Source organism: Cavia porcellus, unplaced genomic scaffold, assembly GCF_034190915.1.
Source record: "Cavia porcellus strain 051 isolate PalLab524CR breed Dunkin Hartley unplaced genomic scaffold, mCavPor4.1 scaffold_14, whole genome shotgun sequence".
Taxonomy (NCBI): domain Eukaryota; kingdom Metazoa; phylum Chordata; class Mammalia; order Rodentia; family Caviidae; genus Cavia; species Cavia porcellus.
Genome location: NW_026947497.1, coordinates 7,703,812 through 7,989,533, shown reverse-complemented (window position 1 = coordinate 7,989,533; position 285,722 = coordinate 7,703,812). Strand labels below are relative to the sequence as shown.

The following is a 285,722-nucleotide window of genomic DNA, read 5'->3' as shown; positions in this document are numbered from 1 at the left end:
CTTGTCCCGTCGTTCTGCCACTTTCTGCAGGTGCTCTGGAGTTTTCTTTCCTCCGAGTCTAATTGCTCTGTGGTGGCTGCCTCGGTGTCCTGGATCAATTCAAAAGGTCTCCCTTCCTTGGTCATTTTGACTTTGGGAAAGAACCCGAAGTCACATTGTGCTGGTTCTGGAAGACATAGTCGTGTTTAATGAGCCTGCCTTTCTCGCGGTGGCTGGTGACCCTGGAGGCCTCTGCAGAGAGACTCAGCAGTGGAGGGGAGCACAGAGGTGGAGGACTGCACTGGCTGGCAGTGAGTGCTGGGAACTCAGTCTTCCCGCGGGAGGGAGAGATAGCCTGGGAGCTATTTTGGAGCCCGGCCGGATAAGCCGGGAACCAGAATTGCAGCTAGCTTCCTCCAGCAGCTCCTAGCTGAGTGCAGACCCAGGGGCTGCAGGAGCCCAGTGAGTCTGGTCTCGGGGCAGACCTGCTAAGGCTGTCTGCTCCTCCATCAGAAAGCAATGGCTGTTTACGGGGACACAGTGGCATGATTCGGGCCGCTGTCTCCACAGCTGTCTGCTAGTGAACCCAGAGAGAATCCTGGAAGTGGACTAGTTTTTTTGTTTTGTTGTGGTTTTTTTTCTTTTCTTCTTTCCTTGTTTGTTTTTTATCTCCTTCTCTGTTTTTTCTGAGTGTGAGTCTGGTTCCCGACCTCCTCGCAGGTGTGCTTTTGCTCTGCTCGATCTCTCCCAGCTCTCTTTTCCTTCAGGTTTCTGCATCAATTTCTCCAAGTTGGTGGGTCCCATCTCTGTCCTCTAACCTACTTATAATCTCTTTCTCTTCCCACTTTTCTGTTTTCTCTTTAAATCCCTTTTGAATCTGAACCCTTCAGGAAGAATCAATATATTATGGTCTTATATATTATATATAACTGTTTTGCATTCGGTTAAAAAGATATGAAAAGACACTTAAGCAAGATGCAGCCTTAGACACCCAGGTCACCAAAGGCAAACCCAAGGGCCGAAGAGGCTGGAAAAGTCTGAAAGTCCTCTATCAGCGCTCTCTGAAGTGGTTACAAAGCCATTCAGTGGGGCTCTGGAAAAAATGAAATCAGAAATAATCTCTCAAATAACTACAAAGATTACCAAAATATATACCATGCTCAGGGATGTTAGAGCAGACACAGACAAAAAAAAAGATGAGCTTAAACAAATTATGGAAACACAACATAGGAAAAAATGGAATCCATAAAGCAGATTCAAGCTGATATCCAAGAGAATAAAAACTCCACTGAAAGTATTCGAAGCCTGTAAGAACAGAATATTAAAAGCCGTCAGAGACAAGAAACAGATCACTTACAAGGGAACACCCATCAGAATTACAGCAGACTTCTCGGCACAAACCATCAAATCACGAAGAGCATGGGGGGAAATAATTCAAGCTTTGAAAGATAATAACCTCCAGCCAAGATTAATATATCCTGCACAAGTGTCCCTAGAAATTGATGGAAAAACAAGGTGCTTCCAGGATAAAGAGGAACTAGGGGAATTTGCAACCACCAATTCAACTCTATAGAGAATACTGCAGGATAGTTTAAAAAAGGAAAATACCAAGATTCCAGAAACAGTGGCAGGGAGGCCACAATGAATGGAGCAGAAAACAAAATGAAGAAGACAAACTGACAACTAATGACAGAAAAAGAGCTCAACAGAAATGAGGCAGAGAAGGTTGGATGGTAGGAACAGCTATTTTGAAGAAAACAAGACATTATTATAACTAGTGCTGATTTAATATCATCTTGTTTTGAAGTCCCATCAAGCTTTTGTTCTTCTGTCTCTATCGGTCTTAACATGTTGTATCTTATTGGATTTTATTATATGTGATAATGTAAACAAAAGCTTTTATAGACAAGGAGATTATACAGAAACCATTGTTCATTTTCTGATAGTTGGTTCTAAATACCCTGTAATACTGTCATTCTCTTGAATGGTTTTACATTGTCTTGATATGTTTTGTGCTACAGTATACGAAGTTATACTCAAAGATTTCAAGGAAAGAAACATTATGGTAACTACTTTTATGTCGGGATGTCTTGTGGTGAAACACTATTTTGCTTAAATGGTTATGCTTTGACCTGCGCTGTTTTGTTGTTATGCCCTCTTTTATCTCAGTCTCCTTTTTTAAATTATTCACTTTTTTATTTTTATCTTTTTAATTAAGGGAAAATAAATAAAAAAAATAGCAGGATACATTATAGTAATCCACTTTGATTTCCTATTAACTTTATTTGAAACCCTGTATTGCTCTCACCATCTTGTTTTGACTGACTTTCCTCTATTCTGCTTTGCTTGAGTATCAAGTTCGAAAGTATAGGCAACAACTGTGAAGACAATAAGATTCATTATGATGCCCATCCAGGTTGACTATTAACTTCTTTTAAAGTCCTGTAATGTTTCCAATGTTTTGGTTTTATTCTTTACTGTTTTGTTCAATGTTATTATAACTGATGATATAGGCAATTCTTTTTAAGATAGCAAGAGGCAGTATGGTAACCACTGTTGATCACCTATTTTGTTTTTGCATTATCTATTATGTCCATCCTTTTGATTTGACTGACTCTGTTCTGTTACGGCACATTTGGTTTTACTCTCTTCAAAACAAAGTAATAAGAACTGGGGGAATAATAAAACCCAAAATGTGTAATTGTCATTGTACAAAAGAAAGGAAAAGAAAGTGGTCTAAAGGATATAACAGCACGTATATTTAAGTGTATGAGATAGATAACCATATTACTGAGTTTTGTTGGGTCATTGAACAGAACTGTTTGCAGTCTGACTGTTTGAATGTCCACTTTATATGCTTTAATTTTGTAACCTGAACACCTATTTCTAAGCTAACAATATGTAATCGATTAACTAGTGATTTCCTACTGTTTATTTTTCTGAAATTCTGTATAACTTGTAACTTTTTTCTATTTTTTTCTTTTTCTCCTTAAATAAAAAAAAAGAATCATTGGATCATCAAGACCACAAAAAAAAGAAAGAAAGAAAGAAAGAAAGTATTCGAAGCAGATTAGGCCAGTGTGAGGACAGGATCTCAGATATTAAAGAAGGATACTAGCAAACAGACTGCAGCAAATTGTCAAGAAGATTGTACACCATGATGAAGGGGGATTCATCCCAGGGATGCAGGGGTGGTTTAGCATACATCAATCCATAAATACAACACATCATATTGACAGATCCGAGGACAAAAACCATATAATCATCTTAGTAGATGCAGAAAAGCTTTTGACAAAGCCCAGCATTCTGACCGGAGCCGCGGGAGACGGGAGACCAAACTCGAGCAGGATCAGCTCTCAAACTTTATTACGTACAGCGAACCGGACCTGACAAGGTCCGCCACCCTCAACGTTGGTTCCTCTTCCGCTGTTGGGGGCAGGAACAACCTCTTATAAGGGGAAGCAGTATCCAATCACAGAGAAGCGCGTCTAACAAGCTGATAGGCTAGCGTCACGGGTAACTGGGCAGATATGACAATTTGGCGGGCTTGTTCAGGCCGGGAAGAACCCGGAAGCAGGAAATGGGCGCCATTCATAGGCGGCTTCCCACATCTCCCCCTTTTTTATTTATTAAAATAGGATGGTCTGTGGGTCCCTCCAAGGTGTCTATGACCTTGTTGCTGTTAGACACCTAGGAGTGGGCCTACCTTGTAGGCCGAGGCATGAGAGAATGTAGAGGTCTATACCCTGCTGTGCATCACCCTGTTTTGTGCATATCCTTGCGCCAGGACCATGCTCAAGGTGAGTGGTTCATTTTTTCGCAGGGCCAGGCTTTTGTGAACCGAACCTGGATGCATATAGACATTCATTCCTGCCTTCCCCCCAACCTTTGAGGCGGATGGCACTGCAGTACCCTTGGTCTCGCATCTCAATGCCAATAATTTGACTCCGGGAGGGACCCCTGGCCTTATAGGCCATGTATATCTGAGTGGAGCCTGTCTTAGGTTGACCGGGAGGGCTTTTCCCGTCTTACCCGTCATTGGCTTGCCCACTCAGCTCTTATAGCTGATGTTCTGCAATGTGAAGGAGATATGCGGCGGCCTGCTGGCCTGATGGGCCACCTGCTGCCATTTGCATGGCTGCCATAGCTGTGATCTTAACCTGCTGCTGAGTTTGTATGAGGCGATCTAACAAGCATTTAATAACCACAAGCCCTACTAGGATAGCCATGGCAATTAGCATAATCAAGGACTGTTTGATTGATGGTGTAAACCCTGGGTGAGGCGGGCGAGGCCGCCGAAAAAGGTGCCAATGTGGGCGGGTGGTGCCAAGGACCCCAAAGATATTGTGGTGGTTCTGTGGAATCTGAGCATATCACAGGGGTGATTAATAGGAACCCACAGAATAGAAAAAGCTCCAAACCAGACATTTTAGTTTGTAGATGGTCTCGGGCGCTGAGCGTTGGTCCCAGAAGGGTCGAGTTGACTTGTGTCCGCGTGCTTATCTTCCTGTGCTTTATCAGGAACTGGTGGGGAGTTTACTGCTCGCGTCAATCTTTCCGGGACCCACAGCGGTTCGCAGCCTGGTTCCTGTGGGAAGACACAAACCGCACCTCGGGTCCAACTAACCACTGGATCTGGGCCCATCCATTGTCCTGTAAGGACATCTTTCCATCTCACCAGCCCTTTGTCGGCCGGGGACGGGTTATTGTGCTCCATGGCAGGGGAATGATTATTGTGATTAAGATTTAAAAAATTTATGGTAAAGAGTGCCAATGATATTCTTCCTTTGGGCGTTAGGCCGTGGCCACCCAATTCACGGCACAGGCGTGTCCACTCTTCTAAGGACCTATTTTTGTTAGTTCTTAGGACATCACGGCACTCCTTAGTGCACTGTTCAAAAATCAATTGTTTTATGAGAGGGTGAGCCGCCTCAGCATCTGGAAAAATCCTGTTAGCGGCCTCAAGCATGCGGGCCACAAAGTCTGAAAATGGCTCTCCCTGCCCTTGTATAATTTTTGTAAGGTGACCCGTATGTTCTCCCTTTCCAGCCAGCCGTCTCCAGGCCTGGAGGCCACAGCGGCTAATTTGTTCATAAACCTGGCGAGGGTATTGAGTTTGATCTTCCTCAAAGGCTCCTCGCCCTAATAGCATATCCCTGTTCCACTCTCTCTGGTTATTTTCCCTGTTGGCTGCCGCCTGCTCTACACAGAATTCCTCATTCCAGGACTTCCAATCTAAATATTGTCCAGGGGAGAGGCAGGCACGTGCCAGCTGGGTCCAATCTCCAGGAGTTAAAAGCAGACCTGCCAATGCCTCTAAAAGCACCATGGTAAATGGCGCATTGGGCCCATAAGCTGAAACTGCGTCCTTGATAGCTTTAAGTTGTTTAATTTCTAAGGGCTCATAATATCCTCCTCCTCCCCTGCCTCCTACTTGTACCGGGAATGCATGGAGACCGGAACACTCAAAGGGAAGCCGCGACCATACCCTCTGGTGGAAGGAACGTCCTCCTCCCTCCCCAGATGGGGGCGCAGAAGGCAACCCAGGAAGTAGCTCTCCCTCTAACCAGGGCGGTGCCATAGGTTGTGGTGGCAGCCCAGGGAGCAACTCCTCTTCCGGCCACGGCGGTGCTATCTTCCCGAGCCCTGAATTCGCGAACTTGCCAAAGGGCGGAAGGGCTTAGTGGGGCCTGGCGCCCTGAAGGGGGTGATCGTGGGTCACGAACTTGCCAAAGGGCGGAAGGGCTTAAGCTCCTCCCGTAAGGCAGAGTAGCTCGGGCAGGGTGGTGTTTGGTTCCCCTTTTTATCTTCCCGAGCCCTAAGTTCCTCTTTTAACGGTGTAGGAGGGTCATGCTTAGCAAAGACGACCTCCTCTTCTGAGCCTTCCGAATCCGAATCAGAATTAGAGCCCTGAGGGTCCTCCGGAGACCCACAATCGGCAGTGGCTCCGGGCTCCTCTGAGCATTCCAATCGAGCTCTATCAAAAGCCTGTCGGGCTGTATTAGCGAAGCGAAAGCAAAACAGATGCAAAGGGAAAAGAAAAGAAAAAAAAAAACCCAGCGTCCACTCGTGTGGCGCTCAAAATCTGTTAGGTGCGTCCACCCAACCCAGGTGACCCAGTACTCACCTGTCCCGGGAACCGCTGTATCTCACGTAGCTGATCAGGGTGAAGAGAAGAGGCGCTCAAGGCCTTCCGTTGTTATTGGGCCAGGTCCTCCCTCGTACCGCAGGCGACAGCAATCGCACCTCCCGGCCGAAGAGGCACGTCGCTGAGTCTTTTATTCCCCGTACAGGGGCCACCAGATGACCGGAGCCGCGGGAGACAGGAGACCAAACTCGAGCAGGATCAGCTCTCAAACTTTATTATGTACAGCGAACCAGACCTGACAAGGTCCGCCACCCTCAACGTTGGTTCCTCTTCCGCTGTTGGGGGCAGGAACAACCTCTTATAAGGGGAAGCAGTATCCAATCACAGAGAAGCGCGTCTAACAAGCTGATAGGCTAGCGTCACGGGTAACTGGGCAGATATGACAATTTGGCGGGCTTGTTCAGGCCGGGAAGAACCCGGAAGCAGGAAATGGGCGCCATTCATAGGCGGCTTCCCACAGCATTCATTCATGATAAAAGTCCTACAGAAAATTGGAGTAGATGAAATATATCTCAATCTGATAAAAGACATCTATGACGACTTCCAGGAGAACATGGCGGACAGATAACAGCAACTACCGGAGGCTCTCTGAAAGACTCGGCTCAGAAGCCAGGAATGGTGCGGACTAAGGAGACATAAGCAGGTGGAGATATGCTCTGCTGACTCAGGAACGAACTGGGCTGAGAGAAGCCAACTTGGAATGCAGTCCTGGTGCTAAAACAGGAACTGAAAAGACTCGGTGTGGAGGCTAGAACCGCGCCATTGTAAGCCGCGATTTGGGTTTCCCGCCGCGCGGCGGCTGGCTGCCTCTACAGCGGCTCGGCAAGGAAAGAGACGCGCAGAAGCTCTGAGAACGGCAATCTGCGAACGGCAGGGAGGCGTGCACTGACTTGTGGTGAGGTGAGTGAGTGAGAGAAACTGACACTCTACCACAGTTTGACTCCAGCAGAGGACTTTCTGGGCCCGAGCAGTCCTGCGGGAGCAGGGCATGGTGGCGACTCCTGCCACACATCCCCCTCTCGGATGGGATTGGTGAAAAGTGCCTGGCCTGCGTGACGCTGCCAGCAGACCTGGTAGGCTGTCCCAACCCAGATCCCAGAGCCTGACGGTGGCCGGGAGGGGAGACGCGTAGGCTGCCTGTTCCGTAACTCCCTGGTGCGCAGCGGTGAGCGGGAACACCTAGCTGGCGCAATTCGATCAGGCTGTGGCTGACTGGGAGAGAAGCTGGGCCTCTTATATAAGCTTTCATATATAAGGAACAGAGAAGAAGAGGCAGAATGGGAAGAGGCAGCAACAAGAAAGGCTCCTCGGCCCCCAATTCTGAGAAACAGGCAATAGCAGACACCGCACCAATACACATGAGGCACCATATAGAGAGCCTCATAGACCAATTCAGGAATGAAGTTATCAATGACCTGAAGCTAGAAGTATGCAGAATAGTTAGAGAAATGCTAAGTACCACCCAAGAAAAAACAGGTGGTGGAATGGAAGAACAGAAAAAAAGGGGAGAATTGTTGGGTGGAGAAAACAGAGAAAGCATAGAATACATGAAGCAGGTTCAAAGGGACTACCAAGATACTAAGAAGTCTATAGAAGACTGGCATAACAGCTTGAAAGAAACTAAGGACAGACTATCTGAACTAGAGGGCAGACTTGTAATATGGGAGAATGAAATGAAAAACTTCTTAAAAATAACAAAGAAACAAACAGCAATAATACAAAGACAAGAAGATGATAAGAGGATCCATAACTTAAGGATTAAGAACATAAAAGAAGAAGTAGGGACACAAACAAGTGAACTACAAAAGCTACTCACAGAAATAATCCAGGAGAATTTTCCTAATTTAGCAAAGGGTAAAGATACTCAGATGTATGAGGCATACAGGACCCCAGCTACCTACAACCCAAACAGAGAAACACCCAGGCATATAATAATAAAAATTCCAGAAATTCAATACAAGAACAGAATATTAAAAGCTGTAAGAGACAAGAAACAGACCACTTACAAGGGAACACCCATCAGAATTACAGCAGATTTCTCTGCACAAACCATCAAATCACGAAGAGCGTGGGGGGAAATAATTCAAGCATTGAAAGATAATAATCTCCAGCCAAGATTGAGATATCCTGCACAACTGTCCCTGGAAATTGATGGAAAAACAAGGTGCTTCCAGGATAAAGAGGAACTGGGGGAATTTGCAACCACCAATTCAACTCTACAGAGAGTATTGCAGGATATTCTAAATAAAGAAAAATACAAAGAATCCAGAAATAATGGCAGAGAGGCCACAGCGAATGGAGCAGAGAACAAAATGAAGAAGACAAACTGACAGCTACTGACAGAAAAAGAGCTTAACAGAAATGAGGCAGAGAAGATTGGATGATAGGAACAGCTATTTTGGAGAAAATGACATCTTAATAGGTAATACTGATTTAGTATCATCTTGTTTTGAAGTCTCATCTAGCTTACGTCCTTCTGTCTCCAATGGTCTAAATAGGCTGTATCTTATTGGATTTTATTATGTATGATAGTATAAGCAAAAACCTTTTAAAGACAAGGAGATTATACAGAAACCATTGTTCATTTTCTGTTAGTCGATTCTAAATACTCTGTAATGCTGTCATTCTCTTGAATGGTTTTACATTGTTTTGATATACTTAATGCTACAGTATATGAAGTTGTACTCAAGGATTTCAAAGAAAGAAACAATATGGTAACTACTTTTAGGTTAGGATTATCTGGTGGTGAAACACTATTCTGCTTAAATGGTTATGTTTTGATCTGCGCTGTTTCGTTGTTATACCCTCTTTTATCTCAATCTCCACTCCATTATTTACTTTTTTATCTTTATCCTTTTAATTAAAGAAAAAAAATAGCAGGATATATTATAGTAACCCACTTTGACTTTTCATTACCTTGATTTAAAGCCCTGTATTACTCTCACCATCTGGTTTTTAACTGATGTTCCCCTATTCTGTTTTGCTGGATAGTATCAGGTTTGAAAGTTTAGGCATCAGCTGTGAAGATAATGAGATGCATTATGACGCCCATTCTTGTTGACTTTTATCTACTTTTGAAGACCTACAATGTCTCCAATGTTTTGGTTTTGTCAGTTTTATTCTTTACTGTTTTGTTCAATTGTATTATAACTAATGATATAGGCAATTCTATTAGAGATAGCAGGAGGCATTATGGTAACCATTGTTGATCACCTTGTATTATGTTTTTACATTATCTATAATGTCCACCCTTTTGACTTGACAGATTCTGTTCTGTTATGTCACATTTGGTTTTACTCTCTTCCAAAAAAGTAATAAGAACCGAGGGAGCAATGAAACCCAAAATGTGTAATAGTCATGGTACAAAAGAGAGGAAAAGAAAGTGCTCCAAACTATATAACTGCATCTATATTTAAGTGTATAAGATAGAAAATGATATCACAGAGTTTTATTGGATCAATGAACAGAACTGTTTGCAGTATCATTGATGGAATGTCCACTTTACAAGCTTTAATTTTGTGACTTGAACAATTATTTCTAAGATGACAATATGTAATCCATTAACTAGTGATTTCCTACTCTTCATTTTTTTTCTGTAAATCTGTATAACTTGTACCCTTTCCCTGCTTTTTTTTTCTTTTCTCCTTAAATAAAATTAAAAAAAAAAAGACATCTATGACAAACCAATAGCCAACATAATACCAACTGAACAAAAATTAAAAACTTTCACTCTAAAATCAGGAACAAGACAAAGATGTCCACTCTCTCCACTCCTATGCAACATAGTCCTGGAAACTTTAGCCAGAGCAATTAAACAAGAGAAAAAAATAAAAAGAATAAAGATAGGAAAGGAAGAATTAAATTATCGTTATTTTCAGATGACATGATACTCTACTTAGAAGACCACAAAGACTCCACCAAAAGACTTCTAGATTTAACAATCAAATTTAGTAATGTAGGTGGTTATGAAGTCAGCACTCAAAAATCAATAGCCTTCTTGTACACAAATAACAAACTCACTGAGAGAGAAATCAGGGAATCAATACCTTTTACAGTCCCCCGATATGAAATACCTAGGAATCAATCTAACAAAAGATGCAAAAGATCTCTACATTAAAAACCACAGTACTCTGAGAAAGGAGATTGATGAGGACGTTAGTAAAGGAAGGCATCCCCCGTGCTCTTGGGTAGGAAGAACCAGTATAGTGCAAATGGCCACACTTCCAAAACTGTGACATAGATTCAATGCGATTCCAATTAAAATTCCAATAGCGTATCTCACAGAATTAGAAAAGCAATCCTAAAGTTCATCTGGAATCAGAAGAGATTTAGAATAGCAAAGGCAATCCTGGGCAACAAGGACAAGACAGGGGAATCACAGTCCCTGACTAAATTATACTATAAAGCTACTATGGTAAAAAACAGTATGGTACTGGCAAAAAAGAAAGCAGGTCTGAAGATCAATAGGATAGATTAGAAGATGCAAAAATAACTGCAAACACACTAAGATACCTTATTTTTGACAAAGGTATCAAACATTCACTGGAAGAGAGATAGTCTCTTTAATAAATGGTGTTGGAAAAACTGGCTTTCCACATACCATACATTAAAATTGGACCCATATCTCTCACTATGTACTAAGCTAAAATCAGAATGGATTAAAATCTTAATATTAAAGCAGAAGCATTGAATCTGGTACAGATAGAGTAGGTAAGATTCTTGGAGACACTGGTGTAGGGAAAGACTTTATGAATAAAATCCAGAGTGCACAGGACTTATCACAAAAGAATCAATAAATGGGATCTCATCCTACTGAAAAACTTTTGCACAGCAAGAGAAACCACCAACAGAGTGAAGAGACAACCCACACTGTGGGAGAAAATGTTTGCCAGCTGTTCTCAGATAAAGGATTATTATGAAGAACATATAAAGAACTCAAAAAAATCGGTCCTCCCAGATTTAAAGACCCAGTCCAAAAATGGGCATCTGAGATGAACACACACTTCTCAGATGAAGTACAAACAGTAAATAAATATGTGAAAAAAATGTTCAACAGGACAGGTCATTCAAGAGACGCAAATTAAAACAACACTGAGATTTCACTTCACACCAGAAAGAATGGCTAGTATTAAGAAATCAACCACTAACAAATGCTGGAGGGGCTGTGGGGAAAAAGGAGCGCTTCTTCATTGTTGGTGGAAATACAGACTAATGTAAATACTGTGGAAATCATATGAAAATTCCTCAAAAAAAAAAAACTAAGATTGGAGGTCCCATTTGACCCAGTTATTCTCCTTCTGGATATTTTCCCAAAAGAATTAAAAACATTATACCTCAGTGATATATGTGCACCCATGTATATAGCAGCACAGTTTATAGTAGCCAGATCTTGGAAACAATCTAAATGCCCATCAACTGAGGAACGGATTTAAAAGATGTGGTATTTCTATATAATGGAATACTGTTCAGTCATAAAGAATGATTAACTGGACATTTTTATAGGTAAATAGATGCACCTTGAGAACATACTTATTAGTGACAGAACTATGTCATGCATGTATAAACCTCATATTGTTTCATCAGTATGATAAGGAAAAAACATGTATTTTGTTCCAAAGAGAATGACTTCAACCAAGCAATGACTGAGGCCACGCCTGCCTTTATTTTAACTAACCCACCATGAGCCATTTTGAGTTGACTTTTGAACGTCTTCAGAAATTTCTGATACGCGATGAGGTTTGAGGTTTTGCATATGGGTATGCAGTTGTTCCAGGGTATCTATTGAGGGTACAGTTATTTCTCCACTTAATTGCTTTGACATCTTTGCCAGAAATCAAATGTCTGTTACGCGGTTTTCTATTTTGGGACTTTATATTGGTACTTCGGTGGTTCGTCTGTCTCGGTATCAATGCTGTTTTGTCATGCTTGGTGTAATTTTGTGATAAGTCGTGGTGGGATTGGGGAGGGTTGGAATCTAATTTTGTTTCTTTATTGAAGTTATTCATACTATTCTGAGTCTTCTCTGTTTTTACAGAAATGTAAGAAGCAAAATGTTAATCTTTATGAAAAATGATGTTGGCAGTTTGATAAGGGATTGTGTTTTCTGATCATTATTTTCTTCTCTTTTTTTATTTTATTCTTTTATTTTTAATTTCTCAAGGAAAGATATGAGGATATTTCACTACTTTCTTCTTTTCTAACAAATGTACTTGGTGTTAAAAAAGACTTTTAAAAACTTTTTAAATGAATTTCCCTTACCTTTTTTTCTAAGTAAAACATTTTAAGCTGGAATTCTCCATTTGAAGCTCACGGTTCTGGTGGGGTGGAGCCAGAGGTGGCTGCTGAGGTCCCCCACCCCACAGATACTCCATCGTGGGTGCCTTCTCCTCAAAGATCTTCCTTGGACATCAACAGCACTCACACACAAAGCAGTTTTCAGAAGACAGCTCTCTAAACCAGGCGTGGTAGTGCGTGGCTGTAATCCCAACACTCAGGAGGCTGAGGCGGGGGGAGGCTTGCCTCAAGTTTGATGCTAATATGGACTACACCGCAAGACCCTGTCTCCAAAAGCAGTTTTTAAAACCTTTCAATAAAATCTTTATAAATGTACAATAAATCTCCAATAATCAAAACACCCTGCAAATTATGGTTTAGTGAATTATTACTGAATGAATATTCTCTAAGAGCTGCTCAAGTCAGGATCTACCACTGTGCCAGCCCCCGGCAGGACCTCCAGGGCCCCATGCCAGCCTTATGCCACCGTGTCCCTGGAAGTCGCTGCCATCCTGAGGTGAAGGTCACTGTAGTATTCATGGCTGTCACCCAAGTGTCTGTCCTGAAACGCCGACATTAAATCTTGCACACTACTTAAAATCTGATACACCTTTTCCATCTGGTCTCCCATCCCTCTGTTATTACTGTTTGTACCCATCTAAGGTTTGCAGCATGGCTTCGTGGAGTACCTGCCCTGATCTGTGTACACAGGGCTGCGGTTAGAGCGGTCAGTTTTACAAGCCTGTCTTCTCCCATAGCTGCCACTGTCTTTTCTTCCCCTCTCCCTCTCCCCACTCCTCCCCTTCTTTTTCTTCTTCTTCTCCTCTTCCTCATAAGACCTAAAATTCCACTCTCTCAGAACACACAGTAACATCGGTCACCCCCTCACACCCTGGGTAGAGCAGTCTGCTGTTCCTATGGAGTCAGTTCTCTCTCTCTCTCTGAGATTTTTGCATCTAGGTGAATTCGGTAGTTTCCTGTCTGTGTCTGGAGTGTCTCTCTAAGCACAGTGCCAAGTTCAGATGCATCATCCCAAACCCAGGCAGAGGAGCACTGTGTTGTATTCTCATGCGTCCCTGTGATTTTCTCATGCGCTCGGACATCAAGGCGCACAGGTTTGCATCCTCATCGCGGTGACAGTAGACAGCGCCTTCATGCCACGTGGGTGTGTGGGCCTCTATTGATTGGTCACTTCACGCCCTTTGTTTCTCTGCCTGGAGCACAGGTTACAGGGTCATAGGGTGGCCCTGTTTTAATTTTTTCATGAGCCTGTGTGCTGCGCCAAGCTTGTGAACCTGGCCTTTCCTGCACTGCTTGGAATGGGTCCCTATGCAACTGAGAGCCAGGCAGATCACACTAAGAGCTCACAGGGCAACTCTGCAACGGTCACTTTCCACCTCGCCAGGGGTCCTGGCATTACCGGCAGCTGGGTGAGCAGACACCAAACAGTTATACAACTACCTGCCAGGCAGTGCAGCCTCATCTGTCTAGGGGACAACTCCATTCTCTCTCTTTTTAAAATTTTATTTAAGGAGAAAAAGAAAAAAAATAGAAAAATGGTACAAGTTATACAGAATTTCAGAAAAAATAAACAGTAGGAAATCACTAGTTAATAGATGACATATGTCATCTTAGACATAGTTGTTCAAGTTACAAAATTAAAGCATATAAAGTGGACATTCAAACAGTGAGACTGCAAGCAGTTCTATTCAATGATCCAACAAAACTCAGTAATACGGTTATCTATCTTATACACTTAAATATACATGCATATCCATTAGAGCATTTTATTTAGAGCACTTTCTTTTCCTCTCTTTTGTACAATGACAATTACACATTTTGGGTTTTATTACTCCCACAGTTCTTACTACTTTTTTTGAAAAGAATAAAACCAAATGTGGCATAACAGTACAGAGTCAGTCAAATCAAAAGGATGGACATAATACATAATGTAAAAACAAAATACAAGGTGATCAACATTGATTACCATAATGCTTCTTGCTATCTTAAAAAAAATTGCCTTTATCCTCAGTTATAATAAAATTGAACAAAACAGTAAAGAACAAAACCAGTAAAGCCAAAACATTGGAGACATTGTAGGACTTCAAAAGAATATAATAGTCAAACCAGAATGGGGGTCATAATGAATCTTATTGTCTTCACAGTTGTTTCCTATATTCTCAAACTTGGTAGTATCAAGCAAAACAGAATAGCGGAAAAATCAGTCAAAACAAGATGGTGAGAGCAATACAGAGTTTCAAATCAAGTTAATAGGAAATCAAAGTGGGTTACTATAATATATCCTGCTATTTTTTATTTTTCCCTTAATTAAAAAGTTAAAAGTAAATAATAAAAAAAGGAGATTGAGATAAAAGAGGACATAACAACAAAACAGCGCAAGTCAAAGCATAACCATTTAGGAAAAATAGTGTTTCACTACCAGTTATTCCAACATAAAAGTAGTTATCATAGTGTCTCTTTCCTTGAAATCTTTGAGTATAACTTCGTATACTGTAGCATCAAATATATCAAGACAACGTAAAACCATTCAAGAGAATGACAATATTACAGGGTATTTAGAATCAACTATCAGAAAATGAACAATGGTTTCTGTATAATCTCCTTGTCTATAAAAGCTTTTGTTTATATTATCACATATAATAAAATCCAGTAAGATACAACATGTTAAGACCGATGGAGACAGAAGGACAAAAGCTTGATCGGACTTCAAACAAGATGATATTAAATCAGCACTAGCTATTATGATGTCTTGTTTTCTCCATAATAGCTGTTCCTACCATCCAACCTTCTCTGCCTCATTTCTGTTGAGCTCTTTTTCTGTCATTAGTTGTCAGTTTGTCTTCTTCATTTTGTTTTCTGCTCCATTCATTGTGGCCTCTCTGCCACTGTTTCTGGAATCTTGAAATTTTTCTTTTTTAGAATTTCCTGCAGTATTCTCTGTAGACTTGAATTGGTGGTTGCATGTTCCCCTAGTTCCTTTTTATCCTAGAAGCACCTTGTTTTTCCATCAATTTCCAGGGATAGTTGTGCAGGATATATCAATCTTGGCTAGAGGTTATTATCTTTCAAAGCTTGAATTATTTCCCCCACGCTCTTCGTGATTTGATGGTTTGTGCCGAGAAGTCTGCTGTAATTCTGATGGGTGTTCCCTTGTAAGTGATCTGTTTCTTGTTTCTGACGCCTTTTAATATTCTGTTCTTATATTGGATTTCTGGAATTATGATTATTATATACTTGGGTGTTGCTCTGTTTGGGTTGTAGGTGGCTGGGGTCCTGTATGCCTCATACGTCTGAGTATCTTTACCTTTTGCTAAATTAGGGAAATTCTCCTGGATTATTTCTGTGAATAGCCTTTGTAGTTCATTTGTTTGTGTCCCTACTTCTTCTTTTACATTCTTAATTCTTAAGTTATAGATCCTCTTATCATCTTCTAGCCTTTGCATTATTGCTGTTTGTTTCCTTGTTATTTTTAAGAAGTTTTTCATTTCATGCTTCCACATTACAAATCTGTCCTCCAGTTCAGATCATCTATCCTTAGTTTCTTTCAAGCTGTTATGCCAGCTTTCGATAGAGTTTTTAGTTTCCTGGTAATCTCTTTGAAACTGCTTCACGTATTCTGTTTTCTATATTTTCTCCATCAAACAATTCTCCCTTTTTTTCTGTTCTTCCATTCCACCGTTTTTTCTTGGGCAGTGCTTAGCATTTCTCTAACTATTCTACTTATATCTTGCTTTATTTCATTAACTACTTCACTTTTGAACTCGTCTATGAGGGTCCAGAGATATCACTTTATGTCTATTGGTGCCGTGTCTGCTATTGCATGTTTTCTGTCCTCATTCTCCTTTGCATTAACCTTTCCTGGATCAGTGCTCTCAGGATTGGGGACTGAGGACCATTCTTGTTGCTCCCTCTTCCCATACTTTTTGTTCCTTCCATACAAGTGTATATAGTTGGCCCAGTTTCTTTCTTTGTCGGTTACAGTTTGTTTGAATCTACCAGCTAGGTGTTCCCGCCCACTGCAGTGTACTAAGGAGACACAGACCTTGGCAGCCTCTGCTGGGTCTGCTCCTCCAGGTCAACCTACTAAAGGTTTCACTGCTAGGGTGCACTGCCAGACTCTAGGACCTGGTTTGGGCTAGCCTATTGGGTCTTAGTCCACGGCGTCACCCAGGCGAAGCGCTCCCCACCAATCCTGCTTGAGAGGGGAATATACAATTAAAGTTACTGCAGCATCCTGTTCTGGCTAGTCTGCCCAGTCCCAGAATGTCCTCTGCTGGAGCCTCCTAGTCTATGGAAGGATCCCTGTTCCTCTCACTCACCGCAGGTCCATGCAGGGCTCCTCGCCAGTCCTGCTCTCAACTATGTTTGCAGATTCCCGCTCTCAGAGCTTTTGCTTTCTGTCCCTGCCATGCCAATTCAGATGGAGCAGCGCAGCAGGAAATTCAAATCGCAGTTTCCAGAGGCACAGGTTCCAGCTTCTGTGCTGAGATTTTATCTGTTCCTGTTATAGCACCAGGATTGCATTTCCAGTTGGTTTCTCTCAGCTTAGTTCGTTCCTGGGTCAGCAGGGTATATCTCCCCTTGCTTAGGACTCCTCGCACCGCACCATTCCTAGATTCTAAGCTGGCTATCTCAGAGAGCCTCCATTGCTGCTGTTATCTATCCGCCATGTTCTCCTAGAAGTCCCAATTTAATTCTCAAATCCAGCTCCAACACTTCCCTCTAGTTTCTCATCTGAGAAGCCGAAAAAGTTTTGGGCCTTCGGACTCATGTTTCAGGGCTCTGTGTTGACCTTGGCCCCTGGTTTCAGCATGCATGCTGCACATGGGTTTTTGGATCTAGTTACTCTGTGTTGTTTGTTTTCTTTGTAGTTTGGGTCCAGCAGTGTCTAATACACACATATTTTGACAGTTTTATTGAGATATAATTGATAGAGTATTTCTCTCAATTCATGAATGCTTCTGTTCTCAAACAAATAGGTTTCCAAATAGAAGCATTTGGTAAAATGTTGTTTTTGTTTGCAAATTCTGCATAAGGTGATAACCATGCCCATGACCATCTCCAGAATTGTGGAGCAAACCCAGTTCGTGAGCCAAGGTGCCACTGTACCCCACAACTCCCCCCTGCTTGGGAGCAGGGACTGAGGAAGATGCAGAAATCAGACTAGCCTCAAACCTGGACTACGAGAGAGGGAGGCTGTTTGGGAAGCAGAGTGATGGCTCGTTAGCACGGGACAGACTGCAGTTGCAGGGCATAGCGGAGACATGGGCCTCCATTTTCCCATGGGCGTCAAAGCAGAAATTCAAGGGCTTTCTGTGACATATAACCCAAAAGCAGTTCACATTACTGACAGGGCCATGACAGCAGCATTGATGAGGTATTTGAAATCCATCGAACACCCCCAAAACCTTACTAATTTTTTCTTTTTTATTTATTGCCCAAGTGTCTTGTAGTTGATCAGTTATGAGGACTGAAAAGAAGTGTGGAATTGCTCTTCAAGGGGTACAAAATTCCAGTTATGCAGAGGAAGTGAGCGTTAGAGGGCTGTTGTATATCATGCCTATGGTTTAATACTGTGTTGATCGCTTAGACGTTCACTAAAGGGTAGTTCTCATGTCAAATGTTTTTGCAACAAGGGAGAAAGAAAGAAAACCCAAAATGGACACAATCTAAATATCTATTAATTGATGAGAAGGAAAACGTGGTACATACACTTGGTGGAATACTATATAGCCATAAAAATGAACGAAACCCTGCCATCGGTGATAGCATGGGTGGGACGGAGGTCACTGTGATCAGCGAAATATGCCAGGCCTGGAGAGACAAGGGCCATGCAGCCTCACTCACAGGTAGAATTTTAAAAGTTGACTTCACCCGAGTTAAGAGTGGAATAGTGGTTACCAGAGGCTGGGAGAGTGGGATGGGGGAAGGCCTTGGGAAAGTTGGTCCTTGGGCTCTGAGGTACAGTGAGACTGAGTGAGAACTTCCGTGAGCTGCTGCACAGTGCAGCAACCACAGACACCAACCACATATGAAACGTCTGCAAGAGTCAGAAGAAAGGGTTCTGAACATTCTCACCATACAGAAATCATCAACGTCTGAGGAGGCAGATAGGGTCAGCCTGATTTAGACATTTCACATTGTGCCCATGTGCTGAAACACAGAATTCATGTGTATAATTTCTATGTTTTAAAAAATCTATTAAAATATATTTAATTTTTTTTTCATAGGCAAAAAAGAATTGGCATCTCATTAAATAACTGCATAGCATGCACAGCATCACCATGCTGGGTCCCGGATCTGTGTGGGTTTTTCCCCTTACCCATTGATCCGCTCTGCATGTGAAGTTGCAGTAACACAAACCCAGGTGACATCAGGCTGGGTAGAGGCTGGAGAGGCCCGAGGGGAAAGGTGGGGGGAGCAGCAGCCAAGGAAAGAAAGTAAAAGAGACCCACACGGCACCCCAGCCTGGATGATCACTTGAGGGGCCCTGAGCTCCTGGATGTATTTTAAAGCTGCCTCAGATGCTGTGGGTCCAGCCAGCGCCCTTTCCTGAGGACACCCTAGGAGAGGCCGCCCGCAGTGCCACCCGACGCAGACCAGCTCCTGTACACGCCACAGGTCATGGTTTATTTTCTTGAACAGCAAAAGTTTATTTTACTTCACTGCTCCATGAAAATGATTTATCTCATTTATCATGCAGTTCCTGTCTGGTGTGTTTTGCCAGAACTAACATGCATGAAAATTATGTTAATGGGCCTTGGACGGGATTTAATGCACTCCATATAATCAAGAATCTAAACAAACAAGCCAGACTCTGAAAGGTGCTCATTCTCCCGAGGAGGACCGAGCTCTCCTAAGACACGTTTCTGAGGATGGAGACTGCCAGAAACCAAACCACCGGCACCACCCTCAGCAAAGAGCTGCTTATTCCGAAAGGAAAGCCCTGGAGAGGCTGTCATTGTCCCCAAGCGGCCAGCCTCGGCTGCAGGTTCCTGGTAAGCAGCGGTGGTTTGGTGGGGAGAGGCTGGGAAGTGATCTGGAAATGGCTCTTCACACCACATGCTCAGGAGAGAGAAGGGCGCTTCAGAGTCTGCAGAGCGAGCTCGTCCTGGTTTTAGGAGGGTGGTATGTCTGTCCCTGCGGCCACCGGGGAATGTGCCATATAAAGAGGTCTTTCTGCCTCTTCTGAGAAGCGAACACCCTGGGCTTTGCTACCAGATGGACCCACATTATCATAAATCTCTCTCTGGAAAAGGTCTTACAGAAAAACTCCATTCAACTTGTGCAAGGGCTGGGATTTTGAGTACTAGCAAATAGCTTTGAGGTATTACTTTGACTATGAATACTTATATACTGATAGTTTTAAATAAACAACTGCAAACATATTCTTAAGAGTCATGAATTGAGCAAGTATCTAGGATAGAGCCGCTGCCATGGAGGTGGGGACACTCCCATCAGCAGTGTCAGCAGGACACTAGCCCCAGATGTCTGAAATGAAAATAAGATGCTGCGGGCTATGTCTTAGCTATTTTAACAGCAACATGCAATGGAACGTTTCGACAATCAAACCTGGAAGCTGAACTGCATGATGAAGGGGGCAGAGTTACGATCTACAAAATGCGTGACTCTCATTCTTTTTTAAAATTTTTATTTTAAAAAGAATAAAACCAAGCAAAACAAAACAGGATAAAGCCAATCAAAGCAAGACAGTGTAAGTAAATGGGATTTCAAAACAAGATAACGTGAAATCAACAGTGGCTATCATAATGCCTCATGTTGTCTTCAAAATACCTGCCAGACATAGTAAAATCAAACAAAACAGAAAAGAATAGAGCCAGTAGAAACAAAACAATGAATGCAATACAGGACTTCCAAACAAGATAATAGTAAGTCCAAAATGGCTATTGTAATATATCCTGCTGTCTTTGAAATAGCTGCCCATGCCATCAGATACAATAAAATCAAATAAGACAAAACAGAATAAAACCAAACCAAACAAAATAATGAGAATGATATAGGATTTTGAAACAAGATAATAGGGAATTAAGGATGGCCACCACCTTCAGAAGGAGATTCCCTCATACCTGCTACATTGCATATCATTATCTTCTGAATAGGTGATTGGACTACCAGCTTTACACCTGCAAAGCCAGTGAAACACTACACACTACTAGAAGCATTAAGCTGTATTTTAGCTCATTAGATATCATCACAGCCTGCGTTTCTCCGGATCAGCCGGTCCCTTTCAGGGGTTGGGGTTAGGGAGGAATACCAACACATCTTGTTTCCCTGAGTTTGTGCCAGAAGGAGCTGGCATCTGGCTCTCCTCCAGTCAGCCTACACATGGTGCCGACTCACAGGAGAGGGCTGGCGCCTGGCTCTCCCCCGATTAGCTCACACATGGCTGTGTGACCCTCATTCTTCTCTCAGCTCTGTGTGCAGGGCAGGGAGCCAGTGTGCCCTTCCCAGGAGAGTCCGAGCCAGTTCTTCTGCAAACCTGGCTTCCACTGAGAGCAAGAAGTATGTTTGCTTCTTTAACAATAGGAAGGCAAAGAGACAATGGGAAAGCCAAGAGCATAAAAACAAAGCCCAAGCACAGATGGAGACCCAGGCTCCCTGCCCCTGCACCCCTGCACCCTCTCCATGCAGCTCAACATCGGCTGAACTCCACAGCCGAAGTTGTGTTCTTCGCTTGGTCTATAGAGATGCACCTTGAAGAAAGGTGGCATACTAAGTTTGCACTGTCTTTTCGGAACTGGGGATGGAACCCAGGGCATTTCACACTGAATTGTATGCCCACACACTTGCTTGTTTGTTTATCCAAGACGAGGTCTCAATACCTCACTAAGTTTCCAGGCTGGCTCGAATTTGGGACCTTCTTTCCTCAGCCTTCCCGAGGGCTTCAGGTATAAGCGTGTACCTTCCAACCCACTTGCTTGCCATGTATTTTGCATTTTAGCTCAACATATGAGTCCAGTGTTCTCCTGACTGTGATGAGGACTTGTCTGGCAGGCAAGGCAGAGGAGGGTAGTGGTGGAGAAGTAGAGGGAATGAATGGAGGCCCTCTGGGGAAGGAGAGGAAGAAAAACCCTGACTGGGGTGAAGAAGTAGAAATAGACACAACAGCCAAGTCTTTGCCATGCTTTTCTCCACTGGCTTTTAGTCCTGCAGGAGAAGTAACATAACCATCCCTCTCTACTCCAAACTGCTCAACCTTATGGCAAGTGCCAGGTCTACGCGGACTCATCTTACCCGGGACACTGACCAGCGGCTGCATCGTTGCAGAGGGAAAGCCTGTTTAGTGAGAAGATTTGGCAGAGCTAGGACAATCTGTGCCACTACAGGGAGCTGGAAGGCAGACGAAGAGGGACACTTGCAGCATGAGGGTCGCGTGCATGACAGATGGAGGACACAGGTCAGTTAGGATTGGTGTAAAACATGCCAGTGTTCAGAGTCAACAACAGGACATGAGCTGCTTCACAATGTAGTGAGGACTCCACACCAGAGGAACTCAAGCATGGGCCGCTGCCTGCTCCTGGAATTGTTACAGCAGGGAATCACACTCATGAGCTCTCTCTCACTTCGAGTGGCAAAGTACTAACGCACGATGCTGTACCAGGGCCTCTTTCCTGGTGGCACCAGCTCCTGTGGCATATGTGCCATCGAGGGTCAAGGGCCCCATGGGTCAGCAGCCACGCAGCTCTCTCTGTGACCGACATCAGAGGTGGGATGGGATCGACCATTCCTCCTTTCCAAAGCAAGAGAACTGAGAGTTGGTAAATAAAGATTGGGATGGTATTATCTGAAGAAGAAGGAAGAGATCAAGGGCAAAGATAACTGCAATCCTGTAAAGAGTTTTCACAGCCAGGGAAGCAGGCTTGCTAAACACCTAAAGCCTCAGCAACTAATAGTTTATATTAACTTTTTAAGTCATGCTTGCTAAATCAAAAGCTAGGTACTAACGCTGTAACTGAAACCCAGCTCAACCTGCTGGAGACTTTAGCCCTTCGGTATTCAGTAGATCGACATGGAAAGTGGGTTGGTGGGATTTCTGCAGACAGAAGCCAGTGGTGTGCTGGTAAATGGCTCTCAGAAACATGAAGCCCTGATTTATAGCTTGGCTGCTTTCCGTGCTGTAAATATGCTCATCCTAGCTGATGCCCACTGTGGACCTGTGGTCACTAGAGGCAGCCTGGAAGAGATTGTCTCCTGTGAGATGATCCTGTCTGGCTGCAGCATACCATGCAACAGGACATACTGAAAGTTCCAACCTGGGGAAAATGCTCTCAGATGATGAGTGAAGTTGTTTCCATTTTATCTGAGGACATAGGAAAAAAATATAGATCCAAACCAGCATGAAATATTTAAATTAACAATATCAATTTCCCTACAGTGGATGCTATTAAGCAAGTTAGTGTATTTTTGTTTACCAAACCATGGAAATCTCAAGTCAAGTCCTCATGGGATAGCTCTTATTAAGGTTAAGAAAAGAGAGATAATGCTAATTGGTAGCTAGTTATGACATGCCAGGCTTGTCTGAAAAACCTCATACAGTACCTCTCCCCAACTAACAAAAACTACTACATTTTTGGCAGAAAGAAACAAATCTTAATAAGGACCACAAGATACAAGTCTATTATAGTTTATCAGTGACTTATCTTGCTGTATAATAAATGCAAAAAAAAAGTCCCAGATGAAAACAAATGCAATTGTGTGTCTGTGCCACAAGGCAGGCGTTCAGCAAGAAAGGGCAAAAGAGAGGAAATGGATCAGAAGCCCAACACTAGAGCCATTCTTCACAGTGTTAGAACACACTGAGGGCACCGTTAGAGAGGGTCTTTATGCTCTCTCCCAATGCCTCAGTCAAACTTCAAGCATCTCTTTACATCCCAGATGTACAATGGCATCAATTTAAGAGGAATTGCTAAGTGTAAATATAGACCAAAATGTACAGCAGACATTGGGAAATAGAAAGAAAATGTTCAAATGGGAAGGGAAACTCGGGAAGGGGCAGGGGAGAGGAAGAAAGGGAAAAAAGATAGAGGAGGAAAGAAAGAGGGATTGAAGAGAGAGGAGGGGAAAGGGGAAAAAAGAAAAATAAAGATGTATCATGCACACCCACAAATCCCATATATGGCGAATGTGATCATCGTATTCTAAATGTACCAATAAAATTAATTTTAAAAAAGACACAAGTATGAACCTCAAAAAAAAATGAAAGGAATCACTTATAATTCAGCCTTTTCTAATGGTGTAAAATAGAATACAGCTAAATATGTGTTCCTTTGTTTGTAGTATCCCATTTGAATTTTCAGAAATTAATTTCGGTCTTTGCACCAGCAACCCCAACTATGTCACAATTTCTGAACAGCCACAAAGACGATTGCAGCTCAGTGCTCGGAAGCAGTCACAGCTCAGCCTCTGTAGGCACCACTTTGTCCTAGAACTGCTCTATTTACGATAGGCCCATTGGTGCATGCCCTCAGCAAACAGGATTGCACCAGACTGTGGTCTATTGCCCCAATAAAGGAGCCCCCAGAAGCCATCCAAACAAACAAGGCCTGAGCCTGGGGTCAGCGAGCGAAGCCAAAGCCCAGAATCACACCGAATCAACAAGAGAGGGAAGCCTGAGCCGGCCGGGAAGGCCAGAAATGGGGCATTTGCCTGCTCTCTGAAGCTGCTTGTTTTGCGTCCCCCACTAATTCCACAGATAGAACAAATACAGAGCATCTTTTTAAAATTCAGAAATCTGAATTTTAAAGTCAGTGGATTTTAAAACATGCTGTGGGGAAGATATTTTTAAGGAAACCATAAACCCCAGAAACCATAAAAGAAAAGTTTGATGTACTGAATTTGTCTCCAAATTTGAAACTGCAGGAGAAAAATGAAGTCCAAAGACCAAGAGCAAACCCGATTCCAATTGTTGGTATACACACTGCTTCATCAGAAAAAAAGAAAAAACCTCTGTTACGTTAGATAAAGGTAGATGTGAGAAATAAATGTAAAAAGAAAAATAAGCCAAAAGAGACACAAGAAGCTGCTCATTGATTTATATGTATCACTTACTTAAAATGTCGAAAGCACTCATAGTTGTTAAGATGCAAATTAACACAACAATGAACTGTGCCTTTTTAACCTGCGGATCTAAAATTTAAGCCAGGATGTCAGCAAGTGTGTGGTGAGGCATAAATCATACAACTTCCCTCAAATGCAATTTCAGAAAACTTCAAAATTTTAAATGCAATTTGATCTCTGATTTTGCAATTCGGTCTGTATCTGGAATCCAAAAGAAAATTAATGAAATCAAGATTTTGACTAATGAACAAGCAAGCCACCTAAAAACAAACACTCTTGCCCCTTGGTGATTGGGGTTGCGATTTTGTAACAAGGGAAATGTGAGTTTTCTGGGACTGACATAACAGGTCAACTTGGCAGAATATTTACAAGCACAGCTAATAGCGAATTCTGAGCCTTCTCTGATCTGTGACTGGCATGAGTCAATTTTGCCTTTTGCCCTTCATCACACTGGTCATCCTGGAGAAACCGAGGCTTCTCAGCACCCAGAAAACTGCAGCCCAAATCAGCAAACTGTGAGCTGCCCTGGGCCGGGGATCAGGGAGCCGGGATCGAGAAAGTGTGAGGCAGAGCACAGAGAAGTCCAAAGCACGGGTGGGAGCGGCCTCCCAGCAACCAAGTGCCTGAAATGGGCCTTGAACAACAGCATGGAGGTGGAAGGCCACCGAGGATTCAGACTCGCAGACCAGGGAGCAGCGGATGGGTTGTCATCTGGGCGCTCTGGAGGCTGAGCTGGGAGGACCACGAGCAGCCCAGCCTGGGCAGTTTAGTGACTTTGTCTCAAACTGAAAAATAAGAAAATGCTGGAGATGTATTTCACGGCAAAGGCCCTGGTTCAATCCTAGTACTAGAAAGGGAAGTTAAATTAGATTTTTTTTTTTTATCTGTACCAGGGATTGAACTCACGACTGCCTGCTTGTAAGGCAGGCGCTTATGCCACTGAGCTAAATCCCCAGCCCCCTTAAATGACATTTTTAAAAAGCAAGGGTATGGAAGACTGGGAACTCTAGCAAAATATCAGGAAAATTTGAGATTTAAAAATAAACCTAGGCGATATCAGAAGAGGAGTAAGAAGACTCTTGGCACCAAGTGTAGCCACCAAGAGCGAGCGGCAGAGCCCCCGGCCCAGCCCAGAGGGTCCGTGCGCCCGCCCGGAAGGCAGCGCGCTGCGTGTCTCCCTGGAAGGCCGTGGTGAGCTGGGCTGGCGACATACTCACCTCTGCTTTCCTTTCGGCTTAGCTCTCTTCCTTCCGGTTCAGCTGACAGATCACTTCCCCCGGAATCACAGGCTCACCGCGCTAGGGATCATTTTCATTCCTGTTTGTTTGGCTTTTCATCTTGTTTTTTTGCTTTTTTAGGCTGTGTTTGCAGTCCATGATGATTGCATTCCTCATGGGGAGCTGGTCCATGTACAGGACACATTGTGAAGGCAAAGTAAAAAGTAAGTAGACATCGCTTTCTAATGCATGTTAAATAAATACTCAGTAGAGTCAATAGAGCATCTGCACAAGTGTCTGGAACATTATCTACTACCTTCCTATAAACTGACCCAGGGCCAGGGGCCGGGGCCTGGCATGCTTCTCAGGGGGAGTCCCTGACAGAGGAGCACATGTTTACACCACACGTGACAACTTAGACCAAACACAGGGTATGAAACAGGGGGCATCGCATGGCATCTTAAAGCCATGGTGATGCCTAAATTAATTTACTACAGTACAACAAGAAATTCACCTCTTTTTGAAGCAGGTATATGCACGACCTGTGTGCCGCTTCCACTCTCTTTTGAACAGAACATGAAATGTACACAAAATCACATAGGATAGCAAGCAAGTCAGCTCCAGACACAAACACCTTCCTATTCCCAAATCCTTGCACCCCAACATTAAGGATCATTTCAAAGTAGTTTTGGCACCGTTTGGACTTCCAACCTTTGAGGAAGATTGTTGGATCCCACTTAAAAGGATGACTCTCCTCCAAGGAGGAGACCACAATACCACAAGAAACAAGGAGAAAACACAACCATCAATTATCTCCCAGCACTTACTAAAGGCGGGAGAGGTTGCATCAGAACGGGGCAGCTGGCGGCTCCTTTATCAGTGAGTGTGTCCGGGTTACCCACCAGCGGGGTTTCCTGGGCATGCGAGGACTGTGATGGGGTTGGTGGAGACCTCTTTCCATGGGAACCGAATGTCTTATCTTCCACTGGTCACAGGAAGGGCAGGAACCCTGTTGTCCTGGCAGAGCAGCCCAAGGCTCTGGGGACTTGGGCACAGGATATGTTTCATTAACCCTATTTAGTTCCTCCTCCTCCACCTCCTCCTCTTCCCCCTTCTTTTTCTTCTTCCTCTTCCTCTTCCTCCTCCTTCTTCCTCAGGCCTGAGGCACAAGGGGAATGAGCAGAAAGTACAGGGTGAAGCAGGTTCCCAGGCCTTGGTGAGGACAACTACAGTGACTGTTTAGGAAAGGGCTCGCTGTCAAAACCAGAGCAGAGGAACTGGGAGACTGTACCCTGAGCAAAGACAGCTGAGGGCGGAGATGTGGCTGTGCAAGCTGCAATCAGAATATACAGGGAATGTTGACATTTTAAAAATTACTACAATAAAAGACACATTGCCAAGACCCTCAGAGTCTTCCCCCTTGGCAGGGCAGACTGGCACACACCTGTAATTCCAGCACTCAGGAGGCTGATGCAGGAGGATTACTGGGAGTTTGAGGCCAAAGTGAGTTTGAGGCCAGCCTGAACTGTATAGTGAAACCTTGTCTCAAAAGACAAAAAAATCCTGCTCCTCATTCTGAGTATACGCATCCCAGAACTGGAGGTATAGCTCAGCAGCTTGTGCCTGCCTGGCGAGTGCGAGGCCGAGTTTGATTTCCAGTACCACACACACACACACACACACACACACACACACACACACAAGAACATTGAACACATGCCTCCATTGCTTTCGTCACTCTCTGGAGGAATTCTGAAAGTCCTCTCCAGTGAGTTTCTTTTCAAGGTATGATCAGCAGTTGCTGTTGTCTGTCCGCCATGTTCTTGTCTCATCTTTCAAGGTATGATCAAAAATGTGAATGCTGCTGCTGCCTGCTACCCAGTGCGAGGACAGGCTTATGAAATCACAGCATTCTCCTTAGGATCTGGCACCATGTGACTTCAGACTCGTCCCCAAAGTCAAGATGGCCATGAAAGGTAAAAGTTTTGCATCAATTCAAGACAGGGCGCAGCCAGGACAAGGCAGCTAAAGATGCTTAAGAACAAGAACTTGCAGAACTGCTGCGGAAAGTGACACAGATTGTCAGTGTGATATGCAGTTCAGAACGGGGTGGTGGTGCCAAAGTGTCCTTTACTGTGACAGGTTTTTAAGCAGAATCACTCGCTGTGTATTCTGATCATGCCTCACATCCCTAGGACTCGGCGTGGTTACAGACAGGGACACCTGACAACGGCCTGACATCACACACTTATGTGGGGAGCATTTGTCACCTAAGTGGCAGAGGCTCCTGGGTGCTGCAGGCCCCCAGGTCCTTTCTAGAACAGAGCAGCAGAGGCAGGGCCACTCACTGTGAAGGGTACAGTCTCTGGAGTCAGCTGCAGCACTACTGACAATAAGCCAGTGGCTCTCTGAGCCTCAGTTTCTTGCATATAAAATAGTACAACTAATGTCCACCTCCTGAGGTTTAGTGAGCAGTGAACGCGTTACTCTATGTAAGATGCTGAGCCTCGTGCCTGAGGCACGATAAGTGTTGCACGTTCATTGCTATGGTTCTTTCGTTGGTGTTATGTTAATTGTAAACACTTACTTTTCCATTTCCATTAAGAATAAGAAGTTTGGGGGATAAAGAGCATGTAGTTGAGGTGGAAGGTGGTGTAGGTTTCTCTGGAGGGACTGAGAATTTTACCCCTCAGGGTTGTGTGACTGACACAGCTTCATTTGTGTGCAAGGCAGTGTTTCCCAGGCGGTGTGCATATTGTCCTTTCCAAGGTAGGTGGGTGTCCCATGGTATCCTCCTCGGCCAGCTCATCTGAGGGCAACCATGGGACCGCACCAGCTCTGGGGAGAGCAATCTTTCCTAAATGCACCCAGCTAGAAGCATCTCCTGCCAGGGTCAATGCTGTTTCTCCACCTCCATCTGGCCCCCAGATCCTGCATCTACCAGCCAGGACCACGTGAAAGGAGCAGGGGTGGCGTGTGTGTCTCCGAATCCAGACTTCACAAAGGATGCGGGCAGGCTCTGTGTGTCCCTGCAGCTCATGTCAGTCAGTGAAATTAGATCCTTACATCTCCCTGCTCTTCAAGGCAGTTAATGAGTCACATATTCATTGTTTAAAGAAGTCCACTTGAGCAACAAGACAGCTTGTGGGCAGAAAAAAGAGCGGCTCAGGCTGGGCCCTGGTGTCATTAAAAACGTGGTGATAGGAAGGGACTTCAGCACCAGGGAGGCCTTCTGAGCATGGTGGGAGTCAGGCTGCCGAGAGACTGCAAGATTCCAGCCGAGGGAGCGCTCACCGGGCGCATGTGGCACAGTGGTGATTAAACCTTGGAAAGCCTTGACATCCACAGGCGCAGCTATTACTGCAGCCACGGAGTGCAACCCTGGCACTGTGGGCCTCGCCTCTCCCTCTGCTGCCAGGTGAGGCTCAGGAAAGACCATGTGGCTGGCAACAGGAGCAGTGGCCCACCCTAAGGTGCTCCAACATAGTGCCAAAATTGGGACCATCTTGGGGAGACTAGCAGGGCTGCTAATAATAATTACAAGGGCGCTCTACCTTCTCCTTCTGCTTTGTGGCTGCCATGAGGTGAGTGGGTCTCCTCTGCCTGTGTGCCCATCTGCCACGGTGCCTCTGCCTGGCCATAGGCCCAGGGACAGTGGTGCCAGGTGGCCATGGACTGATACCTCTGAAACCGCGAGCTAAAATAAACCTTTTCACCTTTTTCTTCCCCAGGAAAAAAGTTGTAAGAGTACAACAAGCATAAACTGAGTTTACCCAGCAAATAGAAATACGTGGTCATTCTACCCAGTAGCCAGCTTTAGGATCATCTTTTAACATAAGCCATATCTTTGGTTCATTACTTCTTAAAAATTATTTGTTGATTTAAAGTAACAATAAAGCGAGACATTAATTTTTCACTCTTTGGTTAACTCATGTGAAGGCTTACAGACAAAAAGCCAGGACTATCGAAACATTTTCATCTTGAAGATTCATCAGAATTTTGCCTAGAACCTCTGTGACCCTCCCAAGAGGTCCCTGAACTGTCACAGAGAACATAAACCTGGAAACCAAATTTCCAGCAGTTTGAGTGAGGATGTTTCAGCAAGATGACCATGTAAGCTCAACTCCAAATGACAGCCTCAGGACTCGTTATGGTTTTGAAAACTTAAGTAAGTGCTCAAAAAGGGTCACTGGGAATGGATTTCTTACAAGGCACTAATTGGTAGCTGAAATTAATTATCGAACTTGGAAACTTCTGGAATCAGGGGCACTGTGTAAAAATAGCCCCACAAAAGGCTTCTGGGTAAGAGGAAATAGGAAAACAATGAACAGATGCCACACACCCAGAATGCGCCAGGCTGTGCCATGAACTATACATACGTTTTGATTTACTCTCACAGCTCTGTGTAGGGAATATTATCCTCATTCAGCACCCAGAGAAGTCAGTTTGCATAACTTCCTCAAGGACCATCATTTATATTTTTAATAAACATTTTCACACAATCAAGACAGGAAGCAGGCTTAAAGTTGGCCACAGAGAAGCCGTTCCATCCCTGTCCACCTGGGTAGGTGGGAGGGATTCGTCCTCTGCTGGTGCTGTAAACCACTACTACATACTTAATCTATCGTGCCCTGGCTGGCTTCGAAAGAATACATCAGAATCCGTGTTTTCTTGTGTTGGCTGTGATGTTGTTGCTCTGTGATTCCTACAAGAGCTGGAGGATTCTGGAACTTCAGTGACACAAACAGGCCCGTGGTTTGCAAATACTCTGTGATCCATAGCAGGAAAGCCCCATTTGGAATAATCTCCTTCCTTATTCTTCAATTAAATGTCTGTATTGAAAAGTCTCAAAATGAACAGGACATAATGGGAAGAGACAGTATCCAGATAGCAGCCAAGAATCGATGGAGAAGCATCTTCCAGCAAATGCAAAGAGCTCCGATCTGTTCAAACGTAGCCCCCATCTGCGGGTCGTGCCTGCCAACTGAACCTACTATAGGTTAGACGGTGAACAGACCGGGATTTACACAGTGGTAATTACCTGTAATTATCATTTTGGAATTTTTTTTTACATTAAAGGAAGGAGGCTATAGTTATGCTGCAATAATCCACTTATGTGTCGTTTTGTTAATTCCACCTATGACAGAAGATGGGAGGGTGTGGGGAAGCGCACTCCCAGGTCAAAGCTGCAGGTGATAATGTGTTTCATGTCATCACAAGTTGAGTAAATAAAATGCTCTGGGATTTTTAATGCATATATGAAACCTTGAAAGTTTAGCGCTAGTAGATTTCAATAGGAAAACAACTCCTGTAGCCTCGCCAAGATCACCTGGGCCGTTGTGTCCAGCTGGAAGTGTATTCAAGGGTGATGAGTATTTCTGGCTTTCTCCAGGATATACCTGAGAGTCTGCCTCTCCCTCTTTTCAGGTCCCCTGCAAACTCCCTGCTCAGAGCTCTAGACATACCTCAAATGTCACCTGTGCTGTGAAGACCCCCCAGAGCCCAAAATAAGAATTGTGTTCTTTACAAACTAAACAAGACTCTCTCCCCAAGTCACAGAACCCACAGTGTAGAGCATTCTCGAACGTTCTGCCTCCAGCATATCACCCCTTGACCTGCAGGGTTGACTCCAGTAACCTAAGCATTAGACATGACAACTTCCTCATTCAGTGGTCAATGATGTATGTGTGCTCCCTGTAGAAGGCTTTTGTCCAGCACAGTGGAAAACAGTTGTTCACAGATGTCCATCCAGGTGTGTGCGTCCCCTGGATTTGACTTCCTAGAGATCCTGGAGGTTAGGTCCTATTGAGATTTTGTAAACTTTGCTTTGAGAGCACAAATTATATGTACCTCATGTAAAAATGTGTGTCTGTCCAATGATAAACTGCTGTGAGAATAACGTAACTACTCATCCTTTCTAGAAATGTCACTTACCAAGTGTTTGTTTTCTGGGAACCATCATGATTTTAATGTGTTTTCTGACTGCAGTTGAGGAGGCTTCCTTTCACAAAGAAGGTCACATTTCTATCCCAGCCCTGAGCCTGAGGCGCACAGACAAACTCAGTCTCTTACCTGACCCTGCACAGCAAGCCCACAGCCATCTCCAGGCCAGCATCACCGGCATCACCCTCACCCGATCCCTGGCAGCCACCTGCCCCAGTGCTTCCCGCTGGATCTCCAGTCTCACAAACAACCAATGCCATCATCTTGTCCAGCCACCCTCATCTCACCGGCACGACTGCCATCGAGTCTTCTGGAACCCATTTTTGTCCATCTAAATCCAACGATAGTGCCCCCTTAAAATATTAATATCATGTTATCCAGATGCTAGAAGTCTCCAGTGGCTTTTCTAGATACTTAGCACAAAATCCAAACTCTTTTCTGGTCAAAGTGCCTGTCTCCGGCTTCCTCGCCACCCTGGTCCCTCTGTGCACCACGGCATGCTGCCTCTGATCTTTTTAATCAGAGCACTTTCCCGGCTTCCCCTGGCTGGGGCATCTGGTCAACCCTGTTTCAGCCTTGAGTTGGCTCTTGGGAAAGTTTTCCCCAACTGTCCCTCCTACTTTGTTTGCTCTGGAAATTATTTTTGTTTATGCCCTGTCATCCTCCTTAGAATATAGACCCTTCAAGAGCACAGACCTCAGCTGCCACACTGAGTCCAGGACCTAGCACAGGAGAGCAGCTTGCTCGTGAAAGCAGAAAGGCAATCTTGGAAGCAGCACGGTCAGAGCTTCAGTACAGTCGGCAGGAAGCAGCTGTTCTGTAACACATGACGCTTTCTTTGTCGTCAGCTGCGGGGATGAGCAAGGACTGCACACAAAGAACAACCTAGTGACAAATGTGCGGCAGTTTGCTTTGTGACTGCCATAGCAGGGAGTTTGTCAGGGTGCTGGTAGAACAGATGTTATCCAAATTGCCCATAGGCCACACAGCTCTGTTGAACATGTGGCTCACTCGGGTTGGGGGGAATGTGCAGGACTCCGGACCTCACAGAAGGGACCTCGGGACCGAGAACCCTGGAGCAGACCCAGCTCATCTGCAGCGAACAAATAGCCCCACACTTCCGTCCCAGGGAAGCAGGCTGAAGAATTGTAATTTTACAAATCTTTATCCCACTTGGACCCAAATCCGGGTCACTGTGGCTGGTTATCTCCCAAGCCAGATGCATAGATCTGCCTCTGGTCTCATTAGTTACCATCTCCTGATATTGATTTTAAACCTCTTTCCCCACCCTCTGCCACCTTCCAAGATCAGGTACACCTGAAATAAAATACCTCAGACCGTTTCACAGTGAAGGTCACCACTTCAGGCCATTCCACAGGCAGATGTGACATCAAACATAAGCAGTGTGAAGACTGTGTGACAGATGTTCGTCAACATAGAATATTGCAGCCCCCACACCATGGCACCGACCATCCGGAGGCTGGGACTCCTTCCCAGAGCCTGCAGCTCTCTGAGCACTGCGAAGCAGGAGGAGTCTCTGCTCCCCCGCACCAGCCAGCACAGCTGGGGACACAGTACCAGCCTTTTACTTTCTGGTCACTTACTGGTGAATGAGGGAGGAGAAGCATAACTCCTTATTGGGCTCTGGTCTGTACATACTTTTATGAATATGGAAAAGAAACAAGCCATGGGCACTGGAATCGCAGGTATTTTCTTTCTAACCCTGATACACTTCTTGCGTGACCTGGGTGAGATCATGATGTCCTTGGAGCCCCATCATTACCTCTGAGGCTTAAGGCCCCTGATTTATGCTCATTCGTGGTCATCAAGTACAGTTTGGCCCTCAGCTATCACAAGCAGAACTCTCACCCTGTGGTGTTTCTTTTTTTCTTTTAAGGAACATTCAACCTGTATTTCCCTATCAGCACTGCACTGTGAACTTCCTAAGTGATTAGAAATATACTGAAAGTCTGCATGAAGATTAGAACTTATTTCCTCCCATCCACTCTGATTAAGGCTCTTTCTATCCTGTTATCTGCTACCAGAAACAAAATCACTAATAAAGCAAGTTGGATGGTGTTTAGGGGATAAGGTGGGTACTTTGCATGGGACAGAGGGGATATGAGTGTTTTTAAGTAACCAGTGACACACCCACATAGGGCAGGTAAGAGGATGAGTTAGGGAAAGTGACAGTCACTTCTTTTCTTCGCACTTTTTTAGATCTTTCTTTCAGACCACGTTCCTCTGGCTGTCTATGGAAAAGCTACATCTCTCTGAAGGGGAGAGGCAGAGTGTGCCAGGGTGGAAAGCGACCCAGCGGTGTGGGCGGCCCACAGGCATGCTGCTTTCTGCCCCATAGCAGGTAAGAATTGGGAAAGAACAAGGCCATCGCCAAATGGCCAGCAAGCCAATGTTTCTGTGCTGTGAACGGTTGCCAGTTCGCATAGGTGAAGCAAATAGACACTGAATCAGCAAAAGAAATTCAAACCCAGAACCCCATGGCTTGTGTGAGTACTCAGCCTACTGAAAACTCCCCGCAGTGCGGTGTGCTAATAAGCAGGCTGCAGAGCTAGGCACACCTTCCACGTGGTCTCCGATGGGAGCCGGACAGGCGCCATCATGAGCTGTCTTTGCAACATCTCCATTCTGGGTTTTAGAAATATTCTTTCCAGTCTTCTTCAGTCACCTTAGAAATACGAATGAGCAAACCATTTGGGGAATGTGAGGCCCTGATACTTCTTCCTTGCTAACCTGGGTCCAGGTGTGAAGCTGTGATTCGCATTTGGGGGATTCAGGCTGTGTCCACGGCAGACCATCAGGCTGGCCGGTCATGGCAGAGGGCAGCTGCTCACCTACGGCAGCCTGAAAGTGGAGAGTTGTGATGTTGCTTAGGTTTTGCGGCACACCTGCTGACGACAGGTGCTGTGTTAGGAGGAAAGTCACCTCCAGGTGCAGAGGTGAGGTCATGGGAGCAGGGGGAGGAGCGAACACCTCTGCTTCCTCAGATGCCCTGCATGAAATGACGGGCATCCCATAGAGCTGGCTTTGAAGTGAGGGAGTTAGAAACTAAAGCTCTGGAATAAAACAATACCAGATTTTGCCCTCTACTGCTTATAGAATATTGATCACAATATCTTTATAGCCTTACATTCTGAAAAACAAATTGTTTTTAGAGGGAGCACCTACCTTGCAGCTACTGAAAGGGTTATACTAGGTAATACATGGGGAGGGTCATGCAGAGCTCCTGGCATATGGGAAGCGTGGCAAGGAATCTTAGCCTGCATCTTGGAGGGAGAAGAAGTTGAGTTCCCAAATGCCACGTAATTCTAAATGGTGATGAAACGCCTCTTTAGTTGTGCTTATGACTGAGTATTGGAAGGGTTTGGGCAAGAAAGTGGGCAAGTTGTTCCCATCTTGTATTTCCAAAAATCCTGGCCAGGCCGAGGCGGGAGGCAGGAGCCAGGAGCCAGAAGAGGCGTCTTCCATGGACCAAACTGCCTGCCGCCCTAAGCCAGGTGCCAAAGGCAAAATTTCCTAGGGAAACTGTGAGAATGCAGTGTGATAAATTAGGAGACACTATCAAGAGCCTAAGAAGCCATTTTCCCCTCCTTCTTTGCTTTACAAGCTTTGGAAAATGTTTAAAGTCTTTATTTGGTACTTTAGAATAAATGTGTTACTTGAAAATTAAAACAAGACCATTTCTTTCCTGATAAATTCTTGGAATGCTGCATGTTCATGAAACATTTTCCGGTAATCTCCCTTTCCTTTCTCACCCTTTGATCCTTTCTTTCCCTTCTCTCCATTCCTGGCACTCCTTTCCTTTACATTTTGTCGCAGAATCCTGGTACAAGAGCTTTATTGTGGCACCAATGGCGGAATGACTTTTGAAAACGGTCAGTTTGAATAGAAATAGGAGAATCCGAGCAGGATGCGTCCTGCCGCACTCTGATAGGTGCTCTTTCCCTGCGTTTTTAAAGGCTCTTTTGGTATTCTATGCAAATGATCTCTGACTGATGCTGAAAACCCAGTCAGCTGCCTCTGGAAGCAAAGCAGCTCTTCAGTGTCATGATTCTTAAAAGTCCTTGAATAAAAATCCACTTCCCTCTAGAGCTGCATTTGATGTATTTTTAATATTGTTCTTTTCCTTTTGTTGTTGCATCGAGATGCATTCTAATTTTGTTTATAGTTTGTTATAAAAAGCAACCAAGGGAAAAATTAGTGAGGGTCCATTGAAGAGTTAAATCATTTCCCTGCAGCTTCCCTAAGCGGAACTGATGGTCTTAGTCTGACTTAGAAGCGGGGGAGAAAGCCTGCCAACGCCTGTTTTGGTCAGAGTCAGATAAAAGAGACTAATTCATAGAGGAAGAACCCGTGTACGGTATTCTGTATTCCATTATGCTTTCCTCACAAAACTGCAAAAATAAAAAAACCATGCAGACTATAGATAGGCAGGATATAAATGTGGCCTAAACTTTGCCACAGTGGAGGTAACAGACAGGCCAAAGGATCTAGAGAGTTGCTCTGACTGATTTACCCAACACAAGCCCAAAAGGGACAGTCCCCCAACGCCCCCGCCGCCGCCACAGTGCTAGGGCTGAGTGTAAACCACTTAACAGAAGTGGCCTTCAAACTGGAAAAAAATAAGAGTAACTACTCAAGCCCTTGTAGAACGCAAGGCTCAGGACTGACATAAACAGGAAAACACGAGGGTAACGTGAACTCCTCATCTGTTAGTTCCCACCTGGTCTCCTCAAAACTAAGTCAGGAATTGTTTGTGTGTCGCCAGGTGAACAGTCTGAGACCCTCTTCTCTCCCCGCAGGTGACGATGCCCAGAGGTAGGTGAGAGGAGCAGCCAGCTCTCTGGGTAGTGGAGGGAGAAAACAGCCACGCGGCGCTCAAGAACTCGAAGTCAGGTGAAAGACTTTGCATTTGGTGGGATAACGCGGTGCCGGGAGAGAGAGCTTCGTGCCTTGATTTGTTATAGAAACACGGAGAATTCTGCTTTGTTTCATAAGCAATATGTACTAAAATCCAACCCCCACGGCCATCAAGATACTTGCTTAACTCTGAATTACAAAAGACAAGTAGTTCAGACTTAAAATCAACTTTAGGTTGTGGCATTAATCCTTAAAGATGGAAATAGAATTGTGACATCCAATATACTGCAGGAAAATCCAATGAGCAGGATAATCCTGAGCCACAGTAGCCCCGTGGCTGGGCCACATGCCACAACCAAGACACTCAGAAGCTACTCTGAGGCGGGAGGATGGCTATGAGCTACATAGTGAGTTCAGTGCCGGCCTGAGATGCTAGGTCAAAAAACACGCACAGAGCCTGTGATTCTCTGTTGGGAAAGTTCCATCTCAGACCCCCTGGAAATGGACTCTGTCATTTCCTGCAACTTGAATTGTTTGTTCCCTTACTTGAAACTTAATCGCGCAAGCTCCTTGAAACAAATTTTACTCTTTTGCTTTTGTGCTCCTTCTTACTCTCATTTTCTCCCACTATTTCTACTTCATTCCTGGAATGTGAGCTCACCGGGGACTGAGGCTACACAGGAGCACAAAGTTGGGGCACTTGGAAGAAAATAGAGCAAAGCCGTGACCGCTGCAGGATCCAACACACACCAAGGAGTAGCTGATCAGAGGCGACACAGCTCCCACCCGGAGGAGGGTCCAGCTACAAACATTTGTTTATGAGCAACTGTCTTGTTAAATAACAACTGTAGTCTTTGATACTCAGAACACAGTGCAAATGTTTTCTGTTTCTGAATTCTTTAAACATCTTAGAGCCTTGATTAACCAGAACTCAACCAAATGAAATACCACTCCTGAAAAATAACTGAAACTTTCTGTGGCATTCTACTCATATGAGAAAGATTTAAATTTTCAGTGATCCATGGAGATCACAGATATGACAGATAAGCCACACACCGTGCCTAAAACAGTCTACATTCAGCCAGTCTCTTACATCTTCTAAACTGACACTGAGTGTTTAAGGATCATTCGTATCCGAATCCGAATCCTGAAGCAGAACAGAGCATGAGAACGGGAAAAATGTTTTCATGTTCCCTGCTCCTGCTACTGCAGGAGGACTGCTACTGCCCTTCAGAGCGATTTTCAGCGAGAGAGATTTCTTTTTTTTCTTTGCATTCCTGATAATTGAATTTCTTTTTTCATCTGCCAAAGAATGTCAGTGCTCTGATTCTTCTAAGCAATCTGGGAGTAGTAGCCTGGAATTATTTATGATTTATGCCTCCTGTCATAAAGGATTTGGGGCCTGAGAGTCAAAGAATTGATGTGACCAATATGGTCGACTCTGCCCTTGATGCCGTGATCCCAGACGTGTGCTTTATGCAGTCTAACTGGAAAAGCAGCAGAGGGTCACGGAATGGCAGGTTAGAAGGAAACTTTACTACTGGAAACTGGTCACCATTTTAAAGAAAAGCAAGTTGTCCAAGGCCAAAGGGTTGATCAGTAACAGACCTTAGCAGCCTGGTCTGCCTTCTGTGTAAGGATTAAGAGGACAATATCGCTCACTGCAAGGCTGGACATGCCCCACCCAAAAGCCTCTGTGTACTTCCGCACACCCCAGAAACACAGGGCTCTTCCTCCCTGCATCAGACTGAGACGCCCTGCGTGGCCCAGGCTGATACTTCGGCAGTCTCGGGCCACTTCCTGTTCATCCTTCCTTTGCCCTTGTCCCTAGGGCTACTGCCCTGGCGAATCCACTGATCAGATGAAGTCCAGGGAGCCCCTGCCTCCCACGAGCCATGCCGCCTTTCTGGAGGTGTAAGAGGCCAGCTGGAGGAGGCTGCTCATGTGCTGTGAGTCAGGTTCAGGGCAAAGAAATACATTTTTTTTATCTTTTTAAAAAATAGGCAATGGTTTCCTCTTTTATAAGTGTAGGTTTGCAATACAAAGCAGTCACATTCATTATGGAAACTGGTAGCTATGTGCTACCTCTGGATCAGTTCCTATCACCTTGCCCCCTGCCCCAGTTCTCCTGTGTGCATCTTTTTGGGAGATCAGGCCCACACTTAGAACTGGCAGAAGGATGAACGAGAAGCCACCATGTCCTCTTCCCTTTTGGCAGAACTGTGGGCCATCTTGGAGGGTCCCTATGGCCACTCACCCAGGCCAGCCACCTTCCCCTCCCCGTGCTGAAGGCCCCCCTGGTCTGGTATGGGAGCAACTTTGGCCCCGAGCAGACACAGGAAGCAAACTTGTTGGCCTAGGTAAGCTAGTAAACATTTAACAATCAGTTCTCCAGGAGAAAAGCACGTATCCTTAAATATGAGTATAAATTTAATTAAATTTTGCTAAAAGATGTGCAGATATAATTGACAAATAATGTGTGGTCTCTGTATTGTAAATCCTGTAAAGTGTCTTCTCAGAAGTACTTTCCTGGTTTTTTTCCAATTCATGCCTTAGCCAAGTTCTAATGGCAGTTAGATGAATAAAATCCCGCCCAAAGTTTGGCCCAGGCTTTCATTTATGCTGTGGTGTAATAACACAAACGTGTGTCAGTGGAACACTCATTCATTAAGGACTTGAACAACTTCCGATAACAGCCTTTGAATACTTGAAAATTGTCTGTTTCAGCCCTATATCAGTGTAATGGCTATGTCAAGCCATGTTTAAATTTAATATGTGCTACTAATATTTCTCTGTCACTTTCTTGAGTTCAGATGATTAACAAAGCAGGAAATCAAGGCTGTGATTGGTAGCTAATTTCCATAATGTCAACAACTCTCCTTGTGCTAATTTTAAGGTCCCCGTGTGATGTCACTGGACACAGGGTTGTGAAGAGGGGACACTGCTACACAGAACCTCCACTGGCGGGTCCAGCACCAGGAGCTCACAGTGGAGTCGGATGATAGCATCACGGTGAGTTTGGGGCATGTCTTGCCTTTGTTTTTAATACAGCTTAAAGAACTGTAATGGAAGAACTGTATTTTTCATAGTGGCTCACCAAATCCCCCAAAAGTTAAAGATCAGTTCTCATAAACCAGGTATAAGTTGGCTCCAGATCTCTACTGGATGAAAAATTCTTTCAAAAATCAAGCATCAAGAAAAAGATCCTGACTTCGTGAGGTATACACTCACATTAAGTTATGAAGCCACTTATTCTTTCAGAGAAGAATTTTCAAACCCCTTGTCCGTGGCGGGTTTGGGGTGCTGGCCAAATGTGTGTGGGGCAGGGCTCTTTCTCCACTTCCCCCACAGCCTGCAGCCACCCCACCAGCTCTGCCCCCGACAGCCCCTGCACAGAAGGATCCATTTAACACACCTCTGAGAGCTTCGCCTTGTCGGGTCCAAAATAACTCTTTCTGGAGCCAACATTTTAGTATAATTTATTCCAAATCTTTGATGGGCTCACTTGTACTCTTGACGCTGTTCAGATGTGGAGCCAGTGGGGAGCTTGTGGCCACACTGGCCGCTGCAGCTACGGAGGCTGCGGCCAAGCCCGATGCCCAGGGACACTGTGCGGCTTCCTGACATTCCTGGAGGAACAGTGGGCTCCCAGCTGTAAATGAATGCATTATGCTCAGCCACGAACATGTGTCTCGGCTGTGACAGGTATTAAGGGGTGGGTGACTTCATTTAAATGTTACATAATCCGCCTTTAATAAATCAGGGGAATATTCAATCAGAAACAACAAAGACTACCTTTGTTTTGGCATAACTGAGTCACAAACAAAGGAGCACAACTAGAAATTGGCATCAGAATGACCAGCAACATAGGAAAGCATCCTCGCATGTCAGTTGTGGTTTCATTGCAATGCAAAAAACATAAAAATCTCAGGAGTTTTTTTTCCCATTATATATAGGCTTCTTAAACTCATCAGACATAAGAAGTGAGACATTAGGTCAATTACTAATTTAGATAAACTAACAGTGAAGTCAGGACGAATCACTTAAAGCGCTATTATAAAATACTTTTTAAAGAAGTTGCTTTACTTTGCTATTCATATTTTAAGTAGATTCCTTGCTTAGACAGCTTTACTCCCTGTAACCTCATTTCAAAGAGTTTGTACCCGCTGAGCATGGTGGTACACACCTGTAATCCCAGCACCCAAGAGGCAGAGGCAGGAGGATTGCCATGAGTTTGAGGCCAGCTTGGGCTCCATAGTAAGTTTAAGGCACAACCCTGTCTCAAACCACCCCTCAAGATAAAGAGTTTGCACCTGTAACATTTAATACAATGTCTGACATATACAAACGACTTAATAGGAACTATGAGAATGAATTAATGTCTGAATAATTTAAGGCAGTTTATTGACATGATATTTAAAGTTTCTTCTGTTACATAAACTAAAAGCATGCTTGTGATTGCATTTATGATACTAATTTTTAAATGAACACGTTCTCTAATAATACTATTACAATTTAGACCTGTACTGAAATTATTACCATTTGAATGAGAGTGAATAATAAAGAAGTTATATTATTCCTGTCATCTTCCCACCCAGAACCTATTTCCTTTTCTAGCATCACAGCATTCCGATTTTTCCCTGAGAATTCATCTCTCCCCTTCCCATAGTCCACAAGAAACCTGGGCACTGCTTAACACCCTGGTCCAGAGGGGTGTGGCTGATTTGAAGCAGACACATGACCTGTCGCAGATCAATCGAGTACAGCATCCAGATGCTTGCTACAGCCAGTGTGAAACAGATCAGATCATGTCCACCCTACCCAGAGACTGCTAGACAGGCCAGGAGGGCACAGCGCTGGAGACAGGGAATGAACATCAGGCTCCTGACCAATGACATTATCTACATTTCCATGCAGTGACAAAAGCTGCTCGACCCTCACACTGCTCAATTTCACAAGCATGCAATGTAGAGGGTGGGGGGCTCAGTCATTGCACCCAAACTCATGCATTCTATACATTTTTTCTGTGCTTCTTTTCATAGCATGTTCTCCTTGGTTCTCTTTTAAATCCCAATGAAACAACAGCAACAAAATGAATTACTTTTGCTAAGTAGCCCGAACATTTTAATTGTGGACCTCAGCAGTTTGAACTTAAAATTTGAACCAGAGATGAACTTAACTGAACTTATTAAAAAGAGTTTCTCTGCGTATCATGACAGCTGAAAGAAGCTGTGATAGGTAACCTGGTATATGCAGAAAGTGACTCAGACCTTGCACACTCAGGTTCAGAAAGCCCTTTGTCTACGCAGGAGCTCATGTACTGTTTTGAGATGCCCACAGAGATATGGGCTAACGTGCAGGGATCTAGAAGTGAGGGGCTGGGGTGGCAAAGCATTATGGGAAGCAGAGCAGAACAGCACTCTTCTCCACCTCTGCAGAACACCTCGCAGATGCTCCCCAGGGGAACTAGAAACTTCAAGAAAAGTGATTCTGAAATAATTCCTTGTCATCGAAAATACAGCACCATGACACCAAGAGTTCAGAAGGACTGGGTAGAGGGGGCCTGGCCTCTGTGTGAGCCCCACGCTGGCTTTTACCATCCACCTCACTTCCTGTCATTTCTGTCTCCCCATCTAGGGAACGAGGCTCCTCTGTGTCTGACACAGACCACACAAGTCCAGGCAGCTTGCAGCCGGGGAACAGTGGGGTGCACTTCTGCTATTGCTGCACCAGGATCTGTGTAGCACACTGATCTGGCTTTTCCACACCAGATGCGGCCCGGCACTCTACTTACAAAGGTGCATGAGATGCTACTTTCCAGGCATGGCCAGGCCAGCTGTGGTGCCAGATGTCTCCCGTCCAGGGGCTATGGAAGAAACCTCCCAAGGAAATAGAAAAAAGCAGCAAAAGTCCATGAAGCCTTCATGGAAGGAGAGAGTTGGAGGCTAGTGGCTATTTTATCTTGCTAGGGAAGGATTTGAACACCTTGCTATGGAGCAGGACTTTATATATATGTAACAGTGAGCTGGTACAGATTTTTAAGTAAATGAACCACACATGTCAAGCTAAAATTTATGAGGAAAGCTCAGGCATGCATGTAAAGAATTTCTTAAGAGAAACTACTTGGCAGGGAAGAAAAAGAATACAAAGCTACCACAATTTATCCAGGTGAAGAAAGGCTAAAACTACTTGAATTATAGGAAAGCCAGAGGGTTATGAAAATGAAGGAAAATATTTTAGAGATGTCTTCATATAGACTAAAAATAGTACTCAGTAATGTGCTGCTAACATATACTCACAAAAATTGGTTAACAATAATTTTTGTATCTTTGCCAAAAAGAGTTGAAAAATAACAAAAGTATGTTATATAATTGAATAAAAAATAACAATGAGAGAGAACTGCCATTATAGGCAATTATATGGATGAATATTATAGGTTTATCACAGGCTTGAGTAAAGAACCAGGCACACATGATTCTATATCATACAATCCCTTTTGTATGAAGTTGGAAAGCTGCAAAATAAGTTTCTCATGACCAAGAGATTTTGGGAGGAGTCACAGATACTTAGATGCTGAGTGCAGAGTTTTGATATGAGTTAAGTCTTGTGTATAACAGAAGATGCTCCCTGTCCCAGCCAGTATATTTTGTGAGTTGCACAGGTAATAGTTCCAGCTACAGCTCCTCTTACTTTTATTTCTTAGTAACAGCTGTTCACTGTGATGCGTATTGTAACAACCCATCCTCAACTGACAAACCATTCTGCCTCTGTACTGTCCTGCTTGCTTATCTCATATAAGCCTAGACCACCAGAGATCAGGGCCTTATAGTTTAGGAGTGATCTTGATCGATGCCCATCAATGTAAATAAATCTGCCTCTAAATCCTGTGTTTCATTTTAGTGTTTCTGTCAGTCCTGCTCAGTTAAAGCAAAAGGGGAGTCTGATAAACTCTTGTTAATCAGGGACATCCTCAAGGGAGGGGTTGGAATGTTAAACCTCTGAGTGCCTGTTGTATGAATGTGTGAATGGAATGGACAGCATAAACAATAGGCTGCTCTATCTGTGCACCAAGACTGGAAAGCACTGGTCACGGTAGCTGACCTGCGATTCTGCACCAATCAACTTATGGCAAAACAGAGGCATCGCACCCTTCTTAGTTAAATAGCACCTAAGTCCCCACGAGGGATGTAGCTGGGGGAACTAGATGGTCGCTGTCTCTGAGGGGCACCCTTTCTTTGTCTGTTGCACCATTATTCAAATGTACTCAACACACGCTTAGGAAGTCAGAGAAGAGAACAAGTTAGCCAAAATTTACAGTTTCTGACTGCAGGAAAAGGGCATTTATGGAGTTAAAAATGAAAGCAAACAGCTCCTTCTGTCTCAAAGGAAAAAAGAAAAACAGAGGCCCATTCTTTCTGAGAGTTCCTCCTTGGCACCCTCATTAGCCATCACAGTTGCTCCCAACACCTATAGATTCATTTCCTGCTCCCCCTTGTCCACTTCCAGACAACTGATCTGGTTCCAGCTATCTGTTGCCACATTCAGTAACAGAGACCCTCCCTCCTGAGCTTTCTGCTTCCTATCCTGGTCAGATGATGTCATCTAATGCCCACCCAATGTGACTGCTGTTAATAACTCCTTCTGGGCTCCACATTTTGACTGAGGAAAAATTGGACTGCTCACCCCAACAAGTGAGTTGCCATGACCTTTCCAAAGGTCACTCCACTTAGAAACAACCCAGTCAAGCACTTCTCAAAGACATCCATCCAAAAGCAAGGTCAAAAGGCCCATCAATCACTGTTACCCAGAAACTTGATTTTAAAAAATGCATTGGATATTCATAAGAAAATCCAGTCTGATATACAGCCATACCTTCTGGCTATCTTGCTATCAGAAAGTATCAGCCATACCTATCTGTCTATAAATATAAAAATAAATGCCCCCTCCGTCTATGAGACACAAATGATTGATATCCAGGCCCACCTCAACTTGAACTTTTCCTCATCTTGTTGGACTTGGATAGATAGGACCAATTGAGCTCTATCAAACTGGGCCCAATGCAAAAGTCAGGGGGGCAAACCTGTGACTTTCCTGGTAAACAATGGAACAGAGCTCTCTGCCTTCAAAAGTTTCCTTTGTTAAAAAGTTACCATCACCAGGGCAACTGGAACTCTTGCCTCCCGCCCCTGCTGCCAGGGGAGGACACCTCTCCTAACATGTATAAGCCATTCCCCTTTCCACTTCTGGGAAGAGACCACCTCTTCAAGTTAAAAGCAACTGTCTCCTTTGCACCAAGCCAGTCAATCTCCCTCTCCTTTAATCCTTTCAATCTTGACTATTCCCCAAGAGGAAGATGACACCTATCTCACCCTGGGACAGATAAGCACAATCCTGAAGTTCTGAAAACTCTCCTCTCAGAGATATAGATTAAAGACTTTACTGGGCCTGGCCATTAACCATGCCCCCTCACCTCAACTACTGTTGCTGTCAATGTCATGGGAAACACAAACAGACATCCAGCCACACACAGATACTGCTAATCACCTTGGGTAAGATCTCCATGCCATCAATAACTCAGCCATCACCTTGTATCACCTTGCAAACACCCACTTTGGATTGTTGTTCAATTGCCATAAGGGTTTGGAAACTCCTATTATTTTCAGGGAGACCCCAGAAGCACACTTGGCTGTGAGACAGCCTGTTTTTTTGTCCCTTCCAGGCCCATCACAGATCTCCAAGAGAGAAAAAATGAGTCTTCAAAACTGCAAAATGTTGATAGACTGTCAGGCTGCTAAAATAAAGTCTCCTGGCTGTGAAGCCAGTGCCACCATGATTGCCCTCCATATGATTGCCTCAGTCTTCTGCCACCCACAGCCTGCTGGTGCACCTGCCATGACCTAAAGACTGGCTTCTTTTGCCTTTAACTGGCTCCTGTCAAGCCCCCTTCTTCACCTTAAATGAAAAGACCCCATTCTAGACTCAAAAGTTAACTGACCGGGACTTGGCCTCCCAGAGGTTCAAAAATTTGTTTCCCCTCTTTGGAAAATCCCTCACAGCTGGCATCACTAGTTTCCTAGAATGAAGTATCACTTCACTTCTGATTAATGACATCCAAGTGGCTGGCTGGAAAGACATAAAAGCTCTGCTACAATGTCTGCCAGAAGCTGGTTACCAAAATACATACATACATACATACCTGCAAGTTTCTTGGAGCTGCTGGCTTCTGCAGAATCTGTATTCTTGAGTTCACAGAAACAATTATGCTTACTCAGACTATCAGCCCCTGGGAGTGCCCAATGGCCCACCTGCACAAATATTAGATCTGGTTAGTAAGGGATGCCTCCCCTCTTCGTCTTCATGCTCTAATAGCCACTGTTCTTCTGATTAAGAAAGCTGACAAGCCTACCTTAGGCCAAGACATAATTGTCCAGGTGACACATGCTGGACCTCCTGAGTAACAGTGGACCTCTCAGTTCTGCCACCTATCTGCCCACCAATCTGGGCCCACCAGACCTTGAGTGAGAGGCAACCACCTGACAGATACTGAGTACACCATGTTTATGGAAGGAAACAGCTCTGTTAGGGATGGAGTCTGGCAGGTCATATATGCTGCAGTCACCTTGGACGAATTTATTTTGGCCAAAGCTCTCCTGCTCCTGCTTCCTGCTACTGTTTGAAAACCTGCCACCAATGACTCCAAACCAGTATGGCTAAGTCCCTGCCTGGGATTTGACTGACTAAAACATCAACCTCAGTCAAAAGAACTTTACCCAATACTCCTGGAAAATCCATTTTACTCAGAGTCAGACCTGCTCCCACCATATGTTCTGGAAGTTCAGCCCACAGTCTTGGCACCTGTATCCTGCAGCTAGCTGAGGCTCTAGCACCTGTGTCACTGTCCCTGACCTCCCCCACCACCACCATTTAAAGATGTGCAGATAGACTTAGTGCTTGTCTACACCTTCTTGGGCTTGCCCAAGGCATTCTCCACCAGAGCTGAGAGGACAATAAAAATTTGTGGGACCCTGCTGTGAAAAATCAACCCTAGGTATGGCTTACCCTTGATCATTGACAATGATAATGGGCCTGCATTTGTAGCAGAGATAACTGAATATAAACCACATACAGCATACAGGTCACAAGCTCCAAAAAGTTAAAATAAAATAAATATAACCCTACAAAAGTAGCTTGTAACTAACTCCACAAAGTTAACTAAAAGATCAGCTATCCATGCAGGCCCTCATGCACACACATATTAATGACCTCTATAAGTTTCAAAAGTTCAGCTTTAGAGCTACCAGTCCAGAGTTCTGGAGAATTTGTCAGAACTAGACAGCTCCTCTGGAGCTCACTCTGAAGAGAATGCACTCAAAGCCCTGCTCTGGTCACTCCTGATGCTGACCAGTCCATGCATGACTGAAGCCTGAGGAAACCATTCACAGGATTGCTCTATACTTCAACTTATTACTCCCTTTGATTTTTGTGCCTTTTCAGGCTACTTACCCCAGTCCTTGCTTTGCCTTAGCTCTATGGATGATTGCCCCAAAAGAAAAAAAATAACCAGTCACCCTTACAAATTAGATGAGCATCCAGGCATCCTGGACACTCCCCTGATCAGATGAACTCTTCCACTCCCTTGTCAGCATCCACTTACGGGAAACTCCTGTAATAAGGGAAGCAAACCACAAACTCCTAATGAGAATTTCCGGTCTTGAGGGCCTTGGCCAGGGCCTGTCCTGGGACCACTGACAGCCCCAGTGGTATTACTTCTAGTTGGGTCAAGTCTCAGAAGATCACATGTAACATGCCTAGCAAATATTTGCCGGGGACACTAAAAGAGGGGGGAAATGCAGCAGAAGATGCCCCACCTCAGCCCGTATACTCCGGTTTGTCAGTTGCCCAAGGTGATATTTTCTGTTCCAATACCAGTTGCTTGTGTCTCTTAGAAATGGCGGATCATTGCAATGTATATCTGGTCACTGGGATGGATATTGTAAGGACCAGTCCCCAACTGACAAGCCATTCTGTGTCCATGCTTCCTGCTTGCTTATCCTATAAAAACCCTAGACCACCAGAGATCAGGGCCTGATATTTTAGGAGTGGTCTTGATGAGTGCCTGTCAACATAAATAAATCTGCCTGTGAATCCTGTGTGTTGTTTTGGTGTTTCTGTTTGCTGGAGCAGTAGGAAATACACATATGCAAAATTCATGGAGCCAAGACCTAAAATGTGTCCAAATTTTAGTGAGAAGAGTATACAAAACATTGCTCAATGAATACTATTGTTGTATCTAAAGTTAAAGAGAAGGACTCATACTCGCTGATGGGATGACAAGGACATGGTTCATAGCATTAGTAAGGCAGGAATTCGAAGAGTAGAACAGAGCTTTTAAAGGAAGCTATACTTAGTTTTTACTATTTGATTCTGAGGTACTGGTGGCACGGTGTGAGTGATGCTGGAGATCCAAAGTTAGCACCAATGTTAGAGCCAGGCAGAGAGATTTGGAAATCGTGATTCCTCAAGGGTAGCTGGCAGAAAGGAAGAGAAAGTTAGGAAGGGAAAAGAGTCAGAAGTAATTCAAAAAGTAGGGTGCAAAATCAGAAAGACTCAGAGTCGCTGAAGTGGAGGGCTGAGGAGTTTTAAGAAGGGAAGAGTGAGCCGGGTGATGTGCACACCTGCAATCCAGCACCCGGGAAGCTGGGGCACAGAGATTACCACAAATTCAAGGCCAGACTGGACTACAGAATGAGCTGGAGACCAACCTGAAATGCATAGTGAGACAGTGACTCAAAATAAAACCCAAAAAAACAAAGAAGGAGGTGGAGAAATGAAAAGAAGAAACAAGAGGAGGAGGAAGAGGAGAAGGACGTGGCCCTGCTCACCAGGAGGGAGAGAAGCAGCACAGTGGGAAGCAGAAAGCATTTTTGCCAGCCAAAGGCTCAAGTTTCTCATTAGGCTTTAACCAAATTCTTGAATTTTAAAAATCCCGTAGTATACATACAGATACCTGAGAGAGGTTTACACACCCTAGGACAGAGCAGTCAACACACTAGTAGTAAACTTGGATATGAAAACCCGATTTAAGTAAGAATTATCATTTACACTTCTTAAATCATAAACACTCTCACTTTTCCTTTGCTTTCCTAATGTTTTCTTTTGCAAATGACTTTTTCCAAAAGAAAGAAGAGAGACAGACAGACAGACAGACAGACAGACAGAAAGAAAGACAGAAAGAAAGAAAGACAGAAAGAAAGAAAGAAAGAAAGACAGACAGACAGACAGAAAGAAAGAAAGAAAGAAAGAAAGAAAGAAAGAAAGAAAGAAGGACAGACAGGGTGGTGGCATTCAGGATTAACATACATTTTTCTTTTCTTTTGGTCTTGTCCTTTTAAATGGTTTTCCATTTTAAAATGATGAGTTGTACTTATAGAATTACAGTGCCACAGCACTCCCCTTTGAGGAGCACATGACTGCTTAGGTAATGATGGAGACCATTTGAAATGACCATGGGCACCGAGCAGCCGTCCAGCTCCCGCTGTCCCTCTAGCTGACCCCACAGAGGAGAAGGAGCAGAGCTCTCCAGGCAGAGATTCCCTATGGTGGAGCCTGTTGAGACCAGCAGCTTTCTTGACTGGAGAGAGCTTTGTGCTGGTTCCTCCAAGCTTCCTAGGGAAAGGAAGGCCCGAGTGATTTCCAAAGGTCCTGGTGTCACTGTGATCTCTGTGGCTCTGCCAGCACCGCAAGGACCTGGAACTGGACGTGGAGGTGAAGGGACAGAGCTGGCGAGAGGAAGGGAAAGGTCCTGTCTCTACTGGAACGACGGTGGGCCGATTCTTCTCAAATGGAAGACACCATCGTGACACTGTGGGCTTGACTTTTGTGCTCCTGGCTTTCCATTTCCAGAGACATCAGCCTCCCCTGCTTTGAAAGAGGTCGCTCCAATATTTAGATCTCTCTGATGAGTTTTTGCACGGCATGCTTAGCAGAGAAGGAAACGGAGCTAACTTTTTCTCAGTCTCTGGCTCAGTGGATCACTGCAGGCCGGGGACCGTCTGTTGCTAAATGTCCATGGAAGGCTGAACATCTCAGGAATCTTATGTTCTTTCAGGTACTTCAGAAAGTTGCAGGGCAAGGGGCTCCTTCTCAGTACAGCTGACCATTAGCCGAGCGGAAACTCGCTCCAACAGCAGAGGATCTGAGACCCAAGGCTGGGCGCTGGGTGCCCACAGGCGCTGCAGCTCTGTCTGTGGGTCTCGGCTCCCCACAGACCCTTCAGGAGCAGCCAGGCCCAGGGCCATGGCGGCACACAGCCCTGCAGAGCCCCCAGGCCACTGTGGCCACTTCTCATGGCCAGCGTCCTTGGAACAAACAGAGCACTGCAGAGTCAGCCCGACCATGGCTACCCTGAGAGCAGGAAGGCCTGCTGGATGGACAGACAGGCAGACAGCTGAGCCACAGGAGGCCCGGAGGGATGGGGCTGCCATCTCCTCCTCCTTCTCGTCTCTCATTCCTTCCCTTTCTTCTTCCCCTTCCCTCTTCCTCCCCTTCCTCCTCTCCTTCTCCTTTTTTCTGTTCCTCTCCCTCCCTCCTTCCTTCCCTCTCTGTCATTTTCTCTCTCACTGCCCAGCTTTATCACAGAATAGGCACAAAACAAAGCACGCCGGCCATATTCAGAACATGCCCTGAGATGAGCCTCGAGGGATGCTCACGTCTCCAAGACGACAGGTACTCCCGCGCCACAGTGTCCTCACTGCCCTGTGCACCCACACCCCCATCTCCACCCGCCCCCACCTCCGACCTGCTTTCTGTCACTACAGCTGCCTTTGTCTCCTGTAGCGCTCACATGGATGGGACCCACAGAACCTCCTCCTTCCCGCCTAGCATTCCAGTGGCCTTCTCTCATCCAGGGTGCTCACCTCTTCATCTACGGGACAGCCTGGTCCTACAAGCGAAGCTGCTCTGCACATCTGCATGCAGAGATCTGTGTCCCTTACTCCTCGCGGTATGCTGGAGTGGAATGACAGGGTCAGTGACAGGTGTGTGTCTGCCATTGTGGTACCTCGGCTCACCAACTTAATTTTTTTCAGTTTTGGAAAAGATGGCCATGTCTGTGTTGTTTATGAACCAAATTGTTAGCAAACAAAAACTTTTATAAACACTGTGTGTGTGTGTGTGTGTGTGTATGTGTGTTACTGGGGACTGAACCGAAGACCTTTGTACTAAATTACACCCTTGTCCATTTTTAATCTATATTTTTTATACTGAGACAGAGTTTCACTAAATTGCTAAGTTGCCCAGGCTGAGCTCAAACTTACAACTCTCCTGCCTCAGCCTTTCATAGTTCTGAGATCACAGGCATGCACCACTATGATCATTTTGTGCTTTCTAAATAGGTGAGCTGGGCATGCTGAAAGACACTCCTGGCACTCAGGACACTGAGGCAAGAGGATCACTGCCAGTTCGAGGCCAGCATGGGATAGACAAGGAGTTCGAAGTGAGTCTGAACTACATAGTGAGATCCTGTCTCAAAGAACATACAAAATATTGAGCCGAGCGTGGTGGCTCACGCCTGTAATCCCAGCACTCGGGAGGCTGAGGTGGGAGGATCGTTGCGAGTTCGAGACCATCCTGGGCTACAAAGTGAGCTCAAGGCCAGCCTGAACTGCATAGTGAGACCTTGTCTCAAAAAAGACAAAAAAACAACATACAAAATATAAAAAGTTGTGTAAGGCAGAAGGTGGACTCACTCTTACTGCTTCATTATAGCTCAGTGTGAGGCAACTCTGGTTTGGAAGGCTTAGTGCCATGCTCAGGGGTCTGAATTATAAACTTAAATTCTTGCAAATACGGCATCCAACCCTGAGCTATACCACAATTACATGGGCCAAATGAATTTGCTGTTCCTGACACACACTATGTTCTTCTCTGTAACTGACGAGGAAAAGCGTGTGGATGGCATCCTACTTTCTCTCCAGCTCTGTGCGTGTGTGCAAGTATGGGGGGTTCTATAAACACACACACACACACACACACACACACACACACACACACACACACACACGAGTATATATTTTGTATCCAGCTGTGTGACTGGATTTAGGCTTAAAATAGAATTTATGAGTAAACTTTGTTTAATCCCCACACACAGGAAATAGCTGCTTGTGAATGCATTCGCTGGGATTCGGTTTACAGGCATGTGGTAAAGGGTGAGCCTTTGTTTGGTCAGGTGACATCCTGCTGTCCATGGATGACACACTGGGCGAGGTCCCACTGAGCAGTGGCTTGGAGCTCCGTGGCCCCCGCCACCGCTCCTTCTGAAGGCAGAGCCGCCTCCGCAGAGGATGCGCGATGATTTCCATCGTGCCCCAGACCCCTTTGTCCGATTCCGACCCTGCAGCCACCTTGGATGCCTGTCCATCCCCCAGACCCACTGGTTTCTCAAGCCTGACCAGACCCAAGATCCGCCTTTCCTTGACCTTGGAATCACCTGGAGGCTGCTGCTTGCCTCACCACCTGGCCACTGTGTCCTGATGCCCAGTGTGTGTTAAAGCAGGGACAGGACGTAGGCATCGACTTGTTTCCCTGAGCCATGGAAAAGTGGCCAGGTGTGGAGAGATGGATACGGCACATGCATGTTAAGCCAGCAGAGGACTACACTGTGATAGCAACGCAGCTCCGCAGATGACCCTTCCAGCCGGTCCCGAGGAATACAACTCGGGTATGACACTGGCCCTGGTGGTGGGCACAAGAAAAGAGACGGATTACAGCAAGAGAGCCCCAGTTTCTCGTCACCTGTCTCCATTTCACTTGCTTTTTCTTGCTTTTGTTTGTGTTTGCTCTGTCACTCAGGCTGCTCTTGATCGGGAATGCTCAAGCAATTCTCCTGCCTCGGCACTAAGGTAACGGACACGACAGGCACATGCCACCAGGCCCGGCCAGCTGTCCGGTTCCCTGATGCTGCTTCTTTTCACAGGCATGTTTGGACCGTAGACTGTCACTACTCGATGACACCTGCACTGCTGTTCGGAAACTGAATGTCACCAGAGGTCTACGAGCTCCAGCCTTGGACCTCAGAGCTGTGTGGTGGGAAACTACGAGCCAAAGAAGGGCTTTACTTTTCTGAGTTATTCCAGGTGTTTTGTCACAGTGAGAGAAAATGATACAGACGTGCCGTCCACACTGATAGCCGTTAGCTGCAGCGCGGATGTCTTTCCAACTAAATCATAAATCCACTAGGGAGTGGGACCACCTCTTCTTCCTCCCTTGTCAGTCCCAGTAACCAGGATAATTTTCCAGGAATTTAAATGCAGGGATGCATATATTTTGTGGTCTACTATAAAGTAATAATTATACTAGCAACGCCTGCTAAATTAGTGCATACCTCTTGATAAATATTGATAAATATTGATAATTCTAACGATCTAAGAAAATATAGCTGGTCATAGTTTATGATGGAGAACGTTAAGAAGGTTAACACAGTGAATGTATTAAGGTTTTTCACTGCCCATTCAGTTATGAACATACAGACACGCCTGTGTATAACGTATGCGACCCCAGTTCAGCTGGCACCGGGCGTTTGGGTATTGGATAAGACGGCAGCTGGAGTTCGTATTCCCAAACAGGAAGAGACTTGTCCAGTTGCTGTCCCATTCTCCAGTTTTTGGCCACTGCACCCTTTACCACAGCTCTGCTCTCCAGGGAGTTCCTGGAGTCAATGCCCAGGCAGCAGGGTACGGCAGCAATCATCGAGAGGCAGGGCTGGAGTGGTGGCCTGGATGACTCAGTGTTTCCAAGTCATGAAAACCCAGATGCAAGCAGCCAGTGAAAGGAGAAGGAAGGCAGCACCTTCCCACTGCAGCACGGCAGAGCCCGAGCGCTCGAGCCTGTCTGGAAGCCAGGGGTCCTTCCCTGCCCACTTCCCCCACACATCTCCACCTCCAAGCAATCCTGCCTTTGGTGGAAGATGAACGCAGACGCATGCTTTCTCAAAATGTCTTAATAGTATGTTTGATAGTGAACAAGGCTTGAGTGAAGTTCCTAACTCTGTTTTACAGTGCTGCCGTGTCAAGTTCATTGAAAACTAAAAGCATAAAGTCTAAACAAGAGAGAAATGGCTTCCTCCCCTTTGGGCTCTGCTCCTAGCTGGAGCCTCGAAAACATCTGCTACATTGTACAGAATGGCGGTTCCACAGATCATTGATGGAGCTGAGCCTTAATAAGGGTACTCACTCACTTTCCCTCACAGAGACCATGATGGGATTAATAAACCAGATCCCATTGTATTTCACGTTCTCTGTTTCCATGGTGAAACAGGATCACTCGCTTCTTTCCTTTGTCCTCGTGTTGGCCTGCATGGTCCATTAGCAGATGTTATTTACAAGATCGAGTTGTGTTTTATTCAACTACTTATCCCCAGAGTTCTTGGTCCAAAGTGGGGAGGCAATAACTGTTTTAAGGGAATGGCCTCCATTGTCAACAGTCTTTCAGTCTTTGGTGTTGTGATTCTCCAGTCTCTACTTGCTAATTCCTCCATGCACCTGGATTATATGCAGTGTGCGTGTGTGTGTGTGTGTGTGTGTGTGTGTGTGTGTGTGTGACTTACATAAAGTACACCATTGCAAATACACAGCTTGATGACTTGTGTGACCACCAACTAGCTCAATCCACAGAACATTTCCAGAAGTTTTCTCTATGCCCCTTGCAGTGAAAGGTAACAATTCCTCTGGCCTCTATCACTGTAGATTAACCTGTTTCTGAACTTTATATAAGTAAAATAATGCAGTTTCACAGTTACCTTTGCTGAGTAACAAATCGTCCCAAAACTTCACTGTTTCCCACAGCCATGATGTCATTTGCTCTCCATCTGGGTGACGAGCTTGTTGGGGCTCAGCTGGGCAGCTCTTCTGCTATCTACACCCGGGGTCACCCATGTGGCAAAAGAACTTGGTGCTTCATGGTCCAACAGGGCTGCGACGTGTCTGGCGGGTTTTTCAGGCCATCAGTGGCCTCTGTCTCCCACACAGGCTCTGACAGGTGCTTGGTCACAGCAACTCCACGACAACCACATTCAAGGGCTGAGTAAACAGACCCTTCGCTCTGTGGGAGACAGCACCACACGATTCCCGCACCCCTCCTGTGCTGGGTCACAGCCGCCTCTCTGTCTGTCTGTCTGTCTGTCTCTCTCTCTCTCTCTCTCTCTCTCTCTCTCAGCATTTGATCTGCGCTGTTCCTACTTGACGCGGTGTGTTTTACAGTCCACTCCTTTTTATTTCTGTGTAGTGCAAACACCAGATGCTGTTTACGCCTTCTCCTGTTGATGGGCCCTTGAGCTGTATTTTGGAGAAAGCCGCTGTGAACATTCCCGGGCTTGTCTTCCGGTGGACACGGGCCTTCATTTTTATTGGGTACATACCAAGAAGTGAAATTACCGGGTCCGGAGATACTTGTGTGCTTAGCTTCAGTTGTGCAGACAAATATTTTTCCAAGTGGTTATCGCAAAGTGTTTTGGTCTAAAAGTTTCAGGGTGGCTTTGGAGATACTCCCAGCACCACCAGCCGCGTGCCTTCTTGGGTTCTCCAACAAACTACGCACTTTCCTCCCAATCAGCTACTCTTTTAATGGTAAAAGTGATTTCAATACAGCCTTTTGTCTTTAACCTTTACTTGTAGTAGTACACGTGTGTAGTGCACAGTGATTGCAATCATGGCGGGGAGCCGGCACACGGCGTATTTTCACTCTTTTCTGACCTCTCTTCATTCTTTTTACCTGAACCAAATTTCCTTGATCAGGAAAATAATAACCTTTTCTACATTGTAGAGAGATGTGGGGAACGGAATGCATGGAACCAACAGGGTGTGCAGCCCCAAGGCAATCGGACGTCACCCCAATCACACAGACACTCTAGTGGGAGAGGCGGGGAAGGAAGGAACCAGTCAGTGTTCCAGAGCTGCTGCACGGCAAGGACTGAGCTCTGCTCTGCCTGTGGCACCTCATCTAAGCACAGCGTGACAAGACACAGGCCCACTTTTCTCCACTCTCTGGTACTCGAGACTCAAGGGGCTAGTGACAGCCGTTCTCACTGCAAAGCGGCAGAGTCTGCATCTAGATTTTCATACACAAAAGCAGCATTACATCAAATGATGGCAGCATAAAAATGTTCCCAAAGTGCAAGGTTCATGAACTGCAGCAGATTCCACTGAAATGCGCCCCTCGGTGAGCTCACAAATATCCTGAGGTGTGGAGAGAACCCTCCTTCCCAGAGAAAGCCAAGGCGAGAGTGCTAACGACCTCAGGGTGCCCTCAAAGCACAAACTTGAAAACGTCCAAAACAGCCAGAAACATCTAGCCTTCACCTGCCCAGTTCCCAGCACACAGAGGTGCACGCACACGGTGCAAGTGCTTTGTGGAGGTTGATCAGTGCCCTTGTCCTCTTCAGTCTGCTACTAAATGCGACATTCCTTCCCTTTGTCTAAGCTAAATAGCTCCCCCCATCCCTAGGCACTGGCTCTGTCCCCAATCTGGGCTTCGGTTGTCTCAGTCTCTGAAATGCCTTCCCAGACTGATGCTCTGCAGGTCACCTTCCCTGTGCCACACCACAAGCAAACGTCCTCCTCCTGGTAAATACCCGGAAGAACTCTCTGAAACTTCCCAGCTCTCTGACATCACCCAGGAAGCAGATGTGAGAAACATGCGCTGCTCACGGGAACACAGGGGACACGGGGTGGCTCCAAGCACGGGCTCCAGAGGGTGCAATCTTATGCTTGCTTTGGGCCAACAGCTGGAGGTTTACTTTCTCCTATAGGGAACAGAGATGGTGTCACCTAGCTCACCTCGATGCTGTGGGGCCTGACCGGAAGTCAGTGAGGGCAGCACCGTCACCCCCACCCCTGTGGGCAACACTGCCGTGACACCCTTCCCCTGTCTCCCCACCACGTCAGGAGTGCCTGAGTGACCTCCTCAGCCTCCCTCACACCCGTGCTAACCCCACCCAGCCCTCCCTGGGACAGGATCCCTGCCCTGCCCACGGAGCCTCTCTGTCCTCGCCCCCCAGTGCTGGCTGGGCCCTGAAGACACCTGTCCCACCCCGTGACTCTCTGTACATCCTTTTCCATTATGTTTTATTTTGCTTGTTTTTGCTCCCGTGTATATTAGCTTTTTCATACAACATAGCTGGTTCGAGTTTGGTCCTCTCATGTGTTTAGCAGGTCCACTGCATGAATAGGTACGTCAAACCCTGCACCAGGCACTGGGAAAATAAACCCGAGTAAGATCACACTCAGGCTCTGCAGGGCTGAGCAGCCCTGTGAGAAGTGGGCATGTGACAGGAAAGCTGTAAAATTAGTATCAGCCCCGGGAGGAGTCCTGGGACAGTGGGAGCTCTAATCCTGTGGGGACCTCAGCGTCTCTAGTCAGCCTGCTAACTGTCATACCTCATGTGTCCTTCACCGCTGAGCTGCCACACTCAGACTCCAGTGTGGATCGGGTTACCGCAGCTTGGAATAGCTGCCTTGCAGGACCACTCCTCTGATGACTAAATTCCTTCTCAATGTACTCTCTGCCATCATTTCCCCTCGAGTCCCAAAGCGTTTCCCGACTGCCAGCCCACTGCAGCCCTCTGCCGTGCCTGCCCAGGGCCAAGGGCTCTACTCATGCGCGGTCCTGACCGTCCTCACCTTAAGGACCCTCAGTGTAGGTCTTCGTGTCTTCCTGAAGCTTCCTCCTCCCTTGTAAACACGCTTTTATCTTTGAAGTAAAATTTGTGTATCTCAGACACACCAATGGTGCTTTTTCCTGCCCCACAGCTGTTTTAGTGGGTGATCCTCTGTCATTCCCCACAAGGTCACTTCTGCCCCTGCCTCAGCTGAGACCACAGCACGACCCTTTGGCTTCCCGTTTCCTCCTCGGATGTCTTTAGTTTCTCTCCATTTCCCTTCTTTGCTGGCCCATGCAGAGAATGGCCCCTGCCACCCCACGATGACCACTACACTTGCCACCTCAGTCTTACCCATCCTGCCCTCCTGGGCGTCCATACCAGTGGTGGCTCCACATGCCTCTGCCCTTCTCCCCGTTTTAGTCCCTTTCCTCATTGCTGGGACAAAACACCCAACAACTACGTGTGAAGGAAGGAGAGGCTGCCCTTGCTCACACTTTGCAGAGGTTTCCGTCCATGGACAGATGGCCCCAAGGAAGAACAGTGTGGCAGAGGGCCTGGCGGAGGGAGCTGCTCACAGCATGGTGGACAGGAGCTGAGACACTGAGGGCGGAACCAGGAAGTGAGATGTATCTTTCCGGGTCCTGCCACAGTGACTCACCTCTTCCCCCACGCCCTGCCCCTAACAGCAAGTCAGTGATAAGTCCCATAACCCAACCACCTTCCAAAGCTCCTTCTGCGATCATATGCAGCTCTGGGGCACCCTGGCATAGCTTTAGGCTGAGGGTTCTCTCTTGGCTGACAGAGGCCAGCTCCATCTCTCTTTCTTAAAGGGTCATTCCCATAAACACAGTAAGCCCCAAGCTGCTGTCCAGTCTGTCTTCCTCGCTTCTCTGCCAACTCCTGGAAGGCAGCTCCTGACATCCTCTTCCTTGTCATTCAGTGCTCTTATGCCAGAGTAATTTGGCTTGTGCTTAAGTGCAGACCACCACTAAAGTGCGGGCTATCGGAGGAATCCTTTGATTGTTAAGGAACTGAGACAAAATCTCTGTGTTATTCAGGCTGGTCTCGGATGCCTGGGCTCACACCACCCTCCTGTCTCAGCCTCCTAAGTAGCTTGAACTACAGACACACCACCATACCCAGCTCAGCAGGGTCCCTGTCACCAAGCCCGCGGAGGACAAACTAGACCATTTCCCATGAGTGAAGCCATGGCCCAGGGTGGAGCTCCTCAGTGCCGCCACTGAGCCTGGACCAGAGCTGCCAGCTCAGCGGTGCCGCTCACACCCACCACGGGGATCGCACACAATGAGAAAGAAGCCTCAGGGAAGGACAGGATGTTCCCACCATCGTTTGTTCCAAAGTAAATATGTTGTCTTTGATTTTGACAAAACCATGAAACACAGGAGCGAACTGCAAAGCAATGTCTCCTGGGTGTTTACCGAGGCCGGCCCACCCCTGACACACACCCTGCTTACCTCGGGGGCTGCTGGGTGCACACCCCACTCCGCACAGTACACATCAGTGGAGAGCAACGAGAAGCCGACACGTGAGTCAGGATGCTTCGTTCTAGCCCACTTGGGAAGGACAATCGTGGTCAGCTGGAACAAGACTCCACACCTTGATGAAAGTGTTCTCAGCACGAAAGCCTGAGCTTCAGTCTCTGACTCAGCACTCACAATGCAGAATGCTTCATCCACACGGAGCATAGAGCAAACCACAGAATGCATCTCCAGATCTTAGCACTGCTTTGGGCAGCCATAGGAATAACCTGATTTCCACTAGATTTTGTTTTCTCTTCCAATCAAAACGGCTTTCAGATGTTTGAGTCTTTCTAACTCTGTCCTCCAGAATCACAGAGTCACTTCAAGGCAGCCTAGCAGCCTCTTCCGCTGTCTCCACATCCATCGTATTAGACAGATGGTGGGTTGGAGTCATATGAAACAGCAGTAAATACCCACAATTACACAACTAAGGATGTCCCTGCTGGGTGTGAGTTCCCAGCCAGTAATCAGCTTCGGGGTGGGGAGTAGAGGGCTGAGGCAGGAGGATCTCTTAAAACCGAAAAGGGTGGGGGGGGGACTTCTTTTTGTGCCTCATACTGTATGCAGACAGTCTACCCCAGGGCGGGTATAATACATCCTTAATCCTCACACTGGGTCATCAGTCAATCACAAATTCTAGATTCAACCGCCTCTGAAAAGTTTTTGGCTTTGGGGGACACCCAGATACAAACCATAACAGGTGGGCAGACTAAGCAGTAATAGTGTTGTTTTTTCTATTTCTGATTCTGGCCTTCTCTGCCCTGCCAGAGTGGACTAAACATTCCTGTTGCTGGGCTCCCTTAGAAACCGACAAACTCCAGCACCCACTGTGGTAGTGCACATCTGTAATCCCAGAACTCAGGAGGCTGAGGCAGGAGGATCCATTTGAATTTGAAGCCAGCCTGGGCTACATAGTGAGTTCAAGGACAGCCTAAACTACAGAGCAAGACCCCGTCTCAAGAAAAACCAAAAGAAAAAAAAATCGATGAGCTCCAAACTCTCCAGCGTTTCTGTCCACTCCACTCCCCATCTCCCCACCGGCTGTTCCCGCCCTTCCTTGCTCTCTTCGGGGGTCCCCATAGCTCTCCTGCTCCCCAGGTCCCCACGTCAGCAGGTGCCTGAGAGCCCCCACCTTCCACCTCCTCTTCCCCTTCCCCCTCCCCCACTCACTTGCTCACAGCCCGTGTGACTTGGGGAGCACTGGAGTCTGGGGGCCCTCAGAGAGCCAGGCGGGAGCTGAGGTGTCATCACAGAGGTCAGCTGCGGCCCCAGGGTGGAACCGGACCCAGACTCTCTGCCTGGCTCCCTCCCACAAGGAGAGTTTGGAGGACGATCAGGAAAATCCCCGGGCAAGGCTTGATGTCCCCAAGCCAGGAACCAGCTGGCTCGCCCTCCATGTGACACAGGTAACAACTGTCATCCTTAGGAGAGACGTACCTCTATTCCTGCACCCTCTTCTGTCTGCGGCGAAGGAAACTGTCGTTAAAAGATCTTTCTTTAGAAATCCTGTGTGCTTTCTTTTGTGCGGCTCGTACCTCCATAAATAGGCTCAAGAGGAACTTTGTCCCTTTGTATCCTAAATAAGGCAAAAGGAAGTTATAAATAACCTTCCAAACGTGGGCCCACAGTTGCTTTTCTGGAAAGTATCTAACAAAGATTGGAAATTGTCACACACTAACAAGAGGACATCCTGGACCCACCATGGGGACCCTACCAAGGCCGGTAGTGACCCTGAGCCACCAAGTACTACAACGCCGGGGCCTGCCCCTGGACTGGCACCTTCCAGGCAGCTGCAGTGTCTGATCTGCGAGCGAGGACCCGATGCCAGCCGTGACCCCTCCGAGAGTTGCTTAGCTGGTATGTTTGAAAGGAATGAACGGTGTGCACAAGCCTTTGACTGCTCTCCGCCTTGTGGTGCATGGAGCTTTGACTCCATACACTCGAAAGCATGGAGGCCGTTCACCGCCCTGGTAGCTGTGTCTGTGTTCCGGGGCCTCCCAGGTCATGCCTAGAATCGGAGCTGGCCCCCAGTGCTATTGCATGGTTATTTAAGGGAGCTTGCTGGCTGGGCTTTCTGCTCTCAAGCCCTCACCTGGGGACCGGGGAGATTCCTCTGGGGTGAATGCACCATCAAGGCTGCCCCCCAGTCCAGCTCTGCCCTTCGTGTAGACACTGCAACCTCACCTGGCCCCCAGGGCTCTAGGTGTTCTCCCTTTCTCGGGGCCCTGCATCACACCTCCCCTTGGGGACCACTCTCCCTCTAGATGACCCTGCACAAGCAGTGGGCTTCCGCTGCTGAGAGAAGGGTGAGAACGGGTTCGAGAGAAGCAAGCTGCTGCTTTGTGGGCTGCCATGGAGCTGCCCGCCTGGCTAAGAACTGAGACCAGGGAGGTCCCAACCTGGGGACAGCCACAGGGGAGACCTGGGAGCAGTGTTCCTGTGCTGAACATGGGAAACAGCGGTGCCGGACGTCTAAGTCCAGGAGGCTGTGATGTGAGACGTGCTTGTTGATTTCCTTGCTAAATCTTCGCAGAAGGAGACTGCATTTGTATCTCGGAAATTGCGTGCTAGCTAGAGATGGTGGTGCACATCCGTCAACTCAGCACTCGGGAGGCTGAGGCAGGAGGATTGGCGCAAGTTCAAGGCCAGCCTGAGCTACATACTAAGTTCAATTTATTAGAAGGCATGTGAAATAGCCAGCCAGGCTCCTCCTACAGAAAACAAGTACATATTTCAAGTAGTTACAAAAGAAAGTAAAAATTACAAAACAGCTACAATGTCTACGAACAAAAATATTCTCTGAATTTTCTCATTTGTATAAGGAACATAAAATTAAGAAGAAAAAGTAACCTTTTATGCCAGGGTGGTGGTGAACATCTATAATCTCAGCACTCAGGAGGCTGAGGCAGGAGGACTGCTATGAGTTCAAATCCTGGCTAAAAAATAATTTATGCCTCCACGGGCAAAGTGGCTAAATATTTAAGCAATTTGCAGTGCCACTGTGGAAACTAACCCAAATCCTTCTTTCCCTTCTGCCAAGGCTGCCCCCCTTCCTCCCGCCTCACAGCACTGACACTCGGTTCCTTAAATTCTGACTGTTCCCTTGGCTCGGAAAGCCCTTTCCCATAGACGACCTCCTCTGCCATGGTCTGCCATGCCTGTGTGTCCTCGATCTTCCCCACAATATTCACCCTCACTTCCCTAGAGAAAGATCTTCCGGCCCACACACGCTGCCCTTGGTCACCAGCCTTCAGTTGCAACCCCCATTGTCCTCTGGCTCCAAGGCTGTCTGTCCTGCTCATCTTCCAAACCAGTGCATTTAGAACAACTTGGGCCTCTGCAGAAACCTTTCTGGAAACAGCTTGAATCCTAGACATGCAATTATGCTTCCTCCTCCAGCATTCGAATTTGTTTATTCTATGCTGTCAACAGCCTGCACGTTTGGATTTCTCTGTGGTGTAGCATTGTTTGCCAATTTCAATTACTTGAAATGACCTACGATCTTCTATGAGAGGCTAAGGGCCTCGGAGTCTTAGGCCGTGACTGAGCGAAATCACACACAGTGTTTACCTTTGTGTCCTCATCATGAATATAGCGCTGAGCACTTAGCAGGCACGAACAGACTGTTAGTGAGTGGTGGACAGATGGATGGGTGGATGGATGGAAGATGGATGGATGGATCGATGGGTAGATGGAAGGATGGGTGGATGGATGGAAGGATGGATGGATAGATGGATGGATGGATGGATGGATGGATGGATGGATGGATGGGTAGATGGAAGGATGGGTGGATGGATGGATGGATGGATGGATGGATGGATGGAAGGATGGGTGGACAAATGGGTACAGACTCAGTTTCCTACCTGTAAATGCCCGTAACTCATCTTTCTCTTCCTGGCCCTTTCTCTCTTACTCTGGCTTCCCTTGAGCCATCTCACTCAATCCCAAACTTTAAACTCATCTCTAAAGATAGGCGTGGCTACCAGTCTCTCCATATTTTCTGAAATTTTTATAATGCACAAGCAAACAGAAAAATGTGTCTTACATATACTGCACTGCAGAGAAACTTGCTTTTTTCCATTAACCTGTCATAGAAATTATTTCATGTCATTGTGCACCACCTTTCTCTTAGACATGAATTCCATTGTATAGATGGTGCTACCCCATTTTAGAGATGTGTTAAAACTCAACTAATTTCTGCTGATAAACATACTGGTTATTCCCAAATTTTCTTTGCTATGAATAATGCTAATCAAATGTCTTTGTAAATGTGTCTCTGCGTGTGCTTGGACAGAATGTTTACATATGGGCTCACTTAAAATTTTCATAAACATTGAAAATTTGCTTTCTAAAAATAAAAGCTTTATTTGCACTATACCAACAGTAGTAGAGAGAAGAGACTTCCTCACAGCCTTGCAAATACTCAATATGATAATGTTTTTAAGTAATTCCTATGGGCATATGAAATGATATTACCATGACTTTAATCTGTGTTTCTTTGAACATGAAGAAGTCAAGCGCCTGCCAGTGTGTTGAGTGGACACTTGTGTTTATGCTTTTATGAATTCCTCTGTGTGCTTTTCTTTAGAAGTGTTGACATCTTCTGAATTAATTTGGAGGTATTGTCATTTTGTAAAGGGTATTAACATTTTGTTTGCCACGGTAGTTATAGTACTAATTCAATCAAGCATCTTTTACTGTATAATGGTTATGTGTTCTTGGCGAAATGTACCTCTTATTAAATTTTAAAAAAAGAAAAATAAAAGGAAAAGAGCTGGGGTGGGCATGGTGGTGCACGCTTGTAATCTCAGTACTCAGGAGGCTGAAGCAGGACTATCATTGTGAATTCGAGGCCAGCCTGGACTACTAAGTAAGTTCAAGGCCAGACTGAACTATGCAGTGAGGCCCTGTCTCCAAAACACCCAGAAAGAAAAAAGAATATGAAATAAAATTAAAGTATGCCTCTCTGTTTTGTTCAGTGTAACTTGTGATCTTCCTAGCTCTTGTCTCAAGTAGCAAGGGTAGCAGTCAGGCACCACTACACTGAGCTGCTTTTTGCTTTCAAGTCTGTCTTTTATAAAAAGGCTTCACTATAATAATCTCCTTAGATAACTGCAAATAGAACTACCACCTAGCCCAGCAGTCCCACTGCTGGGTATGAAGCCAGAGGAGCTGAAACCAACGTCTTCAAGAGACATTCGCTCTGTTCACAACAGCCAAGGGAACCCTGGTGCATACATGTACAAATGGAATACGATTCAGCCACAAAAAAGATGGAAATCCTGCCATTTGTGGCAAAGTGGATGAGACCAGGACTTCACATTCAGTGAAGTGAGCCAGGTACAGAGAGTCATGCTGCCTCGTGAGCTCCCTCATCTGTGGAACCAAAAACAGGTGATCTCATCCAAGTCAGGAGTAGAATGGCCAAGGGCGGAAGGGACTGGGAAAGGCGGGGAAGGTTGTCAATCAATGTGCATAAAGTCACAGACAGACAGAGTGAGACCTGCAAGGGTCCCTTTGGGAGGAAAGGTGCCTACAACGTTCCACAGAGTTAGGCCAGCACTCGGGAGGCTGAGACGGGAAGACCATTGCGAGTCCGAGACCAGCCTGGGCTACAAAGTAAGTTCAAGGCCAGCCTGAACCGCACAGTGAGACTCTGTCTAAGAAAGACTCTGGACAGTTTTCACCGGGAAGAAACGATGCATGCCTGAGACATAAATACCACACAGCGCATGCGTGGGTAAAAACACTAGTATGTGGATAATGTTTATGATCAGTCAAAAATGAATTTTTGAAAGAAGAAAAAAAAATAATAGCTGTGTGTTTTCAATGACAAGGCATTGTTTTTTAGTTTCACCTAGTAGTACAGGAGATTTACCCTAAGCACTGACAAGTTCTCACCATTGATCTGGTCTCATGCACGCCTCTGCCTTGGGCTTTCAACCTGTTTCTTCCTGATGAGATTTCTGCCCGCTAATTCTCCAATAAATACAACTGAATTTTCCATACAAGCCAGGAACGATCCAGAGCTGACATCGTACCTCCACCCATCTGAAAGACTGGACCTTCAACAGGATTTCAATTCCTCGCTTTAGTCTCTTACACTTCACTAAAGTAAAATAAGATTTTAGTTGCAGGTTGCTCCATTGTTATGTCATTTGCATATAATAATTACATGAAACTTTACAACTATTTCATCAGTTACTACAGTTTTTGAGGTGGAGTCCGGCCAAGTTGCTGGCACTGTCCCCAAATGCCACAACCCTGCTGCCTCAGGACCCCAGGCAGCTGGGACTACAGGCGAACTTGACTACAGACTTTACGGGTCACTGTTCCACGCTGCAAATCTTGGCTTCCATTCTTCATTCTAATTTATTTTCATTTGGCCGGAGGGCTTCCTTGGGTAGCTTTTTTTTTTTTTAACAAAAGGCAACATAGCATGTTTTGTGTCTTTTCACTTCTTTACACAGAAATGATAGCTTGTAATGCTCAGAATTCTAAATCTTAGTTCAGAATTCAGTCCTTTTTGCTTAAAATGGATCATTTCTGTAATTGTAAAAGTCTGCTACAAAAAAGTCCAAATCCAATCAGATTATTTCTTAGTAATTAATTTGGTTTTTCTACCTAGGATGCCAAATAAAAGACTACTCAAAAAGATACATTGGTATATAAAAGAAGGACTTAAAGGTTACTTAAATGTGACTGAAGAATGATTTAAACTAGAAGAAAATGATCAATTTCTACTGAAAATGTAACAAGTTTCTGTTTGTTACTTCTAGCTGAGTAACAGCTAAGTAAATACAATTCATCTCTGCAACTGAAAACTGGATTAGGAAGAATTTATTTTCTAATGGGAGTGGGTTTTTTTTTTCAAAGTTTATAAAATTAAGTTCTGCAAATCTGGTTTTGCAGGAGTCTGGGAGTCTCCCTAGAACTGAGAGACCCCTGGGACCCTGAGCCCAACCATCTGCAGTGGAAAGGTCCCGTCAGAGGCTCTGCCTATGGCTCCATCCCCCAGAGCTCTCAGACCTCAGGAGCACCTGTGTGACCATGCCTGACTCGCTCCAGACCCCAGAGCCAGGACACAGACAGAGGAAGTAGAATTGAAGCCAGGACTCCAACGCTGCTACACACCCTCTCTCCAGCCACAGGACTGTCTGGGAGGGTCTGCATGTTCAAGGTGCTGGGCGGGGGGCTCACAGAGGGAAAAGGTGAAAGCCACCAAGCCCCCATCTTTGGGGATCTAAGTAGCACCTATTCCACACACTCGGCTTTGAAAAAAGCAAGCTAGTATTTCGGTTCTTGTTGATGAAAATTAAGTAGACCATGAATCTGCTATGCAGAAGAAAAGTGTCTTTATCCAGGTGCGTTTTCCTACATTAGCATTTAGGGCAGATTGCCCAGAAATCCAATACTAATTTACCTCCAAGATCTCGGCCCCGGTTACTGCTGGAATTTTGGCAAGTAGCTTTCCCTGCAGGTAACAGTCAAATTAAGGAGGCTCCTTAAAGTAGAGGTGTTGGGGGGCTCAGGCAAGAGTTCAAAGCTCCGTGTTCAAAGGTGGGAGGCGAGGAGGGCACCCACCCGGGTGGCTCCGGAGGTAAGCAAGGTGCGAGGCAGCCACCACCCTCCAGCAGCTCCGGTGGCCCCGTCTCAGCGGTGACAATCTTTACTCCGCCCTCAAAACTACCCAAAGTCCAGGTGCGTGAATTCCGACCCCACGGAACAGAAAGGCCCTTAGGTCAGCCAGGACTTTAATCCCAGCAAGGACTTTACTGATCACAGAGCAGAACGGGACATACTATTTGGAGGGTCTTCCAGCTCCAGTCACCCTCTTGGAGCCACTTTTCTAGATGAGCACCATGAGATCCTCAGAGATGTGCAGCTAGGATGGGGCAGATCCGAGATGGGAGCCCCCGGAGACGCCCTGGTGATCCTATTAGTCACTGCCATTCACAGGTGTGAGCGCGGTCGTTTCTCAGCCTTCTGGGGAATTTGCCCTATCATTTGGGTCAGTTTCGCTTGGACCGCACGTCAGCTTAGCTGAAGAAGTTCACATGCCACAGGGCCGAGGCCTACAACATTCAGCAGCAAGATCCCGAGGAAGAAGCGTGAGCACAGAGCACGGGACAGAAGGGGAAGGTCAGTACTCATCCCTGAAACACAGCCCATGGCAGCGACACCAGACCAAGCCCCTCTGCCGGGTAAGCCCAGGGCAGAACCTGCCAGCCACCCTGATCACACAGCTCACTGCAGAACTGGGTGAGAGCGTGCCTGGAAGGCCTCAAGAGCGAGGTGCTGGAAAGACGGCACCTGGAAACTAGAATAAATATAAATGGAAACATTTTTCAAGCCCATGTCCAATTCCAGGTTGGGAAAATGTCTACTCTTACAAATTCCCAATCTGATGGATGTACCTTGAGACCATAAGGTTAAATGAAAGAAATTGGAAATGCAAGATTAAATACAGCATGATTTTTCCTATCTGAGAAGCCCACAGTATAATTTCTTTAAAATGTCAAGCATGGTGGTGTACACTTGTATGTGAATCCAGCACTTGGGAGGCTGAGGCAGGAGGAACACCATGAGTTCAAGGCCATCCCAGGCCACATAATGAGTCCAAAGCCCAACTGAACTATATAGTCTCAAATCAAAAAACTAAAAAGATAAATAAAAGATAGGCCCTAGGAAACAGGGAGAGAGATAGTTTGCAAATGAGAAAGAGATCCAGAGACGGAGAGGAAGAACACCAATGTACACACCAATCCTTTAAGATGAATGTAAATGCTGTGTATTGCAAGCATGCACTAAGAAAAATTAAAATAATAATTTCCCAATTTGAATTACACTTCCACTGTCAAGACGTCTGACTAACCTGGCATCCCCTTGTTCTGTAAGCCTGGAGATTCATGGCCAGCATCAGACAGCAGGAAGGACTGCCCTGCCCGGTGTCTCTGCCTCGTGGGGACCCTCTTTGAACAATTGCTTCTGCCACTTTGTCCCCAGAACTCTCCAGGCTCACTCCAGACCTGCAGGTGTGGCCCCAGCTGGCCCATTTGGGCTTAGCCAGTAGGATAAATAATGGTGGAGCAATCCCAGGAAGCAGCAGCCAGTGGGACATTTTTACTTCTCAGGAGCCACAAAAAGAAGGTCTCACACTGACTAAAACTTCTCTTTGGCAAAGAGGAGCCCAGAGATAAGAAGCTCTGGGTGGGCTTTCCTGACCGGCCTCTGAGAGACCTGGGGTCACCTCCCAGTGCTGGCGGCTGGGGTGGAGTTCCATGGGAGCCTGATGCCTGACATCCCCAGCCTTGAAAAAATAAGTTACCGCAGCCCAGTGAAGGATCACTCTGGCTGTCATGGGAAAACACTGGCAGCAGGAGGAGAAGACTGACCACCCTTTTATCCCCATCAACCTCAAAGGTGCTGCCCGCTGCCAACCCGCCCACCCCATATGAAAGGATTCTCTTTGCTCTGGTTTTGAGCCTGTTCCCTGGCAGAATGGATGTGATTTTCCTCGGCCCTTGTCTTGCTCCTGCCAAGGCACAGTCTGTTTGTTTGGACACCCGGGCTCATTTCTATAATCCTGCAACCTACAGGGCAGCTGTGGCCTAGGCATCAGGGCGGGGCTGGCGGAGCTCCTCCTGGAAGGGCTGGAGGATGAGGAGGTCCCTGAGGGGAGACAGACAGGAGCCCCACGACCCTGGGGTCTGTGCGGCCTGTGTTCCCAGCACTGGCACACAATGGGCGTGCAGGGCACATGAGGTGTCCCACATCTTTGAAGGAAGTACATTCCTTAGTGAACGGATTTTTGTATAAAATTGAATGGTGCAAAATGGCAATACGTGCAATAATCCAGAAAAACTTGCGTGCCATCTGCAGCTTGCTTGGTACCACCACAAGTTATAAACTTTTTTCCCCAAGTATTTTGTGCTCAGCAAAATCGAATTTCATCACGAAGCAAGCTTGATGAATATCGCACATCAGAACCTCCTTCTGTGAGCCCCCAGCATGCTAGCCTATGAAAGGGGCCTTTTGGTTTTTCAGAACTATGTTTTATGCAAATCCAGAATTTCCTAAGCTTTTTGTGACCGTAGAGTCTTCACCAGCACACAGCACTTACTGTTCCACGGAAACAGTGCTGTTTGGAACTGGCGTGGAATTCTCCGTGCCAGGGTGGGTGTGATCCAGCTCAACACATCTCTCAAACAGAGTAAGGTGCCACAGGGAGATGACAGCAGCCTCCCGGGCAGGGTGTCCCTGGGGGAGCACTTGTTCCCGACGTTCTTGAGGTGTCCTCCACTGTCCTTGCCCTACCCAGTGCTGGCAGGGAGGCAGGGGTCTTGCTCGACAATGATCTATCTCCACACTTAGGACAACCCCGTGGATTAATCTGGAAAAGAATGCTTGCCTTCAAATGTAATTAATTTTCACCCTTTAATAGTAGCTCAGAGCATTTAGTTTAATTCAAGATCTGGAGCATAGATTTGGACACATTATGGAAATAGAGTCGAGTTCTTATTCCAATGAGATGTGAGCACCCCACATACTCACCGGTGTTGATAACAGCGAGTGATGAGACACCCTGGTACCTCCACCTGGATGCACAAGGAGGACTTTGGTGTTCATAACTCAGGCTTAGAACCCTAAAACGTGTGCTCTCAGCCGTTCCACATCTAAAGGCTTATCCGAGGATGCAGTAGAGTTGCAAGAGATTCCATCTCAACTGTGAAAATTTAGAAGTCACTCCAATGCCCGGCAGTAAGACGGTGCTCAGCTGAGGGACCTCTGTAACATGGAGTAGAAGGAAATGGGCCACCACACACTGAGTCCTGTGTTAAGCACCTCTCTGTGTGGGTTCCCGGTGTGGTGCGCAATTCTCGCAGCCCCACAGGTAGATCTCTCATTGTCGGTGGAGGAAAGCAGGGTGAACTGCCCCGGCCACACACTTGGTGAGAGATGGAAGGCTGGGGGCAGCGCAGTGTACAGCGCCTCTCTGGCAAGCACAAGGTCGTGAGTTTGATCCCTGATACAACAGAAAAAAAGAAAAAAAATGGGACGGATCTGGGATTCCAAACCCAGCCTTCTGACTCCAGGCCTGTGCCACTGTCTCCAGTCTGATTGTCATCCATCCAGCCATCGTCATTTGTTTAGCTACCCTCAAACCATGGTAAACACTGAAGAGGAAAATCCCAAGCTGAAACATCAAAGATCTTCCATTTTTCTTTTATGCACATTGGTGTTTATTAAATTTCCTACAACAAGCATCTAATATTTTGTGCTTGAAAATAAAAACAATAAAAAGGATGCTGATATTTTGCACAAGAGTCAAGCTCCTGTTCCCTGGCCGGGGCCCCATGTCTGCCCAACATGAAGCATGTTCAGGGCGGCAACTCAGGCCAACACCCGGCCAAGTTTTAGGATGACCCAAGCCGACTGTGAATTTCAAGTCCATACTCTTTTGAAAAGCCAGGAAACCGCATAAATAATAAATGGGGTAGGTTTGGACGTCACAGAATGCTCTTCTGTCTAGTGGACAGTGAGCGTATTGAATGCTATGATAATCAGAAGTATGAAGGTTGAACCTGTGCTTAGAAATACAATCCATATATCTCCATCTGAGAGAGGAGACCCGAGGCTCAGAGCAGCTGAATGACTTCTCTCAAGGACTCAGTCTGCCAGAGACCAAACCACACTGAAAAGGGCAGGCTTCCTTCCCAGTCCAACACCCAGTCGCCGGGCCACCCCAGAGGCCTGTGCGCTGGTGCAGGCAAGGAAAACGTTTTGGCACTCGAACAACAGCCGCCTTATAAAATCCAAGTTCCGCCTACTTGCATTGCACCCGCAACGTACCTGAAGCATCGAGTGAATGGTCCGGTCACTGTCCTCGCAGCCAACGCCCCACCCCGGAGCTAATGGCCCGTCATTTCCCGAGTATGGCGTGCAAAGATTTAATGGTGTGCGTGTACCAGTTTCTGAGAGACAACTTAAATTTTCAGAAATGCTATGCACCAGCTTCTCAAAACAATCATTATGAAAAGCTAAATTATAAACTTTACAATTAAGTTATAGTAAAAGCAAAAGTAATGAATGTTAAAAAATCCCTTTTTCTCTTTTTTACCTACGTTTTACTACTGTCTATGTTCAAGGTTAAGTACATCTACTGCTAGTCCAGGAGAAAGTCTAGGGATGTGTTTCTGCAAATCCCACGACGTCCCATGCAATCCGTGGCAGTCAACAAATGCTACAGACCAGAGAGCAGCTCTCGGGCATTTGCTAGCCAACTGATCTGCATGGGACTGCCCACGGAGAGTGTGTTCTGGGTGTGTCGGGAGGTCACAGAGGCGTGGCCTTGGAGTCTGTGCCTGGTCCCTGGCTCCCTCCTCCTGGTGCTGTCCCTGCTCTGCTTCCTGGCTGCCATGAGCTAAGCAGTGGTGCTCCCTGCAGCCTCCCCACCATGATTTTGCTGCCTTGGGGCTGACCATGGACTGAGCCTTCTGAAGCCATGAGCCAAATTGAATCTCTCCCCTTTAAACTGTAGGATGTTACATATAGTGTCCCAGCAATGGGAAGATGGCTAATACAAACATTTTAATGCTTTTTCTTCAAAGACTAATGAAAACTTTTTCAAGTCTGTTGCATGAATGTCTTTCTCTTGGCTGCAGAGGAAGAAGTACCCAGTGACATATGTAAAAATTTTTTGTCATCAAGCTGTTTTTCTATTATAATTCATTTTCTACCCTGAGCACCCTGTTCCCTGGATAATCTAGCCTTCCGCTGTAACTGAATCCTGGTTCCTTTTAACTTTTGTCCTTGAGTAAGTTCTGTGTCGCTTCTTTAATCCCCCCACCTTTTAAGCCTTCTTTGGGGGAGAAAGGGCATTTTTAATGGCAGAGGTGAGGCTTTCTGAAGGTAAGTACTTAGTAGGCAACAACACAAGACTGGCTAGAAGGCTCTGCCATGTGATCACTGGATCCTGACAGTTGCCACTGGGCCCCTCCCGAGTGTCAGAGAAAGCAAGATACTTGGTCTTTTTTGTTTACACACCAAGAGATTAGGCTTCCTTAAATTCCTAAGGAATTTCAGAAGATTAACTTTTAGATAGCAAACTTCATAGGCTGAACAGGCCAAGGAAAGAAAAAAGAAGAAAACCCATGTCACCCTCCAGCGTTTCCATCAAGGGATGAAATTTTAAATCACACCCATTTCTTAGTGCAAAATAAATCACTCGAAGAGAGTGCAAGCCAATTTTTACTTTCAAAATGTTGTGTCCTAAGGCTGTCTTCTTGAACTTCAAAAGCACACTTTGTAATTATTCTACCTATCAAAGGAAACCCCACGTTTCTCCTCCAATCTTCTCCAACTCAGGTTATCACTTTTAATTGTTAATAAGCCTCGTTCATTTTAAACCGATTGTTCTGTTTGGGAATTCAGTGTTTTCAAACAGAACACACCGAACTACCCATAAGTAAATTTATTTATGTACAAACGGAAGCTAAGGTAGGTGTTTTCTCCCCGTGGACTTTGGTTTTTGTCTCCACGATTTCTGACATGTTGGGGGGCCGTGAGTACAGTGCTGCACATTGTGGAGGGAACAGTTTCCGTGGATGTCAAGGACAGCAAAGGCCAGGGACCGCTCTCTTCTGCCCCCCGCTCCGATGTCATTTGTGAGCTGTGGGTCTTCCCAGGATTTAGCAGATTTTTTTTTCTTTCTGTTTGGTCTCATAGGAAGTGGAAGGCTAAAACAAAAACCCAAGCCACATCGTCAAGCTGTGTAACTCACTGAGATTTGTTTACTCATTTTCTTTACAAGTGTCTTCCTCGATGCAGAGTTACCCGGGGAAGCTCTGGGGACCCCTCTCCCTGCCTTACTGTAAGTACTGATGGTGCCTATTTTGGTTAAAGCACCTCTCACAAACTGTATTTTTCCAGCCCGTCCGATTTTTCTCTCACGGCAACAAACAAATTGCTTGAGACAGAAACACATCACGCTTTGCTTCCGCATTGGTACAGAGCTCAGAATGCAGGGCCAGGGAACAGCAGCTGCATCATCAAGGCCATCTTGGATGTCCTTCTCTCTGCTTTACCCATCCCTGAATGTCAGGACCCACAACGGGGTGGGAGGGCACTCTCACCTCAGCCCAGGACACCAGCTATGCAGCCGCTCCAACCTGAACCCAGCTGAGACGCTGTCGCTGTCTCCAACCTGGAACACCCACCCTTGCCACCACCGTCCTCCCTCAGGACTTCTTATGGGCCAGGTTCACTTTGTGGGGTGCAGGGCCTTCATCCTGTCCATCAGTGCCCAGGAGATGGTTCCTACAAAGCTGTCTCTGCTGGATCACGCACTCCCAGGGGACAGGAGCCATCTCACTCATGCTTACCTCCCAGCGTGTCTGCTTATGAATGAATGTGTAAATGAATGAATGAATGATCCCCAGTAGCACTAGAATCAGGCAGTGCTGCCACATGAGGATGGCCTGTGATTCAGCAGGAAAAGCGCCCACCAAGCTGTGGCCCTGTACAGGGCCTTGAGCCTCGCTCTGTCCAGCCCTGAGCTGTGTATGGGGACGCCAGAACCCACCCTAGAAACCAGGCAGGAACTGATCAAACCTCACCCCCCTCTAGAGGGACAGGAAGGGATGGTCATCACGATGCCTCACTGTTACAATCCAGGGTTGAAGGTAGTTGGGCAGAGCTGGCCCAGCTTTGGTGGTAAGCGAGGAGGGTTGGCGTCTTAGTCAGAAGATCTATAACCTGCAAGTCGGAAGAAAGGAGCCAACACATATAGGAGTGAAGCTAGAGTTCAGTTTTTTAAAAACCTGCAAGCCAGGCGTGGTGACACACATCTGTAGTCCCCACACGTGGGAGGCTGAGGCAGGAAGATGGAGGTGAGTTTGAGAACAGCCTGGGCTACAGCCAGTACGAAGAGATGGGGAAACTCGGCTGAGTTCACGTAGGTCAGGGTGGCTGGAGCCAGGCCTGAGCTCCTCCGGGGTAAGGAGCCACGTCTAAGGCCCATCGCCTCCTGATTCAGCCACACCGAAGACTTCTTTTCCAAATCAGAAAAAGCACCAATCTTAAATATTCATTCCTCTCTCCCTGTGACTTACAGTTGGGTATAAGAAGAGGAACGAACGGGAGCTGTGTGAAAGCAGAGTTGAATTCAGCTAGCTTTCGGGGTTAAGATTGGTTCCTGGGGTTTGGCCGACACCCCAGGGGCACAGTCCATGGACACAAGGAGGATTGCTCTGCCCTGGGGGGGGGGGGCAAACACTCGGCCACAGCCACCTGCCCATCACTGACACTGCTTCCACCTCCATGAGGTTGGGACCAAAACTCAAATCAATCCGGAGAGTGCTGGCATGGGAGCTGACAAATGTAGAATCCTGAGGGCAGAGAGATTCCTTCCAGGAGCAACCTGGGCACCCGGCCTGGGTGGGCCCTGTCCCTGTCCCCTCCCCCCTGCTCTGGGTCTCCACCACCACGGAAGATGCTTCGGGGCCTCTGCTGCACACCCCCACCCCCAGAAGGCCCACAGCGGGGTTCTCCAGCGGCACCGGCAAGGAGCACAAAGGAGCACAATGCCATCCACTTAGACGAGGGATTAGCGCTGGCCAGACACCAAGAACAAAACCCCTCGGCCTCCCGCTGACTCCGTGCAAGCAGAGGCGGCCAGCACCGAGCAATCTTCCCCGACAATGAAGTCATACCTCGCTGTCTGCGTGCAGAGAGTCGCCACTAATGAGATTTTTACCAGTGACACAAATGCGGAAGGTTCCCCACTGCCCCAGACCCTCCACGCGTGGCCTGTTTCCAGCCGTGACAGTGCCCCTGCGTGGACACTTCTCTTTGGCAAATGAGCCACAGTCCAGGACTGGAAAGAAATTCAGCATCATTTCAAGGCTCCATCATCTGGAACTGACAAGTGGGTTTGTGTCTTCTTAAGGCTTGTGGAGCATCAGGAAAGGAAATCAAAAGATAGCTCAAAATGGCAAAGGCATTCGGGGGACTAATTTACTTATTGTTTTAATCAAGTCCTCTGCCAGAGTTACCCTGGCACAGAGGGCGACTCAGTTGCTAGGCGAGCCTCAGAGGACGTCCCAGCCTTCCCTCTCTAGCAGAAGACATCAAGACCCAAAGAAGCAAAACAAATGTCCAAGCACACTTAGTGTCAGGACCAGACACTAAACGGGCAGGGTGAAGCAGCTTTGAATGCAATTATGGGTTGCAAAGTTATACTAGTAACAATGAAATTAGAAAAAAAAGAAAGAAGCCAGCATGGTGGCACACACCTGTAATCCCAGCTGAAGCAAGAGGCTTGCTATGAGTCTGAGACCAGCCTGGGATACAAAGTGCGTTCAGGGCCAGCCTGGACAGCACACCGAAAAAAACTTGGGCTTTAGGTCAAATAGATGTGGATTTTAAACTCGGTCCTTTGAGCTGCATATACTCACTTCTGAAGATAAGACATCCCTTGGGATGTATAAGAATACAATAAAATAATATCTATACAATGCTTCGTGCAGTGCTTAGAACATGGTAGACCTTCGTGGAAATAATTTTTAGCATTAAGAAATTGTTTTCCTTAGTCACAGAGAAATCCATAACATCCCTGATCAGGGTACAATTTTATTCTTTATAATTCTAAAAATTGTATTCAGTGTTTCCTAATGTGAGCCAGTGTTTATGTAATGATGAAACAGAACATACAACATATAATGTGAAACTAAAGCATAAAAGTCTCAAGCCAAGTGGGCTGGCATGCAGCTGTGGGTCTGTCTACCCAGGAGGCTGAGGCAGGAAGGTCACTTGAGCCCATGAATTCGAGACTAGCCTGGACAACACTGTAAGACCCTGCCTCAAAACAAAACAAAGACGATCACCTAGACTTTAAAATAACAGTGTCTAGACAATCTCAAAAGGAGGCACCATAATGTGAATGTTTCTTGTTTTGTGCTCAAATATCATGCAGGGGACCACATGTTTGAGCAGTGGGAGGTGATTAAAAATCACAAGTACTATAGATCAAAATTTTTTTCTTTTTGTGGCACTAGTAATTAACCTCAGGAGTAGACTAGAACTGAGTTTTTATTTCCTTTTTGGAAACAAGGTCTCTCTAGGTTGCCCAGGTAGGACTCAAATTCATAATGCTGCGCAGTTCCTTCAGTGCTAAGATTACAGGAACGCAGCAGCCCCTGAATATCCCTTAGGCAATGAATGACACCTAATTCTTTTATCTGAAAAAGTTGTATTCTATAAGAGTAGTAACCCGAAAACAAAAAGGTACCAGCTTAATTGCCAAAACAGCACTGCCTGCAAATCTGAGCACCAAAACAGAAAAGATGGACTCCCCTTGTCCGCCCTCAGCCAGAAACCCGGCCTGAGCCACCTGGACTTGTTCCTGTGCCCAGTTCGGGAATGAGTGACTGGGGGGGGTTATGCAGAGACCGCTGCAGTGCACATAGGTTCTCGTGAGCAGGTGCAGTTACGGGATGGGATTGCAGCACAGGAGACCGCGCTGGGGTCCTAAGGGTGATCCGAGGCTGGTGCAGGAGGCTGGTACTGAGGCCCCCACTGTGTGATCAGCACAAGCACAGGGCTGAGGGTGGCACAGAGCTCTGAGAGGCTCCGTGAGAAGCAGGCACAGCCCGGGGCCACTGAAGAGTGCTGGGCTTGGATCTCTTCTCAGCAAAGAGATTAACAGTGATGATCAGTGATCACTATTTGTCATACACATGGACAATCCACTTCATTTACTCATCCATTCGATGTTTCTGCAGCACTGGCAAAGGTACCCAGGCCTACACACTAAGCCCTTTATTTTGAGATGGGGTCCTCCTAAGTCTGAAATTGTCCAGACTGGCCTTGAACTTGCAATCCTCCTGCCTCAGCCTTGTGGAGTGATGGGATTCCAGGCATGTGCCATCACATCCAGCTCCTTAATGTATTCATTAAATATATAATCAACAAAATAAATTACTGATCTCTTTACTAGTATCATTTAATGGATCAGTTGTTGTTTTCTATAATTTTTTTCTTTGTTCTTTTCTTTATTTTTTTGTACCAGGGATCGAACTTGTGACCTCACACTTGTCAGGCAGGGGCTTACACTGCTGAGCTAAATCCCTGGCTGTAATTCTTTCTTAAGAAAAGTTGGTTTTTAAGTTCCAGAACAGAAGTTTTCTTGAGATGGAGAGGAAGCAAGGTGAATCCAGAGGCGCTGGATTTCCACTGAACTCTGCAACCTGGAAGAGAAGCCGCAGGGCAACAGTGAGAGGACCCGAGTGTGACCTCCAGGGAGCTGGGCAGCCCTTGGGGGGACACGGGACAACAAAGTGTCATCCTGGATGTGAGCCCAAACGCTTCTTAGGTCAACACCTTTTCCTGCAGAACACTAAGCTCATGATGCCACACGCTGTGAATGGAGCGCATGGCAGAGCCTTTGTCTAGCACTCAGGAGGCCCCAGTTCGATCCCCAGTACTGGAAAAAGCAAAAACAACAACAAAAAGGTGTATTTTAGCTAATGAAAACCTTATATAGGAAGCAGTCGATTAAAAATTGTGTGATTATATTGGGAGATGTCAAAAGTAATTTGATAGAATTGCCTACCACATTAAAAGGGAAATGGTCTGGCATAGTAGAACACATCTGTAATCCCAGCAAGTGGGAGGCTGAGGCAGGAGGATCCCCATGAGTTGAAGGCCAGATCCTGTCTCAAAACAAAACAGAAAATAAATGAGGGTGGGCCCTATTACAGTTAAAATATGTGATCAAATTTCATTCTATTGCTTAAAATGTGACCAGCATCCCCAATGGCCCAGACTGGTCTCCACCGCACCCTGGGGTGCCTCCACCCACCCCTTTCCCCTCCACAGCCAACACCAGGCATCATCCCTGCCCACTAAGCAGCTCAGGTCTGGGCCAGGCAGCAGGAGCCCTTCAGGCCTGCAGGTCGGAGGAGGGAGGTCAGGGCATCGCTACTGAGCACGCTGCAGGGCCCGCATGCCCCTGACGCGGGGTCTTTGCTGGGGGTGCATTCCTCGCAAGGCGCGGACTCAAGAGAAGGTGGGCGGCGGCTGCTCCCCGCGGCCTCCAGGGCTCAGTGCAGCCCCAGCGGCCTGGAGCTCAGGGTCAGGGGAACCACAGAGAGCGGAGCTCACAATTCCTTCGGGGCGTTTGCAAGATGTCCACGAGCCCAGAAGAAAACTCCGCGGGAAATCCTGACGTTCAAAGCCTGCGTGGAGAAGCGCGCCGGTAAGGGAACATCTAGCGGCGTCCGCAGGGTAAATCGAGGCTGGCGCGTGGGAGTCCATACGAAGGGCTTTTTAATCACGGCTGCTTAGCTCGCTATTTAAGAGTCGAGAAACAAGGGATCAGATTGGGAGACGGTCTGGAGGCTCCGATTCTTGGGGACTAGAGGAGTAAATCACGCGTGGAATCCACGCGACCTTCACGTGGCCCGCGCCTACACAGTCTCGCATCCACGCGGGCCAGCCTGCTCTGATGGTTACCGTCGCTTCCCTCTAACCCTCGCCTCACCTGGCTCTGCTGTGTCCACAGGCTTCCTTCACAGCCCAGCCCGTTCGCCTGGAAGAGGCCGCGGGGTCCCTGCAGCACACGTGTGCATAGAATCCTTTCTCTCCCGGCACCGTGGTGACACCTCGTGTCCACGTGCAAGCGTGGAAAGGACCGCGGGCCAGCTCCACAGTCAGCAGCACACACACACCCAGCATCATCTGCTGTTAAATACGCTGCGCCAAGAGACCACTGCACATCTGTGCTACAGGACACGACAACATAATAATCAATCTTTGAGGCCAATAAGAACATGAAAAAACATATACCATCTCTGGCCATTAGAGGAAGGCAGATTAAAACAGCACTGAGATTCCATCTTCCTCCAGAAAGAATGGCGTCACCAAGAAGCCAGATGACAGATGCTGGCGAGGCTGTAGGAGGACGGGATTTTTCCCCATTGTGGGTGGGAGCATAAGGAAGCACAACCACTGCAGAAGTCAGCATGGGGATTCCTCCAAAACCACGACGAGAGGTCCCTTTTGCCCCAGCTGTTCCCTATCTGCGTATCTTCCCAAAAGAGCTAAAGTCACCTTACTACAGTGATCCAGGCATGCCCACGGGTGCCACATGTAGAGCAGAACAATCCCTAATAGCTAAACTTTGGAAACGGCCTATATATCCATCAACAGACAAATGGATTTTAAAATGTGGTATTTCTACACTGTGGAGTATTGCTCCACATAAAGAACCATAAACTTGACACACACATAGGTAAGTAGAGGCACTTTGAGAGCTTAAATATAGCGTGGTTTCTAAGAGGCAGAGAAAGAGAAAGGACAAAATAGAAGATGGAACCAGGAGGTCTTTTTCAGAGGGAGGGTGGGCTAAGAAATGAAGAAGGGATGAGAGAGGAAGCGGGAGAAAAAGAAAGAAAAAAAGAATGGGAGGAAGAAAAGATAAAGTAGAGCTTTTGCAAGTAGGAAGGGGACTGAGAGTCTGGAGAGCCGAGGAGCCCGGTGGGGACGGATTTTGAGGGGTGAATGCACATGTCCAGCTCCCCACGGTGACTGTGGTTATTACGTACTGCAAACATGGGCTGATAAGGACAGTAAAATTAAAGAAAGAGAAAATAAAACTCAGCCTTTCCAGCCCTCCGGGCTGACTCTGAGACACGCCACAGGGTGTGTGCGGTGGCACACAGGTGGGTGGCTGTTCACTGCCGGGCTTGGGGGTGGCCTGGCTGCTGGTAAGGCCTGAGAGGGACTCTGTGTGGTGCAGGAGGGATTTCCAAGTATTAGGAAGGGCAACACTGTGAGACAGGAGAGTAACTTCAAAAGTTTTCTCATTCAAAATTTTCCACTGGATCCTGAAATATTATTAGAGCTTTAAAAGTATCGATGTATCTGTATAGAGAGATATAAGAAGTGTGGAATTTTCTAACCATGAGAGAAAAAAAGGAGATTAAGCCGAAGTCATTAGCATCACCCCCAGGTAAAGAAATATGTGCGCTGAGATGGAAAAGCTTTCTACGCAAAGCCAGGAACACTCATTTCCATATTGCAAAAGGTGTCGAGTTTAACAGAGATAATGGTATTGACTGCAAAAATGTTAATTATGATAAATCTCCCTGAAACAGCCTGAGCTTGAGGCTCTGCCTCTGGTATAGAATGGTCCACAGGTGGTCACCCCAGCCCTCCCCTCCAATGGCCACGTCCGAATGCTGCCAGGGAGCGAGAACATTGCCCTGAAGTGGCCTCCGGAGGGATTCAGTTACCCTCAGCAGTTCTCCGGAGGAGGCCGCCAGCCACCGCCCAGGGCAGCTTGTGAGGCGCGCTCCACCTGGCCCGGACACCCAGCCTCTGGGCCAAGGCCACCTGGGCAGAGGCTCAAATGTGGCTGCCCCCGGGGCCACCTTGGGAGAAGGGCAGCCACGCCTCCTGCTTTGTGCTCCCCCAGCCCACACGAGGAAACCACACACAGCCCAGGACTGCAGCCAAGTGTGGAAAGAGAACCGGGGCGGGATGTCGTCCTGGGCTTGACCAGAAGCCCCAGCACCCAAACTTCCTTCTGGACTTGTCCTCCGCAGCACAGAGCTTTGGTGCACGCTGAGGGCCTGCTGCACACAAAGCTTACCATGGAAGAAGGCGATGAGGACGGGGTGCACAAAACCACCTGTGCTCAGGCACTGCCACCGTGCCAGGGCTGTGCCTGACTCACCTCTGGTAGTGTCCATCCTCACCTCGTTCTGAGTAGGGGACAGAAGCACAGATGGTCACCAGCCCAGTGTGCAGAGCTGCATATGAGCCCCAAGGCAAACCCAGATTTTTAAGACCCCTGTACTGCTGATCTCTGTAGAGTTGATAGACGTGGCCAGAACAAGTGAACCCGTGTGTTAACTTCACAGTGATTGAAATCAGTGCAGCAGCTGGCCTCGCCAGGGTTTGATTAGAGTATTCATGACATCTTTGTCAGCAGCGTTGGAGGTAGACATCCTAAGGTCTCTGTGTGTCCGCCCGTGTGTCCGCCCGGATGCATGTATTTGGCTGAGAGCAGAGGGACAGGACAACACCAGAAGGTCTGTGTCACGTTGCCACACGGTCTCATTTTGCTGTCAGCAGGGGTTTTTTCCAGCCCCAAGGGACAAAGACACGATGGTCAACCCCAGAGGCGGGGAAGAGAGAGGCTGCTGCCGCCTCCTTCTATGAACTCGTCAGGAAGCAAAACCAGGAAAAGCAGGTGCAACTGGGTTGACCCGGGAGCTGAGGAATGACATGGATAGAAAAGCAAGTGAGGCCCGAGTAAAGTCTGGAATCAGTTTCTCAGCTTGATGGGCAAGGGTATTGTGACATAACAGCAATGCAGGACAGAGGAAGGGGACACAGGGATCTTGTACAGCTGACCCCGGGACAATACGAGTTTGAACTTCAGGGATCTAAAATACACAGCCTTTTTATTTTGCAGGGAGATGTATGACGGTATGAGAAGTTTGCACACAAGGTGTGTACCTACAAAAATCAACAAAAGTTGATAAAGATGTGTGTCGAGGATGCATGAAAAGGATGCAGTTAAGTCAATTTTATCATCTGTTATCATAGAATAACACAAATCTATTTTAAAAAGTAAACATTTGTAAAATGTATGCACACAAACATAGACCATACACGGCGCCACTCACACACGACAGATAGAAATGCACACCGAGGTAAAGATACACTGCTAAATCACATAAGCTGGGATGCACACTGTCCTGCTGTAATGACTGTGTCACCCTGCCTAGTGCCGTTGTGGGGAGCCCAGCAGCCACAAGTACCCACTTAAAAAACAGCATGGTGCTAAGCATATCCACACGGGCAGCTCCTCCTCAGGACGTCATCTGTCACGATGAGAAGGCATCTTGCCACGTGTGCTGTGCATCGCATGCAAATCCCACATTAATCAAGTCTTCCTACTATCCATAGGCTTCCTGTCAACACAGGGCTGCCACTAGTAAGCACTGGGGAAATCAAAAGAGATGGAGGGAAAGGTGAAGAGGGAAGGGGAGAGGTTGGAAAGGAGAGCTAAAAGATGTGACGTGCACACACCAGCTTCCACGCGGAAGCAAGCACTGTGGCTGCACGTGCGTGCCAATAAAGCAAACTTCAAAAAGGAGAAATGACATTACACGTGACTTTGCAACTGCTCAGGGGTTTTGGTTCACACTGTTACTGAAGGGTCAAGTGTGCTGTTTTTAGAACCTTTTTCTACATACAAAGCTATTTTAAAATAACCAAAATATTTGGTTTTAAAATTTTTTTTTAAAAAAAATATATATATATATTATATGTGTGTGTGTATGATATATGTAGTGTTTGTATACAGGTGAAGTATGATCACAAAATATGATGTACATTTAAATAAAAAATATGTTACATTAAGAGACACACTGCCATTAACCCCTGCAAATCCTCCCCCCTGCTTCTACACACATTTATCCCACTGGCCTTGCCATTTCTGAAGCAGTTCTGCAAGTCCTCTTTTGTGAGTGTCTTTAGTTGTGGGGTCAGGGTTACCTCACTATCCTGAATTGACTCAAAATCTTTGTGGTGCATGCTTACTTTGACTTTGGGGAAGAGCCAGAAGTCACATGATGCTATATCCAATGCATAAGACGGATGAAGACTGTGATGGGTTAACTAATGGTCAACTTGTAACACCCAGCTGAACTGAGTCAGCGTGGTGCTGGGCGTGGAAGGCCAACCTGGAGACTGTTGCCAACAGCATAAAAGCCGAACTGGCGGAGGAGAGATGGTGTCCTGTTTATTCTCCTATAGAAGCTTATCATACTGGTTTTCCCAATATGAACCAAGCTGTTCTCAGTGTTGGAGGAGCTCAGGTCCTTGCTGTCCCTGAGGTTGTCATGGTTCTCTTGCGGGGAGCTCTGGTCCTTACTAAGTGTGGCTTCCTGGCTCCAGTGAAGATCCCTCAGGCTGCTTGCATAGCCTGGCTTTCACCACTGAACTTTGGGTCTTTATCTTCCTTGATAAAGACTTGCATGAGACACTGTGGGATCTAGGCTTCTAGATGGTCTTGTGACGGACACTACCACAGGTTCTAGGTATTCAGCTGGACTCATGCAGGACATTGCCATGGGATCCAGGCAGTCAGTTATACTCTGGTCTCTAGAATGTGGACAGATCTCTTGCACTCTTCTGCATTTGACTCTTTGGATGAATGCTATAAAATAATCCTATAAATTATATATCCTATATTAAATCCTTTCCCTGTAAACCCTGACTACAACAAAACTAGTACTGGGCATGGGGTCATTGCTGTGATGTTGCCTGACCATGTGGATTAAGAGCCTTGGGAATTAATTTGGAAATATTTGGAGAAACCAGTCTAAGAGGTATGCTGTGAACTCTATGGGAGACTCTGGGCAGAGCCTGGAGAATCAGATGGAAATGCTGCCTGTTAGGATGAGGCTCAGGAGGCTTCTACTGAGGACTGCACTGGCTGCTGGATCCCAGGGGGTATATTGTGCTTTGGCAGGAAGTTGATATGCATTTTGCTTGTGTTTAGAGATATTGCCTGGGTGGCAGAAAAATTTCAATGCAGCCTACTGTTGGGATGGTGGCGTGATTACTGCCAAGAACTTTTGACCAGTTCTACATTTGAAATTAGCATTGAAGATCCAACCAAGTGATTGAAGCATTTGACCAGAGGGAAGGCTCCAGCTGAGCTGTGGATTGTGAGGATGACACACAGGAGAATATGGTAGATGAGAAGGAACAGGACAATGGGGAAAATGCACCAAAGCCTTTCACCTGAAGGGGAGAGTATACTTGGAATGTAGGAGATTCCTTTTTCTTAGTGTTGCTTGCCCTGTTGTTTACTAGGAAGCAATGACTATCACTGTAGTAGCTTTTAAATTTGATTTTAATGTAGGTTTTAGATATGTTCATAATCAGCTTAATTGGTCAAAGTATTGAATGTTTGACACCTGTTGAATATTTTGCTTTCGGCGTGAGAAAGAGTGCAAAAAGCAGTGTACATATGTAATTGTTACATTAATGTAAATATAAATAGACCAACATGTGAACTTTTCACAAACCTGCCACTGGAGACTATGGTTTAAGATATGGGTCTGGTTATCAAGTTGACCAGAGTCGGATAATTCTGTCTGTTGTATTTCTCTTATTGCAGAGCCAAAATATGCAACACTCAAAGTTAAAGGAGGAAAGATTTATTTAGCTCACAGTTTGTGGAGGTTTCAGTCTATAATTGGCAGGCTCCCAGGCAGGGTGACTCACGGCAGAAGGCAACAGTCCAAAGCAGCAGAAGACAGCAAAAGTGGGGAGCAAGCCTCTTTTCCTCCCTTATATTGTGTGCAGGGTATCTGCCCTAGGGGGGGTGTAGCTCTCACAACCTCAATCCCAGCACTAGACAATAAGCCAACCACAAACTCTAGATGTTTCCAAAAAGCCCCTCCCCAATGACTACATGAGGCTTTGGGGGACATCCAGATACAAATCACAACAAGGACACAGTGTCATGTTTTTACAAGCCTGCCTTTCTGTTGAATGGCATTTGGCATCTGCATTCACCATAGTTTTGATCATACCACATAAAGACACTCAGGAAAGGAGCTGCTTCAGAAAGTGGCAAGACTGACCTGACGGTGTAAGTACGTTCAAAGCCAGGGGAAGGATTTTAAAGGGGCTCATGGTCATGGGTCTTTTACTGTAATACAGTTTTTAAATGTAAACATTCACCACATTTTTGATCACTCTGTGTGTTATGTGCACACTGAGAGAGGGAGACAGGTCCTAAAGTTTAGAAATCTAATCTTGTTGGCCTTATATCCACGCAGGAAAATCAATCAAGATAATTTTGCAAATATTTTTACCCAATAATACTGTTACTCAGCTATAACATCATTGCATATGTTTAAATATATAGAAAAATGATTCTCGAAGATTACAAGTTGGCATCAATTAAGAGCTGTTACTCAGCTATAACATCATTGCATATGTTTAAATATATAGAAAAATGATTCTCGAAGATTACAAGTTGGCATCAATTAAGAGCAAATCTGGCTGTGTCTGAATGACTCCCCAGGGAATCTGTCCTCGTGTGACTTATTTCATTAGAAGGGATTCTTTTGCTAGGATGAGAATTAAAAGAAGCTGTCACTAGACAAAAGAGAATAATTTTTTAAAATAGCAAAAAAAAAAAAAGTTCTTGCATAAAGATTTGGGATCTTAAAACATCAATTTCCCGGGCTGGGGATTTAGCTCAGCGGTGTAAGCACCTGCCTGGCAAGCTCAAGGTCGTGAGTTCAATCTCCAGTACCAAAATAAAATAAAATGAAAAAACATCAATTTCCCATTTTTCTCTATGTCAGTGTGTAAATTTAACAAGTTTCCATCAAGAAAGGTAAAGATATTTGGTAGAAAAAATAGACAAAGCAATTTCAACATCCATACGCAAAAAAAGGTGTGAAAATTCAGGAAAAGAAGAATAAGAGGGGGCTGGGAATTTAGTTCAGTGGCACAAGCACCTGCCTGGCAAGCATGAGACGTGAGTTCCATCCCCGCTACCAAAAAAAAAAAAAAGAGAGAGAGAGAGAGAGAGAGAATACATGAAAGAAGATTAAAGCAGTATTTCAGAAGTCCGGTACATATGTTAAAAGAGACAAGCACTCTCATTATTGGGGCAGAGGAGTCTATATTAGGTAATCTTTACAGAAAACAAAGTGGCGATACAATTTCCATCAAAACCCCAAATGCTTACCCCTTCGGACCTAGCAATTCTGAGTGTTATCTACCCTTCAGCCACACACTTGTGGTTACAAAATCAGACAAACACAAGAATATCAATCGCCACATTCTTGGTGATAGCAAAAGATCAAAAACTACCCAAGTATCTCTGAGTGGAAGACGGGTTAAATAAACTAGGAAACGTTGATCGATGTCACGGGATACGCCACATGACAGGAAGAAGCAGCTCCATAGCGAGTGGGAGAGAAAGGCTCCTAGAACTCGAAGTTAAGGCAAACTACAAAGCAATGGACTCAGTAAGCCATCCTGTGGGGTGTGTGTATTTATAAATAGATATAAAATCTAGGGTTGGTCTGGTTTGGTCTGGTCTGGTTTAGTTTGGTTTGATTTGGTTTGATTTTTTGAGTTCAGGTTGGCCTTGAACTCACCTTGTATCCCAAGTTGGCCTCAAACTCACAGCAATCCTCCTGCCTCAGCCTCCAGAGTGCTGGCAATTGCGACCAGAGGGTTGGCAGACAAACACAGAGGATTGTTAGCAATGGATGTTTTTAAGTTTTCTCTTTAAACCTTTATATGTAATGAGCATTGATTCCATTTTAAGTAAGGAAGACTAAGGAAGCTAGTTATTTAAGAAATCCGAAGCCGTGCCCTATAACCACCTAGATTCCTTTCAGAAGCGGGGGGGAAAAAAGTGAAAACAAATAAAATCACCTGGTTCCCGGGCCCTCTGCCTGATCCAGGCTCCCCACCCTCTCCTAGGAAAACAATGTGGTGTTAAACCCTCAAAGCCTCCCAGCTCAGTTGTTACGGGTAATTGTGTTTACTCTTTTCCAAACAAAGTAATTTGAATCAGAAAAGTAAATGTGCTCAGTCTCTAGGTTCTTTGATGTCATCTTCCTCTTCCACCCGCCCACCGGCCCAGGACAGGACAAATTCTGTCAGCATCGCCATGGCTACGCCATTCTGCCTGCTGATGATGGGCCACAAATAAAACAGGGAAAATCGAATTGGAAATAAAACAGTGGAGCCTGGAGCTCTGAGCAGCGGGCTTTCTTCTCCCCTCTGAGCACCGGGTGGTGATGAAACTTCAGAGTATTCAACGCTGCAGTGTGGTTTGCAGTGTGGGTGAAGTCCCCGAGATACGCATATTTCTCTCCTGAAAATAACTTCTGATCAAGGCAAATGGTATGTTTGTGACACCAGAGGCAGGCGTCTGCGCCTCTAAGCCTATCAGATGACTTCCCTCTGGATGACCCTGGCCAGCATCACAGCAGCTCCAAAGTGATTTTAGGATTTGGGGTTCCTAAGACTCTGGAGCTGGTCGCTGCTTAGTCATCCATCCAGGCCGGATCCATGAGGCTGGCTGAACTCTGAATCATCCTAATAAACCCTCCAGGCTGCGCGACACCCTGGCTCCACTGCCCCTGCCCAGCCACCCATGGTCTCAGTCGGCTGCAGGCAGCCCGCTGCCTCCCGTCCTGGACTAGCCCACCTGGACCTTTGGCTCCTTCTTACTCCCCCCTCTTGACACTTCTTTCCTCTCCTTTTCTTGTAACAACAAATTTGGATTTGGAAATTAAGAAGAAAAGAAAATTAGAAAAAGATTTCAAAGAAATCGGCTAGAATATTTTTTGCTTATGTAATACTGAAAGTTTAAGCTTCTATAATGGCATCTAAGTGCTTGGGCTTTTTTTTTTTTCATTACTTTATGTACTTGCAATAAAAACATTCCTTTAGACTTTAGAAATTCTAAATAAAACAAGAACAAAAGCATGCTCCTTCTTTTCAACTCTCCACCCAAACGTTACCATTGTAAATCAAGGTACATGAACTACTGGCATTTAAATGTTTGCCGTCGCAAATATTTATTCCTTCCCAGTCGACCAAATTTGTTTTATATACAACAATGTTCATAAAAACAATAAATAGTTATCCTTTGTCTACTAAACATTTTAGATCAAAGTGGCCCAAATCCTGCATCGTCAAAAGTCCTACTGTTTGTTCAACAGGAAGCCCTGCGTTTCCCAGCAGCAACCTGCCCAGCTCGCCCAGCTCTGCAGCCACTGCAGAGGACCTGAGGGCCCCTCGGCTCTGCAAGAGGCATGTGCACTGTGCTCAGGCCTGCCCTCAGGTCTGTCCCAGTGGGGATGGGATGAGCCAAGTGTCCTCAGAGCTGGCTCCAGCCACAGCGGCCAGCTACAGCCCAAACTGGACTTCTAGGTTGGCATCTGCACCCGGCGACTGGAGCCTGCCCCCACTCTGTGTGGCTGCAGGGCAGGTTCTATGCACAGGTTTAAAAACTGACCTAAGCACCCTAAAGTTTTATTCTTTCTCCCTGCTCCTAAGGAAGAGGACTGGCACCCCCTCGATGTCTTCCACAGTCTCCCCAATTGCAGAGTAATCTTGCAGGTCCTCTGAGCCTGAGGACCCAATGCAGGCTGGCAGGGACACTGTGACACCCCACCCTGGACTCCTCCGCAAGAACCAATCTCCATAGACACACACACACATGCTGCCCGGCTTCCAGGATGGAACCCCCACCCAGGGCTCCCCTCCCCTGGGCCCTGCTCAGGCATAAAGCTGTCACAAGGACAGCTCTTCAGTGCAGATGTCCAAGCTCGTGGGCTTTGGAGTCGCTATGTGCCAGCGGCTGGGAGGGAGGCATCTGAGAGGCCTGATCCTGGGGGTACTGGTGACCTTCATGAGAGACCACAGGCTCTGAATCTCAACTCGCCCATGGACATCAGAGTGACTTGGTCTACTTCCCAGCCTCAGTTTCCATTTCCGGGAGGTGGAGACCCTTGACTGATTGCCAGAGGCCACACACATGACACACAAGTTGCACAGAAAGTGGGGAGAGGCTGAGCAAAGGACACAGTTTTGGGTTTGTGTTGCTGTTTCTTGAATACTGACCGAGAGTCGAGAGACCTTGGGACACAGGATGTGCAGCGAACAGGGTCACAAACCAGGTGCATGCCGGAATGACTTCTCCAGTGAGAAGCTGCAGGACTGGGATGAGAGAAGCACCCCTTCCTCCCTGGGTGTAGGGAAGACAAGTCCTTCACAGCAAAGGCGACCCTGGCTGAACTGCGAAGGATGCTCAAACACAAGATGAACGAAAGCAGCCGGATCAGCACTACAGGCAGGGAAGGTGGGAACCAAGGCCCGGAAGCAGGATGCAGCTGCTGTCAGGAGGCCCAGAGATGCAGGTGAAGCCAGGGCTGGAGGGGCAGGGCTGTCCAGTGGGAGAATCGGCACAGCGATTTCTTGCAAATAGTTGTGGGGAGAAGAGCTTGGCGTTCAATGTGCTTTCTCTTTGGTCAGGCAAAGGTTTCCTTCTTTTCGGATAAGTCTCACTAGATAGTGCAAGCTGACCTCAAGCCTGAAACCCCCTGCCTCCCTGTGTGCCGCCACACCCAGCATGTCTTACATTTTTAATTTGTGTACAATAATTGTGCATAGTTATGGGATACCCCGTGCCGTTCAACACTGCATGCCTGGGTAACAACCCCATTGATAATCTTTGTGCATTTTACATACATTGTTAAGGGAAAACCAACTAGAAGCGCAGAGATAAAAGTACGTGATCTTGCTCCATTCCCTAGAAATAAGCTGCATAATCATCCTTCTGAACTTCGCATGAAAGAGTGTTGTAAATAAGAAAGTGCCACAGATTTTGTATACATATAAAAAATCCCTTTGAGCATAGATATGTGGTAAAAAACATGATAAACGGTTTAAAATGTTTTAATATATTGCAACAGAAGAGACATCGATATTAATCCCCCTCGAAATCCTTCTCCTGGCCCCATACACACTCATCCTCTGGTTCTCGCCGCTTTCTGTGGCAGCTCTGGAGTCCTCTTTCCTGAGCTTCTTTAGCTGAGCTGTCCTGGCTGCCTTGATGTCCTGAATGGATTCAAAACACTTCCCTTTCACGGTCATTTCGATCTGGGGGCAGAGCCAGAAGTCAGTCACACACAGTGCTCGCAAGTGAGTGAAATGAATGAAGACCCTGAGATATTTGTACGAGTCTGCCTTTCTTGGATGGCACTCAGTCGCAGAAGTCACCACAGCTTTGATCACACCTTGCACAGACACTCAGGCAAGAGGGCCCCAGAGCTGCTTCAGAAAGCGGCAGGACGATGGGAGGAGTGTGTTGGGAACCAGGAGGAGAATTTTGAGGTGGATGCACAGCATTATGTCTTTAGTATAATAATTTTTTTAAAAAACAATCTGTTTTGATCACATGTTGGATGGGATTGAAAGCAGGGAGCCTCCCCAAGTGACTGTCAAAGCTCCTCCCAAAGGACAAGAGACAAGAAGGCCATTGAGAGAGAGACACGGCACTTGTGTCAGCGATGGGGGTGAGGGCAGAGGTATTAGGAGTGAGGGCCCAACTCGGGCTATGTTAAGGAGACGAGAAACCTGGGTTCGTGGGGGGAGGGGATTAGAAGTGTCCTGCATGTGATGAGTTTGGCCATGAGACCTGCAGGAAGGGATTTCAGGTCTGGAGCTCAGGTGGGAGACACAGCAAACTTCCAGGAGCTGAAGGACAGTGCTCAGGGAGTCTTAGAATGTGGCTGTGCTGAAGAAAGGCTGGGTGCAGAGCCAAGGCCCTGGGTGTGAGCCCCAGACACACATGCATGCATGCACACACACACGTATGGCAGAGCTCTCTGGATGGAGGAGGAGCAGGAACACGGACAGCAGCGTGAGATCAGAGGCGGAAGAGGACTCAGGGAACTGCAGCAGCTGAAGATGCTGAGCAGCAAGAGGGAAACTGAGTCCGAAGACATCGAATACCCTCCAGCAAGGACTTACATGGGAACAGTTCAGGGCCACACATGCGTATTATTAGAAGGAGCAGAAAAGCAGATGCCACCCCACAGTGCAACAGTAATTACTCCTGCGCGTTCAGATGGTGGACAACGGCTGCTTTCCTAGAAAACAGTGTGGAGTAGAAAGAGGAAGGTGCAGTGTTTCAGGAGGAAACATTAGGAACCTACTAAATACATGTGTTTACTGTGCTCGAGCGTTTAAACTTGAGAGAAAAGATAGCAACTTCACAGGGGACCCAGCTGCTGCCGCATGTCACCATTTGCCAAATGGTCAAAGCACCATAAACCACGGCCTGAAATTCTATGGCTGCCTCCAAAGGTCCCCAGAGCAGAAGGGGGAGCCCTAACCTTCAGCCCGTGAAGTCTCTGATTTTTGCCAGATCCTTCTACCCACCAGGCCTATTATTTAGTAAAAGTTCTGTTTCTGCCAACTCACTTTTTAAACTCAAACTGATCTATTTGTATCATTATAGCAAACAAAATCATTCTCACAATAAATAGATGGCAACTAAAAAATAAATATAATGAAAGAAAAAAAAAAGCTTCTTAGAAACTCTAACCAGACGCCCTCGACAGTCAGATTTATAGCTCGAGACCTGATCTAGATTCTAGATTGAAACCTGGTCCAGCTGTGAGGTCAAAGGGAGACTAAGAAGCAGCAGATCTGCTCAGGATGTGTGGGTCCTGTCTTCAAGTAGATCTGCCCAGAAGTAATCCCTGGGCAAGGGCTCAGCAGCAGCTGTTTCCTGGACAGGTACGAGGAGCATGGAAGCAGGAATACAGGGGCTGAGAAGCGAGGTGAGGAAGGGAGAAAGTCAGTAGATAAATTATTATCTTAGTCTGTTTCCTGTCATGAGGACAAAATACCCAATGCTGGCAACTTGAAGGAGACTGCTTTTACTTCATGGCTCCAGGGTGTTCAGTCCATGGCTTATTGGCTCCAAGTAGAGCAGCCTGGTGGGAGACATCTGTTTGCTTCGGGGTAGGAAGGAAGCAGAGATTGGGGCCACATCCTCAGTGACCTGCCCTTCCAAGCAGGCTCCCCCTCCAACAGCACTGCCAACTCTGAACTCATGCATGGCCAAATTTACCAATGAGCGTAGCACCACTATGATCCAATCATGCAACTTTGGGAGGACATGTTAGCTATAAACCATAACAGTTATCAAGGCAGGATCCAGGTGGTTGGAACACAATCCCACTGTGGAAAGCCAGGCAGCAGTGCCCACCACAGCTCAGCATCAGCCCATGTGGAAGGTGGGAGAGCTGTGCTCTGTCTATGCTGCCGGCTGTGAGCCATGAGACTTCACTCCCAGAATTCCTGGCTGCCCCGGGAGGGTGAAGAGATGTGGCTTAGCTCCAGCAATTACACTGAGATGGAAAGAGAAAAGGAAATGGCTTTTGGTCATTCCAGGGAAAGGAATTAGTTGCTGGGCCCTACATTGTTTTGTTTTGTTTTATTTTGTTTAGCAGTTCAAGCTGGCCTTGAACTCACTGTGTAATCTAGGCTAGCCTCAAACTCACAATGATCCTCCTGTCTCAGCCTACTAAATGCTGGGATTACAGCCTTGTACTGCCATGCCCAACTTTGATTATATACTTTTAAAAAGGAGTTTTTACCCTTGGAAAAGCTGTCAAGTCCTTCCAAGAACAGCACCCTTGATTCACTTAGAATATAATTTATTACTTACAAAAATCAAACTATATCACATTTGGGGGATCACAACATTATCAGTGGTAAAATGTTGGGTACCATTGCTGCTGATTTGTGAGCGTGCGTTTTTTGAAGGTATTCGTTCATTCAATATTTATTGGACTCTCGCTAAATCAGGAAGCTGGGTTTACAGCAATGAAGGAAACAGCCAAAAATCTCTTACCTGGAGGGAATTAATTACATTCTGTCGGGAGAGGTAGTCCATTCATCAATGAATAAAGCATAGAGGATGCCAGCTGATGATAAGTAATACAAACCAAGTGGGAAAAGAGGATAGAGAAACACCATGACTGGTGAGGGACTATGATTTCAAATAATTAGAACCATGCCAACCAGGGATGTTAGGAGAGCTAGCTGTAAAGGAGATGAAGAGATAAGCCCCGGGAAGATCTGGGAAAGGTTAAGACACAGAGAGCAGACACTCCGTGCACACATCCCGGGGAAAGAGCTTGCCAAAGATTGAGGAACCGGAAAGAAATTTATTTGGCTGCGTATGGTAGACAAAGGGAACCAGAAGATGGCAAAATACAGATTGCAGAGTTGTGGACCCCTGAGAAGGGGGACTGGCTGGGATATTCCCCGCAGAGCAGAGTTCTGATGAGCAGTTAGGAGCTGCTGTCCCAGCACAAGAACATTCAGCCTCCAGGGAAAGGGGGAGTCACTGATGTGGTTCTCCTTGAGGGTAAAGTATGTGCAGCTGTGCTGGCTGCAGGGCGAGAGAGAAAGGCAGGTGTCGGTGCCGTGTAGGGTTTGGTCTGGGCTACTGAGACCTCGACCAGAGAAGACTCCAGAGCGGCAGGAGCAGGCAGGACCAGAAGTTGGATTTTGGACACATGGAGCCTCGGGTGCCAAAGCAAGCCCCACGTGAAGAGGTCTGCAGGCAGCTGGAGGAGCCAGGCTGCACACCAGGGGCATGGGGAGGACTCTGGGAGCTGCTGGTGCACAGTGGATTGGCAGTGAGCAGTGGAGGGAAGAATTAGCCAGGAGCCTGAGCCTCTGGGCCACTTGCGGGTGGCAGGCTGGAGGGGCAGGGAGTGTCATCAGTGAGTGGGTCAGATAAGGGGAGAGAGACTCACTATCATGGTTGCCAGATTTGGCAAAGAGCCGGGGTCAGACATACATCTGGAGTGTGTTCCAGGAAGCCAAGAGGCCAGGAATTCGAGTTCACGTCATGTCAGCATTGCTCAGAATCTCAAAAAAATGTCCACTTCCCTGGTACAATGAAGCGTAATTGAAAATAGCTCCGCTCAGTTTAGTTAACTAAATGATCCGAGTTTTACAATGGTTCCCTCCTCCCAAGGTAGGGTATTTTGCATTCATTGTTGGTGCGAGGGATGGACCCAGAGCCTTGCACGTGCTAAGAGTGAGCTGCATCACTGACCTGAGGCCCCAGTCCTGACTGATTGCGTGGGAGGGACGGGCCACCACCACGGAAGCACAGGCGGGGGGCGCCCGGCATGTGAGGTGTCATCCACGAGGAAGGGTGAACGGCTTCTGTCTGTTCTATGTATATTGGTGATCTGTAAAGTAGGAAATCAGAGACAACAGGAAGACATGCAGGAGCAAGTAAGCAATAATCCCAAGTTATCTCAAAACCCAGTGGCGGAGCAGGTTGTGCTGTAGCCTGGTACAGTGCAGCGGGTGAACGTGCGGTCTCTTTATCAGTGGCCACGGGGAAGCTGGCAGGGTCATTACTGAGTCACGGCACAAGGGAAATTGAGTTACGAAAATAAAAAGAAAAGAGAAATTGCTCTCTCTTTCCTTTTAAATTAAATCTTGTATCATATTCCCGGTCAGATCTGAGTACAGCCTTGAGTTTTTAACGATATAAATTAGTTGTAATGTTTGCAATACTACGTTTATTTGATTACAGATACTTCTTTCATCTCACTGAGACTAGAAGAAACTAGGAGGAAATAGGATAGCACTCATCCCCTGGTTAACCGGAGTGAGGGCCGGTTATGCACAAGATCAGAGTCCTGGGTTCCAAATAAAATTATAATTGCTTTCTTTTTTTTCTGAATGAAGAAAAGGAGGGAAAAGAGACATTATGGCTGAAATAGAACTATTTCCATGAAATATTTCTTCCACAGTGCTGGGAACCCTAAGATAACAGCCTGTATTCAAATGTGAGAAGCAGAAAATGTAATTTACTTGAAGCATTAAGCGAAACAGAATAGAGGGTTTTTTTTTTAAATCATCCACAGTAAGTGCAATGGGTAACTAATATTCAATGCCCATTTGATTTTCAGCAGTTTCCTCCCTTTAGTAGCTAAGAAATAGATGCAATGATAATGATTTTTATTTAAAGATCACGTTTCCTGCTGCTATTTTTGGAGTAATGGATATTTGATTGATCAGAGCCTTAACTCCTATATAGAAAACAAGCACCCACCTTTGCTCACCCCTAAAGGAGGGAAACGGGAAGAAATACTGAGTTGGAATGTGGGAACTCTCCCCTGCTTTACCACAAAGATTATAAATCAGCATATTATTGCTCTGTCCATTTCCTCATGGAAATTAATATTTAAATCCTGATTTTCAGCCTATTTTTTACTGATTTTTTAAGCCACCATTGAACAGTGGTTCCCACCTAGGCGTCACCACTTTGGGCATCAAATCATCCTCTGTATGGATTCATCTTCAGAAGTCCTGCTATGAAATTCCCAGAGCACCCCGGGGAGTTTATTCAGTGCTGTCACAGCCCACGCAGGACACCCCAGACCTCCCTGGAGCCCCTCTACTATGAGCACAATTTTGTGCCACTGCGGAAGGCAGGCCTGTTTGCTGGATTCGACTGCATGAGTGAGTGGACTACAGTGGAAACTGCGGGACACACAGGTTGGGGGGAGCACACTACACATATGTGCGAGGCTCTGCTTTCACACATTCGGAAGAAGCTGGCACTCCCAAGTCTCCAGGGTGCAGCTGTCCCTGGAAATCACTTGCCCCACAGATCCCTCCCCCAAAGTTTTCACCACTGGACCAACCAAGATCTCATCTCAGTGCTGTCATGGCGGGGACCACAGCCATTATTTCATTTATTGCACTGAAAAAAAATTTTAAAGTGTGGTGTCTCACTGTACTGGTCAGCCTTTGGGTTTCTGACCCAAAAAGCCCAGCATGAGCGTGTTTTCTGGAGAGGTGTATTCTCCTCTGGCAAACGTCTGACTGCTGTTCACATAAAGAAAGTACGCTCCAGAAAGTTTAAGGGCTGCATACCTGAAGGCAGACAGTAAAAAATATGAGAATGACAAGTGACATATTACTAAACGTGGAGCTGAAAAAGTGGCTTCCACGTGAGCTCATTCCAGAAAGGAAATCTGGGGGGTGACCGAAATGTTGGGTATTTTGAGTGGAGTGATGGTTTCACAGATATATTTATCAACACTTGTTAAATCATTCACCGAAGACTTGTGCATTTTGTGTGTTAAATTTTACCTTCCCTAAAGAAGTCATCAAAAAAAAAAAAAAAAAAAAGTCAACAAACCACAGTGACCCATGCACATCCATGTTTACAGCAACACAACTTCGTAAGAGCTAAATCTTGGAAGCGGCCTATACGTCCACCACGAGATGAAAGGTAGAGAAAATGCAGTATTTACACAGCATGAAGCACTGCTCTGCCACGAAGAAGGATCAACTTGAGTCATCTGTAGGAAAAGGGAAGCACCTTGGGACCATGATGTTAAATGAAATAAACCAGACGCAAGGCTTATACCGCGTGGTTTCTCTCATGTAAGAAACCCAAACCATAAATAATGAGCAAAGTAAAAACTAACAGGAGGTCAAGAAGACAGATTTTTTTTTAAAGGGGAAGGGGAGAAAAAGATGGACCAAAACCAGAATGGAGATGGATCCTTTCCACACAAGAAGTGAAAACATTATGTGCCGCAATGCACTAACATAAATAAATAAATTTTACTTTACATTTTAAAAGCCCATCCTGATGATTGCTGTACGCCCTGAGAACCCTTTGGAGTGACTTCTGTGTGACCACAGAAACTGGCCCTGTCTCCTCATCCCCCTCCTTTGTGACTTACTAACCTTTTTCATGGCAGTGGTTGGTATTAAAATTCCCTAAGATCTGCTCTTTTGGTCTTTAAACTTTTTGGTCATATTATATCTTATTACTTTAATAATGTTGGTTTGTTGCATACAGATTGTTTAAAAGGCATGAAGAAGAAAATAAATATCCATGCTTTTGCTCTTTAAGGTAAATTGTTAGTATCTCAGTGTCTTTCTTTCTGGGTACAATCAACAGATATGAACAGAGTCCTGATTTGTGCCAGAAATTCTTCTCAACACCAGGGACACTGAGGTAAGAAAGACCAGGTTCCTGTGAACAAGTTCTAATAGATAATATGTACAAAGCGGCTTTTTAAAAAATGAGAGCAAGAATATATTCACTCTCCTATATCCTGTTTTTCTTATTTATGCATCAGCTCTATATCACAGGAATGAAAAAAAAATCAAACACAACTTTCATAGCTGTGTAGTGATTCCCTGGGTGGCTATATTAGAACTGATTTCATGACTCTGTAGTTTGTACAGCCAGACTTCCCAATGTCATAAGCTACAATCCTACAAACGGCTCATCGAGGGCCTGTTGAATATATCTTTGGCTTTGTGCTGGCAGAATCACTTTAGCAAGTGCCCACACAGTTAACTTTCCCTGTTAAACAGCCTCACCCTCACCCCTCTGTGTCTGATGCCTGAGTCAATGGGTCGTTTTTAAAAGCCACAGTAAGTGGGGACACGCTCATGGACTGAGCTCCAGGAGATGTTCTGGCACCAGCAAAGCGCATCGTGGTCTGGGAGACGTTTCCCCCAGCAGGTTCTGCACCGATTCTTCCAGGAACAGACCCTGCTGGCTACTGTTCACCTTTCTCCTCTTATTCCCGAGGTTTAAATCTCTGAAATGGGGGGAATGGCTTGTGCTCCTAGAGGCCTTTTGCCTGAGACTGAGGCTAAGCTCCATTAAGGTATTTTGCTAAAAAGTCCAGGCCCAAGCCGAGCTCCTATCTGACCCATGTGAACCAAGACCCAGCCGAGGAAGCGGTCTGAAGGTAAAGTTGTCAAGGGAATGCTTATTGATTTGCTGAGAAACCTCCAGATATCTGCAAGGCAGGCAGTTCCATGGAAGAAAAAAAGTTGCCCTAGAATATAGAGTACAGGGAATCCTCAAGTTACACTGTTCCTGAAGTTCGCTGTTACTTAGAAGGTGGACAAAAACACAAAACCATTCAGCACCACCGTGAACCACAAGTATCCACATCTATCACAAATAAAGCACTGTTACCATACACTTTAAAGGGCTGTTAGGATCTCAGACTTATTACACTCTCTAATGAAGCTGGAAGTCATGAGAAAGGGTACATGGCGGTGCATTGTGTTACCATTCTTTATACATCTTTGATCCTCCACCGTTTGGAGGGAATTGTGCAAGGCACTATGGGAGGTTATAAAGATGAATCAGACAAAAACTTGTCATTAAAGAGCTGATGGACCGCAGATGTAGTAACACAGTAGCCTCTAGCAAGTATGCCTTGGGGCCCCCAGAATGGGGCCAGTTTGAGCTCAGATGTGTTATAAGCAACCTGTGCCCTGGATTTCAAAGACTTAATATTTGAAAAAATGGAAACTGTCATTAATAAGTTTTTACAATGATTACATGCTAAAATGGCAATATAGTCAGCCCTCTGTTCCCATATCCCAAAACTCCACCAACTGTGGGCTGAAATTTTTTTTTAAAAATTATGTCTGTACTAAACAAGCACAGAGATTTTACTACTATTCCTTAACCATTGGAACATGACAGCACTTTCCACAGCAATGACATTATATATCAGACCATAAATCAACTAAAGATATGTGAGGATGTGTTCAGATTGTATGCAAATGTCACACAGTTGTATATGGAGGACTTGTGGTCCTCAGAGCATACCAATACTGGAAGTGATTCCCTATGGGTACAGAGAGATGACTATAGTTTGTATTAAATCAACTGTATCATTAAAATTAATTTAATCTGTGGCTTTGCAGCTTTTGAACTGAAAACGACATTATGGAACTTGCATTGCTATGGGCAGTGCTGCTCTGCACAAATCTGTTTACCACCTACTCTGTGCCACGTAACTATGTGCGATTTTGTGTACCCTGCCATAAGGGAAGTGAGCAGACAAGTTCAAGGCTGTGCTAACACACCATCCCACTTTCGATTGCAACTTCTATGCATCAGCAGCCAGCGAAGGTGGTGAGGATCCAAGAAATGAAGACGCCAAGAAAATTCGCTTTCTCCGTACTTGTCAGGGAGAAAGCGAATAAGTAGACAAAGAAATACAAAATAATATGCCAGGCAGTAAGAGGGAAGGACGGACCTCGGGGAGGGAGGGACAGAGGCCGGAATGGAGGAGGAGGCGTCGGGCCAGTGCTGATTCTCAGATAACGTGATGGGAAACAGGTGTGATCTGAACAGAGCCCCAGAGGAAGCCGAGGAGTGAAACTGTGATCATCTACTCTACCCCGGCTCTCTGCTAGAGGGGACACGCATGGAACTAAAGGGTCTTGGGCTGGGAATACAGCTCAGTGGCACAGTGCCTGCCTGGCCAGCGAGAGGTCATGAGTTTGATTCACAGTACCAAAACAAGAGACAGAAAGAAAGAACTAAAGGATCTGGGCATGCGTGTGCATGTGTGTGTACACACAGGCTAGCAGAAAAAAGCATAAGAAAAAGCCAAAACCAGTGCCAGGGGAAACTCACAAGCCACAGCCACCAGAGGCTGCAGGGCTGGAGGGAGCCCTGGAGGAAGTGTACCTCGTCCCTGCTCCTTCTGTGTTCTCTGTGCTTCTGGGATGCTCTCAAGGGTGTGACTCTCCTCTGCCAGGCCCTTCTGCTGCCAAGCTCTGCCTCACCGCATGCCCAGAAACAACAGAGCCAATGACCATGGATGAGATCCCCTGAAACCATAAGCCAAAATAAGCTTTCCCTCCTTTACAAGCAGCACTTCCTGTTCTCTTACAGTGATGAAAAGCTGACTGACACAAGAGGCGAGCTTGGACACCTACAAGGGGAGGTGCGACCAGCGAGGGGCTCCCCAGGGCGCTTTGGTCAGGGAGCAGGAGCTCTAACCAGGTCTGTCTGACTCACCTCGGGGTCTTCTGTTGCTGAAAGTGCAGAGCAAAACAATCAAAAAATTACAGAGAATTCAAAGCCCAAATAATCTGCATAACTGAAGCCTCACGATACATCCAAGGACTTTGGAGAGTTATCTGAACTGGCAGTCGAAAATGGCTGTGTCCTGTCCTAGAATGGCAAGCCATCTCCCTCCTTTGCCAGTTTAACCTAAGGGAAGTGGGTCTGAGAGCTGGATACTCCGGCGTGGACTGCAAGGCCCACAAGTCTAAGTCAGATAAGACAAATTGGCCTTATTTGTGCCAAAAAACCTTTGTGAGCCCGGTGACAATTCTGTAGCCCAGACTATCCTCCTTGCGGTCCTCAGCCCTCCAAATTCACCCCTTCATTTTCATTCTGAGTTGAAGCCCAGCTCTGCAGGCAGGGAAAGAACTAGAAACTGGCTGTGTTCTGGATAAATGCATTATTGGTGAAGATAACTTCGCCTGATGCAGCTTTCTATACATAGAAGTGCTTTAAAAAAGAAAGCACCCTCCAGTCAAATGTTGGGTTTTATAGGGCAAGTTCCTCCCCTGAAAGGCGAATAAAGATTTAAGCAGTCCTCAGCTTCCACTGAAAACAAACGCTCATCCATCACGGGGTCACTGGGAAAGGAGGCTCCATCCTAGCCCCCCAGGTTGGCTCATTTACTTTGATGGAATTCACTAGAAAACTGTTCCACTGCAGGCTTGGCTGTGCCTGTGTCACTGTTTTTCTGGAGATTGGATGTGGATCCTGTCAGTCAGGCCCTTTCCCGGGGCACTAACATGTACAGATTACACACATCAAAGGCAGCCTGCGACCGCTGGCACTGAAATTTACACAAATCTGGGCTTCAAGTAATCTGGATAAACAATGAGACTAATGACCTTGCTGTCCGTTCATCTCCACGGCTCGCTCAGCACTGCGGTCGCCTGTGGGTGCGCAGGTTGTGGCTTTGGCTTGCAGCCTCCATCCAGGGATTAGGTGCTCACCCGATGCCCACAGCACTCAGGAAGGCTGAGAACACAACCGGGGCATCTCCAGTGTAAAAATAGGTGCAGTCACCAGGGTTCAAGAAACACGTCCCTTACCATAGCCACCAAGGAAACAGATTTATAAACACAGGTAACCCTCTTACCATGCCTCCCCATCATGAGCCCATTTTCTTCAGAAGTAGGTCCTGGGTTTCTCTTGAGTATGTTCAGGGCCTCTTCACAGGCACCCCCTAAAAAACCCCAAGACAGAACCCACAGGGTCTGAGCCTGGGCAAGGACAATTTCAGAAAGGTTGCCGTTGGTAAAGAAAAGCAAAGGAAGGAAGGAAGGCGTGACCTTGGCCGGTGAACTTGATCAGCATCTACTTCTAATCTGGGACAAAAGCAATTAAAAACAAATGGTGTCTCCTAAGTGCCAGCTGAAGTCCCTAGGGTCCCTGTGGTGTGACTTAGTGGTGCTGCTCTGCTGCTAGCAGGAGGCCCAGAGAGAGCCACACCTCGGGGATTCTGCTCCTGGGTGGCCCTGGGCCCACTGGACAGGCGTTGGGGTCCCTTGCCTCATCCCAGTCTGTATACAGGTCACCTGGAAATGACCACGTACTAGGCAGGCTGGGGAACACTGCCCAGGGAGGACCCCCTTAGGTGAAGAAAGGCCACACAGGAAGGACCCCTAGTGAACTTCCCTGAGACCACATGTGTGGTGCCCCTGTCCCTTCACATCCAGCCCTAGCCACAGCTGCCACAAACTCGAGATGCCTCTGCAGGAGACTCGCAATCCTGTTCTGTTCTAAAACACGGGTGCCCAAAAACCCCTCTTGGACACCTTTTGGCCACCCCCACACCCCGCCCAGATCTTCCTGCTGCTCTTTTGAAGATTTCAGCCACACAAGCAGGATATCAACACACTCCTCAGGCTGTTTTCAGAGCTCCTATGACACACGTCCATAAAATGTCTCACAAAAATATATTCTTTTCTCTGTGATTTTTTCCTTGCAATCATTTACAAGAATCAGGCATACCCATTTTCTCCTTGGAATGTCTGTGTGTCATTCCACTCATCCTGTGTGGAGGTCACAAATGCTACAGGGATTTTGGTGGTCCTTGTCACACAGCAGTGGGACGTGCAGAGCTGGTCTCAGCCACGGACTGGTAAGTGTGAGACCACCATCCCCATCTGCTCCTGTGCTAAGGGTTCCCAGAGCTTGAGAAGTTTTTATTTTTGCAATAAACCATTCTCTTGCGAGGGAATGCCTTGCAGGGTAGACTAACACCTTACACGCATACATATGTTCAGGTGCATTGTCTTAGGGAATAGCTTATTACTACACTCTTTTTACAAGGAGGAAAGTGAGTCTGCCACAGCCTGGCTTGCCTGAGATCACCCATGATGTGACAAGGAAATTCAGAGGCTCCCTTCAGCTCTGGGGCACTGGATTCCAAAGCCATTTCTTCCACAACATTCTCCAGAAGTGCAGGCAAGCAGGGACTTTGCAGATTTCTCACCATAAAGACAGACAGGTTTCTTACTAGTAGGGTGCAAGGAAAGGTCTCCACAGTCTGTCACTGAGACTACGTCAAATCACAAATGCCAACTCTGAGCTCAAGTACCCTGATTAATAAAGGATATTAACACTGATGTTCCAGAGTCCGATTTTGGTGGAAGAAAACTGGGCAGTGTGCTACATTCTGAAAAGAAAAGAAATGTAAGCACACAGGCGCCCATGTCCAGCCAGAGCTGGCCTTCCAAATGTGATGGTAGAAGAAAGTGTGAATCCTGCTGAAATAAGAGTGTTTATGGCTGCAGAAATTCAGCTGCATATAATGGTAATTAGGAACAAGATATTTTCCCTAATAAAATTACTGCAAAACAAAATCTGGAGAAGCTAAGTGTTTCCCTATGTTCTCTTTATTTTATTCCACGTGCTCAAGGATGGTTTGGGCAAAGAAAGAAAGAGAGAGAGAGACAGAGAGAGAGAGAGAGAGAGAGAGGAGTGCCCTGGCGAGCCGGCCTCTGCGGAGGGTTGGTTCTGCTTTAGAAACTGGAATGTGTCCAGGCTTGATTTTTATTTTCAATTCACATTTCAGATCCAGCTCCCCCCCACCCCGCTCTTTGATCTTTCTCCCTGTCTCCTTACCCGGAAGAGAACCCTTGGCCTTCTCAGCTGGGAGCTGGGAGCACACGTGGAAAGACTGGCTCGGATTCATATTCTTGCCAAATTTAGTCACACAAAGGGGCCTGCGAGGGAAAAAAGAAAGGATGAAAGCGGCAGCCGCAGACTTCAAAGGCCGCGCCGCCGCGCCGGGCCGGGCAGGCGCCGCCCTCCGTGGATATAAGGAGAGGCCCGGCCGTGCGCCTCCGTCCCGGGCGGGATCGGGGACGCGGGGGACGTGGGGGCTGCGGGGGGCACGGGGGACGCGGGGGTGCGGTGCCCGCGCCAAGTTAAGGCGCTTGGGGAAGATTTCCGAAAGGGGGGACCAGGGTGTCCCTCCCGGCCAAGCGCTCCGCCGGCCCGCAGCGCCCCAGGCCCCCTGTCCACCCCGGGCGCCCCAGTCCAGAGGTGACCCAGTCTAGGATGGGCACCAGGTCTCAGCTTGCCCTCGCTCCTGTGGTCCTCGCCCTGGGTGGCACCGCGCCCCGTGCCCCCATGCGGTGCCCACGCAGGCGGGGACTGGGTTCTCCTCGGGAGGCCGGGCGTCTGGATCTGGGGACCCGGTCACGGTCCCACAGGCTCCCGCCTGGCCCCGGGGAGGGGGTGGCGTCTGTTTGTCTTAAGTGGAGGCGAGAAGAGGCGGAAGAGCCCTGGGGACACAAACTGCCGCTTCCCTGCTCCCCCGCTCCTTTTCCGTTCAGCTGAAGGCGCCCGCGCCCTGAGTCCCCTGGAGACGCGTGGGACACGGAAGGGGCCGATGCCGCCCCTGGGTCACGAGATTCATTTTTCCAGCTCCCCTCCCGGCCCCTCGCCCTCCAGAGTATCCTCTCGGGACCACCAGCCTCCTCAATCCCTCCACGGGCGCAGCAGGACAGAGTCTGGCCCACCCGAGAGGGCCAGGCCCGCTGGGGACAGGGCCTTGGCCGCGACTCGCTCTGGTCCTGTAACGGGCCCTGTTGGCCGGGGAGAGGAGGAGTCCCAACCAGTGCCCAGGTCCCCCGGGATTGGAGGGTGCGCAATCCACCCGGTCTCCAGCGTAGATCTCAAACAAATTTGCTCCCAAACTACACCAAAACCAACCCTAGCCTCGGGGAGGCGGAGAACCCGCAGTTCTGCAACCAGCCCCCAGAGCTAGTTTCAGGGTCGGAATTAAATTACATCAAAACCCCCCCGAAATCCACATCCTGCAGGAATGAGCCTGCAGCCTGTCAGCGGTTGTCCTCGCCCGAGTTCACAAGGGCGACCTTCCTGCCTCAGCGTCAGAGGGCAGGGGCCGAGGGGCTCGCGGGCGCAGCAGCTCGCGCTCGGGCCTGAGGGCCCCCAAGAACCCGAGGTAGCAGGGGCTGCCTGTCGGTGGGACACCAAGCCCACGGGAGGGGGGCTCTTCCGGAGGCAACTGCACCCCACCTGCGCCCTCTACTTTTCTCTGGAGCTTTCCCCAGGAAATGTTAGTTTCCCAGACAAAGCCAGGAGAAAAGGGGCGCACGGTGTTTCGCAAACCCCTCTTGGGGGAGCGCAGCCTATCAGAGGATTTGGACAAGGATTTAGGGACAAGGCCTCGCCCAAGGAGCCCAGCGCCCGGTGATTTCGTTAGAAATAAGGTTTCTGGAGAGGAGAGGGAATCAAGCCCAGCTCCAAACGCAGCCGCCCACCCTCGGCCCTCCTCTGAACAGTTCCACCAGTTATTGTTCCCGGATTCCCATCTTCTCGGGCTCCTAATCTCCAGGACACCTGGAGCTCTGCTCCACAGGACTCGGTGAGTCCAGATAATTAACATGGAGGAGAAAATGGGAATTCGAATTAGTTGCAACACTTAAACCCGGTGGTGGTGGGGGTTTGCAGGAGTCCTTGTTTAATCTTTTCTTGGCTTCCAGAAAAATTCCCTCTGGCCATTCTGCCTACATCGGTGGCTTTGATGGACCCTATATTCAGCCCTCCTGGCGGTCAAGTTGCCCCTGTCATAGGAGGGATTTAGGCTTTGTTTCACCATATTTCTTTTAGATGGGGGGGGCACTGTAAATGTGGGACACAGCTACGTGGTCACACTCGGAGACAGCCACTCGCCCTGGTGCCCAGTTTCAGTGGAAGTTGTATAGCAGAACCATCCCAAAATCAAAAATTGGATTTCTTTCCAGTCTTTCTATTACTGCTTTATGGACACACTATACCAGAATGTTGTTTCTGTTCTTTTTCTTTGACGCTTAGGTACTTAACAGTAAGATGGTTTTACTTTGCCTGACCCTCTTTACTAACCCCTAAAAATACCCAACTCTGCTGCACAGAATTTTCGTGTGACTACTGGCTCCACGCTATGGGGCCCAGGGAGTGTCTAAGTGAGACAGTTTTTAAAGCTACTACCTAGTAAATTCCCATCCCCCCAAATTAGCAAAGGTTTGAACGCTTTAGACCTGTCAAAGTCTCTGCTTATTAAGAAAAAAGAGAGATCTCCGCGTGGCCATTCCTACATAACAGAGTTTAAGTCTGGTTCTGAGGCGGTTCCCTTATTTTCAACTTAAGGGAGCCCAAGATGCATTTCCTCCTGCCGGCTGTTTGCTGTCCTGAGGTTGGACCGGTGCATGGCTGCTGCTACGGGTGTAATAATTTTACCCGGATTTTTAACTAAGGGAGGGAGAGAGCCAGGGGACAAAATGTGTTTTCAAACTTCAACTTCCCTGCTACAGTAACTTCACAGAGCGTCTCCTTAAAAGTCCTCTCCTTATACAAAGTGCATCAAAGGGACGGTGAAGACCTGGGAATGTCTGAGGTCGAACTGAGATTTGCATCCTCAAGGGTCCCTTTCAGCGCGCGGTCAGGGCGCCTGGGACGCCCGTCCTCCCTCCCTCTGCGGGCTCTGCTCTCCCGGGGCTCCTCCGCCTTCTCTTCTCCCTTCTCGGGCTTTCTTCTCATGCTCTCCGAGGTCCCACACGCGGCAGCGTGGACTCCGAAAGCCCACGAGCGATCTAGCGTAATTCTCCGTGCATCCCATGGTGAGGGCGCAAAGCCATGGCCATGGTGTAAAAAGCGATCTTGAGATCCAGTCTTTGGTTCCTTCCTCCTCGTCCTAATTTTCTCGGTAAGCCTGGAGATTTTTATTTTCGCTAGCGTGTGCTTCCTCTGTCTTCAAAGAGCCTGAGTACGACACAAGGCTCCGGGAAGCCCAGATTCTCCTACCCTCGCCTTTCTCCAATAGCTGCGCCCGTCCGGTCTGTTTCCCCCTTCCTCCTCGCCGTCCCCAACTCCCGCCTAGCCCCTCCGGAGCATCTATCTCGGCGCGGTGCGGATCACGCCGGCGGCTTTGCCTTTCATCTTGCCGGGCCGTGCTGGGGAGGGTGCGTGGGCGCCGGGCGGAGGACCCGGAGTGGGCGGTGGGCGGTAGGTGGGTGGGGCGAGGGCAGAGACACTCCGGTGCCGTCCGGCCACCCAGGCCGAGTGTCTTTTCCACTCCACGCGGGTAAAGGTGCCTCTCCGTGGGCTACCGGTGGCCGCGCCAGCCTCTTTCCTCCCCAAGTTGCCCAGTCCTTCCCTCCAGGCGCGCGCGCACACACACCCCAAAACTAGGACTCGTCCTACAGGCTCTGGGAAAAGGAGAATTTTTTTAAAGCCCTCAATCACCTCCTCCTTCTCCCCCCCACCCCCGCGGGCAGCCAAGGAGAGCGGGAGGCGGGGGAGGGGCGGGGAGTCGAGGCGACGCAAGTGGGCAGCTTTTCAGCGCCGGCGAGGCGCGGGAGGAGGCGGACAGGCGGCGGGAGGCGCAGCGCCTCACCTGCGGGGCCGGGCGCGCAGAGGACCGGGCTGCGGGGAGCCGGACGCGCCCAGCCTCGCGGGCTGCCGAGTCGCCGCGGTCCCCTCTGTCGGCCGGGCGACCCCTCGCTGGGACTCTGCGGAGGTGCGGAGAGCCGGGGAGCCGAGCTGGGAAACCCGAGCCGGGAACAAAGAGGGACCGCGCTGCGAGCGTGCGCGTCTCGGCCGGGGCTCCGGAGCAGCGTTGGGGCCCAGGTCTCCGGTGTGACGCCCGGGAACCCCACCGGCTCCCGTCGTCGGTGCCCTGCGCTCGAACTTCTCAAACTTCTGCGCTGCTCCCCGCGTGCTCCGCGCCTCCCCACCTCCTCCTCCCGCGGCAGCCGACCACATCCATGCGCCTGGAGGAGGAGGACCGAAGCGAAAGGGACGGAAACTGGGAGCTGTAAAACGGACTCCGCCAGCCCGGCGAGCTCTTGGTTTTTATTTTACCTTTTATTTTTTGTTTTTGTTTTTCTTATTTTTCCACCCTCCAGGAAGTGGACTTTGCATTCCATTCCGATTGATTCTGCGGGCGCTTTCTCCACCGGGGGACCCCAGAGCCTGTGGCTCTGCGCCCTTCTCGGGAAGCAAACTCTCCCTCGGCAGCCGAGCCAGCTACGGTGGCAAGGCGCTTGGGGACGCGCCGCGGGACCCCCGGTGTGCTCGAGCCGCGGCGACGCGGGGACTAGGGGTGTCCTCGGCCCGGACCCGGCCCGGCGCGCGTGCAGCTCCCGGCACCCGCCGAGCTCGCCCGCACCCCGCGCCCTCCGCCCCCGGCGTTGACGCCCCTCTCCCTCCTGCTGTCGCCGCGGGGGCTCCCCCAGCGGAGCGGGGATCACACGGCCGCCGGGATGCCCCAGCTCTCGGGGGGAGGCGGCGGGGACCCGGAGCTCTGCGCTACGGACGAGATGATCCCCTTCAAGGACGAGGGCGACCCCCAGAAAGAAAAGATCTTCGCGGAGATCAGCCACCCCGAGGAGGAAGGCGACCTGGCCGACATCAAGTCCTCCTTGGTGAACGAGTCTGAGATCATCCCGGCGGCCAACGGACACGAGGTGAGCGCGCCGCCCCCGGCCGGGGACGCGGACGCCAGGGAGCCGCTGGGGCCTGGGCCAGGCGGTGGGGTCGCCGTCGGGAAGCTCATCGCGAACTCCGGGCCGGCCGGGGATGCGACGCGTTAAAGCTGGAAAGTGCGAACAATGCCACCGGGAAGTTCGTGCCGAGCACCAAAAACAAAGTGCACCGTGCTGCTCCGGGTGGATGCGCTGCAGACGCGCGAGAAACCACCGAGGGGGCAGCCGAGCGCAGCCGGGGCGGGAGCCTGGGCGGCCGGCGTGGGCCAGCGGGCGGGGCGTCCCAACCGCCGAGGCTCGGAGCCGCTCGGGGCTGCGTGGGGGCCGGGGCCGGGAGCGCACTGGCGGGTGGTCGCAGCCGGTGCCCCAGACCGCGCGGAGCCTTGGGTGCGCGAAACCAAGACGCCCCGCGAGTGCGGACACCGCTGCTCCAGTTCCCATCGCTTAAACAAGGTGGTGGTGGGGACTTTTATTTGGGGTTCGTCTGGGCCGGATCAGGCCTTCAATCTATGCGCGCAGAAAAGCAAGCCGTGCGGCGGCGGCGGAAGCGCTTTATCAGATCTCGGGCTGCGGCAGCAAGCGCGCCGGTAACCCGAGAGGGTAAATAGAGACACGTGGGTGTCGGCGCCTCGGGCCTCGAGCTGGCAGAGCGGGGCTATTTCGGGCAGCCCAGGGCCCAGGGGTGGGGGAGGGGCTCTGACACCCGACACTGCTTGGCCACTTTGTCCAACAACTGGGAGCCCCTCCGGAGGAAATCCGGTGGAAGAGGCCTGACACCCAAAAGGTTTCGCCCACGCCTTCCCCCTGCAGAGAAACTTTGGAGGCATACCCTTTTTCCTTAAATGGCATCCTTCCCCCAAAAGAAAGCGCGCGGTTTGGGGGCGGGGACATTTTGGGGCTTAAACTGCTTGTTTAAGAACACCTCCAAGTTCTCTTCTCTGTCCGATGGCAGGGGTGAGTACACGTTTTGGAAGAGCAGGGGGGCCCTGGCTCCAAGGAGAAACCATAAAGGTGCTCTTGAGCGCGGGATCCAGTGTGAGGATGGGGCAGGGGGCCAGGTGCACCCAGCCTCCTCTGTGGGAGAGCCGTGACTCTGTGGGAGGGTGAGGTCATCCGGAGGACACAAGCCCGAGGAACCAATGAGGTCCACAACACTCAGGCTTTTTGCCAGACTCGCGTCCATGTAGAGCAGCCTCTCTCTTTCTGCCCACTTAGCTTTTCCCTTCCTTAGCCCATGAATGAATCTGCCACCTGCTTCACATTTGCTGCACTGTTCAGGTCTGCGAAGAGGGCCTGTTAGTCATGGGGGGTGGGACGAAGGGGCAGAGCCCGGGAAGGATGGAGAAGGGGAGACCACTGCTTTGCACGTGGTTGAGTGGGCCTGGACGGCTGTCCGGAAGCTGATGCCAAGGGGCTGCCTTGTTAGAGGTTGATAACCCAACTCTCAACTTTCCCCCCTTTAACCACAGAACAGTTGTACTTTTCCCCAGTCAGCCTGCAACTCAGGCGGCTGCTAGGGCTCTAGCAGGCTTGGAGGCCTCCTGGCACTCTGGCTGGGTGGGACAGTTGCCTTAAGACCCCGCTGGAGCGCTTGGCTTGTTTGTGTTTAAAATGACATTTTCAGCTGCAATATGGCAGTTAGCCTGCTTTTAATCAGATCTAATTGCAATGATCAGTGGTTGAAGAGGCTATCAGAAATGATCGGCCCCATTCCCTTGGCAGGGCCTGTCACCCATCAGGGCCTCAAGTAGCCTTGGTAGCTTTGGTAAACAGCAGTCAGAAGTGCACACAGATCATTACCGAATTTGTTGTGTTTTTGTTGTCAGTGTTTTTACTTTTTGATCCTGAGTAGATAGTAATCACTCAGAAAACACATGTTGAAAGAAAAAGATGCTCCAGTACTCCCGCCTGGCTTATTATCCTTCAGAGACTCCGTGAGTAGGTAGAGTTAGCAGGGCTCACTCGTGTCCTCCCAAACTCTAAGGTCATTTTCTTTCTTTTGGGGGTGGGGATTGATGCTGTTAGGTGGCCCGACAAGCTCAAGCCTCCCAGGAGACCTACCACGACAAGGCCCGGGAACACCCCGACGATGGTAAGACTGGTTCTCCTCTAACCCTGCACCCTGGATGTGTGTGTTGTGTGGACTCGATTTGTTCTGCTGCTTTATTTGTGTGCAAGAGACCAAGAGCGGACATGATAAGAAAACACACACTGTTTTCCCAAAATGGGAGAGAGAAAGCACAGGCAAGGCAGTGTATGACTGAGCTCTTCTGTGTGGCATCATTTTCAGAACTATCTTTGAGTGAGGAGCCTTTGGATTGCAGTTCCCTTCCAGATTTGGGGTGGGGATGGAGGGCATGTTTACAATGAAGTGGGCTTTTCAGCCCCCCCCCAACAAGAATAGTTTGGAGTAGATTTTCATGTGCTAAATTGCGGCTTTCAGCTTGCTACAGTGAGAAGGCAGGCGGTATGGGAACCCGGCTGAACAAGGCCCAGGAAAAGACCATCTAGCTCGTAAAAACAGAAAACTTACAAGTAGGAACCACGCATCAGTAGCATGGGAGACTGTCTCCCAATTTCTGATACTTGCTAAAAACTTTAAAAATTATGAGTACGGATACAGTTCTTAATTTAAGGAAAACTCTTCTTATGGCTGGAAAAGAATCAAAGTGGTCGCGTTGGCTTTCTGGTGTCTTAATGACTAAACTATAGGCCTGGCCAGACTCAAGCGTGTACCCTGCAGTTTGCCAGCCAGAGGAACGGCGGAGGGCAACACATTAGGCTTCCCTCCCGGTGACACAGCAGTCAGATTAAAATCCATAAACGGAATACATATGGATGTCTTTGGCTGACTGATGAAAGTGCAAATTGAGCCTTCCAGAGTTAATCCTTTATAAATGTGGGTAAGTTGCTCCTAATCTAGATATAACTCTGTCACTAGATACAACTCAGTAACAGGTTAGGATGTTTGAGTTTGCCTGAGAAGTGTAACTTCAAGTGTGTAAGTATGTGTGTGTGTGTACCTATGGATGGCCCTGATCTATACAGTACAGCTTCAGGGTTGTATGTCCTCCTCTGTGCTCTGTATTTCTTAGTCCAGTTTGTTAGGAGTAGAACAAATTAAGTTAGGTGGATAATACTTATTTTTGTAAAAACATCAACCGATACTAGACCTAAATTAAACCACATGTTTTTTTTAAACATCTGGTGCCCTGCTAAGCCTTTTAAGAGAATAAATGCTGTCAATCTAACATAGAGCATAATAATCCAGTGATAGTATTTTATAAACAAATCTTTTGATGTAAAGTCTGATTTGCCGCAGGACTGTGAGATTTTTTTCTGGTGAAGAATATGGTGGTACGAAAGGGAGAATGTCACATTCTTGATGGCTCTTTGCACCCTCGCAGGAAAGCATCCAGACGGAGGACTGTATAACAAGGGGCCCTCCTACTCCAGTTATTCTGGCTACATGATGATGCCAAATATGAACGGTGACCCGTACATGTCAAACGGATCCCTTTCTCCGCCCATCCCGAGGACCGTGAGTACCCGCTGATGCACTGATTCTTCTCAGAAGTGCAAATTGATTTGTTATTCGGCAGGATGACCATGATGATTTTGTTTTCCAACACCTTGGAAAGGCTTCTCTGACCAGTCATGGCTAAGTAAGAGCTGCTGCGAGTGGTGCTGCCCTAAAAAGTGCCATCTTTGATGTCTTGCACTTGGAATTTTAGCTTCTGATTTGTTGGTGGAGGTTAATAAATAACAGATCTCAAAGTATGAAATCTAATGATGATAAAAACAAGAAATCCATGATTGTGAGGTCTCTGCTCTTCATACCGAGGAGAAGAGAAAATGGATTTCATCTTTCAGTTAACTAAACACGGACGGTTTTCCAGGCCCGTAAGCCATCTAGAGGAAAAACCGTGCAGGCTCATTTGGAGCGGAACACACAGGTTGTCCCTCTGGCTTTCAGCTCTCAGTTTTATTTCATTCTATAAGCTGCTGTTTTGTGAGGAGTGGAGGGGCCATGTGCGTGTCACCGTCGTTTGGCAAGAAAGTATCACTTGCAGATAATCTGACAAACGGGTGTTCGGGTGTTCATTTTTTTTTAATGTCATGGTTCAGTTCACCCCTGAAGTTCTAAAAACCCTGCGGCGCTGGCAAATGTGTAGCTTGGTGGATTTCAGGTTTGCCTCTGGATGAGAGCTCCCTTTTCTTGGAAAGTGGAGACCTGGCTTGTGGAGTGAGGAGTCATCCGAATGGTAACTGGGTGGGGTGCGAGCGAGCGTGAACACGGTGGGGACGGATTCTTAGAATCATTCCTCCTCCTCGGGGGCCATGCCTGTGCCTGCTTCTCTGCAGCCCGCCTCCCCCACGCCCCACCCAGGACAGAAAGCATGTGTGCCTGCGCTCGGTCAGGGTTTCTGTCTCACTTGTGCTTTTGGATACCAAATCTGCCATCATAAATGCAGCCTGGATCTTTGCCTGCTGCTAACAAATTGAAAAGGTCACAGCACCTGGGGCAAAGTGTCTGCGATATCCCAGGGGGACAGATGAGGAGGCCTGACCCCAGCCCGTGGGCACCAGCGAGGTGCTCGGTGACCTTGGTTCCCTGCAGCCTTCTTCCTCAGGATGTAAGGCGCAGGACCTCTGACCACTCTGGCACTGTAATTTCCTAGGCATTTATTTCTCCACAGATTTCAAAATAAAATTTAGATTTCTCAAGTAGGGAATAAATAAGATTTTTTTAATTTTCACACAGCAGCCAAGATGGAGCTCTCCAGGACTGTGTGATGGGTATCATGGGAAAAAACTATTTCATGTTCTATTTTAAATGGGTTTTTCAAATGTTTGGTGATCCTTAACGTTTAATTAAACCATATTTATGTGAGATGTGCAAATCTACCTAAAAAAGTGGGTTAATTAATAAAAGCAACTGGAGTTTAATATTTGGACACCACCTCCAGACAAATGCTTCTGAGTTTTCAGACTTGTGGAAGACTTTCTATTTGTTGAACTAGATGTGTAGGTATGTCAGATATTTCTTTTGCATTTGGGCACCATTTTGTTGTTGTTCTTGGAAAAGAAGACCTAAGTATGTGTTACATAAATGAAGGCTTTTTAGGATAACAAGTAATCTTTAAAATCCAATTATAGTCTTGGTAGTAATAAAAAACAGCCACTGATACCGCCTACTTCATTTCAGCTATTAAGTCAGTGTATATTTGTGCTGTTTATTCCTTACCAAGATCAGCTACTTCTTCCAAGCAGTGTATATATATATATATATATATATATTTTTTTTTTTTTTGTAAAGTCAGCATAGTCAAAATATATTGGCATTTGTAAATAATCACTAATAGTATCGACAGTCAGCTTTTGAAACCAGCATTCTGCCTCAGGTCTCCATAGGGTTTTCCCCCAGCCCCTGTGTACTGGTCATTTTGAAATCATGATAGAACGGAAGGTATTTGTTGCTTGTGTCTGTATTGAAATTGTGAGGGTGGTGAATCAGTCATTCTTTGCTTAGGAAAGATTTGTGGCCAGAGTAAATGTCAGGAGGCACAGAGTGGAGGGCAGGTGTGATCCGGAAGTATCCCTCACACTCACTGCTGTCTGATTCTCTTGCATGTTACCGTGCATTTATTTTGCATGGTAAAATGTGTTCTTGCGATATCCCGTGCTTTGCACAATTCCAGAAGCTTCTCAGTTTTAACCACAGGGCTATGTCAGTTTTTTTGTTTTTTTTTTAGGGTCCAACCAAAGCGAGTTACAATCTTTGGTTTTTAATACCTACCAGCTGTTTTTAATGTGTCTGAGATCAAAAACACTTTAACAGGAAGGCAGCCTGTCTTCTTCACCCCTAACCACACTCTGCCTTGGTGCTCTTTTTTCCTGTCCCCAGCAGGCCTGAATGTTGGTGTCCCCGACACCCTTGGTGACAACTTTCATCAGGGTGTCAGGGGCTGGGTGACCATTTGTGCTGGGGCTCAGGGCGGGAGCAGCCCAGGGCCTCCCTGGGACTGGGATTTGCATTACAACTGTTTATTTACTGCATCTGCTGGGCCTGGGAACCGCTGGGGTGGGGAGGGGCCAGGACTGAGGTGAGCTGCTTTTGCCCAACCTCCCTCCTGTGACTCCTTGCACAAACCCTGGTGCAGGCACAGCTGCAGGTTTTACCTGCAACCTAAGTACTGTGCCACCTGTGGGGGAGATACACCTTCACCTGGAGAATCACCTCCCTGGAGAGCTGGGATCCCTCAAGGTGTTAGTGTCTGTACCAGAGACCTCTCAGTGAGCCTCTCCTGGCATTTTAAGAATTCTTTGGCATTTAGTCAGAATTCTTAGTCCCTAAAAATGGAAGCTGAGAGGAAGGTGCCTGGTGATGCGTTTGGGGACAGTGTGAGCTTTGACGATGCTGTGCATCTGGGCAGCACTGGTCTCGTGTAGAGGAAAGGAGGGCCGAACCCCGCTCGGGGTCTCGGTGAGGACCCTGAGAGCTGGTTAAACACCTAACCTTGCTTTCTGTGAACCTCATGTATGGAAATCCCTGGCAGCCAAGGAGAAAGTAGGAAGAGAAAACACTGGACCTTCCCCTGTGGCCCTGGCAGTGTTTGGCCGGGTTGACCTCTGCGCTTTGTTCCATGGGTCTTGGGCCCCGCGCTCTCATCCGAGGCTGCAAACCCATTTGTCCCTGCAGCCCAAATGTTTAGCACCTCTGAGAAGCCCTGTGTTTCTCTTCACATGCCTAGGGGTGAGGGAGCGGAGCTGCCGGAAGCGCCTCAGCCCTGCTGACTGTTCATCGCAGGTTCTCTGTGATCTTTGAGAGAATTCTCAGGTGGAGAAGGAAGATGACTATTCTCATCCCAGTGACCATTTCCAATTTTATTTCTCAAATGGGAATTGCTGTCTAGTGTGGCAGGAGTTGGTTCTTATTTCATTCACTCAATTGCTGTGTATGATTTTTACTTTGAAGAATCAGGACATTGATTTCTGTTGAGTGACAGACTGTGTCTGTGAGACTTTGACTCCTACCCCGTGCGTGTATTTGCTTACAAGCAGGCCTGTCTCACATCTGGAATGAAGGTGCTAAGGTGGGCTTTATTAAAACAAGACCACTGGCCTGACCTGCCAGAGATCATGCTTTTAGGAAGATGGGCCTTGTACAGATGGGAAGGGAGCTGGAGGGCACAGGGGGTGGACAGACCGAAAAGAACTCAGATGTGTGATGTCTGTGGACCAACTCCCCATGAGGCTTGGCATCATTCTGCACTGCAAACCTGTACTATAAAAATAAAAATTAAACACATCACTCCCCACCAGCCTGCTTTTGAAGAATCCCCTCCCCTCCAGGCCTGAAGTCTGCTGTCAGCTCTGCCATGGTTCGGATCCAGCTTTCCCACATCACGATGCTCTTGACACCGAGATAGACAGCCCCTTGCAGATAGATCTGGCAGAACCTGGACTTGTGGCCTCGCCAGGACTTTCCTCAGGCTCAGCCAACAGCATTTGCAAACATTGAGTTTTTAGAGAAAACTAATTTGGTTATTCCTTTAGGCAGAGCAGCTTGGGATTTATGTGGTTGAAGCTTTTTGAGCAATCAGCTCTCTCTGTGTTTCTGTTCCTCTTGTTCCTTGTTTATGTATTACAGACTGTGCCGGGGCTTTTCTCCCTTTTGTAGTGCTGAGGTTGAGCCCAGGGCCTCTCTAACACTGAGCTGCATCCCAGCCCCATTTTATTTTTATTTTGAGACAGGGCATCATTACATTGCCAGTGTTGTCTATGGCTAGCAGGAAAACACATGCTGTATTTGTAGGTAACAGGAGAGCTGGCATCTTGTGGGTGCTGCCAAGGGCTGTTTTTAAAAGGGGGTGTCCATTTAATCCCTGTCCTCATTAAAGCCATTGCTCGTGAGCTACGTCATGCCAGGCCACTCTGTGGGAAGCTGATGTAGTCAGCTGATGTAGGACGCTGTGTCGTGGCATCCCAGCAGGCTCGCTTAGAAAGGGTAGCCACTGAGCTCCAGATAATGTGCAAAACATATTGTAGGTGCCATCATGATGGTGTATGTCTTTAACTGTAGCTTCTTGGGAGGCTGAGGCAAGAGGATTGCTTGAACCCAAAACTTTGGGGCTGGCCTGGGCAATACAGTGAAATGTCATCTCTAAAGAAGGGAAAACAAACAAAATCTCTCTCTGTATGTGTGTGTGTGTGTGTGTGTACTTACGTACACGTACACAATTTTTTCTAGGTTCACGATTACTCACTACATATTACGATTTCATGAAGTCACAGTGTGACTTCACAGCGTGACATGAAGTGCAGACTCTGCGATGAGCCCCTGATCTGTTTAGGCATCTGTGAGATGAAGTCTCTGGGTGGGGATGCCAAGGCTGACCGGGGCTCGGAGCAGAGCAGATGGATGGGGAGGAGGGAGGCGCTGTGCAGGGACTTGGGGGCGCAGGGTCGCTGGGACCATGCACGCAGTGTTGGAGCTGTGGAGGTTGAGGAGCCTGCAGAAGAGCGCATCTACCACACCGCCGCCCCGGGTCTGGTGCGCATGCGCCTTCTGTTTCGGGGTGGGGGGCAAACCTTGGAGGACCTTGCAGAGCAAGGACGAGTTCCGGTGGCCACGCCTACGCCCCCAGTGCTGGAGACATAGAATGTGAGGTACAGAAGGTCTAAAAATGTGCTTTCTATTTGTAGCCACCTAGGGGCAACAGAATCTTTAAACCCTCAGATTATCGATCACGTGTCTCCCTACGCTGCCCCCCACCATGTGCTGCCCTATGCAACCAACGTCAGTTCTGCACGAGGGAATCTCAGTCTTCACCCTGGTGATTTATCTTTTATCTCTGTGATGGTGTCGAGTTGCTTTTAACCATTGCGGGAGAAAGAGCCCATGAAAGGGTCAGCGGTGGAGTGACTCCAGAGCCCCTCAGTTTCCTTTTTCTTTCTTTCTTTTGCTTTTATTTTTTGAGAGAGAGCGTTTTGCTGTGTAGTCTAGGCTGGCCTTGAACTCTCAGAGATCTTCCTGCCTCAGCCTCTTAGGTGCCAGGATCACAGCTGCACCCTACCACATCTGGCCTTGGTTGTAGTACTGTTGCCAGCTTCTGAATGAAATAATCATCAAAACAAGAATTATACGTGTGACATTTTTATAATTGCTTTTTTCCTAATCCTGAAAACTTTACATACTGTACACTCTGTTGCTGTTGATAGCTGACCATCAGGACCATGATGAGGCAGGAGGTAAAGAGGTGGTTACAGTCAGCCCGGCACACAAGACGCCCCAGTATGTTCACTCCATTAATAAAGAGTGCACAAGAAAATTTTCAGGCATGCTTTTTGGATATTTTCATGAAATCTGTCTTTATCAAAACCAATGCTACGTGGAAGGCAGGCGTGGAAGGTGCCTGCTCCGTGACCTCAGTGTTCACTGCTTTTCCTTTCCTTGGGCTCGCTGTGTAACCCATTGCCCTGTCTTTAATGAAGAGGTCAGGATGCTGGGTTGCCAGGAGACAGCTGAGAAGCCGGCTGCCAGATAGAGGGAGCAGGGCTGGACGCCTTCAGGCTCACCGGTCCCTGAGGGAGGACCCAGTCCAGCCCATCTTTGCTCAGTTTCCTCTTCAGATATCTGGGACAAGAGCCTCTGTTCCCGTGGCCAGCGGGTGAGGAGGCCGTAGGGCCAAGGCTCGGCCATGAGCAGGTAGAGCACTGACTCTGTGGCCCAGGCTGGGGAGGAGACCAGGAGGAGGGGCTGTCTGTGGTTCTTGGTGTTGGCCAGTGTGGCCGCAGGCCAAGCATGGCAAGGGCCAAGTAAGCAGGTACAAGTATAGATCGGGGGTCAGAGGCAGCAGCCTGGGGGCTGGCCGAGCCCTTCACATCCTGAAACCCAGGCCTGGTCCCTGGGTGTCGCCGCCTCCTTTTGTGAGAGCCTGGGCCCACGATGCACCAGGTGTTATTTCTGTGGGTCCAGTTGCTGAGAACCTTGCTGTTGAAGACAAGGCCAGGCCCCAGGATTGTCGCATGTCAGCCACATGGGTCACACATGTGTACACTTCCAGCAAGCTCCAGCTGGTCTCCATGCACGCGCTGTGTTCGGGCCAAGGCCACCAGCAGCAGCTGCCGGGAGCTTTCTGTCCACCTCCTCCTCACCCATGGCTGAGCTCAGCTGCGCTCCCAGATCCACACTGGGACCCTCATCCAAGTCTCTGTCCTGAGTCTTGGTGTTCCACACCCCCTTGAGGTTCCCCATTGCTTCCTTCTGCCAGTACCATCTTGTCCATCCTTAGAGGTCCGGGTGGAGGCCCTGGCTACTTTCCCACCAGTGAGGAGCAACGCACCCACAGGCAGGTCCCACAGGAGCTCTAGCAGGTGCTGCCTGCCGTGTCCTGCGGCCACCCAGGTCTTGGCCAGCAGGTGCAGGGTGCATCTTCAGTTCCGATGCCAGCGCCAGATGGTGTAGAGGGCTGGATGCCTTGCCAGAAAGATGGGAACAAGTCCCCAACTTGGTGGGGTTTCCCTGAAGGTAGACATTCAGAGTCTACGGAACCAGAACCTTTGTGCTATGAACATCTTGTGCTCCATATTTTTAGTTGATGAAAGTCCGTGATGCCTCTCAAAATCACTGTTGCACCCTGTGAGGCTTCCTGCACCTTGCCCTGAACCCCTGGTGAGGATGAGAAGCAGCTGTCCTGCTGGGGATGAAGAGCGTCGTAACATTAATAATGCACTAGTATTCAGTATCTGCTGAATGGACTTCGGTATTTTAAAAAGTTGAATCCTCAGCATAGCACTTTGAAGCAGATGAGACTTAATACCACCATGCTTCCCACCAAGAGCTGCAACCTGAGAGTTACTTGGTTATCTGCAGTCCTAAACTTTAGCATGTGGTACAACTTGAATTCAAAGCCAGGTATCTCTGGCTCAGAAGCTGGGACTCAGTTCCTAAACCAGTTCTCTCCGAAGGGTACAGGAAGTACTTGTTAGTGGTCCTTAGTGGAATAAAGGTGACCGTTATACTAATGTTTATTAAATAACATGGACATCTAAACTTCAGCAGTGACCATTCTCCTAAAACCACTTGAAAACTGTTCTCTCCTCGTAGCCACATGATTACTCAATGTGTTCTTGAAAATTCCCAGCAAAATGTTGCTCGCTGAGTGTGTCAGGTGTATTTTTTTTTGTCTTTTTCCTTTTTATCGGTACCAGGGATCGAATTCACGACTGCCTGCTTTCAAGGCAGGCGCTTATGCTGATGAGCTAAATCCCTAGCCCCGTCAGGTGTATTTTTGATGAATGTCTGGTTTCGTGAGCACCCGCAGTGCTTGCCCCTGAGAGCCCAGGGTGTCACCAAGTCTTAAGGACTGAATAGAAGAACAGCTCTGTGACCAAAGGTCCTGTGGGTCTTTCTGACAGAGTGCCACCTTCTTATACAGTAACACCTGATCGCTGACGGGCAAAACTCTGCCGAAGAGTGTTTTTTGTACACCAGGTGATTCAAATATGGGGTGTGCTTCACTTTTAGAAGCATTTAGTGGTGATTTTTGTGGCATCTTGTTGCCAGGGTAGATTAGTTCAGCATTGGCTGAATCATGATCATTCATGAGAAGTTGGGACAGAAATTTTCCTTTAAAAAGTGAAGCAACATTTTTTGTTAAGGAAGATATTTATTAGAAACAATCTTTTCTTAAAAGGAAATACCTGGCAAGTGCAAAGTTGTGAATTCGATCCTTGGCACACACACAAAAAAAGTATATGGGTTTTTTGTTTAGGTAATATATTTTTTCAGTCAGTGGAAAACCCATGAAATAACAGAATAATTATATAAAAAGAACCTGCACTTTTTATCATTCAGATGTAATGGTTGCATTTTGATATACATACATACATTTTTTTCAGACTTTTTTTTTCTCTCTGTATAATCCAAGCATTTTGATAGTGGGGTCATAAAGTTACGACGTTCTGATCATTTTTGTTTCCATTAAAATACACCACCTGTGCTAATGTGCCTGTGTGAATACACACAGGTCTACATCACCGCTCATAATGGCCATCCAGGTTCATCCTCAGTTACAGATGTTAAGGTTTTAAAAGTTGTTCCAATTAATGCTGTAATGGAACCGTGTTAAGACACATGTACCTCCGGTCCATTTCTGCTATGTCATTTGCTATTTCAGATCTTGCTTGGTTTGTGAGAGCCTTTTACATGCAACGACTTACTAATTTTGATCCACAACTCTTGAAATGATTCAGAACTATCGGACATCAAAATTAAAGTACTTCTTTATTTTTTTTTAACAGCTCCATAATTGAGATCCACCTATTATCATTTGTTTGGTTGTCTAACGTTTGCAGTACTAGAATTGGAGCCAGCGGCTTAGCACTGAGCTGCACCTGTAGCCCGATTTTGTTAAAGCTTGAAGACAGGTCGCCCCCTGCATCACCTCCCCCAGATCTGGAACTGCAGTGTGCACCATGCCCAGTGTACCTGCGGGGGACCTTGAGAGCAGCCGGCTGCTTATCCGATGCAGATGCTTTGTGTCCTTAGTGTGGCTCATCGTTCATGCTTTACTTCAAGAGCCAAGGTGCCAGAGCACCGCCTTCACCTTCTGGGTGGTGCAGTGACAGCCGCAGGCACGCAAATCAGAAGACACTGCAGTATCAGGTCTCTGCACAATCCCAGGGCTTCAGGGACGGTTTCCTGGAAGGGTGAGGACAGATGCCAAGAATGCTTATTGCAGCTTACTCCATGGATGGCCATGGAAGGTTCTGTTTTGAAGGTCACTGTGCTGAGCCTCTCAGTGGTGTGTGATGGTAAAGGCTGAGTCACTGCCCCTTGGGATCCCTGTGTGTGACGGAGAGAGAGGCAGAGCTGCTGCAGCCTAGCACAGACCCGGAGGTGCAGAGGGACGGGCTTGGCTGGGATGCCCTGGAGCACTGCAGCCCCCAGCCCAGGTCCCCAGAACTGTGGCTGTCGCAATGCTGCTTCTGCATGCTCTGGTTCCTGCGGCTCCATAGAGACCTGGAGAGAGTGTTTGATTTATGCTTGTTGAACGTAGCTGTGTAGACTGTTCTGTGTGTGCTTAGCCAGAAAAGTGGCTTGATGAATCCTTTTTTTTTTTCTTTTCATTAGAAGGGCAGGCAGATTCAGTAAACTGAGACTAAGAAAGACCCCAGAAGCGTTTCCACCTAGCACATTTTCACTGAGCACATTTATTAGACCCTGCAGCCTGAGACGGGCTGGGGGCACCTGCCTCCGCTGCTGAGGGTGTCAGGTAGCTGGTTTGTTAGTGCTGCACCAGGAGGCTGCATCCACACAGCGCCCTGCGCATGCTGTTCCCATGTTTAGCAGCTGTCGTCAGACCTTACTGTGCGGAGGCCGAGCAGGTGCCATCTCCTGCACAGAGACCGGTCCCCTTCTCTGTCTCCATCTGTGTCCAGCATCTACATCTTCATCCTCTCGAAGACAGAGCCTCACTTGGGGCCCAGACCCTGACCCACTGTCTGATGGGAAAATTGCTGACTGTCTTCATTCCCTGTCTTTGAAAAGTTGAACATCCTAAGCTACTTGGGGACACAGCAAGAAGTGACCGTTTCAGGAATGATCTACTTGGTTATCACAGGTGGGAAGGCTTTGGTCATTGGGGGGGAGCCCTGGGGTACTAGGAAAGAGGTCAACATAGCTGAGTGAGCTCCAGGCCAGAGGATGTCTGAGTTCATGTCTTAGATACCATTTGGTGAGGACCGAGAAGCCAAAACCTGCAAAGCAATGCAGGATTCTGTTACTGGATTTTCATGAGAGGATCTGTAGGTATCTAAGTGGGATCACTCAGTCAGAGTCAGAGATTAAATTTTTGCAAAAGAAATTTTCTCCTGAGGTGGCCAGGTCTCAGGAAGGAGAGTGGATAGACCCACAGTCCGCACTGGGTGAAATCAGCCAGACACGCAAGCTTAAGTACTGCATGTGAGAAATCCAGAGTATAAATAAAGAGCCAAATAAAAGATAACAGGAAGCAGGGAACTAGAGGAATGGGAAAGAGGCCAAACGATGGAGCAGAGAGCGAAGGGGAGGCACACAGAAGCGGGATGTGTCATGTGCATGTGCAGGACCCGCTGAGAACCTCATCATACGGACTGCAAACACACACGCAAGCTTTCTGAAAAATTCAAATAGAAATGTTTTAAAAGGAGAGCAGCCTCAGCCACATTGTGAGCCTTGCTTTGCCTGTTGTTTCTGTTGTTCTGCAGTGAATTCAGTGATACTGAAATCTGGAAGCACCTGGCTACCTGGGACAAGGCTTTCAGTGACTTTCGCTGAGTTTTCAACCTTCGTTACTGTACTCAACAAAACAGTATCTAGGAGTTCAGTCAGATGCTGAGGAGCCCTATTTCCCCAAACCAAGACCCTGGTGTTTTGGAGCCCTGGCTCTGATCCGGGAAGGGTTCGCAGGGACCCCAGGTGTGTGGCCGCTGCCCTGCTGACCAGAGAAGGAGCCCCATGTGGGTTCAGCAGGACCACAAGTGTCTGATGCGACCCTGGGCTTTGCCTGTCCTGTTGGAGGTGAGCACTGCTGGCGTGACAGTGAGTGGACAGCCTCTCCTGCCCCCCGGCTTCCTGGGGGCCCCAGAAGTGCAGGCTAGTCCCAGCGAGCGACCTCTGAGTCCAGTGAAGGCTGGGTGGCCTCCACAGAGGGTGCCCTCAGCCCTGTGGTTATTCATTTTTAAAATAGTTTTCTTTCTTTCTTTCTTTTTTAGAGCTATAATTTGTATACATTTCACTCACTGAACATGTAGGCTGTCAGCGTTCAAGGCATGCACAGCTGTGTGGCCATCACCATTGTCCATTTTAGAACATTTTCATCACCTCAGACAGTAACCTGAGCCCCCAAGCTGCCACTACAGGCCCAAGCAAGCACTGATCAATGTTTCATCTCAATAAATTTCCTTGTTCAGGATATTTCATAGAAACAGAATTAATACACTGACAGTGCAGAGTCCTTCGGGACTGGCTTCTCTCACTCAGCATAGCTATATGGCTCTCTGTGTAGCCCACGCAGGCTTACAACCTGTGGCAGTGCTCCGCCTCAGCCTCCTAGGTAGTGGGGTTACAGGTGTGCACTCTGGTGCCTGCCGAGATCTTTTCTCTAATGTGGGTAAGGACCAGCAGTGTGCAAAGAAGTCTGTCTAGTGATTTTGGAGGAAGGAAAGCCTAAGTCAGTTGAAAGCTGAAGTCATGTTTCCTATATCCGTAATGAGAATTTTTTTTTATTAAAGATCCTCATCAGTCGAAAACTTGACCATGTGTAATGATCTCAGGGTTATGTAACTGAACTAGCTAAGTCTCTAAACACTCAGAGTGCAGTGTTCATTTGCAGCAGTGTTCACTGTGCTCCTTGATGGGACCTGGAGCCCTTCTTCTAGATAAGACTGAACCTTCCCAGTCTTCCCTGCTTGCCCCCATCAATCCTGTCCAGTCTCCTGGGCTGAGCCCCACGCAGGCCCTCAGGGTCAGTGTTGGGAGCGCTGGTGACCTTACCGCTGCTTGGCTGCCTGTACTTGCCCTGACACCGACCTCTGAACCCCTGCGGTGCCCTTGGCCACCTGACACACAAGGAGGACGGGACAGTGACCATCTGTGTGCTGCGTATTTTTGTAAAGCTTAAAAATTCTCAGCTCAAGGCCTGCTGCAGGTGTGGGACCCCCCACCCGCTGGTGGGGGATACTGCTGCTGAGGAGTCGGGGTTCAGTGCTGCCCACAGTTCTGGGAGGACAGCGGGTAAACTGTGTGGCCATGGTTATTGGCTTTGTAGTCACCTGAGGGTTACTCAGGGTCACTTGGGCTGGCTCTGCCCCGGCCTGTGGGCTACAGTGTTTGACCTCAGTGTCCCCCAGCTTGGTGACATCCTACAAGTTGGTGCTGCCCTTGTGGCACCCCCTGCTCCCTCTGCCATGGCTCTGCTGTCCGACAGCTCCCCAGGACTTACTCTGTCCTTTTCCCTGGGGTGGACACGTGTCCTAGGCTCTAGCTGTTTTATACCAAAAGCAATCCCATCTGTGCTCATGGCCGAGCTGGCCAGGACGCAGGCTCTGCTAGCCGGGGCATCCTTGGTCCATCACGGTTCAGCACATCCAGCGTGTGACATTTCTCATCGGTTTTGGTGGCAGAACTCGTGGCCAGTCCCTAGTGAGTGCTGCCAAACAGGCTAGTGGTCACTTGCCACGCAGAGGACGGCAGGGCAGCTGCCGTGAGGACTGTTTGTTTCACGGGAGTCTGGGGCCCGCTTTGTTCTTCCCTGAAGCAGGCTTGGCTGCTGCAGGAATTCGGGTGGGAAGCATTCCTTCAGGGCAGGGACTGGTAAACACGGATGGCTCAGCACAGGAAGGCGTGGGCTCCGGAAGTGTTTATTCGCAGGATGGGATGGGTACTCACCTGGGGCCCACAGACCTGGGGCTGCACCTCCTCCTCTCCCCAGCCCTCCCCCTCAGGTGGTTTTGTTTTCAGCAAGCAGCAGTCAAACCCTCCAGCTCTTTCAAGAGATTATATTCCCTCTTAAAGGGAAAATGAGCAGGGTGGCCTGTAGCCAATGTGTGTAACGAGTCCCCCGTGTGTGTCTGGTGGCAGCTGTGTCACCTCCCCTCTGCACCCCGGCCGTACATGCTGGGGCAGTTCGGGCTGGTGGCTGGCAGATGGGGCTGTCTCTTCTCACGTGCTGCCCGGTAACTGTAATTCTAAATGCAGGCTCCTCTGTGCTCAGTCCTGAAGCCTGTGGCAGTTGAGGTGGTTGGGACACCCAAAGGGTCCCGTGAGCAGGGCCCCAGCTCTCTGGGCTGCGTCCCGACTTCCTGGGTATGACTGAGATACTGCACGTCGCTCCTGAGGTGGTTGTCCTTGTCACTTTGCTGGAGAAGTGAATGATAGAATCAGAAAGATGGTGGCTTTGCCTGTCATCCGTCATTGGCCCAGGGATAATGAAGGCGCCTACAAAAAATAGTTCGTGACACCAGACTATTTCCAAGGATGGTAAATTGAGCAAAGATGGTAGCTTATGTTTTGTTTTGTTTTTGAAGAAAAAATCTAGACTTTGAGATGTCATGATTCGTCTGTCCTTGCTGAATTTTGCAACTGCCATTCTAAATTCAGAATTCATGAAGTTTGTGCCTTTTCTCCAAAGCAAAACCCGAGTGCCCAGTAACTCAGATAAAGCCGTGACTGGCAAACAGAGGCAGGCAGGCCGTGGCAGATTTCTCCAGCTCAGCTCAGTGTCAGACAGATTTTGCAAAGACAGTTTACAGCTGGGTATCTTAGAGCGGGGACTGTTGACTCAGAATCCTCCCAGACAAAGGCAGCTTTTGTTCACCAATTACTTGGTATTTCAGAACCAGGGGTTTTGTGCAGAATGAAAGGAGGTAGCAATTCCCATCCTTTCTTCCATGTCAGTAAGTTCTAGCATTTTGCAAACTTGGGAGAGTAAAAAGCAGATGGTTTGTTGACTGCTGCTACCTGTGTAGACAGTATGAAATCTCTGTGTAAAGGGGAATTATTAAATGAGACGCATTTCGTCTTGTAATTTCTTTTTCAATTCTTTCTTTCCACTCTTTACATTCCCAGATCTTGTCACTTTGTTACCGTTGGAGCTTCTGTTCTAAGCTATTTTTATTGATTGGGACAGGTATTTTTTAAAGCATCAATTTAAGTGTTAGAGTATCAGCAGGTTCTCTTACTGAGGGGTAAAGGTTTCTGGACCTGTGCAACCCACACGTGTAACAGCAGACGAGGAAAGGATAGTGTTGTATGATTGATCTTGTTTCCAATATTGATTTTAAGTGCAGTCATGGATTATTTGCATAATGATCTTAACAGAATTTAAAATGCCCCGTTTAAAAAATAAGAAATAGCCTCACCCATGCTTTCCATTTTAAGAGAGAACTGAACATTGGTATTGATTTATTTTAGTTGTTCTCATGCCCTTAAGCATCATCCTTCCCTGTTGGAGACTTTGACTTTTGATCTGGCTGTCCAGGTGTGGCTCTGACAGCCAGGTTTCTCAGCTTCTGGCAACACAGCTGAGAAGCTCCTGGGACTTTCTTGCTCTTCCTCTACATCTCTAGGGAATCATGCATTTGCAGTTTCCCAGGTAAACCTGCGCTTTATTGAAAATGCAGATCTCAGCCCCGTGCCACTGGCTAGCAGGGAGTGGGTAGGCAGGTGTCCCTCACGCAGATGTTCGGGTCACCTGCATCAGGTGTCCCCTGCAGTCTCCAGCCCCGGCGCCCATCCACGGCTCCTTTCCAATTGGAATCACTTCCCCGAGTGTTTTCATCTCGTCTTCATGCCTTGCGAAAGTGTGTATTTAGCCATCAGTTCGTTTTGTGTGGTCTGAGTTATAAAATGCCCCCACTGGTTTTTCCATATGAAAAACATGTTTTTCATTTGTGGAAACTTATATAATTTTTTTTCTCCCTGGGCTTTTCTTTTGTGCTGTTTTAAATGAAAAGCAAATGTATTTCCCTCCCCTTCTCTCTTGCTTCCCCACCCCACATCTTTGCATGTTCCAATTACAGAGTTGTGAAAATAAGTCATCTTTCTGCTTTTGTTACTTTAAAACAGCTATGGGTGATGTCAGAGTCGATACTAAAAGCATCGTGGACGCGGGCAGAATGCGGTGCAGCTGCCGTGCAGCGGGCTGCTTGCTGAAATGGGCTCGAGCGCATAAAGGGTTTCCATATTCCCAGAGCGCACAACCGCTCGCGGCCTTGGCTTTGATCTCTTCAAAGGCTGCTGCCTCCTCCTAGACGAGGGACTTGGCTGCCACTGGCTCGCATTGAAAAAAGGCAGAGGTCTCTATTCAGGCAGAAATCAATCACTGTGCAGAAACAATTATGTGTAATTCAACCATCATGAAAACAGGACGAGATTACGGGTTTGTTACCTGAGTGACTGTGGGGAGGACGAGAGCAGGGGACACTGGAGCCCTGCTGACACGCTGCATCTCAGTGACAATTACAGCCACGTGAATGATGCGGAGGGCGGGAGAGGCCCGATGACAAATGCTGGTCACGCCGCCCAGCAGAGCAGAAAATGAGGTTACAATTGGGAGATAATGTTTGCATATGTAACCATATTTCAGCAAGCTGAACGACTTCGGGGAGTGGACCCTCAAAAACTATGGTGGGTGTTTCGGTGGCTCTGTGCGTGTGCTGGCAGGAGGCTTTGATGCCAGCGGAATTCTGGAGGAAAGTAATTCTGATCTGGAGGATTACACTGGACGAGGGAAAGTAACTTTTAACTTTGGGTTGTTAAATTGCTTATTTTGTGCATAGCCAACACCAAATTCTGCAGAGGCAACGAAGTGTCTAACCTAACCTCTGTGTCTGTCTCTCAGTTTCTTGCAGTGCAAGAATAACATTTCTGTTTTGAGGCTGTTTATCTGTCATGAAGCATCCTGCTTTTTGGTCGTGGTTTAAGTCCTGTGGGAGAATGATTTTGTCACTGGTATCATCTCCCCTTGTTTTCAAGGGTTATTTTTCTAAAGCAGCTTTCTGAAATATGTTCAAGTTTCCTTTCATTGTGCATAAAAGCAAGGCTTTTTTTCTATGTAGGAAATAACATTTTTGCTTTACGCAGAAGTGTATTTAATCTCAGAGCCCTGGCAGGCAAGGCTGTTGAGGCATTTATTTTTATTTCAGCTCGTTCTGTCGCCTGACAAAGGCATCGAAGTGCCCTCCAGTCGGCTGATGAGCAGAGCTGGGGGTGGGCCGAGGGCTGGGGGACAGTGTCAGATGAAAACCTAGATGGCTGATTATAAAATGGTCTCGCTACTGCGCAGGCTGATACCCCGGCCTGGGTTTACCTTTTATGCCGCTCCAGCTTAGACATCAGAGGCGTGAGAGCTGCTTTGAGTTACAGAGCTTCAAACAATAAGTCAAAACAAAAAAATCAATCCCCTCCGGTCCCTGGGTGCAGTTTTCGAGAAATAAAAGAGAAAAATAAAGTTATACTAAAGCAGATAGAGCAAAAGGGTAGCTCCGCCAAGACAGCACGGAGCACAGGTACGGGCCGAGTGGTCCTCGTGTGAGCCGACATCAATGAAGTTTATCTTATCAGAAAGTTTTCAGGTTTCCAGTTTTGTTCGAGCTCTGTCCAGTCTGCTGCGGGGCTGCCTGGAGCCCCGGCTCCGCTGGGTTGCTCCCTCCTCCCTGTCCTCTTAAATATAACCACATAGAATTAGATCGAATGTCACCAAAGGTGGAAGGCTCACCCCAGACTTCAACAGCAAATCAGAGGTGCTGATAATCCCTTGATATTTAGAATATAAATTGAAGGCAGTGTGTGTGTTTCTTCTCTGATGTTTACTGAAAGCTAAGGTTGACACCAAAAGTCAGGCCAGTCTCTAGCGTGTGTTCTTTCTTCAAGCCAAATTTCTGAGAACATCGGGAAAGCCCCCGTGCATTCTTTCTGAGGTAAGAAAGCTGTTTTCCTTTTGTTTCTTGTGGGTACAGTCAGCTGTTTCTGGAGATTAACTCTCTGAAGTACCTTGGTTGGATATATGAGCCGGTGTGGATTTTTGTGAACCCAGGTTACAGCTTTAAAAAAAGGCTCATGTTTTCAGATAGTCTTCTGATGGTAATGGTTTTGCTCAGTAATTTGCTTGCTGTGAGCGTGTTCGATATCATCCCAGATCCAGTTGCCGTAGTCACTTCCGGAATGGCAGCACAGGTCTCTGTCCTCCCCTTTCTTGAGTCCCCTTTATTTTCCATCCTGAGCAGTGTGTTCTTGTGGAGAGGAACAGTGCTCTACCACTGGACTGCCCAGCCCATGCCTTGCTGTGAGACCTGCGGATACTGGTGGCATTTCACAGCCCTGCAGGATTTCAGTTTTTTAAGACAGGGTCTTGCTCTGTAGTTCAGGCTGGCCTCAAACTCACTATGTAGCCCAAGCTGGCCTCGAACTCATAGCAATCCTCCTGCTTCAGCCTCCTGAGTGCTTATATGACAGGCGTGTACCAGCCTGCCTGGCTCAGCTTCCAGGTCTGAGAGAGAGAAGAGACAGCCTGTGTGGCCTCCAGGAACGACATGCTCTGCTATTTAAGGAAACGTGCTCTCTATATAAACTATAGTTAATCATTTGGGTAAAACCATCATGACTTTCATTTGCATAGTTCGGATGACTCACTGTTTTGAAAATTAAATAAACGCGAGTGGAAAAAAACCACACCGCTGGTTGCAGCTTTTCTTTCCCAGCGCTGAGTTAATGAGCAGCGCGGTGGCGGGCCCTTGCTGCCTGTCTACGGCTGCTTTTAGAAACCATTAATGAACGCACTTCTCTGCAGACGCCGGAGCTTACAGTGTGGGCCGGGCCTGGGAGAAGCTGGGCCACTCCGAGCGGCCACAGTATTTTTAGGTCTTTGTCCTGCGAGTCTCCTTCAGGCAGGGCTCAGGCAGCGCATCTGCCATGGCTGCCTCTGCCGTTTCCTACCCCGGCCCCCCTCGAAGGCGCCTCGTAGGGTGCTGTGCACACCGGCAGGAAGGAAGTGGCCCCGGCAGCACCCAGCTCCTGCACCCTGCAGGCCGGCTCCTTGCCCTGCATTCCTGGCAGCCCCAGCTCCAGATCCTACAGGGTGCCTCGGTGGGCTCCAAGGAGCTGGGGGAGGGTAGCTGTGTCCACCATGCCGGTAGTCCCCAGCAGGACCCTCAGCCAGCAAGCAATCAGCCCAGTACAACATGTGAGACACATCTGCTTTTGCACAGACGTGTGCCTGCTAGGAACAGTGTCAGGCACGCTTACCCTGGTGCATGTGCTCTCACACATGGGATGCAGCATTCAGAGCTCAGGAGCCCCAGTGCCGGTGCTCAGACCCCAGCCCCACCACTCACTGTGGGGCCTTGTCCAAGTTCCTTGCACTCTGAAACCCTCAGTTGCCTTATCTGTGTAATGGGGATAATAATAGTAGCTCCAAATGCAAAGCATGCTAAAACATGTTCTTGTTGGCATGCAATGAAAACTTCGACTTGGGCATCTTGTTACTTGTTTTGTGATTCAGTTGCTCGTTTATCTGTGTGTGTTTGACTTGTGAATGTTCACATTTGACCTGTGCCCAGAGAGGGGACCAGGGTGACAGGGAAAAGTCGAGGCCAGCGTGTGTAACCTAAGGCTGCGTTTCTGTTCAAGAAGCAAAAGCAGGATATTCTGGTGGGCTGGGCCCAAGCGCTGCAGGGTCCAGGGAGGAGACGCAGAACTGACGGCTTCTGTCATTTGGAATTCAGGAAAGCCCAACCGTAATTCCTGTTTTCTCTGGCCTGCTTCAAATATGAACGCAAATTAGCTACCCTTCTCAATGAGAAAGTGTGTCTGAATTTGGTGTGTGGCATCCGCTGGATCTCTTCTATCAGACGGTATTAAGTTTGCATTGCTGAGCCCGTGCCTGTCTAAAGCACTGGCACTGGGCGCAGACACTGAATCACAGATGAAGTGAGTTAAGGGTCCCAAATGTCTAACACTCAGGAGGTGATGGCCGGGACAGTCTAGAGTCCAGCTTACCGGCCACTGAAGTTTTTCCAAGTCAAATCTGATGGGGGCTGGCGGGGTGACTCGAATTTTGCTTTCTGCCCCCATAACCCTCAGTCCTGTGCCATCACCTACCAAATCCAAATTGAAAGGCCAAGGTGCAGGGTGAAGTCAGCTTTGTATTGGTTAAATCACTGCTTGGACCTTCTGGTTTAGTAGGAAACATTGAACTTTGATGATCTGTTGCTTTGTTAAAAAAAAAAAATGCTGACTGTGACTATTTAGAAAGCTATACTGCATCTTTGCCAGAAATCAAATGTCTGTTATGCGGGTATCTATTTTGGAACTTTATATTGGTATTTTGGTGGTTGTCTACCTTGATCTCAATGCCATTTTGTCATAATTGGTGTAATTTTTTGATTAAGTTGCAGGATTGGGGAGGGTTGGAACTGTAATTCAGTTCCTTTATCAAAGTTGTTCAGACTCTTCTGAGTCTTTTGCATTTTTACAGAAATGTAAGAATCAAAATGTTAATATGTATGAAAAATGATGTTGACAGTTTGTAAGGGATTGTGTCTTCTGATCTTTATTATATTTTTCTATTTACTTTCGCTTGCATTCTTTTATTTTTAATAAAAAAAATTTAAAAATTTTAAAATTAAAAAGGTATACTATTCTTTTAAATTTAGGCTTCTGTGCTCTTTGAAGAATCATTATTTAGAGGAGGAAGCACAAAAATATTTTAATTAATGTTAACTAAGTTCAATTTTAAAGTATCTAAGATACAGAAAAAGGCTAATTTTTTGACAAATCAAAGGAAACTTAGTCGGAGTTAAATAGCTCTGTCTTTAGCAGAAATTGGACCACACAACTTCTCAGAATTTGAAAGGAAGACTTAGACCTTTTACTGGTGGTGATTTAATTATCAGTGATTATAGGTATGATTTCACAAAAATTGTTACATAATATTTCCGTTTTGCTCTACAGTATTTGGAGTTCTAAAGATAAAAAACTTAGTGGAAGGCAAATGACTCTTAATCATTAAATTTGTTAGTTGTGTACTTTAAGAATTAAATAGCATACTGTGTGCAACATTTCGGCCATAACCCTACTTTTGCGGTTACAAGACCTCTATAAAAGGGTGGCTTGTATTTGATCACATGTATGGATGAATTTTTCAGATATGTCTGGGGTAGAATTTTTACCATGCAACCAGGTACCTGCCGTAAGGCAGTTAGCTCAGTGAGATGTAAGTTGTAACAAGTATGTGAACTGGCAATGTCCTAACAGAAAAATACCTTTTTAAAAACTAATCCTTGGATTTTAGAATACTTGGTAAAATAACCACAGAAGCTTTATTTTGGGCTTGAAGATTTTAAGGACAATGGAAGGACAAAGCAGTAATGTAGTTAGAAAAGCAGGAATATTTATAAAATGCTAAGTCAACACAACATGGGAATTTTATAGATGAGAATTCTTCGTGGAGATTTGAGTGTTTGCTTATGCATCTTAGAAAAGAACTGTTGCATCCCAGCTACTTGGGAGGCTGAGGCAGGGAGATTCCACATTGAAGACCAGCTGTCTACCAATAAGACAAAAATTAGGGCTAGGGTATAGGTGAGGGATAGTATATATCCCTCGGTTTGATCCCCAGTACTGCGGTGGAGGGGGGAGCTATGCTTCAAATGCTGTATAATTAAAAAATTTAAAATATGATTACTTGAGAATGACTTCGCTTATAAGTTTAGTTTTCGCTTTTTCTTTTTGTCTGCCGCATTGTTTTGTCTTTTGGCCTGAATTCGAACCCCTGGAGTAGTTCTGTCCCCACCTGCTAGCCGCTGTGGCTCTCAGATGAAAGGAGCTTTTGTGCATTGGCCTGGTGGGCGTTTGGGGGCTGGTTCTCCATGAGGGGTGAGGTGCCAGTCGTGTAGGAGCTGTGCCTACTGTCCTGTGCTGTGTGATGTGCACTCCTCCTTCCCTCAGGGTGCAGGGCAGGGGGGGAGGGAGCCTCAACCGGGACAGTTCCTTGGAGCCAGCCCCGGGAGTGGAGGGGCTGAGGCTAGGCTGCCAGTGGGTCAGCCCTGTGAAGGGCTTGGGTGAGTACCCAAGGAGCAGGAGGAGGAGGAGGGGAAGGGGAAGGAGGGGGAGGAGTAGGAGGGAAGAAGGGGAGGTGTGGGAGGAGGCAGCTGCAAGTCTGTGCTGGCCTCACATCTCCCCCATGCTGGCATCCCACTAAAGTGACCCCAGCCGGCCTCTTCCTCCCTGGCCACTCCTGCTAGGGACGCTGTGTAGGCCAGGCCTTAGCATGAGAGACCCCACACCAGGCCAGGATCCCCACTCTCCATCCCCATGCAGACTGGGAGGTGGCCTGGGTTTCTGGGTTACCACCACCGGTCAGCAGAGGTGCTTCCCATGGGAAGTGGAAGTTGGGGTCCTCGGCACCCGGGCACCTCAGCGGGTGCTGCCCGGAGGCCTGCTCTGTCACCTCCCTTCTCGGGATGTTAAGTCTCTGGGGACATCTCTGCAGGGTTGGGCACTGCAGTGATCTGTTACCTTGGCTGCGAGTAAGTTCCGCTGCCCAAAACGCCTGCCTTCTCTAGTGTTTTGTGTTCAGATGCAGTGATTTGCAAAGTTTCCTGGCTTCCTCCTTAAATTCCTTCTCCTCAGTGACCCTGTGTCACTTGAGGATCTTGGTTTCCCATGTGGGCTGACTTTATTTCCCTGTCCCCTCTGACACCTGCGGGAGGAAATCCCCAGGGGAGGTGTGGGGGGAAGGCTGGACACCGCCAGGCCTGTGTCAGGACACTCCTGGTGGAGTCTGGGGTTCTGGGTGAGCTGAGAACCAGCTGAGCACCCTGGATCTGCCTGTGGTTTGCTGTGTGACCCTGAGCATCTCTGAAATTGAAATAAAGACAAAAAGCTGCTTTGGAGGAAGAGTTGAGCTTATCCCAGCGAGCTGCTGTCATCACACCATGTTAAATCGTCAGCTGATAATATGGAAGACGCCCTGGGGGTAGCGCCCAGCATCTGCCCTTGGACAGCCCAGGCTGGCTGGTGTGGGGGCAGAGTTGACTTCCCAAGATCCACCAGGGGCAGAATAGGTCAGTCAGCGGTCCTTTATTCATACACTTGAAATTGGAAGGTATCTGAAAATCAAAGTCTTCAGGGAATTTGGTGGCAAAATCCAGCCCTCATTAGCATAAAGACACCTCTACTCTGTTCACTGTGAGCCTTCACGCACTTAGCGCAGGAAGAGGAGGCTGTGTAACGGTGCAGCCCTTGCATCCGGTTAGGTTATCTGAGCAAGAGCTGAGACTTGAAGTTGTGTGACCCACGGATCCCCGGGCTCCAGGAGGAGGCATGACGACCTACAGGTAGGCAGGGCCTCACGGCCTGCACCAGAGACTGAGGACTGCTTCACATGGAGATGACCATCTGGTGTGGCGACATCTTACACACAGATCCCGCATGGTGGAGGTGGAGGTGCTCGATCCTTTCTCCCCCTGGTGTTGAGGAATCCAGGGACCTGGCATAGGCTGGGTTGGATCCCCCTGAGGACCCTTTGTGGAGTAGGGAACCGAACTGTAAGACCTCTTCAGCCCCGTGTGTGACCCTTGCATGGCCCTGGGGACGGGCTCCAACAGAGATTTCTCTGAGGGAGTGACTTGGAGTCGTGGCCGCTCTGGGAATGACACTGACCAGGGTGCCCTGCTAGAGAGAGCGAGCTCTGCATTAAGGAGGGGCTATCATTGCTTGTGTCCCATGACTACAGCGCCACTAGAAAGCTTAACAGTCACGCGACAAACCTCCCTGTAAGCAGTTGACCTTACCTGGAGGTCCTCAGTGTGGTGCCTGGGAGTGCCAGCAGTACCTGGGAACTTCTGAGATTTCCCATTCACTGAGTGCTCCGTGGGCAGGACCCGCAGACCTGCTTTAGTCACCTGTCCCAGTGACCATGGTGCCTCCAAGTCCAGCCAGCATTACTGCTTCCCGAGGAAGCGCTTGAGGGAAGCCATGTATCTCAAAGTATGGTTGAGGGACCTGGGTTACCCTGTGCCATGGTGCTGTCCCCAGAGAGACGTAAATGAGACTCCATAGAAAGCAGAACAGGGCAGGAATAGTGTGATTGGGAAGTGGGTGATTTAAGACACAGTTATGGCCAGGCGTGGTGGTGCACGCCTGTAATTGCAGCCCTCGTGAAGCAGAGGCAGGAGGATCATTGCAAGCTCGAGGCCAGTCTGGGCCACATAGTGGGCTCCAGCGCAGTCGGAACTATCCAGTGAGACCCTATCTCAAAAAAAGTAGGGGTTTGGTTATGAAATCGGGTAGCATTCTTGACTTCAGGGAAACAGCAGTTAAACCCCCTTGTCTGGAGAATGTCCACAGAGATCCCTACTAAGGGGGACCTGCAGCCAGCCAGGCAGCTTGGCACACTGCCCGCATGGTGTGAGCTTTATGTTGGCACTTTGGTAGCCCCAGTACCTTGCCATATACATCCAGGAGGGGCGGGAACATCGCTGGACTAATTCAATCCCAGCACTTCACTGATGTTTTATCACTGAAACCATCCATAAAAACCTCACACCGCCACCTGGATTCCCCTCTGGGCTGCCTGAATCCTGACCTGGCTCGGTGAGTTTGCTGCACCAGCAGGAAATAACCCTGATTCTTTGTATGGCTTATGAAAAGCAGATTAGTGTGCGAGCCACCTGTAAGTTATTTCACTGGGAACTTTTTATGTTTTGAGCTATTTTTACAGATATGTTTTTTATCATGTGATAAGCTGCATACAGGCAGGTTTCTGTCTGGGGCTTTTAGCCTGTCACAATTTGGAGAGTTTATTCATGTTTCCAAAGAGCCCAAGACTCATCACAGTAGCAGTCATGAGGAGTGGCGGACACTGGGCTGAGCTCACCTGAAGTGAAAGCCCATGAGCTGCTCAGGGTCCTCCGAAGTTGTGTTATTGGGCAGTTCCCAGAGGTTGACCTTGGTGGGCTTCGCACCTGTCTCCATCAGATGCACTCACATCTGGTGCTACCTGGAAGTACATTTTTGCAGTGGCCTCTTGCCTCCTTGTATGAGCACTGCATAGGTATCTTGAGTGGGTTAAATCAAAGAAAATGCTTCCCTGTAACACCTCACATCCTCCATAGAACGGCCCAGTATTGTTTAAGATAAAAAAGAAATGTTTGTGCCACCTCAGCTTGGCCTCTTCCCTGCAGGGGGAGAAGTCCTAAGAAGTCCTAGAGAGCGCTCAGGGAGGAAGGGAAGGTGTTATTTTCACCAAGTAGCCTCAGGCTAACTGGAAAATCTCCCAAGAGCTCTGAGCCACGGCATGGCTGGCGATGTGGCCCATGGGAGTGGCAGGCACTACTCGAGGTGGGCAAGCCCCTGTGGCCTTTGGGATCTCGTCCAGTTCCCCAGGAGAGTGGTCTGTCCTGCTCTTCATGGTTTCAGTATGGGAGAGTCACAGAAGCAGGCTTAATGACAGGCTTTGGCCACTCGGGTTTCAGTCTGTCCTATTTTAACCTACTTTCCTGTTGCTGCTGCTGCTGCTTGAAAAGTCCTTACTACGTACAGAAAGGCTCTCGACCATCCTGAAACTCAAAGGCAGCTACGTGAAGTAGGGTTTTTGTAATGAAGTCAGTGCTTATTGGAACTTAGGCTGTTAAGGAAGAAAAGAAAGGAAAACTCAGAACTCCCCGGAACACGGAACACCACAGTTATGTTCACTCTGCAAACGGCATTGAACACCAGAATTGGGCTTCAGAGAGCAGCATTTCCAAAATAGGTAGCATTTGCTGTTGGTACATTAGACACGTTAAGGAAATTTTTCCCAGAACATACACCAGGATTCCTCAGTGTCTTAACAGTGTGATTAGACCTCAGTAAATCCCTAGTATTTGTACCACATTTTTGTGCCTGGGATTTGCAGCCCAACTTTATACTAAATAAGATAATAGATGCGTGTTTTTTACTTTGTTAAACAATCAGAATGTCAAGATAGGACCTTTGTGTTCACTGCAGGTATTTTTTTGTTGGCAACTTAGAATAAAGAGAGCAGCCTTAGAAAGGATCATGTGGTGCATCCTGGCAGGTCCATTTGTTTGTTTGCAAGATCGGGATTGAAGCAAGGAACTTCACACTGAGCTGCTGGCCCACCCCTACCTCCCTTTTTAGATGGGACTCAAACTTGTGATCCTCCTGCTTCAGCCTCCCCGAGTGCTGGGATTGCAGGCTTGTGGCTCGTCCTGGCAGTTTTTTGTTCTCTATCTAGAATTTTCTCAGAACCCTAAAACAGAGTGTTGTTTTACTCAGATTGTTCTCTCTTTCTACCCTTTTATTATTCACGAAGGACCGTGGTTTTTTTTAGAACAAAGCATTCAAAATTCATGCAATCTATATATGACTGGGGTTCCTAACTATCCCTTACTGGAAAAATTATGACTCTGAGGCTTAGAGAAGCTATGAGTCAGTGATATTTTTCTCCTCCTAAAATTATAATTTTCTTTGGAATTCCAGCATTCTTGGAATGCTCGAGCTAGAGAGCATGCTAATTAGCTCCTGGTCCTAGGGAGTAGAGAGGCTTTGAATTTTGCTCCTCCCTCCTTGGCTGGTGAGTAGATTTCCTCCAGACAAGGCACTGGACTAACTGGTACATTTGATCAGTTTGGAATTGACCAGAGAGTTCCAGGGGATCAGAAAGATTCAAGTGCCCGGAATCCTGAACAGTGGTCAAGATAATGAATTCAATCTCCTTTTTTCCCACCTCTTAGAAGGTTTCATGTCATGAGGCCACCAAGAAAAATCCAGAGTAGGCCCAGTCCTGACCCAGCATGCAAGGCTGGCGAGGACAGTAAGGGGCTTTGCAGAGGGCCAGTGTTGGCTGTGATTCGGGAAGTGCTATTTTATTTTATCCATCATGTTTAATTGCTGTAAGCAACCATTTGTCATGGGCATTTTATGGATTTCTTTTGTTGCTTTTTAAAATCTTTCAGTCTGAGCTAAAGCAACAACAAAGGAAATAAAACGAGCTTGTTTTTGCACAGCCTTCACATGCTAACAAACTAGTATTTCTCTTTATTACCCAGTCTTTGCTAGTCCTTGTCTATATACATAGGTATTTTTATCCTTTTTGTGGCACTAGCCAGTCAGGATTGCAGTAGTTAACAAGCTCATACCAATTATCATCTCAGTAAGAATGAACACTGAATATTAACCTCTGTACACTTATTTTTTGGTTTAAATGAACATATTTCAGAACTTAGAAGAGGTCACCTTTAGAGTCAGCCTTACAAAAGTCTCTCGAAAGGGTAAAAGAAAGTCTCTTTGTCTTCATTGTATCCTTTAAGAAAAAAACAAAACAAAACTCTTTCCTTGAAAATTTAAGCCCCACCTTGCTTTCCTGCCGGGAAAAGACTGTGCCAAGGTTTTATGGCTGGTTAGGTGGACACATAGACAGACAGACAGGCCTTAGTGTGTCACCCAGGCTGGTCTTCAACTCCTGGGCTCCAGCGACCCTCCCAGGTGCTGAGACCACAGGCCATGCCATCATACCTAGCGCATAATTTTTAAAATGACAGCAAACATGTTTTCCACTGAAATAGTGAGAAGCTTCCTGCTTCGGTAAGTGGAGTGTAACAGGCAGCCACCCAGCCCCCGCAGCCTGCCTGGTCCCTCAAGGTGGTTTCCAAGTCTGCTGCAGGAGGCGACTCAGGATAACCCACTAGCACGTGTGGGTTTCCCCGCCAGCCCTGGTCGTGCTGCCTCCCTCCAGGTCCCTGCACCTCGCCTCTGGGATGCAGATGCAGTGCCCCAAGGTGAACATCTCCGGGACACAGCCCCATCATGACTCGTGACGGGGCTATTGGCAGATACTTTTCATTCCTGCGGTAGCTCCCAAACACAGGGGCTTTTGGTTGAACGCAAGGAGCAGGTGTGTGGCCTGTGACAGCCGCTTGGGTGGGTGGGTGGAGTCTGGGCCGCGCTGCGCCTGCGCAGTTCTGTCATCAGGCTGCACCTGCTACACACGCATGCGCGGGAGGCTGCAGCGCCTCCACCCGCGCTCCACTGTCCCAGGTGCCCCCCACCCTGGAGCCCCGAGCCCTGCCGGCCTCCATTACTGCCCCAGTGCTTTGTTGGTGCCCGACAACCTTTCCACCTTGCATCGGGAGCTGCTCATTATCGCCCTGCACCTCGTTAGGCCGTTAGGCCGTGCAGAGCCTTAGGGACAGGACTCTCCCGAGAACTGGGTGGTGCCTGTGCAGATCCACCCGGGATGGGGTCAGATGAGTGGCGGTTTCCGCCCACTGTTTTAAAAAAGGATTGAAGACTGTCAGAGAAACTGCTGGACTACCGATCACCCGACTGTGTTTATCCTGGGTCTGGCTGCGTCACCTTCGCTGCCTGGGTCCCATTACAGGTCACTGTGCAAGAGGCACTGAAGGTCTCCAATGGGCTTAAGGCCCGGCGTGGGACTTGGATGAGAAATTCAGATTGGTGAGACTGACTGCCGAGTTCATTTCTAAGTACTTACTAAAATAGCCACAGTATCTGGGTGGTGTTTTTTTTTTTTTTTTCATTATTGTCAAAAATCTAGAGTTGGCTTCTTATGTGCATGCATATATAAAACCTTTTGCACCTTAAGAAAAGTTATAATTAGAGCTTTAGTCCTTAACGGGAAGTGGGAGTTGTGGAGCGTCATTAAGACCATTAGACTCAGAACAGGAATTTCCTGAAAAAAGCAACAATGAAACTGGCCCATCCCCAGGCAGTGGCCTCCTGCTTCCCCGAGCCCAGCAGCCCTGTGCAGCAGGTTACATTAGTTTTGGAAGTTTTGGTGATGAAGTATCTGAGGAGTGTTACTGCTGTCACACTGAGTAATATTTTAAATTTAGAGTTTTAAGTAAAACAGCATCGTACATACAGGATTGCTTTATGCATGAATCACAGCCGATTTATTCCGCCCTTACAGATGACCTTAAACTCAAGTTCTGACGACCTGGCCCTTGGCGATGGGCAGCCCGGTCACAGTGCTGTTCCTTCACAGTCAGCAGTGTTGGCTGTTTCCAAAACTTGACCCCTAGACTGTTTCCTAAACATGTGCTTCAAATGCTGCTGCTACTAATAATAAAAGACAGGAAGGTGATGGTGTGCAGCCAAAAAATCGTTTTCTGGAAGACGTTTGGAGTTGTGAAAATGCCACATAAACGGTCAACAGTTTGTACATAGCTGGTGAGCTTTCACGCATTTTCACTAGTTTATTAAAAAATCCTAAGGCAGACATTTTTACCTAGTAATTGGAAAATGATAGTCTTACAAAGGATAGTCACCATTACTGTAGGGATAGACACCAGCTCTTTCTGGTGTTTGCTGGAGAGTGGGTCATGATGCTTTATTCATGGGGAGCTCTGATTATTAGTCTTAGATTTAAAGCTGGCATTAGGTGATTTAAAAATTGGCATGAGCTGTATCACGGTAGATGTGAGGCCACAGCCAGCACTTCTACTGAAGGGACTCAGTGTGCAGAGCTAAGCTTTACTATAAAACACATACGTGCAAAGGCATGAAATGCGAACATGTACACATGCTTTACTGTGCACAAATGTGAGCACACAGACATCCAAACGCTTCAGCTTCTGTCCCCAAAGATGCATTCTGAATGCAGCTGTGCTCTGATTGCGAAGTATCAGTCCCCAGAGTTCAGGAGATAAGGGACACTGGGAATCGGGGACACAGTGCGGGGGCTGCTCCAGTGATTCATGAGGAGCACAGTACCATGCTTTCATTAGCACCTGGAGGGTACCAAGGGCACAGCAGATGTGGAGGAAAAACAGCCCAGGCCCAGCGGAGAGCTCATGTGAAGACCGTGCCTTCTGTGCAGAGATGAGGGGGACGTAGGCTCGTTTTCCCAGGGGACAGCAGCGGAAGTTTCCTGTCTGAAGTGTCATCCTGGCTGGAATGGGGAAGACTCATGACTGTGGTAGCTGCCTCTGGCTGCCACTCACATGCCAGCGTGACTTCACTTTGCCAGGGTAGAAGGGAAGGATTTCCCACAATGTAGACTCAGCCTCTTGGAAGCGGACTCCTTCTGGGTAGACCATGAGGGATCTCTGAGCGCAGTGTAATGTGCAGTCATAGAAGACAGAAGGAAAAAGAAAAAGTCACAACGTATGTGAATCACAGCCCAGACCCTGGAGTCTGAACACTCAGCTTCTGCTGCCAAGTCTTAACATGGAGTGTCCCAGGTAGCCATCGCTGTGAGACTGTGGCCGGTGCACACTTAAGAAGAGCCCTGAGAAGCTGACTTTTAAATTAAATTTAGGTAGCTACTTGGCAGAGGTGACTCTGGCAGAAACTACAGCTTTAGAGTGAAATCACAGGTTTGATATGTCTAAAAAATAGGAAAAGTAATTGGAAATATGAGTAAGAGACTGGGAAAGGTGGCCAAGAGTCAGTTTCTAGAGAAGGAGAAAAACATTTCTAAGTAAAAACTCAAGTGCATGCGTTGAATAGTGGATTACATGTGTCTGAACTGATGACACTGAAAAGAGATCCAAAGACCAAAGACAGACAAAAAGGAAAATTATGGAAATGAAGATATGAAAAAATACTGCACGCTAAGACCAACCAAAAATAAGCTGAGTGAACCATAATAATGTCAATCAAAGGAAGGCATAATTCTGTGCTATTATAACAACAATAATAATAAGGCCCCAGGAAAAATTGATGGAAATATAGACAACTCTGCTCCCTACTAAGGGACTTTACCTCCAGTCACTAAGTGATAAATGATCAAGCTCCCCTCCAGAAGGTTCTTTGGCTATAAGTAATTCGAATGGATTGCTGTATCCAGAAAATAGAATTTTGGACCCTAGTTCAAGTGTTCACAGACTTCAGAGGGTTAAGTGGCACCTGCATCATGCTGTTGGATTACAAAGCCAGTAATTTACAGGAAAACAACCAGAAACCTGCTTTTTATCAATCAAACCTTTCTGAAGGTCTCTAAGGTCAAAGAAAATATTCAGTATTGAAAAATAATAAAAAGTTTACATCTCAAAGTTGTGGTATATACCCCCAGGGGTTCTTACAAGGAAATGTATAGCCTTAAATGCTTGGAATAGCAAACAAGAAAAACTAAAGAGTATCATAGTAATGTAATGCCCAAAGGGAGGGAGAGATGAGAGAGAGGAATGACCACGAGGGGTCCAGCGGTCTTTGGCTGCTAGCAGTCATGGGGTTTCTGAGGGACCCTGATAATTTTGTTGGAAGTCAACCTTTCAAGATCTTGGCCAGAGCCAGGCATGCTGGTGCATGCCTGTAACCCCAGCACTTGTGAGGCTGAGGCAGGAGAATCAGGATTGTTGTGAGTTCGAGGCCAGCCTGGGGTACAAAGTGAGTTTGAGGCCAGCATGGACTATATAGTGAGAGCTTGTCTCAAAAACAAAACAAAACAAAAAAACCCTTGACCAGAGAATTTTATCCGCAGCTAGTTTAGCGCATAAGGCACAGGAAGTGGAAATTTTACAATGCCTAAAATACTATGGCATGGTTTGCCTATGCTTTGCCATCTTTGTTCTTTGTCAAGAGTAAAAACCAAAGCCCAGAACCTCAGCTTCTGTCTCCATGGAGCCGGGACTGAATGCAGGCTGTCTCACCTGAACGGTTCTTGCCCTCGAATAAATTACTGTTATGGCAGTGGGCTAACATGGCGGAAGGCCAAAGCAAGACCACCTACCACTTCCGGCTTCTTCCTCAGCCTTAATTGCACCTCCCCTTCCTGTTTGCACGCAAAGAAAACTCCAATCAGCTCCTCGGACGTCATCAGTGCCCGCCCTAAGTGCCACCCAGGTCAAAGGTTATATGTATATCCCCATGTTATATGTATATATATAAACCCCCACGTTTCGGGCCAGAGAAAGCCAGGCCCCGATGGTCATGGACTTCTCTCCACGTCCTCGGAATAAAGGCTATTTTTACTTTATAATTCTCTCTTTGTCGCGCGGAAAACTCTTTCATCACTGAGCCACAGCCCAGCCCTGCGCTCCTTTGATGAAGTCCATGCGACATTTTCAGCAGACCCCTGCGATCACACCACCTGTGCACAGTCACAGTTCTCTCTTGTGCCGTCTCCCTGTCTTGCCGTTTGCACCGTCATTTGAAAGGGGCTCTGGGTAAACGCTAGGTGACTTGCCGCGTTTGAATCCTGGCAATGATGCCAACCTAGGGGAAATCTTTTATACGTTACCATTGTGCATTCCTGATTCTAGGAAAATGTTTGTGTCGCCTAACAAAGCAAATGTTATGAATCTCACTGACCGTGGGCTGTGTCTTGAACATGAGAACAAACCTTAGTAGTGTCGGGCAGCGCTAGTGCTGTGCCCGGGAAGACCCTGAGGCACAGTGATAGTTTCCAGATGGACCTTACCTGGCATGCCTTTCCTGAAGCGAAACGAAATAGTTTAAAGGAAAACAATTACCAACAAGAGTACAATCCAGGCTCTCAAGCACAAGTTACAATTGTGCCGGTCCTGTGTTCCTCGGTGTGCACGCCAAGACTGGACCCTTGGAGACCCTGGGTGGGGTGTGTGGGTGTTGTGATGCATGTTGCCGGGAGGCCTGGGAACTCAGGGAAGCAACGTTCTTTAAGGGTCCCCATGCTGTGCAGGACAGAGGGGTGGATTTTAATCTGAGGAAGAGGAGATGCTTTTGAGCTACTCTCAGGTCTACCCTGTGGCTGACCTTTAAAAGGTTATCACTTTGACCTGTGTGGTAATGAAGAATAGTTTTTCTTTAAAAAGGCCATCTTCTGACTATTTTAGTTACTTCCTTTAAAGTACAGGGATTCTGTGTCATTTTGTATATGGCTGTTCTTTTGTTTTGTTTTGACACAAAGTCTCACTTTGTAGTTCAGGCTGGCCTGGAATTTTCTGTGCAGCCAAGGCTACCTCAAATCCTTAAATTTGTGGTGATCCTCCTGCCTCAGCCTCCTGAGTGCTGGGTTTAAAACGTGCTGCCATTTCTGGCTATGGCTGTGATATTCGTGACTCTTATTATACATTATTTTTATTTTATTATTATTGGTGATGAGGATTTGGCCCAAACACTGCATATCAAACACACGCTCTGCCACTGAACTGCAGCCCTTCGTTATATAAGTAAAATAGAGTCGCTAACAGAAAATGTGTGATGAAAGGACTGGGGACATAGCTCAGCAGCGTAAATGCCTGCCTGGCAAGTGCTAGATCGTGAGTTTGATCCGCGATACAAAAAAAAAAAAAAAGAGAGAGAGAGTAGAAAACGTGTGATGAGCACATTCGTGTTAGCTTCTGCTGAATTAAAACAGAACTTCAACGTGTGCACTCAAAGGAGATCAGATGAAGGAAAAAAACGGGGAAAACTCCACTTTACCAAAGACTGGCTTTTTGTCTGCAGCCCATGTTGACCTGGGCCAGCTGTGGGAGTCACTGGGATCCTGTATGGATTGGACTGTGATCACAGCCTTTCTTCCCCCGTAAGCTGTGGTCCTCAAAATTCCACAAAACACAACGGTGAGAGTTTAGAACAAACAAGGAAAAAAATTCATCTCACCACGAATCCATAAGTTACTCCAGGAAGTAAAGAGGAAACCATCAATATCATTAAACCTACTTTTAAGAACAAAATTTGCCTCTGTAATCTCTATAGCTAATCTGCTCCAAGTGAGAGAAATTAGAAAAAGTCCGCCTTTTGATTTATTCTTGTGGCTTAGTCACAAGAGTAAGTCATTAACATGTGTTTGATCCCACAGTGCACACTGTGATGTGTCCTGTTTCTTCCCAAGGATGCAGAACTGGCGTGTACACACTCATGCACGCATGCACACACGCACACACAAAATCCAGGCTGGAAGAAATAACAGAGTTTTTACTTGAGCCAAAAAGAAGCTAAGAATGGATTAGAGCATGACCACAAAATGCATGTAAAACAAAACCCAGAAAACAGGTCTGGTGATGTTCTGTGCGCCACTGTCTCATTAAAGAAAATGAGTCAAGATTGATCTAATTAACTCATCCAGATTCAGCACATTTCACCCACCGAGGCAGGCGGGCTGGACATCTCCTGCTGCCACAGCTGTTTGTCTAAATTACCCACATGAGTCACCCTGAGAAAGCGCCTTTAAAAACAAAAAGTAAACAAACGAGCTGGAATCTTTGTGTTGCACCTGATAATCATCTAGGAGAAGCATTGTAATTAAGTACAGGGGAGAGTCCCTGGCCCGAGGCCTCTCCAAACCTCAAGTGGCCTCTGAGGAGCCGTGTAGAAGCTTGTCTCCATTTGTCACTTGTTGGACTTAAGGGTGTCATCCAGCCTCAGCACCGGGCTTGCCAGTTCCCGACGGGCTGCGCTCTTTCCAGAATCCTTTCTCTACCAAGTACGCAGAGGTTGACGATTAGCAGATGGATTTGTTGAGTATTTTTAGGCTACTGTTTAGCAAATGCAGACGTGGATTTGTAAAACCGTGACTAGAGATGAAAGCGTGAATTCTTTGCCACCTTCTGAATTAACTGGAAGTGCTGCTAGGTTTCTGTTTTTAAGAAATAATGCAATGGAAACAAAAATAATCCACGCTCAAGCAGGCTTCCCTGGAGCGCAGGCGTTGGTAAGAGGTTTGGGTTTGACTCCTGCTGCTGCCACTTCCTAGCTGTGGGACCTTGGGTAGCTGACTTAGTCTTTCTCAGGCTCCGCAGTCCCATCCCTGAAATGGGGGCAGAGATAGCCATCTTGCAGGGTGTCATTCCATTGAAACACTTACTGAGCACAGTCCCCAGCTGGCTGGCACAGTCACTGTGCTTCTTACTGGTGCTGCTTGGACCACAGGTGCTGAGTAAGTCCTGCTGTCTTCCTGAGCCTTACTTCCCTTATCTCCAAAATGGGGAGTCATGGGGGCTGGGTATTTCCAGGAGTCCTGGAGCCTGGCGAGTGCCCAGAGCAGGGTCCTGTGCCCACCCTGTGCTGCCTCTTCTGCACACCGAAAGGCTGCTTGATCAAAATCGCCACAAAGGTCGTGCATCCACATAACGACACTGTCCTGCACTCTTCGTGCTTCTCGGGACAGGAGAGGACCTCAGAGAAGACGCCAGACGCTTTCCTGTGCTCGCACTTCCTGCTGGGGTGTGCATGAGCCTGTGAGATGCTCAGCACAGTCACCAACGGTGCACTCAAGGGTGACAGTCACTGCCCGTGGAGTGTGAAAACCAGGCTGCCCAGTGCCCCGTGCATCCATGCGGGTGACACTCTAGTGGAGGAGGACTGGAGAGGTACTGCTGTCTCTGAAGGTGCTTTCTCCAGGGTGCCAGGACCATGTAATTTCCGTTCTTTTTGTTTGGGTTTTGTAAATGTTTTACATGAGCTAAGAGGTCTATTAAGAAGAAACAGCTGGGTTTGTTGTTTTTTAAAGAAAGAAACCAGATTGCTTTTCCAATGGAAAGGTCAGACTCCTCAGAGGAAGGAGGGTCTGCATGCGCGTGTGTGCATGTGCGTAGACTATTGGGGGGCATCTGCCCCTACTTGGTCCCACAAGGCCCTGGCAACCCCCAGCCCTTACCTGGCACTGCAGACTGCTGAGCCAGCCTGGGCTCCTGCCCATGACCAGTGGGAGCAGACCCTCAGGTCCCCCTGGCCAAGGTGGCCCTGTGACCATGCTCCCGGTGGCGCCTGCTGCACTGCCCCAGCCGAGGGGCTGACTCTGCGCGCTCACAGGCCTGGACCTCAGATGGGCAGCTCGGGGCGGCGCTGTGCTCGCCTGCGGGTAGCCACATGGCCGTGCCCCTCTTCTTCCTATCCTCGCCACTGAGCCTGTGCCGTTCCCCTCCCTGTCTGCGTCCCAGTCTGATGCCCCCCACATAAACACAGTCACCCCGTTTGTTATCCGGTCCAGCTCCTGATCATACCTGAGAGTCCGGATGTGTTCTGGGTGTGGGCACAGGGGGGCTCCAGAGGCCCTAGAGCCTGAGGCTTCCTCCTGCCGTGGACAGGGACTCTGGATCCTCCTACAAAAATAGCTCCTACAGTGCCAAAAAGGACAGCGCCCCACCTGTGGCCTTCACACTCTGTGTGTGTGTGTGTGTGTGTGAAAGAAAGACTGAGAGGGGCCAATCACTGACCACAGACAGGCATCTTAATCTTTCTGGCCCTCAGTTTCCTTGTTGCCGGAGTCCGAGCTCTGAGTCAGTGACTGCAGCTTTGTCGAGCTGCTGCATCTCTGGAAACTTCCCCGGCCCCTCCGTGGACCTGCGCTCGGGGCCTGGCTTCTGTGCCTGCAGGAAGGACGCAGAAGCTCAGGGCCTCACGCACTCGAGTGCAGCGTGACCTCACTTTCTCTGCCTGGCCTTTGTCAAGTGTCTCCTGTGCCTGCTAGCTGGTGGTGGGGACCCGGGCTGTGGTGTCACTTGCTGGTTTACACTTCATGGAGATGTGGTTCCTGTTCTCAGATTCCTAGCAGAATTCCGTCCAGCAGTCCAGAGAGAGAGGGGCGGCTTCCTGGAGAGCCTTGCCGCTCCCTGATCCCCACCGTTCCCCCTGGGGGCCATGCAGCCCTTGGTAGAACCTGGGAGTCTCCTCTGTGCAAAGCTCATTTCCAGTACTAAATGTGTTTTTTGAGATAGGGCCTCACTATGTAGTGCAGGATGGCCTTGAACTATGTAGTAGCCCTGGCTGGGCACATCTCCCAGTGACCCTCCTGCTTCAGCCTCCCAAGTGCTGGGATGACAGGCCTGCAGCACTGCACATGGACAGACTTACATATTTGTATGGCCTCGTGGCCTGTGGATGCCTTGTCCCCACAGAAGTATCTGCATATGTGTGGACATGTGTGGAGGGGGACTTGTGTGGAGGTCTGCACCCTAAAATGGTACCAAGCTGTCCTCCTGGACTTGCTCTGTGCAGCGGGCAGTGGGATGCAGCCCTGTCCCTCTCCTCCTGGGGAGGCAGGACCTGTGCTGAGTGGATGAGGGCCGGGTCCCTGCGTCCCTCTGTGTTACTGCTCTGGCCCCAGGCCTCCCCTCCGCAGCCCCATCCAGGGTAAGTGCTCCCCCTCTCCAGGTGAGGTCTGATCTTTGGCCAAGGGTCTCTCTGCTCTGAGGCCCCAAGGTCACTTCCAATCCAGAGTCCACGCCCGGGTCCATCACCAGGGCCTGGGCTCTTTCCTGACCATGACCTCTCCTGTCCCCCAGCCCCAGGCACGGAGAGCACAGTGCTCCTCTGGAGCCTTCCTCGAGGACGCAGCTGGCAGTGACTGTGACTGTGACCCCATTTGTGGGGCTCTTTCCCCCTGTGGTTAGCCATGTGCCATGCCTCACCCCCGGCTCCCTGCCTCAGTGCCTTCCTGCTTGGGGTAAATGCGGTATAGACTAGGGTGCTTGCCCAGTGTGAGCCGTGAAGGGAGAAACCCCAGGGTGGCACTGACCTGTTGTTTTCCCATTGTCACTGACGTGGCCCAGTCTGGGACCCGGAGCTGAATGCTGGTTGCTGCTGACTTCCAGATCCCAAATTCCTGCAATGGAATGAATGGCTTTTGCTAACTTTTGATAAAATGTGCCAAGTATTTTGGGGCCTTGAATCTTCTGAAGTGCCTCACACCTGTTGGCGTGAAGTGATACAAGAGAAATTCGGATTGCTTTTAAACCCGTCCCCGTCTTTATTCTCGGCCTGAGCTGAAGGTTTTTAGCTACAAGAGGAACAAAGTGGGCTTAGCCCGGGCCCCACCTGCCCGTGCTCGGATGACCACTGCTCTGGCAGTAGCTCCTGTGCACTGGCCTCTCTGCCCCTGCCACAGTCCCTGCCGGCTGTGTTTTCCATCGCAGCTTGAAAGGGCATGGGGCTCCCCAAAGAGCAGTGCAGAGGTTCGCATTGGGTATTGTGGCAACTTGAGGTGCAGGCTTGGGCTGAGAACTGTGATCTGTGGCAAAAACAGGATGTTTAGGTGCACTAGGTAGCATGGGTTGGGGCAGGGTGTGTAGCTGCCCCCGAACCCCATGGCCCTGACCTGGCACATGGTTCTCTCCCACACAGAACCCAGCAATCTCTGTAGATAGCAAACCTTGACTTACAGGTAAAAGCAGGCGAGGCCCAGGAGTAAACCTATCTGCCACTTTTCTCTGTGCCAGTCACGGTGGCACACACCTGTAATCCCAGGTGGGAGGCTGAAGCAGGAGGTTTCCTGCAGGTTGAGAGCCAGCCTGGGCTACATGGTGAGTTTAGGGCCAGCCGGAAACACTTTATCGAGACCCTGTCTTTAAAAAGGGAAAGACCACAGGGATGTGACTAAGCAGCACAGCACATGCCTGGCAAGCACAAGGTCCTAAGTTCGATTCCTGGTACCAAAAACAAGGGAGAGACTCACCAGCAGCGAGCACTAGTCTTCCCTGCTGGCCTCAGGCAGGACTGTGGGGACTGCAAGTGGCTCGGAGCTACAAGGTGGCCTCACCACCTGCACAGTGCCCTGCGGGCCCCATCTGTGCTCAGCAGCTGTTGCTTTCAAAACAGCCACAGCCCAGTGCTGGGCAGCAGGGTGTTTACACAGCCCTGGGAAGTCAGCAGAGCTTTAGATGCTCAGGGAGCAACCTGGCGAGACAGAAGAGAGGCAGAGCCACTTCGGCCACAGGCCAGCTCAAGAGGTTCAGGGTCCATCCAGTCGTCACAGTGGACATCACAGAGGAAGTTCTGTGGAAGTGAGCAGGTGATCAGCCCTTTGGTTTTGAAAAACTTTGAGAAATTACTGTGTCTGTCCAGTTCCACCCATAACTGGGTAATCCAGCACATGCAAGCCTGAAGCATCTTCCCCCAATGGAGCCAAAGCTCACTTTCACTGAAGCGCCACCGAGTGAATCGTGACCCAGAGTCCGGGGAGACTGGGAGCTGTCACAGCCCCGGGAGGCACCAGGAGCCAAGAGCAAGGGGGCACCGTGCTCCTCCAGAGCAGGTGCTGGGCCGCAAATTCTAGACTGCCTGGTCCTCACCAGGTCTCCCGGTGCCAGCTGGTGTTATTGCCATCCTCCAGCCCAGGCAGCAGGAGCTGGTGACCAGATGGGGCCTGAAGGCGGCAGAGTGCAGGTGGGAGCCCAGGCCCCATCCTGGAGTGGTGTGGGACCCCTGGCTGGTGTCCCCCAGGGGGGCAGAGGGAAGCATCTAGGAGGGTAAACAGGTAACGCCCTATGTCCACCTGTGGACTGAGGAAAACCCTCATCTCTATTGTTTTTTAGGTTGATAAAGTAAGTTCATTCTCAAAGAAGCAACCACAGTCCTCCGCGTGCAAGTCTTTCCCAGGCAGGCAGGTGGCTGTGTGTGGGGGACTGATGGAAGCTGTTACCTGCAGAAACAGCAAGTGTCTGTGGATAATGGGAAGTGCGGGATGTTTAAGAGACATTGCGCACAGAGAAATGAGACCGACACAAGGGACCTTGTTAGTTCTAGAAGGTGAAAAACACGCCAGTGAGGAAGGATTGCAATACATGGGGAGCTTGCTGCGGCCGTCTTCCGAACAGCCAAGGCCAAGAACCTTCAAGGTCCTGTGCTGTATGCGGGGCAGGGCGGGGTGCATTTCCCTCCTGGAGAACCTGCGCAGCCTGGCCCTCCCTCCCTCCCTCCCTCCCTCTCTGCCAGGCTGGGTGAGCTGGAGGAGGAGCCATTCTGCTCTCCGCAGATCCTCTCATTACCGTCTCTCCATACCTGTGCCTGTCGGAAGTTCAATGTGATAATTGCTTGAAATACTGGGAGAAAGTAATTTGTATCGGTGAGGGCTCAGTGAGCTTCGGATAAATCCGGGTTCTCCAGTGGGGACTTCCAAGGAATTTCAAGACTCGACAGCTGTGTGTGTGTGTGTGTGTGTGTGTGTGTGTGTGTGTGTGTGTGCGTGTGTGCACCTGGAGCCCTGGCCCCGCCCAGAGCCTGGCACTTGGTGAGCACAGGATTTCTCTGGGGTTGGAAACGGCAGGAGTCCGTAGCCTTCTGGACCAGGCCTGTGTTCAGGGCCCTGAGTGCTGGGGTTTTGTTTTCTAGATTGGACCGTCTGGAGGCAGGAGTGCTAACATCTGCAGTCACTCACGGCTCTGGTTCTTGGCACGTCCTCGAGAACCTTTCTTTTAAACATTTATATCACACTTAGCAGGTGTCAGGCATGGTTGTAAGTGGTTTGCATATATGAACAGGAGCTCCTTGGAGTCCTGTGAAGCTGCACCAGCTAGCACTCACATCTTCCACCTGTGGAGATGAGGCACAGCCACGGGGTGACTGGCCAAAGGCCACCCGGCCGGCAGTGGCACAGGTGAGACCCAGACCCACGCTGCCTGGCTATCGAATTCATGTTTGCCATCCCGGAAGACAGCGGATCCCCTCTTCAGCTTTAAAATCCTTGGTTGCAGCCTATAGCAAGTCAACAGCCAGTGTTTAATTATCAGGTAAAAATGGATACAAGTTAAGAGCTGCGCAAGGTGGTACGTGCTTGCAATCCCAACATCTAGGAGGCTGAGGCAGGAGGATCCCTCTTGAGTTGGAGGCCAGCTTGACCCTGTCTCAAAAAAAAGCAATGCACACTAATCACGCACCAGGGAAGTGCGTGAGCTCAAGCTCAGCCTCGTGCACCTGACCTTTTAAGAGTAGACCTGTCCTCTTGCCTCCAGTTTCGTCAGCTTTCCACTCGGGTAGCTCAAAGGTGCCCACAGTGTTTCCAGCAGATCTCACAGCCGACCCTTGGGCTCCATCCCCGGGTGGAAAGCCTAAGTCTGCACATGCCCGGTTTGCAGGGAGGACCCGCGGAGCTGGCCAGCTGCTCACACCCGTGCCCACTTCTGGGTAGCAATACACACACCAGCAGCTCTAATTATTCCTGAGATCTTCGCTCCAGATGCCCCCGGCATAATTAGGGGCCTGCCCAGGGTGAAGTGCCAGGGAGGAGGAACAGCTGCCCTGCGGCAGGGAGCGTGCCCTGTAGTCGCAGTGTCTGGAGCCCCGGCCTGGCTGCTCACCTCACCAGGGCCCGCGCCTGAGAAGTTGGGGTGGGGAGCCAGGGGTCTGTTGGATTCTTCAGGGGTCCATTTGCCACGTGGTCCGAGAGAGGTCCTGGCCAGGGGCTCGTGGCTGTCATGTGGGACCCCCGTCTAGGCGCCCTCCTCACATCTAGTGTAATGTACTCTGTACTCACTGTGGCTACAAGGTCTCCGCTCAGGTCCTGCCACAGTGTGGGTGGGAAAGGCAGGGCCAGGCCAGCACCACTGCGCTGTTCCCCAGGTCACAATTTGCAGGGAGAAAGGGTTCTGAGGAGTGCGGGTCAGACCAAGACGCAGTGAAAGTGAGAAAGGGGCCCTGCAGATAAGGAGGCCACACGGAAGACACAGGGAGGGGGCGGCCTCCTGACTGCCCCCGGCCCTGGCTCGGACACAGTTAGCCCTTGCAGGCCCCTGAAGCCCACGCAGGATGCACACACCGTGTGGGGCAGAACCTCAGCCTGCAGCCACAGAGGGGCCAGCGCCCTGCGCTGCAGTCTGTGCGGCCACTGGAGTCCCCTGGGCCCCTGGGATGGACACTGCGTCCTCCTCCCGCTCCTCCTCCTCCTTCCCCTCCCCCTTCTCTCCCTTTCTCCTCAGCCTCTCCGCAGTGTCCCTTCCCAGGAACTGGTTCCTGCCCAGCACAGCCGCTCTGGTGCTAAGTTGGCTCCCTGTGCCCTTATCCCTTGGGCGAGGGTCCAGGGCAGCAGGTGAACAGGCTCGGGGTGCGGGAGATGCCCCATCCGGAGTAAGGCTCAGGGCTCAGCCAGCCAGCAATGTGGTCTGTGTTCCTGCATTCGTGCCTGGCTTTCTCCTCTTGGTGTGAGAGTCTACGTGGTCTTCAGGGCCGTCAGACTCCTCTGTGCCTGCCGCAGCCCACCCTCACCCGTGGCAGTCTCAGCCCTCACCCTTCCGATGGTGCCCAGGACCGCGGCCCCGTTGTCCTGAGGACTCCCTGTGCTTGCGGTTGGTTTCCAGTGGCCGGCAGCTGCGGGGCGGGGCGGGTGACACGGCTGTGCCCTCCATCTGTTCATTTCCTACTTCCCAGCCTGCCTACACTGGGGCTACTTCGGCCCGAGCACTCGAAGCAGAGAGTGGTGGGAGTGCCTATAAACGCCCCTTCGTGGGCACTCTGGGTTTCGATGTTTATACATTTTATTCGTATGCATTTGCGTACCTCCGGCTCCCATTCCCGGGTGGTGTGGATGCATGTACCTGCTGACAGACATGTCACCGTCCCTTCCCTCACCCCTCTCCCCCCTCTCCCCCCCTCCCTCCACGTCCTGGTCCTTTCTAATTTGAGGAAGATCTGTCTCCCTGTTTCCTGTTATCTTTCATTTTGCTCTTTAGTTTGTGATTTTATGCCATGTGATATTGAGGCTTGCGTGTCTGATTTATTTCACTTAGCACTGTGGTCTCGAGGCGTGTCCATTTTCCTACAGATGACTCAAGCCTATCCTTCTTTATGGCAGAGTAGTACTCCACTGTGTGTAAATGCCATGTTTTCTTTATCAGTCGTCTGTCAACAGGGACACAGACTGCTTTCAAAAGTTAGCTATTGTGAATTGTGCTGTGTGTTTTTGATGATCATCTGGTATCACTTTCACTTACATTTGTTTGGAAATATAATTTGTACTTCTGCCCAGCATCTTTGAAACTCCTCTGTACTGGGTGGCATTGGGAGCTCAGGGAGACCTGGAATGGGAACCCTCCCTGGAGTCTAGTGTTGCTTCTGCTGCTGTGTGGCCCGGTGGCTGGATGCTGGCCACTTCTTCACGGAGTCTCATGAAACCACAACTCAGACCCCAGGCCGGGCCGGGCATTACCTCTGCACACACAGCGGTGGTGTCCCTGGCCCCTGTCTTCCTGTCCTCTCCCTTGCCCACACATGACCGTCATAGGTGGTGCTGACGTGCCGTCCCCCCCTGGTTCCTCCTCCCTCCTGTGAGCCATCTCCTGCCTCCTCTGGGGCCCTGACCACACCCCGCACATTGCAGATGGCACTTGGAGCATGTGCGTGCTGTGCCCAAGCCCAGGCCCAGAGCATTGGGGGCGGTGACCAGTGTAGCCCAGCCCCTGTCCCTTCCTCAGGAGCACTCCCATGGTCGAGATGCTGAGCAGAGGGCTTGCCGGGTGGTCCAGCCTCATGTTGGGGCGCTGCCTGCAGTTTGGTGTCCCCCAATGGCCCCTGGGTTCACAGCAAGGCACCCTCATGGACAGTGGAGGCTCCTTCTCTCCAGAATCCCAGACTTCCGTGCCTGCTCCTGGCCATGTCTCACCTCCGTCCCCGACCTGAGCCCTGCAGGGACTTGCGGTCAGGGCTGGTAGTGCTTAAAGCCCGCCAGGGCCACTTGGGGCAGCAGGCTTTGCAGGTCCCTCGCTGCCACGGAAAGCGCTGTGGAGGTTGAGCGTGGAGCGCCGGGAAGAGCGGAGGCCTGAGCCTGGTGTTTTGAGCCTACCAGCCTTTGAACTGGCTTCTCCCGAGGTGGACAGTTCCTCCTGCGTGTTTCTATTCTAGGAAATGCTGAGTGTTTAAATGTTGGCCGCAGTACACGCTGGCGGGTGACTGTGCCCACCCCTGGCTTGTTGGGAGACTGTAGCCTGGCTGGGTTGAGTCTGCAGGGACTGTCCTCACCGGCCCTGTGACCCGGAGCAGGTGGAGGTGGGGTGGGGTCCCCGAGCACCACGCATGGGGGTCGTGCCAGCCGTGCCCTGCCCTGCCCTGGTGGTGCGTGATTCCCCAGCGCTGACTCGGAGACTCCCCGTGAGCCCTGCTGTGACAGGACAAGATTTGTGGGCAGAAGGCACGCATGGTAAAATCCACTCCTTGTGTCTGCCGGGTGGAACCACCTTCACCACTCCGAGTCGTTCGCCTGCTGTTAGACCGTTTCTAACACAGATGGGGTTCACAGAGCTGAAGTGCAGCGTGTGGGGCACACAGTTCAGGGGTTTCTAGCACATTTCTATGTCATGCGGCTCTCACAGTCTCATTTCAAAATATTCCCATCTCTCCAAAAAGAGTTCGTATAGATCTGTCTCAGTTCTTCCCTTTACTCAGCCCTAGGGGACGCTCTCTGTGGTCTCTGCGGACCTTGCTGTTGTGCACATTCTCACATTTTCTCATGACTGGACTCACACAGTGTGTGGCCTGTGATGTCTGGTTTATTGTCCTTTGTCCCTTTTCATGACTGACTAATATCTCATCACACATACTGTCCTTCGTCAGCGAGCCCTTTCCATTTTTTGGCTGTTCTGAGTAATGCTGCCCTGAACATTTGTAGCAAGCATTTGTGTGAATATGTATTCTCACTTCTTTTGGGTCTAGGAGTAGAATTTTGGACTCATTTGGTAATTCTGTGGTTAACTTTTAGAAGAACTGCAAAACTTTTCCTGTCTGTTTCTTTTGAATATTTCCAAAGCTTTAAATGTGAACTAGTTTTAAAAAATTGTAGGGAAGAAAAGCTAAACAAGTTAATATATCCAGGTGGAAAAAGCACACTTAAGTTAGTAATATGTAGAAGAAAGAAATAATTTAGTGGTTAAACAGGTTCACATAGTCAGTTAGTGAAAACACAACTAAATTAGTGATAAACAGAGGAGGAAAAACGTAACTCAGTTGTGTTGAAAGAAGGCCAAAGATGAGTGTGAGAATCAGGATGTGCAGGGCCCTGGTTCAGTCCCCAGTACCACTAACAGCAGCATTTGCACTGACTTACAGCATATTTAAATTTATAGACGGAAACTGAATTCACCGGGGTGGAGAAAACGAATCCCCATAGAGTCTTCTTTGTTCATGAAACAGGGTCTCACTGTAGTCTAGATGGGCCTTGAATTCATAGCTGTCCTCCTGCCTCAGCCTCCGGGTGTGACATTCTAGGCGTGCACCACCCCGCCCAGCCTCCCTGTGTTCTTTCCGTAAACATATTCTAATGCCAGTAAAGTAAGAGCGAATGAGCAGGTCAGTCAAGGTAGACCAGATACCCCGAAGTTGTCAGCAGGTGGCAGAGTCAGTGACCTGGAGAGACACTGTTACCAGCCTGTATTGGAAGGTGAAACACCCAGGCACCATGCAGAATGATGCTTGTCCTGGGATTGGGGGGCTCCTGAATACACAAGGGGCTCCCATTCTCCCTGACCTCCTGTGTACCTGCGTGGCTCGGGGCTCAGAGGCTTGAGGAGAAACCGTCGAGTAGCACCCTGCTCACTGCGTGTGCTCAAATGCGGTGTGTCACCACGTCTGAGGCTGACCTGGGGACCCCTGCTCGCCTGTGAATCCGCAGCCTGGCCTCGGGTCCCAGGAGTGGGGTGCTGCCTGTTTGGTGAGGAGCAGAGGGACTGGTCCTGGCTGTGTTATGCCTGTATGTTTCAGGGCTTTGCGAGTTTTCTCCTTTCTCTCTGAAACACTGGTGTTGTAACTGACACCTTCCTGACAAAGGCTTGGTGAGACGCAGCTGAGGCAGGGCACATGGCTGTACCGCTTAGGGTGTGACTGTAACCTCACCGGGTGTCAGTCCAGTTCTCTTCGGGGTTTGCTGCCAGCGTTTCCCTGGCAGTGCCTTCCTAGCTGGAGCAAGCCACTGCCCAGGGCATCCACTTTGAAATGAAGTCCCTTGAGAAGCTGAGACAGGCCTGTCCCTCTGCTGCTGCTGTGTGTAGAATCACTTCTCTGTACCCCACAGGTTTTGGGGCACAGGGCCACAAACATCAGCTCCCTCATTTGAGGGACGCTTCTGGGTGGCATCTTTTGCCTGCCTGCACAATTCCTGCTGGTGGCTGCCCTCATGCCACCCAGACCTTTTCTGATTTTGATTTTGAGACAGAGTCTTGTTACGTTGCTGAGTTGCCCAGGGTGGCCCCACAAAGCCCTCCAGCCTCAGCCTCCCGACATGCTGGGATTGTAGGTGTGGCTCGAATGTGGGCAGGAGGAATGCGTGCTGGGGTTGATGGTCCTCAAGGGGAAGACGGGGGTTAGGAATGCTTCCAGTGACAGCTGGGCCGCCGTCAGCAGGGCCCTGAGAGATCCAAACCCCGCTCGTGTAGTCTCGCACGCGCAGTGTCAGGATTGCGGGGTCATCATTGTCCCTGGTGCCCGGCCACGTTGAGGCTCACTGCATTGGTGCTTGACGTGCTGTGAAGTGACAGTTCTGTCCTGATTCTCATCATTTCCTGGGTGTGTGGTGCACCCACAGGAACCAGGTGGTGTTGGGAGGCTCGCTGCCCTTTGCACTGTGATTAGCACTCGAGTGTGATTAGCACTTATCGCTTTGGGCCGTGGTTGCACCTCCCAGAGCTGGTGATGGGGAAACTGAGGTGCCCTTGCTGGAGCTCGGGGCTTCTGAGCCCTGGGGACCTCGGGGTTGCAGTGTGGCCCACACTCGGCGCTGGCTGACGCAGCAGCCCATCATTCACGGGCCGCAGATGCCGAGGTGCGGCTGCCTGTCTCCCACTGGTCTCTTCCTCTTCTGTGCCGCCCGCTGTGTTTCTGTCTCCAGGTGTCTGGGTCCCGCTGTGTTTGTATTTTTCCTCTTTCTAGATGATCTTATCAGGCGTCAATAGAAACCCCATTCCTGTAGCAGAACTTACTCTAGGAGGCTGAGGCAGAGAGATCACAAGTTCAAGCCCAGCCTGGTGACTCAGTGAGACCCTGTTTCAAAATAAAAAAATTAAAAGGGTTCTTGGACATGTGACTAAACCCAGAAGCCCTGGGTTCAGTGCCCAGAATCACACACACACACACCAGACTAAGAGGCTGCTGTGAGCTGAGGAGGTGAAATAAAATGTCCTTCAGCATTTGGGTAGTGGATAAAAACTGGGTGCCCAGCAGGAAGTCATCTAATAAGAGCTCCGGGACTCACTGTGGGCAGGCAGCTGGGTCGGGCAGCCTGGGCGTCGGGAGGACTCGGATGTTAGCACTGTTTATGCACACTTCCAGGCGGGTCGGGCTTGGTTTCCCAGAAGCCCTGTGCGTCGCCGGCCCGCATTGAGGGCGCCTGGCAGCGGGTGGCCAGACGACTCTGCTACTCCCAGCTGAGGTGACCGTGCATCTGCACCCTGTATCACCATGCTGCTCTGTGCCCAACCCACTCTGCCCTTACAATGTGGCATTGTGTGTAGCCCACTCGTGGGATCCTGAGACAGAAGGGGAGAAACTCTGCAGCAGGCACAGGTGGCCCTGGCCCTGGGCAGGTCCAGTCCTGCGCTGCACCTGCCCTGCCGCCTGGGCTCCTCTGCCCTCCCCGTCCAGGACTCCTGGGCTGGCTCATGTCTCTGGCAGGAAGAGGCCGTTTTTCCCCTGAACTTGCTGGACCCATGGCCTGTTCTCTGTCCCCTGTCCTCTCCCAGACAGGCAGCTGCCCGCACTGTGGCCTGGACAGCCACTCCGATGCCTGTGCAGTGGCCTCGGCTACTCAGAGGTTCATGCCCTCGCGTCTTCTGGATCACTTTCTGAAATAACTGTGTCACTGCTGCCCCTCCATTCACCATTCCTTGATAAGTAAAAGAAGAGGAGGAAAATGCCCACGCCTGTGCCTGTGTCTTCTCTCTGTGCTCGGAGACCTAGAGCCGGAGCGATTGGGCCCAGCGACCAGGAGCCAGGCTCAGTACCTAAGCACCATGGCTGCTTGTATCCCACGTCACAGGAAGGGTCCTGAGTTAGGTCGCCTGGATGGCGTGGCACATTGTGTAGCAGCTGCAGACGAAGCTCCAGACTGTGGTCCTGTTGCTTATCCAGGAGACAGAAGGGGCTGAAATCCGGGCGAGGTTCCCCTGGGAGCAGAGGGGACCGGTGTTGGCCAGTGCTGTGCTGGTGTGAGTGCCCTACCCAAGGACCCCGCAGGTTGACTGGTGTCCCTGGCAGGGACAGCCAAGACAGCCCCTCCCCAAGCAAACTCAGACTGCCAACGTGATAATGACGGGCTCTCGGGGTCCACAGAAGCATGGCCATCAGCCAGATGGAGAACACAAGCTGGCTTCCGCATGCCCTGAGCCCAGGGGTGTGGCACGTCAAATGCTCTGGGCAGAGACAGGCAGATGGGGCCCTGGCATCTGCCCAGCCCTGGCAGTATATTCCCCTAAGGAGGCTGTGAAATCTCAGAGACTCTGAGGAGGAAATTCCCCACCTGCGAGCAGCATTGCAGAGAGGAGCTTATCCCTGGCTGTGCGCTCACACGGGGTCGTTTACCACGAGCAGGAAGCAGCCTCTGTCATCTCCGCTGCTCTAGCTTTCCATGGGCGGTAGGAAGTTTCTTTTTCGTGATGTATAAATAGAATTGAAAGCCTTTTTACAGGTCTTTATGTTTTGTTTCTTCCTTTTTCACCACTGCGGCAAATGTTTGCAAAGGGTTTCTGTTCTGGCTGGACGTGTCAGGGCGCCTGGATCACACCGTGCCCAGGACATAGAAGCTGGTTTGTGTCATCTGTTTTGTCATTTAAGTGCTGAGCCTCAGTTTCCAGCTCATTTCAGGATTTTGGTTTTTACATCCAGAAGCAAAGGTTCTTTTTCCTTGACTCATACAAGTATCTCCTGTGAGTTGGCGCAGGTCTCGCTGGGTTGTTCTCACTCGGGAGAGGCTGTGCCCTTTCTGCTGAGGGTGTGCAGCGAAGGACCGTGGGGACCGTGCCGACTGGGCAGTGGCTCGCGGCTGCTTCGCAGGTGCGTGGCAGGTGTGTTTAAAAGCCGTCCCAGGTGCCTGACGTCCAAGGGCCCTGTGACCTACAAGTGGTCCAGGCCAGTTAGCAATTTGTTCCTCAGCAGAGAATGAATTGTTACAATTTTGCACTACTTGTTGCAATATTCGGATTTAAATTTACTGACTTCCCTCCAATTTTACATTGGCAGTTCTTTGACTTCACTGAATTGGGGCGGAGGGGAGTGGTACCTGGGATGATTTATTCCGGGACCTTTTGCACTGAGCTACATTCCCAGCCCTTTTTAAAAATTTAATTGTATTGATTTTTTATTTTGAGACAGGGTCTCCCTAAGTTGCCTAGGCAAGACTCAAATTTGGTATCTTCCTCCTGATGTACTGGGATTAAAGGCATGTACCACCCTGCCTTGCCCAGCCTGATTTTCAGTTTCTGTATCCATAATTTTCCTTTTATTAAAAAAAATTAAATGGTTACTTTTTGTTTGTTTAAGTTGGATCTGAGTGGAGGGATCCTACTCAGAGTTTTAAACTGTTAGCATAGCTTCCTGATAGAAATAAAATTTAAGGAACAAATGCCTGTCATACTTATTTATTTTTTATTTTTTGGTTTGGAAACAGTTTCACTTTGTAGTTCAAACTGGCCTTGAACTCACTACTTAGGCCAAGTGGACCCCCAAACTTGTAGTGATCCTCCTGCCTCAGCCTCCGAGTGCTAGGGTTACAGGTGTGCAGCACACCCAGCTCATATTTATAATTTAAAATTTCTCTCATTCTCTAAGATCAACACTATCGTTCCATATATTTAAAATGTACTGATAAAATCTGATTGAAGCAAAAATAAAACATGTTTTCATACCTACATCAAAAAAATGAGTAAGATGAATTTTAGTTTTATTTAACGTAGCTCATTAGACACGGGACTGCACCGTGTAACCAGTGTAAAGACATGGATGCAATTCACATTCTTTACACATTAAGTGCTCGAAGTCTTGTGTGACTCTTGCACACACAGCGTGGTCAGCTGTGACTGGCCGCAGTCCAGGGGCTCCAGCTGGTGGCCGCCGGCCGGCACTGTCCAGGCAGAGCGTGTCTTGTAGGGTAGATGCCGCATGTAGGTGGTCGAGGGAAATGATCTGAGTCCCCGGTTAACGTGAGCTCCCAGTTGCTTATACTCTCAGACTTCATCCTGCTGATAGAAGTCGAACCCAGCACAATTTATTTGCTGTTTTTCTCTTTTCAATTTCTGAAAGCGCTTCGGTAGAAAAACACAGGCCCTGACCGACTGCTTTCACGTGGGGGCCACCTCGTCTGAGGCAGAGCGTGCTTGGCATGCACTTGTGCCTGTGACCATTGGAGCCGCTGTGGTGGCCCAAGACCTTCCTGTGAGAGCGATGTGAATGCTTCATGTGTCATTTTAAAAGCAGTTTTATTTGCACTGAAGTATGGTGATTGCTTTCCCTGGTCACTGCAGGCAGGAAGGCTCATCAAGGGTGGAGCTCTGCATTGTCCCTGGGAGGCCGAGGACAGGGATGTTCCCCCACTTCTCGGCCGGCCAGCTGCAGGGCTACACTAGCCTTGACCATGCAAGGTCTGCCTTCTCGGGCCCACATCGTCTTCCACTTCTGCCGGACCTTGTGATGCCTCATTCTGCCCCTTCCTGGTGTCCGGCTCTCTCAGTGACCCCTGTCCCTGGGGCTCAGGGAAGGACAGCCTGCTGCCCCCTCTGGCCTCTGCACACAGACCGGGGAGGGTCCTCTTCTCCTTCTCACCTGCCTGTCCACCTTCCCTGGTTGGTTTACCTTCTGGTCCCACCACCTACACAGCCGCACTCCACTTGCTGATGTCAGAAGTCACCACGCTGCGGTCAGCAAACTGCGGTTGGCCTTGGCGTGTGGCGGGGACAGTGTCCCTGGTCCCATCTCCTCTGTGTGCCCCGCAGCCATGGATCTGCGTTGTGTCTGCACAGCCTCCTCCCAGTTTCAGCCCTGGACACTGTACCCCTGTACCCCCAGCAGTAACTGAGCCTAGCAGGTGCCTGCCCTCCCGGTCCGGCCTTCTTGGCCTTGATCCCATCTCTACCCTCCTCCTCCAACTCGGGCTCTGCCGCTGTTGTCTTGCCTGTGACCTTGGACCACCAGGAACGCAGGATGCTCCAGATCGGGCTTGCTTTGCTCTCTCTGCTGATTTCAGAGGAGGGCCTTCAGTAAGAAGGATTAAGGAGCACAGAGACTGAGGGTGTGGCAGAGGCGTTGGGACCTCAGTCGGATGAGCATGAGTTACAACTTCACACCATTCGAGGTCATGTTTGCTTCCAGATCTTTCCTCAGTTTCTCTGCCTGAAGCCTCCAGTTGCTGCAAACAGTGGGTCTGCTCTGGGCTCGCAGAGTGAGTCACCCCAGAGCCCTGGCTCTTCCCTGTGTTCACAGTGAGGATCTGACGGTTTGGAGAAGGACGATCCTCGTGTTTACGCAGACAGTTCTGTGTGACCTTAACTGTCCCGGGCCTCAGCTTCCTTACGTGACCATGCGGAGAGTAGGGTGATCACAGTGACAGTCACCCACCATCGGTTCCAGCAGGGAGCCGGTTTTCAGTGACCCCTCCTGGTTTTTCTCATCTGTCTGCCCAGATTTTTAACTCTGGTCACCTGCACTTCTCTAATTGCCTTTGCTTGATGGGTTTCCCTTCTGCCTTCTCCGTTTCATAACACATCTGGGGCATGATTAGTGACTAATAAACGGGAAGGCAATTATATGACTCTTTATCCACCCTACAGGCTCACATAATTAAGTTAAAATGAAGCTTAATTTTAGGTTCTGCATAGCCTTTAATAGAAGCGTTGCACTTGAATGTAAAATGGTTATTCTAAAACTTTTCTCAAAAGGCCAGCGATGGTCCGAAACCATCAGTGCTGGAGAGGAAGCCAAAGTGCTTTAAAACAGTTCTCCACAGGAAGCTCACCTTGATCCCGCACCGCCTAGCAATTTCCCGGCCACCGCGGCGCAGCCTGCCTTGCACCCGGACCCCTGGTTGCCCTGGTGTAGCAGGAGGTGTGGGCCAGGCGTGCTGAGCCTCACTCCGGGTCTTTCTCCCTGCACCGCACGTGCGCTTAAAGTCACAGCCTGACACTGTGCATGAGAGGCGACACGCAGGACCCGCTAGACCTCAGAGCTGGCATGTGAGCAGGGCAATGTGAAGTCCGGCTCTGCGCTAGAGAAAGGTGCCTTGGAGTCGTTTGTAAGGCCGTGGATGCACCCTGAGACTAACTGCTAGCTGTGATAAACCAGCACACGAGCTGGACCATTATATGGGTTCTGTCATAGAAGAGACTCAAGGTATACATGAATTAAAAAGCAAGATAAAAGCCAGACGACAGGACGGGAAGCAGGGAGACAGACCGTCCACAGATGGGAAGGGGCTGAGGACTGGGGAAGCGGGGTGGGCAGGGGAAAAGGATTCAGAGGTACCCGGCACATGAACCTCTCTCTCCCCGTGGAGTGTGGGCGTCGCGTACTACAAACACAGAGTCGTGGAAAGTAAGAAATTGAAAGAGCCCTGACTGCAGTGGCACTGGATTCTTATCTGTGAAGGGCGGACTTGCGCAGCTTCTTGTGAAGCAGAGAAAGAAATTGTAAAAATTAAGTGCATTATCTTCAGCTCAAGTGACGCTGCTGGCCTTGAGCCGTCTACACCTGCACATCCATCTGCCCCCTGCCTCCCGCCACCCTGGCCTCTTCAAGCCTGGCATGGTGGTGTGTACCTGTCATCCCAGCACTCGGGAGGCTGAGACAGGAGGATCCCTGCAAGTTGGAGGCCAGCCTGGGCTATACAGTGAGTTCAAGACCAGCCTGAACTACATGGTGACACCTTGTCTCAAGAACAAAAAAGAAGAAAAATAGAGGAAAGCTGTGCTGGTCAAAAAAGAGGACATTAGAGATTCAGTGTTCAGACTGGTTTACTGCACTGTGGCTGCTTTGGGGTGGAGGAGACCACTTCTCAGGGACACTGGGGCCCTCGCCTGACAACCAGCATGGAGGAGGGGACGCTGGGACCTGGGCTGCACAGTGAGCCCATGCCTGGGGCCCAGCCCGGTCAGTGCTGCGGATCTAGCGTGTGGCCTTCAGGAAGCTGCCCTCCATCTTTGGGGCTCAGGAGGAGGGTCTCCACGGTTGCTGGGGGGAATCTCCTAAAATAACTCTCTTGTCCAGCAGCGTACTGGAGTGCAGGGGCCCAGACCTCATAGATTGTAACGGAGGCCGCATGTCACAAAGGGGATCTGAGTGTCAGAGAAGACAGTGGGAATCCCCACTGGGGTTAAAGCAAGCTCTGAAGGGATTTGCAAAAATAAAAAGGTGAAACAACACTGCTCTTCTTGTCTTTTTTTGTTGTTGTTTAGAAAGTGGTTCTTTTTCATAACGTACGTTTTTATGTTAATCCACAGTGGGTTTGCCCCGCTCATATAAAATGAATTCAGTAGCTTTAGATCGCTCCTTAATTTCCAGCGGGGGAAATATTGATGGACAAATCTACATAGACCAAAGCTCGTCCGGCCCGTCAGGGATTTTTCAGGCGTGTTTCCTGCCGTGGGTGCTGCTGCCCAGGCGAGCACAGAGAGGGAGCACACCGAGGGTGCTTGTGCTCTGGGGCTGGGGTCCCCCAGGACGCAGCTGCCCTCCGGAAGTCTCAGCTGCAGCCTGAGAGGAGGTGAGGGCGGGGAGGGGTCCGGGCAGGGGTGAGAAATTTCCTTATCTGAAAGGAAACTTGTGATTCAGGGTGCCTTAGGTGACTGTCATGGGCATTTAGGTCACACTGGTTCATCTGCCGGCCCCCTTTTATTTGTTATTAGCTCATGACATGTAACGAACACACTGTAGGTGTGCTGTTCACCAGAGTTGTGCCTGCCCGTGCCACCTCTCAGTCCGTTTTATTCCCCCCCATCTCCTTTTCCCTTCTGCCTCCTCATCTGTAAAGCGTCTACCTCTGTGTTTCTGTCGTCTGCCTTTCACTGTGCTCTTCATGTGTTTACACTTTGAGTTTCTCATGAAAGAGAAGCCAGGCTAATTCACCATCTGGGTGAACACCCTCTTTTTAATCCATGTGGCTAGTGTTTATTGAGCACATATTATGTGCTAGGACCTAAGTCAGATGTTCTTTTCACATTGCTTGTTATCCTCTGAGTCAGTATTCTCTCCCCATCACCTGCCCCAGGTGAGGACAGAGTCTGAAAAATTCAGTGGCTGCCCTGAGCATAGTTAGGGAAGCGCCCCGAGCCCGCTCTGTCCACAAGTGAGCCACGTCGCCCCAGCATTGCCCCGGCAACCGAGCATCAGACCTTCAGGCTTGACTGCAGTGGTGGCATCTTGTGATACCTAAGTGGGGCTGGCGTTGAAGTGTAGATTCACCGTCATGTCCTTCAAGAGTGGATGGGGGAAAAAACAGTGGATGGGACAGGTGGTTCGGCTTGCTTTGTTCTGAAGCAGCCTCACCAGTGGCCTCCCTGGGGTCTTTGGTGGTACAGCAGTCTCTGGATGGCTGGGCGCCCCTGGGCAGTGGAGCCACAGCTGGCTGCGCTCGCCGAGCAGGATGGCTCAGGACAGTGGAGGGAAGTGGAGTCACACTGTGTGGGTGGGAGGAACAGCACGACTGTCCCTACCTGACGAGAACCTGCCCCCCAGCACCCCGTGACTGTGTCAGACCCCTTCACCCACAGCCTCGTCCCTCAGAGCTAGGAGGAAGCACCTCAAGTGTCCCCAGTCACCTGAATTGCATGAGGGAAGCCCTCATGATTGAAAGCCATTGGGGCCTGCCCCAGGCCCGTGGCTTGGCTGGGCACAGACTTTGAGGTGAGCTGGGGTGACAATCAGTGCATCCACGTGGGTGTGCAGGGCTCGGGAAGCTGACCTGGCTGGAGTGACGCATAGCTCTGCTTCACGAGTGCTGGGGGTCTCCAGAGTCCAGTGAGAGAAATCTGGGGCCACTGGAAGGGGCACAGCAAGATGGAATCACCCCCATCCCAGCTCTGCTCAGCAGTTACGAGGAGTCCGCATATGAAATAGATGCCCAGCCAGCTGGCGTGGACCTGGGGCCTCTCTGCAGGGAAGGGCCCACGCTTTGGCTGGGGTGGCAGTTGGGCTGTGGGGCTGTGGGGCTGTGGGACCCTGGGGTGGTGGCTCTGAGACCCCTTCTCAGCAGGGGAGAGAGCTGCTCTCCGCCCTGCCCAGAACCACATCCTCCAGGGCTGACACCTTGAGCTCCTGCCAACGGCATGTAGGTTGTTTCTGGGAAAGCTGCCCTGGGCGTGGCTCTCAGGCCTCTAAGTGGCACCCGCTTGGTGTTGTCCACAGGGTTTTATCAGCTGTGGTGCCAGAGAGGCTGTCACCTGCAGGGCCTTCCCAGAATGGCCTCACCCTGGAGAATGGCAGTGTGGACTCTCCGAGGCTCTGACCATCACACTGAGGTCCTCCTTTGTCCACTGTGATCCCTGTGTCAGGACAGAGACCACACAGTGTTTTACAGACGTCACATGCCTTTGGGGACAGTCCAGGTAGTCAGCTCCGTGTCCAGGACCACACAAACCTGGCTGTGCTGGCTGCAGACTTGGCCTCCGTGCTGGGGAGCCAGGCCTCACCTCCACGCCCAGGGGAAGTCACCTCGCTTGTCCCAGTCTAGCCCCTACCCCACCTTTGCGGGAGATGGTGACACTAACCCACCCCACAGGTGTTGCAAGGATGGAGACCAAGCACCCAGCAGCGCTGCCTGGGTCAGTGGTGTCTGCGGTGATGGTTGCTGAAACCCCGCTGTGCCCGCCCTTCCTGTCTGGGGAGGGCTCAGGAGACCGGGCTGCAGGAAGTGGGACTCTGGGTGTCTGGCACCCAGTGCCATCAGAGCCCCGGGCTGACTTTCTCCTCCCCTAAGTGGCAGTGAGAGTGAACCAAGAGGCCCAGGGCTCTGTTTCCATGGCGTCACCAGCGCCCCTGTGTCACGGGGGTGGGGACCGGGCAGAGCCGTGCTGTGCTGTGTGCTGCCGGGGCCCTGTCTTCAGCACCCCTTCTTGGGGACCTATGCGTGGAGGCTTCCTTAGACAGCAGCTGGACCCGCTGGCCTGTCCACGTCCGGCTTCGCTGGTTCAGAGGTGCACAGCCCCCGTCAACCTGTTCACTTTCTTCACACTCCTCGCTGCTTGCTTTTCTTGCTTTTAAAACATACTGCTGGACCCATCACGCGGCCCCTGCTGCCTGTCCCAGCCCCCGAAACCTGGGAAGCGAGCTGCAGGAGAGCAGGGACCATGGCCCTGTGTGTGTCGTGGGTGCTGCAGAAGTGCTTGGGACACCGCAGTGCTTCATACATGCATGGGTGCGGACACACCTGTGTGTGTCACTGTGCATCACCAGCCCGGTCCACACGTTTGTTTGTCCACAGAGACCGAGGCGACAGGTTGAGCTTTCCTCCCCTCACCCCTCTGGTGTTTGCCTACCGGAAAATGCATCATGCTGTTGCTGGAGACTGGGGGAGTGGGATTCGGAGTGGCCATGTGAGACTCCAGCGAGGAGGCAGAGCTCAGCTTTGTGTGCAAGTGGAGTGACATCAAAGGACACCGTGTAGGGCTGGGGACCTTTGCCTCTGTGGCACCGTGTCAGGTATCTGCTGCGGGGTTGGAATCCGCTTTGTTCCATGTGTACTCGTGGTGCAGACGGTCCACAGGAGGCAAAAATAAGACCCTTGGAATTCCGCTCACACTTATTATTGAGATTTCACATTACTTTTATTATTTGGCCGCCGAAATGGACGTAATACTTGTTGGCTTTAACACACCTGCTAGTACTGCTCTCGCTCCCCATCTTGCAAAATATAAGACAAGGCCAGAGCTTAAATTAAAATCCTCAGCTTCTTATCTCCTTCCCACAGGAAAGCAAATCTGTGTTGAAAACCGTAAAATTAAGAGGAGAGCAAGGATAGCATAATTTAGCAAAAATTCAAGGCATCAGCTTGGCAGCTGCATGGCTGCAGGGAGAGGTCGGACATTAAGATGCTGCCTGCTACTTCGGGTTCCTGGAGGTGGTGCTGGGGACCCAGGAAGCCACGCGGAAGGCGGGGTGCGCGTGGAGAGTCCCCAGAGGTTTCTGCCAGGCTTACCTGTAAACACCCCTAGAAAATACCTTTGTAGATGATTTGGCAATTGTGCTTCTTTTGAGATTCAAAATAAAAGCCAGAGTAGCCTTTCTAGAGTCAAGGCGTCCGTTTCAGCATTTGGGGCTTACGCTTCTTTCCTGTTTTTAAAAGGACGCATACTCACAGCCTTCCTTCCCTGCCCAATCCGCCCCACTCCTCAAGCCTCACATACCTTGTATTTCAGGGCCCTGCTCTCTGCATTTGGCAAACTGCATCGCTCACACTGCAGAAGGACTAAAAGTTTTTTTGAACATTATACACATTTTTATGCACGAATGTGCTGAGGTGTGTGGAGAAAAACTTTTTTTTTGATAATGGTGCTCAAATGCCAAGAGCTCTGTGCGTTATACAAGTTTGGCCATTGGACAGAAGCTGATAATTACAAAGTAAAGAAAATCTAGAATGGAAATTATGCCATTGTCCAAAGAGACCCCCCCACCCCGCAAGTCAGTCTTTGGGTGGAGGTGTTGGTGACGGGGGCAGAGAGTGCCAAGAGCTACTGGGATATCGGCTCCTAGCTTTCCTGACAGCAGGCCTTGGAGCTGCAGGCTTCAACATGTGATTTGTAAAAGACACTGAGAAGCCATGCTGGGTCTGGGAGGAGTCCAGCGAGAAGCCGGGTCACCTTCCTGTGAGCCGACAGGCGCCAGGCTGAGAATCAGGACCCCCACCCCGCCCGGAAGCAGCGGGCTGACTCAGAGGACAGGCTGAGTGGATAGCAACCGAGGTGCAAAAGGAACACGGTGCTTGTACTGTCTGGTTAACTTTGCAGGACTAAGACCAGAGGTCTGAGCATCTATCGGGAGGATGACGGTATGCAATATAGCAAATACGGGGTTTCCTTCTGACTTGTTTTTGAAATCCAATATGCTCTCACTATTTTGCTTTGTTCTGATTTATTGTTTTGTTTTACTTAATGCTCTGTTTTGAGTGGTTTTTATTCTGTTTTGTTTTCCTTGATTTTACTATTTCTGATGGCATGGATAACTACCGTGAAGATGAAAAGGGGCATTATGGGAGCCACTGTAGATTTCCTTTTATCCTGTTTTGCAGTTCTGTTCCACTGTCACTGTTTTGTTTTGACTGGCTTTATTCTGTTTTATTTTGTTAGGTTTTATTTTCTTTAAAATTAAAAAAAAAAGACAGAATTAGTGTGTACTGATCGAGTTTAACCAGTCCAAGTTGTATAGTGGTTGCGGCACTGTTCTTTCTAAAATAATAATAATAATAATAATACTATGAATATTTGCTGGAGAAGCTGCTGTCAGATCCAGCTGTGCCCAGAGTGTGGCCCTCAGGAGGTTCAGTCTCTAATTCGAGGTGATTGTGGCGCAGGCATGCCCCAACCAGTGAACTCTTTCTAGTCTGTTCCTCCTGAACCCTCGTACTCGTTACTGAAGTGCCTCCAAAAGAGACCTTCTGGAGACTGCTGTAATTAGTAGTTGGGCTTAACATCAGAGCCGGCCTTTACCTGCATATCATTGTGTTTGGTCTCTGTTCTTTGAGGGAAGGGTAGAATTCCTTTTTCTTCTTTATTGTTCTTAAACAGATAAAAGTGTATTTCTCAGGTGTAATGTGACTTTTTCGCAGTACCTTTACATTGGGGGAGAGTAGAATCTGCCTGAATGGCAAAGTTACTTTTCGTGGTGAGAACATTTGATAGCCACTGTCATAGCATTGTTCAAAAATGCAGCATCGTAATAGGTAGAGTTTCTGTAAAACGGCCTCCCTGTTTAGTGACTGAGTCACATTTACTGAGTTGGACTTCAGTCTTGGGTGCAATTAGAATGATCATAGATCGTAGGTCGATGAAGTCAAAGAAATGACCTTGGTGTCTAGAAAACGTTGCTGAGCTCAGACCTCGCAGTGAGGTAATGAAACTTGCTGGGAACAAACATGGGTACCATGGACAGCCCATCACAGAACCTGGGGGGACCTGGGTGACTGACCTCAATCTCTCAGGCCTGGGGACGTAGCCAGGTCCTTCTGGTGGACATCTGTGGACTTGGGCAGATTTGCCGAGGCACCGTGCAGGGGCCTCCGTGGGACAGCTCCATCACACAGGGTGGAGTGGTTCTGGGTTTTGCTGCCATTGCTGACTGATTGTGCTCTCGGGTGACACTGAGGGGCAGGGAAGACAGGAGTCGGGCACCCCACTAACTGTGCTATTGTGGTTTTTTTTTTTTTGCAGTCCAACAAAGTGCCCGTGGTGCAGCCTTCCCATGCAGTGCACCCCCTCACGCCCCTCATCACCTACAGCGACGAGCACTTCTCCCCGGGGTCGCACCCGCCACACATCCGGTCCGATGTCAACTCCAAGCAGGGTGAGCACCACTGGCCCACGGCCCGAGCGTCGGGACCCTCGGCGTCTCCACTCCGGTCATGGCCTGGACCGAAAGGCAGGGGCTGTGCAAGCCCCAGAAAGCTCACCGGCTAGCGGTGTTGTACAACCCCAGGAAAGTTTGTTGTTGCTTCTTTTTTAGGATTGAAAATAAGGAAGAGCACAAGGGTAATTTTCTTTTTTTTTTTTTTTTTTTTGTCTTTTTCTTTTTTATCGGTACCAGGGATCAAACTCACAACTGCCTGCTTGCAAGGCAGGCGCTTATGCCGCTGAGCTAAATCCCCAGCCCCGGCAAGGGTAATTTTCCAAGTGACAACTCTGGAAATCTGTGCCTCCCAGTATAAACTAGGGCATTGTTCATGCAAGCAAGCAGTCCAGTGCTCTGAAGTGTCCTTCAGCAGGACAGCAGTGCCACCCTCAAGGGCCCAGCTGTGTCCCTGTCCCCACCCTTGGGGACCTGTCCCTGGCCCCTGAGTGCCAGAAGCAGTGGATGGCGACAGCCCACACGGTGACACAGTTCCGTCCTGACCAGGCCATTACGTGAGCTGCGACTGTGGCTTTTCTGCAGTCTGTAGCAGGACTGCAAACGCAGCACAATTCGAATTTCACCAGCGAGTTTCTCTCGGTGTAGGTCTTGGCGGCATCGCCATCCTGTTCTGTCCTTCCTCACTAAGCCTGCCCTTTCGCCTTTCCACTTGGAGGACGCGTGCCGTGGCTTCACCTTGGCATGTCTGAATTGTGCACGTAACTTGGTTCGTCTTCGGCGCTGTTTACAAGTAAAGCAGGCGTGGCAGTGTCACAGGGAGGGCAGCCGGTGTGATCACCCTGTCCACCACTCAGAGCCCCAGCAGCTGCAGACGGGCCCACAAGGGCCAGTTACGTCTCGGGGGCAGAATGGGGCAGTACGGAGTCCACCAGATCAGTGCTCACTTTAACACTTACCGAAGTGCTTCCTTCTGGAATTTTCCACTCAATTCTCTTAGAAGAACCTTGGATGAGGGGCATGAGTGTGCAAAGCCTTATGGTGATGTTTTCATAGATACACAGTAGAAAGGGCCGAGTAGCAGACCGTGCGTGACTGCGGATATGTCGCCTTTGAGCCTCTCGCAGGTCTTCGGTTATTCACTTCTATTCCTGCTGCGTGTCACCCTCTTCTTGCTATATAGCAGCATCATTTTAAATTATTAAGCACGGAACTATCTCTGTGGAAGTCAAAGCAGTGCAGATTGCTTTGGCTCCTTTATGGGAATCGCAAGCTGCACTCCGCTTCCTGTGAGAAAGAAGCACGTAAGTGAAGCTCGGCCTGCGACGCTACCTGTCCAGGCCTGCACAGTGCACCCGGTTGGGCTGGGAGGAGGACGAAGCGCTCTGGTGTCCCCACCTCTGGCCCCAGTCTCCAGGGCTACTTCCAGGACAGCTTGTCATCAGGACCACACACTTGGACTTCACAGGGTGCTCCGAGGCCCTGCACAGCCTGTGGGAAGCAGGGGGTGCCGAGGGGTAGTGTCTGCCTCTGCCTGGGTTTCACTCTCATGTCCAGCTGGGTGTGTATTACACAGCAGCATCTAAGGAACGTGTGAAAACAAGTGTTCAGCCCTGGAACCCAGCACGCAGGAGGCTGAGGCAGGAGAACCACAGTGAGTTTAAGGCCAACCTGGGCTACATAGTGAGACCCCGTCACACACACAAAACAAACAGTATCCTCAGGACGGCCCCCTCCTGGATGAAACAGTGAGCACCTTGAGCTGCTTTGCTGTTGATGCGAACCCTTCCTTCAGGCTTAGTTACTGCTGCACTGGAACCCGAGTGGTTCCCGAGGACCCTTCCCCAGTGCAGACAAGACTTACCCGCCGACATCTCCAGGTTTCCATCAGGTCTATGGCTGTGCCCCTGGGAGAGGGCTGTGCCAAGAAGGGAAGTGAGTTTGGGTGTCAGAGACAGGGTTCCATCTGGAACAGGAAGTCGTGGGTGACAGACACAAACCCTAAACTTGCGGTGAAGAGTCCAGCAGTATTTAAAGACTCATTTGTTTATTTAACAAATAGTCCTTACTGCATCGTAGGCCCCGTTAGAAGCACTTACTCAAAAGAATAACTCTTCGTGGTTCAGTAGCTGCTCTCTGGAGAATTCTAGGCTTACTTCCCTTTTAAAAAGAGAGAAATTTATAGCTAATTAACAATCACATTTATGTTTCCTGTTTCCATCCCAACTGGTTTCCTAATTTCTTTTACCAAATTGTCATTTAAATCATTGCTTTTCAAACTTTTTTTTTTTTTTTAACAAACTGCAGAAGTACAAGGGACTAGAGGCATGGCCAGCATTGGTCCGCCTGCTGTCCCTTTAGTCTCATTTTGGTAACAAATTTTTGTGTTTGTGTCTTCTGCATACTATCTGTGCTGCAAAGATCTTGTCCTAAATTACAGATTTGTCTTGAGATTTGTGTACGAGGTGTGAGGGGGAAAAGCAGTGTGTCCACACAAGAAAGCTGTATCACAGTAAGACACACTGCTGTGAATGCCCCTCAGGACCCCCAGCCTGGCTTCCCACACACTTCCCATGGGTCCTGCCGTGTTCTGCAGCAGCTCTGGAATCCACTTTCCTGAGTGTCTTTAGTTGTGCCATCTGGCCTGCTTCTGTATCCTGAATCCATTCGAAACATCTCCGTTTCGTGGTCATCCTGACTTTGGCAGAGGAGCCGGCAGTCACTCGGTGCCTGATCGGTGAACAAGGTGGGTCAGGACACGGCCTTTTAGTGAACCTGCCTTTCGGCTGGACGGCGGCAGCGGCTGCAGCCACCAGACCTTTGATCACCTTGTGAAAACACTGAAGAAAAAAACTGTCAGAAAGTGGCAAGTGCGATGGGCTACGTGAGACGTGAGATGGGGAACTGAGAGGAGCATTCGTTTTTTACTATAATAATTGTTTAAAATTTCAACATCCACTGTGTTTTTGACCACCCAGTACTTTACCATCCAGCACCTCTGGGGACGTGATCTGAGTTTACAGAGATTCCTCTGGAGCACTCCTGATGTCAGAATCCAAGCTTGCGGGCTTGCTCGCTGTGCTGCTGCTGGCCTTTTGGGCGGGCTTGTCCGCAGCCAGGTAGAGCCACATGGGGCCGAGATGCAGGCCCAGTAGTCTGGTCAGCTCTCCCAGAAAGCATGAGCACAGCTGAGTCCGATGTCCTGAGGACCAGGCCACAGGCACCAGCCGTTAGTCCTTGGGACTGACTCTCCTGGGTGCAAAACTAGAGTGACCTCCAGCTAATTCCCGTGTGAGTTTCGTACATACCCACGTGTGTGTAGGGAAGAAAAAGGAAGCTAATGCCAGTGACATTTTTCTGCTCACTGTCAGTCCCGTTATTAAATACTGGCTCCATCTTTGTCTGACCTATTTTATCCTTAGAAACAAAAACACTCACGCTCTGTGCCTCATGCTTTTATGCATCCCATACACTTTGGACAACCTGTTACTGTTCAGATGCTGCCAAGCAGCGACAGTGAACACAGCCCTTCTTCAAAGGCCCAGAGCCGGTGAGGAGGAAATTCACTCGGTCTGATTCCAGGATTATTTTACTGACACTCACAGCTTACTTTGAAGAGTTTAAAAATCTTTCAAGCTGTGCTACGTATGGTCACTGCTTGACACATGCGAGTCCAGCAGGTGATGTGGATGTACCTTGGGGACCCAGCACCAGCAGAGAGGAGCGGACACCCTTGGACACAGGAAAGCAAAGGGTCACGAGCCGTTCGGGAGCTTCATGTTTTGCTCATACAAGGACCTAAGCAGTCATATGTGCATGCAGAATGGGTGACTTTATTGCCCAGCCTAGGAGTGGGTATTTTAAGTATTTTAGAAATGTTTACCAAGAACCTCTTTGGAGACAGCCAGCATTTGACAGGTGGGGGGAGTGCAGTCTTTTCTCCCTGCACTCTGCAAGAAAGGAGTCATTTGCACAAATGATGGGAGAATGGATGTCAGACACCCAGACCCGTATTACAGGTGCAGATGCAGATGAGTAGGTGAAAACTCCACGGAGACATGGATTTCTCAGCGCTCTGAAAGTGAGAGAGAAGCGCGCCGGACAGGGGCCTTTGAAAAGCAAGCAGGATACCAGAGGCCACAGGTGACTGCAGACCAGGACACGGCGTGCAGCGAAGCTGCTTCCCTCCTCCCCTGGCAGAAAAGCCAAGTCCCACTGGGGGCAGCTGTGGGCCATGGACTTGTGGCCAGCACGGTGGCGTACAACGGAGAGGAGTATGGACAGCCACAAGTGGTCGTCTCTCTGTGCCCCAGGACAAAACTGCTTCATATGTACCCAAAAAGATGCCTCCATGTCACTGGAGCCCCGAGACCTTACTTTAACACAGGGATTAAACAGATCTTCAGGGCATCTGACTCCCAGATGTATTTTCACATTCCTATAATAATAATGACTGTGCAGCCTCTGCTGCCTCCCTGAGACGGTCTGCTTGTATGCTTTCTGTTTTTGTTTCAAACCCCATAGCACCCCGACATTTGGAGGTTTCTGAATCCCAGCATGAGTGAGGCATCAGGTTAAAAAGAAAAAACGCAACAGCAAGCAACCTCCCCCACCACCTGAGACTTGAACAGGTTCCGCCCACAGGCCCCTGCAACTTTTCCAGAGCCCAGAAAAAAACCCCTAGGTGTAGAACTTGGGGTCTACTGGCATCCAAAGATTCAGTGTTTCTAGCAAAAGAAAAAAAAATTTAAAAGGGGATTTGAGACCATTATTTTAAAAACAGCAAAATGTTGAGAGAGGAAGACCTTTTTCCTTTATCTACTCGTAAGAATTGAGGCAGTTTATTCAAACTTCAAAGCCAAGTTAATATCCTCTTTGAAGGCAGTGTTTCCTTGAGTTATTCCCATATGGTCCAGGCCTTCGGTGTCCTCTCGGAGCTGCGTGAAGCTCTCAGCATGTTAGGGCGTCCAGGCCTCTTCAGGAGGGTGTGCTCCTCATGGTTCCCATTGGCTGGACATCCACCTCCTGTGCATGGGCTTGGCAGTGGTCTTTCAGAGCCACGGTGCACTGACAGGTGACTTCTGTGGCACTTTTCAGAATCATTTTCCCTCAAGCATGTCAAGTCTGAATGTTTATGTTTGACATTTTGTAAGACCATCCTGTTCTGTTCAGGGTTTGGGGGGTTGCTTGGTTTTGCACATTGGGTCAGCTGCTACCCACAGAGGTGGTGGTCTGGGATGAGGATTCAGAGGGATGGTTAGGTGGTGTTTACCGCTCCGGGGCAGTGCGCTTTGGGACCTGGTGGTGGCCCCTCCTTGCCTTCAGAACACAGCTCATCTGGGTCAGCATGACCTTGGAGCCCAGAGGATGCCACCCTTTGAAAGGCTTAGCCGAAGTGATGGAGATGGAGACCAGATGAATCGCATCAAGTGTGGCCATTGTGGGGCCGAGAAGATTCCTAATTAATCTCTGCTCCTCTGGTGCTGTGCCCCCCAATTGGTATGCCTATGAGACTGGAAGGGGTGCTGCAGGCATCCTCGAGCCCCGGGAAGGGGCTCAAGCTTCCATTCTGCTCCCCCAAGTCAAAGGTCAAGGGCAAAGTAAACCCTTGAACAGGCTGTCCCAGCCACTCTTTCCCTGGTGGCAGGTTTATTCCTCCAGGAGCTGCACAAGGCCCTGATTTTCCAGGTGACCTTGAGGGCTGATGTCTGTCGCTGGGTCTGGGAAGGAATGTCATCGAGAGCACGTGTGTCCTATCCGTATTCATGGTGTGAAGCACCCACTCGCCTTTCTGCTCACATGTTCTGCGGCCACAAACACTGCCTCCCTGTTCTCTTTCTCAGGCATGTCCAGACACCCTCCGGCCCCTGACATCCCCACCTTCTACCCGCTGTCTCCTGGCGGCGTGGGACAGATCACCCCTCCTCTTGGCTGGTAAGATCCTCCCTGCAGCCCGGCCAGGGCTTTCCCTTTCCCCCTGGAAATGAGCTGCGTGGGTGTTCCCACGTGGGGTGGGGTGGGGGTGGGGGATTTCACACCCACAAGCGAGCCTCAAAGTTTCTTTCATTTCAGTTTGAAAGATTAAGAAACACAGACTTTGAAATGGATTGAATCCGTTGGCTAATATGGGTAGAAAATGACCATGTAGCCTTTGCTTTGAAGCTTACAGTTTTATGGATTGGATTTGTGGCCCAGGGCACCCGCTCTGCCTATTCAAACTTAGCACTTAGGGCGGCTTGCTTTTTTTTAAAAAAAAAAACAACTTATGTTTTTGAAACATAAATGTGGGCACATCATATAACTACTGTTGCTTCTAAGTGGACAGAAGAGTGCCTGACACCTGAGCAGAGAGCTTCAGGTTTAATGAAGTGAACGCATCTGTTAGGTGATAATGAAGAACTAGACCCATTTCAGTTCAGAGAGGCAAAGTGCTGATTTGGGGCCTCTGTTTTGTTCAGAACCGGGATACTGCTCCTCTTTCTGGTGTAGTGGTTGATTATTCCCAAACACATTTGTAAACGTGGGAAGGAGGGGTGGGCGGCTTGCCGCAGCCGTCCGTACCCGCTGTCACCAGCGCGTAGCTGTCACCAGCACACACACACACCCCGCCCTGCCTCTCCCTTCCTCCTCCGTTCTCCCCGTGGCCCAGCACGACTTCAGCCAGCGTCTCTCCTCCTCTGTCAGCGCTGTCTGCCACCTGGACACTCGCTGTCCATCCTTAGCAGCTCAGGCCACCGAGGTCGGTGTGACGTGCCGACCTTAGGGTGGTCTGAACGTAGTCACTGGGGCAGCGAGCCCTGCCCAGGTTCCTTCCCCTGAGGCAGTGGAAATAGAGGACATGGAAAATGGGAGAAACAGAGCGGAGGGAAAGACGGATTTCTTGGGGTGGAGAGAAATAACCCTTGAATTAGTCTCGTACTCCTTGACTAACACGTGCATAGAGTGGGGTCAGGGTGCAGTGAAATGTTTACTTACCTTTATGCAAAGGTGAAATTTTATAGCCTTTTTTCCTCCCTTCTCTCACATTCTCAAAGATCCTCAGTTTACTAAGCCAAAGGGGATATTTCGCCACTCTCAGGGCTGCGTTATACTCCATAAGCTTTTATACTTTTTGAGACAGCTGACCTTGAATTCATTATGTAGCCCCGGCTGGCCCAAACTCATGGCAGTCCTCCTGCCTCAGCCTCCTGAGCGCTGGCATTGCTGCCATGGGCCGCTGCTGGGGCTTCAGGAAGCCTTTATGAAGGGCCTTTCCTCAGCACCCTGGTGGGGCTGGGAGAGGGGAGGGACAGAGACCGGCATTGCTGGTGCTCAGAGCTGCAGTCGGGAAGGGGAGGAGGAGGCCCCCTGTCTGAGCCCTTGCCACCTCGCTCCCCCCACTCTGGCACTGGCTGGTCCTGGGTGGCGTCATTGACGGCTCCTCTCTTCTGTGACCTCAGGCAAGGTCAGCCTGTTTACCCCATCTCGGGTGGATTCAGGCAGCCCTACCCATCCTCCCTGTCGGTCGACACCTCCATGTCCAGGTAGGTGGGGTGGCCCTTGTGCTTGCATCCCGCGCCCCGCTTGCCCCAGCTCCAGCCCCAGCCAGCAGGGCGCGTCCCCGCCTGCGTGTGTCTGTGCTGTGTGCCTGGCTCCCACCCTCGGTGTCACCGCGGGGCCACTGCAGGGACGGCAGCAGCGCCTCCTGGGGATCTGTGGTCCCCAGGATGTCCCCAGCGGGGGCGTGGCAAGAGGAGCTTGCTGGACTCGTGGTCCTGGGTGGGAGGGGCCGGCCGCGCACGGTGGGGTCTGAGCTTCCTCGGATTTGCTTCCGCTGAGCAGGCTGCAGCTGTGGCAGTGGGCAGTGTGTGCGGACGGCCCGGGCCGCGGGCAGGGCCAGGTGGTGGCGCGCGCGTATCCGAGTGTGCGGCTCAGGCTGTGTGCAGACCCCGCTGGGGGCGGCGAGGCCGGGTAACCCGCGGGCACCGTGCGCGAAGCTTCGCTTCCGGAGAGGGCGGCGCCCCTGGTGCACTCAGGTCCCGGCCTGTGCTGCAGCGGGAGCCAGGGCCCGTGGGACGCAGCGCGTGGGTCACCGCCCGTGCCCATCCTTCTGTGTGGGTGTGCAGCTCGCCCGTTGCGCGGCAATCTCCAACTTTAGAAGAAAAAGAAAGAAAATACCCGTGCGTGTGTGTACACACACGTGTGTATGACTTGCTTAGTGAGTCGTCAGTCCAGCTGGCAGGGTTGAGGGAACGGAGTTAGTATTCTCCCCGCTAAAGTGCATTTAAAAACAGGATAGCAACAATACAGAATTTCAAAAAAAAAAAAATACTAGGAAATTAACACCAGTTAATACATTGTGTATTGTTATCCCCAAAGCAGTTGCTCAGGTTACAAGATTCAGGCTTTAAAAAAATGATCAAACAATGAAAGCACAAACTGTTCTTTTTGATGAACTAATCTGATGCTGTAAGAACTGTCAGAGGACAGAATTTTCACTGCCGTGTATTTTTGAAAATCGTATATGTAGCATCGCATCCTTGTTCGGCCATGTCTTTGTGTTTCACCATGCCTCCTTCATAGTTAAAGAAATTCGTTTCTGGAATATTATACACCCAGGTAGAGGTCCTCCTTAAATAAAGGAATTAATGGTAAGGGCAGTGATGAAAGACCTGAGACTGTTGTCCTTGTGGAATTTGATGCTTACTTTAAAGTAGTTCGAAAGGCAGGAATCTCTGAGGCACAGCCACATGGCTCCGAGCTGCTGCTGAGAGCGTGGTGTTGATTTTTCCTGTGGGGCAGCTTTCGCCCCTTGTAAGCTGGTGGCAGCTATTTTAAAACTTATTTCTTTAAAGTGCTATACAAGTGTCATCAGTAAGAGCCTTAGCAGATGCAGCTTTTTACCTCGCTGCAGGACTGTGTACCTGGTTTTACGATGACCTCTCCCTTGAGTCTGCTGTCAGGTTTCCATAGTTGTAGAGCTCTCGCAGACAGTACTGCATCTTCAGAGGACATCCTGGAAGCCGAGAGAGGAAGCCTGGTCACAGGGAAGCTAACGCACACCTCCTGCCCTTCCCCTTATGTGCCCCTATGCCTTAGGGTCCCACACTCTTGTGTACATTCTGACTTGAAAGCTGCTTTGCAAGGAAAACCATTCCCTTTTCCCCCATCATCCCATGACCTCCTACCCTCTGGGAGAAATGTCACATTCTACTCTTAGTTTGAAAACAAAAACTACAGAGAATAATTCTGTTTTTTCACCTAAATACAGAAAGGAAAAGCCAACTCCCAGCCCCGCGTAAGGTGTAGTTAACGCGCTGGTGCGTGGGCTGCTCGCACTGGGCTCCGGCCTCCAGGGCCTGCAGCACACGCCGCTCTCCTCTCTCCTACCCTAGGTTTTCCCATCACATGATTCCCGGTCCTCCCGGTCCCCACACAACTGGCATCCCTCACCCAGCTATCGTCACACCTCAGGTCAAGCAGGAACACCCCCACACCGACAGTGACCTAATGCACGTGTGAGTAGCGGTCGCACCTCCTGTCACCTTCTGCCTCTGCGGTTGGGAACCCGTGTCCCCTGCCCGGAAGGCCATGTCCTGAGACCAGAGGGCTGTGGGCCTGCGAGGTGTGGGAGCCTCACTGGGGTGGGGAGCTGGAGAATCGAGCCCAATTGGGTTTGAATTCAGCCCAGAATGCAAGGGTGTTGGGGAGTCTCTGGGACGCAGGAGCCAAGTGGGTTTTCCCCACAGCCTCTTGGAAATGTAGTTTGTGGTCCTGCAGCAGAGGATTCAAGGAAGAGCCACACGAAGAGCCCAGGGTCCCTGCAGACTGGGGTGCGGGGACTGTGAGCGCAGGCAGCCTGAGCAGCCTCCTCGTCACCAGAGCCTGGCTTTCCTGCCCCGAAAACCAGCAGCTGTCCTGGGGGTTGGCGGTGTCCTGGGGGCTCGAGGTGGGCTGGGTTCAGCCGCTCTGCCTCCTGCCTCAGCCTCATCTGTCCCCACCCCCATCTGCCTTTTAGGAAGCCTCAGCACGAACAGAGAAAGGAGCAGGAGCCAAAAAGACCTCACATTAAGAAGCCTCTGAATGCATTCATGTTGTACATGAAAGAGATGAGGGCCAACGTGGTGGCTGAGTGCACGCTCAAGGAGAGCGCGGCCATCAACCAGATCCTCGGCAGGAGGGTAGGTACAAGCACGGAGCGGGCGCGTGGTGCAGCAGCCGTGGGCGCTTCCTGCCCATCTGCCGCAGCTGGCGACATGTCAGGGGGCATCACATGCATTGCCAAGCTGCTGCTTGGCATCCCCGGGGTGGGGATGCCCAGAATCCGGCCATGTGGGGGGTCCCCTGGCAGAGAGCTCTGAACAAGGCTGTGCGCTACACATGGGGAACTTCCTGGAACCAGAAACTGTTTTGTTTAGGTTTGGTTTGGTTCGTTTGAGGAAGGGTTTCACTGTGTAGTTCAGGCTGGCCTTGAACTCACTTTGTAGTCTAGTTGGTCTCGAATTCACAGTGATCCTCCTGCTTCGGCCTCCCAAGCACTGCACTACCATGACCAGGCTTGTGTCCTTCTATAAATAAATGTGTCTTTACGTGCCAAGCATGATGTGTGGCGTTAGGTAATGATGGAGATGTGGTTCTTGCTTTTCTGAGGCGTAAGGTTTGGTGGCAAGATATAGGCATCAAATTATCTAATAAATACAGAGTTTGTAAAAAGTCCCAGAGTCTCCAGCAGGGTCACAGGGCAGAACAGTGGGCCTGGGGGCCCTGCTGAAGCCTCAGGGCCTGTGCTCAGCCCAACCCCGGGGGCAGGCGGCATCAGGTGGGGTGAAGCCATGTGTGGTGAGGATTTAAAGGGAAGCCCCCAGGGATCCCAGAGCCCCCTACCTGTTGGCTCTCGGGCTCTTCCAGTCCAGAACGGCGAGGCCCCTCCTGCCCCCTTCCACCCACGCTCCCTGGCCCCAGATGTAACTAGACAGACACCAACCCAGGGGCAGGGGACCGGGCTGTACTTTTGGCAGAATCTGAGACGGTTTTGCCATTTTAGGCATCTAAAGACTGGCGAGACAAATCAGAGTCTGTCTAATTGGGGTGGCGCTTTCACTATGACTGCGTTACCATGTAAAGAAAGCGTCACAAGTCTCTGCTGGCAGTGCACAATGATCCCACCACCGCTCACTCCCATGGGAAGCTGGCCCTGCTCCATGCTTTTCACGCCCTGTCCCCTCCCTGTACCTCTCTGTCCCTTTTCCACCTGCAGAGGCCATCCCTCTGCTCTCTCCTGCCCTCACTGAGCACCCAGTCTGTGTTTCTGACACTTCGCAAGCAACTCAGATCTGCTCTCGTGTGCCGACTGAGGGGCCTGGCCGCTGCGCGTGTCAGCTCCTGGTGATTTGCACCATTCATCCTGAACCCAGGACAGCACGTGCTCTGAGGGTAGATGGTGCTAGGCAGCAGGCAGTGCTCAGCTGGAGGCAGAAACCCCCAGTTATCTGGGCTAGCTGCAAAACTCAGGGGTTTCCAGTTTGCCAGATGCTAGGGTTCCCAGTGCAGGATGCAGCAGTAGATTGTACTATTTTGGTGTCCTGGGTCTGATGCCCCATCTCCTTGCGGATTCTTAAACACTTAATGACGATAATTACAGCGATTCCCCAAGCCAGATCATAGCAGATGCATGAAGCCCAGCATCTTTGAAGAGCTCCGCCTTGAAACCCCACTCACCACTGGCCGTTTTCCCTTAAAAGAAGAAACCAGAGGACAAGAAGGATTGACGTATTTATGTCAGCTCATGTAACCCTCTGTGCCTTTCCTTTTTTCTCCTTTGAGCTCGAGGCCCCCGGCCTTCCAGCAGGAACTGCTTTCCTGTTCAAGGGAGCCAGTAAGGTATGAGCTGGAGTATGCTCCCTATATTTAGTGCGTGGTCTCAACAATTGCTACTTTCTCGATTCCCTAAGCCGCCCCAGACCCTGCCTGTGTCCTCCAGGATGGTTCTCATTTGCCGTCCTGCTCTGTCTTTGATTTAGACACCTGCTTCTATTTATAGGCCTTGAAGCACTTTGATTAAGGTCAGGTTTTCTAACCCTTCAAACTCCCCCCTGGCACGGCCGGCCCCGCAAGCTCTTCAAAGTCCTGGCTTCAGCACCCTGAGGTTTTACCCTGGGATGATTAGAGTTCTTAAAAGTGGATCTTAAATCCATCACGGACATTTTATCCTTTTTAAAAATTCATCCTTACCATCTCTCTAAACAGAAATGTTCATTTTCATGAATTAAAGCTTTCTGAATGTATGCTATCAATACAAATGACATACATCTTATTTTAATATTAACTTTCACTTTTCAGACTTCTGTGGCTCATAAAGGAAGCCCATTTGCCACAAGTTTATGGCCCGAAGGAACTCGATCAGTTTTTTAAAATTCAAGTGAGCATTTCTCCCCACAATTTGGTGAAAACTTTGATCATGAAATTTAACGTTTTGAAAACTTTGTATTTTTCAGTAAGAGGCAGAAGAATATTTTGGAAACTCCTCTTAAGGAAAGGCTCTTCTTCTAGTCTGGCTTTATTCCCCAGTGTTTCTGTCTGGTCTGTGATTTTTTTTTTTTTTTTGTGAGTAGGTTTTGTGCATTAGAAACGTCAGCAAACTGAAACAGTTGGGGACAAAAGTGTCTTAGTTACAGAAACAAAACATCCAGTGCCCACTGTTAGGGGAGAAAAGGTTTATTTAGCTCCCAGTTGGTAGAGGTTTCAGTCCATGATTGGCTGGCTCTTTCTGTCCAGTGTTATACACGGGGCTACCAGCCGGGGCAGGTGTACCAATCACACCGTTAACCCCAGTTTTGGACCATAAATCCATCACAAATGCTAGACTCAGCTGCCTCCTAAAAGCCCGCCTCTACGAGGCTTTGGGGGACATCCAGACACAAACCCAAACAGCAAGGGAATAGTTCAGTCCGCGCCCTGCTTTTTCTCCTTGTCTGTTTCCCAGTTTTGTCAGCGGGCCTCTTCCGCCAGCCTCACTGCCCTGTTAGCTGAAGGAGGCCTGGCCACAAAGGAAGGAGGCCTCGCCGTGGCACGCACCGTGGAAGTTCATTTTATTCACAATTCTCGGTTTTCTCAGCAAGTTCTAAAGCTGCCGCAGGTGGCACAGCATCATCCTGGCCCTGTGGTAGCGAAAGGCGCTGCATGTAAGGAAGGGCGTGTCCGAGCGTGAAAAACAAAGTTCAGCAAGGCCTTCTTTCTGGGTTTCTTGCTTTCTGGTTCTTTCCCTTTTCCTCTGCCCAGCTGGTTGGGACCGGTGCTGAGTGTGGGGTCCCGGTGATCCGTGTTTCTGGCCTGCTCTGCTGGGCAGCCTGGTACCGGCGCATTCCTGGCTCCTCGGCCCTCGGGACCACAGGGCGGGCTGCAGGCTGGGCGGCTTTTCCTGCCTCAGAGTCCACGCTGGCTGCCCAGGCCGTCTGAAGCTGCATCGGTGCGGGGCTGTTTCTTCTTCTAGCACAGAGATCTGGGTTGCACTTTTTCTCCTCAAGGTTGCTTCTGTTTTTGGCCTCCTCCTTCCAGCTTACTTTGTCAACCAAATCGTGTGGCCTGGTCTGCCTTGGTGTTCACACAGAGCCCTGCCCTGCTCCCAGTTGGCAGCTTCACCTCCGCACTTTACAAAGGCTGTGCCCAAGCAGAGGGCCTGGCTCCTGGGGGCTCGTGCAGGAAGCCACTGCTGCCCGGCTTCCAGTCCTGTTTGTCAGACCAGAGCCCGGGCCCTGCTGCCGCCCCCGGAGAGCTTCTGGATGGCTTCCTACACACACTCAGGGTGGGGGCCAAGTGCATGTATATTCAGGGTGGCCTCCCCCCTCATCTGCCTCTCCCCTGCTTCTCCCTTTCCTTCCCCTACCCCCATCATCTGTTCCTATTTTATTTATTTTTTTTGGTACCAGAGATCGAACTCATGACCACGTGCTCGCAAGATGAGCACTTACGCCACTGAGCGAAACCCGCAGCCCTTTGTTCCTATTTTGAAAACTACCAGTTTTATTGGTGAGACAGGGTCTCACATGTAGTCCAGGCTTCCCTCCAGGCACCGATCCTGCTGCCTCAGCCTCCTGAGTGCTGGGATTACAGGCATGCACCACCACGCTGGCTTTTCCTATTTTAAATCACTTTGTAAAGAAACGAGATCAGCAAGAATAAGATCAGTCACAGGGTGGGCCAGGCCAGGCAAGGAGCAGGCAGAGAGGCCCACGCCCAGGAGCTGGGGCCGCAGAGGCAGCGGAGATTCAGGCTGAGGCCCCCTGCCGCCGCCTCCACCTCTCAGCTGTCCTGCGTGGCCACTGGTGCCCAGATCCAGCCCGTTCTGGAAGGCTGAATGGCACCTTCAGCCATTGGGACGCAGGACAAACTTGAGTCTGCGTGGAACCTGACACGCAGATGTGTGTAGAGCAGTGTGTAGCTAACTCACACATCCCCAGTGCCACCTGTGTGAACTGTCTTGTTCTTGTGACACCAAAGCACGCCCACTGCGAAAGAGAGAGGGCTTAAGAAGCAGGTGCTGGGCACACTGCTCATGTCAGAAGCTGGGCTTTAGGCTCATGTGCAGAGCAACTTAGTCACACCTGTGGCTTCCAACAGAGGGAAGTGGACGTGTGCTCTGCATGTGGACAGTAGTGTCACTGTGCCTTGGCAGACTGTGCGTGTGTGTGGGTGTGTGCGCGTGTGCCCCGTGTATGAGCAGGAGGAGTCAGTGAAGACCCAGACAGACAGGCTGACTTCAGGGGCCCTGCATCCCAGGACGGAGCTGCAGTGCCGGGACAGGGTGGCTGTCCTAGGCCACGTCTGGAAGTCACCACAGTGTGCAGAAGCAAACGGTGCCTGGGCGTGGCCACCAGAGTCTGCTGCCAGTGTGGGGCAGGGGCAAGCTCAGTGCCAAGCTCACATGGCCGGAGAGATCCCCTTACTCTGCTGCTGTGAGGAGTCTCACCAGGCGTCAGAGAACAGGACAGAGAAACCCTCTTTGACCTCCTGTTGTTCAGAGACAAACAGAAGGCCAAGTGCCAACTCCAGGCAGTGGTCTGCCCTGAAGGCTGAGCCGACCGCCCTGCCTGGTGGCCTCCGCTCACCGCGCTCCCCACTTTGTGTTGCAGTGGCATGCCCTGTCCCGGGAGGAGCAGGCCAAATACTACGAGTTAGCGCGCAAGGAGAGACAGCTCCACATGCAGCTGTACCCGGGCTGGTCTGCGAGAGACAATTACGTAAGCTGCTCCCATCTGACCCCGCCCTGCCCTCCTCTGTCCCTTCCACCAAGGACCCCCAGGTCAGGGGGCCGTGCCTGTGAGCTCCTGCATTTGCAAACTACAGGACTCTGCAGTGCAGGCTTCAGGTCTCCCTTGAGCTGGGTCACAAGAGCTGTGGGCACTAATGCATGTTTTAACAATAAATAAAGCCTTTTAGGGCTGGATGTGGTGGTGCACACCTGTAATCCCAGCACTTGGGAGGTTGAGGCAGAAGGATCCTTGTGAGTTAGAGACCAGCCTCTGCTACAGGGTGAGCTGAAGGCAGCCTGAACTGCATAGTGAGACCCTGTCTCAATTAAAAATAAAAGTGCTTTTTAAGAAACAAAACATAGGGCCAGGGATTCAGCTCAGCGGCATAAGCACCTGCCTTGCAAGAGCGTAGTTGTGAGTTTAATCCCCAGTACCCAAAAAAGAAAGAAACAAAACATAAGACTTTATCATGAAAATAAATGTAAGTTAAAAACAAAAGAAAAGCCCATAATCTCACCATGTAAAGACAGTATTTGTAACCTTGCCTTACATTCCAGAATTTTATTTTTTACTTGGACATAAATATATATGTACAGGTATTTTGTGTCATAATATATGCAGAAAGTATGAAATTATATATACATATATATATATATACATAGTAAGAAATAATATAAAGTAAGAAATTATATATATATATGTATATATATATATATATATATATATATATATCTGAAGCATTCATCTTTTATGGCATAGTGTTTCTATATATCAGTGTGCCCTTCAGTGAATGTCATACTTTAGTTCAACATTATTTTCTTTTAGATATTTAAGGTTTCTATTTTCTTCCCTTAAAATTACTAATAATCCTGCAGTGAATGTGTCTGTTCAAACAGATTTCCCCTGTAGGATGGATTGGTAGCCATGGAAGTGTTGCATTAAAGGATATAAATATTTTAAAGTTCCTGACACATATTATTAAATTTCTTTCCAAATTATATTATATTGTATATAATATATTGGATTGTATAGTGTATTGGCTTATATTACTTTACAATTCCTGTAAACAGTGTATTCAGGTTTTTTCTTTGCCACAGATGAATCAGAACTGTAAACAGCGTTTATTCTGTATGAATGCACCCTGGCAGCTATGGTGCATCTTCTTCAGGCAGAGCAGGCTTCATTTGTACTAGTTTCGTTTTACTGGCAAGAGCCACCTTGTTCCTGCTTCATGTTTTCTTTGCTGTGTAGTTTGGGCATCTTACAAATGCTGTCTTGATGTGGTAAGCACTGTTGCTTAGAAAGCACATTATAAATATTTTGAAGTCTAATCATTTTATTTGTTTTTGTTTTTTGTTTCTTTTAATTGGTACCGGAAATCGAACTCACGACCGCCTGCTTGCAAGGCAGGTGCTTATGCTGCTGAGCGAAATCCCCAGCCCTAGTCTAATCATTTTATAGAAAATAATTTTGATTCTTTGAGCTCTTAGAATAATTTAAAATTCTGAAGAGCACTCTTAGTTTACACAGGCTGCTGTACCAGGTAGAGCTTAGAGACCACAGAAATGTGTCCCTCACGGTCCTGGAGACAAAAGTCTAACAGCAAGTGCAGTGACCTCTGTGTGGGGTGATGCCAATGCATTTTCTTGCTTTGTCACCTCCCTGAGGCTGCCTCGACTTACCCCATTACATCCAAGGTTAGAATTTGGGGGGACACAGACACTCCATCTGTGGTAATTCTCATAGCCCATGCAGGACTGGGAAAGCCAGCCAGGAAGACCCGTATAGATGAAACTGTCCCTTCCAGAAAGAGTAAGGCCAGGGGTGGAGCTGAGAGCCTGTGACTGTGACCAGGGCAGAAGTGAGTACCCGCTGCCGTCGCCTGCCCACCTCCTGGCAGTTGACCTGGTCACACTAACCGCTGCCCTGAGCCCTCTGGGCAGTGCCCTGACCCTCCCGGGGGTGCAGGGGTAAATGTCCCTGCCCTTTTCGGGGGGCTGAGCCACAGTTCACCCCGAGACCTCACAGAGCACAGATTGATTAGCTGAGTCCCCTCATGCGGCTGCCATGGTGGCTTCTAATCCCATCCCAGGCATCCAGGAGAGAGCGCTGCCTTCCCCGCTGCCCGCACCACGCTTAGCTCTGCTGTGCCAAGAAGGTGTAGGGACTTTAAATGTCTCTCCCCTCCTTAAGTGATGAGTTTAAGTTTCTAAAAGATGTAAAAGAAGCATGCATATTCTTTTTCTACCATGCTCTCTCACCTCTTCTCCCTCTGAAGAGATAAAAAGAAAGTCCTCATTTTTTTTTTTTTTCTACCTGAGCTGTCTTGCTATGTACTCTAGGCTGGCCTTGAACTCACCATGTAGCCCAGGCAACCCTCCTGGCTCAGCCTTCCGAGAGCCGAGATTACTCAGGTGTACTGCAGGGCCTGGAGTAAGAGGAAGTAGTTTTAAAGAAAGCCAGTGCAACATGAGTTTACCTTTAAAGTTTTCTCTATAGTTTTTAAGGAATTGTTTCATGTGTGCCTTAAATAAGAGGCAGACTCGGCTTTGTTCCTCGCGTCTTTGTCCACCAGGCCGCAGGCCGGGCTCAGTCCCTCAGTGGCGCTTTAGCTGAAGATTCCATTCTGGAAGCAGCAGGACAGGACGAGAGTTTGCAATAACAGCCCAGCTGCCCTCCTGGGCATGAGCCTGCCTTAAAGGCGTGTCTCTGTGCTTTGCTGCTAAGATGCCCTGCACCCCGAGTCCCAGGTCTTATAGTTGCTTCCTCCAGGCCACGCAGTGAGCTCCTGACAGCTGTGTTTCTTGGGATGTGTTGGTACAATTATCACAGAAGACGTAAGCTAGGGAGGCCACTGTGAGGTGTCCTGTCTGTCGGGATTGCTGGCCTCTTGCTCGGGTCAGCTGCAGCTCTGTCCCGGGAGAGGAGGACTGGCCAGAAGCATGGCTGTGTCACTGCCGAGCCTGACGCCTGCAGGGATGGTTCTGAATACAATGTTAGTAAGAACAGAGACTGGCCGTCTGTAAGGCCACAGCCCTGGGACATTGTTATGTGACAGAGCAGCAGGCACAGTGTCCACCAGGACCAAGGCCACAGAGCGATTACACGTGGTCTCTGCGAGTCTCACCCTGAGGCCTTAAGACACGCGTGGGGGCGGTCACCCCCTCCTGTCCCTTCCCATCCTGTCTGTCCCAGGGCGGGCCCTGCCATGCACCAGCCTGACCGTGCCCCTCTCTCCTTCCAGGGTAAGAAGAAGAAGAGGAAGAGAGAGAAGCTGCAGGAGTCCGCATCAGGTAGGTGTCACGGGACCTCGCGGCCACTGCCCACACTTCCGCCTAATGCTTGTCACCACTGCGTGCTGCTTTAGCTGTGACTGTCACTTGTGTTCTTTGACTCTGCTCCTCCTCCGGACGCTCTCCAAGGAGACCTTTCTTGTCACCGTGGCTGTAGGAAGGTCCTTGTGCACCTCCGCCGCCCGCCGCTGGCAGTCCTGCTGGGGGCTGCGGGTGATCTCAGCTCTCTCCCTGTTTTCTTCCCGCTGCTTGTGTTCTCTTCGCCTTCACCCTCTGGCTTGTTCTCTGTTTACCGTGTCCCTGCAGCTCTTTCTAATAATCACATGGGATGCTGCCCTCTATCCCCGGCTGAGTCTTTTCTCTCATTTGGGTTTTTAAGAGTAGAAACCACACATGGAGGGCTGCTCTTTCTCACGCACCAATTTGACACATTTACAAAGTGCCACGTTAGTCCCTGTTTTGGGGGCATTAAAAGTAAAGTCACTCTGTGTCCTGCACACGTACGAATGGCTGGCATGAGGACCAGAAAAAGCAATGCACATGAGCCCGCCCACGCGATGTCGCTACTGCGTGTTTGGAATGTGCAGAAACCTCTTCAGAAACGTTTGTTAAAGACGCAATTTTCTGCAGGTACAGGTCCCAGATTGACAGCTGCCTACATCTGAGACATGGTAAGCGACTCCGGTCCTCACGACCCTTCCTGCCCACAGATCTGCAGAGGAAAGCGTCACCAAAGCCAGATCCGTGCTTCCCTCGTGCGGCTTCCGTGCCCGCGTGGGTGTGCTGTGACGCCTCTGCCCGCCTCGCCCCCAGTGTCCTCTCCCTGGCCCCTGACTCTTGCTTCTCAGCCATTCCTGACTGACCAGTGGCAGAGCTGCCTGCTGGAAAAGGCGGGGGAGGGGACAGAAAACCACAGCGTGGAGCGGAAGCTGCCCCGGGCCAGAGGGTCCTGGGGGTGCTCGTCCACACAGGGTGGCTGCTGGGGGAGGCTGACGTGTAGACCGCTGCCGTTCGCCTCATGAGAGGGGTCAGAGGCTTCATTTCTTCCCGCTGTTGTCCGAATCGGCCCGGAGACCTTAACTGCGTGTGCCGTGTGCAGTGTCTTCCTTCCTTGGTAACGTAGCTGACTGCACTCCACTGTCACTCATCTGTGCCCGCGTCGTGGGGTCCTTCTCTTCCTGTCCCTGTGACTTTGGACGTGGCAGGGGAGCCAGCTGTGCGCTCAGTGGCCTAGGCTCTGTGCATGGCCCAGCAGGGTCCATGGATCCGGGAGACCTTTCTTCTTCCCGTCCCCCCCATCTCACCCCTGGCCCCTCCCAGGGACTGGCCAGTCACCAGTCCTGTCGCCTTACACCCTCTGCCCTCACCCCAGCCCCGTGCGCTGTGGCAGTCACACCACCCTCTGGACTGTTGTCATGGTCTTCGGAGCTCTGTCCTGCCTCCTGACATGCTGCTCACTCCCGGGGAGGTTTGCTAAAGCACAAACCAATGTGCCACTTCCCTCCTTGCATCCCCCAAAGGCTCAGTGTGACTCTTCTGTCCCCACCCATGTGGCCACCTTCGGGTGCTCCTGCCATCTCTCTTCACCCTTGGGAGAAGTACGTCCTGTCCCGACAGTTATTAGCAGGTCCCAAACCGTTGCAGGGTGCCGCCCCCACGGTTCCCATGCCTGGAGCCCAGTTCCATCCTGAGGGACAGACGGGGGTGTGTGGCGTTTCTCAGGGAAGCATCGGCTGTAGGATACTTGGTTCCTGACTGAACAAGGCAACCCAGAGGAAATCTTCCTGTGGGTTTAGGTACCAAGTTTCACATCAGTGGGTGTCACCAGCTCTTTGATGTTGGCTTTCTGCATCTGTGACATGGACATAGCCACCACCTCCTCCACATGTGGCTGATGTGTACCGGGTGTCTGGCACAGTGCTCCCTGCTCCTGAGACCCGAACCCCTGCCAGCTCCCCAGGTTAGTGGGAGCCCACCAGGAGGCTGTCTGAGATCATAGCTCTTAAGAAGTAATCTAATCTAAGGACCCTGCCAGCCCTGCTCCATATGGCCTCAGGCTTCTCTCCAGGAGGAGGACCAGCCCTTCCTCCAGAGGGGAGGAGGAGGACAAGTAACATCACTGAGAACCCTGCCCTCAATGCCACCCCTGCACCTGGCTGGGTCATAAGGCCAGGGAGGACTGAGCCTAGTCCTGACCCGGGCACTGTTGGCCTCACAGAAGCCAGCTGTGTAAAGGCACACGCATGTGCACGCACCTTCTATCTGGGGTTTTTTGTTGTTGTTCAGCAAGGTCGTCCTTTTTATCACTGACCTTTCATGTGGACAGCAGCCCTCTCCATAGCCTCCTTCTGCGTGGAAGCCTCCTTTGCTGGCAGTGCCCAGGGTGGTGCTTGGTACTGAGCTCCATGTTCTGTTTGCAACATTCTTAGCCAACTGTAAGAAGAATCACAAAAACACCTGCATCTCAGCACTAGGGGAGGCCGAGACAGGAGGATCACTCTGAGTTCAAGGCCAGACGGCGCTCTATAGTAAGTTCAAGGTCTGCCTGAATTACACAGCAAGACCCTAACTCAAAACATACAAAAACAAACTGTATCAGCACATGAGAGTCTTGTTTCCAGTCCATGGGCTTTATCTTGCTGTAAAAGCCCAGGCTGGGTTGACTTGTAGCCAGAGATGCATCACCTGTCTTTGTTTTTTCTAATGAGTCACAGCTATCACTCCCTTTTTGTTACTTAACCTTTTCTGAAGGTGAAGGTGTGAAATGCTCAGTGAGCCCCAGCTGCAACCCAGCTTCAGGCTTTGCTTCCTGGGCATCTCTGGTGTCGTTGTCCCCTCCTCCCCACCAGTGGCCCCTTGCGTCTATGTCCCCACCTTGTTCTGTTGTGGGCAGCAGGGCTGGCAGTTGCTGCAGAGAACCCAGAGCAAAGAGGAGCCCAGTTCACGTCCCGGGGTCTCGGGAGTGAGGAGGGGGGACCGGCCTTTCGTCCTCCGCCGTCTCTGCCTCTGGAGCTGGAAGGGAATCCTGGACCTGCGGTGCGGTGGAGCTGCCCAGGCTGGACCTGCAGCGTCTGGTGAAGGCCACCCTGCTGCTGTTCACTGTGTCACTGTGAAGGGAGCTGAGGAGACCTTAGCAGAGGAGGCTCGGAGAGAGGTGGCACTTGGAAGACCGTGGTTGTCACTGCTAGACGGAGACGCGCTCTGTCCTGGAACCAAGCGTTGGTGAGGGGAGGAAAGACGGGAACGGTGCTGTGTGAGAGAACCCAGGCGGTGTAGTGAGACCCCGACTCAAAAGACAAGATGATAAGGGCCAAGCATCCCACTCAAGGCGAAGGTGCTGCTTCAGCCCTCAGGGCGGCAGGTCCGGGTCAGGAGAACAGAAAGGACATGCCGGGGACGAGACCCAGGCTCTCATGCGGGCCACGTACGAACTGCGGCCAGTGTGGGACTTCCAGGTCCTTGAAGCCTCTGGCCTCAGGGTTCCTCAGGTACTAGGGCACAAAGACCCCGCTTCTCCCCCCGAGAAGCCTCCCAGGCCCCGGTGCAGGTCCCAGGATTCAGAGCTCCATGATGTCACCGTGGGGCTCCTGTGTGGCAGGGCCTGCTGGCTCTTCCTTCGTGGCTTCTGTGGCTCATCTACTGACAGCGGTCACCCTAGAGCCACCCTGTGGCCCCAGAAGAGCTGAGGATGGAGGTGCCAGGATGAAGCCATTAGAGCCCAGCTGGGACTCCACAGGAAGAGAGCTTTATGGAGACCGGTTATTCCTCCTGTGCAAAGAGTGGAACTCACTCTGTGCCTTTAAGAAAAGTTTCTGTCAAGGGCAAGACCTCTGAGCCTGGGCAACTGCAAATGCTGATAGCTCCCTGGATGCCGAGACCGCGGCTCCTCTAGTGCTTTCCCGTCCCGCTTCTGGTGGGAAGGGCCACTGTGGGACCCAGGAGCCTCATCTCCCTGGGCTTCTGCTCCGGTGCCTCTGTGAAGATTCCTGTCACCCTGGATGGGCAGCAGGAACTGGACCCATAGTGCCCCAGCACTGGCTGGAGGTGGCCCCCAGCAAGCAGAGTCCTTTCGAAACTGCAGGAAGTCTTGGATTTGTGGGCACAAGAAGAGCCCCCAGCCCCAGGGAATGAGTCGGCTGGAAAGGCTGTGTTGCAGACACCAATCATTTGCTTATTCATTCTGCGAACAGCTAGGGGAGGCTGCTGGGAATCAGTGCTTGCTCACGGGACTCCTTCCCTGCCCGGAGGGGCTTCCAGTTCAGTGGGAAATTACAGAACCCTGTGCTCTGCACTGCAGCTGATTTGCACCCAGCATGGCACAGCGGATAAAGAACAGGAGGTGTGTGGATTGGGGAGATGCAAGAGGGCTTACAGGAGGTGCCCACGGCCTGTTGCTGAGAAATTCTTGGGCTGAGCACAGCGAGAGCTTTGTTTTGTGCTCGATCTGGAACTTGTGACATCTTCGGAGTTTGTTAGAGGCCAGATATTGCAATCATCCATTGCTAACTTCCCTTTCTTCCTGACTTAATCAAGCTACAGCAGGAATCAGGCAAAGAATGAGAAGCTGGGAGACGTCAGGGAAAAGGATCATTCTTGCATTTATTTGTCAAAAACCAACTTCTTAAATCAGGCTGTTAACATACAAAAGTCCACCATCTCAAATGATATAGGTGAAAAGATGTTTTGTTACTTTATTACTTTTGGTTATAAACTATCCAAGAGCTAGTTTAAAAGTAGAAACAAGGTAGGAGTTTCAGACACTAGAAAAAAAAATCCTGTGGTTGAACGCAGGGAAACACATGTAGGTACAACAAACAGACAGACAGACAGACAGACACACACACACACACACACACATTCTCTCTCTCTCTCTCTCTCTCTCTCTCTCTCTGTTTTCAGTTTTGGTGGGGTCTCTTGTCTTGTAGACTTGCTAATGAAATGAAGAATTAAGCTGTATTTTGTAACCAAGTGCAAAGCCCCAGGCCGTGAGCTTCGTGGGCGAGGTAATTGCTACACAAGCATGGAATCCAGCAGTTAATTGTGTGGTGCTGGGACGCAGAGCATTTAAAAACCTGTTTCTGGCTTCCACTGGACAGCAATGTTGGATGGTGCCAGGCCAGAGGAGGCGTCACTGTTTGGGAACTGGGGCTCCCAGCCACTGCGAAGGCAGAGGGAGACAGAAACACTGGGGATGGCACCAAGATCACAGCCCTGGAGTTCGTCGAAAGCCCTTCCCCCCAGCGCCCCACACGCAGCCCTGTCCTGGATGCTCCACATCTGCATGGTGGTGAGGAGGGTGTTTCTGGCCACTGGATTCTTGACTCTTGCCTGGCCAGGCTGACTCTGACTGTGGCCCGAAGCTGCCTCCCAAGGACAGATGTCACCCAGGCCAGGTGCCAATAAGCTCGCTCAGTTAGAAGAAAAAGCCAGGCTTTTTAGAAATGACGAACTAAAAGGGAACTTGGAGAAATTTTCAGGCTCGCACCAGGTCTCCGAGTGGGGCACTGACAACCAGGAAGTGGCATCCTCCGTCTGTCCTCTTGGTGACGCCCACAGGATGCCCTGACAGAGCCCTGCCCTGAGTCTGCATGGTGACCGTTAGGGTGGGGAGGGCCAGTCATGTTTACCTCGGTGGCCGTGGGACAGTGTCCACCAGCCCCAGCCATCCTGTCCCTCTAGGGGGCTGAGGCAGGAGAATCATGAGTTTGAGCCCAGCCTGGGCAATGTGGTGGCTTCACTGGCCTTGTTTCAAAACAGAAGGGCCAGGGCCATGCTGGGTATACAAGCCTGGGAGCAGGATGCTATGGGTCCCCAGCAGCCACCCCTCCATGGGTGCTGAGGGACCAGAGCACCCCGTGCTGGCCAAGGATGGGCTTATTTTAAGGACATGGGAGTGTCTTGTGACATCAGAGACAACATCAGGGCTGGGTGCAGGGCAGCCGGAAGAGGCCCTGGGAAGCCAGCCAGACACCTCCCTGCCCTGCTTCCCCCACTGCAAGCCGCGTCCACTCCGTTCCATACACTGCTGGCCTCTGCAGTGTTCTGCCGTGTGTCTAGCACTCCCACATGGGTGTGGCCGTTCGCTCAGTGACCCCAAGAAAGGTGAGCCTTTCAAGTCCTTCCCTGCTGGGTGGCCTGGCCAGGGTCCACCCCATCCCACTCATGCAGCGCCTACACAGCGGTCAACGAGAGACATAACCTGTGCTGCTAATGGCAGCGAAGACATCAGACAGGCTTGAGTTTCTAAGTGTCTATACTGATCCTCCTCTTCTCTCCTTAATGCATGATTAAATCGCATTTAAATTGCCTTGGGAAGCAGAACTAGAGGAAAGGACCTCGAACTAGCAACACCCATCAGGTGCGTTAGCTGAGTGACAGGGGAGCGGGGAGGTGGTTCCAGCTTCCAGAGGAAGGATATTTAGTATTGTTCACAAACCTCTGAAATCGAGTTGAGATCCACGTGCTGAACTAGTTCATGGCATAACAAAGACCTGTTCTAAGCAAACTGCGTCTGGTAGGATGTTCACTTCACTGCCCGGTTGGGACTGTGAGATTTCCCTGGATAGTGGGGTTTCCCAGAAAGTGGGACATGGACCTCGTTACCTGTCAGATGTGGAGTTTTTAAAACCATTTGGAGTGGGGCATGGTGGTGCACGCCTATAATCCCAGCACTTGGAAGGTTGAGGCAGGGGCATCATTGCGAGTTTGAGACCAGCCTGGGCTACAAAGTAAGCTCAAGGCCAGCCTCAACGGCACAGCAAGACCAAGTCTCAAGAAGGCCAAAAAACCCAGCTTTTTTTATAAACTGCTTTTGGGGCTGTGGATTTAGCTAGGTGGCATAAGTGCCTGCCTGGCAAGCCTGGGGTTGTGCTTTCAATCTGTGGCACCAAAAAAATAAATAGAACTGCTATTGCATGCAACTCCTAACGTCAGCAACGTTCGGGAGTGAAGCAGGCAACGTTCCACATCCCCTACACAGAGCAGCAGGAACCAGTAGGAAGGAGGGTGACCTTGGGGAACAATGCAATTTTTCAAAACTGCTTTTCACTGTTCTCCTGTCTTCCTGTGCTGTCTGGGGCCACTCCCCCGCTCCCGTGTGCTGTGGGAGCTTCCCAGATCACACGCGCGTGCAGAGGAAGAGAGACCGTCCCTGGTGCCGCAGTGGTGTTTGCACATGGTTAGCTTCCTCTTCCTCACCTATGCTCCCTGTCACGAGCTGCTGGTCCTGGGACCTGGGGAGGGAGGTGGTGACCACTGGGAGCCTGAGAGGACTCTGCCTTCAGCCCTGTGAGGGGACCGGAGAGATCAGAAGCGTTTGCGTGGTACTCGCGTGTTTGCGCAGGTCGTCACTTCCCTGGCTGGAGTCCCTAGCTGTCCCTTTGCTGTATTCTCAGTGACCTGCCCTGCCTCTCAGGGTTTGTTCTCTCAGTTGTCCTTGTGTCTTTAAGAGTGCTGTCTCCCGAGAGCTGTTCTGCAGCACCCTCTGTAAGTGATGTGGGTGGCCCTTGCCCTGCTGACCAGGTGCCACGAGACGCTGAACAGCACAAATAGTGCCAATGTGCAGGCACTGCGTGTGGCGCCCCAGTTCCCCATGGGTCCCTTCTCCTGGCTACTTCGCAGCAGCCAGGTTCGCGGTGCCTGCTTCAGCCCCACATCCTGCCCACTGCAGCAGCTCCCCTGACCTTGCTCCTGCCTGGCTGTGCACGGTGTGCCTTCCCCACCCTCCACACACTCAGTGAGGGACAGTGGCTTACTGTCTCCTTTACAGATGAGGACCCAGGGCAGTGCTGAGAACAGGTCCAGGATGATCCACAGGGCCCCAGCCTCACCCAGGCTCTTCCCAGCATCTGGGCTCTTATACTACCCGGGGTGTCGCCTCCCCACACCATGTGTGCCTTTCTGGAGGCCAGACACAGATGTAACCATGGACCAAGTTTATAGAGACAGAAAGAAGGCAGTGTCTTCACGGATCCTGTCCCTGGGTTAGAAGGTGGAGTGCGCATGCTTCACGAGAGCTGTGGTGAGGAGGGGCCAGCCTAGCTTGTCGCTGTTCCCGTGAGGCAATGAGGTTTGCAGAACCCAGGATTTTGCCACTCTCCTCTTTGCCCAGGGACCTGTCGTCTCCACTGGGGAGGTCTGCGTCTGCCCACCTGCACACAGGACATCTGTCCCTATGGCCCAGCCGCAGCAGGGACCAGCACATCCCCAGGAATTGTTAAGGTCGTCCCTGGCCCACTGAGTCATCCTGACAGCAACCCGCCACACACTCCCAGCAGGCCATGTCCCAGTCTAACAGAACCTAGGGACAGCTCTGTCCTGCCTTCACTCCTGCAGGGAGCTGGGCTCTGTGGCTAGAGGCTCCCTGGGCCTGCACCAAGCATTGAGGGCCATTTCAGCTGCAGAAACAGAGCTGAGCCCACGTTCTTCCTGCTGGGCACATGGCTGACGGGGCTGCGGTGGTTCTTGTGGGCCATTGCTGGACTCTGAGGTTTAAGTTCCGGGTTAAGGGGCTTCTTGTGGCGATCCTGCCCTTAGAGCTTGATGCTGGGGACAGAGGGGTGGCTGCGATGCTGGACGGGACCCCTGCCCCAGGTAAGGGCGGAGAGAAGGAAGTGAACCGGAGTTTAGCTGTGCTCTGTGGCTGTGTGCTTAGCACTCAGACTGCCACCTGCTGGCAGGGCGATCCCAGCCGCACACACCCAGCCGCTCCAGCACATGTAATGCTACCGGGTGATCAGGGCTCGGGGACTGTTTTTCTCATCTCTTCCTCCACAACACCTTACACCCCGGCCACCTTGCTGTGGCTCACAGGCCGTCGGTGCTGGGGACAGGCCCATGCTGCCCTCTAGGGGTCACCTGGCTGATCACTCCGACAGGCGCCTGGGTGTCCTTGCTGAGCACGTGAAACCAGCCTGTTCCACTGCTGCCTGCTCCCTAAGCTGTGCTGCCCGTGACAAATGACAGGTTTCTGTCAGTGTCTGGGGAAGGGGCCCTGCAGCCGTCTGCCGTCCCTCACAGACCGTTACCACATTCCTGCCTGGAAGCTGGGGCTCCTCCTGCTGCCTGTGCAGAACCTGGAGCCCCTTCTCCCAGCTCACGTGACCCTGTGCACCATACAGGGGACACAGCCTCCCACCTGACCTCTGTCCTCTTCCCACCTGCTGGCCCCTCACCCCTCCAGCAAAGGATGGAACAGCCTCTGCTTCCTGGACGGAGCACCCTCTTTGCCGCTCTGGCACCAAGCCCTGGCGTTATGTGGGTGGCACTGCCCACCTCCCAGTGTCAGGATTCCCAGGTTGCCTTTGCTGCTTGGCTAGTGGGACAATTCCTGGGGCCTGTAGCTCAGGCCGGGGGATTCAGAGCACCCCTGGGTGGGATGTGGTGGCCCTGCCCAAGGGAGTCCCACCTGAATGTGCAGGAAGGAATGGGTCCGTCAGGCCCCACAGAGACCGTGCAGATATCACATCCTGTCTCTGAGGCGAGTGGCCGTCTCACTGCCACCACTTGCACCCAGCCCAAGAAGGGGAGGGAGCCAGAAGACTTGGCAGTGCCTGGCCCTGCACAGAGAGGGGTCAAGGCGGGGCCCGCCTGCCCGCACTGCAGCCCTACCACCCAGCCTCCCACGTGGGCCTCCTCCATGACAGGGCCTTGTGCCTGTGGCTGCTGAGGCAGCAGCCCCTGCCTCTCCCATCTGGACATCCTGGCTGTTGTGTGCAAGGGATGGGGGGATTCGGTAAATCTACATTTTCAACACATTGGAACGAGAGCCCCGCAGAGTCCTCCCCCATTCACACAGTTGTCCTGTTACAATCCTGTCACCGAGGCAGCTCTGGAGCTGCCTTTTGTGTTTCACAAGGCGTGATCAAAAATACAGTGAATGCCACTGCCCAATGCCATCCACAAGAGTGGGTTCCTAAAACCATGATGCAGTGTCCTCATCCGCCCTGGTCACCAGATCTGGCACTGTGTGTCCTTGGGTTCCTCCCCAAAGTCAAAATGACCATGAAAGGTAAAGGTTTTACATCGATGCAGGACATTGAAGCAGTAATAAAAAGACCCTAGGACAGAGGACTCCAGAGCTGTTTTGTGTTGAGAGGAAAAGGGCCCCGAGAGGGCTCATGGCACGTGTCTCTTGTCACCAGCATGCCTAGCACTCGCCATAGTTTCAATCGCACGCCGCCTGATTGGAGAGTGAGGGGCTCTTTGGCTGCTGTGGAGTCCTGACCGGCTATCAGGGAAGCACAAGGCAGCGTGGTGGCCCTCTGAGCCAGCTCGTCCAGAGAACTTGGCAGATGACAGGGCAAAGGGACACAGTCGGGGGTACAGCAGTGCAAGAGTTTGGGAAGGAATGGGTCTGTCAGGCCCCGAGACCGTGCAGGTATCACATCCTGTCTCTGAGGTGAGTGGCCCTCTCACTGCCACTTGTGCCCAGCCCAAGAAGGGGAGGGAGCCCAGCAGATTTGGCAGTGCCTGGTCCCACACAGAGAGGGGTCATGGTGGGGCCACAGAGGCGGCTCCCCAGCTGGGGTGGAGGGACAGGCTGTCCCCTTCCACAGATGGTCCTGGTGGCCTCTGGCCTGTCAGCTCTGAGTGAGCAGCCTGTGTGCAGGCGTCGAGGTCGTTCTTCACTAGGAGGCTAAGGGTTTCAAGTCACCAGGAGAGGAAAAGCTCTCCAGGAAGGCCTGGACTGGCCTTTGGAAATCTGGGGTCCCTACCAGACCAGACCCCGAGCCCTGTTGTTGCCTCTGTGAAGAGCAAGGTCCTGTGTGGCCCTTCAGGCTCCTGTGTGAAGCTCTGTGGCCCCTGTTCTTTCTCTGTAGTGTCCTCTGGCCCACAGGACAGGAGCTGGAGCCACCCTGGGAGGCCTCCCATGTTCCATGTCTGGGTTTCGGAGCCACTGGGGTACTCACCATTTCTTTGCTGTCATCACAGATGCCAGCCTTGGTAGCAGTCCTGGTAATGACACCGCAGTGCACCTGCGAGGAGGGGGACATAGCCCATCCCCGTCACTGTGCCCTGTGGAAAGCACTCTGCAACCTGGACCTCACCATTGAGTCGCATGTTCATTATGTGATTTCTCCCCCAATTCCTCTTTCTACTCGCCGTGATGAAAGCACGAAGCAGCCCAGTGCCTCCAGGCTCTCTTTTAAAGGAAACCTGTGATGAGGACACCCCAGCTGAAGTGGGGCCACAGGCGGGAAGGACAGCCCATGTGACATCTTCACCTCCTGCAGCTCAGTCTCTCCCCTATTTTCGTGTCCTGGTGCTAGGGATCGAGGCCCTCTTGTGAAGGGTTTTTTCTTGGTCATTTTTCTTAGTCTCATTTGGCTAAAGCTTTTGGGATTTGGGGTTCTTGGTGAAAATCATTCCCTCCTCCAGTATCTAATAACGGTCACTTTAAAGTATTTATTGAAGGTCCCTTCCAGTGTTACCCAGAACTCGATCTTCTGTGGAAAGGAGAGGCTTCCTGCCTTGGGATGTGAGCGGAAAGGGGTGGAGCACACCCAGGGGGCAACATGCTGGGGACGTTGTAGTGTTTACTGCAGGGCACTAGAGCCACCGGACACTTCAGAATGACAGCCCCTTCCCCAACCCAGCTGCCGCCCCTGCCCAGGTGCTGCAGCTGCTTTCCCAGCACGTCTGCACAACCGAGCTCTGTAAGCCCGCCTCGCATCATGACGCGGTACGCGCACGGGTGTGGAGCCGGAGCAAGCACGGCAGGCCTTCACCCCACGGCAACTGTGTCATGAGCTGAAGGCAGTGGGGGCCCCCGCGGCACGGTCCACTCCAGCCGTCCTCAGGCCACTAGGTCTGATGGGGCACACTGGTGTGTGGACAGCCGTCAGTCTTGCAGAGGCCTGTGCTAGTCCATATTAACAGCCTCTCCTTTGTTCTTCTTGAGGTGGCAAACGCAGCTCCTTCCCAACGTGCAAAGCCAAGGCAGCGACCCCAGGACCTCTGCTGGAGATGGAAGCTTGCTGAAAACCCAGACTGTCTCCACGGCTTCCACAGGCGACCCCAAGGAGTGCGCACACCGGCCTGCCCTGAGGTCCCTGCTCGAGACACACCTCCATGGAGACAATCACTGCCGCTCCCCTTCGTCTACTGCAGCAGCCGCGTTCCAGAAGAAAGCATCAAAGTGGTTGTTTTTTTTAAAAGGAAGTTACAGAGCACATGAGAATGCTAGCAGGACCCTACCGGCCAGGAAGCTTCCTCCCCGCCTCTTCAGAGCACCTGTGCCCGCACCATCCCCGGGCAAGGACAAAACCTTGGCCGCCTTTGCCTGCCATGCAGCTGGAGCCAGCAGCCATCATGTCCATCTGTCGTTGGTCAGCCTGTTGGTCACACCCCAGCACAGGAATTTGTGGGAGCGGCCCCTCTGTTTTGTCTTCGTTTTCTCCTTCCTTTCTCCTACTGCTTTTATTTAACAGTGCAGAACTTTGGTCAATCTTTTGTTTGCTTTTTTTTTTTTTAACTTGAATTTTAAAAAAAATTTACACTTTTTAGGTTTAATTTCTTGTTGTATATTTTGCTAGCTCTGAGCTTTTAAATAAAATTTAAAGGTCAGGAAAAGTTTGAAATGAAAACAAATGAAAAGCCTCCTGTTTCTGAGAAATCGCAGCCCGCGAGCGGCTTCTCCGTGATTGCGTCACAGCAGTGTCCTCTGTCCTTGCGAGGACGAGGTGTCCGAGACCGCTCTGTGGGTAGCGACTGGCACTCCCGTTCACTTAGTTTTCCTTGATTTTGTTTCCCTTTTTTAAACAGTAACCTTGACACACACTTCAGACCAGTTTGCAGTGACCTTCAGTTTTGTTCTTTTTCACCCCTTGTTGTAAAAAGCCCAGCACTTGAGTTGTTATTCCTTTCAATGTCCTGTATTTGTATCTGTTTTACTAGGCAGTTAGTGGGATTTTATGCCAGTTGTTGAAATGAGCATCGATGTACCCATTTTTCTAAAGAGCAAGGCGCAGCCCCTGCCCCAAACTGTCTCTAACCTTTGTCATTCCAGTTTGAGTTAATGTGCTGAGCGTTTTTTAAAAGAAGCTTTGTAATAAAACATTTTTAAAAAGAAATGCCCCTTTATTAAGAGTGAAGTTCCTGATGCTGTCTGGTTGCTCAGAGTGAACCTGAGGCCAGTTTGGACCAGCTGGGGCAGTTGGCGCGGGCACCGGTGCCATGAGGTGGCCGGGCCTCCTCTGCCTGGTGGAGACAGGGTATGGGGTGGGAGTGGTTTCCGGGTGAGCCCCTTCCCGAGGTGCCCGTGTTCCTGGCCCTGGGTCCCAGAGTCTCCCTCATGTTACTAAGTGGCCCTTTTATGTCTGTGACTCATTTTACCCTAAGGCTTTGTCATGTGACTCAGCAAGAGATGCACTTCCAACCCTTGGCTTTTGAGTCTTCCACAACAGACTTCTACCCGCAGGCTACGCTGAGCAGCTCTGGTGCCACCGGCCTGGCCTCCCTCCCAGGAACTCCCTTCTCGCTCACCCCGCAGCACAGCTGGGGAACAGCTGGCTGCCACGCTGGTAACAGCCTTCTGCGCTGTGCTTGAAGACTGCCATTAAATCACCCCTCAAATCCTCGTCTCCAGGCTAAGTAATCCCAATTCCTTGAACCTTTCATCATCGGTCCTTTAATCATTTCATTACTGCCCTCTGGAAACGCTCCAATTCTTCATTGAGTCCTAAAATTGAACCGGGGGAAAGTATGTTCAGAGGACCTACTTGTCATAAAGGTTTTGTATTTGGCCTAACCCGAACTTCATCTGAAAATCGCTCACATTTCTTAATGTCTGTCAACAGAGTCTGTCAGGCAGGCTGAGGCGGCCACTGTCCCCATTCGGGGAGTTAACTAGAAAATACAATGAGACAGTGTAGAAGGCAAGAGTGTTACTTTTGGGGGGAAAAGAAAAGGTGGTATTTCTTCTAGGTCTCACAAGTAACTACTAAACACCTGTGTGTTGAAGACACACACGCTGGACGTAAACTAGAAAGAGACAGCTTGGCCAAAGCTCACCCTCCTCCTGCTCCTCCTGCCTCGCACTTCACGGTGCATGAATGAACGAATCAGCAGCACTGGAAACACGAACTGTTCATCCCCTCCATGCCCAGCTGTTCCCTCCATTGTCTTTGTCCCCTCCTGCCTCATTTCTTCCAGAATAAATCTTCCCAAGTGACTGGCATCCTGCACAGGCTCCTTTCTGCTGTCCACCCAACTCCTCTCCAAGGCCTGCGTGCTGGGGACCAAGGGGAGTATCTCAGGCACACGGAACTCCTGGGGCCTCGTTCCCACAGCACACAGAGCTGGGGGCCGTGCCAGGTGGTCCACCTTCTTTCTGGGGGCGCCTTCTCCAGGCCTGGTGCCAGGGTCCCCCTGGTGCCTGTGCAACTCTGCTCCCCCTGGTGCTGCTGCAACTCTGTGAGCTGGGTGGGGCTCTCCTGGCTCCAGCTGCCCTGAGTAGAACTGATTTTCAAACGACTTGGTCAAATAATATGGAAATCCCTAATAAAGGCCACGAGCAGAACAAGACGTGTGTGGCCTTCCTCTTGAGAGTCCTGCAGCAATGCACAGTTTCAGCAGAAACTTCAGTCCCACCTGACAGCAACTGGTTGGTGTGTTTTGCTTACTGTTCCCAGCACAAGACTGATGTGCAGCTTTCTGTGGCATAAAGAACTGCCCGGGGGCAGTGCAGGACACCTGGGGTTTAACGTGAGAGCTTCACTCAGGAGCATTTGAGCTGCTTTGGGGTGCAGACTAAAAGCTACCCCTCGTAACGCTAGAAGGATGTGACTCTAAATGTCGCATAAAAGGAACAAAAGGACAGCGGCTGCCTTTCTTGGCTATCATTCTGAAGCTGTTTTTCTAAACTCCTGTGACTGTGCAATGGAAAACCTTCCACGATCTTCCTCTGCAGCCGGCAGTCGCTCAGGGTAAACACAGGGCAGGCGTGATGCCAGCGTCACTATTTCACATGTGCAGGGCTCTCATGAATTGGTGAAACGTCACACACAGTAGATAACATAAAATTAGTAACTTAGTCGACCTTCAGAACTCAAGTGAACATCAGTTATTTCCCTTTATTGAAGGGAAATGCTAATCACGCATCACCAATGCTATTGAGAGTCAACTAATATTAAAGATGTAATTCACTGCACTGTTACAGAGTGCCAAAGCCCTGCTCAAAGAACTGTAGAAAGTGTTTTCTGGTCATCAAATTGTTCACTGTCTGCTCTTGTGGTACACGCACAGCATCCTTGTCCCTGGGTGGTCATCATGTTAGCAGCAGGTGTCCAGGGGAAAGCCCAGGTTGGAGTTGCAGAGCTTCAGCCACGGTTGAGCCCCTCATGAACCCCCAGAGCCATTTCTTTGGGACAAATGCATGGGTGGTGATGGAAACTGGCCAATGAATAGATTTCCTCATTTTGTAGTTTGTTAGGAAATGTGCTTTTTTGGTCCACTGTAAAAGTATCCTGCTTCCGCATCGCCTGAAGCTGTAGAACATCAAATGTATTTCTTCAGCCCAGAGCAGCAGGTGGTAATCAGGACTAACTAAATCAAGAGGACAGCGTTGGGGCGTTAGTCATCTACCCCGATTTACTTTAATCTCTAATACTGGAGATGTACTGCCAGCTAAATGAATTAGCAGGTTTTATCCCCATTAAATGTGGGAGAAACTGGTAGAGCAGAGGTTTGCAGGGAGGGTACGAGATCACAGCACAGAAATAGAAGGCGTGATCACCTGTCACCCTAACTGTCTCTCCCGCAGGCAGTGCATCAAGTGACCAGGCACCTCTCCACCTTTAACCTGTCTCACATCAGAGCTTGGTGGGGTCGATGAGTTACACTGCAATGGTGTTTCCTTCCATCAGCAAGACGTACGAAGTGACCAGAGAGAATAGGGCCCGCGCACTGGCCTTCCTGTCGTCTTAGGTGCCCACTGCCCCACTGCTCAGTGTGTTGCTGGGTGAAAGGTCATGCTGCACCCTACCTCCCTGTAGCTTCACAGCCTGCCCTGCACACCCAGCCCTGGGGACACTGTACCACCTCACAAAGCAAGGGCAGACCAAGCCCAGAGGAGCCCTGAACACCATCTCACCTAAAGCACCATAGGAGCATCAGGCAGGGGTGGTGCCCTCCACCTCCTCAGGCCTCATGCAGCAGGGTTACTCTTTCCTTGCCACCTGCTCCTTGAGGCTCATGCCATGCATCCAGCCTCCAAAACCTGTCTTCCGTGCCTGCGTCTTCACCCTCAACAAGACACACGTGGCCACTGCAACTCAAATGTGCTTAGCACAATGGTGTCCGTGCTCCCCCTACCCTTTCTCCCTACAGCAGCATGTCAGACTGGACATGAGACCTCTGGCCAGTAGGGACGGGGACCTCAAGTGTCATCAGGAACCCTGGGGTGCAGAGAGGCAGGAGCTGAATGAAAACAGTCCCCACTGAATGTGGTGGCACAGGTGTTTCATCCCAGCTCCCCAGGAGGCTGGAGGAGGATCACAGGTCTGAGGCCAGGCCGGGCAGCTTAGTGAGACACAGTCGCAAAAAAAAGGCCCAGATGCAGCTCAGCAGAGCATCTTCCAGCAAGGCATTGCGCCCATCTCTAATACTGCAAAAATACAAACTGCAAGTGACACTGGTAAGATGTGTTGTCCTTCATGGGGCCTCTCTGCATTTGGGATTAGCTGTGACTTGCATAAAGGAATGCCACAAAATTCTTCCAGCAAAATAACTCCTAATTTCACTCATACATACACACATACACACAGACACACACACACACACACACACACACACACACACACACACACACCATTTAGTCAGTAAGGGCAGGCACCAGGAGAAAGGAAAATCAGCCTGTAAATTTTAACAGCCCACCTTGGGTTGTCAAAGACACAGTGCTGAATACGGCTGGTGAGGACACAGTGCTGATGGTCAGAGCCCACCATGAACCAACGATGGGAGGGAGGCAGCTGCGCCCCCAGATGGGGTGCACAGATAGGGCCGATCCTGCCTGTACACACACCGCCCCCCCTTCCTCAGGCCTGCTGCACAGGGATGGCGGGTGAAAGGTCACGCTCCATCCTCCCCTACAGCTTCACCTCCGGGCTCAAGGGCTGGAAGGCAACCCTGACCAAGTGCACACAATGGGACCAAAACATACAAGGAGTGTTCAACATTTTAGATTTACCATAGTCAAACATACTGCCATGAATCCCTCCAAATTCTCCCCAGAACCCATTTCATTTAAACATTAATCGGATCTCCCAGTCACCCCTCCCTCAAATGACCTGGTGAGCAGAGGCCACAGGCTTCCTCCAGGTCTGCCTTGCGGCTACCCGTGACCATGGCCGCATCTCAGGCAGGTCACTGAAGTGACTCGGGGCTAACATCCACCCCCACTTTGGCACACAGGTGCCGAGGTGGGGCTCCAACTTGTGATCTTCCTGCCTCTGCCCACATTCAAATTTTTTTTTCCTGGTACCAGGGATCAAACTCATGACCTCATGCTTACCAGGCAGGCACCTGAACCTGAGCTAAACCCCCAGTCCCTCAAATACTTTTTTTAAAACTAAAGAGCTTTTAATCAATCATGAAATCAATAAATAAAAAAACACATGAGAAACATAACCCTGGACACAAAACAAGGCACTCCATCTTGGGGTCGGCCCGTCTGAAAGCTTCAATACAGGATTTCCCCAACTGCTCGTGGGGCTGGATTTCACCCCCAGAGCCTGGACCGACTGGGCAGTGGGGGCCTGGCTGAGGTGGCTCTGCTAGTGGGCGCGACCTCAGGGCGCTGTGTCCCCAGCTCGGATTCTCTCGTGGGGCCTGAGGGCCAATGATTAAAGAAGCTAGGGTTTCGCTATTCCACTTTGTTGGCAAAGAGAAACAGATGTTCCTGAGGCGCCTGAGCCTGGCTGCCCCGCCCCGCCCCGCCCCACTGCACTGCTTCCAAGGGCCGGTCGGTGATCAAGCCGTCACTTGGATATCCACGCAGCCTTCTGCCCATTAGATCACAGGTGTTTATTCCCATTCAAAGCTTCACAGACTAAAGGATCCCACTGTATCAGAATCAAGGAGAGGCTGTGTACAGCACTGATTTCTCACGGACAGAGAGGAGACAGCCACCACACACCCCTGCGGGTCTGGATACTTCCCCCCCGCCATGGTGGTGATAGACAGAGCTGCTCAGTCCACATGGCGGCTGGTGTCCCCGCACCCCCAAAGCCCCAAGACCCCAGGGGACCTGGGACAGCATGGTGGCAGTTCGAGGGCTCTGGGAGGAAGGGCGCCCCTCCCACATGGGGGCTGGAAGGGTATATAGCCAGAGGCTCAAAGACACCCACGCCAAGGCACCAAGGTGTAAGGCTCTCAGTGGAAACGCAGTGAGGGTGGGTCGGCTCAGCTCCAGGCAGGAATCTCCGTGCAGGGCCAGGCACAGGTGCACCAGAGAGAGCCCCTGCCCCGCCCTGCACTCCCACTGGAGCCTCAGGCTCCCACGACCCCCAAGGCAAGCAAGTCACTTGTACTTGTAGAAGCCTTCCCCGGACTTCTTGCCCATCTTCTTCTCCCCAACCAGCTTGCTCAGGGAAGGGCTGGGCTGGAACAGCGGGTTCTTCGAATCCATCTCATGCCACCCTAGGGAAAGGGGGTGAAGTACAGGGCTTGTTCTGGCTGTGGGTCTCCCAGGGCATCCACCGAGGCTGCAGGACCCATGCCAGGGGCTGTGCAGGGAGCCTGCTCGACGGCTGGGGTCTGCTGTGCTCTGACAGCACAAGTCCAAGTCACCACAGAATCTGTACATGCCCGAGTCAGTGCAGCTCAGCTGCCGCAGGGCACAGGCAAACAATGCTGCCACTCCAAAGCCCCATGCACCACCAGGACGACCCTCTCTACCCACACAGCCAGACTGGGAGCAGTGAACCACATTCTCTCGTGGTGCTTCAGTGCTGTGCTGTCTTAGTTTTGCAGGACTGGGGGTTGAACCCTGGGCTTTCACACTGTGCTCCATCTCCAGCCCTTCTAAGATCTTTTGAGACAGGATCTTGCTAAGTCATGAAGTTGCCTAAATTGGACTTGAACTTGCAATTCTCCTACCTCAATCATCCTCCTGAGCACTGGGATTACAAATGTATGTCCCTACAGCTGGCTAGCAATCCCGTGTGTGTGTGTGTGTGTGTGTGTGTGTATGTACATATGTGTATTTCTTCAATACCCAGGATTGAACCCAGGTCCATCACAATATGGTATATCATGAGCCCTTAATTCAATTTTTTACTTTGAGACAAGGTTTTGCTAAGTCGGACTTGGAACTTGCAATCCTCCTACCTCGGCCTCCCAGGGTGCTGGGATTACCAGCTTCACAATTACTTTTATCCTGTGTTCAAAGACACTATACTAATGGAATCTATTTTTAAATGATTGTCTGCCTGAATCAATGGAGCTACAGACATCAGCTGGTGACAGAATACCCAGTGTACCTCAGTTACTTCCTGACCCTTACTCTGTGCTATGCAGAGAGGATGCTGGGGAAGGGTGCACGGGGCCCTGTGTGCTGTTCCCCACTTCCTCTGACCCCATGTGTGCTGCAGAAAGGAATCTGAACAGTACCGAAGGCTTCCTGCTCCTGTCCCCTGGAACCCAGGACCCGGGACCCAGAACTCAGATCTCTTGCCTGGTGCTGGGGTTGCACATGGCTTGACCCCATGGGCTCAAGTGCTGTAGGCTTGCTCCCTGGTGTCCAGTGCAGCCTGGTGAAGCCACTGGGCCACTGGGTCCCCATCTCCAGTCACAGATCACAGATCAGCTGTCTCAGGTGTTGGCTGCATCATCTGGGACATCTGTCCCTCAAGAACATGGTAAAGCAAGGTGCCTGGCACCGCGCACCCCACATCCCACAGCCGGCAACACAGCCTTCCCCATGCCATGCTGTGACACATCTCAGAAGCAGGAGCCACATGAGCCTCTCCTGTCCTGCGGATCATGTGTGTGGTCCCCCAGCCACCCCTCTTTTCTTTATACAGAACCATCCCTGGTTCTCTGTCCTAACACCCAGAATGCACCAAGCCGCTGGTGAGGGGCCCTGGAAGCTGGGATGGTGCTGGTTCCTACCATCTAGGATGAATTTCGTGGTATCCAGCCCAACGTAGTCCAAGAGCTCGAAAGGCCCCATGGGGTAGCCGGCACCCAGCTTCATGGCCACATCGATGTCCTCCTTGGACGCATCACCTGAGGAGAAGGGCACCCCTGCATCACAGTGAAGCTCCCAAGTCCCCCTCTCCGGAGAGGCCCAGAACCAGGAGAACCCCAGACGCTTGCTCAGCCTGTCTGGAGAGCTGCTCCCCAAAGATATGCCCAGTGCCTCCTGCACCCGGACTTGCAGGGAGGGCAAGGGCTCTGTGGCTTTTCAGGGGAAACAGCCCAGCTCCGTCCCCAGGGGCTGGGGCTCCAGCTCAGCTGCGCATCATCTGATGCTGAGCAGTAAGAAAGAAAGAGCAAGTTGGGGGACAGGAGGGAAAAACCAACAGAGCAAGCAAGCTGCTTAAAGAGAGCCCAAAGCCAACTGAGCGTGGCCACTGCCAAGACAAGGGCCAGGTGTGTTTCCTCGGGACCACCCAGCAGAACTCCCAAGCCCACGCCTTTCTCTGCAGCCAGAAACTGGAAGGACTGCAGTGGCAGCATCTCAAATTCTGTTTCAAAACACAGAGAAGCAGTCAGTCACAGCAAAGCCAAATAAACTCAGACCTGCGTGCACAAGGAACAATAAGTACTCAGACCCCCCCAGAGACCACCTTGTGAGCACACATGACACTAAGTGATGCTGGGGAGACCAGGGCACCCGGGGAAAACAAGCTGTGGTCCGTGGGGGTGTCTAAGAGGCGAAGCACATGTGGGTGCAGGGCCATCAGAAAGCCAAGGGCTTGCCGAGATGCGCCTCCTCTGACAGCCGTGCACCCAGTGGCCAGGGCTCAGTACGAGACAGAAAAGCCAGCACTGCAGCTGCCCATGTGGTGGACACAGGGCTGAAACACACAGAACCACCACAGCCATGCTGAAGGGGAGGACGTGGCAGGAGAAAGCCACTGGTGTGTGTGGCTCTGCAGCACAGTGGTTCCACGCAGGACTCCACGCCTGAGCTTCTGGGGCTCTGCAGCCCCCTTGGGACATAGGAGTGACTGCTGGGCACACCCTGTGCCTGGAGCGTGGGCCTGAGTCCTCCACGCTAAGCCTTTCTCTTCCCCCAGCCACTGCTTGGGGTCCCAGGTCACAATTCCAAGTCATAGCCTGACACTCATCTCGGGGCCCACACACACACATACACACACGCAGACCACACAGCAGGATGTGGGTGCTGAGCTCGATGGCTCCATGGAGACACAGGGACCCATTGCAAATGACCAGAACAGCTCCACAAAGTTGGTGCAATCCTGAAACTTCTGTCCTGAGTGATAGGAGTGAACACACACATACACACATGCACACGCACACCTGTGCATTTCACACTCCACCTAAGCACGCCATCCTAGACACCGAAGAACAGCTTCCCAGTGCACCGTACGACCAGCCATACTGGCCAGAATAGGAAGCCGCTTCCTCCTCCGGCTCCCAGTGCCACCTGCCAGCTGCTTGGGGCACTGCCAGGAGAACCCCACCCGGGCTTTACTGAGCAGTGGCTGGGCCTGGGCGGTGCACACTCGGACTTACTGCCCCCACCCATGGCACAGCTCTGGAACTCACAGTGAGGTGTTTTCTGCATGGTGAGGGAGGCTGGGCCCATCCTGTGACATGGCTGGCTTTCTCTGCCCCCTTGACAACCCAGACCCAGCGGGGCTGAGGGCAATACCTCGCTCGTACAGCCGGACAGCCTCCAGGAGGTAGGGCACCAGCAGCCTGTTCACAATGAAGCCAGGCGTGTCCTGCAGCAGGTGGTGGAGGAGACACAGCAAGTGGCTGTCAGTGTGGGCCACCACTGCTCTGCAGTGCTCACACTCAGGAGCCATGGAGGCATTTTATCCTCTCCACTTGGCCAAGGCCCACCCTGGAGCCTGATGGATGCCTTGCCAGTCCCCCAAAGAGTGCTTTCCCCAGACCACTGTGGGAACAGAAGAGGAGCAGACCTCAGCACCCCTACACAGTCCACCCATGCAGAGGCCACTGCAGTGCAGGCCCTGTGACAACTCAACTGCACCCTGTGCAGTCAGCAGCCACCTCAGCTAAGTCCCTGCCCTCAGCCCATGAGCAAGGCACGGGTCCATGGGGAGTGCACAGCGCCAAGGGCAGTCGCTGGCTTGTCACTTCCCATCTCTGCAGAGCTGATGTAGCCTCTTCTGACAAAGGCTCCATCTGCCTGAGGTGGGTGCACATCGGGCCTGGCCCTGCAAGGAGAGGCCTGGGCCCTATACCTTACTCCCCCGCATCCCCTAGCTCCGCAGGCTGGCCACAGCACAGGGTGGAGACGGAAGGAACCTGCCAGGGCCCTGGATTCCATGGCTCTGCTCCAACTGTGACCCCCGAGCCCACCACCAGGGGTGCACCAAATCGGCCCAGGGCTGGTCTAGTTCACTTAGTAACCTCCAGAGGGAAGCGGAGGATGTGAGTAGGAGGCAAACACATGACTGTGCCTATGCATGCCTTCGTCTCCACCAGCTGCCACATCAGCACAGGTGACAGAGCTGCTCACCCTAGGCCGATCTCAAGGCATCGTGGCCCTGCCGCCACACTGGCTGAACTGCCACTGAGAGGGGTGACTGCACCCACAGATGGGCATGTGGCCCTTACCCACAAGGCTGCACGCTCTGGTATTGCTCAGTCATGAGCTCCAACGACTGACCCATGGGGGCCTGGGCTGTCCCACCTGGTGAGGTCTGGAGTCCCTGAGACCACAGAGCACCCCTCCCTACCACACTAGGTGGCCCACAGGACAGAAAGTGCCCACCCTCCCTCCTGGAGCCATGGCTAAGCACTCAGACCCCCCACACCCCATGACTCCCCAATGAGCGCCCCAGGCTCTACCTTGCAGGACACAGGGTGCTTTCCCAGGTTTCTACTGAAGTCCATTAGAGACTCAAACGTCTTCTGGCTCGTCATGGGTGTCTTGATGACCTGGGGACGCACAGCAGAGTCAGGGCCAGAGCACTAGAGCTGACTACAACGTGTCCTGAGCAAACGTTGGCCCAACAGCTCCTCGCAGCAGCTGAGCTCTCAGGCCAAAACAGACGCTGCCCAGGTGCCCTCCTCTGGACAGTGACCTGCTGCTGTGCACACACAATCAAGGTTTCAGGCTTGGGGGCAACAGGTTGCTTCTGCAGATCCCAGCTGTATCGTGTACTTCAGGAAATCTGAAGGGTGAGGACACATGACCCACCCACCCTGGGCACCAGTGTTTGCGACACTGCCTTCCCTTCTTGTCTTGGAGGGTGAATGAGCTCTGCCACTGCATTGTCCCATACACGTCACCCTGGATCACTGACACTCTAAGGAGATAGCTCAGGTCACACCACAGGAGCTGGCAGACAGGGCATTTCTTGCTGGCCTCCTGGTGAGGTCAACACCTGGCACGGGCAGCTCTCAGGGACTTTCCCAGAATGCACCTGTCAGGATCAGATCTGACTGAGGGCCCAGACGAAGGTAAACGTGCATGCATGCACTCACATGTTCGCATACTGGAATGTAAACTTATGCCTGCCAGAGTCATGATGGGCTCTACTTCCACCTCCACCCTCGAGTGTAACCCACACCTCGCCCCTGCCTGAGGCGCTACCGCACTGCCTTGGTGTCCCTGCAGACCCAGCAGCTGTGTAACACGCATGGGCCCCACCCCAGCCCCACAGTCACAGGGAGCTGACCTGACCTGACACGGAGAAAGAAGCAAGCCAAGCTGGGGACAAGGAGCAGGACCTGTGCGGAGGGCTGAGCAGGGACAAAGCAGTTGGCTGTGACAGCAGATGCGGGTGTTCATTTACTCAGCAGCAGCCACAGCTCGCGAGTCGCCGCGGCTCCGGGTCCCCAGCGAGCGGTGTGGCAGGAGAGGCACAAGCGCAGGGCGGCCCCACTGACCTCCACCAGCTTCATCACTGGCACGGGGTTGAAGAAGTGGAGGCCGGCGAAGCGGTCCTGCCGGGTGGTGGCGTTGGCTATGCTGGTGATCTGCAGGGACGACGTGTTGCTGGCGAAGATGGTGTCTCTGCAGAGAGACAGGCGCTGAGCCCTGGCCCCGCTGGCCACTGGCCCCACAGCCACTGCGAGGCAGCAGAGCAGAGTTGGGCTCAGCTCTCGTCACGGTCTGCCCCTGCGCCATGCATGGCCTGCAGAGGCACAGCTCGCCACCTTCCCTAAACCTGCGGACCTGGCCCCATCTACGCAGGGCAGCCTAGGTTCAGGGCATGGGAGGGAAAAGGCTATGTCATGACGCTCAGCCACAGAGCAAAGCTGCGGGAGGCCAGACGCGCAGTGGGACCTCAGATTGCAATCCAACACCACGAACCAAGCCAGCGCTCCGGCCCCCAGCGGAAAACACCAAGTCCTGGTCCCAGGAGAAAACTCCTTCCACAGTCCACGCAAAAGAAAAGGCAAACAGGAGTCACTGCCAGCACCCGCTAAGGGGGCAGCTCCAGGACACATATGACCTGTCAAGCACTCTGCTTACAAAGAGCTGAAGGCACAGTGCCATAGCCCCAGAGTGGACCAGTGACACACTCACTGCTCAAGCCTGTCCTGACCTGCACCAAGGCGATCTTCTGAGACCTCAGCATGTGGTTCCACAGGCCTAAGCCAGGCAAGATGGCTGGGTGCTCCTGCAATGCCACCTGGTGGCCCGGAACACACATACCAGCCTGTGCCCACCCTGCTTCCCCCAGCAGCAGGAGAGGGCCCTGACTGACCACCTTCTTTCTCAGGGTTCCTGTTTTCTTAAGGGCAGGGCAATGGGCAGCAGAGAGGCCAGCAGGGCAGGGCAGAGTGCTTCTGTGCCTGGCTCCAGGGAGCCACCCCTAAAGCAGAGAGCACACAGGCTCAGGGATGGACACACCACCTGCAGCGCGGGGCCAGCGGGGGCCAGCTGTGAGGTGGCCAGGTCACCTGCATGTCTTCCCCGGGGACCTGCTCTGCCACTGTGACAGGGACTGGTGTGTATGCACTGTGAACACGGGCGCCTACCCTGCAACAGCACACACGCCACTGTCCTAACACCCAATCTCGCCCTTCTTTGCCTGCTCTGTCACTCAGGTCCCCAACTAGACCTTCATCCTAGAGGCAGCAAAGGAAACAGCACAGCACAGCAAGGTGACACCAGCCCCAGCCCGCCCTGCCAGCCTGAGTGGGGATGTGAGGACAGCAGAGAAGTGGGACCCACTGCGGCCCCCGGCAGGGGCTGCACCACTGGCCACCCTTCCTGTACACTGCGGGACCCACCCAGAAGCCTCAGCAGGAGAGGGCCTAGCAGCAGACTGGCTCCAAAAAGCCCGGCACTCTGGTGTGGTGGCACACACCCGTAGTCCCAGTCACCCTGGAGGCTGAGGCAAAAGGCTTGATGGCCCACGAAGCTATGACCTGCCTGGGCACAAGGGAAACACTGGTGCCCAGGGGAGACACCGTGGACTCAGCCAGTGTTCCACAGGGGTGCTGAGCTAAAACGCCAAGGGACAGTCCAGGGCGGCATGGCCAGCAGCAAGGCCACATCTTGGCCCTTCTACTCTCAAGCTGCTCTGCTTTCCCAAAACTCCGGTGACAAAGCCTGCATGACCCCAATCCCCAACAGGCGCTCGGGAAGCTGAGCCGATGCTGGCGGCACCGACTCCACTGACACCACTCACCACTCCATGGGCAGCACAGATGGCCCACCGATGCCCAGGCTGGCCAGGCCCTGCCCAAGGCCACTGGGAGTGGCCACGACCAGCATTCAGGAACCTGCCAGAGTCTCAGGTCCTGGGTTGGTGCTGAATCCTCAGGGACACCAACCTGGATCCAATGCCAGTCCCAACAGTGTCCCTGCCTGTCAGGCCTCTCTGCCACCTGTCACTGCACACTCATCTGCAGAGTGACACTTGGGCGACAGGATTAGGGGCTCTTTTTTGCTGGGCAGGGCCTCATGGCCACCACTCCCATGGCTGAGGGCTGACTTTCCCGAAGGGTGACACCGAGCATCCCTCTACGCAGTCATTCCCAGGTGACTCAGTCCCTCTTGCCAAAACCCTTCTGACAACCTGGTCTGCCTGATACAGGTGACATGACTATACAGGTAACAGGAGCATGAATCTATGTGTCCCATGTCACAACTGCCCAGAGCTGAAGCACACGCTGATAAAGGCTCTGGACTCAGAGGTGAGATGCAGGCAGCCTGGGCATTCTAAGGCCACCACAGCCAGGTCGGCCCCACAGTAAGGCTCCAAGATGGTTCTGCTGGAGCGGAGAACACACTGGCCAGACAGCCCAGAGCGCCCTCCACTTCTTCCATGTATGGGGACAGGGAGGGATCACTAGGCAGCCCATGTCCAGGAGGGTCAGGGAGCACGTACTCGGCTGCGAACTTGTCCAGCCTCTGGAAGAACTCCTTCTTCACCTTCAGGTTCTCCACGATGGCCTCCACCACCAGGTCGGTGCTGTGTACCACAGCCGCAGCATCTGTGCTGGACGAGATGCTGCTCAGGGTCTTTGCCACGAACTCATCTGCAGCCTGGGGCGGTGGGAGAAGGGAACAGCGGTCACTGTCAGCATTAGCGTCAGCAAAGGCCCTGTAGTAGGGTGGAGACCTGGCACACACGACTAGGGCTCCCGGGATCACACCCCTGCCTGCTACTCAGTGGCGGCGGCGGTGGCAGCATCTCTATGCGCCCTAGACACTTGCTGCCCCGTTGGAGTGGCCACCGCCTAAGGTTTGTATCTGGATGTCCCCCAAGCCTCACGCGCTCACAGGGCTTTCTCAGAGGCAGCTGGACCGAGCATGTGACGCACTGGTGTGCAGCTGGGGTGAAGCGTGTGAGCACCACCCCGGCCAGGGGTGGGCAGTCACAGACAACAAATGACACAGATGGGCTTTTACTGGCTGCTCTGGCTGTCTCGCTCCACCACAAACAACTGCCCCCAGCCAAGTGCAACCGCCTTGGAGTCAGCTAATGATGGCCTGAAAACTCTACAAACGGTAAGACAAATAAACCTCTCCTCCATTAACTCTGGGTGTCAAGTATTTTGTCTCAGCTACAAGAAAAGTAACCAAGACCCATCCATCTGCAGAGCTGTGTGTTCATGGCACCAATCGGCCCGATGGACAAGGTAAGGGCAAAACACACAGTGCCAGTTTAAACTAGAAACTTTCTTTCAGTAAAAGGCACACTGCCATGACTCCCCCTCACAATCCTCGTCCTGGCGTCTAACACCCTCATCCCACTGTCCTTGCCACTTTCTGCAGCAGCTCTGGAGTCCCTTCCCCAGTGTCTTTAGTTGTACTATCCTGGCTGCCTTGATGTCCTGAACTGATTCAGAACACTGACCTTTCACGGTCATTTTGACTTTGAGGAAGAGCCAGACATTGCCTGGTACCAGATCCGGTGAATGAAGATGCACCCTGGTGTTTCCCCGAGCCTGCCCTGCCCCTTCCTTTGGATGGCACTGGCAGCAGCCTTCACAGTATTTTTGATCTCGCCTTGGAAAGACACTCAGGAAAGGACTTGCAGAGCTGCTTCAAGAAGTGGAAGGACGATGAGTGTTCAAAGCGAGGACTGTGAGGGAGCTCATGGTGTGGGTCTTCTCTTCTGATCAATCACCCTGCTTCTGCTCCCAGAAGTGGGGTGCCTCGCCCTGGGTGGAACCCCTTCATCACAGGGCAGGATCAGATACTGCCTGGACACCCAAAGTTCCTATCTAAATACCATGTTCATCTTATCACTGTTTTCACCTTGCAAATGATGCCAGTCTCTTCCTTTGTCTCCCTGTCCTCCCTTCTGGCAAGTCAGTGTCCCGACCTTGAGCTCAGTGCTCTTCTGGAATGGGCTCGGCGCCTGCAGAAACTTTCTCCTCGACCTCAAGTCCTTTACTTCAGTTTCCTAATCACCCTGACTTCAGTGACACTGTTACTGCATCAGTCTACAGTCACACGGAAATGAGTTTCCAGAAACGTGAACACACACACACAGGCGCACACATGGCCGGCAGCCCACACACTGGCCGCAGGGACATCAGATGGGGGACCGACCTTGGGGTTCTCTGCAAACTTCTTCTTTGCCACCTTCCTTAGGCTGTCCTCAATCCCCTTTCTGGACTTGGCCAGGATGTCCTCCGTTTGGTCCACCAATACCACAGTGTGGCCAGTGGCTGCAGCAACCTAGAGCAAAAGAAAAACCAAAGAATTTCTTTTAATAGCCAGTTTCCAGAAGCACAGCAGCCCTACAGCTAGCCCTATTGCTCGGGGACAACTGGGCTGACACCTACCACCTCAGGCCACCTGACTTGGAGCACAGTTCCAGCTCAAAGTGTGGTAACGTGACCCTGGGAGCTGGCCACACCTCCTGCCTATGAAGCACAGCAGCAAGGCAGGCAGCTGGTGTCCACCATCCCACTGTGCCACACACCACACGCCATATGCCACTGTTTGTAGAGCTATGCAGCTGACCACCTAGATCACCTCCCAGGCAGCTCCAAGTCCCACTCCGGCACCTACCCCTTCTCAGTCCCTGGAGGTGTTGAGAATCAAGTACTCATGGCACAGGAGGCGCACAACTGGGGCAACAGGGGTGACGGGGTGGGGGAGAAGAAAAGATGGGCTCTGGCAAGCCAGGCAGAAGCAGTGGCACTAGTGAACGGTCCAGAAAGCTGCTTTCCAAATCATTGCAAGCACACCTGACCTGCTCGCTGAGAGCAGCCCTCACGCTGGCCTGGCTGCTTTGTTTTATAAACCTTGTCTTTCCTATTGCTAGGTCAAAACACCTGGCATCTACAACTCGGAGGAGGAGGGATTAATTCTGGCACATGGTTTCAGTCCCTGGCTAGCTCCAAAGCAGACACAGAATAGCAGAGGAGCCCAGAGGAGAAGGTGCTCCCCAACAGTGAGCACCACCCCGAGGCCCCAGCACCTTGCAGCAGTTGGCTGTAAACTCTCAGAGAGCGAACAAACGCACCAGACAGTATCCAAGCCCATTGCCCTCCCCATGCCTGAGACTGGAGTCACTTCAGAACTGAACCTCACAAACCTGGGAGTAAATCCAGTCCAGAGAGGGAACACCATCAACTAGTCAGGGAGGACAAAAGGAATGTGCACATTTACAAAACCCTAAAACTCGCCCAGAAAAAGGCACAGCCAGATAGCACTTTCCACCTCAGTGGGGACTTTCTTCTGCTCCTCGTCTGTCCTCTGATAACAGCCAGCCCACGCACGCCCCAGGACAATTCACCAGCTACCATTACACCTGCAATGTGTCAGTCACCAGAGAGGACAGAGACAGACAGGATGTGATCTCTACACGCTGAGGCTGCAAGCCTCAGGCCCCTGGCCTTAAATCCTGGAAAGGTCATCATCACACGTGTTGCATCTTCAGTCAACAATGAGATGTCCTCCCAGGAGGAGCAGTGACCTCTCCTGGCACAGACACTGCATTTGAACAACTCACAGCCCACACCATTCACGATATTCTTTATATCAGTTACAGGATCATGCATCCCACTGAGGAAAGCAAAACAGAAATTTAAAGATTTCCTACAGAACTTTTGGAGCTGCTAAATAAGCTGGAAGAGCCTAGCGTGAAAGCACCTTGAGCTCATCAACCTTGCTGGTCCTAGAGCAGCAAAGCCCGGAGCACAGTGTTCTGTTCCTGTGTCTGGAGACAGGCTGGCTGCATCTCCAGCTGCAGCCTCTGAGCTCAGTGTGAGGTTCACCTTCTGAAAGTGCCACCCATGCACCGTCCCCACTGGCACTCAGCTTGCAGGGCCCCAACAGTCAAAATTGTGCCTCCCAGGGCTGCACTCCTTTTCCATCCCACTGCTCTCCTTCTCGATGCTCTGCGTGGAAAATCAGCTGACTCACAGCTGCAGCCACCCTCCCGCCTAGGGCAGACGAGGTGGCTCATTGTTGGGTTCCAGTTATTGCTCTCAAACAACACCTCAGGTCTTTGGGGTGACACAGTCATTGCTCACAGCGGTCAAGTGTGTTGGTTTAAAGCTAAGGCAAAGGAAATGTGCTTCTTGGCTCCAAGCCACTGCGATGGAGAACACCAGCTGGATGGAGAAAGCCTGAAGACGCTTGGGTAAAACCTGTGAAACTTAGTAGAAAGTCCCCCCCATTGGATGATCAGAGGTCACAGGTAAACTCTGGGCCTTCTTGGGCTGCATGTTTCTTAAACTGGTCCCAACATCTTTGCACCCTGGGAATGGACAGGAAACACTGACTACACAGCACCCATTCTTTCGTTCACTGCTGACTCCACACCTGCTGTGCAGCTGGCTCTGGAATGCTGGAAAAATGGCCTCTTTAGAGGGCGACCTTCACACACATCGTCACCACTGTCACCACATGCTAACCACAGGCTGCGGTGTGAAGTTGGGGCTACATGTTCATGGGCTGTCCCTAATCCTGGAGCAAACAGTCTGAAGCAATGCCAAGCTACTCAAGGGCCAGATCTTGGACTCTCGTGCCAACTAGGAGCTGGAAAAGTCTTTAACATCTGCCATCTGACTATCTGCAAAACCAGGGCAGCAGCACTGTTGGATTAAATGAGCCAGTACCAGTCAAACATGTCCAGCAGTGGCCCCATCTTAGCACAGCTCCACTCAATCCTGTACCCTCCCTCCTGTAAAGAGTCTAAAGCCTATAACTGGACCAGGACACAGTCTCCTAAAATAAAATGGAGTCGGCTCTCCATAAGCAGCCTCACTCTATGGGCTCCACTTGTACGTGCATTTCTTTCTGAAGATTTGGAACAATATGAAAAAAGCTCACAAATGAACTTCACAGAAGAACTATGAAGTACACTAAGAAAAAGTTTCTAATACAGAAAGTAAGAAATGGGGTTGCTGCTGTGCCTGTATCTGACTATTGGTTCAGAAGCCTGAAACAGGCTTTCCAGAGGGGTCTAGAAAAGTGTGAAGAGGCCAGCTAGAGAAGTCCTACGTCACAGGACACAGAGCCTGACGGCTGATTCTGGCTGGAGCTCAGAAGACCGTGACGCTGACAGGATGTGGACAATAAAGGCCAGGCTCAAGAGGTTTCAGTTAGAACAAGGATCCCACTGGCATCTGGACTAAGGGCCATCTGTGCTACAGTCTAGCAGAAAACTTGCTTAAAGTCTGTGTTCTGAGACTTTGCAGGAGACTGAGATTAGGGTGGATAGGCTGGTTCATCTGACTGAGGAAATTTTCAGTACTACTAGCTGCTTTTAGTTATATTTATAGCTTTTGAGACAAAAAAATAAGCATAAAAATTTGAAAAACTTTGGGCCCACATGTACAATTAGGACAAAAAGAGGTATGGTTGCTGGAAGGATTCGTGCCATTTTAAAAAAATTAGTGCCATTTAAATGAAACCAACTACTTGGTTCAAGAACAAGATAAGCTTTGACGGTATCTCAGAAGTCAGCAAGACTCCACTCCCGTCACAAGCTCAAGGATACAAAAGTGTAAACCTTTAAGAGCACCTGAGCCCCTGCTTGAGAAGGGCCTCCTATGCAACTGTTTCTTTGTAATTCATTGCATTGTACTCAACCTTCCGAGTACTCAGAAGCCACTGCAGCTATGACCCAAGAGAGCCAAGCTACGACCCACACTGGTGGCCACTTTGCATCACCCACATGATGCTGCGTTTAAAAGCAGGCAGAGTTCACAAGCTGCGAGGCTGTGGAGGCTTCCAGCCAAGTTTCAGAGGAAGGCCTTAGAGGCAGGAGAGTATGCCCTAAAGAGCAATGTGTGAAGCGGTGGGAATGAAGCCAAAACTTCAGTGAAGTCCCCAGGACACTGAAGATGCCATGAATACCATGTATCTGCCAAAGAAAGCTGCAAACTCTGAGCAGCATGGCCTGAGAAAGAGGGCATGGGGGCTGCAACCAGCAAGGCCACAGAAGTGGGTGGGGCCAAGCCCTGTAGAACTGACATCTCACCATGTGTCTGGCTATCAGATATGGAGCCACAGGACCTAATGTTTTCCCTGTTGTGTTTCCATCTTGCCTTGATCCAGTTCTTTTCTATCCCCTCTTCCTTCTTTTTGGAATAGGAATTGTATCCTGTGCCCTTGTACCTTGGGTTTACGTAACTTGTTTTTGTTATGTATAGAGGTTTCACAACTAAGAGTTATCTAACATTAGAGACTTTGGAGAAGGGAGGACTGCATTTTCGGTTGCACATGACACGTGCCATGTTTAGCAGAACTATTAATTCACTGTTCTGTTTATCTGAAGAGTAAGTATGGCTTACGGAGATATGTTTTGAGTCAAGTTGACAGGTAGAATGTGCTCATTAAGTTTAACCATGTCTACTTCACTGGCTCAGAGGCTGCCTGGGGAATTAATAAAGCATACTGCTGGGTCTGTCTGAAAAGGACTGGGTGGATTGTGGTGGTGTGACCTCTGGGTCTGTATCTGGCACCTTCCATTCTGGAGCTGTTCCCATCCTCTATTTCCCAGCCACAATCAGCTAAGCAACTTTGCTCCACCACATCCTTCCATCCTGATGTCTCTGCCTTGGAGCCAGCAACTATGAACTGAACCCCCTGAAACCATGAGCCAAATAATCCTCTCCTTAAATTGTTACAGATATTGTGTCCCAGCAACGAGAAAACTGACTAATACAGTGGGTCACTAGTGCATAAAACATATGTGTAAAACTTGTGTATCATTTACTACCATGAAATGTAAACAAACATTTTTTACAAAGTTAAAACTCATAAAAACTTAAACTCAAGTATACAGATCATACATGACACCACCTGCAGTTAAGAGAAAGGTAAACCAAGATGCAGTACCAAATCATAACTACAGAAGATGGTGGAGCGGTAAGCAGCAGAGAAACAGCCTCTCAGAGAGTTGCTGTCCAGACACTGGAACTCAGCAACGTTAGGAAGACAGGGAGGAGGGAAGTGGGTCCCCCGGACCCAGGAACAATCTGAAGTGAGAATTGAAGCCCACGGAGGGAGTGAAGAGCCAAACTTCAGTACAGAAGAAGGAGGTAGCCAGTGGTACTTTCTCCCTGGACAGGACACACTGCTGAGAGGAGCAGTTCAAACCTGCAGACACACAGTGTTGGCTGGCGACCCCAGAGGCCTCCACAGAGAGACGCAGCAGTGAAAGGGAGTGGACATGAAAGACTGCACCAGCCGGCAGTGAGTGCTGAGGACTCAGTCCTCCTGACAACAGAGTGACTGGTCAGGTGTCATCTGGAAGAGGGGCCAGCTGAGTTCAGAGCTCAGAGCTGCTGCCAGGTCTATCTAGCAGCTCCCAGGTGGGCTCAGGCCTGCAGATGGTACACAGACCACAGCAGACCAAATGAGTCTGGTCTTAGCCAGAAAGTGCACGCTCACTGAAATTATCCACTACTCCACTGAAAATCCACTGCCGGCTGCTGGGAGAGACCTGCATCCACACTCACCTCACATGCTGTCTACAAGGACAGCAGAGACAAACCTGGAAGTGGACTGTTTTTCTCTTCTTTCTCATTTGTTTTTGCTGTGGTAGTAGTGGTTCTGTTTTTGTTTTTCTTTTTTCCCCCACTTTGTTTGACCTTATTTTGGGTTTTTGGGTTTGTTTTTTTTTTTTTTTGGTCTTTTTGAGACAGGGTCTTGCTATGCAGCTCAGGCTGGCCTTGAGCTCACTTTGTAGCCCAGGCTGGTCTCGAACTCGCAACGATCCTCCTCCTGCCTCAGCCTCCGAGTGCTGGGATTACAGGCGTGAGCCACCATGCTCTGCTTGTTTGACCTTGTTCTTACGTGAGTGTGATCATGGTTTCTAGCCTCTCTGTAGGAGTGGTTCTGTTCTGTTCTTTTGTCTCTTCCTTCTCTCTTTTCCTCCAATTTTCTGTATGTTTCCCAAAGTTAGCGTGATGCCCTTTTGTCCTCCAACCTTACCTCTAATCTCTTCCTCTTTTTCCAATTCTCTATTTTCTCTTTAACCCATTTACAATTTTAACTCCTGAGGGCAAAACTGACGTATTAAGGATCTGCATACTCCATATAATTTTCTGGTTTGTTTTAGATTTTATTATATAACCCCAAATCTAGTTCATACAGTTAAAAGTGACAAATCAATGGTTAGCTTATTTTGTCCTTTTCCAGGCTGTGTCTGATGCTACTGGTACCACTATAGCCAAAAGTGGCATAACTGTGCTAAACAGCTGTTCTTCCTGGTATTCTATACCTGAGATTGACTAACGGTCACAGACGGTACCATGGCATAGTGCTAAAAAGCCAGGGCCTGGGCCAAACAAGCAGCACACTTCTCATCTACAAAAAAATGAAGAGGTAAGATCTTCCAACAGACCCAAAACCCCAAAACCAGCTACACCTAGAAGACACTTCATAGAAGTAATCATTATCTAAGTGTCCTAAATACTAGCAACAAAGTAACCCACTATAGGCAATTTGCCCCAGGAATTAAACTAAAAAAATAAAAAGAAATGAGAAGACACTTAAATAAGAGGCAACCCCAGACTTCCCGTTCATGAAAGGCAAACCCAGGGGCAATGAGATGTGACAGTCTGAAATCTTACTATCTGGTTTCTCTGAAGTGGTAATAAGCAACTGAATCAGGCTCTGGAAAAAAAATCAATTCAGAAATAATTTCTCAGATAACTACAGAGATGGTGTGCAAAATACAGACTACTCAGTGATGCTAGAGCTGACACAGACAAAAAAGAACAGGTGAGCTTAAGAAAACTATGGAACTTGGGCCAGGGATTTATTTAGCTTTGTGATATAAGCAACTGCTTGGCAAATGCAAAGTTGTAAATTTAATCCCTGGTACAAAAAAAAAAAAAAAAGAAAGAAAAGAAAAGAAAATTATGGAAGCCATGAATGCTCAGCATAGGAAAGAAATGGAATTCAAGCAGATAACCAGAACAATAAAAATTCCACTGAAAGTATTCACAGCAGATTAAGCCAATGTGAGGACCAGATCTCAGATATAGAAGACAGGCTTACAGTGAGCGATCATGAAAAGAAAGATTTCTCAAAAACAGCAAGGGACCATGAGAAATCAATCCAGCCACTGCTAGATGAGGCAAAGAACAATAACTTAACAATTATTAGTCAATGAAACATAGCTATACAGTGTTTACTTCCCAGAGTACTGACATGCTGCAACTGAGGCAGGAGCAGCCACAGAGGCCCCATGACACTGAAGTGGCTACCAGGTGAGCTATGAGACAGCCCAAGGAGAATGGCCAGCCACCACATTCCAGGTGGAGAGAGACAACCTGGAGAGCTGGCCTCAGCAAGAATGTGCCCTGTAAGTTCACGATGCCCAGCAGGGTGACCAAGAGAGCGTAAGGGCATCAGCACCATCTAGTCCTGGACAGAGGCCTCTTTCCACCACTGAGCAACCAGCCTGGACTCTTCCAGCCTCCACTATAAGGCAAGAGTAGCTGTATCACTAACGCCCACAGCAGCTGCATGGAGCCTTCCTGGAGGACAGGCTGACCCTGGCGTTCCAGCACCTGGAGCTAGGTGACTATCTCACCCAAGACATGACCTAGGAGTTTCTGAGTCAGGCACTGACCACTAGTAGACTCCTTAACACCCAGGTGGACCAACAGTTCTTCCAGACCTGACCCCCAAACTCATCAATGTCCAGAAACCTGGGCTTCTCCCTGCCTTCTCACCCAACTCCTCAGGTACCACCCTTCCGGCCCCTGTCCATCCTATGTACATGCTGCACAGCAGGAGAAAGTGTTCCATGGGAAGCATGAAGGGGATAAAGGTCTCAGGAGTTCTCCAGACCATCTGTAACACTGCTGGGATCTGCACATTTGTTCTGCACTTAATAAAAGATTGTTACCACAAAACAAAAAAGTTGTAGCCGCACAGAATTAAGTAATAATTCCACTGCATCCTGGTGCTAGAGGACTGGCTTGAGTTGTGAGCACTTCTTAGAGCACCATATCCACTACCCCTCACTGTGAGCGGCTCACTTCTCTGGGAATTGTGTGCTACAAGGAAAGAAACATTTGGCATTACTTGTGTAGTTTTCACTGCATGTAATACATATAACATACGAAACTTGTGTTCTTCAGGTCTCTATGTAATTGCTGAGGCTTCTGGCACACTGCACATTACCAGTAATTAAGTTTTTGCAGTCAAAATTTATACACGTAATTTCAACAGTGTAAGGGATAGGCCCATGCACTCCAGTGTTCAAGGGTCAGCTGCATTCAATTTTCTTTTGATCTTTTGCTTTTTATCACAAGTTGTGATAAAAAGAAACAGTGAATATTTAAATTGATAAAGAATTTATTACACTAAGACACACTGCCATAAATCCCCCTCAAAATACTCCCCTTATTTCAAAAACACTCCTTATTCTTTCTGCTTTCTGATTCAGTTGTGGAAGTCCTTTTAGTTGCTTCATCTTGTTGCTGGGACAAAAATATCTGACACCCACAACTTAAAGGGGGAAGGTTTATTTAGCTCACAGTTGGTAGAGGTCTCAGCCGATAGGTGGCTGGCTCCAAGGCAGGGTGGCATGGCATAGTGGCATGCCACAGGAGAAAGAGCTCATAGCATGGCAGGTAGGAAGCAGATCAATGACCAAGGAGATATGTGTGTATATATATATATATTTATTTATTTATTTTTCCCCCTATCTCTGTCCACCAGGCTTCACCTCCCAACATCATATGCAACCATAAACCAGTGGACTCATTCAGTATCACCCATCCATGGTCCAGGACCCTCCCCAAAGCCCCAACCATGAGTGCATGAGGATCGGAGGACATCTAGACATAAACCGTAACAGTCTCCCTTCTGAGTGTTTTATTTATCTTATCCGGATGTCCCAAATAGATTGAAAATATTTACCTTTCATGGATGCTTTGACTTTGGGGAGAAGCCAAAAATCACAGTGCCAGAACCAGTGAATAAGGCAGATGAGGAAACACTTTTCCTAGCCTGGCTTTCCACTGGATGGTACCTGGCAGCAGCATTCACTGTATTTTTTTAATCATGCTGCATAAATACATAAAAGACAAAGTCTAGAACTGCTTCAGAATGTGGCAAGTCTGATGAAATAAGTGTGTTCAAAGTGAGCAGGAATATTCTGAGCAGGATGGATGGCAAATGTCTTCTACTGTGAATTTAAATATTCACTGTGTACTTTGATCACCCTTTAACTTTCTTACTGCTCCTTTTCCACTTTTCATTTTTAAATTCTCCCTCTTATGTCCTTCCATTTCCACAAACAGGCTGGCATCTTGTTCCAGTTTAAAATAAGGAAAAAGAAAAGTAGGGTTTAGGATGTATTTATCCCTTCCTCAATGCCAGGACAAAATATTCAACACCCACAACTTAAAGGAAAAGGGGGGTTTAATCCAGAGCTAGCTGGTTCCAGCACAGAAACAGCATGGTGGATGGGCACGGCAGAGGGACAGCTGCTCACCCCAAGACAGCAGGAGACAGAGAGAATCAGATCCAGGACAAGAACACAGCTCCCCAGACACACCTCAGTGACCAGCTCCCAAAGGCTCACCTCCTCCCAGAACACTGTTACGAATTTATCCATCAGTAGGTTAATTCACTGATGAGTACAGCACCACTGTGATCTGCTCACCTTCCAAAAACCCCATCTATGCACACAGGAGACTTTGGGGGGACATTCAAGATCTAGACAGTAATGGGGGGACTTCTTTAACCCAGTGAAGGCTGACTCTGGCTTCATCACCAATTCCCCTCCATGATAGACAGCATGACAGTTTGTGGCCTGAACCTATAGGTTTAAGCCATCACTTCATGTTTTGCACAGATCCCCGCCAAAGTCTGGTTTTGGCAATGTGGTGTTAAGCGGTGGGGCCTTAGGAGACAAGTAAACCATGAGCACCCTTCCCTCATAAGAGGAATTAGGGGCCCTGCAAAAGAGCTTAACAGAGGAGTTTGTCCAGCTTACACTTTTACCACGTGACAACACCCTCCAGAGGACACAGGAGAAGACCTTCCTCAGCCAATGAATCCAAGCTCCCTGACCTTGACTTTCCCAGCCTCTCGAACTGTAAGAAAATAAATATCTATCCTCATAAATTACCTAGTCTCGGGTATTATGTTACGTCCACAGAATGCACACTCAGGCCCTGGCATCTTGCTCACTGTGGCTCTGGTGAAGCGATGCAGCCTCTCTCTGATCTGCAATAAGGGACGCTAATGAAGGCACCATTCTCACAGCACTGCTGTGATGTCACCAGACAGGGTCTGAAACAGTCCTCCCAAAGAAGAGATGGGGGTCTCAACTCAGCCCAGGCACGTTCTTGACTGCACTTCAGGATGGGTCAGTCAGAGTCACAGGCAGAATTAAGACAGTGCACAGTCAGAGTCCAGGCGCTCAGGAGCGAGGCACAGGGGCCTGGTGTTGCGGTATTTAGGTGCCTCCAGATGTTCTCAAGATGAGTGAACCAGATGCTGCTCACTGGTGACCTAGTGCCTCTCAGGTTACTGGTTAGTGGCTAAACCAAAACACACGACTACTGACTAGGTTAAAATGCAAACCACCTGCATGCATTTGAAGTTTAGAGATAAGGGGTGCTCTGAGAGTGGGAGTCTGTGAGACCTGTGCATTGAGTCCTGGAAGGAAAACACTCGCTGAAGACTCACCGAATCTTTCACACTGAGGAGTGGGAGTGAGGAGCCCGGAAAAGGCCCAGGTGACAGAAGTGTCGTAGCGTGGGGAAGTGATTACATCAAATCATGAGGTGCAGCTTCCTCGGAATCCCAGTGCTGTCACCAGGATTTCCTCGTCTCCCTACCCTGCCTCAGTGAGGATCAAAGGTGGGTAGGAGAGCTGCTCAGAGGCAGCGCATGTGCTCAGCACGCACACGGTGCTGGATTTAATGCCCAACACCAAAAATTAAACACAGGAGAGAGGAGGCAGAACAGAAAGAGGAAGAAAATAACGTGGCTAAAGTGCGCAGACCCATGAGGGGCGCATAGCATGAAGGTGCATGAAGCTGGGCACTACTGCGCTGTTCTCCACACTTGAGCCAGACTGTTGTTGCTATAACAAAACAACCACAAGGAAGGTGCTTTATAAGTCAGAGAATTTCTTTTCCCACAGTTCTAAAGGCACTGCCAGGTCTGCTGTCTGGAAAGGGCTATGCCCCACTTCCAGGACACAGCTGTGTCAATGCATGCTCTGACCAGGTCTTCAGATGGCAGAAGCCACAGAAGAGGTAAACTCGCCCCTCGAGCCCTTCTGTAGGTTGACCTGGAGGGGCGGGCCCAGCAGAGGCTGCCCAGGTCTGTGTCTCCCTCGTACACTGCAGTGGGTGGGAACACCTAGCCAGTGCAATTCAAACAAACTGTAACCAACAAAGAAAGAAACTGGGCCTCCTATATATGCTTGTATAGCAGGAACAAAAAATATGGGAAGAGGGAGAAAAAAGAAAGGGTCCTCAGCCCCCAATCCTGAGAAACATGCAATATCAGACACGGCACCAATAGACATAAAGCGGTATCTCCAGAGCCTCATAGACGAGTTTAGGAATGAAGTTATTAAAGACCTAAAGCAAGCTATAAGTAGAATAATTAGAGAAATGCTAAGTACCACCCAAGAAAAAACAGATGGTGGAATGGAAGAACAGAAAAAAAGGGGAGAATTGTTTGATGGAGAAAATAGAGAAAACATAGAATACATGAAGCAGGTTCAAAGAGATTACCAGGAAACTAAAAACTCTATCGAAAGCTGGCATAACAGCTTGAAAGAAACTAAGGATAGATTATCTGAACTGGAGGGCAGATTCGTAATATGGGAGCATGAAATGCAAAACTTCTTAAAAAGAACAAAAAAACCAAACAGCAATAATACAAAGGCTAGAAGATGATAAGAGGATCTGTAACTTAAGAATTAAGAACATAAAAGAAGAAGTAAGGACACAAGCAAATGGACTACAAAAGCTATTCACAGAAATAATCCAAGAGAATTTCCCTAATTTAGCAAAAGGTAAAGATACTCAGATGTATGAGGCATATAAGACCCCAGCCACCCACAACCCAAACAGAGCTACACCCAGGCATATAATAATCAAAATTCCAGAAATCCAATATAAGAACAGAATATTAAAAGCCGTCAGAGACAAGAAACAGATCACTTACAAGGGAACACCCATCAGAATTACAGCAGACTTCTCGGCACAAACCATCAAATTACGAAGAGCGTGGGGGAAATAATTCAAGCTTTGAAAGATAATAACCTCCAGCCAAGATTGATATATCCTGCACAACTGTCCCTGGAAATTGATGGAAAAACAAGGTGCTTCTAGGATAAAGAGGAACTAGGGGAATTTGCAACCACCAATTCAACTCTACAGAGAATACTGCAGGATATTCTAAAAAAGGAAAATACCAAGATTCCAGAAATAATGGCAGAGAGACCACAATGAATGGAGCAGAAAGCAAAATGAAGAAGACAAACTGACAACAAACGACAGAAAAAGATCTCAACAGAAATGAGGCAGAGAAGATCGGATGGTAGGAACAGCTATTTTGGAAAAAACAAGACATCATAATAGCTAGTGCTGATTTAGTATCATCTTGTTTTGAAGTCCCATCAAGCTGGTATTCTTCTGTCTCAATCGGTCTTAACAGGTTGTATCTTATTGGATTTTATTATATGTGATAATATAAGCAAAAACTTTTACAGACAAAGAGATTATACAGAGACCATGGTTCATTTTCTGTTAGCTGGTTCTAAATACCCTGTAATACTGTCATTCTCTTGAATGGTTTTACAGTGTCTTGATATGTTTGGTGCTACAGTATACAAAGTTATATTCAAAGATTTCAAGGAAAGAGACACTATGGTAACTACTTTTATGTCAGGATATCTTGAGGTGAAACACTATTTTGCTTAAATGGTTATGTTCTGACCTGCGCTGTTCTGTTGTTATGCCCTCTTTTATCTCAATCCCCTTTTTTTTTCTTTTTTTAAAAATTATTTACTTTACTTTAATCTTTTTAATTAAGGGAAAAAATAAAAAATAGCAGGATACATTATAGTAACCTACTTTGATTTCCTATTAACTTGATTTGAAACCCTGTGTAGCCCTCACCATCTTGCTTTAACTGATTTTCCCCTATTCTGCTTTGCTAGATAGTACCAAGTTCGAAAGTATAGGCATAACTCTGAAGACAATAAGAATCATTATGGTGCCCATTCCGGTTGACTATTATTTTGTTTTAAAATCCTGTAATGTCTCTAATACTTTGGTTTTATTCTTTACTGTTTAGTTCAATTTTATTATAACTGATGATATAGGCAATTCTTCTTAAGATAGCAAGAGGCAGTATGGTAACCATTGTTGATCACCTTGTATTTTGTTTTTACATTATTATGTCCATCCTTTTGATTTGACTGACTCTGTTCTGATATGTCACATTTGGTTTTACTCTCTTCAAAAAAAGTAGTAAGAACTGTGGGAGTAATAAAACCCAAAATGTGTAATTGTCATTGTACAAAAGAAAAGAAGGTGCTCTAAAGGTTATAACTGCATATATGTTTGAGTGTGTAGGATGGATAACCATATTACTGAGTTTTTTTGGATCATTGAACAAAACTGCACTCTCACTGTTTGAAAAGTCCACTTTATATGCTTTAATTTTGTAACTTGAACAACTATTTCTAAGATGAGAATACATAATCTATTAACTAGTGATTTCTTACTGTTTATTTTTTAAATTTTGTATTACTTGTACCCTTTCTGTTTTTTTTTTTTCTCCTTAAATTAAAAAAAATCAATAAAAAAAAAACCAGAACTATATGCCAGTGTAACTCTTCGACAAATGTACTCAGTAACATCCAGAATGGTGGAGAAAGCCCAGACATGAAAGATGAAGGATCAAGGAGAAGGGGGAAATTTCATGACACCAACTTTTGATTATGAACGAAAGATAACACTGCAGGGCCTTCCCAAAAGAGCTACTGTATCATCTACTTCTTCAGATTCTGAAACTGCTGTCACTACAAATTCCACAGGACAGTCGCTCTGGCACACATCTGTCCACTGCCCAATCAAATTCCAGAAAATTTAAATTTCACATACATGCATGCAGCATGTATGCCAAGCTTTTACCTCTCCACTCTGTAAGGCCTTCTTCCGGAGTGTACAAAGATACAGCCCACCTGTTGCAGCATCTCTGAAGGGTCCAGAACTTTTCCCTGGGGACAGAATTCAGAGGCACAGCTTGCCAGCATTCATGGGATACTGGCTTCAATCTCTAGCGTCACTAAAAGAACCCAGAAAGTTACCGTAAGGTGACGTCGCTCAGCATCTGAGACTTCATCCAGGGCTGTCCCACTCTGGAGCGGCAGCCACAACTCACTTCTACACCCCAATGACAAACCCACACACACTTCACGCTCACAAAATGGACACACGGGACACTGCTGGTCTTTTAAAGCTTCAATTTGTAAGTCATTTTAGACACAAGTTTCAAGGAATCATTACTAGCTTTGGTGCTAGAAACCCTTCATAATAAATTTTATATAAACTTCAAGTTATTTTAGGATTATGAGGGTTTTTTTTTTTTCTCATTTTGACACAGTATCCTTCTGTGCAGTTCAGGCTGGACTTGAGATCACTTTGTAAAGACCCTACTGCTAAGCCTCCTCAGTGCTGGGATTATAGGTGTACGCTATCATGCCTGGCTCCAGAAATTTTATTATTATTTTGAAAAGGATAGTTGTTTTTTTTTAAAGGAGCTAACAGTAGGTACTTTAGTCAACTATTAAGTGAAAAAAATATGTTCCAGAAGCAGCTGCTGTTGTGGATTATGGCTGCTGGCACCAGAAGGCTGGAATGCTGGCAGAGGGGTGCCAGAGGGCAAGGGCGATTTGCTGCCTGATTTTCAAGGCTCCTTCCACATCGTCATCACCTGGTCGCTGATGGGTTTGTGTCTAACTCACATCAGCACCTACTCGTGCCTCTGATCAAAGGGCTGCAGGAAAGGCTGGGGACAGGGAAACCTGTGTCTGCCATCTGTGTTCTGCCATCTGTGTTCCGGATCACCCAGGCTTCCCCTCCCCCACAGGGCAGCTTCCCTGCAGCCAGAGGTCAGAGGCCAGCAGGGTGGTTCAGGGTTATTAGTCATGGATAATCACAGCCCTTCCTCTTTTAGGATCCTTTGGCAGTGGCCTTCAGCCATTATTAGCCATGAAATCGTTCTCCACAGGGAAGCACAGAAAGACCTGCATGTGGACACAAAGGATAGCGAGGAGCTGGGCTGGCTGGGCCATTAGGGAGACTGGGGACATGGAGCAGCAGGCAGGTCTTGGCAGTGCACCCTACCTCCACTACCACTGGAGAGGGTACTCCATATAACAAGCCAGGAAAGCCAGGCAGGGGTGGAGAGAAGCAGGAATGCAGAATGGCGCCCCCCATGGAAAGGATGGGCATTCTTCAGGATGACCCTATAATACAGCCATTCCACTCCTGGGTACACAGGCTACAGAACTGGAAGCAGGGACTAGAACAGATGCCTGATTCCCGGGGCTGAGGTAGCATTCTCCAGGAAAATAAACAAAAGGTGGACACAACTCAAGGGATGAATGCATAAGCAAACCACAGAACATACGAAGGTGATACTGGCCTAAAGACAAGGCCCCTGAGACATGTGCCGCGTGCCAATGAGCCTTGACCATCCGACAATCGCCACCTGAACTGAGCAATCACAATGACAAACACTAGACGATTTCACCTCCGCAGTCACCCGAGACAGCTGGATTCTTGGGGGCAGAAAGCAACACTGCTGGGCAGGGGAGGACCGGGGAGGACCGTGCCAAGCACTTCCGCTCTGCAGAGGCAGCACACTGGGATGAGCGGGCAGTGAAGGTGGCTGTACAGCTACATAGAGGGGTTCAGGCCCTGGAACCGTGCACTCAAGCTGGTTCACAGGGAAAATCCCCAGCTACTTGTACTTCAGCACAACTCTTTATTTACTTATTTTTACTTTTTTGAGATAGGGTCTCACTACATAATTCAGGCTGGCCTTAAATTCACGGTGATCTATCTCAGCCTCCACAGTGCTGGGATTAGACTTGCACTACCAAGTATGGATTTCACAATTTAAAAAAGGATAATAATGGACAACAGAAAACCCTCTAACTGAATTCACATCTTTTTACTGAAGACAGACACAAAGTAAGGCAGAAAATCCACAGGAGGGGGGAGTAAAAATAATCGAGATATGTATGTACCTATTCCCCAAGATAAAAGTAATGATGTATGACAAACAGCAACTAATTAAAAAAAAAGGGATAATATTCATCATAAAGAAATGGACCATGCCCAGCACCACAGGAACTTCCCCAGTCCTTCCTTCTTATGAACTTGCCCCTAAAATGAAAATCCCTACTCAGATTCGGGGGTGGGAGGGGACTACAAAACACCAGACTATGGCACACACACGGCAGTCACCCAGGTGCAAATGGGCACAGGAGTGCTCCCGCCCTGAAGTGATTCTGCCAAGGTGCTTCTGTCTGTCACTTCCTTGACCCTTCAGCGGCCGGCAGGACCAGAGGCTGCAGCTTGCAGACTCTGAACAGCACACAAGGCCAGACTCCAGTTAGTTTCAGCTCCGCTGTGTGTGGAGCCCTGGTCCCTGCCTGGCTGTGGGCTGCAGGAACACACCTGGCGGCAAAGTCCCACGAGGAACAGAGACCTTTCCAGCAGGCTGAGGCCTCGCCTGACAACTCAGAAGAACCAAGTGACCTGGGGCTCTTGGTTAGAAAAGAATCTCACAGCTCCTGGCTACAAGGAGACCAAGAACATGCATTCTTATGGAATTGGCCAACGACACCGTGACTGCTAACTTTCTGGGAAGAAGTTATTTGGAGTGGAGGAGTAACCACTCAGAGAGAAAGGCCTTTGTTCTCCTCCCGTGGACACCTGTTCTTTTTACAAACAAGGAGAACACTTCCTCAGTCTGCAACTCGGGTCACCACCATTTTAAATTGGCCCACTCGGAACCCTGATTTCCATCGTTGGCAGCTGCACACTCTAAGAGGCAGGACAGTCTGCCATAGAAAAAGGCTTATTTGAGGGCTGTGTCATCAGCCCAGTGGCTTTCTCAGGGCTGGTGGATGGCAGACTCAGCCAGAGGAAATATTTTTAGACAAGGGTGCTCCAGAGCTGTAAAAACAGACAAGTGAACAGCACACTTGTCCAAGCCCCCAGGACTCTGGCCACAGGCCAAAATCCCATGGATAACAGTTCTGTGCTGGAGCAGATAAGGGGGTGCCTCTGGAAGAAGCAATCAAGGGTCCAGTGGCGGGTCTCCCTCCTGTCTGTCTGCCCCAGAAAGAACCCCGCTTGCAGCAGGCAGAAGACCTGCTTGGAAACTACCACACACTCTTTGGAGCATGCAGACACCAAAGCCAAGTTCTGGCTCATTCCAAGCTGACACTCAGCGGAGTCCAGGCTCCCGTGCCAACCAAGGCTGGGCTGTTTTCATAGCCAGCCCTGTCTTCTCCAGGCCTCTTAGTTTGATCCATAGAGAGCAAAAGTTCACAATCGTTTAGCTCTCTCACTGCCGGCAGTTCTGGTTTAAGATTATCTCAGTTTGCGCAACACTGTGGATTCCACCAACTCCGCCATGGCAATCAGAGAACAGTCCTCTGTCAAGGCTTTTTCAGGCACTACCACCGAAGCCAGCCGCGTGATCTTAACACAAGTGAATTCAATGGGTGTTGGCCTCTTCTGTAAGACTTGAATTTTTAAACACCAAAAATTATTTCTAAAAACCCAGGATATTGTATCCCCAGTGTTGGACTATAAGCCTGGTAAATATATAATATTTTTTAATTCAACAAGCACACAGGTTTGGTAATACAGAAGAAGTAACCGACCTCTTGGGCCTCCCACCAATTCTGGACCTGTCAAGAGTAACCAGCAAGTCCCCATTGTACCCCAGAAGCTGACTAATGCATGTGGGGCACTCCGGGTAGTAGAGAGGTCCAGTCTGTCTGTTCTCAGCATGGGTAGCAGGGCAGTGTTTGTTGCAGTGGGGCCACAACAATCCCAGTCCTATGCCTGGCCTAGGGCACAGAACAAAGTGACAGAGGCTCAGGGTGTGGGCCAAGGGCAGTGACCTTGTCTCATCAGGTGTGTGTCAGAAGGACAACGGCAAAAACTGAGGAAGGTACTTCTGGGGCACAGCCGGTAGAGGAAAGGGAAGGTGACAGATTCAGGCTGGAGATGACCCCAGTCCAGGACAGCACATAGATGACAGGGATCACAGGGACACAGTATTTGGGAGACTCTGATCTAGAGTCAGGGCTGGGAGAGGGCAAGCCGGCATCTGGACACCCAGGAGGGTTCTCTCCACAGATGCCATGCAGATCTCACACAGCAGCTGCATGGAGCCTGGCAAAGCTCGGGGCAGACCCCTAGCTCCGGCCCCAGCTCCGCCCTGGTGATCAAGGGTCAGAATGATTACACTGGGCAAATCTCACTGGTCACATGAGAGCCATCAGAGTGCTCTGAACAGAGCAGGGTCACGTCTGCAAAGCTGAAGTGCCAGGCTCTGTTCTGAATGCTTTCCAAGGGTAAAGTTGTCACTAAGATTACCATCTTTCTCAACAGTCCACAGACAATCATTTAAAAATGTCTTAAACTAGATAAAGTCCCTATATTTCACCTTCAGAGCTGAGAATTTCCATAAACCACTCGGTTGGATCTGAAAGATTGACATAAAGGCAGCTAGAAGTTGCTGAGAATTACTACTGAATAAAGACACTCTCTGAGCACACATAGGGCAGTACCTTCAACTCCCAGGACAGAGGTGAGGAGTGTTGCCATCCCCAGAAAGGAGCGAGGGGTTAAGTGCCTCACCCACAGCCCCCACAGCCCAGACAGGAGGGCTGCACTGTAGACCACAGACAACTCCCCCCACACAGTGTAGAACTTCCCTCTACACAGTGTAGAACTCCCCCCACACATGACGGCATCTTCAGCACCCAGGGTGGGTGGGTGGGAACCCAAGAGAGACAGCAGCCCACTGAATTATGCTCCTGTGGTCCCGACAGAGCTGGGCAGGGAGGCGTGTGTCACTCAGGCAGATGAGACAGGACAGAGGGAGCGAGGAAACCAGAAATTCAACCCAGGGACAGGGGACAGAGAAAGCTGGATCTAACATGTGGCAGAGAAAAACCCAAATCTGAGTGAAGTGCCACTTTGGCAGTGCAAGATACCTGTGTGTACTCAATGACAGCATTTGCTGGGCTGCCAGCACTACCCACCTCCTCTGCACACCCGACAGTTTCTCCAAAACCATCCCAAGGCCAACGAAAGGGATCCCTACATGCTGCCAGCGCAGGTCCTACAAGGAATTAAGCAACTGCCCAGGAAATTAGGAACGATCTTCACAAGAGACAGATGCATCCCCTCCTGAGGAAGGAGCAAATGGCCGGGAACCAAAACATCCCTCCCTGAGGGCCTGCAGGTGAGCACAGGTTCCTGCGACCCTGACATTTCTAGGTCTCTGCAGTTTTTCTGAGCAAAGTTTAACAGGGTTATAACTCGCTGGACGGCAGAAATGAAGAAGACTAAGAAGTGAAAAGCAGTTCTATTTGCCCACCCACCCTGAGGGTGCAAGAATGGCCGTGCTTGGCAAGCCTGCGCTATTTCGCAAAGTGGGAGAAGCTTCCCGGTCCACCTGGGTGCTCACTCAACATCACCAAGGCACATGGAAGCGAAGGGAATGTACACCTAGAGTTTAAAATGCTCTCCAGACCCCCATTTGTTTTAATAGCTTATTTCTGGCTTTTTAAAAGGACAGGATGAAAAAAAAGTCACCCCTAATTTTTGAGTTGCAAACCTCCGCCTTCTCCCAAGGAAAAGAAATGCGCTGAAAAGAAGGCTACACCTAACGGGACAGGGAGACAGAGCCTTTGCACTGGGAGAGGACCGAGGAACAAGGCCCCGGGAAGGAAGTGGGGAGCAGGGGGAAACAAGGTGAGCTGTGAACATGTACTCACTCCCCACGAAGAACGTGACCATCATGTGCTATAAACATGGACTCATAAAAACAAACCCAAAAAGATAAAAAGAAGGCTGTACCAGAACCCCTGGACTCCCCCACAGAGCCCGTGCCTCTGCAGAACTTCAATGAAGGCTGTGAGCTTTCTGGACCCTCAGATGCAAACAAGGCCACAGACTACCTGGGGCTTAGGAAGGACCCGCTGCATCAGCAGAATGCACAGCCAGGAGCTTCCTTGCTTCCTTTCTCATCCTTACAAAGCAAAGACCAATCTGTCCTCACTTCAGGTTCATTTAATGTGATGAGCCCTTCTGATGGCCTGTTTATCCCAATGAAGATAAATTGGCAACCAAAAGCAAGTGAGAAGCACATAATAGGCACACACAGAGACCAAGTTACCTCACGGAAATATTTACCTGCAGCCTCAGGGAATTTTAAATTTAAAACAAGCAAAAGAAACGACCAGCAAAGTAGATGCTCTTTGAAAATACACATGGTAATAACAGCCAGCACTCTGGTCAAATATCATTAAGCACAGGCTTCACTTACCTCAAATTGTGTAATTGCTTGAGAAATGCATCAGGTTCCTACAAGACTGACTAGTATTTTTTATCTTGCTCAGCACTAACTTGAACACATTTTTTAAATGACAATTTTAAAAAATGGAAATTATAAACAGAACTGTCACTTGATTACAACTGAAACTAAAGAGCTCAGTTAAATGTGAAATATCAGTGGAACCCAGAGTCTAGTTGGCTGTCCTTTTAGAGTTTGTCCTAAGGTGGGACAACGAGGTGAGCAGTAGGGGAAAGGTGTCCTCCCTCTTTGCACAGGGCCAGAACTCAGTGCAGTGTCAGCTGGTGCTCTGTTCACCATCAAGCAGGATGGAACAGGGACTATGACCACCATTCTCCATGTGGGCATCATGCGCCTATCCAAGAGCCCAAGCAGACAGCACAAAAAGGCCAACAAGATAGGGTAAGGGCAGGACAGTGACCCGCACAGGTAAGGCAGCTAACTTTCTGTGAGCTCTTCCTGCAAACACCCCAGATGCTGTGCTGGTCCATTCAGCCCTCTGCACCATCCCACCAGGCCAGTGTCAGTAACAGGCCATCAGAGACAAGGAAACCAAAGTGCAGCAGTTACCACAGACAGTCTGGGACCAAGTCAACACAGACCATTCAGCCTTGCACTGAACTGGACTCCTTCTCAACGCACATCAGCTAATTTAAGTCAGAGGTGCTAGGTACACAAGAGACTTAGTACCCTGTGCCAAAAGCTGCTGACCAAGGAGCACAAAAATGAGGCGAGACCACTTAGAACTAGTTGTACCGGCTAGCATGAAAACAAGTGTACTGCACCACTGAAAACACTGCAGAGTTGTCTTAAAGAAAGCAGTGTTACAGCTGTCACCTAAAGTGACTGAGACTCTCTGAACCGTGTTACTTTAAGGATAGAATTACTATCTGCTATGTACACATTTAGGCTTTACTGCCTTTCGCAATGACAGTTGCTTGCAATCTAGGAAGAATATAACTTTCTTTTCTCCCTTAAGTTTCACAAATCTCAAGGAGTGAACCCCCAAGTCTATATTCCCCATCAAGGTCAATCATTTCTCTTTTCTTTGGCGTTAAGTTCCAATACCATATTCGTAATTTTAGGCCCTGTCTCTGCTCCTTTTCATGCAACACAACATGCTTTTGGGGTCAATGATGGACTCGCCATTCCGAGAAGAAAGCAACTTGAGTTTATACAAAAGCCCAGAGCATTTCTACTGTTTCTAGTTCTTTTCCACCACTTTCTTCAGGGACATCATCCAAGACAGTTTCCAGGACCTATTCTATACTGTTACTGGAGGCATCAAGCCCCAATATCTTATTAAGAATTTTAAACCTTTTAAACAGATACACTGTTTTACCTTTTCCATAACAAAGCTCAACCTTACATCCTTGGGAGATTCTATTGCAGCAGATACAGAAGTATCACAAACAAACATTCTCTTGAATTCAATGTGCAGAACTTTTATGGTGAAGGGAATTCCTTCTCTTGGCCCAGTACTTATGAGGATATCATAGGACAGCAACCAGGCGATTCACATAATAAAAAAGAAGTCTGTCAAAAAATGCGATTTCAGAACAAATGGGAGATGGCAAGTTATAAAGGTCGACATAGTCTATCTAGTGTCATCACAATCAAGTTACGAAATTGAAAAAAGAAAAAAACAAGGAGTAGAAATTTAACAAGCATATGATTAAAAACAAACAAACAAGCAAGTGCCAGTGTGGACCTGGGCAAAAAGTCAGTAAAGTTCAAACTCTCACGCACATATCCACGGCACTCAAGGATACCCTCCCCAAGAAAGTTTAACCATAACCACCTCCCCTATCCCCGACAATGCAAGCTGCAAACTCCCTAAAGGCTCCCTAAAGAAAATAATCATGTAATCGTCTAGTTAAATAAAAATCAAGGTTCTCCAACAGCAGCAGGACTGTAACGCGGGCAGACTGAGGCAGAGAGCGACAGAGACAGAGACAGGCACAGAGACAACAGGCATTATACAGCACACAGGTCGCAAGTTACACAAACGACTCTGACCCACAACCCGGCTGGCATGGAACACCAGACAGATCCGAGCGCTTCGGCGCCCTTGAGCTCCACGCCCCTCCCGCTCTCCAGCGCGGGGCCAGCAACAGGGACTGCGCTGGTCTGCGCGCCGACACACTGGGCCGAAGGTCGCCGTCGCCTCGCGCCGCCAAGGCGCGGAGAGCCCTCACACAGCCGGAGAGGCACCAGCCGCAATCGGACTCGGTGAACCAGCGACTTCGAAGGAACCGGGGCGGGCGGGCGCAGGAGGCGCCGAGAGCAGGAGCGGCTCTGACGACACAACTGTTCGAACCCGGTCACGGGCTGAGCCCGGCCTGCAGCCCAGGCGCGGGGAGCCAACCCTGGTTCGCGCCGGTCGGCTGCCGAGCACGCACCGCGGGGCCCGGGCCGAGGAACTCGCCGCCGCTCACCTGCGCGATGCCGGCGCCCATCAGCCCGCCACCGATGACCGTCACGTGCTTGATGGTGATCTTCTTCGCCGAGGCCGAGGCGGCGGCGGAGGACATGGAGCGTACGAGCTGCCGGGTTACGAAGGCCATGGCGCGCCGCGGGAATGGACGCAGCAGGACAGCACGAGTACCACAGCACGGCGACCTCTGCGCGCCCACGCCCCGCCCTCGGCGCGTCCCAGCGCACGCGCGCGGCGTCGTGGTGGGCGGGGCCTCGCGGCGCGCCCTCCTATTGGCCCAGGCTGCAAGTGATGGCATGGGAACGTCAGCGCGAGCGGTGGACCACGTGGGCGCTCCCTCTCGCTACAAGAGGACGCGGGCGCTGTGGTGGACACCGACGGCTGGTACCCCAGGGGTCTGCACAGGTGAGCCGGGAGGGGCGCGGCAGAACTTAGCCGCGGAGCTCGAAGGACTGAAAGCAGTATTTGGACCGTCCCTGATAACTGATATTAGGAAGCAGAGGGAGAATGGTAATGAATGTGGGCTGCATTGGGGATGATGAAAATAATATCCATACTAAAATATGGTGATGGTTGTAAAACCGTAAATATAATTTAAAAGTTGCGTTATTAAAAACATATATACCAGGAAGCAGAGGAGTGACTTGTCCAACAAGAGAATCCTTGGTACCAACGGGGCTTCCCTTATGTGAGTGCTTTATAGTTACTGTAGCTGAGGGATGCAGAATCTTTACCAATTTATGTGCTTTAAAATATGTAAAAGAGGGCCAGGGATTTAGCTCAGCACCATAAGCGCCTGCCTGGCAAGTGCGAGGTAGTAAGTTCAATCCCCGGTACCAAAAAAAAAAAAAAAAAAAATCATTAAGAAAATATGTAAAAGAAGCCACAGACCCATCTTCAAACTTAGCACCTGCTCTCTACTGAAGGATTAATGAGCACTGTGAATCCATTCTTTAGCTTTGATCTTGTCTTTTTCTCTTAATTTTGTATACACATGAGTGTAGCGGCTTGTGCTCCTCCAGGATTACAAGACTTTTCCTCCAAATAATGACAGTCCATTGACTGATAGACTGCAGCAAACTCAAAACCTAGGAGAAGAAAAGGAAAATTACACAGAAGTCAAAGTAACTTGAAGAATGAGTAAATTTATGAAGAAAAGAGAATTTTTAACAGAGGGAACAGCAAATGCAAAGCAGAAACGAAACACTGCAGCAGGAAAAAGGGTAAGGAATAAAGAACGCTGAGAGGTGAAGCTGAGACGTGGATTGCAAAGGTGAGCACTTGGTTTCAGTTCTTTGCAAGTTGTATTAATGAAAGGTCACACAGAGTGCAACTACTGTCATCACAACCTGTTTTTCAAGTAAAATTTTGTGTGCAATATACATGGTCCCTGAGTCTAGTCAATTTTCTGTGATTTCATTTCCTCAAAGAGAAGAAATGCTGTAGCTACTGGTTTTAGTCCATTCAGTTGCTAGAGCCATAAATTGGGTGTCTTACAAACTACTAGAACTTACAACTCACACATGCGAACACAGTTGTGCAGTCCAGGAATCCAAAGTCAAGGCCCTAGCAGGACTGGTGTCTGCTCCTGGCTCACAGATGCTGCTTTCTCCTGGCAAAGGGCTGAGTGAGCATCACAGGGTGTGGCGTGCGGACTCTGTTCCCATTCATGAGGGCCCACCCTAAACGCCTGAGCTCACTACCTCTCCCCTGCAGAGATGTTCACTTTTGTTCCATTCGTAGGAATTTGGAGGAGACACTTTTAGTCAGTTTTTCGAACTCTCAAATCAGAGATTCTCTGTTGTATGCGAAGTTGTAACGTAAATCAGTGACCTCTACAGACACTTACCATCTTGGCGCTGATGTCCTCCTCTGTCAGATTACTTCCAACCATTTCACATTGAGAGCTGCATGCCCTTTACAGCTTTCTGAAGCAGGAAAGCCACTCCCTCCCCTTCTGGCCAAACCTGGTCAGGTGACAGTTACAATAGAATCATTATTCTTTTGCTAGGACCACAAGTCTTTTTTCCAGTGTAGCTTCAGACATTGGGGAGCCTAGTAAGCATTTTTGTAGTCTGAATTTGCACCTCCATCCTATTCTTGGGGTTGTGCTTTGTTTTTCCCTATAGAAAATGAAGTTCTGGGGGTTGGGGATTTAGCTGAGCGGCATAAGTGCCTGCCTTTCGAGCGCGCAGTCATGAGTTCGATCCCTGGTACTGATAAAAAAAAAAAAAAGAAAGAAAGAAAGAAAATGAAGTTCTGGGAAGCATGATCCTGGTCAAGGGAGCAGTCCAGAGAGGAAAAGTGCTTTGGCAGGGGAGAGGGCTGGCACAGAGATCAGAGCAAGGAATGACTGCCGTTATGTTTGTCCTATAAGCAGAGAATTGTAGACTTCAAAAGTCAGTATCAGAGAAGCATTGCTAGACACCACACATGGAGCAGGCTTCAAAAACAGTGGAAGCAGCGGAGCCCCAAGCTTTTTGCCCTGACAAAGCAGCAGTGGGTGAGAGCCAGGTGAACACTCAGTCTTTAGTGACAGGCATGGAGAAGCATGGACAGGACCTCCAGCAATCAGGAGCATTAACAGGGTGAGATTCGTTGAGCAAGTTGGAATTTTCTTCTTCCTCCAAAGCGATGATTTCTGACATTGTAGGAAACCAATAAGCTATTAAATGCCACCTCTCCTGTTTTAGTAAGCAACTTGTAAACTTTGTGAAGCAGAAAGCCAGAAACTGACCACTCAGCAAAGCCCAGAAAATTCAACCAATATTTCACCTACTGCTGAATTTGTGGTGGTTGATATAGTCCCTGAGGGTCAAGAACATATACTTGGTTTGAGTAAGGTATAGTAAGGTATATGTGTTTGTATGTCCTGCTGGAAGCGTTCTAAGGACGGCTTAGAAAAATGTGAGATAAAATCTCTAGCAACACTGCACAATTTTACAAACAATATTTTCATCTCAAGCATTTAGAAAAAACTTATCACAGCTTGGATAGTCTTGTCAGCAGTTGTCACAGTGCCAGCTGCTGACTTGTGGTTGTCTTCTAGATACCTTTCAGTTACAGAACACTCCCAGGTCACAAGTTCCAGGTAAAGTCTAGCAACTCTGTAACAGGACTCCTGGGAGGAAGATGAGGAAAACACACTCAAAATGATCATCTGCATCACACACCTGCTTTGGGGAGAAGAACGCGGTGGCAGCCTGTGTTCCGAGTTCTAAGCCTCTGGTGTTCTCCAGTCTGGGTAGAAGTTACTTGAACTCTCTTGCTAAGGAAGCGGGACGTCCCTCCACACTTCCCAAGCACAGGTCTTGCACAAAGAGGCAAACGGCTGGGAATGCACTGTTCGTCTAACCTCAGCCAGCAGCCTCCCCTCCAAATGCTTGAGAGTGCAAGAAGCACTATAGAAGTGACAGGATACATTCACTCGAGAACATGACCTGCAGAACACGCCCTTTCACACACCTCATAGCCTTTGCTTTCTTACACTTTCCATGTAGAAAGTTTTATACTTCCAAAGCTATGCAGTAGCCATAGCAACAATGGTAATAATGGTCATCATCCTTCTAAGCAGTTTTAATAAACACTGCTTATGTTAAATGGCTTTGCATGTGATAGCAGTTGACATACACTGAACCCTTTACCAGGTTCCTCATTGTTCTAGGTGCATTGGGTAAATTAATTTATAAAACCTTCACTCCGATGCTGTGCGGTGGAAATCAAATAAGGAAATGAGGCCCAGAGAGATTCCGAAACTTACCCAGGGTTGCACAGCTAATGAATGACTGGCAGGACTCTGTTTCTGGGACTTACGTTCTTGACCACTATGCAGTGAGCTCTTGCTAACAACTGAAGGTACTCATGCTGTCCTTATCTAAAGGCAAAAATACAGAGATTCTCAGTGAAAAAGCCAGTTGTGAACCTTCACTTACCTGATAATGACGAAGCTTGGATTTGAACCTGTTCTGACTTGGAGGCCTTCATAATACCATAGTCCTTAGGGAGTACTCCACTGCTAGAGGGGGAAAATGGGGTGGTGCCCTCTTAATACTATATATGTCTGGTAGTGTCTGAGATTGTTGTGACTGTTATTGCAAAAGGTAAGCAGATTGCTTTATGTGAACACTTACTACGAGCCCCAGAGCTGCAAGTCTGCTGCAGACTCCCAGCAAGGCTGCCACACAGGGATGCACACTCCCACTCTCCAGCCTTGTGGATCTGTGTTTCTTAAACACAGGCATCTGTTTATAACTGTCTCCTGGTCCCCTGTGCTTGGGATCCCCCCAGATACTTCAGACGAAGCTTAGCACATTCGAGCCTACCGTTTTCCCGCCCCTCAACGTGCCTCCCAGCTCTTGCCTCTGACATCGCATTTTGTGATGAACCCATCCAAAGAGTGCTCCTCTTTTTCCTGTCTACCACCTGCTGTCCCGTTGGCCACTGAATGCCATGCGTCCCCTTAGAAGTGGCTTCCCTGCTTCTCCCACAACTCCATCTCTATTCCCAATTGAGGGCATTTAACTCCTGTGCCCCCCTCTCAGGCTCTTGCCTCTCTTCCCAGAAATCTTATTGTATATATTTGAGATTTACAATATGATGTAGGATACATACAGCTCATAAACTGGTGATCCTAGCAAAGCAAATTAACATAGCTACTAGTTACTTGTTTCTGACAAAAGCCACTAAACTCTTACTTCACAAATCCAGTACAGCATTAGTACTAACAACTGAAGGCACTCATGCTGTTAACATGATGACATGTTAACTTTAGTCCTCATGTTGTACATTAGCTCTCTAAACTTGTTCCTCCTACACATCTGCTATTGTGTCATTTGATGTCCATCTCCCCAGTTTCCTCCCTCTTGCCCCTTGGTAACCTCTATTTTGTTCTGTATCTGTTTATGAGTGTAAGCTATAATAGTCCATGTATAGGTGAGACTGCAATATTTTTTGCTCTGTGGCTTATTTCACAGCATCATATCTTCTAAAGACATCTATGTTGTGCAAATGGCAGATTGTCTTTTTACAGGCCAAGTAATAGTCCCACATATGTATATACCACATTTTTTATCCTGTTTTTGAAAAATCCAGTCTTACATCTGAGAACCAGCCTTTGGGAAAGGTGGGAGAGGCTAAGAGAAGAACAAGAAAGGCAGGCAACCCTAGGATTGCACAAAGTTCCATTTAATAGGGACTGGTAGACAGCAGTGTATATTGGAAGATTGGAGGATCCCATCTCAGCAAGAGAAAGGTGGTTAATCTGCTAAGCTAGACAAAGGTGGGCTTGGCCAGACCAGAATGTACCTACCTTTTCCCAAAAACTATGAACATGTCTAGTGGTCTGATCTCAAGTCTCCCCCTAAGTCTGATGTATTCAGAGGTGGGGCTTTGGAAGGTGATTGGATCTTGGGGATGCTGTACTCAGTGATGATTGATCCATGGATGAGGTCGTGACTGAACGTGCTATTAGGAGGTAGAACCAGGTTGGAGGGGGCAAGTCACTGACCTGGAAAGGATGTTCTTATCCCTGGCTCCTCCCTTCTGTCTCTGCTTCTTGGCCACGTTGACATGAGCAGCTTTGAGTCTACTGTGACCTTCTGCCAAGCCATTTTTGCTTTGGAGCTAAACAATTATAGACTGAATGTTCTGAAACCATCAGCTTTTATCTCCTTTGTAGAGCTTGCTTCATTCCTAATGTACTTACCATCCTGTGCACACTCCACGACCATCTTAGGGTGATACAGCTTACCTGCTGGGCACCTCTACTCCCAGCCTCTTACTGAGGCATCATGGTGGGTAAAATACACCCATGCCATCGTTTTGTAACACAAATAGGAGCTTCAACATGTCAGTAGCTGTTGTGGCTCACAGTACCTGTGCCTGGGGTAAACAGGAACCCATCTGTGCATCCACCCACTCAGCAGATGAACAGCAAGGTGTGCACAGCAGCTCCGAAGTAACAGGTGAGTTTTACCCTTGTGATGTGCCGTTAAATTTCTGTGCATTTGGGATTTGTTTTTTAAAATGTTCTCTTTTGATTTTTCTCACAGAATTAGCCCAGTTCAGTACAATGGCACATGAAAAACCAGATTTGCACATTTTGGGGGAGGGAGAAAGTGAGTCATCAGGTGACTCGTACACTGATGATGATGATGACATTGACATTGACCATTTGAGCCAAAGATCCCACAACAGTGAAATGGAGCAAGAATTGAGTGATACAGACACTGGGAATGCAGACGTCCTTGATTCAGATGATGAAGGAAACATCAATGTGAGGACATACTTGACTAGTCAGAATACAACAAAATGGTCACGCGTGCCTGAACAATCCAATGTTAGAACTAAGTCCGAAAGTACCAAGTTCTTGGCAGGAGTGAAACCCATTGGACGGAATGCCAGCACTGCGATTCAGTGTTGGAAATTGATTGTCACAGATGATATGCTACAAGATGTTGTGAAACACACAAATACTGAAATACAACTAAAACGATCTATGTGCACCAATAGTCACACTCAAAAATGTGTTTATTATAACACCTCACTCTCTGAACTGAAGGCATTCATAGGTCTGCTGTACTTGGCAGGGCTTTCTCATGCCAATCGCAGCAATGTAAAGGACTTGTGGAGAAGTGATGGGTGTGGGCTTGAGGTTTGCAGAGTAACAATGACTCTGAGGAGATTTGGTTTCCTTCAGAATTGTCTGAGGTTTGATGACAAAACCACCCGCCAGGAAAGAAAAAGAACTGATAATCTGGCTGCTATCCGCTCATTGTTTGAGAATTTTGTGTCAAACTGTCAAGCAGTTTACACACCTTCCAAATACATGACTATTGACGAACAGCTTGCAGCCTTTCATGGTCGCTGCAGCTTTAAGCAGTGTTTGCCAAATAAGCCTTCAAAATACGGCATAAAAATGTATACCCTGGTAGATGCAAAGACGTACTACACTTTCAATTTAGAAATTTATCCTGGAACTCAGCCACCAGGTCCTTATTCATGCAGTAATAAACCAAATGATGTTGTTAACAGACTCGTTGCTCCTATTTCCCAGAGTAATCGGAATGTGACGTTCGACAGTTGGTTTACCAGTTACCCGCTGATGTTGCATTTGCTAAGAGAGCACCAGCTGACCAGTGTAGGAACTATACGCAAGAACAAAGCAGAAATTCCCAATGAAATGTTGCAGCTTCGAAACAGAGAATTGTATAGTACAATCTTTGGATTTCAGAGAGACATAACATTGGCTTCTTATATGGCAAAGAAAAACAAAGTGGTACTACTGATGTCAACATTGCACCATGATGGCAGTATTGATAAAGATACCTCGACACAAATGAAGCCGGAGATAGAAACTTTTTACAACAAAACCAAAGGTGGAGTTGATGTTGTTGATGAGTTATGTAGCAACTATGATGTCACTCGAAACACAAAGCGTTGGCCAATGATTGTGTTTTATTCCATCCTAAACATGTCTGGCATAAATAGTTTCATAGTTTACAAAGAAAATAACAAGTGCAAAATATCACGAAGAAATTTTCTTAGAGGATTGGGACTGGAGCTTATAAGGGAACAACTGCAGCAGAAGAAAGACAAGATGTTTCTGCCCAAGGAACTACGCAAGACAGATTTAATGGAGCTGGCAAGTGAACAGGCTGGTGCAACATCACAAAGACTTACTAGGGCAGTAGAAAAACCAAAAAGATGTCATCTATGCCCTAAAAAAAAGGACAGGAAAACAAAACATGTGTGCTATCAGTGTAAGGGATACTTGTGTATGGAACACGCGGTGCTGGTGTGTGAAGACTGCCTTGGGTGTGATCGTTGAAGCAAAGCTTATTTCTGTGCTAAACTTTAGTTTGTATTTTCATTGTAACTCACAGAGAAATTTATTTCCCTTGTTTTTAGGCTTTATAAGCAAGTGCACAGCTAATGTGAAAATGTTGGTGGGTATTCTAAATACTCATTACAGTTCTTTATATGTTCTAGATATTAATCCTTTGTCTGAAAAACAACTGGCTAAAAATTTTTCCCATTCTGTAGGCTGTCTTCACTTGTTGATGGTTTCTTTTGGTATGCAAAAGGTTTTTAATAAGGTGAAATCCCAGTAGTTGATTCTTTGTAGTACTTCCCATGCAAACAGGGTTTTGTTCATGAAATCTTTGCTTATACTTGTGTCTCCAAGAGTTCTAACTACTCTGTATTCCAGCAGGCTATAGTGTTTGTTTTAAAATTTAGATCTTTGATCCATTTTGACTTTAGGGTAGTGCATGGTGAGAGACATGGATCTCTATCTGCAGCATGTGCACAGCCAGTTTTTCCAGCACTGTTTATTAAAGGGGCTGTCTGTCTTTCTTCCAGTGAACGTGTTTGGCTCTTTTGTCAAAAGAAAGGTGGATGAGTGTGTTTGGAGTTGTTTCTGCATGCTCTGATCAGTTCCATTGAGCCTCTGATCTGTTTTTCCCAGTACCATTCTGTCTTTATCACAGTAGTTCTGTAGTGTAATTTCAAGTCAGGAACTGTGATTGCTCTGCCTTGGCTTTGTTGCCCAGAACTGTTTTTGCTATTCTAGGTTTCTTGTGGTTCCAAATGAATTTTAGGAATGTGTTCTCTAATTCTGTGAAATATGCTAATGGTATTTTGATGGGGATCACATTAAATGTATATCACAATTTTGGAAGTATGGCCATTTTCACTATGTAGTTCTTCGTTTCCATGAGCAAGAGATAACTTTAGTTTTTAGTCTCCCTTTTTAGAGAACTGTAGTTTTCAGTAGAGATTTCTTACTGTGTTAGATTGAGTCCTAAGTATCTCGGTTTTTTTTCAATACTATTGTGAGTAGTGTTGTTTTCTTAATTTCTTTCTCAGCTCCAAATATGGGCATCTGGGATGAATATACACTTCTCAGATGAAGAAGTACATACAGCAAGTAAATATATGAAAAAATGTTTAACATCACTGGTCATTCAAGAGATGCAAATTAAAAAAACACTGAGACTCCATCTCATTCCAGAATAGCTACTATCAAGAAATCAGCCAGGTGTGATAGCACACTCTTGTAATGCCAGCACTCGGGAGGCTAAGCCAGGCGGATCATTGCAAGCTCAAGACGAGCCTGGGCTATAAAGTGAGCTCAAGACCAGCCTGAACCGCATAATGAGACCCTGTGTCAAAAAGACACAAGAAAAAAAACATTAACCAATAACAAATGGTGGAGAGGCTGTGGGGAAAAGGAACGCTACTCCATTGCTGGTGGGAGTGTGGACTGGTGCAGCCACTAAGGAAATCAGTGTAAAGATTCTAGGACTAGAGGTCCCATTTGACCCAGCTATTCCCCTCCTTGGTATCTTCCCAAAAGAATGAACAGCATCACACCACAGTGATGTATCATACCCATGTTTATAGCAGCACAGTTATAATAGCTAAATTACAGTTGTAATAGCTAAATTCTTGGAAACAGCCCATCAACCCATGAATGGATGAAAAATGTGGCTTTTTAAAACAATGTAGTACTACTCAGCCTTAAAGAAGGATAAATTTCAGACATTTTGAAGTAAATAGATACATCTTGAGACCATACTCCTAAGTGAAATAAATTGGACACACATGTAAATCCCACATTGTCTCTGTGCTTTGAGAAACTGAAAGTGTAAATAAGAACAAAGTGAGAAAAGAAGGATAAATGTAAACAAAGCTTTGTAAATAAGGAGAGAATGAGGGGTTGAAGGGAGGGAAGGGTACAGGGGAAAAAAGAAACCAAGATCATGTCCAGGTACAAATTCCCTATGATGAATATCATCATTACGTATATCTAAATTGTACCGATAAACTTAACTAAATAAACTCATTACATATTAAAAATTTAATACTTTATTGACATTTTCCTGTTAAAACTCAAAATTAATTCATTGAAGCAAGCACCTCCCCTCCCTGGTAAGCAGTGGTGGTCTGGCAAACTGCGGCCCTTCCAGGGGGAGAACCAGCAGCAGCTCCTGAGATCCACGCCGTGTTGTAACTTAGGATGCTGTGAAACCAAACCACCACTCTGCCTCCTTGCTAAGCAATAGTGAACCTACTGATGCTGATGCAAGGCCTAGAGCCAAATATCCCATTCCCCTATCCCCCTTCCCTCCCGCCCCCACCGCCCATTAGCAAATGGGAACCAGAAATCTGAGCATCTCCTGGGAGGTTGACATAGCAAATAAGGGGGACTTCCTTCTACCGTCTCTTTGAAGGCAAATATTTTTATTACTGTTTTTCTCTCTTCTGATTAATGGTACTGCTCTATTCAGTATTCTGTTTTAATAAGTTCTGTAATGTTCTATATTTCATCTCATCTTGATATACGTGATTGAAAGAAGAACTATTATAAAGATAACAAAATATACTGTGATATCTGTTACTGTTATCCCGGTAACCTGCTCTGAAGTTCTGTACCAATTTCACTGTACGATCTTAGTTGGCTTTATTCTGTCTTGTTCTATTGTATACTTTCAAAATAAAATTTAAAAAAAATTCATCAACAGAAATGCTTCTAAAAAAAACAGGCATTATATGCCCCATAATGCGCCTCTCAAAAAAATTTGTTAACCACTTACCAGTCCAATTATTTAAATACAAAATGGCCAAAAATTGCATATTTTCCTCTTTGATTTTTACAAGATAACAGGAAATATAACAATGACAGTTAAGTTTATTCCATGCAAGAATCAACCTGCTGAAATGCAGCTGCCTGAGTGATGTTCAGGACAATCAGGACGTAAGCAGATGCGCTGCCTGGGTGACACCCAGGGTAAACTGGCCACAGGAGACCAGCTGTCTAAGTCTGGCTCCAATACTGTAACCCAGCGATGGCAAACTTTCAGAGCTATCCATCGATTCCAACAGCCCACTGCAGCACAGTGCCGTAGGTTCGCCACTACTGGTCTAAACTTGTTGTGTCTTCCATTTCTCAGTACTTAAATTTTAGCCACAAAAAAGCAGTTCCCTATCCTGACTTCCTTCATAAAGATCCCAATTGTTAGTTCATCTCAAAATGAGTTAAGGGCTAACTCAGAGTAAGATAGGCTTCAGCTGTAATTCTCATTCTTCAGAGCCAGACATTTGGAGTGACAGAAAGCTAATAGTGACCTCTTCTTTCACTTCTAAAAATAAAACCACTAATTTTGAAATAACAAGTTCTTCACTGCTTGTGAGGGCAAGAAACATTGCTTGTTCATCTCTTAGGCATGGGACATGACACTGGGTGCTAGAAAAAGTCAGAGGCGACTGGATTATGTTCTTTGTTCTTCAAAAAGCTCCTGCTGTAGCAGGGGAAACAAAAATAGAACTAGGTGCTGACGGCAGGGTGCTGAGGCTGTGGAAGGTGGCTAAGCACGGTGAAGATGACCAGGGTGGGAACATGAGGGGACATGGCAGAGGCTCACAGGTAACACTGAGTAAATGCTCAACTTGCCAGGCTCTGCTAAATGGCTCACGTGCATTTTGTCGTGCACGTACACCCATCGCTCATACAAGTGTGTCAGTGTTTTTAATCTGCATTTTACATATGGAACAACTGAGGCGTGGAGTAGAAGATAACTTGCCTCAGAATGAGAGGCCTCCTTGCAGAGCAGGACTTCGCTCAGGAGTCTAAATGAGTGTAAGGTTAGTTTTAACCAGCATGTTAACCTACATCCTGTCAAAGAGACACTGAGTCTTCCAGATGAGTAGAACGTTTTCACCAGATGAGGTGGCACATACTTAATCCCAGCCCTTGGTAGACTGAGGCAGAGCATCACTGTGAGTTCAAGGCAAACCTGGACTACAAAGTAGGACCCGGTCTCAAAAAAGGAAAGAGGTTGTCACGCAAAGGATGTTAACCAGATGGAAAGGAAACTATGTAGAGACAGAAGGAACAGGGGTGGAGGGTGGAAATATAATCAGAATTACCAAAGCACAGGGTCCATTTGAGTATTTGAAGATGAAATTGGAAAGGGCCCCTTAAGGGTGGATCCTTTTAGGATAGGCATATCACAGGTGCATTAAAGAGCTGCCTTAATGACTTTTCTCTGATTACTAAGACGCAATACCCAATGCCCAGAGCTAAGGGAAGAAAGGTTTATTTAGCTCACGGTTTTTGGAGGTTTCAGTCCATAACCTGCCGGCTCCATGGCAGAGGGGCAACAGTTCACAGCAGCAGAAGACAGCAAAAGCAGAAGAGAAGACAGAGAAGCCTCTTTGTCTTGTATACTGTATGTAGGCGACCTGCCTGGGGTGGGTATTCTGCTCACACTCATAATGTTAGCATTGGATCACGAATCAACCAAACTTCAGCAACCTCTGAAAAGCCCAATCCCCATGACTGCATGATACACACCATAGCAAGAAATTTTTTGAATTTTGAGTTAGAAGTCAAACAGAAGATTTACAAGAATAAAACTATTGCAAAGGAACTCATACGCCCTGACTCACCTGTTAACCTCCTGCCACACCTGCTGCACCGTTTGTAGCTGTTACCTATATGTAGACATAATTTGGAGCTCCTGAAGAGCAGTTACCCACATCGTGATCCTTTACTGTATTGGGGATATAGTTCTTAAGACAGGGTAGCTTTCTTACACAACCACAGTATAGTCATCAGCTTTAATAAATTTAATATAAGGACACTTCTATCTACCCTCGTCTGTATGCCAATTTAATTAGCAGACTCAGTAACGTCCTTACAGATATTTTTCTTTCCTGCAGCCTAGGTTCAGGTATTGCATTTAGTCACCACTTACTACTTTTTCTTTTAATACAGCCTACTGAGCTATGTGTATCATAAAATTTGCTCATTCCAAGTGTACAACTCGGTGCTCTTTCTTGGTAACTTGATTGAATGGTATAACCAACCCCAGTAAGTGGGAGTGGCACACGAGTGTCTGCCGTTTACTTGCCTGAACTGCACTGTGGGCCACCCATCAGATGTGTAACACACTCAGTGCATTAGCTTCACCATCACGTTCCCCGCCACCCACACCCACAGTTTACAGGAGAGCTTTACATGGCTCTCGTTTTCAGGGCATCCAGTCCATGGTCAGCTGGCTTCACAGCAAAGACATCACCGTGGAAGGCTTGTGTTTAACTTTCTGAACGACCACAAAACAGTTTCCAAAATGACTACACCAGCAACGTAGGATTCCATGTTCCCCACAGCCTCACCAACACCTGTTAATTTCTCTTATAACCATCCTAGCAAGTGTGAAAAGGTACACTTGGTGAGTTTTCCTAATTTCTACTGATGTTGAATATCTTTTCATCTATTAGCCATTCATAAATCTTTTTTTTTTTTTTTTTTTTTTTTTTTTTGTATCAAGGATTGAGCTTGGGACCTCATGCTTGCCGGGCAGGCACTTAAGCCACTGAGCTAAATCCCTGGCCCTCATACTTCTTTATTAAAATCTCTCCTTACACTATTACCCCCCCCTCTAAGGCTCATACTGCCTTTTCTGTAGTAATTTTAATAACATTCACCATATATTTTAGTCATAACTAGTATGTGTTTATGCCAGTCCTACATAATTTAAATTACATCTTTGTAATATATTTTGAAATTAAGAGGAGTCATGCTTCCAAACTTATCAGTTTTTTTTTTTTGTCTTTTTCCTTTTTATCGGTACCGGGGATCGAACTCACGACTGCCTGCTTGCAAGGCAGGCGCTTATGCCGCTGAGCTAAATCCCCAGCCCCAGACTTATCATTCTTACTCCAGACTGCTTTTACTATTTGGGATCTGCTCCAGTTCCATGCGTTTTAGAATTTGTCTGTACTTGTATAGAATGCCATCAGGATTTTGTTAGAGTTGCATTGAATTGTGATCACTTTGTAGACTATGATTGTTTTATTGTTGTTAATACATGTTTGCAATACATAATAAATACATTCACATGGGAAATATTTTACTATTCTTACCATCCATGAACATGGGATATCTTTTTAGTGTCTTTAATTTCCTTCACTGATGTTTTATAACTTTCAGTATTAAAGTCTTTTACCTCTTTGGTTTATTCATGTTTTAGTCTTTTTGTTATTCATCTAAATGGAGTTGTTTAAAATGGGTTTGTATTCATTTTTTGGATAGCTTCCAGTTCCAATACCTCATTAAAAAAAATTTTTTTTTGGATAGCTATACTATGTATAAACACCAGGTTTGTATGTTGATTCTGTATCCCAGAATATTACTAAATTTGTTTAACAGTGTTCTTGCTGGCCTTCAGGGTTTTTATACACATGGTCATGTCACCCACAGACTGAGAGAGATCATTTTGCTTGCTTCCGGAGTGGACATTTTTATTTCTCGCCAGGCTTTTTGGGTGAGCCTTGGGGGAATCTGGTAACAGAGATGGTGATGGTGGGCTTCTTGTCCTAAGCTAAACCTTGAGAAGCTTTCTGTCTTCCCCAGTGATTATATTGGTAGCTGTGGGGTCCCTGGAGGGCCTCAGGGACGAGTCCTCAATGTGGGGTCACAGGCGGCGTGAGATTCATGCTTCTCTAAATAGTGCTGGGCTGTAGGAAATCTGAACCCGGGGCCTGCCACGTCTTTGTGCCTGTGATGTGGCCACAGAGCGTATTTTACACAGAGCAGGCCTCTGGTCTCATGACCATGCCCGGGCCACAGCGTGGCCCTCTCTCTTCGGGAGACTGTTTCTTTGTTTCTTTCTTCCTCTGTGTTACTACTTGATATTTGATATGACAGAATTTTATTTGCCAGTTAGATTAAAAAAAACCAAAGATGGCACTATCTCCATTAAAATAAAAAGTTTACTAAAAGTATCAAAAACTTTGATAAAGGTGAGGACTCAAAGATGTTAGGCAGATTTATAAAACAAGGAACAATTATTTTTATATTTCAGATAAACCATGAAGTGCAAAAATTGTAAAATGTCAGTATCTGCAAGACAAGCATCAACAGTAATAGATCTTTTAAAAGTGCTACAGTTTGAGGCGTTGTGATTCTGACATAATCTTAAAGTTCTTTATTTCAAGTTCTCAAGGTTCTTTTCAAGTAAGCTACAAACTCTTTGGTTAGAAATACTGGAAATCCATGTATAAGTGAGAATAAGAAACTGTTAACGCTGAGTTACGAGCGTGATTGGAAAGCACAGGCATTTCCAGTCCGGAGCAGACTGTCCTGAGAGAGGGGAGACACCATCCACTCTGGGATCCCCTCTGCAGTCTGGCAGCCTCTCCATTTTGCTCACTTCCTCTGTGCATTTCTTCTTTAAAAAACAAAATCTTCAAGGCACATAAAGACCTAAAGATTAGCCTGTGTTGTGTACCTATATGATAAGTACTTAATTATAGTCACAAGAAGGGAAAGTGGGAAACAGTGTGGAGACTGTAGAGCCAGACAAAGCGAAAGCTGACCCCATCTTCCTTCCTTCCTTCCTTCCTTCCTTCCTTCCTTCCTTCCTTCCTTCCTCCCTCCCTCTCTTGGGTTTCCGTTAAGCCCCTGTCATTTCCACTCCGTGAGCAGGAAGGGGTCTCCCCAGCAATGCGCTGATCAAAGGAAAGCTCTACTCTGACCCCAGAACGCCCCAGCTGCGGGGTGTTAGGGAGGAGCCAGGGTGGGCTGGGAGATCTGGGTCTGCCCCATCTGGAAGCAGCTAGAAGCCTCAGCTGCAGGCGGCCTCTCCACCCCAGGTGCTCCAGTCCAGCCTCCCGGGTTTTCATCCGAAGTCGCCACCTCTCTGGATCTGTTCTCCCCTCTTCCCCAGCAGGAGCAGCACAGAGGTTAGGAAACAGGGAGCCTGCATGTGGCCAGGCCTGGCTGCTGGGCACTGCCCTTGTGAGCCCTTCACGGCTAAGGCATCATTTTAAGCTTAAAGTGGTTTTGAAAATGAACAGAAACCTAGCAATTTTTAAAAATTTGGCTTAAACTGACAACAATATATACTGATTTTAAAAAGTCACCTGAAGCAAGAAAAATACTGCCCATAGGTCATACTGAAATGGGGTAGAGGCACACACCCATCATCCCAGCACTTAGGAGGCTGAGGCAGGAGGATCCACACTGAGTTCAAGGTCAGTCGGGACTACACAGCAAAGCTGTCTTCCAAAAACAGAAAAAGAGAAGTGGAGTGGAACTTTCCTTAAGCACTGTCACTGAAAGTTACTCCCACATCAAGCAGGTACTGACAGGTAGCACTGCCTCCCCGAGAGGAGCCTGTCAGGAGGAGGAGGGCCGGTGGGGACTTGCTGGAGACCAAGTGGTGGCAGCCCCGAGAAGTGGTGCAGCCCAGCGTCTGACCCAGAGGTGGCACCTGTCACGCTGTGCCTTAGTGTCCCTAAGTCTGTCGTGTGGTATCACAGACACCCAGGGCGTGGGGCAGGAGGTGGGGGAGGCTCCCAGCACCGTCTTGGCCTCCCTGTGTGCAGGGCAGCAGGCCCTCGGAGAGGCAGCACCCCACTGTCCTGCCTGGGGAAGAGGGACATCCTGCAGGGCATAGTGACACTTCCTGCCCCCAGCCTAGCCACCACTACGCCCTGGCTCCAGACAGCCCAGGAGGGAGAGGGCTAGGATGGAGAGCTGTCCTCCGTGGGGCCTCATCATCAGGAAAAGCAAAGTTCTCACAGAGGACAAGAAGTGGCCTGTCTGCGACCATTTGTGGTCACATACAGCCGTGGTGTGCAGATCCCAGGAGACAGGCTCACATGCAGGAGTTTGGAAGTCCCGGTTCCTTCCTGCAATGCCTGGACAAGGGTCCACTTCATTCTCTGTCTACAAAAACTCAAAAAAAATCACACACAAAAGGTATTACAATGGACCACGCCCAAAGAAGGGACACAGAACCTGAGCTTTAAAAATGAAGATCTGCCTCAGTGGGACCTCAGGCCTCATGCAGGCTGCCGACACCGCCTTTGCGGAGGCAGAGGTCTGAGAAAGCCAGCAGGCATTGTCTCCAGCACAGGAGGACACCTTGGTGACATGCCTGAGGGTCTTGGGGCAGCAGCCAGTCCCAAGTCTCATTATGCCCTGCAAGGACAGAGGCTGGAGGAGGAAGAGACAGCTCATGGCGGAAGCCACTGCCCACAATGCTGGCACCTGGGGACCTGGAAGGCACCGCCCTGCAGCCGGGGTGCTCAGGTGTCCTGCTGGGAAGCACAGTCTCCCCTCATTCCCCCTGGCTCTGCGGTCTACGCCCAGCCAGCATCAGCCAGGCTGCCGGGCGGCTGCCAGCAACAGCAGAAGAATCTACAGGACGCTCATCGAGGGGTCCTGCCCCTGCTTCTTGGGGCATCCAGTGTCTTCGTCATCTCTTTGAAATGACAACTTTGAACGGGTGAGGGGCAGAAGTGAGGCCAAACCTCCCGGTGAGCAGGGGCGGCTCAGCGTCCTCAGGCAGTGCCAAGGCGAAGCTCTGTAGCAGGCTCACAAACATCAGGAACAGCTCCATCTTGGCCAGCTGCTCGCCCATGCACACCCGCTTCCCTGTGGGGACAGCAAGACCGGCCCGCTGTGCATTCAGAAAGCACAAATGCCTTTTTTTTTTTTTAAACAGGATCTCACAATGTAGTCCAGGCTGACCTTGAACTCACTATGTAGCCCAGGCCGGCCTCGAACTCATGGCACTCCTCCTGCCTCAGCCTCTGAGTGCTGGGATTACAGGTGTGCACCACCACACCCGCCAGAGGTAGAACTTTATAACCCATACCGAACTGACCTAAATTGGGTGTTTTAAATGCAGATAATAGTTTTAGCATTACAGCATAAACCACAGCCTCCTGCAGAGTGTGACAGAATTTTTCCACACCAAGTTCCCATGTCCACTGCTGCCTCTAAAAACTTGTCCTCCTCTGGGCAGAGACCACAAATTGGTCCAGGTGACAGGACCCCATCTGGTCCTTGCCTGCTTATCTCTTTCTCTGGCTGTGACCTGGCGGCCTGAGGAGGGGAAGTCGGAATCTCTGGAGCCTTCCTTCACCCAAAGAGCCGCCCCTTGGTCCCAAAGTAGGAGCCTAAAAGAGGGACAGCTGTGACTCGAGCCCCGCCCCACTGGCCAAGCAGTGGGCCAGGACCCACCAGAATCCAGGTAGCCCAGAAAGGACAATGTCTAGTCATATTTCTTCCTGTCTCTATCTCGGTCTGTCCCTGTCTGTCTGTCTGTCTGTCTCAGTGCTGGGGATTGAACATACTAGGCAAACACTTTAGCACTGAATCCTATGCCCAGCCCTTCTCCTGTTCTAAGCACTGAATGCAGTTTCTAACACAGCAGAAACGCGTTACCTGAGTTTTTCATCTCTTCCAATAAAGAAACATCCTTACTGTACCTTGGAGTAAGAAGTGACTCTTTGAGTTCTGCCTTTGATTTTCCTTCTGGTGCACGCTAAGGCCAAACTCAGGGCCTGGCCCAGGCCAGACGAGCACTCTAGCACTGTGTGGCACCCCCCTATACTTTTGCTTCTGTTTTTAAAATGACATTAAGGAAAATATACAGGTTTTACTGACCTATCCCAAAAGGAATAAAGGCTTCTGTTTTTAAAAGTTGTCCTTGGTCATCCAGAAATCGACTGGGGCAGAATTCATCAGGTCTCTCCCAGAGGACAGGATCTCTGTGCACAGCCCATAAGTTGGGCAGGATCACCGTGCCCTTGGGGATGGTGTAGCCTTGGAACTCTGAGGCAAACAGACACAGTGTCATTCATTTTGCTGCCTGCGGGGGGCACATGAGAGAGGGGTGTGAATCTAGTGTTCTACTTAGCGGCTCAACTCATGGCCTTGGAGGCCGGGATATGACCTTAGCACCTGGCGCCCTGGTCCCCTTGGCAGCATCCCAGGGCCCAGCCTGCAACAGGTGCTCTGATGCAAGCTAATGGAGGGAGTCAACAAACCATAAAAACAGGAAAACACCAAAGCAAACATAATAGGCCTTTTAAGCCAGCTAAGAATTACACACCCTATGACTTAGGCAAAGTGTAACAGAGTTGTCTGCACCATGAGACACTGAGGCAGAGGAACTAAAAATAAAGACAGAAGGAAGTCAGTCCTGCCTCTCACTCAGCTGACACCAGGGACCTCAGGGATCCTGTGTCCTTCAAGAGGATCACGTGAGAGTCATCTCTGCAGAGGGTGATGCCTTCCAGTTGGGGATTTGAAAAATCTGGACGAGATCTGCTCAGCAGGTTTCAAGAATGAGACTTGCGGGGCTGGAGATTTAGCTCAGCGGCATAAGCACCTGCCTTGCAAGCAGGCATTTGTGAGTTCAATCCCCGGTACCAATAAAAAGGAAAACGACCAAAAAAAATTAAAAAAAAAAAATGAGACTGGCTCCTTCTAATTCTGCAATATTTATGCTTTGGTGGCACAATTTTTGTTGTTGTTGTTTTGAGTTTTGGTTTTTTTTGAGACAGGGTCACACTGTGTAGCCCAGGCTGGCCTCAAACGCGCAGCAATCCTCCTGCCTCAGCCTCCCATGTCTTGGAATGATAGGCGTGTGCCACAGTGCCAGGCTCAGAGGCGGGATTTAAAAACTGGGGCAGGGTAATTTCTACTGCAACGCCTTCATTCCAGTTAGACTGGCTCTTCTGATGGCCACGAGATGGGCCAAGGGCACCCCTGTGAACACTGCAACACAGCTGCTGTCTGTCTGGCCCTGGTGTCAGGTGGGGGGTGCTGGCCTGTAATCTCAGCACTCAGGCTGCCACAGCAGGGCGCTGTGAGTTTGCACCAGCCTGGGCTACTTTGTGAGTTTAAGGCCATCCTGAATTACACAGCTAGATCCTGTCTCACCAAACCAAATGGAAAATGAAACAAGCTGAAATAAAAGATGACTGTGTTACTTGCACAGAAGGACAAGTATGTACACCTTGCCGCGCCATCAGGAAAAGGGGTCCTGGCTCAGTGATTTGCCGAGCAGCAGACAGGTGCCCACCAAAACAGCCCCGGGCCACTTCAGCATCTGTGACAGGGGCCCCACCCGCCTGAGTGCTCCCCTGTGGCATAACAGGGCGAAGCCTGCCTCACCAGTCTCCTCCGAGGTCATGTGTGGAATGGCCAGGGGCACCACCGCCGCCAGCCTCTGCACCTCCATGATGGTGGCCTCCGTGTAGGGCATCCGGGCCTTGTCAGTGAGGGACGGGGGGCGGGTCAGGCCGACAACCGTCTTGATTTCTTCATAGACCTTTTCTGTGTGAGAGGAAAGAGGGCACTGTAAGATTCACCTTGCAGGGGACTGCTTGTGCACCCCAGGTCCACTTTCGATTTACCCTTCTGTGCCAACGGCCTGGCAGCACCAGGCCCAGAGTGTGGGTCACATGTGCCAAACAGGATAGCAGCTCTAGGGCCTGTGCCACCAGGATGTGGACAAAGGGCAAGAGACAGGGCCTCAGGCAGAAGAGGGAGCACTGGAGGAGGGCCCGAATCACCTGCATGGGAATGAGCGGCTGAGGCTCCCAGCTGAGGGGAATGGATGGTACATGGCATTCTGAGATCGCCCGTGACCCTTGCTCATGGGATTGGCTATAGCTTAGATCTGGAAAGTTCTCGGGGCTCACGTGTATGTGTGTGCATGCATGCTAAAGGCTTGTTCCAAGTGGTACTATTAAAAGTCGTAGAAACCAGGCATGGTGGCACATGCCTGTAATCCTAGCATTTGGGAGGCTGAAGCAGGAGGATCTCTGCAAGTTCGAGAGTGGCCTGGGCTACAAAGTGAGTTCAAGGCCAGCCTGGACTGCATAGTGAGACCCTGTCTCAAAAAGACAATCAATCAATCAATAAATAAAGTGGTAGAAAGGACAAGGAGAGGCTTTTTCTTTCTCTCTTTGTATCCTGGGCACAAGCAGAGCTTTGTTCTGTCTCATGGCCCAGGCATGACATGCTACCTTGAATAGGCAACACCGTGAGCCAGAATGGGAAGTCCCTCTTGACGGTGATCGCCCGGGGTCTTCCATTACAGTGGTGGACAGCTGACCAACACAGGACTGCTTCCCTGTGCATTCCCCTCTCCCTCTGTCCCATGACAAAGGGCAAAGTAATGCCACGTCACTTCTGAGATTCCTGGCTCTCCTCTTTGTATTCATTCTCCTGAATCACTCACTCTGGGGGAAGGTGGCCACCAAGTCAAGCGGCCCCTGAGCGGGTCAGAGTGAAAGGAAATGTGGCCTGCGACCAACAGTACGTGGCAGCCAGCTTGGCAGTGGGTCCCTGCATCTCAGCCAAGCCTACAGATGACTGCGAACCAGTCAACGTCTTGACTCTAATTGCTCAAGAAACCCCAAACTAGAATCATCTAGGTGGAGCCACTCCGGGCCTCCGAAACCACGTTAGGTAACAAGCAGTGGTGTCTTCAGCTGTTAAATGTTGGATGATCTGTCATCTGGCATCATTAACAGATGGCCCAGGGCCACCCACGGAGACTGACGGCATCTCCAAGATGTGCACACCTTAAGCCCCTTGTAAATTCGATTCCTTGCACGATGCAGAACAGGGACAAGAGGCTGCTTTGGCAGATGGAGTGGGGCTGGAAGTCCAGCTCAGGCAGCCCTGTCTGTCCAGCTCTTGGTGATAGCCCCTAGGAAGCCAGAGGGACCCGTGCCACCCTCACTCCTCCTACAGTAACTCTCGGCCCTAGAGTCCCCACCAAGCCAGAGTCCTGAGGCAGGGGACTTGGAAGTCAAGGTTAGTCCACGGCCTGCTGGCCCTGTCACTCAAGGTCTATGGCAGGGGGTGGCACATGGCAGTGTGCACAGCAGAGCAAAGTGACTCCCCTGAGAGGCTGAGTGAAAGGGGCCATGCCCACCCGCACCCACACCACCCAAAAAGCGCCTCAAGCCGTCCACCTCGGAAACTAAGCAGCAGCAGGCCTGGCTCTGGGGGAGAAAGGGCCGGGCACAACCCCAGTGAGCTGTCCCCCTGCCACCAGGCACTGCGCCCACTACACCTGCAGCTGGAGATCAGCCGGCAGCACCTGAGCCTGCCAGGATACCTCAGAGCTAAGGCCACTGCCATGCTCCTCTGGGAACTAAGCGGGGTCTAAGCGGAGCAACCTGTGACAGGGCCCACCCAGTCACCATCTCCGCTATGTCAGAGCTTGAGCTCCCGTGTGTATGTCCCAGCCCCGGCATGTGACAAGGGCCTACAGTGGTGCGCCTGTACCAAGCTGAGTACAGTCACATGCCACAGTGTCACAGAGGGACATTTCGTGGCGAACAGCCCATCCACAACAGTGGCCTCCTATGCTCTGCTGGTCTAGAGACCCTGCAACCAAACTAGTTTACAGTTTGACACGCATGCAGTGACAACATCACCTGCCAACACATTTCTCGGAATCTGTCACTGCCACAGGGGTACTCTCTACACCCAGGTGAGTTCGGAGCCTGAGGGGATGGCCTGAGAAGTGGGCAGCACTGGCCCTAAGGACTGGAGGGGCCCACAAGCCAAGGCCTGTGGATGGCACGGAAGCAGGGCTCCCTGGAGCTCCAGAAAAGCACTCATCCTGCCGGCCCCAGAGACACAGGCCAGGCCTCTGACGCCGGGCGTGCTGCATGGGTTCGCTATGCCCTGGACTCTGCTGTGGTGGCAATGGAAATGGACACACCTCTCCCTTACTGCCCTGGACAGTGACCTGTGCTTCTATTCTCCATGTCCTGAGCAAGATAAAAATGGGTGCACATAAGTATTAGGGTTTACCTCTAAGGTGTTCTGCTTCTTTTTTGCTTTTTTTTTGAGCGGGGGAGGCATATGTTTTGCTTTGAGACTGGGTCTTCCTATGTAGCACAGGCTAGCCTTGAACTTGCTTATGCAACCCAGGCTGGCCTTGAATTCAGTGATCCTCCTGCCTCAGCCTCCCAAGTGCTAGGATCACAGGCATGCACCCCCACACCCGGCAGGTGTCCTGTTTCTCTAACTGTCTCTCCCCACCATTGATTCACAGAGAATCAGACATGCAGAAATCAAAGCAGGGGGAGGATCAAGACAGGACACGAGTCCCCATCTCTCTAGAAATGACAGGTTTCACAGGTAGCGCCTTCCCAGCTCCCCACAAGACGCAAACACCTATTTGCTTGTGCAGCTGAAGACAGCTGAGTGCTGGGCACCACAGGTTCCTGAAGTCGCTGATCCTGCTCTAAATGACCCGGCTGTGCCATACACCGGCGCTTGCCTGCTAGTTACCTTGGACATCAAGGTGCAGGGACATGTACAGCAGGGACCAAAGCAAGGAGTTGGTGGTGGTGTCAGTGCCGGCGATGAAGAGGTCCCCGATGATGTAGAAGAGGTAGTCCTCGCTGAAGCTGCTGCCGCCGTCCCGCGCGCGCTCCTCCTGGGCGTGCAGCAGGTACATGTCTATGAAGTCCCGGGGGTTCTCAGTGTCCAGGGCTTCACGATGGTCCCGGATGATCTGCTTCAGGAAGACGGTGATGTCCCCCTGGATCTGCCGCACCTCCCTGAAGGGCCCAAAGGGGAGGTAGTAAAACCAGGGGCACACGTTGACCAGCATCAGCTGGCTGCTGAGACAGATCTCCAAGCCTCGCGACATCAAGTCCAGCAGCTTCTTAAACTCCCTGTCTGTGTAGTCAAAGCGCCGGCCGAAGCACAGGGAACAGATGACGTTGGAGACGGCATTGCTGATGATGGGGACCGGGCTGAAGGGGGCGTCCCCGTGCCTCTGTATCTCCTGCTTCACGAAGGTGAGCTCCTCGATGATCCTGGGCTCCAAGCTCAGCTTGCCCAAGCCGAAGTGCCGGAGAGTGGCATGCGAGAATTTCCTCTGCTGTCGCCAGACGGGGCCGTAGGGTGCGAACACGAGCCCTGTGGAAGGACAGCAAGAAAGGAGGTGAGCCAAGCGTGGGAGCGCTTGCCTGTGATTGTAGACTCAGGAGGCTGAGTCAGGATGACCGGGACTTCAAGACCAGCCTGAACTACATAGCGAGACCTTGTCTCAAAAAAAGAAAATAAAGTTAAAAAATGAAGGCGAGAGGACCCTGCGAGTGATGCTAACAGGAAGCACACGTGTGCATCTCTTTCCCTCACACCATGCCTGGGCACAGAGGGACCACCAGGCTCAGCAGACAGGACACTAAAAAGTCTGGGATTCAGTGCCAACTCCTGCACATGCCATCCGGCCTCCTTAGATGAGGAGAATTACTGGGATGCTAATACATTTGGCAGTATCTGCTGGTAAAATGGACAGCGGCGGGTTTCAGTGTGCAACATGAGAGCACTTTTCTGAATTCACTGAAAAGGGAAAAGGGCACTGAAACCCTGGGAACTCCGCATCCTAAAGCTGCTGCAGGTCTTTTTAGGGTTAAAATCAGGATTCCCCTTGTCTCCCTTCCCCGTCTTTTATTTTTCCTGTCCCACCGCAATCCTAAATCCACTCTGTATAAGGGCAACTCATTTCACACATAAGTAATGGCATGAAAAACCATCTTTTATTTTGCTGACTGACCTGGGTGTTTGTGTCCTCATGCTAATAGCTTTAAGCTAATAGCTAAAAAGATCAGCTTGCAATAAAACAGCTACGGTTTCTATCTATTTCTTGAATAAGTATGTAGAATGTGCTTTTTAAAATCTTTTTCTTGGAAAAGTCTTGCAACTTCAGGGAAAGAAAAGTCTTCGGGCTTTGCGTACCCCCAAATATTTTATCTTCTGGGTTAATATGCAGTGTCTACATTTAATGTGACATGTTTAGCCTGTTGAGACTACAAATAAACCTCAGTTGGTCAACACAGGCTTAGAAACACAAGATAGGACACAGCAGTGTAGACACAGACTAAGGTACAGACATACCTGAATTTTGAAGGCTACAGTGAAGTGCTGTTTACAACTTGCTATTGAAATGCTTAGGCTCCAGACATTTCAAAGTCTTTTTCATATAAAGTTTTATTTTATACTTTTGATAAACTATCATTAGAAGCAACACGCCTTATTTCAAGAGTCTAATTGTCCTGGTGTAATGCAGTCAACAATGAGTTTGTTTTTTGGTCTTTTTGAGACAGGGTTTCACTGTATAGTTCAGGCTGGCCTTCAACTTACTTTGTATCCCAGACTGGCCTCAAACCCACAGCAATCCTCTGCCTCAGCCTCCTGAGCCTCTTGGAGGCATGTGCCACTCCAAGCCCATAATCATTATCTTAATGTGCTGTAAAGGTAACTAAACTGTTTTTCTAAATTGCTACCTTGTATGCTGCTTATAATCATTTAGCTGGCAAGAACCATGTTCCTCTTACAAGTAAGAGACAATCTTGCTTCATTACAAAAACGTTCTTAACTGGTGACTAGGCATTAATGTTTGTCATTTGTCTTCAAGTTTTTGCATTTCTATTGTGTGTACCTGAGAAATTCTTTTTTAAAAAAACAGCCTAATTACTGAACTGCAGTTCTTGTGCTTTCCCCAAAGAGTCATTTACACTGGTTTACAGAAAAGGACCCTAAAAATATGCCACTCTGACCTCAAGTGACAGCCTGTCTCAATCAATCAGTCAAGCAACCAGTAGACAGGAAGGCAGGCAGGACTCTCCCTGCAGCCTGAGATCACAGAATTCCAAGCAGAAGCAGGGCAGAGGAGGTGAGCACAGGATGAGGTGTGGGCTGCTGCCGGACTCGTTCTGCAAGGCAGCCTGAAAGGATTCCGACTGTCACTAAGGCTCCTGTAGAACCTGAAGGCAAACCTCTGGCTCCGATTCCAAGGCAGCCAGACCTTCCTTCCAGAGCAAGAAGCAACTATTCATCTACTGAAGCAGCACCTGTGGAGCTCCTGGGCTCTGGGACGCAGCTGCTCCATCCTGCTCCACGCGCCATGGGTTAAGACCCATTTCTGAGCCCAAAGACACAAAACCAGGCAATGCCTGGTAAGCCAGGGAGCCAGGTGTGCAGCGGTGAAGCCCTGGCACTTTAGCCTGAACCACTGGGCCTGGCAGTGATGCCAACACCCGGCAGCCTGGAGGTGAACAGGGCCTGGAGCCAGTGGTCAGCCGGAGCTGCTAACAGAGGGCACAGGAGGAGGCAGAGCCCTGGGAAGCGGGCACTGCGTTCTTTCTGCGCAGCTGCTGAGGCCCAAGGCCTTCGGGACAGGGTAGTAACTCAGCTCTGGCACTCAATCTAGCCAGGCACCGCGTCAGAGATGGAAGTCGAGGCCTCCGGGGAAGAAGGGTCACCTCTGAAGGCCAGAGCCCAATCCCACACCCCGCGTCCTCGCCTCCTCCCTGCTTCCTGCCCTCAGTTTCCCTGAGGTTTTCCTATGCAGATCGCGGTAAGTCCCACTGGTTCCTGAGGCCCCAGAGAAGCGGAGGCCCATGCCTGAGGTGCATTTGCAGGTGCAGGTGCAAGTGCGAGTCGGTGCCAGTGCAGGGGCGGGCGCATGGCGGTGGTGCGGGAGCTGCCACCCGGCTCACCCTTCTCCTGGGTGACGATAGAGAGGAGCGGCATCCGCGGGCGGTCGCTGAAGACCTCAGCCTGCTGCACCAGCGCCTGGCGCACGCTGCGGAAGTCGTTGAGCACCACGACGCGCTGGGGGCCCACGAAGATGCTGAAGACGCTGCCGTACTGGCGCGCCAGCTCGGCCAGCTTCACCTGCAAGGCCGCGCTGCTCCTCGCAGGGCCCGGCCTGCCGCGGCGTAGGAGGAGCGACAGGAGCGTGTCGCCCAGGATACCCACGAGTGGCCAGGGCGCGGGTCCTGGGGGGGGCCTGCGTGCCCCGCGCCCCCGCAGCCAGCCGCGGCCCAGCAGCGCGCCCAGGGCGCAGAGCAGCAGCAACAGCAGCAGCAGCAGTGCGCACGGGGACTGCGGGGCCCTGGGCGCGTCCACGGCGGGGCCGGACGAGGTCCCCGGGGCGGACATGCTCTGCCGGGGCTGGGGACACTGCCGGACCCGGGGACTCCGCGGAACTTCGGCTGGATGCAGAAGGGACGCGCGCGCACTCGACCCACGGGGCGGGGCCTGGGCAGGGGCGGGGCCTGGTCCGGGGGCGGGGCCGGGGCCCCCGATTGGCTGCTCCTGACTTCTCCGCCCCTATGACCTGCGGCGCCGGCGAGTCGCTGACACTAGTGGAGTCTTGGGGAGGGGGAGCCGCCTGAGCCTAAGTCCCGGGCTGCACCCATCTTAGGGTCACCCTGACGTAGCAGTTGATGTTTCCGGGCCCGCGAGTGCCTAAGGCAGCAACGCTTCCAGCTGGGGGCCACTGTGCGTTTCTCTTTTTAAAGTTGTTATCCTTGTGTCTTGGTTCCGGTGCACGCGTCCTGCTTCCTCACCCCCTTTCCTCCTCGCGCCGTCTTGGCCCCCTTCCCATTTGCAAAAGTTCTGGCTCTCAGGGCTCCTTTCTTCGCATGACCTGGATAAAAAAACGGCAGTAGAGAAACAAAAATCTGCTTGGCAAGTTTATTTATAAATATGCAAATTTTATCAGTAGTTGGAAGCTGAGTGTTGGGGCTCACGCCTGTAATCTCAGCACTCAGGAGACTGAGGCAGGAGGATCACTGCGATTTAAGGCCAGCCTGGGCTACATAGTGAGCCCCAAGAAGGAAAGAAAAGTAATTTTTGGAAAAAAAATTACAAATACAAAAATTACAAATATTCTTCCCCAATGATCTCTTAGATACGACCCCATTGCTGCATAAAAATGGAAACTAAAGAAAATATCCTCTGATTTTTTCGTGATCCTCTTTATTTTGAGAACATATAGTTTAGGAAAATCCATCAGCATCTAAACTGTACACGGCATTTTCTATTCTTATGATCTAATCATTTATTTTACATGGTAGACACAAGGGAAGCCTACTGTCAGATGAATAGTTCAACGTTTAAACTGTGTTAACATTGTCATTTCCAATTCCACAGGATATACTGCATTTTCATTTTGTGTTATAATTCAACTCTGGCTTGTATTTAGAACTCAACTCTCGGGATACCAGAGGAAGATAAGGAAATGACATAAACATTTTCCGTATTTTTCCTATCTCAAGAGTGGCAGAGTTTGCTACTGTTTGTTTCTCTTATTGAAAATGCCCAGCTAATGGTATAGGAAAATGGCACGCAGACCCTGGCCCTGGGGTAGGGAACAGGGCCTCAGAATGCTGTTTGGTAGGTTAAACAGCGGTTATCAAGTAAAAGCTGGGAGTTGAGAGGCAGCAGTGTTAGCACTGGGTGGGCCCTTACCAAACCTGAACTGTCCGGGTTGTGATGCTGAGATTCAAGTGCAGGCTGCAAAGTCAGAGGCAGAGTCCTCCCTGTGCCCCCCAACTGCAGCTCCAGGTTGCTCCCCTCTGTCTTCTGTGGCCTCTCCTGGGTTTTGTAGCTGCAGCACTGTCTAGGTTGGACTAAATTTTCTTTATCCTTGGCCACCACTAAAATTGGGAACATCTGGCTGTCCTTAAAAGGGTGGCGGAGACAGGGCGAGCTCTCTGTTTATTCCATGAACTGTTTTATTTTTCCCATACACAAGAGATTCCAGCAGGACGTGCTAAAGTTCAGTCAGTTCTCAGACTCTTATAACATATTTCTGTGGAGTTATTTTCAGCTCCTGGCCCCGCCTCGATGCACCCCATTCCCCACCCCAGCACACTTCATGTATTCTAAAACTGACAGTTCATCAACACATACAACTCCAAGCCACCAGCGAGCTAATGATTTCTCCCACGGAGCCCCCGGACTCCCTTGTGTGTTCCGCAAGCTGTGCTCCATCTACAGTGTCTTCCTGGGGATCCGAGCAGGGTCTCCTCAACCTTGTTTCTGTGCTGGAGGACTAAGCCCCGGTACTGTAGCATCTGACTATGCTCAGGAAGTAGGAGAGAGGTAACACAGGTGGCTGAGTCTCATATGGCAGGTGTCTAAGTTACTGTTCTCATTGCTGAGACAAAATACCCAAGATTCACTAGTTCAGGGAAAGCTTTATTTGCTCACAGTTTGGAGAGGTTTCAGTTCACAGCTGGCTGGCACCAAGGCAGGGTGGCCTGGCAGAGGGGCTTCTCAGAGGAGAAACAGTGCATGTTGGGCAGAAAGGAACAAAGCAACAAGGGATGACCACAGCTCTTTCGGTCCCATATATCTTATCCAGGCTGCTCAGGACAGAGAGCATTCAAAACCTTAATCATAGTGCCCTTGACTACACCGTGATTCAACTCCAGAGTCACACCCTCTAGATCCAGCCACCTCTGAAAAAGCCCCACCTATGACTGAGTGGGACTTTGGATGCCACCTGAACACAAATCACAACAGCAGGTGTGCATTAAGAGCACCAGGGGAAAACTCAGAGGACACAGTATCAAGTAGGACAGAGGCCTCCAAGTAAATCAGCCTGCCAGTGCCCTGAGCTTTGACATCCAGCCTCCAGGACCTTGTGCAAATGCATTTCTGTAGTCAGCCGTGCAGTGCAGTCTGTAGCACTTGGTTATGACAGCCCTACAGGGAGCTACCTTGTCTACACTGTGCTGTTAGGGTTTCTATCTGAGGACCTCCCCTAAGACTCATCTGCTCAGAAGTGGGGCTTTTGGGGGTGACCGGATCGTGGGGGCACAAAGCTCATCATGGATTACTCCACTGCTGCGTTTGATGCTAGAGGTGGAGCCTGATTAGAGGAAGTGGGTCTGCAGCGTGGCCTGGAAGGATCCACCCCCACCCCTGTCTCTGCTTCAGGTGCGCCAGGCTCCTCTGTGCCACTGTTAATTACGGATTGAAACCTACACAAACTGTGAGCCAAAGTAAACCTCTCCTCCTTTAAATTGTGGGCATCAGGTATTGAGTCTCAACAATGAAGCTGGTGCTAAGACACAGAGATTTAAACTCAAAGCTCTAGCTCCCCCACCGTGATTCCAGGGACGGATTTCCCTAAGTTACATTCGGGACATTCTGGCTCCTAAACAGGTATTCTGCTCCATCTTTCTTATTTTAAATCAGTAAGTAAAATAGTGTTCAGTGCCAGGACAGGAGGAAAAACACTAAGAGACCCTTTGGGGGGAAGTGGACAGCAAGAAAGATGAATGGGTCAAGGGGGAATCATTTTTACTGAGGCCCTGACGCCAGTGTTAAACCAGTCACGCTGTCACTGAAAGCCTTTCTGCTTTCCGTGGATTTTGGCCAGCATTGTTGGTAACTGTATATTCAAAATATCTAGGTGCTTATTGTGTTATCAGGTGAGGTATTAAATTGCCGTATTAGTAGAAGGACAATGGTTCAGCTGGTGTCTAATTCCCTAGAGGCACGAGCCACACGGGGTCGGGGGCAGCCGAAGAGGCTGCGCCAATCGGATTAAGGTGCCTTTGCCCAGTGCCGAGAGGCTGCCTGCGGGCCACAACCCACTGGATCCTCGGGAAGCCAACACTTTCAAGTCCTTCAGCGCTCAGGGTTTGCCTCACACGGTCTCCTTGGTGCACTTCTCATGCGCACCAGCCATCCGTGCCTCTGCCCCCACCTCGGCTGCAGTGGGGAGGATGAGCAGCCTAAGCCATGCAGGGGGTTGAGTACTGGGTCACCGCAATGCCTAGCATGTCCTTAGCGTCCCACACTTCAGCATCCTAACAGTCACTGTCAGGCTCTGACCGCAGCCCCACTCTGCACCCCACACCATTGCTGCCTCTCCCACCCCGGGAGCTGCTCTGAGATTAGGCCAAGAGGCCAGCCTGGCTGTCATTTCTGCCCTGTGCGAATCAGCTTGCTCATCTTCACCGCTGCCCATGGCCCCTCAGCTGCGTACCCTGCTTAGCTGGTGGGGAGGTGGGGAGCAGAGCCTGGAAATGCCTGGGCATCCCTAAAGGCAGAGTCCAAGGGGACAGAACCCGGCTCCTAAAACTTATTTAGATGAAGTGGTGCCGTGGTCGGGACTATTCTTTTGCTCAATGCCACTTAGAGACATCTAGCCACCCCGCACAAAAGAGGGGAACAGGAAATGTGCTTATTTAGGAGAGAATGGCTTGGTCATGAACAGCAACAAACTCCATGTGTCAGTCAGCACCCGGAGCTGGTTGGATTGCGGAGAGGAGAGGTGGGGCAGGTGCCCAGTGGCCGTTACAGTGCCTGTGACAGTGACAACTGCGACTGATGGCTTCCCACACCAAGAAAGGCAAACACACAGTTAAACAGTAACATTGGTTTACAAAAATAAATATCCCTAGCTTCCTTGGCTTGGTGGCAGAGTTACAGAGTCCTCAGGCCAAGCATGCAGCGTCTGAGCCTATGTCCGACGTCACTTCCCACATGGGCTTGAGGCGCACCCATTTTCCTACGGATGGCTCGGGTTTCTCCTTCTCCGTGGGCACGGCAGTGCTCCAGTGTGTGGAAGGACCACATTTTCTTTATCATTCATCTGTGAGGGACACACAGACTGCTATTACGTGATGTGTGCTGCTATAGCCATGGGTGTGCATGGTCACTGAAAAAGGATGCCTTGCACTCTTTAGGGAAGACACCTAGAGGGGAAGAGCTGGCTCAGATGGAATTTCAGCTTCAAGGTGGTGGTTGTTCTTTAATGGTGACAACATTTTACGTTTATCAAAAGTGGTGGGGAAAACCCCAGAAGGGTAGGGAAAAACAGGCTCTGAAGAAAGTAAGAAATAAAAATAAAGCCTTCGGTGCGATGCTCTATGCTGGGTCCCTGTTTTCTGGGTCTAGTTTTCTGAGAGCTCCCCACATGACTTGCACAGTGGGTGTGCGGGTTACACTCCCGCCAGCAGTGTAGATATACTCCCTTCCCCTGATCCATCTGACAAACTGCAGGGCACCTTGGCTCTTCTCATTTACCTCCGGGAATTCTGTAGAAGCCTGGAAGAGTCTACAGGGCCCTGCACCCGCGTCTTTCCCAGTGGCGCATGCTGTGCACCCCCACCCCACCTCCCTTCCCTAGGGAAACTTTGGGGTGGGCCAGTGCACTGAAGCCCTGAGCCCCCAGCACCCTGCTTTTTGAAACCAGCCTCGATTCAAATCACAGCATGGTCAGCTGGCTCGGGCCAACTGGACAACGCACTCCCAGCAGGCACGAGGGAGCCAGGTGCTCTGGTCCCGTAGGGCAGGGCCCGTTCCTCCTGGCCTCTCACAAGGTCACAAATCTGCGCATATCACTGGGAGTCTAGGTCGGTGATCACCTCCTCTTTCCTCTAGGCAAGAACAAAGTCCAAGAAAGTGAGATAGTGTTTAAAGCCATTGCTTTATTCTGATTTTAAAGATAGCAATACATGGCTTTTATGGAATTAAAAATACAGCCTCTGGAAAGTGTGAGTGCTTTTCACCGATTAATTCTCACCACTCAGGTTACTGGTACAGCATTATGTACAGAGCCTGTTGTAGTCAGGGGCTGTGCAGAGAACAATTAGAATTAGGACACAGAATTTATATTATTTTGTGATGGTCACCCAGAGTTAACACAAGAAAGTGCAGGAAACCTATCCACAGCACTAAAGACAGACTAGTCAAGGGCCTGAATCCCCCAGCAGTGTCCCACCTGAGTCCAGATGAAGACCTAGAGCCCATGACAATGCCTCCCACGAGTCCAACTGGCGGTCTAGAGCCCACAAGAAGGACTCACACCAATCTCTTTTTTTTTTCTTTTTTTTTTTCTTTAAGGAGAAAAGAAAAAAAAAAAACAGTGAAGGGGTACAAGTTATACAGATTTACAGAAGAAAAAAATGCGCAGTAGGAAATCACTAGTTAATGGATTACATATTGCCATCTTAGAAATAATTGTTCAAGTCACAAAATTAAAGCTTGTAGAGTGGACATTCCAACAATGATACTGTAAACAGTTCTGTTCAATGATCCAATAAAACTCTGTGATATCATTTTCTATCTTATACACTTAAATATACATGCAGTTATATAGTTTAGAGCACTTTCTTTTCCTCTCTTTTGTACAATGACTATTACACATTTTGGGTTTCATTGCTCCCACGGTTCTTATTGCTTTTTTGGAAGAGAGTAAAACCAAATGTGACATAACAGAACAGAATCGGTCAAGTCAAAAGGGTGGACATAATAGATAATATAAAAACATAATACAAGGTGATCAACAATGGTTACCATAATGCCTCCCGCTATCTCTAATAGAATTGCCTATATCATTAGTTGTAATACAATTGAACAAAACAGTAAAGAACAAAACCGAGAAAACCAAAACATTGGAGATATTGTAGGTCTTCAAAAGTAGATAAAAGTCAACGAGAATGGGCGTTATAATGAATCTCATTATCTTCTCAACTGATGCCTAAACTTTCGAACCTGATACTATCCAACAAAGCAGAATAGAGGAACCTCAGTCAAAAACAAGATGGTGAGAGTAATACAGGGCTTCAAATCGAGATAATAGAAAGTCAAAGTGGGTTACTATATTATATCCTGCTATTTTTTCCCTTTAATTAAACGGATAAAAATAAAAAAGTAAATAATGGAGTGGAGATTGAGAAAAAAGAGGGCATAACAGAGAAACAGTGCAGATCAAAACATAACCATTTAAGCAGAATAGTGTTTCACCACCAGATAATTCCGACCCAAAAGTAGTTACCATATTGACTCTTTCCTTGAAGTCCTTGAGTACAATTTTGTATACTGTAGCATTAAGTATATCAAAACAATGTAAAACCATTTAAGAGAATGACAGCATTACAGAGTATTTAGAATCGACTAACAGAAAATGAACAATGGTTTCTGTATAATCTCCTTGTCTTTAAAAGGTTTTTGCTTATACTATCGTACATAATAAAATCCAATAAGATACAACCTGTTTAGACCATTGGAGACAGAAGAACAAAAGCTAGATGAGACTTCAAAACAAGATGGTACTAAATCAGTATTACCTATTAAGATGTCATTTTCTCCAAAATAGCTGTTCCTATCATCCAATCTTCTCTGTCTCATTTCTGTTGAGCTCTTTTTCTGTCAGTAGCTGTCAGTTTGTCTTCTTCATTTTGTTCTCTGCTCCATTCGTTGTGGCCTCCCCGCCACTATTTCTGGGTTCTTTGTATTTTTCTTTTTTTAGAATATCCTGCAATACTTTCTGTAGGGTTGAATTGGTGGTTGCAAATTCCCCCAGTTCCTCTTTATCCTGGAAGCACCTCGTTTTTCCATCAATTTCCAGGGACAGTTGTGCAGGATATCTCAATCTTGGCTGGAGATTATTATCTTTCAAAGCTTGAATTATTTCCCCCCACGCTCTTCGTGATTTGATGGTTTGTGCAGAGAAATCTGCTGTAATTCTGATGGGTGTTCCCTTGTAAGTGGTCTGTTTCTTGTCTCTGACAGCTTTTAATATTCTGTTCTTGTATTGAATTTCTGGAATTTTTATTATTATATGCCTGGGTGTTTCTCTGTTAGGGTTGTAGGTAGCTGGGGTCCTGTATGCCTCATACATCTGAGTATCTTTACCTTTTGCTAAATTAGGAAAATTCTCCTGGATTATTTCTGTGAGTAGCTTTTGTAGTTCACTTGTTTGTGTCCCTACTTCTTCTTTTATGTTCTTAATCCTTAAGTTATGGCTCCTCTTATCATCTTCTTGTCTTTGTATTATTGCTGTTTGTTTCTTTGTTATTTTTAAGAAGTTTTTCATTTCATTCTCCCATATTACAAGTCTGCCCTCCAGTTCAGATAGTCTGTCCTTAGTTTCTTTCAAGCTGTTATGCCAGTCTTGGATAGACTTCTTAATTTCTTGATAGTCCCTTTGAACCTGCTTCACATACTCAATGCTTTCTCTGTTTTCTCCATCAAGCAATTCTCCCCTCTTTTTCTGTTCTTCCATTCCACCATCTGTTTTTTCCTGGGTGGTGCTTAGCATTTCTCTAACTATTCTGCATACTTCTAGCTTCAGGTCGTTGATAACTTCATTCCTGAATTGGTCTATGAGGCTCTCTATATGGCGCTTAATGTATATTGGTGCGGTGTCCACTATTGCCTGTTTCTCAGAATTGGGGGCCGAGGAGCCTTTCTTGTTGCTTCCCTTCCCCATATTTTCTGTTCCTTATAAAATGCAAGCTTACATAGGAGGCCTGGTTTCCCTGCCTGTCAGCCACAGCCTGATCAAATTGCGCTGGCTAGTTGTTCCCGTCCACCGCTGCGCACCAGGGAGTTGCGGAGGAGGCAGCCTATGCGGGAGTCAGTCGCCCCTCCGGGCCACCGTCAGGCTCTGGGATCTGGGTTAGGCCAGCCTACCAAGTCTGCCCGCAGCGTCACACAGGCCAGGCACTTTTCACCAATCCCGTCCGAGACGGGAATGTGTGGCTGGAGTCGCCACCGCGCCCTGCTCTTACAGGACTGCCCGAGCCCAGAAAGTCCTCCGCTGGAGTCAAACTGTGGTAGAGTGTCAGTTTCTCTCACTCACCTCGCCACCAGTCAGTGCACGCCTCCCTGGCCGTCCTGTTTTTGACTCCGTTCGCAGACTCCCGTTCCCAGAGCTTCCGCGCGTCTCTCCTTGCCGAGCCGCTTGTGGAGGCAGCCAGCCGCCGGGCGGCGGGAAACCCAAATTGCGGTTTCCAATGGCGCGGGGTCGAGCCTCCACACCGAGACTTTTCTGTTCCTATTTTAGCGCCAGGACTGTATTCTAAGTTGGTTTCTCTCAGCCCAGTTCGTTCCTGAGTCAGCAGAGCATATCTCTACCGGTTCATGTCTCCTTAGTCCGCATCATTCCTGGCCTCTGAGCCGAGCCTTTCAGAGAGCCTCCGGTAGTTGCTGTTGTCTGTCCGCCATGTTCTCCCGGAAGAAGCCACACCAATCTCTTTTACAGATCTGTGCTGGGAAAGCTCACAGGTCAGCAGTGGAAGCTAGAAAGTCTGTGCCAGCGGGGTGAAGGAGCTGTGCTGTGGGATGAGGGTTCTACGCTGGAGCCGTGAAGTCACACTCACAACAAAGACCAGGGCTGTCCTGAAAAGCACCTCAGACAATAAAGCACAGTAGAGTACATGCCAGAAAGCCAGTATGACGAGTTTGTCCTGGAGATTAAACAGCACATGCCTTCCCCTCCAGAGCCAGGAAGCAATGCTCCACGTAAGGACCAGAGCTCCCACAAAGTGAACCATAGCCACTCTCACCAACACGGCCCCGAGCTCCTCTGATGACAATGGTCAAACTCACGTGGGGGAAGCTAGTCATGATGAGCTCCTCCAGGAGAACCAACGGTCAAATAGCAACACTTAGAGAAACCCATATCGCCTCACTCGTGTTCTCCACGTCTCTATTTATGCTGGCAACTTTCCTCGGATGGAACAGCTACACTCAGCACCATGATTGAATTCAGCTGGAGATAAGTTGACCACCAGTTTTTAATCCATAACAGAGCCTTTCAGTTTTGTGCATATATAGGTATTTTTAATCATTATAAATATTTCTATTAGCAGTATCTTTGATTTGTTGACATGTGACTAGAAAGACATCTCTAGCGTTTTTCCTGCAGTTCTCCATTTTTCTTTCAGAACTGGGAAATGAACTCAGGGCCTACACACTCAGTTGCCCCCTCCAGCCCTTTTTATTTTTTTGTTTTGAGGCAGGGCCCTCCCAGGTTGCTAACTGGCCCATGCTAGGTTTAAACTTGCAACCTTACAGCTTCAGCCTCCCCAGATCTGGGATTATACGTGGATATCACTATAACTGCCCAGCAGTCATTTTTAATTACTGTCCTGTAGTCCAGGGGTGGGCAACATGGGCCCAGAAAGGGCCAAACCGGAGATACTAGAGGCTCCATGGCCTGGCACAGGTGCACAGCTGCATCTGGGAGGAGCACATGGGCCAGGCATGGAGGGAGTTAGGCCATCTGGCCAGGCTTACAGCTGCAGACTGGCACCTGCAGTCCCTGGAGTTTTAAAAACCTGCTCCGTTGCCTCTTGGCCTTTTGTTGAGACCAAGGGTAAGCAGACCCAGCCCGTTAATTAGGGACATTTCCAATGCATCTGACCAACACACGATGGTACTATTTCCAGCCTTTTCCTATTAGAAGCAACACTGTGGGATGCTGGTCCTTCATTCCTCAGTGGGATCAATCCCGAGAAGGGCAACTGGTTCCGTGTATATCTCTAGGGCAATTGCCATGTGACCTGTGCACACGCGCACACACCAGCTGTGCCTGTCAACCTCTGTAGAGCTAACTTGTCAAAAGTGTCACAAGCCTTTTCAGATGGCTTAGCCCTAAGGTCAATAACCTGCTTTTTCAATCACCGATGCATTTGAAGGACTCGCTGCCCCTTTTAACAGCCGTCTAGTGTTTCATTGGACTCATTCACCAATAGCCACATATGCGTACTCATCAATAAATATTTACTGAGCCCCAACTGTCATGAGCTCTTCTTGGCATTGGTGATATTAGGTGAACAAATGAAAGGTCTTGTCCTTTGAGGAAAGAAAGTAAATGCATGTGTCAGCAGGTGACCAGCACTGTGGAGGACATGAGGCTCTGAGATGACGGCAGGCATTGCTCCCTGCGGGTGCTCCTGCAGTTCGGCAAAGGACTCTGTTGAACACACCGCTGACCACTGGAGGAGGCTGTATTTTCTCGGGGAGCGGCACATGCAAAGGCCCAGAGGCAATGTGTGCTGAGGGTTTTTGGCACTAAGAAGGCTGCAGGGCTGACACGGGAAGGGTGAGCAGATGTGACAAGAGGATGAGGGAAAGGGCTCTTGGATGTGGCGTCCTCGAATCTGACTTCCTCCAGGATGCTGAGAGGGAGGACAGTTCTGAGAAGCAGCACCATTCTCCAACTTTTACCAGAATCACTCTGGGCCACTCTCCAGAGGGGCAAAGATGACATTGAAGAGATAACCGGGATCGATTTAAGTAATTCATTAGCCAACTACTCTTAATAAATCACACGATTCCTACTTGCTAGTATGAAGCTGCTGGAATAAACAATGGGAAGGTTCCCGGTCACGCTAAGATATAAGCCCGGCCGGGTCAGCCACTTGCAGTGCACCACTCGGGACGTCACGAGTACCACAATCCGATGCCAGCGTCACCTCGGTTTCCATGCTTGTCCACCACTCCAGGCACACACGCTGCACCCTCGAGCAAGACTTCCACCTGAATCCCTGCCCGAGCTGACCGCCTGCATCCGGCTGGCTGTCCTGTTCTGCAAATTGGCCTCTTCTGGGGACCTCAGGAGGGGAACCCTGTGATCTTTGTCCATTAGTCCCTGGCTTATTCCACATAGCATCACAGATGGTTCCTGCCCACCAGCTGCTGTGCACAGTATGTGAGTGAGAAGCCGACTCCTCGACTTCTGCTCCTCTGAGGACATCGTGGGGGTGCAGCTGCCGACCCAAGTGACAGTCTTGCATTCAACTTTCTGAAGAAGCACCGGACTTCTGCACAGAGCTGGGGCACTTCATATCCCAACCTGCAATAAAGATTCTGATTTCCTCTTGTGTGCATCAACACTTGCTATTGTATTTCTTAAAAAAAAAATAAAGTAGCCATCCCACTGGGAGTGAACTGCTTTTGATTCAGATTTTTCCTGTGGTTATGTGTCGGTGTCGCTCCCGGCCGGCAGGAAGAACACGCAACAATATCTGGCGGTGGTCAGGCTTTTCTTTATTTTCTCTCCGTACAGTCTGCCCCGAAGCCTCTACCGGTCCGCTCTCCGCGGCTCCTTCCGTGCTTCTTCTCTACAGTCTGTCCCGAAGCCTCTACCAGTCCGCTCTCCGCAGCTCCTTTTGTGCTTCTTCTCTACAGTCTGTCCCGAAGCCTCTACCGGTCCGCTCTCCGCGGCTCCTTCCGTGCTTCTTCTCTACAGTCTGTCCCGAAGCCTCTACCGGTCCGCTCTCCGCGGCTCCTTCCGTGCTTCTTCTCTACAGTCTGTCCCGAAGCCTCTACCGGTCCGCTCTCCGCGGCTCCTTCCGTGCTTCTTCTCTCTTGGCGGGAGAGGCACTCACTTTTATAGGGTTACAGTGGCCAATCAGTTCAAAGCGCGCGATGCGGGCTGATTGGCTAACATCAGTTGTTGCTAGGCAGACTATCTTGCAGAGCGGGTTGTTTACCAAGCAGGAAGCAGGAGATAAGCGCCATCTTAGCACACTCAATGGGAGGGGTAATCTAGCTCAGGCTTTGCTCTTTCTTACAGGCCTCACGTCCGCCAAGTAAGGCGACCAGGCTCGGCCGCGGCTCCCAACAGTTATGGAGAACATATTGTCCTTTGATGAGGAAATATTTTTTTTTTTTGTCTTTTTCATTTTTATCGGTACCAGGGATCGAACTCACGACCACCTGCTTGCAAGGCAGGCGCTTATGCCACTGAGCTAAATTCCCAGCCCCGGAAATATTTTTAATACTCAAGAAAATTAATTTACAGAGCAAAGGTTTATTTTGCTCCATCTCAAATTGGGTGGCCCCACCTTGCCTCCAGTGAGGCTTCAAGGGTGCCGAGGAGGGTGCATCAGAGCACCCCATTTAGACCACAAGCTAAGGAGGAGGAAAGAGAAGATGAACAGGGTCTTATCCCAGTGACCTATGAACCTTACACTAGGCTCCGCCTCTTAAGGGGCCACAGCATTTCCTCCACCACCACCACCATCAATCACCACTTTAACACACGCATGTTTGGGTCATACTCATCCAAGCCATAGCAACCTTCTTGCTTGCATTTATTCCTAATTGTCTTATTCTTTTGTTGCTGTCGTAAATGCAGTTCTTTTGAAATCTCCTTTTCAGATTGCCCATTGGTAGTAAATAGAAACACAACTGGTTTTTGTGTTGGGTACTATAACTTGGATGAATTCATTTATTGAGTTCTGAACTCATTTATCTTGTTGTTGAATCTTTAGTTTTCTCAACCTAAGTCATGTCATCTATAGACAGTTAATTTTACTTCTTCTCTTCCAATTTCAAGGGTTCACATTTCTTTTTCTTGCTTAATTGCTCTGGCCTCAACTTCCAATTCTACGTTGAACAGAAGAGCAGTGCGTTTTCTGATCTTGTTCCTGATCTTGGAAGAGAAGCTTTCAGCCTCCGGTGAGCGTGACGTTAGCTCCGCAGCTTTTCCACGTGTAGCTTTGTTTTGTTGAGGTTGTTTCTTTCTTATTCCTAGGTTGTTGCATCTACTTGTGGAAATATCTGAATTTTGTTAAAATATCTTTTCTACATTGTCTTATTTTTCTCACTGCTGAGACAAAATACCTGACATGCAAAGTTAAAAGGGGAAAGTTTATTCAGCTCACAGTTTGTACAGCTCACAGTTTGTAGTGGGCCGACTCCAAGGCAGGGTGACATGGCAGAAGGACATCACGGAGGAGGGACAGCTCATGGCAGGCCGAAAACAGCAAAAACAAGCAAACAACTATAGCAGCTTCTTTCTGTCCCTTTATACTGTATTCAGGCCACCACCCTCAGGGCAGACAGCGCTCACCCCTTACACCTAACACCTTTCTTCCTACATTGCACCATGAATCAATCACATACTCCAGATCTAGTCACACCCACAAAAGCCCACCTATGATCACATGAGACTTTAAGGGGACATCTAGACACAAGTCATAATATTGCACCCCAGCTGCCCAACGACTCATGCACATGCCTTTATTTAGCCCACCTCCAAGAGCTGCCAGAGTCCTAACAGCTGCAGCACTGCTGAAAATTCCAAGTCCAGAGTCTCCTCTGAGATTTAATTCTGCATGTACCTAAAACCAGCCCCACATGGATGATGCCCAGGTCTGCTGCCCGCTAGAGCAACTGGCAGGATTCTTTCTCTTTTGTCTTTAGGGGTTGAGTTCCAATGAATCAAATCTAGGAGAACAAACTCTGCAGGCTGCCACCAATCTGAAACATAGTGCTCTGGGCCTCTCTATTCAAAGTGGAGTGTTCACCTTTGTCACTCTGAAGCTGCAGAGACTGGAGTCCTGCTGGTTCCTGTGATGTCCTCTGGCCATCTTTCCTGGTGTCTCTTTCTGAAATACTTGGCTTTTTTTTTTTTCCGCTAGTCTTTTTAACAACCAATTTCTCTGTTCTATCTTTGTAGGCTTCAACTTTACTGGTGCTTCCTTTCTGGTTAAATTCAAAACATTTTAAATCATTCTGTGAGCCCTTTGTTCTTGATTTTCAATATAGATCTGGCTAAAAGCTACTAACAGTAGCCATGCTACTGTTCCCACAATAGACTGCCTTCAAGTTCCTTCTCCAAGATTAATTAGTCCATCACCCTAAATCTTAGTCTCAGGCAAAATCTCTGGGCACTAGCAAAATGCAGACAAAGTTTCTGCCAAGCCGTAACACACATCGACTGGCAACCAATGCAGTCTTCCTTCCCAACAGAAACCTCCTGAGCCTAGATTTTACAGGCTGCATTTGTATCAGCCTTCTGGTCTTCTGAGCTCTGATCAGAAGCTCCCAGCAAGTACAGCTGAAGTGATTCCAGGGCTGCTTAGTCAGCAGGCATCTCCGAACCTTTCCAAACTCTTCCCATAAGCCTTTCCAAAGGCTCTCGAACCACATGGTCAGGTACAGTCACAGGAAAGACCCCACTTCTCTGGCATCAAATTCTGTCTTGGTTGTTTTTCTCATTGCTGAGACAAAAATACCCAAAGTTAAAGGAGGAAAAGTTTTGGATCACAATTTGTAGAGGTTTTATCCATAATCAGCTGGCTCCAAGGCAGAGTGGTATGGTGAGGGGCAACAGTTCATGGCAGGAAGACAGCAAAAGCATACCAGACACTAACTATAAGTAATTGTCTTAGTTACTTTTCTCTCGTTGCAGAGACAAAAATACCTGACACCCAAAATTAAAGACGGAAAGGTTTATTTAGCTCACAGTTTGTGGAGTTTTCAGTACAAAATCAATTGGCTTTAAGGCAGAGTAGAAAGGTAAGGGGCAACAGTTCAACATGGCAGGACAAGAGCAGAACTATGAGATGAATAAGTCTCTTTTTCCTCCCTTAGATTGGATGCAGGCTACTTGCCCTAGGTAGGTCTTCTACACCATCTCCATACCCTCCTCCTGCACAGGCTGAGGATGTTTACAAGGTGAGGTGTCTTGCCCCCTGCTGAGTCACTTTGTTAAACTTCTCAGCTTGACACAATGAACCAACCATTACAATATCCTGGAACTTAAACAGCTGCCTCATGGCCAAGTCCTCTACATCTTAGTATGCATTGCTGAGTTACTTTGTTAAGTTTCTAAACTCAAATTGACACAATGTATCAACCACTACACTAACTGCCAGCCTCTTTCATTTCCATTTAATTCTCCCACATGGCCTATGCGGAAGATTGATGAGTCTTGGAAATTGACAGATTACCATAAACAGAATCAAGTAGTGACTCCTTGTCTCTGACTGCAGCTGCTGTACCAGACATGGAGTGGGGCGCATAGAGATAACCCTTCTAAGGTAAAAGATAGGATGTTGCATCTGGATCCCCCTACAACCAAAAAGGAGACATAATGCCTAGTGGGCTTATATGGATTTGGGAGGCAACACATTCCTCATTTAAGTGTTTTACTCACCTCATTTACCAGGTGACTCAGAAAGCTGTTAGTTTTGATTGGGACCCAGAACAAGAGAAGGCTCTGCACCAGGTCCAGAATGCTGTGCAGGCTGCTCTGCCCCCAGGGCCGTATGATATAGTGGTACTTGTAGTGTCAGGTAGAGAGATGCTGTTGAGAGTCTCTGGCAGCGCCTATAGGTGAACTTCAGGATTTTGGAGATCTTTAGGATTTTGGAGCAAGGCTCTGCCATCATCTGCAGGCAACTCTCCCTTTGAAAAAAGCTCCTGGCCTGCAACTGGGCCTTAGTGGAAACCGAATGCTTGACCATGGGACACCAGGACACCATGCAACCTGAGTTGCCTGTCATGAGCTGGGTATTATCTGGTCCACTGAGCTGTATGGTAGGATGCACCCAGCCACAGCCCATCATTAAGTGGAAATGGTATATACATGATTGAGCCAGAGCTGCTTCAGATGGTAGGAGTAAGTTACACGAAGAAGTTGCCCAGGTGCCCATGGCTCCTACTCCTACTATGTTGCCTTCTGTTTCCCAGCATGCTCCTGGGCCTTGTGGGGTATGTCAATCAGTTGTCAGGGGAAGAGAAGGCGAGGGCCTGGATGGCTCTGCACGTTATGCAGGTACCACCCATGGATGAATAGCTGTAGCATTGTAGTTCTTTCTAGAACACCCCTTAAGGACAACGGTGACGGGAAATCTTCACATGGGGTAGAACTTCACGCAGGGCACCTGGCAGGACATTTTGCCTGAAAGGAAAAAATGGCCAGATGTGTGGCTGTATACTGATTCATGGCTGCTGCTAGTGGTCTGGCTAGATGGTCAGAAACTTGGAAGGAATATAACTGAGAAGTTGGTGACAAGCTATCTGGGGGAGAGGGTAGGTGAACGGACCTCTCTTATGGGCAGAGGATATAATATTTGTATTCCATGTAAACACTCACCAAAAAGTGGCCTCAGAAAAATGATGTGGATAAGATGACCTGTTCCATGGATAGAGGTCGATCTCCTTCACCACCCCTGTCATTGCCCAGTGGGCCTACGAACAGAGTGGTCACAGTGGCAGGATGGAGGTTCTGGTGGGCTCAGCAACACGGACTCCCTCACCAGGCTGATCTGGCTACAGCCACTGCCAAATTCCCAATATTCTGGCAGCAGAGACCAACCCTGCGTCCCTCATGTGACACCGTTTCCTGGAGTGGTCAGCCTTTGACCTGGTGGAAGGTGGATTGTATCCGACCACTTCCACCAGAGACAGGACAGCACTTTGTTCTCACTGGCATAGACAATTACTCTGGGTATGGATTCGTCTTCCCAACATGTAATACTTCTCCAAAAATTACCCCCGGTGGGCTCACGGAATGCCTTCTCCACCAACATGGAATCCCACACAGCATTGTCTCTGATGGGGGACACAGTACACAGCCGAAGAAGTGAGGCCATGGGCTCATGGAATTCACCGGTCTCACCATGGTCCTCACCATCCAGAAGCAGCTGGGTTGACAGAAAGGTGAAATGTCTTTCACAAACTCAGTTACAGCACCAGCTATGGCCATTGCTCACAGAGCTGGGGCAAGGTTTTTCAAAAGGGTGTGTATGCTTTGGATCAGTGCCCGCTATGTGGCACTGTGGTGGGGACCAGGCTGCGTGACAGACTGTGAGGCCCAGCTATATGTCTTGAGCCCCCACAGTCCCAAGGTCAGTGTGACCTGGCTTCAGGGCTGGGGAGGTATTCAGAAGGCTTCGTCCCTCTGGCTGTGGGCAGAACGCTGGTAACCAGACACTGCTGAGGTAAGACAGCACCTGCTGAGGGCGGATGTCATAGTGTAGGCATCTGGGTACAGAGAAAACCTGGCCGCTCAATAACTTAGTCCTTCCCGCCCACTTTCTACAGTAATTGGTCCATGCATGTGGCCGCCCCACCCCCACGCTGCTTGCTAGCCAATAAAATCAAGCCAAGGTAAGTGAGCCAGTCCACTAGAGGACTCTTCGAGGTCTCCCTTGTACCCTGAGATTTGTCTTCTTGTCTTTCATTATTCCCAGGTATCTGAGGCTCTGATGCGCACTCGATAATGCTGTGTTCACAGAGCCAGGATTCATGGACCCAGGAATCAAGGGGTGCGAGTGGGAATGGTACCACTCTCCATTACCCCCAGTGATCCACTAGCAAAAATTTTGCTTCCTGTGCTCTTGGTCTTATGCTCCGCTGGCTCAGAAGTCAGTTCCAGAGAGGAGAGGCCTGGACTAGGAAGCACAGTGGTGGGTCCATTGAACTGGAAGCTAAGACTTCCCCCTGGTCGTGTCGGCCTCCTCAAACCCCCAAGGAAACCAGCTGAACAGGGAGTCTCGGTGCTGTCAAGGCTGACTGACCCAGACTGTTCGGGGAAACTGGACCCCTACTCCACACCAGAGGACAGGAAGCCTATGGGTGGAGAGCAGGAGATCCCTGAGGGCGCCTCCTGGTGTTTCTGCGCCCTGTTATTAAAATCAAGGGGAAACTATGTTGACCTAATCCAGGCAGAATGACAAATGGCCCAGAACCTTCAGGAATGAAGTGTGGGTCAGTCCACCAGGGAAACCAAGACCTGCTGGGGTGCTTGCTGAAGACCGAGGGAATACAGAAGGGGTGGTGGTAGAAGGTAGTTCTAAATACCAACTCTGACCCCATGATCAGTTACAGAAACAAGGACTACAATTGTAATAGTTCTCTCATAATATGATCCCAAGTAATATAATGTCAATAGGCTTAATACTGGTTTTGAAATCTCATTATAATGTTCAAGTTATAGAATGCTAACAGTCAGCATCACCCAAAGAAAACTTGCCCTCTAACCTGGGGAAGGCATTATTAGTGTGTTCTGCTTCTATGCAGGATGGTCATAACATGTTCAGCATAATTATGAGCTTGTCCTTGTATCTGGAGACTATGTTAAACCATGTTGTTCCAGCATGGTGACACATGCCTGTAATCCTAGCACTTGAGAGGCTGAGGCAGGAGGATCCTGGCAAGTTTGAGACCAGCCTGTGGTACAAAGTGAGCTCAAGGCCAGCCTGTACTGCATAGAGAGACCCTGTCTCAAAAAGACAAAGAGAGAGAGAGAGAGAGAGAGAGAGAGAGAGACAGACAGACAGACAGACAGAGAGAAAAGAAAGATGTCTGGTTGTCAAGTTGACAAAGGGTGGATTTTGATGGTCGACTGACTATTAATTTGAGTAAATAACATCCAGTTAAAGTGACTTAGCACAGTCCTGGATTTGGAACGCACCCCAGGAAGGATATAATGCTGTAAAAAGGGGAAGAAAGGAAAGCTGCTTCTGTTTCCTTCCGAGGAGCTCCAGTCTTCACATCTACCTCGGATGTCGTCTCCTGGCTTCCAGGGCAGACTCTTCGTCCTCCAGCATCGACCCTTCAGCCTCCTGATTTGGCCTGCATGGAACACTGCACAGAGCTCCAGGCCCTCGCCTGGGTCCTTCAGAGCCCCAGCGTGCAAACGGCCCCTTGACACTCTGCCACCTCCAACTCTGTAGATGGGCACTGTCAGCGGTCTGTACATTCCTATGTATGTGTGTCTCCTGTGATCCATCTGTTTCTGTAGTAAACACGGACTGACAGACACATCGATCACAGGGAGTGAGTGGTTCATTTCCTTCTTCTCTTCTTAAAGCATTTCGCTGTCAGATCTATCTATCTATTGAACTATCCTTGCATTCCAGGAAAATTCACCATGAAATCATAGTATGAACACCTTTAGATAAGTCTGAGCCCAGTTTGCTAGTATTTTGTTGATTATTTTTGAATCAATATTCACAAGGGATTTCATTCTTAAATTTTCTTACACTGTCTTCCTCTGAGGTGGCTGCAGGGATAATGCTGGACCCACGGAATGAGGTAAACAGAGTCCCTTTCCTCTTCAACTTCCTGGAAAAGTTTGAAGACTGGTATTAATTCTTTAAATATGTATTAGAATTCACCAAAGAGGACACATTCCGTGCTTTTCTTTGCTAGGAAGGTTTTGATTATTGAGCCAAAGTCTTAGTAGAGATATGCCCTATCTGTGGTTCAGTATGGGTGGTTTCCTGTTTCTGTGACTTTGTCCGCTTCATCTGGGGTATGCAGTTTGTGTCCATTTTTCTCTTACAACCCTTCCTGCCTACTTTACTCCAGGAGGTCCCGGGGCTGGAAACCTCCGCTTGTGTGTGCCAGCACGGGCTCTACCCAGCCCTCCTCTTTATTTCTGCAAAGTGGTGTGATTGCCCACTTCACACTGGGTGTTAATAACTGGTGCAGTCTTTGTTTTCCTCCTCACCTGCCTAGAGGTTTACAATTCTGCTGCTCTTTTCAAGGAGCCAACATAAAACTTCATTTCCTGTGCTTTCCACCTTGATTCACCTATCACTGCCTACCCAGAGAGCTTACTATTTCTCCTCTGCTAGCTGTGGCTTTGGGTAGACCTTCTCTGGATGAAGGACGGCAGGTCCCTGACTGCAGATCTCATGTAAACGCGGGTTCGCAGCTGAGAATCCCACTCCTGGTATTTTCTCCGCAGTCCCTGGGTTTGGGACACTGTTTTCACTGTACTTCATCCCAAAGTCATTTTCAAGTTTCCCTTGTGTTTCTTCCTTGACCCACTGATTTGCAGTGTGCTGCTCATTTTCATATTGTTTATCTTGTTTAGTTTGGGAAACATTTGTGCATGTGTGTCTCAGGATGGAACCTAGAAGCTCACGCACGCCAGGCAGGCCCTGACCACTGAGCTGCACCTGGTTGGGTGCTTCAGATAAATATTTGTGTCCTGTTTCTGCTTTTGAGATTAATTTTTTC

The 285,722-nt window shown here is 49.0% G+C and overlaps 4 protein-coding genes and 2 long non-coding RNA genes across 17 annotated transcripts; 2 read left to right on the top strand and 4 right to left on the bottom strand.

Moving 5' to 3' along the window:
* Positions 1-89,253: 89,253 nt before the first annotated feature.
* LOC134470375 (uncharacterized) lies at positions 89,254-102,510 on the bottom strand. Its single transcript, XR_010039225.1, has 3 exons — positions 102,353-102,510; positions 93,449-93,587; positions 89,254-89,463 (listed from the first exon to the last, which is right to left on the bottom strand). It is a non-coding gene; the product is annotated as an uncharacterized LOC134470375 (long non-coding RNA).
* Positions 102,511-106,998: 4,488 nt separating this feature from the next.
* On the top strand, positions 106,999-200,482 carry Lef1 (lymphoid enhancer binding factor 1). Of its 10 annotated transcripts, none has more exons than XM_003467991.5 (12): positions 106,999-107,202; positions 109,246-109,312; positions 110,628-110,761; positions 168,757-168,889; positions 174,733-174,823; positions 176,329-176,412; positions 178,264-178,386; positions 178,887-179,049; positions 183,997-184,104; positions 187,361-187,409; positions 188,040-188,080; positions 199,312-200,482. In XM_003467991.5, the coding sequence occupies exons 1-11, from the start codon at positions 106,999-107,001 to the stop codon at positions 188,072-188,074; spliced, it is 1,191 nt and encodes a 396-aa protein (XP_003468039.1). In that variant the 3' UTR covers positions 188,075-188,080; positions 199,312-200,482. The 10 variants fall into 10 exon arrangements, with proteins under 10 accessions (XP_003468039.1, XP_013006054.1, XP_023420108.1 ...); XM_063260612.1 differs by lacking the exon at positions 106,999-107,202 and adding an exon at positions 107,615-107,673; XM_023564341.2 differs by lacking the exon at positions 106,999-107,202 and adding an exon at positions 107,906-108,174.
* On the bottom strand, positions 174,936-178,268 carry LOC106027279 (uncharacterized). Its single transcript, XR_001200861.3, has 2 exons — positions 177,793-178,268; positions 174,936-177,020 (listed from the first exon to the last, which is right to left on the bottom strand). It is a non-coding gene; the product is annotated as an uncharacterized LOC106027279 (long non-coding RNA).
* Positions 200,483-205,409: 4,927 nt separating the features above from the next.
* Positions 205,410-238,766, bottom strand: Hadh (hydroxyacyl-CoA dehydrogenase). The gene is made up of 8 exons (XM_003467990.5): positions 238,560-238,766; positions 215,596-215,724; positions 213,923-214,080; positions 211,467-211,593; positions 210,423-210,512; positions 209,254-209,326; positions 207,522-207,638; positions 205,410-206,048 (listed from the first exon to the last, which is right to left on the bottom strand). Exons 1-8 carry the CDS (start codon positions 238,686-238,688, stop codon positions 205,930-205,932), a joined length of 942 nt encoding a protein of 313 aa, XP_003468038.1. The 5' UTR covers positions 238,689-238,766; the 3' UTR covers positions 205,410-205,929.
* Positions 238,767-238,817: 51 nt separating this feature from the next.
* Positions 238,818-252,584, top strand: LOC101787556 (piggyBac transposable element-derived protein 4). 3 transcript variants are annotated; one of them, XM_063260609.1, is made up of 4 exons: positions 238,818-238,963; positions 239,563-239,831; positions 244,394-244,521; positions 244,609-252,584. In XM_063260609.1, exons 3-4 carry the CDS (start codon positions 244,404-244,406, stop codon positions 246,384-246,386), a joined length of 1,896 nt encoding a protein of 631 aa, XP_063116679.1. In that variant the 5' UTR covers positions 238,818-238,963; positions 239,563-239,831; positions 244,394-244,403; the 3' UTR covers positions 246,387-252,584. The 3 variants fall into 3 exon arrangements, with proteins under 3 accessions (XP_063116679.1, XP_013006050.2, XP_063116680.1); XM_063260610.1 differs by having other exon boundaries at positions 238,882-238,963; positions 239,581-239,831; XM_013150596.3 differs by lacking the exon at positions 244,394-244,521.
* Positions 252,585-253,321: 737 nt separating this feature from the next.
* LOC100735639 (cytochrome P450 2U1) lies at positions 253,322-265,455 on the bottom strand. The gene is made up of 5 exons (XM_003468045.5): positions 264,911-265,455; positions 261,690-262,325; positions 258,543-258,704; positions 257,028-257,195; positions 253,322-256,010 (listed from the first exon to the last, which is right to left on the bottom strand). The coding sequence occupies exons 1-5, from the start codon at positions 265,353-265,355 to the stop codon at positions 255,832-255,834; spliced, it is 1,590 nt and encodes a 529-aa protein (XP_003468093.1). The 5' UTR covers positions 265,356-265,455; the 3' UTR covers positions 253,322-255,831.
* Positions 265,456-285,722: the final 20,267 nt, after the last annotated feature.

What these genes read in the sequence shown, in the direction of transcription:
- Lef1 (XM_023564340.2), top strand. Translation starts at nt 106,999, where the DNA reads ATGCCCCAGCTCTCGGGGGGAGGCGGCGGGGACCCGGAGCTCTGCGCT. An exon ending in ATCACCCCTCCTCTTGGCTG is followed by an intron (nt 174,824 to 176,328) that starts GTAAGATCCTCC and finishes CTGTGACCTCAG; the next exon opens with GCAAGGTCAGCCTGTTTACC. An exon ending in GTCGACACCTCCATGTCCAG is followed by an intron (nt 176,413 to 178,263) that starts GTAGGTGGGGTG and finishes CTCCTACCCTAG; the next exon opens with GTTTTCCCATCACATGATTC.
- Hadh (XM_003467990.5), bottom strand. Translation starts at nt 238,688, where the DNA reads ATGGCCTTCGTAACCCGGCAGCTCGTACGCTCCATGTCCTCCGCCGCC. An exon ending in AGTTTGCAGAGAACCCCAAG is followed by an intron (nt 214,081 to 215,595) that starts GTCGGTCCCCCA and finishes CCACCGCCCCAG; the next exon opens with GCTGCAGATGAGTTCGTGGC. An exon ending in CAGTGATGAAGCTGGTGGAG is followed by an intron (nt 210,513 to 211,466) that starts GTCAGTGGGGCC and finishes GTGCGTCCCCAG; the next exon opens with GTCATCAAGACACCCATGAC.
- LOC101787556 (XM_063260609.1), top strand. Translation starts at nt 244,404, where the DNA reads ATGTCAGTAGCTGTTGTGGCTCACAGTACCTGTGCCTGGGGTAAACAG. An exon ending in CAGCAGCTCCGAAGTAACAG is followed by an intron (nt 244,522 to 244,608) that starts GTGAGTTTTACC and finishes TTTTTCTCACAG; the next exon opens with AATTAGCCCAGTTCAGTACA.
- LOC100735639 (XM_003468045.5), bottom strand. Translation starts at nt 265,355, where the DNA reads ATGTCCGCCCCGGGGACCTCGTCCGGCCCCGCCGTGGACGCGCCCAGG. An exon ending in TATCGTCACCCAGGAGAAGG is followed by an intron (nt 262,326 to 264,910) that starts GTGAGCCGGGTG and finishes GTCCTTCCACAG; the next exon opens with GGCTCGTGTTCGCACCCTAC. An exon ending in CCTGCACCTTGATGTCCAAG is followed by an intron (nt 258,705 to 261,689) that starts GTAACTAGCAGG and finishes CCTCTCACACAG; the next exon opens with AAAAGGTCTATGAAGAAATC.